General features: G+C 39.3%; 2 protein-coding genes across 12 annotated transcripts; one reads left to right on the top strand and one right to left on the bottom strand.

Moving 5' to 3' along the window:
• Positions 1-29,717: 29,717 nt before the first annotated feature.
• Positions 29,718-31,812, bottom strand: LOC117410616 (left-right determination factor 2-like). Its single transcript, XM_034921737.2, has 4 exons — positions 31,382-31,812; positions 30,826-31,069; positions 30,408-30,647; positions 29,718-30,291 (listed from the first exon to the last, which is right to left on the bottom strand). Exons 1-4 carry the CDS (start codon positions 31,644-31,646, stop codon positions 29,952-29,954), a joined length of 1,089 nt encoding a protein of 362 aa, XP_034777628.1. The 5' UTR covers positions 31,647-31,812; the 3' UTR covers positions 29,718-29,951.
• Positions 31,813-70,672: 38,860 nt separating this feature from the next.
• On the top strand, positions 70,673-282,641 carry LOC117411154 (serine/threonine-protein kinase MRCK alpha-like). Of its 11 annotated transcripts, XM_059025338.1 has the most exons (41): positions 70,673-71,698; positions 134,305-134,396; positions 156,917-157,000; positions 167,719-167,814; positions 177,309-177,457; positions 205,867-205,960; positions 206,443-206,643; positions 209,175-209,423; positions 209,914-209,993; positions 211,581-211,747; positions 212,538-212,660; positions 215,770-215,903; positions 216,573-216,815; positions 227,008-227,118; positions 227,783-228,030; positions 239,555-239,660; positions 247,603-247,727; positions 257,035-257,140; positions 257,556-257,704; positions 258,802-258,893; positions 259,943-260,019; positions 260,557-260,604; positions 262,695-262,733; positions 264,622-264,741; positions 265,155-265,235; positions 265,635-265,740; positions 266,265-266,401; positions 266,570-266,709; positions 271,692-271,773; positions 271,935-272,151; positions 272,580-272,642; positions 274,474-275,067; positions 275,165-275,262; positions 275,365-275,449; positions 275,632-275,755; positions 276,237-276,354; positions 276,935-277,120; positions 278,760-278,877; positions 280,401-280,555; positions 281,266-281,340; positions 282,049-282,641. In XM_059025338.1, exons 1-41 carry the CDS (start codon positions 71,521-71,523, stop codon positions 282,178-282,180), a joined length of 5,622 nt encoding a protein of 1,873 aa, XP_058881321.1. In that variant the 5' UTR covers positions 70,673-71,520; the 3' UTR covers positions 282,181-282,641. The 11 variants fall into 11 exon arrangements, with proteins under 11 accessions (XP_058881321.1, XP_033874262.3, XP_058881322.1 ...); XM_034018371.3 differs by lacking the exon at positions 260,557-260,604; XM_059025339.1 differs by lacking the exon at positions 262,695-262,733.
• Positions 282,642-288,358: the final 5,717 nt, after the last annotated feature.

Here is a 288,358-nt window from a genome sequence, read left to right as displayed (position 1 = left end):
TCTTCTTTGCAAAATTGCTCAAGCTTCGTCAAGTTGGATGGGGACCTTTGGTGAACAGCAATGTTCAACTCTTTCCACATATTCTCAATTGGATTGAGGTCCGGGCTTTGACTGGGCCACTCCAGGACATTGATCTTTTTGTTTTTAAGCCACTCCAGTGTGGCTTTGGCTGTATGTTTGGAGTCATTGTCCTGCTGGAAGATGAATCTTCTCCCAAATCCCAGGTCTCTTGCAGACTTCAGCAGGTTTTCCTCCAGGATTTCTCTGTACTTTGCTGCATCCATTTTGCCCTCTATCTTCACAAGCTTTCCAGGCCCTGACGCAGAGAAGCATCCCCATAGCATGATGCTGCCACCACCATGCTTCACGGTACGGATGGTGTTCTCAGGATGATGTGCGGTGTTAAGCTTGCGCCAAACATAGCGCTTAGTGTTGAGGCCAAAAAGCACTATTTTGGTCTCATCAGACCATAGAACCTTCTTCCACTTGGTCTCAGAGTCTCCCACATGCTTTCTGGCAAACTCTAGCCGAGATCTGATGTAAGTTTTTTTCAACAGTGGCTTTCTTTTTGCCACTCTCCCATAAAGGCCAGTTTTGTGAAGCACCTGGGCTATTGTTGCCGTATGCACCGTGTCTCCCAACTCAGCCCTGGAAGACTGTAACTCCTTTAGAGATGCCACAGGCCTCTTGTTGGCCTCCCTGACTAGTGCCCTTATCGCCCGGATACTCAGTTTTTGAGAACGGCCTGTTCTAGACAGATTCACAGTTGTGCCATATTCTCTCCATTTCTTAATAATGGACTTTACTGTGCTCCGGGGGATATTCAATGCCTTGGAAATGTTCTTATATCCTACCCCTGATTGGTGCTTTTGAAGAATGTAGTTTTTGTTAGGAAATGTACTAACCAACTGTGGGACCTCCCAGAGACAGGTGTATTTAACCTGAAATCATGTGAAACACCTTAATTGCACACAGGTGGACCCCATTCAACTAATTATGTGACTTCTAAAGACAATTGGTTGCACCAGAGCTTATTTAGGCGTGTCATAGCAAAGGGGGTAAATACTTATGCAATCAATTATTTTATATTTGTAATTAATTTAGAACAATTTGTAGATTTTATTTTTCACTTTGACATTGTGGACTTTTTTGTGTTGATCAGTGGCAAAAACTCCTAATTAAATCCATTTTGATTCCATGTTGTAACACAATAAAATGTGGAAAAGTCCAAGGGGGGTGAATACTTTTGAGAGTCACTTTAACTTCCAGTGAGGATCCCCCTCTGGAACATAATCTCCAAGCATCATGGTAAGAATCACACAAACACCATGTTCTAGCTGTACTCTGTTTTATGGTATCCCTATATATTTCGAATATTTTCACTGGTTTGTCAAGATTATCAAGGGGTCCATAATCCCATGTAGTTATGTTATTGCTGAAAGAAACCTTTTGATATTAATGCTTTTATGACTAGGGTAATTTCATATGGGACAACACCTTCTAACAAATCATGCATTATATCAGGGGGCAAACCATTAACCACATGAAAGCTCCCTGAGTTGAAGGGGGAATTGAATTGGATACCATAAGTTGTTGACTGGGAAGGATCTTGTTCTACTACAGCTGCATTGTGATTGTACCCATCTACAGTCCTTATGCGCAGCTCATCTGCACCAAAAACATTTTTTACTTCATCTCTTGTTGAGTAACAATACCTGCATGGTCTGAGGACATTAGAACCAAAAGATGCATTGAAACCACCAATCTGATGGCTGTTCAGATTGTCACTGCATATGTAAGCTAAAGCACCATGTACCTTTTCTGGGATGCCTGGAATATCAATGCCCTCGGTTTCAAGTATTGCCAAATCTGCATTTATCACGTCAGCAATGCACTGCGAATTCCCTAACATCTTCTGATTTGCAAATGGCAAGAAGTTGATTTACTGGCTTTCCAGCACAAACCTGGAACAGCACTGCACTTGTATCACTAATAATTGTATTTGCACCACTAGCACTAATTCATGCACTAACAGACTTGTGTATGTGTTTTGTGTGGGTGTATAATAAAAACGGGACTATTATTTCGGGACAAACCTGGGGATTACAAATTAAGTAATACACGCCGCTGTATACTTAACATCATTTATTGTTTACTGTTTGTTTTGCCGTCAGGCACTGGACACTAAAATATCACTAAACAGACTTTACACCTGGATTATAATTGTCTGTCTGTTCATTGATCACCTGCACCTGCATACTATCAACCACTTTGCCACAGTGGTTAATTAAACATTGTTTGCACCTGTAATTGAATCAACAAGTCGTTGCTTCTTACAATTAATTTAACATGACAGTTGGTCTGAGGAATGTCCAGCAGCAGTGTATAGAAAACACAATCAAATAGTGAATTACAATAAAACACACACAGTACATAAATCGTGGTCAAAATAACAAATCAATTAAAATAGACAAATTGTGAAAAGAAAAAGCAATTAAATAAAACACTCAAAAAATCATCATCATCATCATCATCATCATAAAAAAATAATCTACACACACTGTTGTCACCTGTGACAGTTTGGCCCTTAAATTTCTTTTTTAATATCATTTTTATCACAATTCAGCAACTTTATGTGACTTTAACTGATTGTAAACATATACAGTGTTGTGGGTGAACTAGTTTGTCTTGTTAGTAACAACAGTCAATCACAGCACTTCCAAATCAATGTGCCCTCTTAATTAGAGCCTTGTATGGCTGGAGATTTAATTTTCCATATCGCCCCTGCATGTCTTGGATGGTATCAACAAACCGACTTGACAATGTTGAAAACACATCATTAAATATTCCCACCAACTCACTCACCTGTGCCTGTTGCCCCCGATTCAAACTTTCCCCCATCTTGACTGTACACTGTTCTTGTGACTTACAATCTGGCCCGAAGTCAGCATCTGGTAAATCCAGAGCTACCAATATAACTTCCCGTTCTTTACACAGCTTCAAATAGATTTATCTGCAGCAATCTGGCTGCTTGACCTGGTAATTTACTTGCCCAATTTTCCTGATAACCTCGAAGGGATCCTGCGACTTTCCAAACAGCTTACAATCCGACGTGGGTAACAGTAGCAATACTTGAGCACACGGATGTGGGCTCCGGTGTTATAATTTTGACACTGCTCCGTTTTGCGCTGTCTGTAAGTGGTCTTTTACCAGTTGGGCTACTGACTGCAGGTGTTCCCACAGCTGGAGCACGTACCTGACCACGCTAATACCTTGGGCAGGCTGCACCTCCCACCCTTCCCCAACCAGATTGAGAATACCCAGAGGCTGGCGATCGTATAACATCTCGAAAGGTGAAAACCCCGGTGTTGGCCTGAGGTACCTCTGACAGCAAAGATCAGGAAGGGAAGTAGCCTGGCCCAATTCTTAGCATGGTTATGTACAAGTCGCTGGATCAGGTGATTCAGGGTCTGATTAAATCTCTCCACCAAACCGCCCATCTGCGGGTGGTAAACAGAAGTTCGGAGAGAGGTGATGTTAAGAGCCCAACACATCTGTTGAAACAAAGCTGACATAAAGTTAGTACCCTGATCAGTTATGATTTCCTTAGGAAAGCCGACCCGGGAGAACGCTTTTAAGAACTCTGTGGCAATGGTGCCAGCATTCATTGTGCGTTGGGGGACAGCCTCAGGGCATCGTATTTCATAATCGACAATGATGAGAATGAACCGATAACCCATGCCTGTATCCCCTAGGGCAGTAGTTTCCAACCTTTTTCAATGTAAGGACCTTGGTGTTTGGATTTTTCCCATGGACCACTTGCCATGCAGTTTTTCACAACAGCATTTTGAAACTAATTTGAATGTGTATACAGTATGTAGAAGTACAGTACTGTGCAAAAGTTTTAGGCAGGTGTGAAAAAATGCTGTAAAGTAAGAATGCTTTCAAAAATAGACATGTTAATAGATTATATTTATCAATTAACTAAATGCAAAGTGAGTGAACAGAAGAAAAATCTAAATCAAATCCATATTTGGTGTGACCACCCTTTGCCTTCAAAACAGCATCAATTCTTCTAGGTACACTTGCACAAAGTCAGGGATTTTGTAGGCATATAGTCAGGTGTATGATTAAACAATTATACCAAACAGGTGCTAATGATCATCAATTCAATATGTAGGTTGAAACACAATCATTAACTGAAACAAAAACAGCTGTGTAGGAGGAATAAAACTGGGTGAGGAACAGCCAAACTCAGCTAACAAGGTGAGGTTGCTGAAGACAGTTTACTGTCAAAAGTCATACACCATGGCAAGACTGAGCACAGCAACAAGACACAAGGTAGTTATACTGCTTCAGCAAGGTCTCTCCCAGGCAGAAATTTCAAGGCAGACAGGGGTTTCCAGATGTGCTGTCCAAGCTCTTTTGAAGAAGCACAAAGAAACGGGCAACGTTGAGGACCGTAGACGCAGTGGTTGGCCAAGGAAACTTACTGCAGCAGATGAAAGACACATCATGCTTACTTCCCTTCGCAATCGGAAGATGTCCAGCAGTGCCATCAGCTCAGAATTGGCAGAAAACAGTTGGACCCTGGTACACCCATCTACTGTCCGGAGAAGTCTGGTCAGAAGTGGCCTTCATGGAAGACTTGCGGCCAAAAAGCCATACCTCCGATGTGGAAACAAGGCCAAGCGACTCAACTATGCACGAAAACACAGGAACTGGGGTGCAGAAAAATGGCAGCAGGTGCTCTGGACTGATGAGTCAAAATTTGAAATATTTGGCTGTAGCAGAAGGCAGTTTGTTCGCCGAAGGGCTGGAGAGCGGTACACAAATGAGTGTCTCCAGGCAACAGTGAAGCATGGTGGAGGTTCCTTGCAAGTTTGGGGCTGCATTTCTGCAAATGGAGTTGGGGATTTGGTCAGAATTAATGGTCTCCTCAATGCTGAGAAGTACAGGCAGATACTTATCCATCATGCAATACCATCAGGGAGGCATCTGATTGGCCCCAAATTTATTCTGCAGCATGACAACGACCCCAAACATACAGCGAAAGTCATTAAGAACTATCTTCAGAGTAAAGAAGAACAAGGAGTCCTGGAAGTGATGGTATGGCCCCCACAGAGCCCTGATCTCAACATCATCGAGTCTGTCTGGGATTACATGAAGAGAGAGAAGCAACTGAGGCTACCTAAATCCACAGAAGAACTGTGGTTAGTTCTCCAAGATGTTTGGGCCAACCTACCTGCCGAGTTCCTTCAAAAACTGTGTGCAAGTGTACCCAGAAGAATTGATGCTGTTTTGAAGGCAAAGGGTGGTCACACCAAATATTGATTTGATTTAGATTTTTCTTCTGTTCACTCACTTTGCATTTTGTTAATTGATAAATATAAACTATTAACATGTCTATTTTTAAAAGCATTCTTACTTTACAGCATTTTTTGACACCTGCCTAAAACTTTTGCACAGTACTGTACATGTAGAAAGTAACACATTTATATAATGTACCTAACTTAATGAGATTCCTGGGCTTGAAGCTTCGGTACGGTCAGCAAGGAATGTTGTCATTTTGCGCATTGAAAGTTGCTGGTGGCAAAGTTCCTGTTTCTTTTGTTTAAAATTGTTTGTTTTTTCACATTCTAAATGCTTTGTAGATAAATGGTGTCTCAAATTTGCAGATTTAAGAGTCTGACAAAACCTCCTGACAAATAATGCACTGTGGCTTGGGTCATCCTCGGATCCAGTAAATGTAAATACATGCTGGTCCCCGCAACCGTTACCTCGTGTAGCAGATGAATCTATCCTTTTGTAACACAATTTATTGTACTCACTGATTGCCAATTTCGCTCGATGTACATATAAAAAACACCGTAAGACAAGGTGGGTGGGAAGCAATTTCAAAAATTAAAAAATGATTGGAGAGTGTACAGGTTGGTGGGCTGAAACAGGATTGGTGGCGCACAGTCGATAGGATTTATAGCATTTTGGTTAAATATGACAGCGTCAACAGCCCGTATTTCCTTTTGGCATATAATCTTGTTAGATATTAAATCTGGTTGAATAAACCCATTTAATAACATGGAGCTGAAATCGATCATTCACACTACGGTACAGTTAACAATACAAATATAGGCTCTTTTTGTTTCACATCAACTTCTGTTACTATATGCAGCTAACCTCTCCAAAAACGTATTGAAATAATGGTATACTGTATTCCTTTAACCCTGGCAAGACTGTAGTGCATATATTTTGGAAAATGAAAAGTACTAAAACTGTGGTTTTATGTTTTATCTTTTTTTTGAGTTATTCAAACCGAGTTATGAATATTCAATGCAGTGCGCTACTTTTATGCTGAGCGAAAAGTCTGGGACAGTCAGATTACTTTTTTTCCTGAAATTCAATGAACACAGGCAGTAAAATGAGCACAGATTAGAATTTATGTGACTGCTAGATGATTTTTTTTTTTTTTAATAATGCTGGCTCAAAAAAGAAGTGTGTAATTTTGACAAGACAAATGTGCCTTCTTAATGTGTAAGTTATTTAATTAGTATTTGTTTCACATTAGAAAATGATTGAGTGCGAACAGCCAATCAGCTTCCAGATCTAGCTGGCTTCTATTTTGCATAGATGCCCGCTGGAACGTTGAAGTGCAACTGTGAATTAAATTTTAAATCAATCCACGCATAAATACTGCCTTTTTCCCTTAACATTCTAATCTACAACTAATCTGATAACATAAAAACACTACTGAAACACTGATACCAGAAACATTGATTTATTCAGAAACATATCAATAATGGGAGTGGGTACATTTGCCATCCTCACTGACTACAAACAATCCAGCTGCTGAACATCTGCAACAACAAATCCCCAGTACTAAAATTAATAAAGAAAGACATATCAACGTACAGGAACTAGGGTTGCCACCCCGCCGGTATTTTACCGGACTGTCCGGTATTTTTATGTACTTTGACCCCCTGTCCGTTTTTTTTTTTTTGAAGATGTCCGGTAATTCTAAGCATTCTAATCTATTGGATATGTTCTTAAAAAATGTGTTACAATAAACAATTTAATATAACATGTTGTGCTTGTATGAGTGAAATTCAAATACTATAACACAGCGGTGTGTAAATGCACCAGAAAGAATTGAGGTAACAACGTACGCCACCAAAACGCTGTACCGTTATGTTTCTCTTGTGTGCTCACCGCTGTTATCTGGTATGAGCATGCATGCTGCTGTTAAGTTTGACAGCCCTTTTTGAAGAACGCGAAACTATTAAGTAGCATACTGTAACGTTAGTCACAATGGCAGAGACCAATGAAGAAGTAGACAATAGGAGGGGATGGGGTGTCCGGTATCTTCGTATCTCAAAGGTGGCAACCCTAACAGGAACATGAGCTAATAAAGAAAGACATATCAACGTGCAGGAACATGAGCTTCAAACTTGAAACTGCAAAAAAATTAACTAAGAACAAGACAAACTAAATGGTCAGTATCTGTTTTTAAAAACTGGTTAGCTGAAAAGCACCATAATACAGAATTTGAAACAGATAGCGCGACACTGTTAAACAAAGTTACTTTCTGATGCTGGTCTAGAGACAAGTGAAATCATATCTGTAACTAACAGGACACCGTAATGAAGGCTCAATTCGCCGCTACTGGACGGTAAATCAACAGGAAAGACATCACAATGCATCCAAACAACATCATGCCTCAAAACCAGCCAGTCAAACTGCCAACCCTGTTTCAGTTCTTTCTGCACCAGCCAATCCACTCCCTGCCCGCTTGAATGACGCCCCGCCTATAGTCCGACTCTATAATACACGCACTCTTCAACAATTGTAGTTAATTTATCTGGCAAAGTCCAGATAAATTATAATAAGAAAGAGTAAGATCCCAATAAATAAATATGTTAGCCAAATAATAATAATAAAAACCGTTTTCTCTACGTGTGTCATTTTTCTATTCTAATTATGTTAGGGACTATTTTCCTCAGCGGAAGGTTACCTGCCGAAATATCAGAAGTTCAAGGTAAATATAGGTTTTAATTTTTTTTTTTTTTAAAAAGAGAAAATAAAGAAATAAATTGTTTTCTAATAGTGATAGAGCCCTCTCGATGCGTGCTCTACCGTGTGGTAGATGACCTTGACTTTCATTGGCGCCCTCGCTTACGGCTCGGGACGCATAACTCCAGTCGCGGTCATCTACCACATGATAGAGCCCGCATCGACGGCCTCTATCGCTTAATTAGAATGCTGTTTCAATTAATGCCGGCTTTGAATGCGATGCTTGGAATTGCATCAAAGGGAGCTATAATACATGTACTGTATATATTAATTCATAAACACAACGGTAGTAAAAGAAAACAGATAAAGGGGAAAAATGCAGACTACATACAGTACATATTTTATAAAGTGCACCCTCGCTGTAACACCCATCTGTGGCAGGGTGGCTGGGCGGTGACGTCAAGGCAGAAGAAGGAACTATAGCACTCTGACACCAGGCACTGCAGTTTAAAAAGGAAGACGCGGCTGGCCGCTGTTTTTATTAAGCAACACAAAAATAAATAAAATATTTAAACAGAAAAAGACTGCTTGCAGAGCAAAATAAAAGGTTTAAACAAAACAAATAACGAACACAAAATAATAAATGCAGGTCAGGCTGGGCAGTCGCTGTCACTGTTTATTTTTTAAATAAAGTTTTGTCTTTCTTTCTCTCACTCCTCTCACTTCGCTCGCTCTCTCCTCGCTAACACCCACCACGAGTGCCGAGAGCTGCAGGCTTTTATATTAGTGACCGAGGGATTACATACCTATTAATTATTTCATAATCCCCCGGTCACATTCTGCACGGGTTTTCCATTTATTCCTGGCAGAGGACGAGTACCCACTCTCGCCTCTGCCAGAACACATTTTAAATTAAAACAATAACAAAACCCGCGGCACTTCGCCGTCATAAATAATAAATACATAAACAAACAAGCACGACTTTCGCCGTCATACATTTAAATACAATAAAACAAATAAACAATACAAAATAACACAGGGGCAAAGGGGGAGACCCCATTCTAAAATAAACAAACCCTGTACAGGGCTGCTCGCCCTGTTACACCATCATTATAACAAATCTTCGGCTATAACTAACCTGACCCCTGGACCCGAAATTAAAAAAAAAAAAAAAGATAATAAACACACACACACTGTCAACATCCCGGTCTGTAGGCACAGGATGCCACCTCCACAGTGAAGTCAACTCTTTTGTCTTAATAAATAATACACTCTGTGTAACTATGCATCCGAAGCGAAAAAAGCAGTAACGCAGGCATATCTCTGTCATAATAAAATAATAATAGGGTGTAACAGGGGAGATCTGGACTGACTGTCTGGCACATCCGTATTACTGCAGGTAGAGGGCAGCAGTCTCATGGGATCCGCCTGTCGGCCATGGCGATGACACGGAGAGGTGGGGAAGAGTGTGTGTGTGCTTTCCCTCTCTCTGAGTGGCTGAGGGGCGGGCCTTGGGAGACTGCTCGGCCCATAAGAACTGGCTTAGTTATGCACTCGGGTGGCCGGGTTGGGGAAAGTACAGTGTCGCTGGCGGAAGAGGTCAGCGTGAAATAAGGAGCAGGCGAGCTCGACTGAGGGGACAGCCGTCTGTAAAAATAATTTTAAAAGAAATAAATAAAAGAAATAATTACGTAACCGCGGGGACGTGTATAGATATACGGGGAACCCTGGCCAACCCCAGTGTATAAGCACAGCGGAGTGTAGGACGGAGACCCGTGCTGACCGGCTTAGCGGCAGTGGGGGCACTGCATAAGCAGCACTTTTGTTTGTAGTTTTATTACTGTGTTTTATTTTCCCCTTTTTCTTTCGCCTTCTGTTTTCATTATTATTTTGAAGCACTTGAAGGTGCACGGACTGGGATACCTGTGTTGGTAACCCCATGGTCCTGGTTTACTGTCGGCAGTATCCAGACCACGGACAACAGCGCCCTGTGCGGTGTTTCCAAATAAAATCTTCTGTCTCCTGTGTCAGTGAATACCCTCACCCTTTCACATAGGGTATGAAAAAGCACTCTGCTTTTGGCTTGTTCAGCAACCATGCAGCAAAGCAAAATTGATTAAAGAAAAACAACAACAACAAAAAAACTTCTGATGAAGATCTAATGAATTTTTCATGTCAAACTTTTCATGACAAGTTGATTTGGAATAAAAGCTCAGTTTGGGATTCTTGCATGTTGGATTAAGATTTGGTGCACTTTGAAACAATTCATGTCAGATTGGTTTTGAATAAAAGTTCAGCTTCAATTCGGGATTTTTGCTTTTTGCACTGCGTTTTAATTCTTTATCGAATAGAATAAAGCAAAGGCAGAATACTGCATACATGAGACGAATAGGTACATGTAATTCTCAACTTACTCCAACAGTTAATCGTTCATTTTAATATTAGTAGCACAACGTGTGATTGTGTAGAAATTGTTTTTTGCAAGAACTGCGTAACCTAATTTTGGGAGTTGTTTGCGGACCACCTGGAGTTTACTCACGGACCACAGGTTGGGAACCACTGCCCTAGAGGACCAACAATGTCCATGGCAATCCGGTCAAAGGGAGTCACAACAACGGGGAGTGGAATCAGAGGCGATGTGGCCACCCGCTGCGGAGCCACCAACTAGCACTTGGGGCACTGGGCGCAATAATTACGCATGTCTTGGTATATTCCTGGCCAATAAAACCGGGTGGTCAGGCAGTCCAGGTCTTGTCTCTCCCTAGATGTCCTGCGACCAGGATGCTATGCGCTAACCTCAAGAGCTCTATTCGGGACTTTCTATGAATCAACAATTGTTGGACTACTTGTCCCGGTCCCGGTAATTTGGCCACCCGATACAACATGGATAGTTCGACCATAACTTGCATGTCACAGGCCGAGTACTGCCCACTGGTTTCCCGTCAACAGATACTGCATTTGCCCATACATAGTTCAGGGTCCCATCATTTTGTTGTTCTAGCGCCAAGTTCATTTCAGACTCCCAAATGTCTTCCAACCGGGTCAAAACTTGGTCATTAGTAATTGGGGCTGTCTCTGGCTCAGCTGATTCAGTTTGCACTTTGAAAAACTTTTGGAGATTAACACATCAACCCCTTTACCTATTTGATTCACCATACCCTCAAACTTATCAGCCCTTCGCTTTTTTACTTTTCTGTGGGCGAAAGTTGTTTTATTTATAGATTTCCTCTACTCTCTCTCCCGTCCTTTCGCCTGGAACATCCAACCCTGAGTGAGTGATTCATGTTCCTTTTATCTACGGTCTGCATGTGAACTAATTTGTTCAATCCCCGTGTCCACATACAGATACACACTTTACTCTGCACGTGAAGTGATTGTGCAATTTCTGTGCCTAAATACAAATATACGTTTTAAATCACCCATGCTACATAACCCACACTCCGTGCACCACTACATACATACATATAAACAATAACACACCACATAAAACACAAAATACGCACATGTGCGGGGATACCCTGCCACATATCTCCCCCCTTGTGCGCAGCACACATGGCCTTAAAGGCCACCTCCCCCCTTAAAATCCCAAAAGTCCTGGTGAAAATCCTGGGCCAGGAATGGAGGTTTTAATGGGCCCGCAGGTGACCATGCTGTCAGCGCCAGTGCTGGCAGTGGCAAGGCTGACTGTGGCAATGCTGTCAGCGGAAATGCTAACTTTGGTGAGGCTGGCTCCTCCAGCCGGGGAAATCCTGTCAGTGGAAATGCTGACAGTGGGGAAAAGTCCTCCTCCATTGGCCCCGCTGGCTGTGGAAAAGCTGAAAGTGGGGTGGCACACTCCGACAATCTGCACGTGAACTAATTTGTGAAATCCCCATGCTGACATACAAATACACACTTTACTCTGCACGCCATGGATGCTGTCGATGCCCACAGACCCCTGTTAGTACAGCTGATAAGCAAAAGTATTGTGCATTTTATGATAAAAGCGTGACATTTTCTACACTGTTTCTACATACCCTAAGGTTTATTTTCAGATTGGATTTGACCTCTGACGACCGTCCGAGGTCAATGACCTCAGACAATGATCATTTGCTATTTTAGAACCATGTGTCATAATAACATGATCATCAACTCCCTAAATTACACAGTTTTTCTTTTGAGGACTGTCACAAAGACGGCCAGAGTGGGTGGCGTCAGACCAGAAAAGGAATACACAGACAGAGACGGTGGTGATGATGAGCTGAGTGCAATGGCTGCACTCAGCGTTTATTTAACAAATAAAAGGGTTGTAAACAGCACAAAACAGGACACGGCACTGGTAGCCAAAATAAACAGACATACAAAACGACTAACACTAAACAAACGGTGCACGGACAGACAAACAAACACGGTGAGTACAAACAACTATTATAGTTACGCTTTTAATTACTCCTCTCTCTCTCACCCGTTCTCCTCTTCCGAACACCCAACCACGACTGAGTGAAAATGTGCATCTATATATACTGTTGTGCTGGGATTCAATTACTAATTAATTATTCACTTGAATCCCAGCACGTGAATTAATTCTGTGCAACCCCGTGCTCACATATTACATTTAACCAGCACGTGAAGTGATTTGTGCTCTCCTCGTGCCTAAATACAAATATACACTTTAAATACACGTGAAACACAGACCCGTTTATATCCCGTGTACCAATGACTATACACCAACATTAACACACGCACGCAACACACAAATGCACACAGGGACGGGGCACATTGCCACATATACCCCCCCTTGTGCGCAGCACACATGGCCTCAACGGCCACCTCCCCCCTTAAAAACCCAGCAGTCCAGGACAAAGTCTTGGGCTGTGAAGGGAGGCTTCAGTGGGCCCATGGCTGGAAATGCTGTCAGCTCCCCTGCCGGTAGTGGCACGGCTGACAGCATGCTGGTCCCGTCCTGCAGCGAAAAAGCTGCGGGGGCAGGTGGTCCCCCGACCTCCCCCTTCTTCGTAGCCGGCAGCTCCCTCCTGTGGGGCTCCGGCCACAAGAACTCCTGCAGCGAAACTGCTGCTGGGGAAAGTGGTCTCCAGACCTCCTCCCCCTTCTTCGTGGCCGGCAGCTCCCCTTTCTGGGGCTCCGGCCACCGTACTCCCTGCGGAGGTACGGGCAGCAGAGGCAGCTCCTGCTCCTCTGCTCCGGGCGGTGGCGGAGGCAGAGGCAGCTCCAGCTCCTCTGCTCCTGGCGGTGGTGGAGGCAGAGGCAGCTCCAGCTCCTCTGCTCCTGGCGGTGGTGGAACCAGCAGGCATTCACCCTCTGCTGGTGGAGGTGGGACCAGCAGGTATTCACCCTCTGCTGGTGGAGGTGGGAGGGGCAAGCAGTCCTCCCACTGCGGTGGAGGTGGAACCAGCAGGTATTCACCCTCTGCTGGTGGAGGTGGGAGGGGCAAGCAGTCCTCCCACTGCGGTGGAGGTGGCGGAGGTAGAGGCGATGGGGCTGATGCTGGCCACTCAGAGGGAGGCTGTGGCGGTGCTGGCTCCCTCTGCTGTGGCGGCTGGGCATGTGCGCGCCGTGCTGCCTTCAGCAGCATAGCTAGAGGCTGCTGGGGGACACCAGCATCCTGCCCTTCTCCCCCCCAAAAATTTTCAGGGGGTTGAGCCTGTAACTCCTCCCCTTCTGGCTCTTGGGGCTGAACCAGCAGGCATTTTCCCTCTGCTGGTGGCTTGGGTCCCAGGGCTGTGGAAGCCCCGACTTGCCTCCCTTTGGGCTGTGGACGCACCGACTCCTCCCTGTTGGGCTGTGGACGCCCCGACTCCTCCCTGTTGGGCTGTGGACGCCCCGACTCCTCCCTGTTGGGCTGTGGACGCCCCGACTCCTCCCTGTTGGGCTGTGGACGTTCGGGCTCCCCCCACTCAGGCGTAGGACGTTCGGGCTCCCCCCACTCAGGCGTAGGACGTTCGGGCTCCTCCCACTCAGGCGTAGGACGTTCGGGCTCCTCCCACTCAGGCGTAGGACGTTCGGGCTCCTCCCACTTAGGCGTAGGACGTTCAGGCTCCTCCCACTCAGGCGTAGGACGTTCAGGCTCCTCCCACTCAGGCGTAGGACATTCGGGCTCCTTCCGCTTGGGCTCCTCCCATTTGGGCTGTGGATGCTCAGGCTCCTCCCATTTGGGCTGTGGAGGCAAAACCAGCAGGCATTCACCCTCTGCTGGTGGAGATGGGGACAGCAGGTACTCACCCTCTGCTGGTGGAGATGTGGACAGCAGGTACTCACCCTCTGCTGGTGGAGATGGGGACAGCAGGTACTCCTCTGCTGGTGGTCCTGCTACCTGGGCTGCTGTTCCATTTATGGTTGCCTCCAGGTAGTTGAGGACAAACTCCACACCCTCCTCCAAGGTGTTTGGGGTGTGTTCCTGCTGATATGCCTCCCATCTCTCACTGTCCATCATCCACAGGACCCGGACGACTATGGGCAGAGACTGGGCCTCCAGACAAGTATTCTCCAGGAACCAGCCCCGCAGTTTGATGGCGTCTTCTGCCATTGATTTTTTTTTTGTTTTGTTTTTTTCCCCAAAACAATATTTGTAATCTTTTTTTTTTTTTTTTTTTTTTTTTTTTAATCCAGACCCCTCCTGGTCTGACGCTTGGAGGCACGGCTATCCCACTTCTGACACCACGTGTCACAAAGACGGCCAGAGTGGGTGGCGTCAGACCAGAAAAGGAATACACAGACAGAGACGGTGGTGATGATGAGCTGAGTGCAATGGCTGCACTCAGCGTTTATTTAACAAATAAAAGGGTTGTAAACAGCACAAAACAGGACACGGCACTGGTAGCCAAAATAAACAGACATACAAAACGACTAACACTAAACAAACGGTGCACGGACAGACAAACAAACACGGTGAGTACAAACAACTATTATAGTTACGCTTTTAATTACTCCTCTCTCTCTCACCCGTTCTCCTCTTCCGAACACCCAACCACGACTGAGTGAAAATGTGCATCTATATATACTGTTGTGCTGGGATTCAATTACTAATTAATTATTCACTTGAATCCCAGCACGTGAATTAATTCTGTGCAACCCCGTGCTCACATATTACATTTAACCAGCACGTGAAGTGATTTGTGCTCTCCTCGTGCCTAAATACAAATATACACTTTAAATACACGTGAAACACAGACCCGTTTATATCCCGTGTACCAATGACTATACACCAACATTAACACACGCACGCAACACACAAATGCACACAGGGACGGGGCACATTGCCACAAGGACATTAAAATATTTTTAATATATTTTTTTCTAATTGTGTTTTACGCTTCTGCGCCACCATAGTGCAGTAGTATACTAACACCATTATGATATGCTTGTATGCTGTATGCTTGTATGCTGCAGGTGAATCTCTTTTGCATGTTCAACACCTCAGCACTCCTGCAAACACTTAGTGGTGGCAGCCTGTGTAGAAACTATTAGCACACTAACTTGTTTATCTCTGGTGTTGGTTCCCTCCCCTCGCCTATCACCATGGCAAAACACCACATCCTGGCAGACCCTACCACACCTAAACCCAAACACCCCAAGCCAGCTGGCACAACTAATTGGGAGCTTTGTGTGCTTTGTCATAAGGAGACTGGGGAAGCTTTGCAGTGTCCAGCTAAATCAACCAGGGCACCCATTGGCAGCGGCTACAAATCACTAGCAGGTCACCTTGGTCAGTTTCAGGAACTGACACATGCCAATGGACATTGACACTGAAATATTTAATGATGGTGATGGCATGGAGGCCACAATCATTACACACCTTGCTGGCTGGCATAAAACATGCCGTTTAAAATTTAACCAAACAAAGCTTGAACAACTACAGAGGAAATCCAGAGAACGGATGGCTGGTACTTCATCAGCTGTGCACACACATTCAAGCCATGGCAACATTGACCTCACAGAGCCCATATGCTTCCTCTGCGATGAGCCAGCTGGCTCTGCAGGCCTCCACCAAGCTTCCAGGGTTCGGAGATGTGCAATGGAATTACAAGACACGTGATTGCTCTTGAGGATAAGTACCACCTGAAATGCCTTGTGAAACTCTACAATAGAGCAAGAGTAGCTGACAACACAGGTGCTGATTAGGATCCCGATGGTCGTCTCCACGGCATTGCATTCGCAGAGTTAGTGGACTACATGGAAGACTTCTGCATGGAAGAATCAGTTTCCGCAGTCTTCCAACTAGTTGAGGGCCGAATTCACACTACGAGACTGAAAATCAGATTACTATCTGTGTTTCCTGATCCAAGGGCACATTCACAGGGGAGAGGTGTACTTGCTCTTAGGAAGGCCTGTGACTATGATAGTGATGCAATGCATTCAGCACAAGCAGCACAAGTCATGCGCAGAGAAATGATCAACAGAAAGTTCTCATTTGACGGGTCATTCAAGCAAGGATCCCAGGAAGATGCTGTACCACCATCCATGTTGGCTCTTGTAAACATGATACAGGAGGGTCCAAACATCAAGCATCAATCTCAGGTTGTCATTACATCCAGCACAACGGCAGCTCTCTCCATATCTCAGCTCCTGATGTTCAACATTGTGAAACATGCATGAGCTGTGGATTCCTCTGGTACAGTTCGTCACAGCCGAGACCATGAAACACCACTTCCACTGTACATTGCACTGAAGATCCATGCTGTCACAAGCAAGAGAAACCTCATTGACACACTCTTCAGCATGGGGATGTAGCCAATGGGGTCTGCCAAAGTTTTAGGATGGATGACGTTTTTTGTCCACCAAAAATGCGTCAAGGACTCTTCACAACAGCAGCAGTTGACAACATCAACTACAATTCTAGTTCAGCAACAGCAAAGGATTAATTTTATGGCACTGGCATTTCGCTTATGCAGCATCCATCCCATCAGTTTGCAGGACTTGACCGTGGTGTGTTGGTCATCAATCAAACCACTTCCTCCAATAGGTCAGTTGCTCCTCTGCTGCCAAAGTACACAAATGTGCCGCCAGCTGCCTTGAAGACCAAGCAGTTCATTGTACCATGGTCCTGTGAGAACCCCTCAACCTGCAGACTGTTGCACGGGCTGCAGAGGCAGAGTCTGATTGGCTCAATATAGTGATAACAGCTCTCAAGAAGCAGAAGTTAGACAGGATGGATTGGGTATCCTGGGCTCTTGGATACTGCACCTTTAAATATGACTATATTACAAAAAAAATAAATCTTCCTCAAGAAGGTTTATTTTTCTTACATAGCAGGTTATTGCTTGTTTAATTGACCTATTATATACATACATTGTTTAAAAATGTAATTAGTATCTGGTGAACAAAAAGTGTTATTATAGATAGCTGCATCTGAGGCATTCTCAGCCAGTGAGCTGTACAGTTCTTGTACTAAACTGTAATTCTGGCTCATTTAATGTGAACCCTACTGTAGTGTTTGTTTGGGGAATTTGGAACATAGCTCTCATATAGTTTCTTGTTTGCTGTGTTTCTTTAAGCTTCATTTTTTTTAATTCAAATTAATTAAATTTAGCAACCATGATTCTGACCTATACCAATCCAACCCACACTGATTCAAGACTCTATTTGTATTCAATAATCTTGGTGTTTCTTTTACTATGTACATGATGTATGCTTGTTTGTAACGTCTGTTGTAACTGTTGCAGCAGCAAAGGTTATTCAAAATGATCTAGACAGCATTCAGAACTGGGCAGACACATGGCAAATGACATTTAATAGAGAAAAGTGTAAAGTATTGCACGCAGGCTATAAAAATGTGCATTATAAATATCATATGGGAGATACTGAAATTGAAGAAGGAATCAATGAAAAAGACCTAGGAGTTTATGTTGACTCGGAAATGTCTTCATCTACACAATGTGGGGAAGCTATAAAAAAGGCCAACAAGATGCTCAGATATATTGTGAAAAGTGTTGAATTTAAATCAAGGGAAGTAATGTTAAAACTTTACAATGGATTAGTAAGACTTCATCTAGAATATTGTGTTCAGTTCTGGTCACCTCGTACAAACAGGATATTGCTGCCCTAGAAAGAGTGCAAAGAAGAGCAACCAGAATTATCCCAGGTTTAAAAGGCATGTCATATGCAGACAGGCTAAAAGAATTGAATCTTTTCAGTATTGAACAAAGAAGACTACGCAGTGATCTGATTCAAGCATTCAAAATTCTTTTTTTTTTTATTTATTTTTTTTTATAAATTTAGTCGTTGCCAATTATGTTTTATTATTTTCTCCCAATTTGGAATGGCCAATTATTTTATTATGCTCGGCTCACCGCTACCACCCCTGCGCTGACTCGGGAGGGCAAAGACAAACACACGCTGTCCTCTGAAGCGTGTGCCTTCAGCCGACCGCTTTTTTTCACACTGCGGACTCACCATGCAGCCACCCAAGAGCTACAGCGTCAGAGGAAAACGCAGCTCTCGGGCAGCTTACAGGCAAGCCCGCAGACGCCCGGCCAGACTACAGGGGTCGCTGGTGTGCGGTGTGCCGAGGACACCCTGGCCGATCTAACCCTCCCTCCCCCCGGGCGGCGCCCGGCCAATTGAGCGTCACCCGGCCAATTGAGCGTCACCCCCTGGAAGCTCCCGTCTTCGATAGGCAGAATAGCCTGGACTCGAACTCGCAACGTCCAGACTATAGGGCACATCCTGCACTCCACATGGAGCGCCTTTACTGGATGCGCCACTCGGGAGCCCCTAGCATTCAAAATTCTAAAAGGTATTGACAATGTCGACCCAGGGGACTTTTTTGACCTGAAAAAAGAAACAAGGACCAGGGGTCACAAATGGAGATTAGATAAAGGGGCATTCAGAACAGAAAATAGGAGGCACTTTTTTACATAGAGAATTGTGAGGGTCTGGAACCAACTCCCCAGTAATGTTGTTGAAGCTGCTTGATGAGATTCTTGGATCAATAAGCTACTAACAACCAAACAAGCAAGATGGGCTGAATGGCCTCCTCTCGTTTGTAAACTTTCTTATGTTCTTATGTTCTTATACGCGCCGCCTATGGATGCGTGTCATACAGAATCATATGAATAAGATGGAGTGAAAAACCTGAAATAGCAATTTAGACAACAGCTAATAACAGATATCAGGCTTAAAGAGCATTGAAAGCAAGAGAGAACAAGTGGGTCTTGAGTTGTTTTGAAGCGAGCAGCTGTGGGAGCTGCACGCACTAAAGCTGGGAGAGAGTTCCAGAGAGTCAGGGCCATGAAGCTAAAAGAGCACTCCGAGTGTGGTGCACTTTTGCTTGGGTATAACAAGCAGGCCAGAGTCAGAGGATCTCAGCTTGCGTGCAGGGACATAGCGGGTCAGCAGGTTGGAGAGATACTCTGGACCTGTGTGGTGAAGGGCCTTGTAGGCAAGCAGGAGAATTTTGAAAGTAATCCTGAACTTTACAGGTAGCCAGTGCAGCTGGGCAAGACAGGAGGTAATGTGATCATGTTTTTAACATCTGGTAAGGATTCTAGCAGCAGCATTTTGAACCAGCTGCAATCGGTTTATGGCACATGAAGGAAGACTACCATAGAGAGAGTTGCAGTAGTCGAGAGTCGAGAGGAGATGAATGCATGACAGAGTATCTCTGCATCTGGAAGGGAAAGGTAGGGACGGACCTTTGAGATGTTTTGGAGGTGGTAGAAGGAGGATTTGATTACAGAGGAGATTTGGGCATCAAAGGAGAGGTTACTATCCAGAAGTACACCAAAGCTACAGTGGGGAAAGGCAGCAGCAGACAGTTTCCAAGGTTCAAGGAAGCAATATGGAGATTCTTGAGTTGAGTTTTCGATCCTACTAGAAGAAGTTCAGATTTGTGAGCACTGCCGTTACTCGGGCAGTCTTGAGGGCAGCAGGAACCAGGCCTGAAACCAGGGACAGGTTGAGAGTGTGCATAATGGAAGGAGCACAGAGACAGACAAGATTTGTTGGCCAGGGGTCCAAAGGGCACGTGGCAGTAGATGATTTCAACAATAGGCTGGAGACATCAGTAATGGAGAGAGAAGGAAGAGAGAGCAGGAGGGGCAATCGGAGGGGAGTCAAGGTGTTCAACTACTATACCAGGGTTTGTGGCAGGAGAGCGTAGAATAAATGGTGTTGATTTTGTTCTGAAAAAAAGAGGAGAAATCATGGCAGGTAAGAGAGGAGGATGAATGGGAGATTTACCGATGGCTGAATTATTTTTCTAATAACGTTTTTTTGTTTTTATTTATTGTACTTAATTTTTACAACAGAGGTTTATAATGTAATTTGGAAATATATGTGTGTTTAAAAAACATTTAAGTCTTGTTGGAGAGACGCTTCAGGGTTCAAAGTGTATTGAAGACAGCCCTCAGGGACAGACTGTCAGGTGACAGACTGTATCCTTGTCATAAGAGTTGAGGGACCACACTGGAAGGAGTTTGATTATGGAAAGGCCCTGGCAAAGTTCATAAACGAAAAGGAAAGAATCGTCTGCACAACAGCTGCAAAAAAAGTGGCTTGTGTTTCTACCAGATTTTCTTTTAACAAGGTAATTTCAAAAGACCTAATTCTTACTGACTAAATGAAAACGTTGTTTTTAATTTTGTGTTGTTCTTCAGAAACACAAGGTCAGTATACAAATGCTGTGGTTGTGTTGAATTCTAAATCATAAATCATACTGACCCTCTCACTAAAGAAAATATCCCCCTAAAATTTGGGTAGGGGGCCAAATTGGCCCTCAGTCACTAAGTCCTGGAGCAAACATTGCATTTCAAAAACTATGAATGTAAGTAGCCTCATGTGAATTTCTTTTTCTACAAAGTCAAGTTCAAATATTCTTTTGAGTTTCAGTCAAAATCATCATTGACCACTTTCACCCATGCATCAGTGGCATACAGAGAAGCCTGTGGCATGTTGGATTTTTGTTTTTCTTTCCCTTTATGTAAGGTTTATAGTGAAACAGGCAGAGTTCAGACTAGAATGTAAAAGTTTATTAACAACAACAACACAAACTTTTAATGACACACAGTTAACTATTTACATTGGAACAACCATTAGAACTATTTACAATGGAAAAAGGGGGTGGGGGGGGGGATTGGGGTTTGGACAACCAAAAAAAACAACCTTAAAATCGGGCCCTAATAAAACCTGTAACATTAAGAGTCAGCTTCAGAGTTTTGTAAACCCTTTGAAAAATCATGGTTTTGGCTGAGGACCCCTTCGATCTGTAAAAAAAAAAAAAAAAAATAGAGAATGTTAGGTTGACAGGATTTACATGGGTGGGGGTGCTTATGGTTGTTTCCAGGATGTTTTGCAGTTCTTTGAAAACAGAAAGCATTAAGCATTAATTAAACCTTTGGTGAAGTTTTTTTTTAATGGGAGTAGGTACTTACAGACAGCAATGCTGAGTAGAAATACAAAATTAAGTTAAAGTAAATGATATCTTTAGTTGTGTAAAAAAATGTTTATAAAACAGCTATGATAACGAATTTAAGCATGTCTGAAATGCAGGAATACTGAAACTACGCATTTGTTATAATAATATTACAAATAAAAACAGAGACACCCCCCCATTTCTTTTTTAAACATACACAGTAAGTGTTCAAATATATATTTTGCAGATGGGTAATTGTGGCAGGATGGCTTGCAGTTGTGAGGTGTGTTGACGTCACAGACCAGAAACACAGACACACAGCAGCTGCGGGTTAAAACCGAGACGCGAAAGAGCTCGGTTTCTTCATTAAATAATAATGAAAATAAAAGAGTTAAACAAAACACACACACTAAACAAACGGGCACAAGGGCCAAACAGTAAACAAACACAAACGGGACGAAACGGACAAACAAGTATCGTGCTCAACGAATAGCAATTGTTATGTTTAGCTTCTCTTCTCTATCTCCCCATACCTCCTCTCTGTACACCCAACCCCGACTGCGTGACAATGTGCGTCTTTTATGCAGTTGTACCGAGACTCGATTGCTAATCAATCATTTAATTAGAATCTCGGTACAACTGCACATGGATTAATTACGTGTCCTTCCCCGTGCTCACATAGTGTTACATTTTAATCAGCACGTGAAGTGATGTGCAACGCTCGTGGCTAAATACAAATATACATTTTATCACACGTGCTACACAGACCCATTTATATCCCGTGTACCAATGACTATACACCAACATTTAACACACTACATACAACATATAAACAAACAATACGCACAAGGCGGGGTCACAATGCCACAGTAATCATTTATAAAAATGCTTCTGTAAGTAAAACTTAACTATGCCCCAAACTTGCAAACAAATCAAAATCGCCCTATTAAGAACCATGATGTTTCACCTCACAATCACATTTAGAACCACTACTATGCAGTTACCAAACATACAAATTAAATAACAGAACGAATAGCCTACCTAACCTGATGTTTAGATCCCAAAGTTCATCCTCCTGATTTTCACTGCAAACTTGTCGAGTATTTATAGGTCTCGGTTTTTCAACAGCCGTTTAAAGCATGATTATTATTTTTATTATTATTTATTTCTTAGCAGACGCCCTCATCCAGGGCGATTTACAATCGTAAGCAAATACATTTCAAGTATCACAGTACAAGTAATAATACAATTAAGAGCAAGATAAATATAATGACTTTGGTTCAAGCAAGTACAAGTGTGACAAAATACGATTCAATAATACAGCAGATAACAGTGACAGTGATAGTTACATCAGGATATGACTAAATACAAAATACTACAGATTAAACACGGCAGATTACAGTACTCTGAAGTACAGGATTAAATGCAGTAAAATAGGGGGCAGATAAGAGCAAGTAAAGCGAAGGGAAAAAAAGAGGAGTTCTACAGATGCTGTCTGAAGAGGTGAGTCTTGAGGAGGTGCCGGAAGGTGGTCAGGGACTGGGCAGTCCTGACCTCTGTAGGAAGGTCATTCCACCACTGCGGGGCGATGGTGGAGAAGGAGCGGGCTCTGGAGGCAGGGGAGCGTAGAGGAGGTAGAGCCAGTCTTCTAGTGCAGGCGGAGCGGAGAGGTCGAGTGGGGGTGTAGGGAGAGATGAGGGTCTGGAGGTAGCTGGGTGCAGTCTGGTCAAGGCATCTGTAGGCTAGTACAAGAGTCTTGAACTGGATGCGAGCGGTGATCGGGAGCCAGTGGAGTGAGCAGAGTAGTGGAGTTGCATGGGAGAAGCGAGGCAGAGAGAACACCCGGCGGGCAGCGGAGTTCTGGATGAGCTGGAGCGGACGGGTGGCGGACGCAGGGAGGCCAGCCAGGAGGGAGTTGCAGTAGTCTAGGCGGGAGAGTACCAAGGCCTGGACAAGGAGCTGGGTGGTGTAGTTGGTGAGGAAGGGTTGGATTCTTCGGATGTTGCTCAGGAAGAATCGGCAAGTGCGTGCCAGAGTGGAGATGTGCTGGGAATAAGAGAGGCAAGGGTCCAGGGTGACTCCGAGGTTCTTAGCGGAGGAAGAGGGAGAGAGTGTGGTAGATTCCAGAGGAACAGAGACAGAGAGATCAGAGGAGGGGGAGGAGGAGAAGGGAAAGAAAAGGAGGTCAGATTTAGAGAGGTTGAGTTTGAGGTGATGCGAGTGCATCCAGGAGGAAATAGCAGACAGACAGGTAGAGATACTGGAGGGGATGGTGGAGTCAGAGGTGGGGAAGGAGAGGAAAATCTGAGCATCATCAGCATAGAAATGGTATGAGAAACCATAGGATGCGATGAGGGGGCCCAGGGAGCGGGTGTAGAGAGAGAACAGGAGAGGACCCAAGACTGACCCTTGGGGGACTCCTGTTGAGAGAGGGCGAGGTGTGGAGGTTGCTCCACGCCAGGTTACCTGGTAAGTGCGGTTGGAGAGGTAGGAGGAGAACCAGGCCAGAGATTCCCAGGTCAGCGAGAGATGATAGTAGAATAGAGTGATCGACAGTGTCAAAGGCAGCAGAGAGGTCGAGGAGAATTAGGACAGAGGAGAGAGAGGCAGCTCGGGCAGACTTTAGTGAGTTGGTGACAGACAGGAGGGCGGTTTCAGTGGAGTGAGCAGAGCGGAAGCCAGATTGGAGAGGGTCGAGCAGAGAGTGGTTGGACGAAAGCAGAGAGCTGGCGGTGTACAGTCCGCTTGAGTGTTTTGGAGAGGAAGGGTAGGAGGGAGACAGGACGGTAGTTCTGGAGGGAGGTGGGGTCGAGGATAGGTTTTTTGAGGAGGGGAGTGATAGAGGCTTTTTTGAAGGCAGAGGGAAAGAGACCAGAAAGGAGAGAGGTGTTGAGAAGGGAGGAGATGAAGATAAGTAGAGCAGGAGCAGCAGCTTAAAAGAGGTGAGTGGGGAGGGGGAGAAGGAGGGTGAGGTAGTAGGGGATGCAGTGGGTGTAGGGGTTGGAGCAGGAGGGGGTGTGGAGGAGGGAGTGGTGTTAAAGAGTTTGCGGATATCTGAGATTTTAGAATGGAAGAAGGAGGCAAAGTCATCGGGGGAGATAGAGGAGGGAGGAGGTGGGGGGAGGGTTTAGGAGGGAGGAGAAGGTAGAGAATAGTTTACGTGGGTTGTTAGTGGAGGCTTGGATTACAGATTGGAAATAAATACATTTAGCAGAGGAGAGAGTAGAGGAGAAGGAGGAGAGGAGAGTGCGGTAAAGGTCTAGGGCAGCAGGGAGTTTGGTTCTCTTCCATTTCTTTTCAGCAGATCGCAGTGTGATTCTTGCCGAGCGGAGCGCAGAGGAGAGCCAGGGATGGGGAGGGGAGGGGCGAGCAGGTCGGGAGGTGAGGGGACAGAGGGAGTCGAGGGAGGAGGTGAGGGAGGAGAAGAGGGTGGAGGTAGCAGAGTCTACGGAGAGTTGTGAAAAGGAGTCGATAGGATGGAGGTGAGAGAGAGCAGTGGAGGCAAGGACAGAGGGGGAGAGAGAGCGGAGGTTACGGCGAGAGGTGACAGTGGGGGTAGGAGGAGCAGGGAGAGAGGGGAGAGACAGAGCAAAAGAGATGAAATAGTGATCAGAGAGGTCCAGGGGGTGACAGAGAGGGTGGAGGGGCAGCAGGCCCTGGAGAAGGTGAGGTCCAGCTGACGGCCAGCTTTGTGGGTAGGAGGGGATGGAGAGAGACAGAAGTCGAAGGAGTGAAGGAGAGGGAGGAATCCAGCCGAGTGGCTGGGGTTGAAAAGATGGATATTGAAGTCACCTAACAGGACAGTTGGGGTAGACAGAGAGGGGAGGGAGGAGAGTAGATAGTCGAGTTCATCTAGAAAGTGAGCGAGAGGCCCAGGGGGACGGTACAGTACAATTAGCAGGAGATGACAGGGAGAGGTTAGTTGGACTGCATGAAATTCAAAGGTATTAACAGAGAGTGAGGAGAGATCGGAGGGGACAGAAAATAGTAAGGAGGGAGAGAAGAGAAGACCAGTCCCACCTCCCCGTCCAGTGAGACGCGGGGTATGGGACAGGGCGTAGAGAGAGGACAGGGCAGCAAGAGTTACAGTGTTATCAGGGGACAGCCAGGTTTCAGTGAGAGCAAAGAAATCGAGAGAGAGGTGGGAGGCAAAATGATTCACACAAGACTAAAAATAAACAGGTGTCCTCATAGGGTCGGATTAAGTTTAATGGGGGCCCCTCTTTGCATATTCATTTCCTTCCCTTTACTGTTTTACTACCACCACGCTCGATTAACATTAATACCAAATTATTTTCTTAGCTGATCCATATTTTACCTGCGTATATGCTAATATGTGTATAATAGGTTTCTAGTAAATATATATGCAGTCAAAACATGTTTAGCAAATAATACAAGGCTAGTAAACAGAGTTTTCTTATGGAATGTTGTTTTTATTATTATTATTATTATTATTTGTGTAATGCAACAGTATGTCTGTTTTTTTTGGGGGGGTGGAGGGGGGGTTGACAAAATGAGGCAGGCTGTATTTTAAGACAACCTAAAAACTTCATGGAAACCCAGTTTAAGAAAGCTGTAGGCCAAATTGGAACTCAGGCACAAACATTTAAATAGCCTCTCGTATTTTAATATGAATTAGTTGATTAGCATTTGGAAAGAGAATTTCTTTAGAGATTGCCCCACTCTAATTCATATAAACCTAGGTCGTTTCCTCCTGTTGATTTCTCTCCAATGTATTTTCCAAAGTACTGGTACCTTCACATACATTTGTTGGTATGGTATTAAAATAGTGTGTCAGCGTTGGTGTTTTGTTTAACATATCTTCCTCGCGATGACATTGTACTTGTGATTCTGCTTTTCAGCACTGCTCTCATTAGACATTGGGTGTGTTCACGGAGATCATTACCAATGGGTGCGTTCACAGAGGTCATTCTTAGAAGATCATTGGCTAAATTGGTCAGATTCTGCACAGAATCTGCGCAGAATGATCTCCGTGAACACACCCATTTTTACCGGTTCTGCATCACGTTCGCGCCGTGGCACAACTGATAAAAGTGGCACGTGACTTGATCGCCAGGTCAAGTCATATGATCAGGCAGTCGCAGCTCCTCCAATGCAATATGGCTTGGTAAAACAGCCCTGTTGTTCTGATCCATACAGTCACACGCTACTTATTTATTTTGTAGATATTGTATTATAAATTATATTCTGTATATTTTTGGAGGCCCCACAAAATCTGAGGACCTGGGCTGCAGCCTCTAAAGTCCCTGGGTTAATCCGGTCCTGCCTCAGAGTTGGTCAAAAACAGAGGACGTCTAGTAACCTGTCCTCCCAGAACGAATTAGTTTTTATCAAGAAAAGTCTGTAATTTCAAAATGAAATGCGATGTTGTAGTCAGAAAAGGTGTTTTTGTGTATGATTTGTAAACAATGAATCTGTGTAGTGTTAGAAAGTGGTACATTGTAATGTAACGGTCACAATGTAATGTAAGCAATCTCACTGCCCTCCAAGAGGAGCTATTATTGGCCCAAGTTAAACTTTTAACAAGACCAACAAGGATGGCCAACAGCAAATGCAGGGGTGTCAATTATGTCAATTTCAGGAACAAAACGGTTTATTGCATGGAACAGAAGGTTAAACAAATGGTTGAATATCCATTAAAACAGAACATATAGAAAAGAGAACCAGTGGAATGGATAAAGTCAAATGAATATGCACATCACAGCAATGAATAGTAAAGAAAGGAAGAAGAAAAAAGAAAGACAGAACAGCTAATGTAATGGTAAATGAACAAAACACAAACAAGCAAGAGGTCCGGTGAGTTCCTAATGAATATACAACATATACAACATCAACACTCAGATACAGCAACAGAAGCTAAATACAGCTATGAATATACACAAATATTGCATTAAACACTCTCTTTAGGTAATTATGAATTTTTGATACGAGTGTAAAAATCCAGAGAAATTGGCTGGATCTCATCTGGTCTTAACAGTTCTGGAACAAAGCAGAGTGTGAATCTGGTCCGGAGAAGAAAGTAGACCAGGGTGAGATGTTGACTGAGGTAAATGACATTTTGAGTGTTGAAATGATGCAGGGAGTACAGTTGTTTAATCCACGAACAGTACGCACTACACACAGATTTTAATGAACAAGTTACACCTACCAAACTTACAAAAGCTAAAAAAAATAAGTTTGAAGAAAATAGACAAAAGTTGCAAACAAGAACAATGCAACAGCTAAAGTTAAATTCTATAAAACGATATTTAGAGTAAGTAAAATGGTGGATTAGTGTTTTCTCTCTGTCTCTGTAGTTTTGACCTGCCCAGGCTACTGTTCCTACTTAAAGAGACAGGTGGGTGCATAGTTACACCCACATATGTAGCAACTGAAACACTACAGTCAGAATGTGGTATGCGTACCAAAACTTGACCCGTGTAATGTCAGAAAGTGGTATGTTTTCAGATTTTGGTATAGGTGCAATCAATTGTGATCTGATGGGTGTTTTGCTACTGTCAAAAAGAGTTACATTTATACATAATTTTTTTGCAAACTTAAACTGGAAACAGACAACCAATTTCTCTTAAAGGAAAAAACTATTCACGATAAACAAGACAAAATGAGAAGTCACTGCAAAGTTGCACAAGTAAAAACATGTATTGCATATGATAAATATTTGCATGCTATTTTTTAATGGTGGAAAAATATGATACATTACATTAAAAACGATTTAAAAGACTGGAAAATATAAATGCAATTAATAAATATGTAAAAGACCAAAAACAACATAACATACTAGATTTAAGTGTCTGTTTCCCCGCTTTCTTAGTAGAAGTTGTTTAGGCGTGCACGAGCAAGCACAGTGCGCTGCATACCACTTTTTAACGCGTACCTCTAAATAACACTGCACCGGGTTTAAATAACTAATTTTGTTGTGCATTCTTTTCCAAAGGCTACAATAACCATTTTGTCCTTTGAGTGATATACATATCTTCAAATGCACCGTTAAAAGCATTAATCTTTTAAGAGTCGCCAATTATATTTTTTATTTTCACCCGTCCCCATTATGGTTATGCCCAATCATTGTGTTTTACTGAACTGTAGAATCTCAGTAGAAATCGTACCAATTTTCATATCATATTAAGGCTGGTATTGCTTTGAGGCGAATACCCCGGAAATGCTATATCAGTTGTATATAACACTGACATGGTCACTTCGCACAGGAGTAAAAAGATACAGGACGCCTGAGTTTGAAATTGTACAGATGGACCCAATACCCTGTAAAAAAATTATCTGGCATAAAAAGAAATGGACGGTTCGCAAGGGACTAAATGTTAGTATCATATTACCTCTTGGTTAAGTAGATACATGTTAGATATTATAGATCTTGTTGTTGCTTAAGGTCAGAATCATTTTCTTGATGTTGCATTTGTAGATTACTTGGGATCTTGGGATTGCATGTTTTTGCAAAGTGTGTCAATATGTAGTCCAGTTAACTGTCTGTCGATGTCTAGGCCAATCCAGTTCAGACACTTGTGCAGGAGTTTTCCATGGATGTGTATTGGCCCTTTCCCTGCCCAGCCGCCAGCTGTTTGCAGTGAAAACCTAATGAATGTGCACTAATGTCTTTTATTGTACGAATGTGTATTGAAAGTTTGCCTTTGCCATTAAACTAGCAATTTGGTTTTGGGATTGAGAGACACAGTGTCAGACACTATTTAAGCCATTGATGATTATTAAGTGGGAGGAAAGTCTGGCTACAAGTTTGATATAATTCTCAGGTCTAATTATGTACGTGTTCTGGTAATATAAATATTTGCCGCAGTATTACCGGCATGGACAATTGGGTTGTGCATTATTCCTGTATTCAACACATTTAACTTATAGTTGTTGTTTATTTTTTATTTAATATACATTGTGGCAGACATTTATTTTCCAGTCACAAGACCATCAGAAGAGCTGGATGCCTCATGTTGCTTTGTAATGTCTGCTTTTCCATTTTAACATAAAACTGTATGCACACTTGTACATATTTAAGTGTATTGTTGTTTAGGGATGTAGGAACCCAATGAATAATGAATTTACCTAAAACTCATGGCCTGCATTTTAAAACATTCTGACATTTTTGTTTCGTGGTGCAAATACTGGAATAAAACAAAATAAAAATACAGTCCAGGGAAGTTTAAAAAAAACACATAAACAACCCAATAACCTCAGTCTATACTACAGATAATTAACTCAACAAAACACCAAATCATTTAATGTAAATTATTTTATTAGTCATTCTAATGGTTTACTAATATTAGACAATATACAACATAGGAAAATATGAATACAACCCAAAAATATATCTCTGCATCTTTTCTTGCGAAAACCATCTTTCCACAAAGCAAGAGGGGGTCATATTGAATGCAAAAATATACAATTTTAAGTTACAATATATACATTTAAGTGCTTATAAAAGTGTGGTTTGTGAATGAATAACATACAAAAAATATGCAAACAAACACAAAAAACAAAAGATGTTTTAACAAATTGTAAGATGAAGTACTAAGGCTTTCATTGCTGTTTTTGCATGTAGTCATATCAGTTTTCAAACAACTGATATGTTGTCCATTGTACAGCCACACTTTTCGACGATCATATTAGGGAATTCTGCTACTTCAATTTCGGTGTATTCTCCTTTTTTCACCAGGTACATCATGGGCAGCGGGGTGCTTTCAACAACAGCACAAGTCCGTTCTCCATAGCCATAGTGACGAAGTGGATTCTTTGGCTGTTTGCATCCTCCTGCGCAGCGGAATGCCTGGTAACCAGCTGGCTCGATGATCCAATATTGAGTCCAGGTGAGCTCCCTGAAGTTAATAAAATATTCCTCCCTGCAGCAGACGTTGTTTTTCTTTGCAGTGCTTTCTTCACAGTCGCCACGAGAACTAAAAGAAAATAAAGAACATAAATTAGTTTTTTTAATGTCATTTTAATTATACAAACAAAAACATATATTGCACGTAAGATGCTGCCTCCAGACCATAGGGAAAATGACACTTACCCGAACTCTTCAAGATTCAAAGTGTAGAGGACCAATTCAGGTTTCCCCAAAGTTCTGTCTGACGGGCCTTGAGATGTGAATCGTACACATTTGGCCATCTCAGCAGCATAACTTCCGGGCCGCTCTCCTTCAATCCAGATCTCTAAGTACATGGGGGCCTGTCTGTTGGTTTTAAGCCAGTATTGGACACCTTGTGTTACATCAAAGCTTTTCCAGCCAGTTTCATGAATGGGCACCAACCTGTCATAAAAAGAAAAAAACACTGTTAAAATATGCAAAGATGTAATTTGATTATGAATTGTTATTGTTATTAATATTTCAGAATACCAACGTAAGCAATTAACCGTTATAATATATATATATATATATATATATATATATATATATATATATATATTTTTTTTTTTTTTTTCTTTACCTAGAGTCCACCAATGAAGTTCTATTGGATCCATCTGCCAGAATGTCAACCCAGTAGACACTGACTCTAGCATTATTGACAGGCCTGTGGCTCCTTTTGTCAGACAAAGGCAGCTTTTGGGGTGCCTTCTTGAACAGTTTGAGTTCTGCCATTGTGACTTCACTGTTTTCTGGGATTCTGGCTTGCATATCAAAAACCATTCTCTGCCGGGTGGTGTCTGAATACAGAATTTCTCCAGATATATCTAAAAAAAGGACAGATGAAAAAAAACAAGGTTATTAAAAACTATTTCTGTATCCTAAAATAAACAAATTATTCCCAAGTGAACATATTTAAGACAGACTTAGACTTAAACAATCAGATTTTTGTTTATTTATTGGACACAAATGTCAGTTACTCTTTATTGTGTGGTGAGTAACTTGACTGCTGCAAATAGGTATTCAACATCCTAAGCTAATACACATTTCTTCTTCTGCTAGCCAAACTAATGCTTTACATTGTACAGTACAGGATTTCAAGTTTATCTATATTATATACATTATAGAAGTGACCATACCTGCATTTCCCGGGATTCCTCTTAAGATCCCAGCCAGACTAGGCAGGGATCTCCTCTTCCTTGCATTGTGAAGGTTGAGCATAGACATGTACTTGTTCTTGATGTGTGCAGGGATGACCAAATTCTCCAAGTCCCTCTTCTGGATTTTGGGCACCTCATTAAGCCCCAACTTTTTTAGCATGGCATCTTTCATATCTTCATGAGTAAATCCTTCCACCAGGACTACTAGCATGGCACAGAGCACCCATGTAGTAAAGTTGCCCATCTTAATATAATACCTTCTTAATGGTTAAGTTGCCTCAGCTGTTGGAGAGCAGGATCAGTTCTAGTTCAGTTCACTGCTTGCAGAGAATGCCTAAAGTGTGGTTGCACTGGCCTTTTATACAGTGGTCAGCAGTTACATCCCTCCATAGACTAAGCTGTTCACACATGATGAGGGGGAGGCGACTGACTTCATAGTCAAGGGCTGGACTGCAAAATCACACTGAATTCAGAATATAAAGACAAATTTACACTTCTTAATCTGCCTAAAAAATGAAGATACATCTTTACCTGAAATACTAACATATATTTCGTTTTAGTGATTTCTTAATAATTTCAGATTATTTTGTTGCTGTAAAAACCATGTAAACAAGCAGCTTAACAGTTTAAAGTCAATTAATTAACCATTCATCCTTTTATCAGTATTTTTAAGGAGAAATCAACGCCTGCACAACTTTGAAGATTAGTACACAATAGAAAATATTTTAGTGTACTAAAATATTGTTACATATGCATTTTTGTTTTCTTTTAACAATTAAGATATTTTCCCATTTCTTCAAAGTTGTCTCATGTCTTAGGTCATGGTATTTACATGATGTATTTTTTTGTACTAAATGAGTACATTTCGATTTATTATTAAAAATATAAGAAATTAACTTAGGTACACAAAGCTAATTTGTTTCTTCAGAACATTGAACTTTCTTTGAATATTACTTTAAATATATATAAGTTTAAATATATGTGATATTTATTATTTGTGTCTTTAGAACATTGAACTAATGTGGATTTATTTTTACTATTTTCTATACTGTTTATTCATGAACTGTAATTTAAGAGTTTAAGTAGGTGTAGTATTTGTTGTAATTAAAGCAATAAACCAATGTTTTGTTCTAAATTACCTGATATTTGGCTTGTATGAATATTTGTAAAGTTTTAGCGAACCGGACTGTACAGCTATACTTATGTAATATACATGATAATGGTTAACACTATTTTAAAATAAATGTAATGCAATGTTCAAATTGTTTAATATTTGTATTTTCTATTATATATTTTCTATGTATTTAATGTTGTTGTTATTTATAAAAAGTGGGTATTCAAAATCAGCAATAAAACAAAAGAAGGATTTTAAAGGATCCCTGTTATTCAGCAGCAACAATGTAACTTGGTAGCCTATTCCATAGATTCCAAACACTCACTGTGGTGAGTGTCTGAACTTGTCAATCTCCAATAAGATAAGAGTGCTACTGCAGAACTTGCTTTGAATGTCATTATGAATTATTTATTCAGACAAATATGTTGAAGGGATGTTTGTTTTTTGTGATAAAGAATTTATCCCAAAGGCACACTACAGTCTCATATTTTAAAAATAGGTGTGTATATATATATATATATATATACTGTATATATATATATATATATATATATATATATATATATATATATATATATATAATCAGCAGCAGCAGCTTTTTTCAATCCATTGCTGCTGGATAAAGGCCTCCCCACAAAAGCCTGTCTGCTGCGTCCCTCATTCACGGTTCCCCAGTGTGTTTCCTAATTTCATCTTGCCATCTTCCTGGAGGTCTTCTTCTTGGTCGCTTTATATCTCTTGGGATTCAGTCTAGTATCTCCTTGGTCCAGCGATGGTCTTTTCTTCTTGTTACATGTCTGGCCCACTGCCATTTCAGTTTTTTTCGCTCTTATAATAACATTGCATACTTTTGTGCTCTTATCCATTCCTTCCTTTTCCTGTCTCTTCTTGTTATTCCCAGCAAGCATCTTTCCATACTCCGTTGAGCTGTTTGTAATTTTTTTATCATTTTTGCATTGAGGGCCCAGGTCTCACATCTGTAAGTTAGCGCTCGGAAGCACGCATTGATTGAAGACTTTCCTCTTGAGGCATAAGGGTAGTTTCCCTTTCAGAACCATGCTTAATCTTCTAAAGGCACTCCAGCCCATTTTTGCTCGTGTTGATTTCGCATATTTGGTTCTCTGTTGCCAAAACTAACTGTCCTAAGTATACGTAGTTATTGACTTCTTTAAGCTTGAAAATATATATATATATATATATATATATATATATATATATATATATATATATATATATAAATAATAATAATAATAATAATAATAATAATAATACATTTTGTGCAGTTTCATTATTATAACACTGTTATATTAGCAAAACACATCTAAAAAAAGTGTACTGATAAATGCACTAGCCAAAACATTTGTCTACTTGACTTAGTTTCTTGAAAGTTTTACCTTATACATATCCTCTTCCTTAAGTGATTTATCATAATAGTTTATCATGAACCACACCTATTTTAAGCTTTGTAAGCAGAAATAAGGCTAACCTTAATTGGTCATGAATGCGTACTTGTTTTAAAAATGCATTGGCCTGTAAAACTGGTCACCCACAACATAGATAGATAGATAGATAGATAGATAGATAGATAGATAGATAGATAGATAGATAGATAGATAGATAGATAGATAGATAATTAATATGGCCTGTTGTCCAATGTCCAAACTGAACTTTTGGACCCCAGTACAGTCTCCTGGCAGCAGGATGCCACTGTAGCCACCTGCAGATTGCAGACTGCAGACTGTATTTGGCGTTGCTTCTGTCTTGTTTGCATCTACTATTTATTTTCACTGGATGTTGTAAAGTAAAGTCAACTCAGTTAGTGTCCGTTAGCACGGAAATGTCTTTTCTGGGGTCTCCCGCTGTCTGACAGTCGCCTTGTTAAACATGTGCTTGGCCACTATTTAAGAGAAATGTGTATTCCAATCCTGCCCCCCTGCTCCCTTTACAAAATACAATTATTAAGCAAACAGACAGTTAATCCTCGGCAGAAGCAAGGATGTTGATTGGAGAGGTTTTCACAGGGTGATGATTATCTGTTTCAATTGCAGGATTTGCCAGAGGAGTTTTAAAGTTGTCTTATTCTGTGTATGTGTATTGGGGCTGCATGCTGCACGGGGTTGTCAGACAGGGATTTGGAGCTGCAGGAGGGGTAATCCCTTTGATTGGAAACATGCGGACATGGAACCCACAGATTAAGCTTGTGTTTTACAAACTGTTTTCAATATTGAGAAATCCAAAGTGTAATAAATAATACATTCTAAAAACAGAAATACATCAAATGTACGTTGCTTATTTTGAAATTATGTCTGTTTTTACACATAAAAGTTACACTTTATATAAAGTTGAAACAAAACTATTTATACAAAGTGGGTTTGAATGTGGCAAAGACAAAGTTACTTATTTGTATTTAGTATATTTACTATACATACATATATATTCAGGTAACCTATTGATACAATTCAAACACTTTTTCTCCTATAATATTTTTTAAAACAAATATTTGATGCCAGATGTGCTGAAACAGTTGTGTCTCAAAACAAGTAATCAGGTATAATCCAAAATAAATGTCTTTGAAATATTTTTACTAAATGTGAATTGAAATGATGCGAATAAGAAGCACACAAGTTGGTGTAAGAGTCACTATTTTCAGAATAATTTGTCATTTTGCCTCAAAATGGTGAAAAGCGCGAAGTACTCTGATGCTATCCAGGTTACAGCAAAAGAGAAATAGAAAAAAATCAAAAAATACTACACCAGACAGTGAACTACAGAAGTACAAAGAAAAAAACAAGACAGTGAGCAGCTTGAAAGGCAGAGGGAGGAAAAGAATCGCCACAGAGTGGCAAGTCCGTGCCCTTGTTGCCAAGGTCAGAGGAAACAGAAAAGTTTCAAATATTGTTTAGGAGCTACTTGAAGAATATGGCGTTAAGGTGTGCGCACAAAGAGTAAGAAATAGAATGAAAGAGAAGGGGTTCAATGCCAGGTTGATGGAAAGAAGCCCTTTACACCACAGTCAACAAGAAATGATGAACTTTTACCAAAAAGCTTTTTTTCACAAAGTCATTTGGTCAGAGTAGTCCAAATTAATTTGTTTGACTCAGATGGGAGAGAATGATGTTGTGGAGAAAGCAATCAGAAGAATTTAAAGAGGCGTATCTGCAGCTTACCATGAAACAATGAGGAGGCATCCTTTTGAACATTTGTGGGATAAACTAGGTTCCAGGACAAAGGGAAGAACTAATAAATGGAAGATTGAAAAATGGAAAAACATGCAGGAAACATGGAACAGCATTGAACCAGATGCTTGCAAGTTGTTGTGTAGTATTACAAAAAGATTGCAAGCTGTTATTAAAGCAAAGGAAGGTCACACTAAATACTGAAAATGTAAGCAATTACCAAAATAATAAAACAAAAGATAATTATCAATGAATGTCTAGTTGCCTGAATAATTGTTTCTGCACATCTGGCATAACATCTTTGTTTTAAAAATGTATTATAGAAGAAAAGTGTTTTAATTGTATTTACAACTTGTCTGAATATATACTAAATACAAATAAGCAGCTTTGTCTTTGCACACTCAAACTCAATATAAAAGATTACAAAACATAACAAATGTGGCACAGTCTGAATAATTGTTGCATTTTGATATGCTGGTTTAATTTTGTATTACCACATATTGTTATTTTTATGCTATATGTCACTTTAGTATTCTTATTGGGGTGAATGAAATGTCAGCCTTATTTGGTGTCAAGGCACAGTCTTTTGAAGTAAAGTCATTAAGCCTGATTGTCATCCGTATCAAAGACTTTACCTCCAGATACCTCTCCATCTGAAGACAAGCCATTCACAGTCTGGGCTGGAACCCATAACATTATAAGCCTTTTGAAGCAATATTGATTTGACTGTTTTCACTTTATATAACATAAGAGACCACCTGGACTGCCTGTGTGTAAAGGTTAATGCTACTTGAGTGTTGAGGTAGATGACCAAGAGGCCATATTTTAAAGTAAATGAGAAGGCATTCCTAATTCTAAGAAGAATATAATAATTGTAACAAATTGGTTGGGGATGGAAACAGTTAATTTATTGTGAAAATGTGCTTCAAATTAGCTTCACATTGTATTTTTAAACATGTATAGCGACATGTTAATTTTATTTAAAAATAATAATAATACACGTCATAACTTAAATAAATGAATAAATAAATATCACAGGCCACTGATAATTAAATGTTTGACTTATCAGACACGCATTTTCTTCTCAAAAGCACTTTCATATGTTATGCTTCCATATAATTTAATGAAGAACATAAACTGATTTTTTATTGTTGTTTTATTTTTATTTTTTTTCGTTTTCTTTCCAAAACACAGAAGTCTGATTTTGGCCGTCGTACTGTCAATACACAACTCCGCTAAATTACAGAGTTGATCCAACATGGGATATAATTTACAGCACAGTCTCTGCCCCTTCCTACCCTAATTAAAGGCCTCCTTGGGTAAAAACAAACAGACAGTTTGTAGGTGCTATCCTTCTTAATCAAGGGACTGTAATATCCTGCAATCTACAAAACACGTGTTAATGAAAATCTGCAGATTTGCATCACAAAATTCTGGTAATTGTCTGATAAACTCTTACTCCAGGCAAAATAATCTGAGGAGCGAACTGAAACATGACGTTCTTTATAGATGTCAGTGGCCATTTACAGGAAAATATCACTTACTTATACTCTGAATTACATCAAGCACGAAGTGGCAATATGAGAAATGCTTTGCTGTTGTTTAATGTCAACCACCAAAGATACTATAGCGTTGCTACTGGTATATTTAAATAGCCTACCTTTTTAACGTAGTAGGTATTTCCTATGTATTTGTTCTCCTCATACTAACATATGAATGAATAAAGTATATATATATATATATATATATATATATATATATATATATATATATATATATTATAACTAAACACATAAATAAATACATATAATGCCAAAATATCCCATGTAAGGATTTTACACCTGTCAACTCCCCCTTATTTGCCGGTGTTGTGAAATATCCTGCATACCCCGCACTTCGACTCGTAGACTCATAAACGCCGCTCCTCGCTCTCTTCCTCTTTCAAACCGTTCGCTCCGCTCCGGTGTTTCTAAATCTACAGCCATCTCCACTCATGCTCCGCTCCACTGCTAGTGTAAATCGCTTCCAAAATGTAGGTGTGCGAACCGGGTCCTTTGAAATCGGGTACCCGGTTCCTGCTGGTACCGACGAACCGGATACAAATATCAGGGATCCGGTTCCAGTGAGTACTATTATATTTATTTCCCTGGATAATAATTCAATCTCACTTTTACATGAAGTGATGAAAACGACTTTTACATGAAGTGATGAAACGCTTTGGATAAAGTAAATCTTCTGCATCTCGATGGGTTCATTCGCAAGACAACGCGAAGCCGAACACGACACGTTTTCAGCAATCGTAAAAGAAAGTAATTTTACCCCAAGCCGATGGGGTCGTATTTCGACTTCGGATCCTAACATATACACTGACCCTTTTGCACACAACACGTGGTTAAAGATTTTTTTAAATTGTACAAGCTTTGTGAAATTTGCAATTAACATGGTTCATATACAAGCACACAGTTGCTTTCGCTGTTGTAATAAAACTCTTATTGTGCAAATTGGATAATATTGATTATTCTGTTAACTTTAATTATACAGGGCGATTTCATAGATATAATATTGTCGGAGCATCACAGAAGCTGCATTGTTTATGGGTCATATCTTATATGTACAGTGTCAGATATTTTTCCTTTGCAAAACATCTTTTGTAGCAGGTGTTGGAGCGCTGCCAGAGATTTTTCTGGCTCAGGCACTTTATCCTCTCCATTCCACGCTCCTAGCAAAATGGTCCTGCTCTGCCCTGCTCACAAGCTCTGTGCTTCAGAACGCCTGCTTGCTTTATTTCACTTCACGTGCACGCGCAGCTACAGAAGCGCACTTGGGCCATGCGAGAAAATTGGATTTTAAAACTCCAACATTTCGCGATTCTGCGCACGAGCTGGGTCTGTGGAACAGACGGAACAGGCGGTGCTTGTAACTCTTGTTGACAGCACTGCTGTCTGACGTCTCAACCGTCGTGTTTTTAAAGTCTAAAAACTGGCTTTACTAGTACTGTATACATTATTTTCCCCACATATATTATTATTATTTGGAAAAAAAAACAGCTAAAGTTTGGAGTAAGCATGTTTTATATGAGGTTGTGTTATCAGTAAAAAAGTGTCTTGTCCCACCATATTTGATCATTTTTATACTGCTAGACATGTCACTTCGAAAAAATACATAGGCCTACAAGTTTGGAGCAATGCAAATGATTTATAGCTATTTTAATGACGTCACCAAAGGTGTCTATAGTGTGTCATTAAAGGTGTCATTCCTATATGAACGTATTGCCCCAAGGTAATTTCACATTTGTATATGTGAGCGCACATACAGTATATCTTAGAAAAAATAAAGAATGTTTTGGGGCACCTGCTCTCACCCGTACCTGTATATAAGTACTACTTGGAAGTTGGTTACTTATTCCCAGTTCCTTATTTGCGATGTAGTTGACAAAGCAGCGCGTCCTTTTTCTGTGTGTTTTAACTCACTTACACATCTTGCTCAATTAATATATTGCTACCATTTGAAAGATAATTGCTCCCTCTTTTAAGAAAAACGAAAATATTAAAAAAATCTGTATCAGCAGCATAGCGGTAACCCATATATTACCCGCTTGGTTTGCCCCATTTACTCCCCTTAGGCGCCTTGCTCAAGATTTTTGTGAGAAAGCCGTACTCCACTAAAAATGCATAGGAATCCCTTTGCTCTTACTTGTTGATAAACGGGGTCCAAAGATGCTGAAGTTAGTTCTTTTTCGCCAGCTTCTTATTCACATTCCAGCTTCTTATTCACACCCCGCAAATGTAGCACACATTGAATAAGTAACTGGGGTATTTCAGGGGTTAAATCATTTTGGGCCACTTATTTCAAAGCTGATTCTCACACAGGGGGAACCCCTCTATGTCACCCATATGTATTAATACTGGCCCAAAACGGATTTTTATACAAAAACAGCAAAGGTAGCATGCCCCGGTGTCCCCACAAGTTTAGTCAAATGTTATTTTTGTACCGCTTTTGGCTAGTTGTCCTGTTTTTCATGAACATCTGTATTTGGCCATAGGCTAAGCAGCACCCTGATGGATGGATGTAAATCTAAAGCCAGCTGGCCCCATTATCCCGAGACACTTTGAGAGGACAAGTTTGTAAAATTGACCTTAAACTGAAATAAATTAATCTGTAAAATAAGTGTTAAACCTTTGCTAAATTGATATTGTTGTTTAATTACCACGAGGCAGCATGACGATACAATAGTAAAATGCACATTGAATCTTTTTATTTACATTAGGTATTTTATATGGGAGATCAGATATATAGAATAAAATGGACAACAACAACTAGAGCTCGCATAAAATATTATTAAACTGAGGTGAGGAAAAGTTGTCATTGAAAGAAAACTCAAAACTCTTTGACTTCAACTTAATCCAAAGAAGAACTTGTGTTCGAAATGTCATTGTTTTTAGAATGCTTTATATATTAAATAAAAGTACACTTGAGGTTATTTTATTTTTTATTTCTTACTATATGCCAGGTTTTGAGTTCACACCTCATTACTGCAGAAATACAGGGAAACACTGAGTTACAGTCTTTGCAAATGATGAAGTCCCGGATTATTGTAGATTTTTGCTGTTTATATCGATTCAGTAAACACTTTGTCCAGAGAGCACACTAAATGGCAGAGAGCACACTATTGAGGGATCTCTTATTTTTGTTGCTACAGACACACTAGCATCTCACTGGTTAGGGGGGTTCAAAGGAAGTATGAGCTTTGCACTCAAGGCTTGTAGAACATGTATGACCTCAGGGCAAGACAGGCAAAGGAAGTTTTTGGAGTCAGATTTTAGTCTGAGGAATGATGATGAACACCTAAGATGTGTTGCTCTTGATGACATGAGTCCTGCAGCTCGGCAATACTGGAGTAAGCTATGGGGCATTAATACAAAGAGCTGTTTAACAGAACTGTGTGACTTTTCTTTGTGTAGTGGCCTGGTACATGACCCTATGCATGTGCTCCTGGAAGGTGTTGTACCTTATACATTGCAGATAACTTTATACTATTTCATTTATGTTGAAAAGTATTTTGAATTGTCATGGTTAAATTCTTGACTTAGGTCCTTTGCGTACAATTACCTAGAAGCAGGTAGTAAACCTGAAATAATAGAAAAAGCACATTTGAACGGTGATGTAACACTGAAGCAAACTGTTGCTGGTATGATGACTTTAATTACAGTACTTCCAATAGTAATTGGCCAAAAAGTACCTGAGCAGGAACCAAAGTGCAGGAATTTTCTTAAGCTGATCCAAATAGTTTTTTTGGCAACAAATGCAGCTTGTACTAGAGAAAGTGTAGGAACGCTTAAGCAACTGGTTTACAATCATAATACTATATTTGTTAGGCTTTACCCAAAGGCATCCATCATCCCTAAAATGCACTACCTTGTACACCTTCCCTCATTGGTGCATGCGGTTTGAGGCAAAACACTCCTTTTTTAAAAGCAGGAAGTGGAAGTGTTTAAAAAATTTACCACTTAGCATGGCAAAGCAATACCAGTTGTATATGTGCTACAAGCAGTTGGGCTCAAGAGGAGAAAAAACTGAGATTTTTCTTGCAACAGAAAAAATTATAAAGGATGGAATAACGGCTGACTTTAGGACACTTTACCCTAATCTCACAGATATGTATTGTAAGCAAACTGGTAGCAATGACACCTTTGAAGTCTACAGCTGTAATGGCATTGTCATAGATGGCCATGAATACATGACTGGATGTGGTCTAATATCTAAATATTTTAATGATGTGCCTGAGTTTTGCATTTTACAAACAATATTTGTTTGCGATTCAAAAGTCTATTTTGTGGTGCAAATGACAGAGGTTATTTTCTTTGATTGCCACATTCTGTCCTACATGCTTAAGCCTACAAACATGACAATTGTTTCACACATAGACTTGCATTGCAAATGGCCGCTCGGTTTGCACTGCTACAATGGCAAATTGTGTGTCATGAACCGATATGCTACCACATGTGAACATGTGGTATAAGATATAAACTGTCAAAGAGACACACACACATAAGTTTATTTAACCTGCAGTCAAACGTCAAATATTTGAATTATTTAAAATTATATATTTTCTTTTTTTAATGAAACCTTATTGTTTTAGTAAACAACGCCACTATGACGGCAAAAGAAGAAGCTGGTATTGACAGATGCACTTCAGGAACTAATCGACAAAGGTAACCAAACCATTTATTTTAAAAGAAAAGCATGCCGACATGTAACATTTAGGTTTATATAAACCTTTAAATTAACCTAACAACAATTTTTAAAAGCAAAAGCTTACATTACTTTTGTGTTTAAATTTATTGTCTTTGTTTTCTTATCTTTTTTTTTTATTTTCAAAGCCTCATTGAAACTGAATGTATCCAAGCCAATGAGAATTGTGCTCAATAGTGATGGAATGGAAGTGGACGATGACGCCATTTTAAGCCAGTTGGGGGTGAAATTTAAATTTTGTTGGAGGAGGGAGATTTATGGACAGAACCAAAGTCAGACCCACAGGAAAATCTAATTGAAAAAAACCCTCCAAATGAAATGCAAACATGTGAGAGAGTGACAGAAACACAGCCTGTATTCATCACAAGCAACATGTATTAAAATAATTGTCATGTAAAAACAATTGATTCATAATTGATAATTGATTTTAAAAGCTTTAAAATAATAGGCATGACTATTTATTTATTTTTTATCATAATGTCTTGAACTGTGGTGATCATTGTATTTTTTTTATGTGTACAGGAGTCATCTAGGAGTTTGCATGTTCTCCTCAACGTGTTTGCATTGTGGGTTTTCTCCGGGTACTCCGGTTTCTTCCCACAGTCCAAAGACATGCTGTTTAAATTGCCCTCTATGTGTGTGTGAGTGAGTTTGTGTGTGTGTGTGTGGTGTCCTGCGATGGACTGGTGTCCCATCCAGGGTGTAGTCCTGCCTTGCATTGCCCTGTGTCTACTGGGTTAGGCTCCGGCTAACCGTGACCCTCTAAAAGAATAAGCTGTTATGATAATGGATGGGTGGATGGGAGTCATCTAAACGTTTAATTATTTTATTGTTGTGATTTTTTAATTTATTTTATTCACAGGACAAAGCATAGATGTTCCACTGCCTCCATTAAGCGAGTATGTAAAAAGACATCTGAAGGAAAATAAATCTGTCATGGTATGGTCAAAAATGATTGAGGAAAGTGCACACTACTACCTGAGCCTATTTCCACACATTGGCAAAGTGCAGAATACTGCAGCATTGGACATAAATTTTACCAGACCTATCCCACAATCAAGCAGGAAGGAAATGAACAGTGGGTATGTCTGTGAATATTTGGCCTGAGTTATTTTGATACAGAGGTATTTTCCAATTAAAATTATTTTTAGTGCATTTTTAAAGTTACTCACAAACTATTTGATATATTATTAATGTTTTCTGTGTACCTGCAGTCAATCTCTCTGGCAAACTCACAGACACTCCAGCCCCCTGCTCTTCTCTTGACAGTGTTTTAATGTATTTAACAGTCTGTCTTCTGCAAATCCTCAAGTGCTCGCATTTGAAATTTGAGATGGAGTGAGAAAAGAAAGTCCTCTGGAGGTGAAACACCACTAAAAAAACAAAGGAGTTTCACTGTTGCAATGGATCACTGCTCAAATGCAATAGTGATAAACAGTGATGACTAAGAGAGAAATGTGTCTGAGCTATCCAAGGAATGGGCAAAACCACAGCCCAATGAAAATCATATAAAAAATGCTTTTAAAAGAGACACACGAAGGACGTTGAATGTGGTTGTCCACAGTCTCCAGTGGGGACGTGAAAACAGTCATGGACAAGTTTCCTTGTTTTGAACAGGGAAAGTATGTAAGTATTGCACACAAATAAGAAAACATATTGCAGCAATGGGTGGTTTAAAGCAGTGTGATAAACTGACAGAGAAACATTAGATTGAGTTATCCGTATTCATTTGTGCATACTTCTTTCAGGTGATATATGACATCATTTTAAGAATTGGAAAGAAGGATCGGAATGAATTCTCAAAAAAAATCATACAGCTGCTTACTGCTGTTAAGGAGTTGATGAGGGAAGACTCCATTAATATGCATGTAATCAATAATTTAACATTTGGCAGCTTATTTATTCCATCTGGAAACGTTTTGCTATATCATGGCATTAACCTAATACCTAATAAAAAATGCCTTAGTTGTGCTCTTGTTCCAGACTCTTCTACAGGGTTCTCAACAAGTTGGTGATACACTATGTGGAGGGGTGAGAAATGCATAGAAAGGTGTTTTCCCTCCTGTGATAGGCTGGCTTGGCGATGACGTCAGACAGAAGCAGGAACTAAAAACACTGACGCCAGGCACTGCAGTTTCAAAATAATATTAAGACGCGGCGGCGCCGTTTATTTAAATACAAAAATAAATCAAATATTTTTAACACAAAAACACTTGCTCACAGAGCAAAATAAAAATGTTAAACAAAAATAATCACAAACACAAAATAAACTGGTCAGGCTGGGCAATCGTCTTCACTGAACCTACGGTCAGTTTTAGCTCTTTGATTCTCCACTTGCTCTCTGGATGCGTCTGGCGGATGCTTGCTCTTGATGCCATCTCAGAAAAATGCAGATATGTATCTACTTAGGCAGCTGGAACTAAACTGAACTGGTGGGCTTAAGGCCCCTGTATTTATACTACTATTTATATTACTGGAAAGTTCTAGAAAGTTCTAGAAGTTACTCCAAGTTTACTCAGCACTGAATCTATCTGGAATGTTCTGGAAAATAGGTAAATTTCAAAATATCACTGTCCTGGTCACAAAAGCAAAGTTTGTGTGGAATAATAGCCATTTTCTATACTTTTGAGGCATAAGCAATTAGGAAATAACATTTACTACCCAGGAACCAAAAAAAAAAAAAAATTGTTACACGGTGTAATGTTTTTTGGGGTGCTTTTGTTGGAGTGATGTGAAACTACTATTGCATGCTGGTCAAATTGCACACTGTGTATTCCCCCCTCCCCCCCCCCCCCCCCCCCCCCCCCCCCCCCAAATTAGGGTTGAACTGTTACAAAGAAGATACCTACCACTATCCATGTGAGTCTGACGGGACAGTCCCACTTTTGGAACACTGGTCCCAGTGTCCCCAGAACCTTACTTGGGATGCTAATTTCGTCCTGTTTTTTCCCCGAGCATCGTCATACCGGTAACAGAATATTCTATTTTCATGCAGGCTGCTGTGTTACTAACATATCTGTTGCTATAAGGAAACGACAGCTATCATCTGATTCATCACTCTCGCAGCTGGAAGAGGTTAGACTACTGTAGTCTAACAATAACGGCTCATACAGGTATGTGACAGAGATGATTCTTGGCGTTAGATCTCCCTCCCAACCTGCAAGGCAGCTGCATAAAAGGAACAGAATACCCTGCACTAAATGGCATGACAGTTTATTCCCAGGGTTAGGTGGAAGTCTGCCATCTAGAAAGGGGGCAGAGCTACGGTATACAAACTCAATGACCCGGATGGGAAACGGCGTGGCATCCGCGGATTGGAGGAACAGATGTACTCGTTGACCAAGGGTTCATGGGTGACGTTATAAAAAGGGGACGTAGTGATGTGATCTGTTCCTTTGTGAATGATTACGTTAAATGACCAAACGTGTGTTTTGTTTGTCGTTAAGAAATACTGATTGTAATTATTTGGACAGCTAACACGATCTGGAGCAGTCGCCAATGGCCAGCACTAAACCCGGATCAACAACACTGCACTTTTGTTGTCACTAAAGAACTGTATTCACCATGAGCACTAGAGCACGCACTGTGGACTGGTGTTTGTTTTTGTGTATGTGTTACGTGTGGGTGAACTGAAACGGGACTGTTTTTATTTCAGGGCCTACCCGCGGATTACAAATAAGCAATACACTCCGCTGTACTGCTTCATTACCAGTGTTATTGTTTACTGCTGTTAGCCATCAGGCATTGGTTTATACAATTAAACCTTCATTGCACCTGGATTATCATTGTTTGTCTGACTATTTATCACCTGCACACTATTAACCACTTTGCCACAAGGTACCAATGTATTGTGTTGGAATTATTCTTTTCATCCATGATATTTGTATATTTGCGTGCAAACGACTTTGCTTCACGGTTAGCTATAGGCGACAATTGTGGAAACTGTGCCATGTGTACTACGCAGTGTACTGAAGCTTGTCATGGTTTGAACACTTCTTTGTGCATCAAATTAGCCCATCACATACTCGGACAGCTGATGAAACTGTGGGTTTGCACAACCGAAGAATTTCTGCACAAACTGTCAGAAACCGTCTCAGGTAAGCTCATCTGCGTGCTCGTCGTCCTCACCAGGGTCTTCACCCTTCTGCAGTTCGGCGTCGTAACCGACTTCAGTGGGCAAATGTTCACCTTCGATGGCCACTGGCACGCTGGAGAAGTGTGCTCTTCACGGATGAATCCCGGTTTCAACTGTACCGGGCAGATGGCAGACAGCGTGTATGGCGTCGTGTGGGCGAGCGGTTTGCTGATGTCAACGTTGTGAACAGAATGCCCCATGGTGGCGGTGGGGTTATGGTATGGGCAGGCATAAGCTACGGACAACGAACACAATTGCATTTTATCAATGGCAATTTGAATGCACACAGATACCGTGACGAGATCCTGAGGCCCATTGTCGTGCCATTCATCCGCCGCCATCACCTCATGTTTCAGCATGATAATGCACACCCCATGTCGCAAGGATCTGTACACAATTCCTGGAAGCTGAAAATGTCCCCGTTCTTCCATGGCCTGCATACTCACCAGACATGTCACCCATTGAGCATGTTTGGGATGCTCTGGATCGACGTGTACGACAGCGTGTTCCAGTTCCCGCCAATATCCAGCAACTTCGCACAGCCATTGAAGAGGAGTGGGACAACATTCCACAGGCCACAATCAACAGCCTGATCAACTCTATGCGAAGGAGATGTGTCTCGCTGCATGAGGCAAATGGTGGTCACACCAGATACTGACTGGTTTTCTGATCCATGCCCCTACCTTTTTTTTTAAGGTATCTTGTGACCAACAGATGAATATCAGTATTCCCAGTCATGTGAAATCCATAGATTAGGGCCTAATGAATTTATTTCAATTGACTGATTTCCTTATATGAACTGTAACTCAGTAAAATCTTTGAAATTGTTGCATGTTGCGTTTATATTTTTGTTCAGTGTATATACATACACATACATATTTTAAAAGTTTCAGACTATTTTTTTTATTTCTTTAAGTATATATTTTATGTTGTTTTAGCAATAATGAAATACAACAGTTTTAGGTCTCCAGGTGCCCATTTAATTTCTTTAAAAACATTGTTTACATTGATAGTTGAGTACTGTATATGAAACAAATAGTTCAAAACAACTACAAAAAAGAATCACATCCTTGTTTTCATTTTACTTTCTTCTTTAAAAATATCTAAATAAGCTGCCTTAGAGGCAGGATATAACTTTTTAATTTGGTGACCCCTTATTTTTATTTGTGTTAAATGAATTATAGAAGAAGTATATTTTATCCTGCAAAGTTTAAGAAAAAAATCGAGACAATGGAGTACTCATATTTAAGATGAATGCTATCTGTTGCATACGTGTGATAGCTACAAGGTATTTTATAAGAAATTTTATTTTATCACATCTATTAGTTTAATAGAAGAAGAACATATATTTTTTCTTTCAGCAAAAGAGGCAAATGTCAAGGCTCGAATTACTGGGGGGCTGGGGGTGGGGTCGATCCCTTTAAATTTTTCCAAATAGATGTATTTCCAAATGTCCTTATCATGTTTTAAGCCGACAGGTATCACTTAAAACAGAAAGGAACCTGTTAAAAACGTGTTAATTGTATGATGATATTTCCTGCCTTGTCTATGCAGTTTTTCAAAACCAATCAATGATAATGAGAAAGCATCTCCTGACAATCTGAAAACTTCTCTGCGCATTTTACATAGGCTAATGCCTTATTCTTAGCCTATATTAAGGAAGATTAAATGGTATTCCTTTTGTAAGTAAAGAAGTGACATCATTTAATTTTGATCAGAAAAGGAATATGATTCAATCTTATTACACATTGATCCATGTCTCAGCCTATACTGTTGACTCAAAAAAATAAACTCCAGCCAGAAAAGAAATTAGCTTTCGTAAAATGCGTAGATAATTCAGATTGTCAGAAGGCGCTTTCTCATGATCATTGATTGGTACTGAAAAATGGAATAGGCAGGAAATATCATCATGCAATAACTACCTTTTACAGATTCCTTTCCATTTTAAGTGATGCCCGTCAGCTTACAGCATGTTAAAGGGGCAATTTCTAAATACAACTATTCAGAGAAACTTAAAGGGTTTGCCTACGTCGATTATTATTTGCCATACTAAATAACTACTTCAGAAGGACATTCCTGTTTCTGCAATCAGGGCAGCATCTAAACAAAACTCAGAAAAGGTGATTAGTGGGCTTCATTTATTGCACACAGTCAAAAGATATTTAAGACATTTCATCACTGTTAATAGTAATAGTAGAAAGTGGCTGAAAATTCCTAGTATCTATTAATCACGGCACACTAATGATCCAAGCAGAAACTGCAATAGAAAAAACTATACAGAACAAATACCATGTCATATTAAATGGTAAGAAATGAAATATGTGAAAAAAAATAGATTCTATGAAGTAACCATTAAATAGAAATATTGAGATACGTAATGTTTTCATACAGGAAGGGCCTGGTTTGCAGATTGGACACTGGAGGATAGCATTGAGACAGAGATAGAGATAGAGACAGAGAGAATGAGATGGAAAGTAGAAATCAAAGAGAGAAAATACAGTTTTTTATGCAGAAAAGGGACTAGATTTGCAGCAGTAATCAGCAATAAAATAGAATCTCAGAATTGTATAGTATTGAATTGCTACTGTGTAGTGTAATAACTATACTTGTTATGTAGAAATGAAATTACAGACAATAAGAATTTATTGACAAAAACAGTTTTTGAACGTAAAAGATTCCACTCTGAATATCACCATGAGTCTCTTCATTCAATGATATTAGATCAAACATTGCCAAAGTGAAAATAAAAACCCTAGAGCAGGGGTATTCAATTACATTCACTGGAGGGCCAGATAAGACAATGTCCAAATCTTGGGGGGCCAAAGGGTGCTCACGATGTGCGTATTTTATTTTTCTTAATTGTATTAAAACTATTAAATTAAAATCTAATTTCCTTTCTTTTTGTCTAAAATTGACACCCGCTTGCACTGTCGAGTTAAGTAATGAAAGCACGTCAATCAGTAGCAGAGGCTGTAATTGTAGTTACCAGCGGTACGTTTGTGCCACCTGCTGGAGGCTGGAGAGAAATGTTAAGATGGCCGCTGCGAATAAAACACACTTAAGGCCCTGCGATTTCACGGGCTGCGCGGAAATCGTGAAATTAGCCCAATACTGCGATTTTTACATTACTCTTAAGAAATAAAAATAATTTCATAATTATTTGTATTTCATATGAAAAAAACCCAACACATTAACGAAACTGTACAGCTCTGCTATGTGCCTGCTTGTAATATTCACCATGCACACCATGCTGTGCAGTGATTATGTCATGTGACTATGCAATCTAAGCAGGAAATTAAATACTACCCACTGTAAACAAGAAAATGGATGTCACTGAAAAGACTTTTGGAATATGGAAGTCACCGTTTTTTGTTTCTTTGCTAGTAAAGCAGTCGCAGTACTGCTCTGGATTTCCACCTTTCTCTTTTTGGTAAATCTAAATGCCTGTCAACAGACGGGTTTCGGTAGTGATCTACAGTAACATTGCAGGACATACAGAACAAGAGCTTACCTCCATCGCTGTGTAAAACTCCTGCAGGATACTGCTTTACATGATCTGCTGCAGACACATTTTTAGCCTTTTTAGAGATATCCATTTTCTTGTTTACAGTGTGCAGTTTTTTAATTTCCCACCTAGATTGCATATAGTCACATGACATAATCACTGCACAGCACTATGTGCATGGCCAATGGTACATGCACGGCTGTACAGTTTCGTTAATGTGATGAAAATGAAATACAAAAAATAAATTATGAAAAATTATTTTTATTTCTTAAGAATATTGTTAAAATCATGGTATTGGGCTATGTGAGCTGGAAGCTCAAAGAGTTTGGGTATTCTGACCAATCCTGGCACAAATGAGACCTGGAGACCGTAATTCAACTAACCAAAAAGGAAAGTTTATTTACAATAAATAAACAGGAGGCGCAAATATAGAAAATAAAATCTAACAAGGACTTCAACACAAAAGTTCACTGAGGAAATCTTCACTTGATTTCCCCTCTGCAGTTTCTTCAGGTGAGTATGTTACAACAGTCCTTGAATTACTATCATGCATACTTTCTCGTCTTTAATCCCGTTCTCTTTATTTCAGGTTTCTCAATGCAGACAGGTGAGTTATGTGGTTCTGTCTCCTTCTGGTGGAGACTGCTGGTATTGCACTACCTGGAGTTCTGTCCGCTCCAGGCTGAATGGCCCTCAGACAAAAAGACTTCACTATGTGGCCTTTTGTTGCAATGTCCAATAAAATCACTATAACAGTTCCCCTGTTGTCTTCATTTATTTACACTGTATTACTGGTGTGCATAAAACAGTCCTTTTCATACAGGTACGGTTCACACAATCCTTGGTCACGTGTGTAAAGCAGGTTCCTCTATAAAGCACAGTTCCAAACACACAGTAGAAATCACTGCAAATAAACAAACATTCCACACAGTTCTTTCTCTACTATCCTTTAATCCAGCCGACAATATTATTTTCAATTGCTTACTTCAACTGCAACGATAGCACACATGATGCAGTACACAAACATAGCCCACAGCTCTTTCCCTGACGCGAATGGGAATGAATGTGCAACTTAAGAGTGTGTGACTAATGTTTATTGAGTGAGGGCACCTTACGTACAGAGTAAGTTGTAACCAAGGAGAAGGGTTATTACCAGAAAAAGTGCAGTGAACATTTGTTCCTGTATTATGGTATGTTGCCAATAAATATCAGTTGTTAGGGGATGCAAACACCCTGTAGATAGTGGTGACCTCTTAACCATGAGTATCTGCAACTAGCATTTGTAATGAAGGACAGCTGACCAGGGCTGCCAACTACTGTTACAAAAACCTGCCTACTTCTTCCTGAAAAAACCTTTAAAAATTAAAATAAAAAAGCATGGCCCCAGGACTGAATGTATCACTGCTGTGTACTAAGTTCTGTGCAGCTGGATGTCTTTGAGATCGGTGCAGTTTGTGTCATTTACAACAGTGGTTTTCAAGCTGGGGTATGCAAGCTCTCGTCAAGGGGTACGCGATCCTGTAATGGTGGACAACACATTTTTTTATCATGTTGTAGTACTTTGTGACTTAGAAATCAAATCAACAATGTTGAATCTCCTTTAAAATAAAACCATAGCTGTGCTGACGTACGTTTCCTGTTGACAGTGAGTGAGCGTTGAACGCACACATGGATAACTTACATATTTAAAATAGCACAGTGGTGGTAACTGCAGTCTATGGGCTAAAAAAAAACAAAAAAAGAAACTCAAAGATTGTCACTGTATGATGTTGCTTCTTTTAAAAATGTGTAGTATTTACTAGGTAAGTTTACTCTCTGTAGTTGAAATGTTCAGTGTTAGTAGTTTAATCAGTTAAGTGTTTTATCTACCTTTACGTTTTTAAATAACAGTATTATTGAGTTGAACAGGCAGCTGGGCCGCCCTGCTTAGACAGTGAAATCACTCACTTGTTCAGCACTGGAGTGACACGACTGTTATCTTTACTTGCAATGCTTTTATGTGTTTTTTCATTATTATTTAATTCTTTGAAGAACTCCTTTGTCGCATGAGTGCATTACCCTACGCCTTTGTTTGAAGAAATGCATGACTTTTGTTGACAATTGATTTTGTTTGGCACCTTAGTTTTGTTTTTCAGAAGCATAACCTGTTTTGGACTCTTAATTTGGGGTACTACAAATTACCACAAAGTAGCACAAGATTAGCACAAAATACACCAAAGTTACCAAAAACTACCCCAAAGTTACCATAGAGTACCCCAGTTACCCCAAAGTACCCCAAAGTTAACACAAAGGGTGCGTTCACAACACTTTTTTGCCGGCTAGATTGCAGACGGGAGTCTGCACGTCCCGTCACGGTCTGTGCAGACGGAGCGTGGACAGCTTTGGTAGATGAACAACAGTTCTGAGCAGAACCAAAATGGAGGTGGTGTTGAGAGAAATTCTAATCGCAGAAGAAGTGGATGCAATCGAAGTTCCCTTTGTGCTCCACCAGCTTCATAATTTACAGCATGATCAGAAAATGTATAGTAGAAACAGTCCCTGCTATAAAGAGATAATATAAACATATGTTTTGTGATGTAAGACAAATTAATGAGTATTATAACAGGCAGGATTCCCCCCGCCCTCTCACGAAGGGGTTGTTAGACAGTACTGTATTTTGATCTGGGAAAAATAGTTCAAATACTTGCACATATGGTCACATATCTCACTTCAACTACCTGTTATTAAAGCTGATTTATTCTCCTTACTTCAAAGTAGGTTATTCCCTGTCCCTGATACCCTTTCATCAATAACCAATTACACCTGCTGAAAATAACAGAGCGGTTTTAGGTTCATTTCAACCGTTTAGCATTATTTAATTTTTTTTTACATGTTTAGACCTTTAGAATAAATATCTGAATATTTGAAAAGTATAATAACTGTGTGAAAAAAGAGTCCAATCATTTTAATTTGTATTACAAATCATTCATAAGATAATTAATGACATGACTCGAAGGCGATTCACACCCCCTGACCAGGTGGCAGTAGCACATGGAGTGAGGATTGTATCAGGTTTCCTACACACTTCTTTGTCAGCCAACACTCGTCTATTGTTTTGAGCCACGGCTGCTCCAGCGCGGTACCTCTAAGCTACGCGGCTGTGCAGACTTTTAAGCCCGTGGATGCGTGACCTGCTGACGTTTTTTCCGGCTGAGTTCACGCAGACGATGAATTTGGACAGGTTTTACGCAGACTTTACTAGTTTTATTTACTTTATCGTGAACGCAGCCAAAGTAAGTTACCATAAAGTACCACAAAATGTTAGCTTGCGCGGTTCGGGGGCCTCTAATTTCCTCTCAATTACTACCTATTTTTCTATTTAGCCCTGATCACGTGCACCTTCGCTGTCTAGTGTTTAATTTTCTAGCAAACGCTCAGATCCCGTCAAAACGTGCTTAAACTGTCTTTCTTTGTCTAAACTTCGTCTTTTCGCGCTCTCGTCTGAATCAGATGATTTAGAGAAAAAAATTCTACCCGTTCTGGAGATTCTTCTCGTCCTTCAGCCTTCTTTCTTTCTCTCGCTGCAGCAGTTTCATCGCCAGTTACCTGCAACTATCTAAACTCCAGCCGCACCGTTCAAAGCACGCTCCATATTCAACCTCCACTGCGTCTCCTTTATAAAGATCGGCTCTCCGCCAAACTTTTAAAAGTCTGTCTGAAAGAAACTACAAGCAGACGTCCCTCCCCACCTGGTCATTCGCTAACAGAATCGCACAATTCTGTTACTCTCTCGTCCGTTGCAGACGCAATTGCAGCCTCTGCTCCTTCCACGCCCGTCTCCGCAGTAGATCCGCCAAGCATCTCGCTTGTGTCTGTTCCCCATGTCGGTCCCTGGTTTAGGAATTCACTTCTACTTTCAGCACAGCCGAGTCAGAAAATCAAAATGGGTAAGGACATTAATTTGGCTTCAATTCTCATTTCAACGTGGGAACCCAGCTTTGTTCTCATTCTAGTTTCGTGCTTTCTAAAGTCACTTTCAAAACAAACAAATTGCCGACCACCTGAACTGTGCTGCAACTTTTTCACTGGTGCCTCACAGGCCATGGTTGCTACGGCAATGCCGAGCGATTACTGTGAGTGTTAGTTGCCGGGGTAACCAGGCAGCTTCATGAGGCACTGAGTTGTGCCTCAGTACTGCAGTCCTCCAGCTCCCGCAGCTGCGCTTTCACAACTGGAGAGAGCCAGTTCAAGTCGCCGAATTCGTGACATTTAAATCAAACTGCAGCCGCGTCTCGTGAACCTATGTTAACTTATTTATATACATGCTTAACTGTCCTAAAAATAAAACAATACGTATTCAATATATTTAATTACATAATATATAAAGAATATGCAATAATATTATTCATAGATAGAGAATGCCTGTGATTTAAACATAACAAACACAAAAAACATGGTCCCCTTACCTTTGAACAATATACCTCCCTCCTTCCTCATCAACATCAACCCATGGTCGTGTATGCAGGGTGTATACACACTGTCCCTCAGGTTGTGGCAGGCAGACACATATTGTGCTCCTAGATTTGTAGTTCGCTCCTCCTCTCCTAGAAGGATGGGGATTTTACTCGAATTGGAGAGGAAGTTAAAATCTGCCATTTGGTTTTAAATTGGGGGATATATCTCTCCCGTATCTCTGTGTATTTTGGGCAGGACAACAGGAAGCGCAGCTCTGTCTCTACCTCTCCCAGATCACAGTGACAAGCCTTTTTTCTTTGGCAATCCAGGTTTTTTTGTGCCGGCCAGTTTCGATGGCAAGGCTGTGGTCACTGAGTCTGTACTTGGTCAGGATCTGTCTATGTTTTGTGTTTTTGACCCTGACCAGATATTCTGCCAGGGTAAATTCTTTTTTTTAGGGCCAGATAACATTGTAATTTATTATTTGATTCAATTTCATTATTCCAGTGTAGTTTATAATTGTTTTCCAGATTTAGAGTAATTTGTTTCATTTTTTGTGCTGGGAGTTGTTTGCTGGTGGTGTTCTGAAGCTTGCTGGTGTTAATTTGGCTCAGTTGGCTGAGCTTCAGTACCATTCTACTGAGGGGATTCTCTTGTGGGGGCTGTGTGCAGCTCCGCAGTGCTGTGTGGTGGTAGGACTGCGGATCAGCCTGCTGTAGATGGACCCAGTAGTTGAGCGCTCATTTCTGTATGTAGTGGAGTAAGGGGAACCGGCCCAATTCAGCCCTGCAAGCGCTATTGGCTGCACTCCTGTGAACCTGCAGGTGTTTACAGAATTCCAGATGGAAATTCTTTATGGGGCTTTGATCCCATTTTTTTATAATCAGGGTTTATAAGGGGACCCCAGACTTCACTACCATACAGAAGGATTGGCTTTATTATGTTGTCGAAAATTTGTAGCCACATTTTTATTTGTGGTTTTATTTTGTATAGCCGATTCTTTATTGCATAAAAAGCCCTGCACGCTTTATTTCATAATGCATTTATAACCAGGTTGAAGTTCCCAGACGCACTGATTTTTAGACCCAGGTAGTTGTAACTGGTGCTGTGCTCCAAGGTGTTGTTGCCCAGGGTGAAGCAGTACCTGTTTCTCTGAGATCTGGCTTTCTCTGGAATACCATAACTCTGGTCTTGTCCAGGTTTACTGTCAGTGCCCATTTCTGACAGTACTGCTCTAGCAGTGCCAGGCTCTGCTGCAGCCCCTGGTCAGTGGGTGACAACAGGACCAGGTCATCTGCATAGAGCAGGAATTTAATTTGTTTATCATGTAAAGTGAGGCCAGAGGCTGCAGATTGCTCCAACACTGTAGCCAACTCGTTGATGTAGATGTTGAACAGTGTTGGGCTCAGTGTCGAATTTGTCTCCACTTTTGTGAACTGGTGTTATAAGCCCTTGGTTCCAGATGTCAGGGAAACAGCCCATCGCCAGCCCGTCGCCAGGATGAGGTTGAATACTTTGAATACTTTCCTGCATCCTGGGGTTGCTGTGTTTCAGTATCTCGTTGATGATGCTGTCGGGCCCGCAGGCTTTCCTGGGCTTGAGGGCTTGGAGCTTTTCTTTTAGCTCTGGTCCTGTTATTGGGAAGTCCAGTGGGTTTTGATTGTCCTTGATTTTGGTTCCCAATTCATTTAGTTTTTTTAATATTGAATTTTGGTCCAGATTTTTTTCGTTTTCATCCAATTCTTGGTAAAGTTTATTAAAATAATTTTTCTAAATGTTACCATTTTTGATTGCTAATTCATGATTAGTTTTGGATGTGTTTAATTTGTTCCATAGTTTCCAAAAGGAATTTTGCTCTATGGATTCTACTAGTTTCTTTAATTGTTTGGACACATGTTCTTCTCTTTTTGTTTTGAGAAGATTTTTGTAATCTTTTAGAGCCTTGCAGTAGCTGAGTCTTAGTTCTGTATTGTTTGGCTCTGTGTTTCTGGTTTGACAGTTTTCTTAATTCTTTTCTTGTTGTTTTACATTCCATGTCAAACCATTTTTCACGTGATTTCTTTTTAGAATTTGTTATTTTGTTTGTTTTCTTGAGTTTTGATTTTGTTGCTGTTGTTTCAAATATTCTTTGATGGCCGATTTGATTCCATTCTTGTCTGTTTGAAAACTTTTGGTTAGAAAGCTGTTTAGCATTGTGACAGGGTGGTCGAGTCGTGATGTCAGGCCAGAAGGAAGGGAAACAATCTGACACCAGGCAGTACTGCAGTTCAAGGCGCTTGCGCCGTTTTATTTAAATAATAAAAAAAAAAAAGTTTAAACACAAAACACTTGCTCATAGAGCGAAAATAAAAGGTTTAAACAAAACAAAATCACGCACACAAAATAAACAATAAATGATCCAGGTCAGGCTGGGCAGTAGCCTTCTCTGATCTTGGATTTTCTTTTAAGTTTAGTTTAGTTTTCACTCGCTCTCTCCGCTCTCGTTCCTCCTCTTGAACACCCACCACGAACCGAGAGCACTGCAGGCTTTTATGCAGGTGACCATCTCCCGATTAACAACAAATTAATCACTTAATTAATTCGGGAGATGGCCACCTTCTGCACGAGGTTTTCAAATTACTGTGGATGGGAGTACCATGCACATGCACAGTACACACATACCTATATACATATATTCTTTTTTTTTTTTTTACTCAACTCATTAGCTTGGTACAAATGATATTAAACAGTTTTCTTATCTAGTTCAGTTCCGCGGTGGCCGGATTCCCTGCTCTGGAGGCTGCTGCAGCTGCGTAGCTGTCTGATTGGGCTGCTGCTGCTGCTGCTGGCTGCTCACTCTGCCGTAGCTGCGCTGTGCGGAGGCTCGGGGGGTGGGGGCTCTGCATGTTCTCAAGGGCGGGGGGCTCCTGTGCACTCGGGGGTGGCTGGGCGTGCTCCTGATCTCTGTGTAGGTGCTGGTGGTGTCTCGGCCCAGGGTGGTGTCCTTGAGGACTTTAGCAAACAGCCTCACGCCTTCCCTTTTGAGGTGCACCGGGTCATAGAGATGATGGTGCCAGATGTCGCGGTGGTGTGCCAGGTGCACGTTTGGCAGCAGGGCGCAGCCTCGGGACACCTCCACGTTGACGCCATGGATGACTCGTTGTGGCACGTCTGCTCTGGGCAGTAGGGTGGAGATGATAACCTTGGTTGATGGGAATTCCTTGGTGGCTTTAGCTGCTACCTGCCTCAGGGCTTTAGCCACATCACCCCTGTGTGCGCTCAGGTCATTGGTCCCAGTGTGGATCAGAATGTGTTTGGGGTCGCTCAGTCTTTGTCCCGACAGCAACTGCAGGGCTGTCTGTGTTATTGGGCACCAGATCTTCTTTACCCTTTTGCCAGGGAAGAGGCGCTTCTCATTTAGATACTTCTCATTCGAATCGCTCAGGATGACAATTTCTGTACCGGCCTGCTGCACCGTGTGTGTGTCAGGGATGGGGGTGTTAGGGAGGGCAGGGTCAGTGCTGTGGGGGGCAGTGTGTGTATCAGGGGTGTGAGTGCTGGGGGGGCAGTGTGTGTGTCAGTGCTGGGAGTGGCAGCAGTGTGTGTGTCGGCGCTGGGAGTGGTAGAGTGTGTTTCGGTGCTGGGAGTGGCAGTGTGTGCGTCGGTGCTGGCTGGGCGGTGGGTGTTGTGCAGTGTCTCTCTCAGTCTCTCCAGGTCTCTCTGCAGGCTCCTCATCTGGCTGGCTTGTGCTGTCTTGCTAAGCTCCTGTCTCAGTCTCTGCAGCTCAGTTTTCATGGCCTGGTTGTCCTCCTCCAGTCCTCTCAGCGCCACTCTCAGCTCCTGCACCTCGGCCCGGTGCTCGCTCTCGAGTCTGGTCACCTCGTCCCTGAGCTGCTGTGTGGGGCTGGGCTGGTTCATGCTGGTCAGGGTGTGCTCTTTGAACTCGATGAACTGCAGCTCCAGTACTGACAGGCACTCTTTCAGGGTTCTAATTTTGTTGTAGACTTTTGGTGAGGCAGGGGAGCAGGGAGTGGGGGGTGTTGCTTCGCTCTCTGGGTCGGTGTTTGGAGGTGCTTCATTCTGCATGGTTGCAGGCTCTGGTTCTTGTTTCTCCGTAGCTGCAAAATCTTTTAGTGTATGGAAATCGAGTGCAAACTGGTCCAGGCTGCTCTTGCTGCCCTGCACCATGATTGTGCCGTTGTGATACACATTTAGTGATCATGGTACTGTCTTCTTTATTTTCTTCTATCACCGAGATCTGCAAGCCCTTGCTAATCCCTCTCTTTTTAATGTTTGGATAGCTCCTGCACAGGGCAGTGTGCCAGGGTGTGGGGTGCTGTGTATAGAACAGCAGGTTGCTTTTTATTCTCCTCTCCTCCTTTTCAATGTAGTCTGCTATGAGGGTTTCAGGGGACTCCCTCAGAACTTTATTTTGAAATAGTTTTTTAGCCTGAGTGAATCTCAGCTGGGTATTTAACTTCATATCCCTGCTCTGCACTGACACGGACACGCGGCCCGTTTATCGTCTGACTGTGGCGTTTTAATTCGTATAGCAGGGGGTAATTAACTTCTCATCAATTTCCTCTCCTTTCTCAAATGCACAAACCCGCCACATTGAAATAACCGATGCCCATGATAGGAGCCTAAAACAAAAACCACTTCATCAAACTGATATTTAATTTGCCTTGTACTATGCATGCATGTGTAATATGTAATCATGATACAGCATCAGAGCATTTATGATAAATATTCCAATCACGAGGATTATTAATCACAATAATCGAATATATTCTACCCTGCATCACTTTCTAAAGCCAACAGTTTTATTTTAATCATAACCTCTAGATGGCAGTATAACACCACAAGTTCTATATATTTTAGCTGGTCCTCTTTCATTGCAAAAGTCACATACTTTCAAATCAGGATCAATTTCACTTCAGAAGGTTAATATTTTATTCAATGTGAGCTGCCAGTCAGATACAGATACCATGTCCTACGATTATCAACGTTTCAGTCAAGCAGCCTCCTAACTTGCAATGGACAATACACTCATAGACTCCTGATCAAATCAATAGGTTTTGCAGCGGCCTCAGAGCAATGCAGTCTACATCTCTGCCGAAACCAGCCCCACCTTTGGCTCCATCTAAATCGCCTTAACACTTAAAGACCATATCAACATCCTATCAAAATTCCAGGTAGCAGACAATTGTGCAACAACCTCCTGCAATCCCAAGGAGGCGCTTCATGCAGCTTAAATTTGGTAATATCTCACAATGACTTTCTGTTCTCTCCGCTTCAGCAGATCTCTGCTCTCTACAGCAGGCCACCGCACACGGTTACAGATCACTGCTTCATCGACTCCTCCCGCTCGATCATATCCTGACATTGTTTTTTTTTTATCACATTCAAGCACTCTCATCTCCAGAGCAGGGCTTTCATAACAATTCTATATACCCCGTTCATTTAGAATCGGCGCAGCTACTCAGCAACCAGCGCTAACATAAATCTCCACTTAATAGAAAATATGGGGCACAGCTGTCAAGGATCGAGTCCCTTTTCTGCCCTTTCTCTTGAATGTCAAGGTATCTTTCCAGCAGGAAACCCTGCCACCCCTCGGACCCTCTGTTCATTGATTCCTCTCACTCTATCATCACTCGTCATTGGTTCTCAACCCACTCCTCCCCCCATCATTCCATATAGGTGCAGCCACCTGTGCCGCCAGGGCCAACATCAATCTCGCTGGTCCTCTTCCGTGGTGGATTCCTACATTCATTGATCCTCCTCTGACATAGTCGCAGCCCATTTTAAAATCGCTAGTATGCTTCCTGATCGCCGGGGCCACCAGGGGTTTTCCCCTAACCACCTCAAGGTTTTTTTCTTCTTCACTGAGTGGCAGGTATACACACCTTACTAAAAATCACTCTGTCTCTGTTTGTCTTTCTGGTCTTGTGTCTATGTTAGCAGCCTCTGTAGTAGCCTTTCATTTGATGTGTGATTTTGAAGCTAAATAGTGATCGATTGTATTTTCTCCGAAGTCACATTTCAAGATGTGCAAAACAATTTACCTCCATCTGCATGTAAAGTTTCTTTGGGATAAGTCTTGACACAACCCTCAGTCGAAATATACTTTGCTTTTTTTGCTTTATTGTCCATTTTTGGTATTTTACCTCCAATGCTGAAAACTAGATTTTAGCAACCTAAATCAAAATAACAATGCAACACTGACTTTGTCCCACCTCCTACTGTACAGGTCACAGAAAAGCCAGTACAGACCGGCTGATAGATAGGCTGAATAAAACATCGTTGTCAGTAAACAAGAAAGTTAAATTTTTTTTTTTTTTTTTTAATGTTATTTAAGAGAGGTTTTTGTTTGTTTTTTTTCCCCGAATGTGCAATTGTGACAGGAATGACGAGTGGTGACGTCAGGCCAGAGTGCAGGAACTAAAAACACACAGACACTGCAGTTTTCAAAAGGAATACGGCGGCTGCCGTTTTTATTAAACAACAAAAATAAATAAAAGGCTTGAACAAAAAAACACTTCTACAAACAAAAGGGCACGTTGGCCAAACAAATAGACACAAAACCACGGATACGAGTACCTTCAGGGTTCACAGTAAGTAGCAATCGTTCCTTCTATTTTTAGTCAGACTTACGTCTCTCCTCTAACACTCCCCCCTAATGAACCTGGAGAGCGTCTTTTATAGTCTGTGGCTGGAACCTTAATTACCTAAGTTGTTACAATAATTACCTTAAGGCTCCAACCACATTCCCAAGAGGGTATTTAGGGAAGGGGTTTTAACCCGATCCCCACCGACTACACAATATAAAAGACCGACTTTTTCGCCGGTCTCAAAACAGTACATGAAACGGACGGTGCTTCGGCGTCCTGAAACACAATAAACACACACAAACAAACACAAAATAACACGGGCAGAGGGGACCCCGTTCTAAAATAAAACAAACAAATACTGTACAGGGCTGCTCGCCCTGTTACAGCAATGCACACAGGACAAGCTACAGCTACAGAATTAAGATACGTAGTTTGCGTCGCTCTGCTGTGTTGAATGGCCTCCACCGGCTTGTTTCAGCCCGCCTACTCGGCGTGCTGGTTTAAAAAAAAAAAAGCAGTTACACGCGCTGCCGTGGTGACTGCTATTTTACCCTCACAACTGTGCTGTTGTGTGTGTGTGTGTATATGTGTTTTTTTCTTTACTGCCTAGCAGTTGAGTTGAATCAACAGACTTGTTTCAGCCCACCTACTCAGCAAGCTTGGTCACCCGCCTATTACTGCCTTTGCAGTTAGAAAAAAAAAAAAAAGCACTAAACTTTTATTCCTGCGCCGCAGCTCCTTGAGCTTGTGCTCTGGCATATGCTATGTGCTGCCACATTGTGTGACTGTCTGTCTGGCCCTGTTCAACAAGGGTTCACAGTAAAATTGGTGTTGTGTTAAAAACTATTGGGTCTGATGGCTGCGGCTTCATCACCCACCCAACTAGGGTTACTCCACATGCACCCGATCCAAGTGTGGCTCAGTGCCTTCGGCTACACCCTAAGAGCGACAGCCACCATCAGCTGACCGTGTCTCACCTATGCTGGGAAGCTCTACGCTGGTGGAGGCAAGCCTCTCACCTGAGCGAAGGCGTAAGGATAGGAGCGATACACAACCGTTGCTTGGTGATGAGACGCACCCAATTCTGGTTGGGGTGGCGGTCTAGGCAGGAAGAGGAGTTTGTGGACCCTGGTCGAATCGCTGGACATCCCTGCACATAAATGCATGGGAGCTAAGAGCAGCCCACGAGTGGCCCAAAGCATTTTTGTATGCTTTCCTGCCTATACCGCTGCTCCCGGCTTTTCTCGAAAAAGTCTGGTTAGAGAAAGCGTCAGCTCTCCTAGTGGCCCAGGAGAGTCTGGTTTTCGACCCTGTGCCAGCTGTTGCACAGCCAGCCCTGGGAGAACCCACTTCATTTGGATCTCCTCAGTCAGACGAGGAGGTGCCTTGATGTCTGATATTTGTACTGCGGCTAGCTGGGCTATGCCACATACCTTCTTCAGGTTCTACCGTCTTAATGTGGTAGACCCTGCCTTGCCTTCTGTAGGCACAAGGGTCCTTGAGGGTGTAAGTTCACACTGCTAACCTCTGGGTTGGACAGTGCTTGTGCTTCTGCCGTTCCTTCTCCCTCGTGACATCTCTGGTATACACTATCCCATACGTAATGTCTTTGGTGGTCGTCTTTGAATTGAAAGAGAACGTTGGGTTACTTTCCGTAACCCTGGTTCGCTGAAAGAGAAGACGACCACCAACCGCGAGATGGAATCGGTCGCCCTCACGGGTTCGACGGAAAAAGAGAAATGGCTTCCTTTGGATAGTAGTTTTATCCCCTCGGTGGGCGGGACCGAGTGCATCATCCAAGGAAGGGGCCTATCGGCAGCTCTGGTATAGAGAGCTCAGCAATACCTACCCAATGGGCAGGCATATCCCATACGTAATGTCTTTGGTGGTCGTCTTCTCTTTCAGGGAGCCAAGGTTACGGTAAGTAACCTAACGTTTTTGCATCTTATTGAGACTGCAGTATTTGCAGAAGACTTTGGCTGTGTAGTCTGGATCAGCAATTAGCCACCCTAAAAAAAGAAGACTTTACTTAGCTATTTACTGTCATTGTTTAAAGATGCACTCTATTAAATTACTTATTTTCAAATACAATGAAAAGTGAAAAATATCAGCATGAGTAAAAAGCTTTGTATTTTTTATCTGAAAATAAGCCATTTATAAGGGAGTTACTCTTAATCATGCTACATTAATGAGTATTTTTGTTGACTTAACAAGTAGCTTTCTAATATATTAGATATGTCCTTTTTAAGGGTTAGTTAATATAACTTGATTATTATTATATTTAGGGTTGCTGTTTTCTAACTGTGTAACCAAAGAGAGCCCGTGTCTCAAAAGAAAGTGGCTAAACGAAGCCTTTCAATATATGTTACTTCAGCCATTTAACATGCACACATCTGAAAATACTGTATTCAAGATTTGAAAATGTATGTGTACAAATGATACTCATTTTTTCACAAGCAAACCCGCAACCAAGCTGTTACCATATGGTCACAGCAACGCTAAAACTGAATTATAATCCTAATTAGGGATGGGTCAGTGTAGTCAAATATACGATTACACGAAAATAAAAAAATAAAAAATAAACTAAATTATTCAAATAGCATATTACATATTCGAGTACACAAAAAAAAACTTTTACATTAGCTACTAGTAGAAGCAAACGCGTCTAGTTTATTTTTTGAATGCTGACGCTTAACGTGTTATGTCAGTCTTAAACCAGTTGTTATTTGCATATTAAACGCAAGGACCCTCATTAATTATGCAATGCTTGTAATAGCAACATTCTACAGTAATCATATTCTGTTTGAAAATGTTGCCAATTTTATAAAGTTAGAAAATTCGGTCGCGTGTCTGGGTATCCATCGGGACATCTTACTGTGAGACTGGATATGATGTAAACGAAATGTTGAATTCACAACAAATAAAGTTGCTGTTTTATCTGCAAGTCTGGGAAACTGACAGACCAGGCAAAACTTTACTTTTTTTTCACTGTCATAATGAAGCCAGATGAAGCCTCCACTCTAAAAGTTCGTCTTCATTTTTTTTGTCCATAATTACTTGCTTTATGATTTATTGATTTCAGCGCTTTCCTTTTGGCTTATTGGTTGCTTAGTTGTGGAAAACCCAATTTGTAAAAGATTTGCCTTGTCGCGGGAACGAGTACCACCAACACAGCACTTCGGTACGCAGTCTCAGAGTCTGACTGTACAACGGCGGGAGTTAGGATTAGTTCGTAGTTATGTTTTTAAAAAATAGTTTGTAAATTAATTTTCAGCGTTTTGGCACACTGGCCCATTTTCCTGGATTCATGAAACAGAAGCCATGTGCACTATATATATTATACTAGATAAATGTAACCGGCCCAGTCGGGCCTGTGGTGATTGTGGGGAGGCGAGGCGGCGCAGGAGCCTTGCAGAGCCTGTTCCGCTAAAACAAACCTGAAAACTAACTTCACACACGCAATTATGAATTTTTTTCCCCCCGATTTTGTAGGCCCGGCAGCTGCCTTTTTTGACCCATCGGGCCGCCGGGCCTGTAGAATGGTAGGGGAACCACTGTCTGGAAAAGGTGGATTGGGCTATCCCTCCAGACATTCCAGCTGTGGTCTGAAAGGAACCACAGACAAAGTAGTGCAGAGAACAGCACTTTCTGTGTGCAGGGATAGACAGCGTTCCCTAGATTGACACTGGGGTCTAACTCATCCCACAATTCAGCTATTAGGTCTAGGATGACCTGCAGAGTGAGACAATAACGCTTTAGCACTGCATTCTCTGGCATCCTAAACAAAGTGACTCTGGGATTGAATATACAGGGTCTTCTTCGTCTTGCCCTTCTCCTCCAAACGTGTTCCTGCCTCTCCTCAACAACAGCCAAGTGTCACAACATCAAGCAGCCATCCTGAAGCCAATGACAGGTCTCTGCAGGTGTGTGTTTTTATACAGCTCTTAGTTACTCGCTTCTACAATGGTTTGCACCTTGTAAGAAGAGGTGTAAAGTTTTTGGAGGGTCAGCAATTGTCTAAGTGCAAGGCAAAATCCTTACATCACATTATAATGTTTGAGCCCGCTTAGTATCCAGATCTCACCAATTCCATGCTCTTTTCTTCATTTAAATGCATTTCAATATAATTTTAAATCGATTACTGATGACAAAGTGCAAATTTGATAGCGGATGCAGAACGCCATATGAACACCATTCTTCACATATGCCGCATTATGGGGTTTTGCCCCGCAAATCACTTTGCGCATATCCTTACATCTACCCCATAGTATTTAATATTGCAAATGAAAAGGAACTAGGAATATACTTGGTCTACTCAATTAATTGAGTATAAACAGAAATTGCTTTCCTAATCATCACTTTGTGCCTGTCATATACTCGATGTTAAGCCACTTAAAATGGGCTAACACCTTAAAGTGGGGGGGAATTCCTATTTTGCCAATGGCCAGAAAATTTGCAATCTTTATTGGTTAATCTTTTGTTACCTACACACCAGAGAGAAAGAAAAAAAGCCCCTTATTATTAAGGAACTATTTTAACGTAATCAAAAATAAAAAGTAAATCAGAGATAAAATGCACATTCAATAAGCTTCTAAATACAGTTCTGTTTTTTTTTGTTTTTTTTTAAGTGCCCTTTCAGTATACTATCTGGCTTTACTGCAATGTGCTATTTCACCACCAGGAGTCAGTGTAAATGCAATAATTGAACACAAACCTTCTCAGTCAATGCTCAGACAAAACACTTCAAAAAAATTAAAATGTAGTTGTAAAAAGATGGCTGATAACGTACAATTGTTTTTCCACACCAATGTCTGGGTTCATCCCCCACCCCACTACCAATAACCCATGCCTAAAAACGTTGAAATATCACATAAACTCATGCAATACCCATGTACTACTATAACTTACACCCATGCAAAAATGTAAATACTAACATACTATAGAAAATACACAAATGATGTTATTTACCCTTCAGAGGGTTTCCTAATGGGTGATGGGACAATGTGATTTTAGTGGCAATATAAGTGATTTGTGTAGTGCTGGAATAACAACAACAACACCGTGTTCCTAGTCTGCTTGCAGCAGAAGGTGATTATAACTCATTTTTCAAGATATTTTTCTGTAGTGGAAACAGATACAATTTTATAGGAAACATGGCATTTTCAATATGGACTGGACTCACTTGGTTACAATGTATTTATTATTATTTTTTAATCTGCAGGGAACATGCTACCTTTGAATGTATGGTTGTGGCAAAGTGGTTAACAGTGTGCAGGTGCAGGAATGCAGGAGTGATCAATGAACAGACAGACAGACAACGATAATCCAGGTACAATGATATTTTATTTGAAATCCAATGGTCTGATGACACAAATACAGCAAACAATAACAACGCTAACAGGCAATACAGCAGCGTGTATTGCTGTTTTAATCCACGGGTTGGTCCCAAAATAATAACAGTCCCGTTCCTAAACACCCACACGTAACACAAAAGTGATTCCTTAGACATGACAAAACAAACAAACAAAACACTCACAATTACAATACATAGTCTCCTTCCGGTTCAGCTTTAACCATACAACGGAACAGATCACTTCGCTACGCCACCTTTTGTACCATCAATCATGACCCCTTGGTTAACTAGTGCAACCACTCCTCCAATCCACAGCTGCCACATTGTTTCCCTTCTGGGTCGATGATTTAGTGTATCAGAGCTCCGCCCCCTTTCTAGATGACCAACTTCCATCTAACCCTGAGAATTACCCTGTATTTTTCACATACCTCTACATAGTAGTGCATACCTCAGTAATGCGATCCAAGTCATTATTTTATTACTATAACATCTAAAAAAAGCTCTGCAAATGTCTGTGATATTCTTTGAGCGCTGGATGCAGAAGCAGCTATCTTGTTTGTTTATGTCCCTGTTATCTATGTGGTGTCGGGGCTATCTGTATTCATGGGATACGCCCCTTTTTTTCGGCTTCTCTCAGCTCCTATTGGTCTCACTCGGCCATTGAATCATTTTCTCTGCTTTTTCCGGAGAAAAAAAGGCTGTTTTTTTACATCTCATTGGACCGGAAAGGGAAAATTGCAATGTCAGACCAGGTCCGACATAGGACCGCAGAGGGTTAATTGTCTGGCCATTCAGTCCAGGGCACTCTTCCCTTTACACAGCACCCTCACAGGTTGGAAGGGAGATTTATCACCAAGAATCATTCTGTCTGTCACAATGGTTTATAAAAACTGCTGAGAATTTGTTCAGCTGCGGCAGCCTCATTTATTAGCCGCTAATCAGTCCCATTACAATTTGCAGGTGAATCACTTAAACAATCAGGGGTGGGTCGCTAAATTCATTACATTAGAAAGGGGGCATCTGATGTCGTCCTTCACATCAAGTCGGTTTTCAGGATTACGTCTTTATTGTGAGAAGGATGTAGAATCCACTTTCACTTTTGTAGGTTGTGGGAAATTGCAGGAGGACTCTATCCCTTCTCCACTGGCACATCCGATCCATGAGGGCTCAGTACGGTAGGGGTGGTTTTTCACTGGCTATTTGTCAAGCCGAGCAAGAACCAAACCATGAAACTCTGGCCTCACAAGACATCTGAATCCAGCTGCGAACCGAGCCAGGGGCGTGGTTAAGTATTTTTATTACTACGTTGCGTCCAGGAGTCAGCACCATATCGAGTAGTGACGGACATTTAAAAAAAACTAAAATCATATTGGACACGGACAAACAAAACGCAAGTTCTATACAATTACATGCGTGTGTGTGTTAGATGTATTCACTGCCACGGACACTGATAACTCTTGCCACAGACATGCATGTCCATGTATGGACAAGTTGCCGACCTCTGGTTGCGTCAGTCAGTTACACTCCACAAAGACAAACAACAAACATGCTGGGTAGGACTAGCAAGTGTAATGAGAGAAAAGTACAGCCTTGGGACACTGGGGAAGTGCATGCTCTAGTTTCTCTGTGGGCAGATAGAAGTGTTCCGGAACATCTGGAGTCATGCGTCAGAAATGAGAAGGTTTATGCCCGAATTTCCGACAATTTGAAGCAAATTGACATAATCTGCGGGCACTTTTACGCAGTTATGTGCATGGATAACATTTAGACCTCATTTTGCTGTTACTGGGTTGTTAATGGGACATTTTTTATACCGCTACAATACGTAACTGACTTTACTAGTTAGATCTATTACCGTTGAATGTTTTCCCTGAAGCGACAGATTGGTATATCAAGCAGAGAAGCCATTTCTTGTCATGGAAATTTTTGTTCAGCTCTTGTTTCTCTCTTTGCAAGAAGAACTCCACCATCTCTTTACGAAGTATAAACGCTTCTCGTCCCCTAGAGAGCCACTGAACTTGTGTATGGAAAAGCAGAACTTCGTATTCACCACCCATTTTGTTGCTGAGCTCTTTAAAGAGACGGCTATTCAGAGCATGCGCCTTAATGAAGTTCACTGCTTGAATGACGACATCCATCACAGCCTGAAGGCATACTGGCAATGTCTTTGCAGCTAGGACTTGACGATGGAGCGCACAATGAGTGCCAACCACATTAGGCGACATGCTCCTGACCTTCTGCTGAAAGCCAGATCGAGAACCCATCGTTGCCGGAGCACCATCGGTACATATACCGCAAAGATGTTTCCAATCAATGCCATTGCTTTCGAGAAAGACATTCACCTTCTTGAAAACATCTTGTGCTTTTGTGATTGTTTCAAGTTCTTCACAGAGTAAGAATTTCATCCTCAGAATCACCGTCATGAACATAACATACAAATGCTATCAAGTGTGCGCAGTTAGCAATGTCAGTAGTTGCATCAAGTTGCAGACTGAACATACCGAACACAGAATGTTTAATTTCGTCCACAACTTGTTCCTTGATATCTTCAGACATCTCACATATCCTGTGTTTCACAGTATCATTCAACATAGAGAGTGTATTAAGCTTTTAGGCATTGTCACTGACAAGCACAAGTAACACAATGTCTTTGCATGATTGCAGGATAAGTTCCTCACCTATATTGTGCGGCTTCTTGGTACGAGCAATTCGTAGAGACACAGCATAAGAGGCTTCCACAGCTGAGGATATTTGGTGATGAAAACTTCCATCTGAATCAAGCCTGGCTTTCTTTGTCACTTCCTCTCATGTTTGAAGAAAGCAGCGTTTTTATTTGTATGCTCAGGATGTCTGGTTTCGAGATGATGCTGCAGTTTACTTGGTTTCATTGATTCAGCTGACAATTTTGCAGCAAATTACACATTGCAGGCTTTGATAGCTGGTAAAACTTGAGATACTTTCTCTTTTTAGCGGTTGTTCTGTCCTCATCGCTCGTGGCACTGTACTAGCTAAACACCGTTACAACAATTGACACAAAGACAGGATGAACTTCTTAACTCTGATGTGTTTATTGAAAACGTAACAATTTGCATGGTAATGGTGTGAAACTAAATAAAGAGAAATACAATATTCCTTAAATCTTGAATATCTGAGACTACGCAGGTTGAAACATACACAAACAATGCAGTCAGTGTACCTTTCTCAATTAGGACATAAAAATGTACTAAATTACATCTGACGTCCTAAAACTAGCATTTACTTGTGCACAATTTTTTGCTAGAATCTTGCATCACCATAGCGCATATTACAATGCAAAGATTAACCAAATACAATAAACAACTGGTCTTATCTACAGCGAGGGCTAGTAAGGCCACTCTCATTGCTGTTTGTAATGCAAGGCCACAGTACTAACACATGTTCACAATAAATCTCTACAATACTATTGTAAAATACAAGCTTACATTGTTAATAATTACGTATATGCAGTCTACATTAATCATACTTACAGATATTGCATTCCAGAGCTACAACGTGAGTAGATATAAACTGAATGATTTAAGAACGTAACTGCGACTTCCTTCTTATTACAGCAATGGAGGATCGACTATTGAATTCTCCCCTTTGACGGTCACATGACTACCCAGCTCCTAGTCAAAAGCTGTAGAAATAGATACAACGATTTACGCGGATCCCTCAAATGACCCCTAGAGGGCGATACAACATAAGAAAATAATCGCTGTGACTACAGAACAGCGGTTTTAGCAGTAGAAATGGCCATTATTTTCAGAACCAAATAAGTGCACAGTCACTTAAGATGTCTCTTTATATAAATGACTTTTTCGGCGAGCAGAAACACCAGAACTTCCAGGGCGATTTCAGCTCTCTGATTGGTCCATAGTCAATGCACTGCTTCAGCTGCTGAGCAATCGAGCGCTCTGGTGTTGTCTCAGTAGGCGAGCTAACGCTCAACTCCAGCCAATTGTTTTCAGCCCGTCAGCGGGTTGAACTTGAACTCCATGAAAACAACACATGGGGGAGAACACACATTTGAGTTTTTGATTAGAAACAACGATCTCTGCATTTATACTTAAGTAGTAGTTTTTTAAATAAATGCATTGCTGCGTAAAGGTGTGTATGACGTAATCTTTTAAACACAGAGGATTTAAACAACTAATAGCCATTGCATGTCTTGTATGTTTTTTACATGTACTTGGGACCCCCACGTAAGTCACATTTTCGTACAAATATAAAATACATTGTACATTCACTTTATCACGTCACCGTTACGCACACAATAAGTTTTCTCAATGACTAAATTAAAAATAATAATTATAATAATAAATTTGAAAACTCCAAATTTGAGAGACACAAAACATGTCTCCTAAATTTTACTTAGGCCTCCAATCAATAAATAAGAATATCAGTAACCAGGAATGTCACATGGGAATATTGGATTTTTAGCAGAAATATGTCAGAGCTGTTTGGAATACCATGTTAGTTTAATATATTGCTCAGGGAATTAAGTTTGTACACAGAATATATTTTACAGAACAAATAATGCAATTCCCAATAGATATGCCAGTTAAGAATCCCAATTTAATAATAGCATTACAAATCCCCAAAACTGTGAATCTCTATCACAGTTCTATCGAACCTTGAAGTATGCCAGTTTCTAATAGTGTTCTCGACCTAATAGTATTCCCATTTACAATCCCATTGATCCCTCCAGACCCCCAGTATCCCTGCATTCCTTGGTGCAGCAGCTGCTGTATCGGCCGCCATGTTGGTCTCGGTTTTGCCCGCAGCCCGTGAGACAGCAGTAGCAGCCAGGAACAGCAGAGAGACGGAGAGAGAGAGAGAGCGAGAGCGAGAGAGAGAGAGAGAGAGGGCGAGCGAGCGCTAGATAGATAGATAGATAGGTAGGTAGGTAGGTAGAGAGAGAGGGATGCGCAAAAACATCCAAAACAACCCACAAACATCATAGAATCTGACGCAGAAGCAGCACGGATGCAACATTTACAACATGAAAATTCCTTATTAACCGTCATTTCAAATGGGAGAGTTTTTGGAATGAGAGAAAATGCAGATGGAACATTAGGGCTTTCACTGTTTTACAGAGGAGCGGTTTCGTTTTTTTATATTGCAGATTTGCCATATATGCATTTTTTTGTGCTGCAATCTTGAAAACAGAGTAAGATCATGGGAGGACCTTTTTAATTGTTTTTGTCATGGGTCAGGGGTGAATTTCATGGGATTTGTAGCGCGTTTAGAATTAGGGAAGATCATTTGAATGCGAAGGGAAATACTGTTGCAAGCCTGTTCGTGTTGGGTTTGAGAGTTTTTATTATTTTACTGTAAAATGCCGAAGTTGTACACCCCCTGTATTTTTAAATTATATTTTTAAAATGATTCATTTTGAACTGTAAAAGAAAAGATTATAGGAATAGGTTAAATATACTGTAACAAGAACCAGAGACCTGCATCGTTTGTTGACATTTTCGTCTGGATTTTTGTATCATTCTTTTACATTTCTAAACATACCCAATCACATTTTTAAAAATGTCTGGGGAGGTTCGTTTGAAGAAACTGGAAAAATTGATTTTGGATGGGCCAGCTCGGTCGAATGGTCAGTGCTTCAGTGTGGAGACATTGCTGGATATCCTAATTTGTCTCTATGATGAATGTAACAATTCCCCTCTAAGGAGAGAGAAAAATGTGTTGGATTTTCTGGATTGGGGTAAGTCTTTATTTATGCATTTCTCCAACTCCGATATTTTATACCCCCTGTTGTTCTGTATTTGTGTTAACCCTACCCCCACTGCTGACCGGATTTTGAGGGAGTATCCTTAAATGCTCACCCTTGAATGTGTTAACCCAACTCTCCGGTTATCCTTTATGTGATGCACTGTGCTGTAAACGGCTACATTGTAATACTATAAACATACAGAGTAGATTTTCTTTAATTGAAACATTATAACGGACTGGCTCAATCAAGCCATTTGTGTTTCTTTTTTGGAGATGTTATTTTATTGGGCCATCGCCAGGCACCCTTCAGCTGTTAACCTTCGGCATACTGTATCGCTTAAGGCCATGTAAAATAAATCTGTATTAGTTAATCCGGTGAAGTAATTTTACCTTTTTTCTGTTTATCGTGGCCGTGATAAATCAGAGGTCCGTTGAGGACATGCGGTTTATATGGCCTATTTTTTGTTACATAACTTGCATTATTGAGAAGACAGGAGTATTGAAAAATGACATCACCATGACATTTCAGGTATAGCCTCTTACCCCCTACAGGTGGTGACAGATGGCAGCCGTGACATTAATTGATGACGGTTTCTTTATCCATTTCAATACTGAAATCTTTACTATATTTTTGAATGTTTAACACAGCGTGCATCTATATATGGTTATTATTACATATTCTAAATTAATATTACATGATTACATTGCATATCGTTTAAATTAAGTTTAACGTTAACGTTTTTTATGTTAAGTCATCTAACATGACAGGCGCTCCTGAGAACCATTCAGTTGCTAACCATTCTGCGTGCCAGTTTAATCAGGAGATCAACACTGGTTTAACCCATTGAAAGGCTTTATAATTTAAGTGTTGATTATTTCTGGGTTGATTTCCTGGATTCAGTATCATGAATAAGGGTTGTTTTGGATTTAAGAATTGTTTAAAAGACTTATGAACCAACTGAGATGTCATACACTCAGTCTTGCTATTACCCATGTTCTATAACTAGGTGGAGATGAAGCACAAGTAGGTTAAGTGACTAGCACAATGTTGTACAGTGGCCTCATTGGAGTTTTTCACTACAATTGTGTGGGTTTGCAGGTGCATTGGTAAAATGATTCCTGTTGGCATTCAAACTGATTCAAACTTTTGGAATGTGGTTAATTTGCTGTAAACCACAGGCCATAAAATCATCCTGTCATCATCTGTTATATGGGTGATTCACAAAGATGTTTGTTTTTAAGCTAGCCGTGTTGCTTTACAATTAAGATGATCTCCATTAAGATATTGGTAAGCAGGTCAACATTCTGAATAGCCTGCACTGTGGTTGGGCAGGTAGATCATAGTCAGGAAGCCAATTAAGCTAGTTAGTAAGCCAGAGGGTAATGATTGAAAAAACAAGCTGTAAAGATACCTCTTGTGATATACAACAGAATACTAGTTTTAAATTAGTTTTAAAACCAGTGCAAATTCTATATGCCAGTTATACTACATACATATTCAGCTATATGTATGTAGTATGGGCAGCAGTGTGGAGTAGTGGTTAGGGCTCTGGACTCTTGACCGGAGGGTTGTGGGTTCAATCCCAGGTGGGGGACACTGCTGCTGTACCCTTGAGCAAGGTACTTTACCTTGATTGCTCCAGTAAAAACCCAACTGTATAAATGGGTAATTGTATGTAAAAATAATGTGTAAAAAAATAATGTAATTGTATGTAAAAATAATGTGATATCTTGTAACAATTGTAAGTCGCCCTGGATAAGGGCGTCTGCTAAGAAAAAAAATAAAATAATAATCATATGTGGTTGGTACTTTGTCAAAGACCGGTGGACTGTTATGTAATGCATTTCAGGTTTACATTACTATTTCTGTAAATTAGCAAGCCCTGGCAGTGTAGCTGTTTGTCAGACTGCAATACTTAATCTAGAACAGTAAAAACTTAGCAAACCTGAGTGTATTGTACAAAACATCCTGGTAACTATCTCAGGATCTGGATGGTTTAATTCGTTCAATTATGCAATTTAGAAAAGAGTTTGGAACAAAGACCAGGACTGCAAGTACAGAAAAGAAAAGCCAGAGCACTTCTTATGTTTTTTAGAGGACAGATCTCAAACCCCAGTGCACTAGGTTAGCCATTTTGAAAAGGTCTTTTGAAACAGACTTTAAAGTTATATGTATAAAAAGTTGTCGGGTGTTAACAATGAAAAGAAAAATTATTTAAACAGTTGTAGCAACACTTTGGAACGTATAACGCTATATCTTTTGGAGCCCCACTGCTTACTCTTTAAGGGTGTCCTGGCACTTGTTTGTTGGAGGCAAGCATGTAGGCTGGCATTGTAAATAGAGTGGAAGGCCGTTGTTCTGTGTACCACAAAGTTGCGCACTACAGAATCTCGGAAATGTTATTGGAGTGAAGGTCTGTTTTTGCAGTCTATGCAATATCACTTCACAAACATTTACTTCAGTACACATTTATAACTTTTTCTCATTCTATAAATATTAATCTGATCACTGAACCAGGATTTTTTAACAAGCCAGCCAAGCGCTTGTTCTACAAACGTGTGTTAACATTACATTTTCCTTATAAGGGTTTGGACTTTAAATCCTGACATAACAAATATTGATTTGTTTAGATGGGAGATATTTAACTTCAACTGCATCTTTCTTTATTTAACACATCAATAACTCCTTTCATCTCAATTCCCCCTTCTGACCCCCCTTTAGTCAGTTTTCCTATTGCTAATTATTTGTTACAAGTAACTATTGGACTAGTAGTGAATTTAATGGTCCACAGATATAATTTTGCCCTGGTTCTTGGCATTTCTAACATTTGCAGGATCATACGGTATGACTACATGAATCAAGTACAAAAATGTATTTTTGTTTACGACTGTAAGTCGCCCTGGATAAGGACGTCTGCTAAGAAATAAATAATAATAATAATGTACAATGGTCATTTTTTAAATTTAATTTGGTACAGCATGTTGAACTCATAATGTTGTAAATAATCCCAATCTCCACACACTACTCCCCAAACAAAAGAGCATGGTTGCAGATGGCTTAGTCCCTAATCTTCTTGGCCACCTTGCTGTCTGCATGGCCAGCAATGCTGTACATTAATTGTAGCTATGGCCCAAAAAACTAGAAACACAATTTAGGTATTTTATTTAACATCATCTAAACTACAAAATAATTTCTCAAAAGTCTACTGGAAGCAATAATATTAGTACAGTATTTGATGTTAGATTTCAAAATGTCACAGTTTTAAATGTTGTCGGTTTTTTAAGTATATGGAAAACTACAAAGCAGTATGCAATTCAATATGTTAACATATCATTATTCATCAGGTTTCATTCGACTTTATGAAGAAAAATTAATTCTATAGGGTGATGTAAAACTTTGGCCATAGCTGTTTTGCAGGAAGTCTAAGAAAATGCGTGCAGGACACAGTGATTGTTTTAGAAAACAATCTGAAAGTCGCTTTCTTTGTGCTTATGTTTATTAATGTATTATTTTCTCTGACAAAATGGCACTTTCAAACAGGCCGGCCCAGGTTGTGATACTCGATTAATATATGCTAAAGAATGTCTCTAGATGTAATGTAAAATGCATGTATGTTTGTAGAGGAGTGGGAGGGGCGAGGTGGGTATCGTCATTGGTAAGGCTGGTTAGTGACAGGAGAGAGACTCTGACATGGAGAGCTGCTGTCAAAGCGCTTAAACGCACGTTTTTTATTGACAGCAAGCAAAAACAAAGAAACAAGGCACAGGGGCCAAAGTAAAAAGTTTCAAACAAAACAATACAGGTCCAAAACTCAGTTCACCAACTCACCCTAAACTCCTCCCCCAAACAAAGGATTTTGGTCCTCCTTTATACCATGTGGTGGGGACTTGATTGATGATCAGTTATTCAATTGACACCCAGCCACATTCCCCACGTCGATTCAGCAGGGATGGAATTAAACCCATCCCTGCCAAACTTAGATTATAACATATACTATTTATAAGTGCAGGGCTTCTGCCCTTTCACAGGGAGGCTCCATTATATAATTATAATAGTGAATGGCTTGGGTGGACAGAGCACTCCGATTGTCTAAAGAAGATGCGCACTGGTTGGATCTCTCACTCCATCATCAGGGCTCTCCAAAACTTTTTCCCATTGAGGGTCCAGGATATGAATATGACTGAGGACATTTGGGGGATCCCAATAAAATACAAAGTCTTAATGTTATGGTACACAAATCTTTTATTTTAGTTTTGAAATTTGTTTAACAATAAGAAACAAACACTAAAATCCACAAACCGATATTTTTTTTCTAAATAAATGAACAAAGAACAAAACAGCATAGCAATAATATCCACACAAGCAAAATTCAAAATTTCTAATCAATCAGGGTTTCCCCTGAGACTTATATTTTTGTAGTCACTAGTGACTAACCCTTTCATTAAACTTTAGTCACTGGATAAATTCAGTAGTCCAGGGGTCTCCAGCCCTGGTCCTGGAGAGCTACTGGGTCTTCTGGTTTTTGTTTCAGCCAAGCTCCCAGTTACTTAATTGCACCCACTATTGGCTTAATTAGTCAAGATTAACATGTGTTCCAGATCATTAGCCATTGATGACATATACACCTATAAAACTTGAAGATTGGGGCTCTCCAGGGCCAGGATCACTACTGGTACAAAACTCCACAGTCCTCAAGGGGTGTTACACATCCTGTTTTTATTCCACCTGTACCTTAAATTACTATTATATAGATAGATATACAGGTATATTGTAAATACTCTGTTGTGTAATACATTACTCATTCATCCTCACAGAATATATTTTGTTTTCTTGTTTATTTTGCAACTTTTGCAATTATTTTGCAATATAACATGGCAGTAAAACACATAACATGCACTAAAAAAAAAGAGATTTCTAGTATAATTTGTATAGCCTATCAAGTGCTTTTCATATAAAAAATAACCATATTAATTTCAAGTTTTCTTTCTCTAAATAACATGCAATATATTACAATTGTTACAAGGCAATAACTAAAATCATATTTAAAAAATGTGTGTGGTATAGAGTAACATTCCATTCCTTTCTAATATAGTCATACGTTTACCTATTTTCTGACAATACAAATTTATTTTCAATAATTTAAAAAATCTAGACATTAGACTTTTGATAAAATATATAACATTTGTTTTGAAAAATACACATGTACTGTCTGGCACAATATACATTTGTTTCACCTTTCCAACACTGAACAGGATTTTCAGCAGCTCTGCGATACATTCCAACCATAACCCTGAGCTTTTTGTCACTGCAACAATATTGGAAAGCCTTCTCAAAGGTAAATTCAGAAATGTTGTCAAGATCTGGCGTGTCCACAGACATTTGCATTAGTAGGTTTACACGTGTCACTAAGCTGATTTCTTGTTTTTATTACACTGTAGCGGCTGAAACCATGCTCGCATTCAACTGTTGACATTGGTACTACATTTACAATGGAGGCAATTTTAATTATGCAGGGAAAGCTAGTTTTTTCAATGTTGCTGCAAATGTAGTTTTTCTGAAACTATCATTTAACATGGCTTCCACTGTTTTCCACTCACATAGTATGTCATTTTCACTCAGAGACTCAAACAACTGCTTTGAAAAAGCAGCACAAATATTTACAAGTTCACTTTCCCTGTAGGCGAGAAATTCACTTGTTACTGGTGCAGGTAAATGTCTTGGGTCAAATACTGAAAACGTAGAGAAATTACAGAGATTGTGTTTTGGAAATGTAGCCCTGTGGTCTTGACTGTATTTAAGTGACCAGACCATTCAAAGCTACCATTTGGTTCAGCTGGTACAGTGGATTCAAAGTTTTTTCCTGGCACTACCTTCAATTCCTCTGAAGCTGACAATGTTGATGAAATGGCTATGCTAACATAGCTAAAGTCTATATACATTGTTTTTGAAATGTGTGACACATACGTCAGCAATGAAATGAAGAACAGCTAAGAAGTGATACGTTCTAACTGACCTCAGAAGTCCACTTGCAAGAACATTACCAGGCTGCTGCTTATCCTCCATTAATGTTGCTACGAGGGCGTCTTAAGTTTTGAGTCTTTCTGGGCTATTGCTGTATGTAGTATTTATATATCAATCCAAATATCTCTTGAAATGTGGTAAGATAATTTACACCATGACTAGCTTGGCATACAGCCAAAGACAAACGATGTGCAATGCATGATTGGACACACAGCCTTCAATTTTTGAACAACCTCCCTCAATCTTCCGGTCATCACTGATGCACCATCAGTGACTATGGACACACATTTCTTTAGGTCAAGATTGCACTCCTTAAACACTTCAACTTTATTGTATGTATGTTCAGCTGTTCCGCCACCTTCAAGATTGCACGCACACAAATTAACAGAAGCATTGCCGTTTTTACGATTTTTTGTATATATCATATTTTTTCATTTGAATAGTCAGTTGTTTCATCAATCATAATTCCCATGTAATTAGATGCAGTTAAGTCATCAATCTATTCTACAACAACCCTCAATAGCGCCCTCTACATGTCCAGTAAGCTGTTGTCATGGATTTAAGTTGTGTGGCTATCCACAGAAAGGGTCTGCATCTGCAACATTGATAAAACCTTTAAAAAAAAAAATATATATATATATATATATATATATTAAAATTGTGCATAAGACCCCTCTTTAACAATCACATCTAATTATTGAATTACTTGTTTGCCATGTCGTGATTGCATGTTTGCAAATGGGTAGTCTTCTGTTACCAAAAAAAGCAGTTGTTTCGTTTAAAATTATAATTGGGACTTTCTGTATGGAGGTGGTACTAGTGAGGTACCGGTAGTAATTAACAGGTTTTGGTTTGGGACTGCAAATAATGGTGGCTTTATTGGAGATCTATGAAGTCAATGAAAGCACCTGACTTTGCTGGAATATAATTAGATCCTTTGCAGTTAAAGCCCCATTTTTTTTATTTTTTTATTTCAACCCGGCTCTCCGCTGCCACCCCTGCGCTGACTCGGGAGAGACGAAGACAGACACTCGCGTCCTCCGAAACGTGTGCCATCAGCCATCAGCTTCTTTTCACTCTGCAGGCCCGCCATGCAGCCACCTCAGAGCTACAGCTTCTGAGGACCACGCAGCTCTGGGTAACTTACAGGCAGGCCCGCAGGTGCCTGGCCAGTCTAGGTCGCTGGTGTGTGGTGAGTAGAGGGAACCCTGGCCGACCTAAGCCCTCCCCACTTGGGCGGAGCTCTGCCAATTGTGCGCTGCCCCCTAGGAACTCCCGTCCACGGTCGGCAGTGGAATAGCCTGGTCTCGAACAGGCTACAGGGTGCACCCTACACTCCATGCGGAGTGCCTTTACCGGATGTGCCACTCTGGAGACCCCTTATTATTATTTTTTATTGTTTTATTTGCTATACTACATTTAAATAGGTGGAATGAATGTATAGGACATGTCTGAACTATTTAGTATTAAAAAAAACGCTTTTGCGGTGTTTATACTGTTTTACTTATTATAGCTTTTAAATTATTGAATAGACTTGTGTTGATTGTAGGCTGTAACGAAGGGTTCATTTTGCCCTTCGAAGGTTCAGAACACATTATTGAACGAAGGTTCGAACCTTTGATAGTAATAGCGTGCATAATTTACTGGTAACCGTCAACATGGCTACTAGTTTAAATTTGACAGAACAACTATTATTTTTAGTGCTGGGATAAATATCCGAATATTTGAACAAATATTTTTTTGACATGTATTTGGATACAAAAATCAGGTGTTTGTATTCGATAAAAATTACAAAAATACCTTGCACTTATTTACTGTCTCATCAAAATTTGCGCGACAGTTTAAAAAAAATGGCAAATGAAAATGAGCTCTGTGTGATATGTGAGATTAATTTATCTATATCTATCTATCTATCTATATACTGTGTATATATATATATATATATATATATATATATATATATATATATATATATATATATATATATATATATATATATATAAACACAGCAGCTCTTGAGCCTCTATTTAAAAGTTTTAGACAGCAAAAAAAACGGGTTATGCGCACGGACGCATATTGATCTCCATGGAAAGCCATCTGGGACAAAAATGCGTTGTGCTGCTTTAGAGCAAACCAGAATCTCATGGGACAGAAAAAGGCAAGCACGTCATTCTGAAATGCCTCACTTTAAACAGTACCCAACTTCCAGAAAATGGGTGATTTTTATATAGATTGTATATATTGTATATTTTTTGCAACTTTATGTGGAATGTAATAAATGAGAACCAAAATGGTGAGCTTTTTCCCCTTCATTTTACAACGCATTTCCACGTTTTGTTTTATTTGAAGAGTATAAAGTTACATTTCAATTTTCGTTTGCTTGTTGAGCTACAAACAGGCACAAGTAAACCTCATGTTGATACTTTTTGAAAACGTGTCGATGGTTTACTGCAAAGAAACGGCAATGGCAAGGAATGAAACAGAAAAAAATAAAATAAAATGCGGTGTCAACTTTATGTACAATTTTTCGGGAATAAACAAAACAACGTTTAACTTGAACTGCTATTTGGCATCCTTTGTTGTGTACTTAATTCACTGAGGTAAAGTAAGTCCTACACAACTTTTTGTTTACTCCTGGGATGTTTTTCAATTTTAACGTGTTACATATTGTAAGGTCTTGCTGTAAAATAAAGGCAGACACACAGGGGCCACGCCCCCCTGCCCTCGCTGCTATGCTCTCTGCCTGAGTACTTTTTGAAAAATGAACGAATATTTAAATTATGAGCGAATATCTGAACATGAAAATCTTGTGTTCGTCACAACACCAATTATTTCAGATAAGCCACATGTAGTTTAAAATTACATTATATAGAACAATAATCCTGTTTTTTAATTGAAATAAAAATAAAAATACACGTTTATGTACACGTAATTGATGCTGCTTGTGATACTCGATTTATTGGCTGTAAATTATCACAATAATCATGATTATTGGCTGAATAAATAAAATATATGCAATTTCTTGTAACATGTCCTGTTATTGCTAACTTTTTCAAAATAAATAAAGGGTTTCCAGTTTGTTTAAAAAAAAAAAAGGGGGGGTTTCCAGCTTATGCATGTTCTAAATTGCAATAAAGAAATATCAGCTGTTGAACAGTTTCATATTCCAAACACAGATCATATGTTACTGCAACCCCTGGTTGGGATTTTCAAATACAGCTCTTGCTAATTTATTTAACTCAAAAAGTAGGGTTGCAACCTTTCTAAAATAATGATTAATTAATACTATTACTTGCAAATCTTTTTGCACAATGCAGGGTGCCCTGATGTATCTCTTTAACATTTATTCACCTGGTCCCACCCTAGTCTGTTGAAAATAAATGCTACATTTCTCCAAAACGAAACATAGCTCTCTGTTTTTTTTGTCTCTTTTTTCTGTCTTAACATAATAACATAAGAAAGTTTACAAATGCCATTCGGCCCATCTTGCTCATTTGGTTATTAGTAGCTTATTGATCCCAGAATCTCATCAAGCAGCTTCTTGAAGGATCCCAGGGTGTCAGCTTCTCCTATTTTCTGTTCTGAATACCCCTTTATCTAATCTCCATTTGTAACCCATGGTCCTTGTTTCTTTTTTCAGGTCGAAAAAGTTCCCTGGGTCGACATTGTCAATACCTTTTAGAATTTTGAATGCTTGAATCAGATCACCGTGTAGTCTTCTTTGTTCAAGACGGGATAATTCTGATAATAATATTGTGCACAGTATTCATTGTTTTTCTCTTGCGCCCCATTTTCAAATCAAACTAGTAACTGTCACCGTATACCTAAAGCAAAAGCTTACGTATACCTTAACCCGCTAATTTCAAAGTAGACACTTTTGAATGACAGGCGCTGTAGCTGGCAAATGAGAGCATTCTAGCACTGCTTCAGTCAACGAGATCTGTCAGAACAGGGTGAAACTACAGTCCTAACGGACCACTGAGATGACTGACAGCGACCTCCAGCCATTCAGAGCGGAACGGAGACAGGACAGACAGCAAGTATAAAAACTACACAAACTAGAGATGATTTCTAAATTCTTATTTTTGGTAAGAAAATAAAAAATAGCGAGTGGTTTTACCAACGTTTATCATATATACATTTTTCAGTCAAACTCATATTTTTGGGGAATTCATCGTTAACGAGCTTTACCGATTAATGTCGAAAAGTAGCAAGTCTACCTATAACATACTGTACAGGAAGCTTTGTCTTTTATGAAGTAGTGCTTTTGAAGTACCTGCCACTGTAGCGTTCAGAGGCATGGAAGGCAAAATCAAATGGATGAAACCCAATAGTTTTCTGCAAACTGTCATAACTTGCATTTTTTTAATCCTGTAAAATGTTTGCCTTTGTACTGTAGCAGTGTATGATAGTGTACTGTTAAACAATTTGGCATGTGTTTAATTACCAAGGGAATTCTATCAGAGTGGTTAGTGATCCTGGCCAAAAATTAAATAAAATACAAAATCCTCCCAAGTTGTGATTTTAAATACTTTTTAAAATTAGGCTGGCCAGCTGTACGGCTGGGGCTAATCATACAATATATACATAACTCATAACCCTGAATTGTAAATGTTCAATTATAGTTTTACTTTAGGCTCATTTGTGAAGTTTCGAATCTCCCCATCTCATCCTTGCTGAAGTATTGGAGCATTGCGCACATCTAAATAGGCCTCCTTTACTTAATTTTGGATTGTCAACTATAAACCAACTAATTTAGTTGGGGTAAGTAGACACTTCAGATGTGATGTATTTCTGCTGGACTGTGATTTGCTGGGATGACCATTTTGCAAGTCATGTTCTCCCAAACAAATGTATTGTCTGTAATGGTCAATGGCAGGCGTGTCAAATCATGGTCCTGGAAGGCCATTCCACTCCAGGTTTAACAGACTGATATAATTACCTACTTCACGGTCTAGAGCAGTGGTTCTCAAACTTTGTCATAGTGAGCCTCCCTGAGCTATGACAAAAATAACTGTGCCTCCCCAGTTTACTAAAACAATATAACAAACTGAAAATCCTATATGTTGCAAAAAAATGAATAAAAAAGTAGAAAGGATTTGATCAATATAGAGCAGTATGAGTTTCAGAAGTATTAATTCAAAAACAGTACAAATGGAAGCAGCTAAAATCTTTTTTTTTGTCCTGTTAACTTTCTTATCTTAGTGGGTTTCAATGTAATTATTATGTGTATACTGTTGTTTAAATCTGTTATTTAAATGGTCTGATTGTTGCAGTTGTATGTGTGACATGCTATACAAATGTAGTGCGGTTTGTTCTTTTTTTCTGCTATGTACTGTACAGTGCTTTACGATACTTTTGTATAAAAAGCGCTATATAGCAATAAATAAAGAAATAAACTCATTGTGCTTCCTGTGAAAAAACTTTACGGGTTTAGATACTAAGGTAGGGTTGTCGTGTTTTGAGATGCCGGAGTAGCTTGCAGGGCTGCATGCTGTGGTTTGCTTGGATTTCGCTGCACATTTGAGGCCTCGGTGCACCACTGGACCCACTCCATGTAAAGCCCAGTTTGAAACACGCAACATATGTGTGACGTATCACAGTTGCTAAGGAACATTAGCATGTTAAACAAAAGCATTTTGCGTTATTTTATTTTAGTTATTTTTAAATATAATACATTTAAAATATATAATAATTTGTAATTTTTTTCAAATCATCCAACCTCTTCAAAAAAAAAAAGACACACAGCTTGTGCGTCCCTTGACATCTTGCCACGCCTCCCTTGGGAGGCGGACCCCATAGTTTGAGAACCGCTGGTCTAGAGGGTTTTTCTGGTTCAATTAAACACTTTAAAACAGGGTTGGAACAAAGACCAGGAGGAAGAGCCAACTTTGACACCCCTGGTCAATGGCAATTCTCTTACCAAGTGAGGTTTGCCCCACTGTAGTATTTGTTCAGATGGGTCCCAGAGTAATTAAATCTGAACCCTGAGCTGGGATAAAAAAAAACAAAAAAAACATGACCTCCCAATCAGAAAGGCACCTGCACTCATCAATATCTCTTTCAGCTGAGTGTTGTTAATTGCACCATGCTTAGCAGCCATGTATTTCTACATGGCTGCATGGGTATGAACTGTATATTTTTTTCTTTTAGCAAACCAGTTGACCGGCCACAGTATTTATTGTTTTAATAAGACAGTAAGTTGTTTACTGGAAGTAAGTGTTTATAATGGATTGTTATTTAGGACGGTTAAAGGAAAATAGTATAGTGAGGTATTTCTATATGAAGTCAAGTATCAAAAGCTCCCCCTAAACTCTTGATTGGGTATACAACACACAATTAAAACTTGATTGTCTCCTTAAATCTGGTTCAGTTCAGGTTTGTGCATTGGTCAAGCTTTAGCCAATTTGCTTTCTCAATGCACCACTAATCAAGTTTTAACCAGTCATTAACAATTCTGTCTATGGAGATGTATAATTAACCCTATACTGTGAACTAAGGTGCATAATAACAGGTGTTACACTGGTTGAAAATTATAATTTACTAATTGATATTTGTGTACTTATTTTAAATAGAAATTATGCCTTAAATGTCATTACCCTGAAGAATGAGCAAAGACAAGGCTGATTGATACATTTTAATTTATTTTAATTGTCGTATGAATGCTGTTGATACACTCTGTGGTTTTATTGTTTGTATTTTATATTTCTGTTTATCTTTAATGTAAGAATACATATAGGGTATCTCTTTACTTCTACAGTATAATACATGACACCTGTCTGTTTTAGCTATTAATATATATATATATATTTTGATCTAATTTCCAAAATCAAGTTTACTGCCCTCTATTTTTAAACAAATATCACTTCTTATTAGCTGGTTCATTATCCACTGACAGGATTTCTCCCAGGCGTTCCCCTTATCCCCTGGAGACAACAGAAACAGTCCATTATATGTACAGTGCAGCACATTCAATTAATTGCCTTTCATGCTTTGTGTGACAGTGTAGACTTCTCATATGTTCTCCTTTTTAAATGGCAGTTAGAAGGTCAAAACAGATCTACTAGAATGATGTAACCAATTGCTCTGTAAGAATAATGATGTATGGAAAGTCGCACTTTAATGTCAGTCTTTGTGCGTGTTTATTTATGTACATATTGACGTACGGCATACTTATATTTATAATAATAGTATTATAGACATATTAAACTAGTATGGACTGGCAAACAGTGGACTAGCCCATTTGTCATTCTTGAATGCTTGACATTAGACATCCTGACCTGAATCCATGATAAATACTTTCTCGCTACAATCACACCCTTTTGTTTTGTGGTAAATCATAAATACCTCAAGGATTAACCCCAAACAGCTTCCATACGTTAGATAGGTTGTTTGGATCAGAATATGTCTGTACCACTGTGAATCACTGGTCTTTAATTCATAAAACTGTCCTCCATTATGCAGGAGAAAAATAACCAAGTCATTTTTACATTTTTGTGGTGTCTTACTTTTTTTTTCTCTCAATCTCCCCAAAACTTACTGATCTGTAATCAGCAATAATAAATGATAACTTAGACTTTGGAGTTTCCAGTCTGAAATAGGCTTTCGAACTTGCCTATATTGGGAATTTACTTGTCTTATTCCCAAAAGTTTGTGATAAGATTATTGCTAAATAACGGTAATATTTTCTTGCCTGCAGCTATACAGTTTATCTCTGTTGTAAATTATCTCTTTCATGTGGTGTTGCCAAGCCCATGACCTACACTAACACTAATGTTTTTTATTTTTATTGATAAAAAACATATCCATGCAACTTTTTCCTTTTTTTTTTTTTTTTAAACTTTGGTGATGACCACAAGCCTCATTGCATTGTTCAGGCTAAATCGTGTGTAAAATGCTCTGCTGACTCAGACCAGGGCTACTGATCACTGGTTTATGGTACAGTATTTCTAGAAGCACTGTTATGTAAGCAAATCTGCTACAGCTGTTAGGATTTTTATTTAAAGTGCTTTGAACTAAGGCCTCCATTCAGCTCAGGATTGATTTCTTGCCACTCCCTTTTAATGTTGCCTTATTAAGATATGCAGCTGTGGAAAAGCGCAAGGAGATTTGTCGGCTGATGAACAATAACCTGGGCTAAGCCCCTTCTATCTCTTTTTATATGTACTGTAATATGGAATTATACTAGCCTGTGCATGGGAGATAAAGTGGCAGTTACATTTTATTTCTGCTTTTCTGGTATTTTCAATGGAATTGTGTGAGTTTTCAGTTTATTGTCTACTAGTCAATGTTCAGAAATATGTTTTACAATTTTTATGAAGCATTTCCTCTTAAAGAAGCAGACATATTACAAACTAACCTTATGGACTGTAAATAAGTGTATTGTTTCTCTGTGGTATGGAATAATATTACTGTAGCAAGGTATTTAGAGCGGAGTGCAAGTGTACAAAGACAGATACTCCCTTTTTGATTTCTGCAGCATTTTCTTCTTGGTAATTTATGTAGCTTGGAAGTAATGATGGAGTTCATCCATTTTGTAAACATTGAATAGCTCCAGGCCTCTATATAATGATTAGAAAGGCCATAATGATTGAATGCTGTAATGTTCATAGGTTTATGAGGAGGTCCTCTAATATTTATGCAGGGCTCTGAATTGGCAACAAAACGGGGAAGGCCAAAATTGCATTCAATTCAATAAATTTGTAGTGGGCACCAAGATCATTAAACTTAAGTCCAGGCCAGAGGGTAGAATGTTGTGTAATTTTGCTTAGGATTCATATATAAAGCTAATTATTAGCCACAGAAAGAAAAAAAAAACACAGTTTAAGTTAATAAGTATTTATTCAGAAAATGCTGTTTTTTTTGTTAAACAGCAGCCTTGATAGGGCTCCTTAGGAGCCAATGGTTTAGGCCAAAAATAATGTTGTCGCCAAATCTAATTGTTGGGTGCCACTTTAGGAACAAGTTAGTTGCTACCATATTCAACTGCTTAAAATACAAAAACTTGTTAAGACACTAAAGTGATACTAAAACAGTAACTTAATGTCTGTATACAACTTTTGACTGCAGTGAACTCAGCATTTTATATTTTAGATATTTTGCAAGTGTTGTGTATGGAATTGGTGACATCACCTCCAATTGTGTATGGTTGTAATATGGGAAATGGCATGTTGCAGCTCGCAGTGTGTTAGTGGAGTCCTGGTCTAAGAGCATGTAACACAGCCAGCTCTAATGTAGTTGTTTTTTTTTTTTTTTTTTTTTTTTTTTTATACTATACATGTAACCTTTTATTGTTTCAGTAAAGCTATGTTTAGTGAATAGCAGTTTTTCTACTTCAATCAAGTAAGCTGCAGTACATTTTATTTAATTCCCTAAATGCTTTATTTCCCCCGGGAGTACCCTTCCGAATTACAGTCCCAAGTATTTAGCGTTCTGCTGCCCCCATTCTTAAAATGGTCAGTGAGAAATAAACTCAGTTTTCACTGCAGCAGCTGACACTGCATTAGTACAAAACCCATTATGGTAACACCTTAAATTAAAAGTGCCTGCTTCTTTGGTTCAAGTGAAAAGATATTATCATCTCGTTGTGTAACTAGGTAAGATGCTGCAACACACAACCCTCAAGTGTATTTTTATTTATATTTTTCGTTGTTAATGTTCTTGAATGCAGTGTTTCATTTTAAGCAACATTTTTACAAAACAGTACTCACACATCTTTGGTCATCATCACAGCTGCTGCAGGAACCTGGGGTTACCGTATTCTGCTAGTGTTAATACAGCACGTCTGGACTTCCAGGCATTTGTGTTCGATCAGATTATTATCGTCCCTCTCACGCTTCAGTTTAAAACATGTGATATGCTGCTTTTTTTTCCTTTACAGATCAACGTCATAGCGCATTCATAAATATAGATATTGTTGTGTATGGAATTGATTGAATTTAACCACGCAAATCACATAATCGTGTTATTGTTTAGATCCAAACACTATCCACACCTCCACACCTAATACAAGCATCTCTCTAGAATACTAAAGCTGAAAGGGCACTGCGGCCATAATGGACGTGAATAGACAAACATTTTGAGGGGTACTGCGGCAATTGATAAGGGCACCCATGATAATTGCTGCATGTCCATCGTTAATTTCAAGCCGTTTATGTACTAACCACAGGAAAAGGCTCCCAGTGTCTAATGATAATAGTGATTTCATATCTGTCAGTAGACAACTTTCAGTTGGATGTGTCTAATTCCTGTTAAATTAGTAATTTTCATTCCCTTGTAAACAATCAATGGTTTACCCTTGGTGCAGAATATATGAACTGTACAGGATGTGAAATAGTAAAAACTTGGTAAGGTGTTTTTTTTTTTTTTTTTTGGTCTGGTGATCCAACAGTTAGCAGATAAAATAAATTATTAGGAAAGTTGACCTACTTTTAATAGGCTGTGGATGGGCTATTCCCAGATTAGATGTCCTAATTAATTTCAAAGGTTTTATAATCCAGCGGTTATTTTATGTTTTTAGCAGTCCAGTGGTTACAGATTGTAGAGGCTTTACTATTGCTTTAAAGGATGTTGCAGTATAGTATCACATACAGTAACTGTATGCTTGTATAATCTGGAAGTTCAAAAGCGGGGAACTGGTAGAAATGTTTGTTGTGTGATTTAAGCAGATTGATTAATGTTATCCTTTCCTTTTTCATTGACACAGGAGGAGACGTGCCTGGCCACAGGCCAAAAATACCTAATGTTTAAGATAAAATGCTTACAGTACAGTTATGGAAAAGTTTGGCATCACCTAAAATTTTAGGATTGAGGCAAAAAAATAAATAAATTTACGTGGTTTTATTTAACATCTTGTAATCAAAGAAACTACACAATTAGTACAGTATTTCACGTTAGATTTAGAAATGTCACATTTCTCAATTTTTGTCAGTTTTTCATGAATATGGAAAGCTACAAAGCGTTATGTAATTCAGTATGTTAACATAACATTATTCTGCAGGTTTCATTCAATTTTATAAAACAACACTTGTTAATTCTAGGGAGTAATGCAAAACGTTGGCCATAGCAGTAGACTAGTCAGTCTTTCCTTTGGATATTACTCACTTTTTCTTATGGCTAGGGGTTTGTCATTTTAAAATGAAGATCGATATAAGTGGATATAAACAGATAATGTTTCATGAGCTAAATTGATATCTAATAATAATAAAAACAAAACAAAACATATGTTTTTGAAAAATATCAGGGTTTTTTTTTTTGTACTTATTGGAGTGGAAAATCAGTAAAAGTACTTTTTATAGTTCCTGAAGTATTGTGTAATATTCTCTGGAGTATCCTGGACCAAAAATAAGTCTTTACTACTAAATTTCAAAGATAGAAATTTGTAAAAAAAAAAAATCACTCGGGTGAAACAATGTCTTGCAATTTTCCAAAACATCAATATTTTTCAACAAAACTTCCAGTAAATGTTGTAAGGTTACCAGGTCATAGAATAACACTTTTTATACATGTATCTCATTGAAAATACTAAGCGGAATACTTTATTAATAATAATAATAATAATAATAATAATAATAATAATAATAATAATAATAAAATTATACATACATACATACATACATACATATGTACATGGATACTTGGGTTTCTGTGACAGTTTACAAACAACTCGACCTAACAGTCATTGTTTGAAAAAGAGAGACGTTCTTATGGTTTCTGAAGTACTTTATAATGTTCTCTAGTGTTGTGAAAAAGGACACACACCAATTCCAAGATGCTACTAGGAAGAGTGTCATATACAGTATTAAAAAAGCTCCCTTAAGGGTTGAAACAGTGTTATTACTGAACATATTTTAATTTAAAAAATGGTATAATGCCAGCTCGTGCCCATATTAACAAATCTGTTTAACACTATATTGCGGCCTTGGCCTACTACAGCGCAGTTAAAATATGAATTGTGTGAAAAGCTATTTCTTTTGGCAGTTAATATTGATGGTAAAAAATTAGAGCTCTGTTTGTTGCATGGTCTCCATCTGCACAATTATTTTCAGTCAACAGAGATGATTTTGAAAGCCTTTTGAAATTGTTTATGGGAAAGAATTGCCATATCGCATACACTACTGTACTGTAGTAAAGCAAATGCTGCATCTTTTCAGTGAAAAGTTTATTACTAAAACATGATGGTTTGGAAACTATGTGGGTTAGACAAAAATAAACACTTTTGTGTGGAAAATCACAATCTGCTCTGGACTTTCCTCCAGTCCCTGAGTGGTTATAACTTTTCTTTTGCTTCTTGCTTCTATTTGCATTACCTGTCTATCAGTCCAATCTACTTATCCAGTTGTGACAAAACTGGGAAATGATTTATTTAGTATAAATATTTTAAGTGTGACAAAGTGTATACGGACTGTGCTTTTCTCATTATATGGGTAGCTTTAATTTTGTATTTACAACTGTGGTACAGTACTAGTGTCTTTTGGCCAACTTCAATAAATTGAGATGGGATTTTGCTTTTAGTGCCTAGGGTTAAATATCCTCAGCAGTGATAACATTCACATGAATGTTGTCAAGCCGTGGTTAACCGTGTGAGTGAGCATTTTGTGTTCATCATTCAGTCCTTTTATCTAAATTAATGCAGATGATGCATTGCTATATGACATTAGACTAAATATTGAAGTGTCTCTTCTGGTATAATGTTATGTGGAGGAGGGACACTCCTAAAAACTGACAATTCATTAACGTTCTTGACCCTGTCTGGCCTACTGCAGTAATGTACGAATAAGAACATTAAAATATATTTCAATACTCGTCTCTTTCTGTTTTAAATTAAAGTGTGATGTTGTATTTTGGTAAATTGACTTACTGTTAATTTTGATTTAAATGTATTTTTAAACTTATAATAATTAACATTAATTACTGTGACATACAGCATACTGTTGCAGGTTAATACTGACTACTGACAATATTTTCAATGTGATTTGAAATGTGTAGTGTTACAACTTAGCTTCTCTTTGCGTTTAATTGTACTGTATTCACACATGTAAAATTATGTGTCCTGCACGAATTATTTCTATACTGTCTCCATATTATCTTCCTAGTTAATTAAATGGTATCATTTTAAGTTATCCGGCCTTGTAGTTTATACTTTACGTGCTTTAAAACTGTACTATGACTAAAATCATATTGCCCCACAATATGTATCACAGTATCAGGCTCCATATCACAGTTATGATTTATAATGCTAGGTCATTTACAGTAATGGCTTAACTGAAGCATAAACCTTAAATTATTTACGACGACTGCTAAAGTGACTCATTTTGAATACTAAATGTTGTATGGTTATTTAAATGATCAAGTCTGCTTCTTGTCATTGAGCCATTCCAAATATCTAGTGTCTCTCTTATTTGTAATCAAAGGATGCAGTTTGCTGTATGCCAAATATCATGAGTTTTGTACTCCGCAAATTGTATTTATCGAGTGTGGTAGTTTTCTCAAACATATTCCCTTGTTTTAATGTATAATATTACCTACACAATAAAACCTACAATGTCATGTACTAAGCAGTCACCAACTCGAATCAGTTGGTGAACCCGCAGAAAGCATATGTTTTTTCCCCCCTGCATGTCATACTTTTCCGATTTGTGATGAAACTTGGTATTAACATTATTAGAGTACTAGATGCTGGAAATACATACGGGTTTCTGTCTGTCTATATGTACGTTTGTCCATCTGCATGGGACACCAACATTATTAAGTAAGTGGGAGTATTAGATTGTGGGTACATACATATGCCTCTTTGTCTGTTTATCCATCCATCTGTAAGTCACACTTGCATTTTTGAATGTGTCCTGAGATTCCGCTTAATGTAAACTGGTCATTTTAATATAATTTACTATGATACCAACACCTCCTTTGCTTACCAAATGACATCTGGCATCTAGGACTACTTATTCTATTTTCATTAAACTATTCATTCTCATTACTGCACTACATGAGCGCCAGAACCAGCTTGAGTTTTCCAAAAAGGTTATTTTTACTGCACGTGGTGATATTTGTGGCTTGTGGAAGTAGGAAGTCATTTTAGGCCCCCCTTCCCGCTCCCACCTGTTTTATTGCAGTCTGTTCCTGTTATGCCAGTGGGTTCCTCACCGCTTCCTTTTGCTATGTCGGAGGAAGTTGCAGATCCAGTGAGTAAAGAAATGTGTGATGTAATGACACAACACCAGGAAATCCTGTGGTTCAGTGATTGGTATCTTGTTTGTCAGTAAGACACCTAAAGTCGCTAAGAATAACTTCTTACCTCGTAAGCAGTCCTAAGTCATTGATTTTTGTTTTTTCTCTATTGTTTAAACAAGATCTAAGGTTTCTCCTGTAATTACTTAAAAGTATGTAAAACCCACCTGTGCTTTAAACCCGTTGTTTCCCCACAATTGTTTCATTTTTAATCAAAATATAATTCCTTAGTGTCTGTTCAGTTCTTTTGTAATTTGTGACGCACACGCATTCATTAAAACCGCATGGTTCATCTTTAAAATGTGTTACTTCTTTGCTTTGCTCCGATAATGTGCAGTAAATATTTCGGGGAGGGAGGGGGGGTAATATAAATGAAAAATCTAAAAACAGTAAACATTAAGCAGACCAAAATATGGACGGTACATATGCTTTTCTTCCCACAAACGTCTCAGTAAATAAATAACAATAACATGTATGTCTTTTGGATACTGTATTATGTTTTCCCCATTTAACATTTTAACAGAAAATGTCTGACACAGCAAGCTAAGTTCCCACAGGCTTTTACCCCATTATGGGGATAGTTTAGTAATTACTTCAGCTCTCATTTGCCTTTTATATGGTCCTAATGTCAGCCCGTTGAGGAATTGTATGGTTTCCTTTGATTTATAGTCCCAGTGCCTTTAGCCTACAGTGAAACAGAGATATGATCTCTAATCAAAGGGATATATTAGGTAATGCATGCAGTTATACAGAACATGATTTAGGGGAGAAATCAGTGGATTAAAATTAATTCATCAATAATTGAGGTAGACATAATTCACTTTAGTTTACTGTTCTGTTTTTTTAAACTATTTTTTTTAATAACAATTAAATATTTGATTGTGCAAGATTGGGGGGGGGGTTGTAATAAACAGAGTATCATGTATACCCAGAAACACATGAATACCATAGCAAGCATATATACTGATGCACAAAAGAAACGCGACACTCGGGTCTAATGGATGTAATCAAATATTTTAAACATGGATATCAAACAAAATCACAGAAAATGTGAACAAAAATACAGATCAAAGAATCATGATAAGTTTTCAGTATGAAACATGACACACTGTCAAAATGAAAACATTACAAAGTATCGGCTATGACCTCCCTGGAGATTAACACAATCCTGGCAGCGTTGATGCATAGCCCTGATCAGCCTCTGGATAGACTGCTGAGGGATGTTCTGCCACTCTTCCTGTGCACCTGCAGCCAGCTGGCGATGGTTGGCTAGTTGCGGTTGTCTCCTGTGGATGGCACTGGCGATTTGGTCCCACAGATGTTCTATTGGACTCCGGTCAGGAGAAAAAGCTGGCCCTCAAGAACTCACCATTGTTTTCCTGAAGTCATGCAATTGTATCGTCTTGCTGGGAAATCGACACTTCGGACTTGCAGGAACGGAAAAACTGTTGCCTCAAGGACTTTGTTAATGTATCGATGAGCATTAAGGTTGCCCTCAATCTGCACCAAAGGCATTCTTGTGTTAAAGGAGATTCCTCCCCACATCAGCACACTTCCACCGCCCCACAGGCAGAGCCGGTTTCCTGGTTTCTCTGGACTAGACATGACCCTAAGCATGCTGGGATGTTATTTGCTTAATTAACCCATAAGCCACACCTGTGTGGAAGCCCTTGCTTTCAATATACTTGGTGTCCCTCATTTACCCAGGTGTTTCCATTTTTTTGTCCACTACCTGTCTGTGCGCAATGAGCTATTGATGTAAAACTTAGACTGTTGCGTTTTCATTGTACGTCAGTATATAATAAAATAGGTATCATTTTTTTTTCAGAAGAAACTCATTTAGATGGTGAAAAATAGCAGTAATAATCCTATCTTTTAATTGTCTTTCTAAATTAAATTTAACATTTTGTATGTGTAAGGCTAGGCTGTGAGTGCATTTAATGAGATGGCAGTAGTGGCAGTTACAATGGAGTCCGCCCCCGCCTCTGTGTCAAGGTCAAAAATGAGTCCCTCACTAATGAATGTTGTCATCATTTATCTCTGCGCAGCATCTGTATGGTTTTAATTAAAATGGGGCAGTGGCCAGCATACCTTTTTTTAAAAGGACTGTAGTGTAATGTTAAATAACATTCCTCCATTGTAAAGTACAGATATAGTACAGGAAATCGTTTTTCTTTCAATCAAAAACAACTGCTTTCAGTATTCCAGAGTTATTTGTAGAAACAATATTGGTGTATGTAAAACTACGTGAATGAATGAAAAATCCCTCTGTTTATCAATAGAAGGATGAGTTCCATACTTGCGTACATTTTTTGGTGATGGCTGTTTTATGCAGATCAAAATGGCTTGTGAAATAGCAGTGGTAAACCGCTCTTTAGAATGTACTGTATGTCTGTCTTCAACTGTTACTAACAGAGTGACATATTTAAATAAATAAGTCTGGTTTTACTGTTTTAAAATGATTGTTTTGTCTGGAAATAAGAATAAGAAACACATTCATTCAAATCGAAACACATTGCAATGTCCACACAAGAGAATGTTATGGTTTAGTTTAAATTGGCTTTTTTAATTGTTCTGTGAATGCTGAATGAAATAAGTCTGCTCATGGTCCCCGTGACAAGTTTGGGGATGTTTGTGATTATAGCTTTCAGGCAAATACTCATATGAGACATTATTTCTTGAGGGAGGTGGGAAGTGACAGTAAATGTATTTTTGTTTATACACTTTGGGCTAGTATTAGATCAAAATTGAAGCTTGGTGTACTGCAAGTGTTGCAGCTGTTTTGATAAATGCTTCCTTTCACAGCAGATGTTGGAGTGTGGCACCTGACCTTGTTTTTCAGAGGCTGAAAATCTAAAAATATGTAAAACATCTTCCTTAATGAGCAAGACCACAGCTGCAGGGGCACTGAACTCCTGCACAGCAATAACATGGGATAGCTTTCCATGGATTTCACATGTCGGAGAACGGTGTCTGTCTGCCGTCGATAAACAATCCCTTTAATGAACTGGGGCATTAGAATTAAGGGCTGGTCCACTTAGTCACATAGGAATTTTTATTACTGATCAGTCCTTCTATCTGAGAGATTGTCCTAATAAATCCTGTGATTATTTAGGGAAAAATTCCATGCTAACCCTTGTTCAGCAATAACTGTAGTCATTTTATAAACATTTAGCAATGAGACAAAAGCAAGTTAACTATTAAATCTAGATTAAGTCAGTGTGTGCTTTTAAATATAGTCAGTCATACTGGTGATAACACTAGATTTTGGATTAACACTTTTATCCTGCTGTAGCTGCTACTGTAGCTAGTGTTTATATCGGTCATACCCTGGACACAAACCTGACTGAATCGCTGCACCACAAAAAAAGTGGTGTGTCTTCAGTTCTTTTGTAATTTGTGACAGCACAAGCATTCTTAAAACTGCATGGTTCATCTTTAAAATGTGTTGCCCAGATAATATTACTGCCCCCTATCTTTCAACTAATATTTTATTATGTAGGGGCCGTGTAGGACTGATCTATTTAGTTTTTCTTTCTGGGTCATTCCACCTCAAAGGGAGGGCTGCTCAACTCCTTGAATCTCATAATTGAACATTAAGAGGCCATACTCCGGAACCTTGGCACTGACCCCTGAACTTGGTGTTGTCTTTAGTTGTTAGAAACAGCATTCTCTATTTCAGTGCGCAGTACTGGGCTGGGTCAAGTTCCTTACTGTAATATTGTAAAAGAATAAATAAAAAATTTGCTGTCACCAGTAATTTAGGTGGACATTTTGGCTTTCCTTATTGAGCCACAGAAAACAGTTCATATCACCAGCAAATGTCCTTTTCTCTCCCCAAAACAAACTTGTATTTAGGGATGGTTCAGGTAAAATTAATTACTATAAAGATCAACATCCTTGTTTTTATATTGGATCATCTTTAACATACTGTACACCTGCTTTCGATGAAAGTTGTGCTGCATTACAAGATGCTTAATGTAATCGCATTTCTGCATTTATCCTATTGGTTAAGGTTAGATTTAAGCAGTGTCTCCTTATTTTAGTATTTCCAGTACTGTGATGTGCTTATCTACAGCCTGGGACGGGATTCGTTTTATCACATAAATAGTGGTAATGCCAGTATCACACATCAAAGCAGTAGTTGACTTCAAAGGAAACATTTCAAAGCTAACCACACTTTCTACACAAAGACTTACAGTACAGGTGTCTGATGTTTTCAGGGTTTAGATTAGAGGTTTGAATGAGTGCTTTGGTGTGGTGTTAATTTTATCATCTATTTAAGTAGTAGGATCAATCTCACAATTGATCGCTAAAAGTTAAGGGTAATATATACATTGGTAAAACAGTTCTTCCAATTGAGTTAGAAATGCAACTCCAAATGTGGTACTGGCATCAAAAGGGTGAATTCACAACTCCAAAATAAATAAAAGCTTAAATGTATTGTACATATGTCCCATGCAAATACTTTGAACCCAGTTGTATTCTGCAGCTATAGGACTACAAAATGGAAAATATTGCAAAATTAACAGACACCACTACAGGCATTTGTGTACAGACATTTGTGCTGCAACGATTATTTGAGTTAATCATGAATTCTGCTGTCCTCGATTTTAACATTTTTTTTTTTTTTTTACGATTTAACATTTTTTATCCAGTGTTGTTTGCCGCCCGCACCACCCCCTTCGCATTAATGAATGAAACAAAAGCCGAAACATAAGTAATGCTTTATCAAAACAAAACATTTTAATTTATGATATATGTTCATCTGATCAGTTATTATAAAAAAATAAACAATAAAAAAATTGGACTTTGAATCTGCATCACTAAATATAAGAAAGTAAATGATCAGATGAAAGAGGCCAATTTTAAACACTGCATGTAATTAATACATTAAGTTGTGTCGATTCAGCTAACATTGTGCAAGTTTAAAGGCCTAATATAACGAAAATCGGAAATGATAAAATACATTTAATTATCAGGCTCCCTACTTGTGTTAATGTGCCTCGTTACTTTGAAAGGTTTATAACTATGCGCCCGTCTCAAACGCTTGTAGTGACGCGCAAGTGATTTATATTTTTGCAATAAAGCCCCTTCACAATGTTTTCTTTTGAAGACAACCGCAGTGAAGATTTCATGTGTGCAGAAAGAAGTGATGCAAGATCTTTCAGAAAAGTATCAGCAGAGACACTGACTCAACATGGTGGAAGGCAAATCAGTAAAGACTCCCTTACCTGTCAAAATTTGGCAAGAGCTTATCTTGCAATACCAGCAACATCAACTCCCTCTGAGCATTTGTTTTTAGCAGCAGCCTCTATATTCTCAAGGAAGAGGGCAAGCCTAACCCCAGAACATTTTCACATGCTGGTGTTCTTCCACTCAAATACTGTGGACTAGCACAAATGCAACTTTGTATTGCCACGTGACTGACTTGCAGAGACAACATACAAGTCATGTCTTTAGTTTCCTCAACAAACAATTATTTAAAAGGGCTATTAAGATTTTAAAACAAAACAGATTATTTGTTTAAAGTACACCCCGCTTTGGTAATAGAAAAGACAACTTTTGTTTTGTTTTACCAGTAAAGAAAAGGCCTTTTTTCATGGGGGGGGGAATAATCAAAAAGCAATAATATTACATACATAGTTGTTTATTGTCTTATGACGTGGTTAACTTAAAAATAAATGTTTCTGCTTGTAAAATTATAAAGTTGATTTGTGGTATGTTTAATGGTCTCAATGCACTATTTATTTAGCTACCATCATTTGACCTTGGCAGTTTTTTTTCAGAAGTATACTACGCTGAGTATTCTTTATTTAATAGTTTATTTTAGATACTTTAGAAATTGTTTTTTTGTTGCTGAAATAGAAAAACAAAGCAAGTGCAGTCATCTCGAGACAGACATATATTGCACTGGGTACATACAAATCTGTTAATGGTTCAACTTGCTAGCTATTGAGTGATGTGTTGGTATTTATCCGATTAATTGAAGCAACAATCTATAGATTAATCAATTTACATTAATAATCGTTTCATGCAGCATTAACAGGCATTGCCTAGTATGTATGTATGTATGTATGTGTGTATGTGTGTATATATATATATATATATATATATATATATATATATATATATATATATATACACACACACACATATATAATTACAGTGCCTATAGTAAGTATTCACCCCCCTTGGACGTTTTCACAGTTTGTTGTGTTACAACCTGAAATCTTGATGTATTTTTTTTCCTTTGATTTACACAACCTACTCAACACTTTTACAATGTGTGAAAAAATTGGGGGGTGGGGGGGTGGGGGGGTGGGGGGGTGAAAAAACAAATCAATTAAAAATAAAAACCTGACGTCTTCACCCCCTTTGCTATGACACTCCTAAATAAGCTCAGGTGCAACCAATTGCACAGTCAAGTCGATCATTAAGAAGTGGAAGGTATACGGCACCACCCAGAATCTGCTTAGAGCAGGCCATCCTCCCAAACTGAGCAGCCGGGTAAGAAGGGCATTGGTCAGAGAAGCCAGCAAGAGGCCAATGACAACTCTGAAAGCGTTCCATGGCTGAGATGGAAGAAACTGTCCATGTGTCAACAATAGCTCAGGTACTCCACAAATCTGGCCTGTACGGAAGAGTGGCAAGAAGGAAGCCATTTCTGAAAAAAGCCCATGTAAAATCCCGCTTGGAATTTGCAAAAAGGCATGTGGGAGACTCTGAAAACATGTGACAAAAGATTCTGTGGTCCGATGAAACAAAAATTGAACTATTTGGCCTAAATGCAAAGCGTTATGTCTGGCGCAAACCCAACACAGCACATTACCCAGGTAACACCATCCCTACTGTGAAGCATGGTGGTGGCAGCATCATGCTATGGGGATGCTTTTCATCAGCAGGGACTGGGAAGCTTGTCAGGGTAGAGGGCAAAATGGATGGAGCTAAATACAGGCAAATCCTTGAGGAAAACCTGCTTCAGTCTGCAAAAGACCTAAGACTGGGATGGAGATTCACCTTTCAGCAGGACAATGGCTTGAAACAGGCTTGTAACCAGGAGATCCCCGGTTCAAATCCCACCTCAGCCACTGACTCATTGTGTGACCCTGAGCAAATCACTTAACCTCCTTGTGCTCCGTCTTTCGGGTGAGACGTAATTGTAAGTGACTCTGCAGCTGATGCATAGTTCACACACCCTAGTCTCTGTAAGTCGCCTTGGATAAAGGTGTCTGCTAAATAAACAAATAAATAAACAATGACCCCAAGCACACAGCCAAAGCGACACTGGAGTGGCTTAAAAACAAGAAAGTGAATGTCCTAGAGTGGCCCAGTCAAAGCCCGGACTTGAATCTGATTGAGAATCTGTGGCAAGGCTTGAAGATTGCTGTCCACTAACAATCCCCCTCCAACTTGACAGAGCTTGAACAATTTTGCCAAGAAGAATGGGCGAATATTGCACGATCCAGATGTGCAAACCTGGTAGAGACTTACCCCAAAAGACTCACAGCTGTAATTGCTGTTAAAGGTGGTTCTACCAAGTATTGACTCAGGGGGGTGAATACTTATCTAACCAAGACATTTCAGTTTTTTTATTTTTCATTAACTGTTGTTTCACAATAAAAATTCTCTTTCCTCTTCAAAGTGTTGAGTAGGTTGTGTAAATCAAAGGAAAAAAAAATCCCATTTAAATGCATCAAGATTTCAGGTTGTAACACAACAAACTGTGAAAACGTCCAAGGGGGGTGAATACTTACTATAGACACTGTATATGAGTGTGTGTGTGTCTATGTGTGTATATGTATATATATATACACACACAATGCCTTGCAAAAGTATTCAGACCTGTGACCAATTCTCTTATATTACTGAATTACAAATGGTACATTGAAATTTCGCTCTATTTGATATTTTATTTTAAAACACTGAAACTCAAAAACAATTATTGTAAGGTGACATTGGTTTTATGTTGGGAAATATTTTTAATAAAAATAAAAAAAACTTAAATATCTTGCTTGCATAAGTATTCAACCCCTGTGCTGTGGAAGCTCCCAGTTTACACCGATGAAAGAAATTGCCCTAACGAGGACACAATTATCTTACCATTGGCCTCCACCTGTGAACCATTAAAGTTGCTGTCACATTTTCTGGATAAAAACCCCACTGTTGATTGATCATTGGTCAGGCTGTGAATCTGAAGGAAAATGAAAACCAAAGAGCATTCTACAGAAGTTAGAGATAAAGTAATACAAATGCATAGATTAGGGAAAGGGTACAAAAGGGAGCGGGTGTAGAGAGAGAACAGGAGAGGACCCAAGACTGACCCTTGGGGAACTCCTGTTGAGAGAGGGCGAGGTGTGGAGGTTGCTCCATGCCAGGTTACCTGGTAAGTGCGGTTGGAGAGGTAGGAGGAGAACCAGGCCAGAGCAGTGCCAGAGATTCCCAGGTCAGCGAGAGAGGATAGTAGAATAGAGTGATCGACAGTGTCAAAGGCAGCAGAGAGGTTGAGGAGAATTAGGACAGAGGAGAGAGAGGCAGCTCGGGTGGTTTAGTGAGTTGGTGACAGACAGGAGGGCGGTTTCAGTGGAGCGAGCAGAGCGGAAGCCAGATTGGAGAGGGTCGAGCAGAGAGTGGTTGGACAGGAAAGCAGAGCGCTGGCGGTGTACAGCCCGCTCGAGGGTTTTGGAGAGGAAGGGTAGGAGGGAGACAGGACGGTAGCTCTGGAGGGAGGTGGGGTTTTTTGAGGAGGGGAGTGATAGAGGCTTGTTTGAAGGCAGAAGGAAAGAGACCAGAAAGGAGAGAGGTGTTGAGAAGGGAGGCGATGAAGGGAAGTAGAGCAGGAGCAGCAGCTTGAAAGAGGTGAGTGGGGAGGGGGTCCAGGGCACACGTGGTGGGTTTGTGACCCTGAAGCAGTGAGGAGAGTTCAGAGTCTGAGAGGGGAGAGAAGGAGGGTGAGTTAGGAGGGGATGCAGTGGGTTTAGGTAGGGGTTGGAGCGGGAGGGGGTGGGGGAGAGGGAGAGGTGTTAGAGTTTGCAAATATATGAGATTTTAGAAGAGAAGAAAGGCAAAGTCATCAGAGGAGATAGAGGAGGGGGGGAGGGTTTAGCAGGGAGGAGAAGGTAGAGAATAGTTTACGTGGGTTGTTAGTGGAGGCTTGGATTGTAGATTGGAAATAAGTACATTTAGCAGAGGAGAGAGTGGATGAGAGGAGAGTGTAGTAGATGTATAGGGCAGCAGGGAGTTTGGTTCTCCCATTTCTTTTCAGCAGATCGCAGTGTGGTTCTTGCTGAGCAGAGCACAGAGGAGAGCCAGGGTTGGGGAGGGGAGGGGCGACCAGGTCAGGAGGTGAGGGGACGAGGGAGGAGGTGAGGGAGGAGAAGAGGGTGGAGGTAGCAGAGTCTACAGAGACGGGCGGGGCACTGTATTCTTATAATTTAGTCTACTGAGGCCCTTTGTTTTACGACTACTGTACAATATCACCTGCATTTTCTAAATGGAAAGGGTCGCATGTTGAGGTTGAGGTTTTGTGCCTCTGATTTACTGTTTCGTTTAAGTGTGACTAGCCATAACATGCAGCAACTATTTATTTTGGGTTTTGTGAAAGGCTTGTTTTTTAAAGATGTAAATGTAACTTTCCTATGTTTTATTAAATGGAATTGGAACCTGTTAAAACCTGCAATACATCTGAATCAGTAAGTATATCTATGCTGGTTATCTTTATATTTGTAGACACATTATTCAGAGGCACAAGCTATGACCTTTTTTCAGATAAGGCCTGTAGTGTGGTAACACTGCTGTAGAGATTCAGTATTTAAACAATGGTTTGTCTGGTATTGGTAGAATTTCGCAAACGACTGAAGAGTAAGTTTACAACTACAGTTCTGCAATTGGATGTCTAAGTCAAGCTTTGGAATGCCTTAGCCACAGTACTGTAAGTTAACATTAGGTAGTGCTATATGACATCTAACATAAGTCTATCGCACAAATAGTTTTGGAGTAAAAGGTTGATTTACGATTGTGGGGACAAAATGAACCAGAATATCAGTTTATCTACACTTTAGATCTTCATAACCAGAAAGCAGTATTTTTTTTTAATTGATTACAAAAAAAAGGTGCAAATCAGCAATTGATACTTGTTTATTTTACTGTATTGGTAAATATATATATATATTTATTTATATATATATATATATAGAGAGAGAGAGAGAGAGAAATTAAAAAGCATGTTGTTAGTCGGGTTATTGCTGTAGGTATTTCTTAGTGCTGGGACAAAAATCTGAATATTTTTTGACATTCAGATAGAAAAATCAGATGTTCATATTTACTAGAAATGACAAAAATACCTTGCAGTTATTTACTGCCTCACCAAATGAAAAAGAGCTCTATATGAGATTCAATATATAAAAAACACAGGATCAACACAGCAGGTTGACAGGAAAAAGTAAACAAACCAGATTATGCGTGCGCACGCATAGTGATCTCTATGGAAGGCCATCTGAGTCAAAAAAGCGTAGTGCTGCTTTAGAGCGAGTCAGAATCTCATGGGACAGAAAAAAGGCAAGCATGTCATTCTGAAATGCCTTGCTTAAACAGTGTCCAACTTTCAAATGTTGTGTTGTGATTTTTATATAGATTGTCTATATCGGTGGTGGCCAATACACCGAACACTGCGAACCATTTTGGTGGATCTCAATGGGCTCCGCGATCCACCAGTAAGCTGTGACCAACAATTAGCGGGTGTGACAGGTTGGCCGAGTGATGATGTCCCCAGACCAGACAGCTGATAGAGATACACACAGGTACTTAGGTGAAAGCGTGCTGGTGCGCCATCTTTATTGAAAACAAAAATAAAATAAATATTTAGACAAAAACACTGCTAACAGAGCAAAAATAAAACGTTCAAATAAAAACAAATCATGAACCCTGACACCAAAGAAATACCATGCTGGTCTGCCCAGCACCAGTAGCAATTGCTTGTTTTCCTACTTTTTACTTTTGGTTGTGTTTTTCTCGTCTTTCTCACACACATGTCCCTCCTCCTCTCGAACACCCACCACAAACATACAGGTTTATATACACGTGGCCAATTAACAACAAATTAATTAATTTGGAGATGGCCACATTCTGCATGGGGTTTTAGTGGGACGGGGCTATAGCCCCATCCATGCTGCCAAACATACACAAAATACATTTAAATCATACAATAATATCACCCGTTCCCTACAATACATTTCCTTTTACATAATACAATACACCACAATACATTTGAAATCATAACAATACATTCATCCATGCTAAACAAACACAACACATTTATTTACATGCAGAGCTTTGCCTGCCCCCTCTATATGTGCAGGGCTTTTCTTCTGCCCTGCCACAGCAGGCTTTTATATAGTAGTGTCCAATACATAAGCAATAATAAAACAAAACAACTAGAATAACAAAAACGTAAAACAAACGCGCAAACAAAGCATTTTTTAATATTAAGCATATGCATTGTTGAATATCTACAAGTCTTTTTCTTACATAATACTTTTGCAGATGGTCTGGCTGACGTTTCTGGATGTATGCCTCCCCGCACATTGCGTGCCGTTTTGAAGCACTGTGTTAATATATTTTCACATTTGAGCTGTTGGCTCCCTGTTAAATTCAATCTTGCCTGCCATCAGTTCCCCTGCATCCTGACAAAACGTGCAAAGCATGGACTTTTTTAACATTGTCAAACTTAAGTCAGGGAAAATCTTTTAGCCACTGTTAGTTGAACTTGTATGTTCTTTTGCTACTTGTACAACTGTGAACACGCTGTAACTGGCTTAGCCCTTCTCGAAGTTCCCTGGTCGCTTTCATCTTCTGACATACCTTCATTGCTCAATTCTTGTAAAGACGCCGACATATCTGAATTTTGTTCATTGCGGTTTTCTTTTGAAACCTCTCCAATCGCATGGAAATAATTTGTTATTTTTCTCATTTTGGTTTGACAAGTTTTCAAACTATCTGGAAACGAGTAGCCATCGCACTGATAAATCAGTGAATTGGCGGAGTATAGGATTTGTAGTTTTTAATGTGTGATTAAAAGTGGGCAGTGGACACCAATAAACTACATTCCCAGAGTACATTACGATTTGAGCTATGAGAGTTTAGATCCGACTGAGTTTTTTTTTTGTTTGTTTTATACTTTCAGCTGAAAAATAATCATGTTTATTTTTTATAGTTGGTCTTTAGGAATTTATAGTCGCACACGTGTGCCTAAATTAAAATGTACGTTCGCACAAGCATTTTTTTAGTCTCGTATGCAAAAACTGTTGGGATATTTTCATCTGTGCTAGTACTGGACAACACAGATGGCTCTCCCCATCAGCCGTAACAAAACAGTCGTATGCTTCTATATCAGTGCGTGTTCTCATTTGTGCCAAGATCCACCAAAAATCTTTTGCGATCCACCTATTGGCCACCACTGGTATATATTATTGTAACAGGGCGAGCAGCCCTGTACATTGTTTTGTTTATTTATTTTTAGATCGGGGTCTCCCCCTCCGCCCCTGTGCAGAGTAGTGTTTTTTGTTTATTATGATTTATTGTATTTGTCGGCGAGCACCGTATGTGTTATTGTTTGTATTTTGACGGCGTAGCCGATTTTGTTTTGTTTAGCGTGGATGGGTAGCCCCATCCACAAGATAATTAAAACTCGTGCAGAAGGTGGCCATCTCCCGAATTAATTAGGGGATTTAATTTATTGCTAATCGGGAGATGGTCACCTGTTATAAAAAGCCTGCAGCTCTCTAGCTCGAGGTGGGTGTTAAAGAGGAGAGCGCGAGAGAAATTCATTTAAAAACCGAAACTAAATTATAACATACAGGAACAGTGACAGCGACTGCCCAGCCTGACCTGTATGGTTTATTTATTATTTATTGTTGATTTTGTGTTCGTGATTTGTTTTTGTTTAACCTTTTATTTTGCTCTGTGAGCAAGTGTTTTCTGTTTGAATATTTTATTTATTTTTGGATTGCTTTAAATAAAACGGCGCCCGCGCCACTGCACCATACCTTTTGTTTTTGTTGTGCCTTCTTCTGGTCTGACGTCACCCTCAGCCATTCCTGTCACAATTATATATTTTTGTTGCGACTTTGTTATGTGATACGTAACAAACGAGAACTAAAATGGTGTGTTTTTTCCCCTTAATTTTACAACGCCGTTTCCATGTTTGTTTTATTTTAAGTGTTTAAAGGTAAATTTCAGTTTTTGTTTGCTTGTTCAGCAACAAAAAAGGCACAAGTAAACCTCATGTTATTACTTTATGAAAACGTGTCTATTGCCACTGTTTACTGTGAAGAAACAGCAATGGCAAGGAATGAAAAAAAAAGTAAAAAATAAATAAAATGTGGTGTCAACTTTATCCACTATTTATTTTGAGAATAAACAAAACAATGTTTAACTTGAACTGCTATGTGGCATCCTTTGTTTTGTAGTTAATTCACTGGGGTAAAGTAAGGCCGACACAATGACTACTGGGATATATATTTTTTTTACTTTAACGTGTTTACATAATGTAACGCCTTGCTGTCAAATAAAGGCACACACACAGGCCCCCTGTCCCTGCTGCTATGCTGTCTCTCCCTGCCTTCTGAGTAATATAAAGGCTTTTATCACTTTTTGAAAATGAACGAATAGCCAAACTAATATTTCGATTATGAGTGAATATCCGAACATGAAAATCTCATCTTAGTCCCAACACTAGTATTTATTGCTTCTAATCCTTCAGTAGACATCTCTGTTCTACTGGCAATTTAATACTGTACCTCTTAATGTAATTGCATTGACTTAAGTATTTACTCTTTCAACTACATTTGTGATTTATTTATTTATTTATTTATTAACTAACTAACTAGGCTTGGATGGATTTTGAATTATGGCAAAATGAAAGAAAAGCAACCTGGGAAAATGAATTGTCAATCATCGGTCTCCGCACCTCTATTTCAACATCAAAGATGCCAAATTCATATTTAGTTATATATCGACTTTAATATTTAACAGTACCTGTCTTAATCACCTGTGAACTAAGATGGGGAATGCAATAGCCACTCATCACTTCAGCTTTAACATTTTGTTACAGTAAGTAGCTCACTTAACTGTGCTACTGAATTAGTATATATTTTTTCTTTATGTCAACATTATGATTTAGTTTGATTAAAAACGTTTTGCACTTTACAAGAATTAGTAATAAAAAACGAAAATTGGGAAGATCAGACCGCAGCAGAGTGTCTTGGAAATGGGCAAAAACAAACAACATTACCAGAGGTGAGGAAGTTCAGGACCTGTATTGTTTTAATGAAGCCTAATATTAAAATGTTTATTAAAATACTATTATGGCTTTCGGTGGACTTTTGTGATATAATTTTGTAGTTTCTTTGATTGCATGATGTTAAATAAAATATCTAAATTTATGTTCATATTTTTTATTTTTATTATATCTCAATCTTAATTTAAGGTGATGCAAAATGTTTGGCCGTAGCTGTACAACACACCACTCTAGTAGTAATGTGTGTTCTTCACTCAAAACAGCAGACCAGTAAACTAGTCTAATAAACGAATATGTGAATGCCGATTTGGATGCATTTAAGCCATAAGACATGAGAGGGCATGGGGTTTTTATGTTTCAGTAAATGCAATATATATATATATATATATATAATATATATATATATATATATATATATATATATATATATATATATATATTAAACAAAATTAAAAAAGACATTTGTTGGTTGCATAAATATTCACCCCCCTTAGTCAATACTTGGTAGAAGCACCTTTGGCAGCAATTACAGCTGTGAGTCTTTTTGGGTAGGTATCTACCAGCTTTGCACATCTGGATCCTGCAATTTTTGCCCATTCTTCTTGTCAAGTTGGATGGGGACTGTTGGTGAACAGCAATTTTCAAGTCTTGCCACAGATTCTCAATCGGATTGAGGTCTGGGCTTTGACTGGGCCATTCTAAGACATTCAGGTTCTTGTTTTTAAACCACTCCAGTGTAGCTTTGGCTGTGTTTAGGGTCATTGTCCTGCTGGAAGGTGAACCTCCGCCCCAGTCCCAGGTCTCTTGCAGACTGAAACAGGTTTTCCTCTAGAATTACCCTGTATTTGGCTCCATCCATCTTGCCCTCAATCCTGACCAGTTTCCCAGTCCCTGCTGATGAAAAGCATCCCCATAACATGATGCTGCCACTACCATGCTTCACCGTGGGGATGGTGTTCTCAGGGTGATGAGCAGTGTTGGCTTTGCGCCACACATAGCGTTTTGCGCTAAGGCCAAAAAGTTCAGTTTTGGTCTCATCAGACCAGAGAACATTTTTCCACGTGTTTGCTGTGTCTCCCACATGCCTTTTGGCAAAATCCAAACGGGATTTGATATGGGTTTTTTTCAGCAATGGCTTTTTTCTCGCCACTCTTCCATAAAGCCCAGCTTTGTGCAGCGTCCGGGTTATAGTTGTCCCATGGATGGTTTCTCCCATCTCAGCTGTGGATCTCTCCAGCTCCTTCAGAGTTACCATTGGCCTCTTGGTTGCTTCTCTGACTAATGCCCTCCTTGCCTGGTCACTGAGTTTTGGTGGATGGCCTTCTCTAGGCAGAGTCACAGTTGTGCCATATTCTTTCAATTTTTTAAAAATGGATTGTGGCGGAGTGTCCCGCCCCTATATTTATATGTGCACTGTTTATTATTATTTGTAGTATTGTTTGCGGCGCGGATAAAAGCGCTGTGTATTTGTTATTGTTTTTATATTTTAAAAATCTCGTGAAGATGCGTGGCTGATCAGCTACTGATTTATTTAACTAGCTGTCAGTCACGCATCCTTACTAAACTTGTGCAGACTGTGGCCGAGGGGTAATAAGATAATTAACAGCTAGTTAACCCCTCGGCAAGAGTATAAGAACCTGCAGCTGTCCCTGCTGCGGGGGAGAGTGTACAGCGGAGAGTACGGGGAGCGGAGAGAGTGAGGAGAGAGAAACTACATTTAAAAACAACTGCTAAGTATCGTGCTGGTGCTAAAACCAGCACGCTTAATTTTTTGTTTATTTGTTTGGCCAACGTGCCCTTTTGTTTTGTTGTTTGTCTAAGTCTTTTGTTTTGTTTTGTTTTATTATTTAATAAAACGCGAGCGCCGTTGCGTTCAGCTTCACCACCATCCATTCATTGTTTCTGTTACTTCCTGGTTCGTGACGTCACTACCTACACGTCACTGCAACAACAGCTCGGTCACATATGATGGGATAAACAATGCCTCCAAGAGCCGGACCAGGAAAGAAAAGGACGATTTTTTTTTGTTTTTTTCGAATAGTGTTTTGTGTTTGGAAAAAATAAAAAAAAAGAAATGGATAAAGTGGAGGAGTACATGGAGAGGTGGCATGAGCATCAGAGGGAGCTGAAGGAAGGAGGGGCTACATGGTGCCTCGCCTGCCTGGAGTATGGGCGCCTCCCTGATGTGTGCCCATATGAAGACCCTCTCTTTCTGCAGGCCTTTGATCGAGGTGAGGTGGAGACCGCATGGAGACTTCCTGGTCCGTGACGTCACTACCCACACGTCACTGCAACAACAGCTCGGTCACATGGATTTAACGGTGCTCCGGGGGATGTTCAAAGTTTGGGATATTTTTTTATAACCCAACCCTGATTGGTGCTTCTCCAGAACTTTATCCCAGACTTGTTTTGATAGCTCCTTGGTCTTCATGATGCTGTTTGTTTAGATATGCTCTCTAACAAACTCTGGGACATTCCAGAAACAGGTGTATTTAATCTGAGATCATGTGACACTTTAATTGCACTCAGGTGGACTCCATTCAACTAATTATGTGACTTCTGAAGGCAATTGGTTGCACCAGAGCTTATTTAGGGTTGTCACAGCAAAGGGAGTGAATACTTATGCAATCAAGACTTATCAGTTTTTTTATATGTAAATCATTTTGAAAACTATGTAGATTTTTTTCCCCACTTCGACATTATGGACTATATTGTGTAGATCAGTGACAAAAAATCCTAATTAAATCCATTTTAATTCCAGGTTGTAACACTACAAAATGTGGAAAAGTCCAAGGGGGGTGAATACTTATGCAAAAATAAAAAACTGAAATATCTTGCTTGCATAAGTATTCAACCCCCACACATTAATATTTGGTAGGGCCACCTTTCGCTGCAATAACAGCTTTAAGTCTTTTGAGGTAAGTATATACCAGCTTTGCACACAATGTTGGAGTGATTTTGGCCCATTCTTCTTGGCAGATTTGCTCCAGGTTGTTCAGGTTGGTTGGACGACGCTTGTGGACCGCAATCTTCAAATAGTGCCACAGATTCTCAATGGGATTGAGATCAGGACTTTGACTGGGCCACTGTAGGACATTCACCTTTTTGTTCTTGAGCCACTCCAATTTTGCTTTGGCCTTGTGCTTGGGATCATGAAGCAGGTTCTCTTGCAGTATTTCCCTGTATTTTGCTCCATCCATTCTTCCTTCAATTTTAACAAGATGCCCATACTTCACTGTAGGGATGGTGTGTCTTGAGGCATGGGCATTGGTTAGGTTTGCGCCACACATAGCGCTTTGAGTTTTGGCCAAAAAGCTCTATCTTGGTTTCATCTGACCACAAAACCTTTTCCCACATCGCAGCTGGGTCACTCTCATGCTTTCTGGCAAACTCCAGACGTGCTTTCAGATGGTACTTTTTGAGTAACGGCTTCTTTCTTGCCACCCTCCCATACAGGCCAGTGTTATGCAGAGCTCTTGATATGGTTGACTGGTGCACCATTACGCCACTCCCAGCCACTGTAGCTCCTTCAAAGTGATTGTTGGCCTCTCTGTGGCTTCTCTCACAAGTCTCCTTCTTGTCTGAGCGCTGAGTTTTGAGGGACGGCCTTTTCTTGGCAGTGCCTGGGTGGTGTGATGCAGCTTCCACTTCCTGATTATTGATCCAACTGTGCTCACTGGGATATCCAAACACTTGGATATTATTTTGTACCCTTTCCCTAATCTATGCATTTGTATTACTTTATCTCTAACTTCTGTAGAATGCTCTTTGGTCTTCATTTTCCTTCAGATTCACAGCCTGACCAGTGATCCTTTAACAGTGGGGTTTTTATCCAGAAAATGTGACAGCAACTTTAATGGTTCACAGGTGGAGGCCAATGGTAAGATAATTGTGTCCTCGTTAGGGCAATTTCTTTCATCGGTGTAAACTGGGAGCTTCCACAGCACAGGGGTTGAATACTTATGCAAGCAAGATATTTCAGTTTTTTATTTTTCTTAAATTTCCCAACATAAAACCAATGTCACCTTACAGTAATTGATTTTGAGTTTCAGTGTTTTAAAATAAAATATCAAACAGAACGAAATTTCAATGTACCATTTGTAATTCAGTAATATGAGAGAATTGGTCACAGGTCTGAATACTTTTGCAAGGCACTGTATGTGTGTGTGTGTATGTATGTGTATATATATATATATACACACACATATACATATACATACAGTCACCTCCAAAATGATTGGCACCCTTGATAAAGATTAGCAAAAAAGGCTGTATAAAATAGACAACACAGGTAATGAGCTATATTTTATGCTTAAATATATGGGAAAACCATATTCTTTTATTCTAATACAATTGCTCAGAGAAAAAGTTTTTTATTAACAAGTAATACATTTTTTTCTCAAAGATAGGTATCAGAATTATTGGCACCCCTATGGATTCTTATAAATAAAATTAAACAAAATTCAATCTGCATTAACATTCTACTTCTTTAAGTTCATCTCAGCCTTAAGCGACTGTATTGTGGCCTTCCATGGCTTCCTTTTTCACTGGGGTATAAAAATGAGGTAACAAGCATATGAAATCCATTTGTCATCCATCACTATGGGGAAAGGCAAAGAACTCACAAATGAAAAGAGATAAATGGTTGTTGACCTTCATAAATCAGGCAATGGGTACAAAACAATAGCTAGAAAACTACATATACCACTTACCACTATTAGGGCAATAATTAAGAAGTTCAAAACCACTGGAACAGTGATAAACTTGCCTGGTAGAGGACGCAAGTGTATCTTGTCCCCACGCACAGTGAGGCAGATGGTTCGGGAGGCAAAGGGAAATCCAAGGGCCACAGTTGGGGAATTACAGAACTTGGTTGCATCCTGGGGTCACCAAGTCTCCAAATCTACAATTAGACATCACCTCCATGCCAATAGGCTATTTGGAAGGGTTGCAAGAAAAAAGCCTTTATTGAGAACAACCAATAAACGGCATTGGCACTTCGATTGGAACCGGGTCCTATGGTCAGATGAGACGAAAATAGAGCTCTTTGGCCACACACACCAGCGGTGGGTTTGGCGTCGAAAGAAGGATGCTTGTGCAGAAAAGAACCTCATACCTATTGTAAAATATGGTGGTGGATCTTTGATGTTATGGGGCTGTTTTGCTTCTGCTGGTCCTGGGGCCCTTGTTAAGGTCAACGGCATCATGAACTCTACCCAGTACCAGGACATTTTAGCCAAAAACCTGGTTGCCTCTGCCAGGAGGCTGAAACTTGGCCGCAAGTGGATCTTCCAGCAAGACAATGACCCCAAGCACACATCAAAATCCACAAAGAATTGTTTAATAGACCACAAAATCAACATTTTGTAATGGCCATCTCAGTCTCTGGACTTGAACCCCATTGAAAACCTGTGGTTTCAATTGAAGAAGGCAGTCCATAAGCGCAGACCGAAGGATATCAAGGATCTGGAAAGATTCTGTATGGAGGAATGGTCTAAGATCCCTCCCAATGTGTTCTCCAATCTCATTAAACATTATAGAAAAAGACTCTGCTATCCTTGCAAGGGGAGGGTGCACAAAGTACTGAAAACAAGGGTGCCAATAATTGTGACACTTCATTTCTTTTGGAAATAAATGTATAATTTGAGAAATGTGTAATTTTGGTTGATTCCATTGAATCATTAATAAAGTCAAATATATTCCACATGTTGGAATATAGCTCAGTACTGGTATTATTTATTTTATACAGTCTTTTTTGCTCATCTTTATCAAGGGAGCCAATAATTTTGGAAGTGACTGTATATATATATATATATATATATACCCCACCCACTCGATATATCGCGAGGCGTCACAGTCCAATATAAGTCCTCTACGCAGCCCTCTTTTTCTCATTTTTTCATATAAAAAGCAGCAAACAGTGTTTTAATTTGTACAATGGAGGTAATTGCTTCTCATCAACTTCAGTCTCCAATTAATTTCATGAGTCTTCCTCTCCTTGCTCAAATGCCCAAACCTGCTGCTTTGAAAGAATCCACTCCCAACAGGTTTGTTGCTAGGGAGCTGACGTCACTGCCCTGTGAATTTTGCTAGTGCATTGCTGCTGCCACAAGTGAACACCTTGCTGGCTAAAATAAAAAACGCTTTTTGTGTTATTGTGCATTGTGTGTGTATATGATAACAACAGTATGACATTAATGCTTTGTTTTTAATTGTTTTGTATATTTTAGTTTGTGGTGTGCAGTACGAAATAAAATGAACAGTAAAAATGGGGCGCCAACTCCACGACCGCGATATATCCGAATCTGCAGTATAACAAGGGGTGATATAACGAGGGGTGGGTGGATATATATATATTTCTAGCGAGGGTGCCCAGTAACTCTGCTGGGAGTTCTCGGATCTGTGACCGCTGGTGGACATAATTGCTCCTGCTTGCAGTCCAGTGTTGGACAGTTTCTGTATCAAGGTACTGTGGATGCTGTGATTGGTATATATCTGTGAGGTGCCTGCTTTCCTGCATATTCTAGGTAGCATTGTTGCTAGGTAATTCACTACCATTGGCTCTAACATATACCAAACCGCGCAAGAGTTTAAGGTGCTTTGTTGGGATGAAGATAAAAGGCAGGCAGATTTTCTGGAAGTTTTAATAAGTACTTCTCCAATGACACTACTGGGCACAAGCGGTTTCCGGGCTCTTCAAACATGAATCCGCTGTGAGATTCTTTATTCGGGTTGTAGGGATTTTTGTGATTTTTTTTTTTTTTTTTAAATGCCAGTCATCTGAAGGATTTAACAGCCCAATTTGTTGGTTTTGTGGTATTCATTTCATTGAGGTTTTTCTAGCACGTCAATGTTACATTTTTGTACCTCAGTGTGACTGGTCTACTTTCTTTTCTTCAGTTTCGGGTACGTTGCTTTTATGAATAGATGCAGCTTTGTTTTGTCACCATTCATCAATTGTCATGGGCGCAAACCGTACAAAAGTGATGTCTTCAGTATCTTCCATGACAGCAGGTGTTTTCTTTGACTTTGTGTGGCACAGTAATACGTGGTTTGCACAGGTGCAGTGATTTGCCTTTGTTCCTAAGTAGTTCTAATTGTGACATTGTGCTGGATATTGTAACTGCTTGGAACACTGATGGACCAATCAGCATGCAGCATTCTAACACTCTGTTTTTATTGTTTTACTGTTTAATTTTCAGTATAGCACGCTAAATTGTATCCTAGGTTAGTCTTTCTTTCTGTGATGTTAATATGGGCTAGTTTTATACGAAACTGACTTGCATTTTGTGACTAATTCACAAGTGGTATGTGTGTACAATGTACAGTATATATCTTGGTAACAATATGGCATAAGGTTATTTTCCAAGTCTGCAAAATGTGCTCCATTGTGAGTAAACCATCATCGCATGTGTTCATTGCACTGTCAAGCTTCCATACACTTGTAAACAGGCTTTACCAGTTGCCTTAATGACCTTGTGACACATTGTAACAGATTTTTTTTGTTGTTGATTTTTTCTCTGTAATAGGCTTCGGTTACAGGATACGGGTTGGTGTTCTGAATTCATCAATTCCAAAGAGCATTGTTGCTGGCATGCAGTTTTGATTTGCAGCCTGTGCTGGTGCTCATTTGTGCTGGTGTGATGACTTCAGTCTGTTTGCATCAGCTCTGAAGGTTCAAAGCTACTTTAGAGCCGCTTGCACTCATGCAGACGTGGATAAATACACTTGGTTGCAAACCAACATCTGAAAGGAAAGTGCTGCTTGGAGCTCTCCAGAATTATTATTTTTTTTTTAACATGCAGTTAGTTTATGGTTATGTGAACTGATCCAAGTGATGATCAGATGAATTCAGAAATTGTTTTTTCAGCTCCCGCGCTGTTTTTTAAGCTCCTTTGTTTCCACTTTAGATCAAACACAGACCCAGAAGTAGAGTCATGGTGCTGGATGTTCTTAGGTTTTTTGAAGACCATTTTGCAAAGTATGCTCATCTTCTCATGTTTTGTTCTACAGTAGAATTGCCTCATTCTAACTTTTCAAGACACAGTTGGACACCATGCTACTTATCTAATATATTGGCATGATGGAAGAACTACAGTCTTCAAACCTAAAGAGGTGGTCTTGGTCCGTTTGGCAAACAAATCGAGTCTGGTTCGCTTGCTAAATCTCAATGTGAACAACTGCTGGATTTGGTCCTTTTGTACAGGTAACGAACTATACAAGGTAACCTGACTCATTTTGTTCACATTTTGTGAGTAAGTTAGTTCATATTCTGAGGAAACAAGTAGAGCAAAAAACTAAATGTGTCAGGGAACTACATTAGGGTTACCAGACAGTCTGGAAAAACTGGTATTGTCACAGTTTTCAGCCATACGTTTTTGTACTGGTTGGAAATAGTAAAATTGTTAAATCGTCCCAGTTGTGCTATTGTAGCCACTTTTTTTAAATTTATTTTTTTTATATAATATATATATATAAAAGTACCAAACTATATCAGTGTGCTCTGCAAGTTAACAGCAGAGTAATTTATTAGGTTGTGTTCGCACCATTAAAAAATAAAGTAAATCAGTCTAATTTGTTTATTATTCTGGTTGTGTGTATATCACATGTTTAAATGTTAAAAGCCTGATATTATTATTTTTTTTCTAATCTGGCTTCCTGTGCATTTAAATGTTTTGATTAGATGACAATAGAAAGAAAGAAAAAAGTAGTTGTTATGATCGGCAACAAATAGACAATGTTTAATTTTATAAATTATTATTGTGTTACTATATACTGTTATTTTAATGCTTCAGAGTTGCTACGGCATCAGTGAGTTGAAAAAAAACAAACATTCCAGCAGTTTTTAACTCTAGAAATCTGGTAAACCTGAACTACATGGACGTGCGAGAAACTGATGCTCTGGTAGAAATTTGGTCAGACACTAAAATCCAAGCCGAACTGGACAAATAGTAAACACAAATAGTAAAATATATTCAGTCTTTTCTCAGATTACTTTGTTTAATGCCTACAGTAGAAGAATGGTTTTGCAATTCAGTTGTGCAATACTGCATTATTCTCCTGCCGTTGGCATTCAACAAATGTATTCATTAAATTGGCAAAGTGCTCCCCCAGTGCTTTCTTCCACAGTAATATGTATGAATCTAAAACATGCTATTAAACTGGAACAATATGTCAATAGCTGTCATCTTTCAAGATATAGGAGGCTGTGTGGTCCAGTGGTTAAAGAAAAGGGCTTCTAACCAGGAGGTCCCCGGTTCAAATCCCACCTCAACCACTGCCTCATTGTGTGACCCTGAGCAAGTCACTTAACCTCCTTGTGCTCCGTCTTTCAGGTGAGACGTAATTGTAAGTGACTCTGCAGCTGATGCAAAGTTCACACACCCTAGTCTCTGTAAGTCGCCTTGGATAAAGGCGTCTGCTAAATAATCAAATAATAATAATAATAATAATAATAATAATAATAATAATAATAATAATAATACCAAGATGCCTTGCAGGATATTGTAAACATCTGGTTCACAGACTTGATAAATGTGAGCAGCAAGCAAATTGATAGATTGTTTCAAACAAACCCAGTGTGAATGCAGCCTAATGTATTGCCTAAACTGCGTGTTATTATTTGACTGTTAATAAACACTTGAACAAGAGTCTGTAACATACCTGCTTTGATGTAGAAACCTATGCTGTGGTAGTGAAATCACATCAAGACCTGAGACTTGTTTTTCTTATTTACTCAATCAGCATACATTGAGAAAGCTTTGCTTCATACTTGCAGAAGACAGTCAAACTGCATGAGAACACTGTAGTGTAAACGCAACAGGCTACTCTACTGTAGTCACAGTTACATTAAAAACGGAATTCTCCAGGCAGTTGAGCTCAATGAAATTGTCGAGATACTGTGCACGGGATATAATGTGGGGTTATGTAGCATAAGTGTTATTAAAATGTATATTTGTATTTAAGCACGGGGATTGCACAATCACTCCATGTGCAGATTAAATTGGGTATTAGTATGGAAGCACTGGAAGCATGGGGAGCACAATTAGTTCACCTGCAGATGTACCGAGATTCCAATTGAATGATTGATTAGCAATCGAGTCTCGGTACAGCTGCATAAAAGATGCAGTGTTTCACTCACTTGGGGTCAGTGTGTTCAGAGTGGAGAATGGGAGAGAGAAAGAGAGTAAAATTAAAACTAAAACAAACAACTGAATATTATTTTATCCTCTGTCTAAACGTACGTGCTGTATCCTCGGATACCATGTAGAGCTGCTTATTATAATGTCAGAGTCAAAATAAAACCGCATTTTAATGGTATAAATCAGTAAAAACTAGTAAAAAGAGGTTCAGTTCAAATAAATCCTGTAATTTTTCAGTAAAATTCGGAAGAAACCGCAAATGCAGAACACTGTATACAGTATGGTCCCTTTCCAACACAGGCTGGGTGAAAAAGACATTCCAGCTAGATATGAATGGGTTGATCGGTTCTTGCCAGGCTATAAAAACAATGTGTAAGAATTATATACAGCTACTATAAATATACATGAAGTCTAGAAAACTCCATTCAAAACTGCAGACTGCTATTGCTACAGTACAAGATATGCCAATTTGTATTAAAACCATTTCATTAGCTACCTTTGGCAATATCTTTCTATGGCTGAAAGGTGGATTTAATACAGCAAACTGATTTTTTGTCAATTAATAAGCTGGAATTATCCATTATTTCAAACAAATAAGAAGACTGTTCAGTATTTCCTTTTTGTTCTTGCTGTTGCATCTTGACTGAAATCAGTGTGTTTCAGTGTGATCCCTGTACAGCTCTCCCCTGTATCACGTTGCCCATCAAAGCTTCCTGCAGCTTTCAGTGTCAATGAGAAAATTTCCATTTCCTTGCAGTTTGAATCTGCAGGTTTACAGCTTGTATCTGTCAAATTCTGCTCACATTCATACCAGGAATAGATCAAGCTGCTTTGAAATGGGAATATTGTGTTCAACCCTGCCAAGTCATTTCAAGTCAGGTACAAATGATGGTTATGCTAGTTTTGTTAATGTAGTCTTGGAAAAGCTTTATGAAATGTGCCTGGTAAAGATGCACTGCTATTTTAATTAATACATTTCTGGGTCAATGTTTTAATCAGAAGAGCACTCAATTTGAATTGTATTAAGTTTAATGGCCAACTAACCAGCTGCAGTCATTAGTTTACGATTTTAATCCGTTTTAATTCATCACAGCCAAAAAATAAATAAATCAAAGCTCAAATTCTGCCTGGATATACAACTGAAATCAACGTAGCGCATTGTATTCATCTTTTCAGTGAAAGGGCCTGCATACAGACCAGTAATGACCTCATAAAGAAACTATGGACAGCTGCAGTGCATTGTTCCTTGCAGTCAGTCCATCATGCAGTATGATTTTTGTATTCAGAATAGTATAGGGTATTGGCAAATAAATTACATCCTAATCATGTTGTAGCAATGTGGAGTTTTATTTATTAGGTCATATTAATGCAATAGTTAAGAGTATAAGCTTCAAATGTAATGCTATTTATTTCCTCACCTCATTCTGAGTGGCTCCTTGACAAGTTTCCTCTACCCTTTGGGGGACCTAAATACACGTGGACTATGAACTACAGTATGAATTGTTTTCTAAAGATAATTTTTTTTAATAATCCGGTAAAGACCCTTTTTTGTTACATTTTTTTGAAGTTTAACTTTAAAGATCACATCAATAATAGATTTTTAAACCTGAGTTTTATCAAGGTGAGGAGTGACTAGATTGTGCTTGTTTTAAATGTATCCTTAAAATACTCACTAGGGCTCAATTTAGAAATACTAAAATAAATTGTTTTATAAAGTAAAATAAATCAAATGTTTTCCTAGAAATAGGACATTTTATATTATAAAGTGATGAGTCAACCCTCCTACCCCAAAACAAACCCCAGCTTGACACTTTGCCATTGATGAACAGGAATGCTAAAGGCTGCATTCTCTTGAGCAGTTGTGCGATGGACAACTGCTGTGCAACTGTTTGTTCATGCAAAATGTTGTCTTGTGCTACAGTCAACCTTTTGTACTGCAGATATCCCTGCCCTTGAGACACATGGCTGCAGACATACTACAGTAACATAAGTTATAAAATACTGTAACTTTCATTGCCATTTTCTATGAACAGTAACTGGTTTAAAATGGCAGATTACAGAATTTAATTAAAGTGTTACTGAAAAGGCTGTAGGGTTTAAAACACAAAACATTATTTTCTCTAGTTTCCTGCTTACTTATTCCTGCAGTATCATAACATAATTGCAATTGTTTTGACATTTTTATTAACAAAACCTTGATCATAAATCAGTTTTGACCTGTTATTTTAGTTTCACATCGGTTATGCATCGGTTCTTCCCATCAAAACATCTTCAGAATTCACATCGGCTGCTAAAATCCAACCCGTTCAATCAGAAGCATTTCATTTAGCTCCTGACATCTCCCAAAGTTAATCATTGTGATTGGTTCACTCAACATTTCAGTACTGACATGGTTATGGAACGATAAGCCCTAGCAGCTTTCATTATTTAGTCATGCCACCAAACCCAGGTTAAACACCCTGATCCGGGTATATATTTCCATCATGCATGTCTCTCAAAGAAAGTGTACAGTAAGCCACTGGTAAGGTATTAAGAAAAGGATCATTATTTCAACTATACTGTAGGTTTAATCTTTTGTTTGCAGTACAAGACTTGTTAGTATATTGAATTGTATTGTACATGAACTGGATAAACATATAGAAATGCTTGTAATAACACCAAGTGCAGGGCCACCATTGACAGTCAAGACACTGTTTTTTACGCATGAGGTCTGTTTCATTTTCTTCTGGAGGGCTATGTGACCAAATCTAACTTATCAGACTACTCTTCAGAGAAGTGGCAATCTGCAGTGAAGTCATTTATGAAATGTTCTGTCATTTGTGCAACGTTGCTTGCTTAATGTAAACCAACAGTTTACTAGCCCTCTATCCTGATCCATTAGACCGTCCACAGCTGTCTTGTCCAGGATGTCTTTCTGTTTTACAATTGGAGACTATTTGCTTAACAAATTCATCCAGCAAATTGGGGAAAGCCAATATATACAGAAACTATGTATTGTACAGCAGATGTTTCCAGCATGTTTCCACTTTTTCTAACTGTATGTCTGTGGCATGCTAGGGCCCTCTTACATGTTTTCTTTCACCTGCTATTGGAATGTATCCAGTTTAGGTCCAAATCTGAGTAGCAACCAGCCAACAAGCAGCTCAGCTGATCATACAGTGCTGTGCTTAGATGAGAATCATTGAGTAAAATATAGTGCAACCACACTTGTCATTTCTGACTTTGACATACAAGTATTTTGTGGAAGATAGCATTTTTATGCAGTTACTTCATTACAGCTTTAAATGATGGTCTGCTCATCAAATCCAGATGTTAGCATAATCATGGGGAGGGATTTATGACTCAACTAAATTACTATGTTACATTTCATTCCTGGTAATACTCTGTAGAGTAATCGCACCTAGATTAATAATACCTGTTAGACCAGGGAATTTGACAGTTTAATATCGGTTGCAGTCTGTGTTAGCTGCAGATATAAAATTGATACAGCTGTTTCACAATAATTAATCTTTATACTGAGTGGAGTCTCTGTAGACTGGCATTCCTGTCTACATTACAGTAGGTATAATTATTTCACAGGTGGTGTCAGCAGGGTTAAAAACTAACAATATTGTGCTACTAGTACCTTTTGAAACTTGCTAGTCCTTATGTGAAGTGCCTAAGTTGGAATCAACAACAACAGTTGGGGTCCCTAAAAATAGGCTTAGATTTTATTTTGCTAAAAAAATAAACACTGTTATAAATTTAGAGTTACATTTTTTTTTAACAAAGCACCTTGTAAACGCTCATACAGATTAATCACCTTGTTACTGAGCGATTACTATAGTGTGCTGAGAAACTGACAGCACCAGACAGGATGACAGGAAAAAATTCTCTCAGCTGCGTTACCTTGCCAACCATGAATTTATCTCGCCATTGTGGGGTGTGTTAATTATTATTATTCTCCATTCATGGTTTGGCGGCCTCGTCTTTTTGGGGGGAGGTGGCCCATAGCCACTTCCTATCTGCAGCACTGGGATGCATGTAACTGTTCATGTGTTTCCAGCCGGCATCGCGCAGGTAGCCGTCGAGCACCTACGGATGAGGCCTCCGGCCAAATTTATCTTTCACTCTGGGCCCTGAGTGTCCACCACAGTCATCGGGCCCTGAGCACCCTTTACAGTTCATAAATCATCTGCAATTGCAATCATCATCATCATTCATTCATTGCCATTCATTCATAGCGGATTCTCTGTGCTGAAATAACAGTTCTGCTTGTGAAGCATCCCCACTATAATTTGACAGAACAGGTGATTTATTTGCACTGCGCAGAACCTTATTTTCCCCCATTGCTGCTTGAGCCCTGGAGCACCCACGGAATCACCGCCTATGCACCTTATCAGTGATTAAAGCCTGGTTTTCAAACAAACTGATTAGCGTTCACCAGTACTGTATTGGTATAAGAAAAGTGTGTTTTTCAAAAAAGTAATTTCAGCTTCCAATCACTTAAAATATGCTGACGATAATGTAAACAACACCAAGCTACATACAGTGAGTCCCAAGCTTTAAACGTGTTACTGTTTATAGAGAAGAACTCAACTTTATTATCAATATATTGTGTTATGTTTTAAGCAACATACTATGATAATATTCACTATGGTAATTGTTTATTAGTTTTAAAATGTTTAGTAAAACGTGACCTATTGTTTGACCTCATTACTACAACCTTCTCCCTTTGCTAATGACATCTTCAGTCAGGGTCGGAACGCAGTATAAATCTCCACATTTTTGTAAAATTACTTTACACTTACTTCAAAACATGCAATGTGTTTCAGTAAATTCAAACAATAAACTTTGTGTCCCGCGCAGAGGGAGAACACAAACGTAAAACACCATTAAGTGGGGTTGGCATTGCAGGGGAGATGAAGGGACGTTTCAGTTCCGAGTGACTGTTTTCTAAGCATTATTTCTGAATGCTTATTCACCATTGCTACACCCCGTTAGAAAATTGACTTCCCTGAATTTTTTTAACGCAAGACTGAACATGAGAGTATATGTGTACATTTGTTTTAAGTACTCGCCCAGAGGACTACTGAGACACAGACATCAACTAGTCCTCATCAGATTTAATTCACCTTGGGCGAGCGGGTGAGCGTGAGTTTCTAACCCTGTGTCAGTAGTTTTGTCAGACTTGTGACTAAATTGAGATACTATTGTATAGGGTTTATATAAATTGCAATTAAGCATTCCCTGGGAGAATGTGCTTATGGATTGCTTTTGCTTCCAAGTCTGCCACAAATGTTTCTTATATCTCTTGGCATATTTCACAAAGTTTAAACATGAAAGATGTACAGTAACATACACCCATGAGGATATTGCGTTAGGACCCTTGACCATCTATTTTTTGCTTGTAGTAATGGTCTATCCAAAACAGATCAATGGCTTTCTTTAAAATTACAATACAGTACGTCATTACCCTTCATATAAGAGGTGCTTATTTACAAGGCTTGCAGAATGTTCGCGGAAGGATTTGGTCAGGAGCCGAAGATTATTTTGTTTATTTCTATTATATACTTCTTGTTTTTAAACAATGTACAACATTTTACAGGTATTTTTGCTCATCTAACATCCTGTCCCATGATGGCTAACTGGAACACTGCTGCAGCAGGGTGATCCTGGTTTCATACCCTGATTGCTTTTTTCTTTTTTGGGGGACAGCATTCTTTCTCTGCACTACTCTCACTGAAAAATAAATACATAAATGAATTAATACATAAACACATTGCCATGAGATTTACAGTATGTATTTTATTCTTAAAATAATAAAATATTGTACAGATAATCTCATATATAAGCATTTCATTTCTGTCATTATAAACATATTTGACAATATTCATGTTTTAATAGTGTCACACATGGATTGTGCATGTCCAATAAATAACTAAGCGCTTCTGTTCAAATCTTGTACTCTAAAAAAATGTGTAAATATGGTAAATAGCAAACTACTGTAGGTTAGCAACACTAAAATCAAAAGAAAAAAATCCTTACATTTTTTGAGAGGGAAAGTTTGTCTTGATGCTTATAAACAGTCAACTTCAGGTTTGTTTATTTTTTTTTTAAACATCCCAACAAGTAATGTACACTCTAGACCACAAGGTTGACTTTTTTTTTTTTTTTTTTTTTTAATATAAATTACACAACACGATTTTTTTCTAATTCTCTGACACCGTAGCGACCTATGGTGTTTTTGTTGTTGTACCTTTACTAGATTGCTGCATTTAAATGTCAGGTTCATGCATTAAGAAAGCAGCATCACTTATTTGCTAATTTACAGAAAACGTAAATAACACCTTAAATTTAAAAGATTAGTCTGTGCATTGCCAGAGGCTCTCTTGGCAGCCATTTCTGGGTTTCTTTGTAACAAATAGAAGATCAGGTGTTCCCACAGCTAGCCAATCAGAAGTCATAGGGCTGGGACGTAAACACTTTTTAAAATGCTTGTGTGTAGGTGCTAGACTTTCACATTTCAGTTTTCAGAAACTTGCGTGGCTCCCTTATAGTTTTGTTTCAGATACATTAACCAAATGAAAGAATTTGGTGGCATTTAATTTCATGTTGATATATTACTTCAAGGTTTTAGCACATAGGAGACAAATAGAAACATAAAGAAACTGAAGCAAAATTTTATATAATTCACAGGTAACATAGAATCTGTACTACATATCTCTCCTCTTAGTGTAAGCTGAGCTATGGAGTGTCTTTTTCCATTAAATGTCAACTAGACATTTTTAAGAAACAGATACTGTTTCACAAAAGCACAAAACATAATAAAAAGGTGTCTGTTGGAGTCCTAATGGCATAACAAAACATAATACTCTACTGAAAAAAGTACAAAAAAAATGAGTCTTTTAAATTTTCTCTCCAGTTACGTCTTATAATTAATAAACCTAAAAATGTTAGTTAAAGTTTTATGTATATGTATGTTAAAGTATAAGACGTGACTTTAAACATAAACCTCTGGTTTCACAGACTAGAATTAATTTGCTGCACTAACAGTATAGGCAATTTCTGTGTTAACAAATACAGTTGTAATAATGGAGTTTTCTTTTGCTCAAATACTATGACTTTATTTAAATGGATAATAAATGCAATAATAACAATCCTGCGTAGTGTGAAACCACGTACCTGGGTCATACACGGGCCGCAGCGACCCACTTCAGGATGTGGGTCAACATGCTTTGACCCTGGTTGAGCAAGACAAAATGCATGATGGCCGTTCATAAGCCGACGAAATAACAAATAGCCACGTCTGCATGAAGGTTTTACCTCCACAAGGAACATTTCTGTTTGTTCTGTTTAGCCATATTTAAGGTGTATTTTCAGTTTTTCCAATAAACAAATAAAGAAATGTTAGTTTTAAAACAGTGCTGTGTCTAAGATTTCCTCTTTACAACCCACAATAATGCAATTTTGGACATTCTGTTACCCGGGACAAAACCATTTCAAATTCTAGAAATTGAAACTACGAAAAAGGATTGTATTAAATAATTACACTTTACACTAGTAATGACAAATACAGTCTCAGGTTGCAAGATGCATATTCCTACTGAAAGAATATTCTGGTGGAGGCACCTGTCAATATATCACACATACATATTCAATAAAAATCACAATTTATGTACAGCTTGTGTGCTGTTAAACCTATATTAAGCTTAATCCAAGCTTGTGTATTATAGTTTTAATCATTCCATAATGTGTATTTTAGATAACTTTTTTATTTAAAAATACGGTATACAAAACACTGAAGACCAAAATTATCAAAAAGATTAAATCTAAGGGGGCATTTGAACTATTGCCATGCTTTCCTGTGTACCACTGCAGTATCGCAGTAGCTGATGTTACCATTCTAGGATAGTTCTAACCTCCCCTTTTTGTTTGTGTGATTTACTAATTCCCTTTTGCTACTGCAGTTCCATTCAAACAAAATATGAGGTTGGTGTTACATGTTTAATACAGCTGTAGCTATATTCCAGGTATTTTCCAGCTGCAGGTACAACTGTACGGGCATCTGATAAATATAAGAAAATGTACAAATGAGCTCATCTCGTTCCTTGTAGCTGATTGATCTTAGAACTTTGTTAGGTTTGATCTAAGGGATCCAAGTGTTTCTGTCTTGACAACATGACTAGGTAGTCCAGTCCATAAACTTGCCACTCTTTGTGAAGAAGTGTCTCCTTCCCTCTGTCGTAAGTCTATCTCTGTTTAATTTTAAATGGTGTCCTCTGGTCCTGATTTCTGTACTGTGCTTAAAGTAATAATTTGGGTTAACTATGTCAACTCCTTTTAAGAGTCTTCTCCAGGCTAAGTAGATTCAGTTATTTTAGACTTTCGTTGTAGCTCAGTACTAAGTTCTGGGATTCGTCTGGTTGCTCTTCTTTGGAGAGTCTTATATTACATGTGGGGTTTCACATATTGCATGTCCCATCCATTTTCAGGTACTCCTTTCCAAACATCAAATACTCATCACCACATACCTCAACATGAATTACACATTTCTGAGTACATGGAAATCTGTTGTTGGTTAAAGCACATTTCGAAAGGCAAAGATAATGCAGTTACTGAACATGTTACCAATCACAATGACTTCCGTATGGCCAGTCTTCGGGGAGAATTTGTCATGTGCTTAGTGGTGTCATTGCCCATGTCATTGATTATTATTATTATTATTATTATTATTATTATTATTTATTTCTTAGCAGACACCCTTATCCAGGGCGACTTACAATCGTAAGCAAATACATTTCAAGTGTTACAATACAAGTAATACAGTAAGAGCAAGAAATACAATCACTTTTGTCAAGCAAAGTACAAGTGTGACAAACCACAATTCAATAATACAGCAGATAATAGTGATAGTTACATCAGGATATGATTAAATACAAAGTACTATGGGTTAAACACTTGGCAGATTACAGTACTCTGAAGTACAGGATTAAATACAGTAAAATAGGGGGCAGATAAGAGCAAAATAAAGCACATTTACATGAAGGGTGATAGTGTCCCAGGATACAAACAGAGGAGTTCTACAGGTGCTGTTTGAAGAGGTGAGTCTTAAGGAGGCGCCGGAATGTGGTCAGGGACTGGGCAGTCCTGACATCTGTAGGAAGGTCATTCCACCACTGCGGAGCAAGGGTGGAGAAGGAGCGGGCTCTGGAGGCAGGGGAGCGTAGCGGAGGTAGAGCTAATCTTCTAGTGCAGGCGGAGCGGAGAGGTCGAGTGGGGGTGTAGGGAGAGATGAGGGTCTGGAGGTAGCTGGGTGCAGTCTGGTCAAGGCATCTGTAGGCTAGTACAAGAGTCTTGAACTGGATGCGAGCGGTGATCGGGAGCCAGTGGAGCGAGCGGATGTCATATGTGATGTCAAGTGTGACAGGAAAGCAGTGTGGAGTAGTGGTTAGGGCTCTGGACTCTTGACCGGAGGGTTGTGGGTTCAATCCCCAGTGGGGGACACTGCTGTTGTACCCTTGAGCAAGGTACTTTACCTAGATTGCTCCAGTAAAAACCCAACTGTATAAATGGCTAATTGTATGTAAAAATAATGTGATATCTGTATAATGTGAAATAATGTATAATGTGACATCTTGTAACAATTGTAAGTCGCCCTGGATAAGGGCGTCTGCTAAGAAATAAATAATAACATACACATAAGGGTGCAGAGTTAAGGTTGCGTGGCTACCTTAACTTGCAATTTCCTAACCTTTTGGACATTTGCAAACAGACGTTAACGTTACTTTAACGAAGTTTTTGCCATTGAATATATATTAAATCTTAAATGTAAGTGCTGTTTTTGGCTGCTTAAAAAGCACAATTTGGCTACTTCTTCATCAGCATTTTTACTATAAAACATTGTTAGCCCTATTAAACTTTAGTACTGTAGAAATGCCTAATGTTCTTTTCATTGCATCAGAAGGACAATTGACTGGATTGTACAGTTGTGCAGGAATCTGGAGATGTGTGCGTGACTTGACTCTGCAAGTAAAGTACGTGCCGGTTATCGGAGACGGAGACTCCAATTCGTGTACCATCAGTAGTGGCACGTAGGGAATCTGGTTCCTAAAACCTATTCAATGGCATGGTACAGAAAGACTATTTTGATTTCCACATGGAAAAGAGATCGCTTCATCGGTGCGCAGCATCGAAATTATTCTTAAGTTGATTCTTAAGTTAACTCAAGGTTCTGCCTATTGAAAAAAGTACCGGAAGTCCGTTCCGGCTCAGCTACACCACTGGTTGTCTGTATAAACTGTTCCTCCCAAAAAACCCTGCTTTCCCCCAGGGGTTTGTGTCAGCACAGATTCCTAATTCCTCAAAACAGCAGAGTAAACAGACTGTTTCCTGAAGACATGGCAGACTGGGAGGGTTGGCTATCTGTTTTGAATCATTTCCATTTTTCCATTTGGGTTTCCATCATTACACAGCCATTTTTACAATCTGAAAAATGTGGAGTTGGATTGTTTTCTCTCTGTTGCATTTGTGTACTATAATGGGGTGAGTTGAAGGGCTTGTAGTATTCATAAATATTGTGCTTATTGTATGTACATTTTTATTTTTTTTTTACTTTTGTTGATTGTTTTACTGTATTTCCAAGTCACTTTATTTTGTACCCTAAAGGCTTCTACCCACCAGACGCAATGTGACAAGCGAAATTGTGCAGCGATGCGACAGCATCTTTCACACCATAGGCGACACGACAGGCGAAGCAGGAGTGGCGCCGGGGTGGCACTGGAGTGACGCAAAATAAATAAGATTGAATCCTATTTTTTGCAATTTGTCGCGCGTCAACTAGGGCATTGAGCAATCAGAGAACAGCTTTAATGCACATGATACAGAAGGGTGAAGCAGTATCCACAATGACGGAGGAAACAGTAATACTTGCTGTTGAAAAAATACCCAGAGCTTTATGACAAAGGTCATCACAATTATAAAGATACAGATTTGAAAGACAATATATTGGAGTCCATTTCGAAGGAACTGGGTAAGCCTGGTGTTTGTGATTTTGTTGCCATATGTGTGGAAATTCCATCAGACAAGACACTCATAATTTCCATATCATGTTGACGAATATGTCTTGATCATAAGTCTTGATCATAGTTTTGTCAATAGCAATTTAACAGTTGTATAGAACTAGCAGTTTTCAAACCTGTTGCATTGCCTCTGTGTCACTTCTGGTGTGTGGTCATGTTGCTGCAAAAGTATCTCGTCGCCAATTTAAAAATTGCATTGCGCCTGGTGTGTGGCAGCCTTAAAAGTATCTCATTTGAATTAATTTCACTGGTGGAGAAAACCTGCTTTTTCAATCGGCCTACTAGTGGAATCCATAATCTCTGTAAGCGACAGATAAATTTAAAAGCTACTTGAAGAACAATACAGATGTTGGCAATGGCAGAGAATGAGGAAAACATCATTCTAGTTCTTTGGGAAGTTCAGAAAGCTAACTACAAGGCCTGGCAAAATATAATACAAAGTTAGAAATGGTACAGTATTTTATAGTTATTAATTAAGTATTTTGTTTTTTGCCCAGTGTTTTTATTTCATTTATAACGTCTGTGGAAAACATAACTATACATGTAAAATGTGTTTATCATGTTTTGTCCTTTGCTAGCATATCATTTTCCCCAGGGCAGAATGTAAAGTGCTTAATGTTCTGCTCTTGCACAGGAAGTTTTTACTCTGCAAGCCTCAATTGCGATGTGACCCCATTCAGACTGGAAATCACTTTTACTGTTTGACAAGGCCAGGCACAGCACTTCCTTCAGTATGCTAACCTATATTGACTGTACTGACTGACCCGGTTTAATTTCTGCTGTCATTTGACAAACGCTCTTTCTGGATTCATTATAGAGCTCATACATGGCCTATTACTTTATGTAATAGGGGATATTAAAATGTATTTAAAAAAAGGATTATTGTGGAATTAATACAAAACCCTGAATTAGCTAAGTGATTGATTGTGGCTTTTACTCGTGGGAATATTACTTGCACAGTGTTTCCATCTGGTAAAAAACGAATGCAAATTGGCCGCTAACAAAAGTCAAGGTCAGCTACGATATGGTAGAGCCCTCATTGAGAGGGCACTGTTGCTATTGAAAAACAATTTTTCTTATCATTTTATCGGTACAGGACTAGTTGCTTTTAGTCGGTGCAAAATATTGATTGGCAGATTTTGGTGGATAATAAATTAAATTGTGGCCTTGTTTAGTATTTTCTGTCCAATAAATGTGAATTGAGCTTTCGATACAACAAGTCAAAATGAAAAAGCTAGTACTTGCACAGATTAATTTAGAATTTGATTCACAGATTATTATTTTATTTATTTATTTATTTATTTATTTATTTATTTATTAGCAGACGTCCCAGGGCGACTTACAATTGTTACAAAATATCAAATTAAAAATATCACAATACAGAATATCATAATAAAGGTAAGAACAGTTATGGAAGTACAATAAGATCAAATTTATGTGAGAATTTAAAGAATACAGTAAGGTATAAGTAAGAGCAAGTTTGACTAAGAGCAGTTATAACTTATATGGAGTAAAGTACAGTAAGAACATGTAGTGAGTGATAAATGGATGAGAATGATTTCCCAATAAGAGCAAATACAAAAAACATGAGAGTGGTTACCTATAAGAGTAAAATCAAGTACAAGATATAGTTATAGTTAGGAGCAGTAGTGGAATGCGGCAAGGTATGGAGCAGTTCAGTGCAAGCTGATGCAGGTACTGGTACAATTGGGTGCCATGTAGTCCAGTATAGTCAAGAGTTGTGACTATGGTACACGTGTCTTGAGGAGGCACCAGAAGGAGGTCGGGGACTGAGCAGTCCTGATATCCATGGGTAGGTCGTTCCACCACTGAGGGGCAAGGTTGGAGAAGGAGCGGAGGAGGGGTACAGCTAGTCTGCCGGAGGTGGAGAAGCGGAGGGGGTGAGAGGGGACGTTCCAGCGGGCATCTACTGTCTATTAGATGCCTGTTATAGCTGGAAGCTGATTGGCTGATGATGCTGAATACTTTTCTAATGTTATTTAGTACCTGCTACAACAGTGAATTGACGCTTTTGTTAGCTCATCTGCTCCTTCTGTGTACTGTAACAGTCGAACAAACAAGCACTGTTTGTTGTGAAGAATCTCATGTATACTTCAGTACGTTTTACTGTAAAGAGCAGTAACTAAAGAACTCATTTTCCTTTTATGCCTTTTTGAATTATTGTTACTGTAATAGACCTACATTCATCCTAGAGTGCTACATTGTGCTGAATAATAATCAACCACTCCAGCAAGTGATACAGTATCCATAATGTATTTTGAGTGTGGTAACATAATGATTGTTGCATGTACAAGTAAGTGGTTTCATTGGTATTTAAGTTTTTTTTGTGCAACAATATTAAAACGAAAGGGATTGTCTCACTCCCCAATGTGTTTCCTTTCTCTCAATGTGTTTCCTTTCTCTCACAGCACTATGTAGACCATTTTTCTTCAGATTCGCAAGGGCAACGCACTGTAAAACAATTCACCATTATTCTACGATTAAAAGACTGGTAGCAGAGCATTTTCAGTAAAATTTACTGTAAACCAATTTACGGTCTCTTCTGTAAAAATAACTGCAATTTACTATTACAAATCTACATGATTTTACAGTTGAATAATTGTTTTAATCTTTATATGAGATGTTCTTCACTGCCATTGCATGGGGAAATACATTTAAATTCATGTCATACCGATCGAAAATAACTGTTAAACACTGTTGAGTTTTGAATACCATTATACACAGCTGTAACTATTACTGTAGTGACCCAGACAACTCAGAAGACCCGCTACTGTGGTTATGTGTTGTACGAGTTGTGTGTATTGTTAAGCTGGTATGCATGTGACTTGCCGACCCCTGTGTGTGACAGTTTTTTGAGTGAGATATAGTACCTGCTACAGTGTGAGATTGGAAGCCAGCTACAGTTGTTTGTGGTTAATAAATAAAGCACTGAACGCCACTCACCTTGTCAGCAACTTTATTGCTGCCGCCGCAAAGAAAAGGGACGGCGGTACATTATATTCACACAATTATTGTTTTGAGATTCAGATTTTATTAGTGAGCTCCCCTAAATCCGTTGTTTAGAAAGATACAGGGTATTAGTGCTTGGGACAGAGTAGCTGTCTGCAGTGTGGGTGCGTGCATTCGCTGCTGAGTGACAGGCAGGAGAGCAAGACGGAGGCTGAAGTTAATACACCCTGCAGGTGAACAGGATTTATTTACATATCAACACACTGAACAGCTCATGTGACACTTCCAGCAATGGCAACGCACGGAGCGCATGTAACACCATATATGAAAACTTAGATGCAAGCTAAAATCTCTGAACTAACCTTCTCTGTTCAATAATAAACTAACGCTGCTGAAGAGATTGATCATGGCAGACAGACTACTGTACTGTATTTCACAATAGAAAGTGAAACTTGGTGTTGTTGTAAATCTCTGACTACATGACTTCATTTTTATAGCTCTTGTTTTTTGATGCCTTGGGCAACAAATCTACACCTGAATTAATCTTCCTTGTTAAAATACTACTTTGCCTACAGGGCTGCATTTGATTGATGAAGGAAAAGATAGCAGCAGAAATTGAAATAAATGTTTTGCAGCTTTACATGTTAAAATGTGCTGTGGCGTATAATATTGATTTCCTGTGTTGTGGTATTGGACACATCAGCATGGTCTAGTGCCATAGAGAAAGGATTATACTGCTCTAGACCCTTGCAGTACAATAAACCACAACCTTTAGAAAGCACTGTAGAGCACAAGAGACATTGAAAACTACTGGTTCTTACTGTAATAAAAATGAGGAGACAGGTTTTCCCAAATGTCTCTTGTTAAACTTTGGCACTTACATTGCATCTTTTGTACACTTTTTTGTTGTTGTCTAACTTAGACCCTTTTGTAGATATAACACCTTTATATGGCCGGGCCTTTTATGGTAACTTGGCTGTTTTTCTACATGTGAAATGTTTTTAGACAGATGTGTACTTGTGGAAGAGGCAAACTGTGTTGCACTGTACGCATACCTATAGTCATGTAGGAGATGAATATTCTCATTTACAGAGGTATCCCGTAATTGCCCATAACATAAAGAAACATCAATAATTTTATCTTTTATCTAACTATCTGGAAAGCCAATTGTATTACTTGCTTAAGGAGGAAGCTAAATGCAGTATTGATGCAGAAAAAAGCAAAGGACATTCTTTTTGTTTTAATTTTTGTGAACTTGTCCTTACTAGGCTTTATTTTAATATATATATATATATATATATATATATATATATATATATATATATATATATATATAAAAATCGTGTCTAAAAACAAGCAAAAAAGAGAATTGCCATAAAGCACTGATTAGCTCACCATGAGAATTGTTCTAATATTATTTATTTTCTTTTTACACTAAAAAGAAAATTCGCAATGGATGTAAACTTAGATTGAAACTCCCGCCCATCGAGAACCCTTGGCAGTTTCAAGGATACATGCAATCTTAACAATATTTATTTACTCTGATTTGTTCCATCATCTCCTGCATAGCGTTTTATTTGTGCAGACGTCATCTATTCGATAAACGTTGTACATAATAGCCTGAAATACTATCTATGTATTATTTATACAACCTTTAATGGATCATTGACAGTTGCCTAGATTGCTACAGTAAATCCAATGAGTGTTTGCATCCCCTACTGAAACAACATGAAGTGACATGATGGAAAGTACTACAGCTGTTTACAATATCCCCCACTAGTGTATGTACAGAACTGTAATACCATCCATTACAAAAAGGAAAAGAAGTCTAGTAAGTGGATTTAATGCATCAGTTTTTATATCGAGATGTAAATTTCTCATATATTCAAAATAAATGTACTGTATGGTGGCCATGTAAAACCACAGTTGATTTGTGAAAGCGGTTTTTCATATCCACCAGAGAACTTTGAATGACCCGCCTCAACTTTTTTTTGTGTGTGTGACCAACAAAATAAAAAAAGTGTATTGTATTTATTCTTGTGGCAAATCTGGTTAGACAGAGACAGTTTTAAAATATAGGCGTACAAAGGCGTACAAAGCAAACTGCAATACCTCAAATGATATGTAAGTATAATGTATAAACACATTTTAGAAGTCATCCTTCTTGCAGAAAATGTGCGTACATATTGGTAATTGCTGGATCAAATATTCAAACAAATGTTTTTTTTTAAATGTGTCCAGAAGCAAAAACGACAACTTTTATTCATCATTTTGATAGAATATTCAAACATTATTAGTTAGTCTCAGCACTACTGTATTCATGAGCATTCCATTCATGTGCAATATGCGACACACACAGACACACACACACATAAACTCTCCAATATTTTTGTTACTGTGTCAGCAGTTTTGGTTAGTGTGTGTTTGACCCCTTACATAAAAAGTGTGCATTCCAGTGCTGAAAGAAAACTCATGTATTACTGTGTAGTCCTGGCTTCTCATAGCAGGAGGTGCTAATCACATTCATGGCCAGGAGGAGATTAAGTAAAATACATTAAAATTGTGCTTCAGACTTTTTTATTTTACGAAATACAAATGTTAATATATATATATATAGGCTTGCGTTCTAAATGCTTTTGATTTATAATTGTAATAAAGCCAAAACTATGTAGCCTGTATACTCCTTTACCCCAAATCTCTAGAATCAATCTCATACTATATTGAATCATCACAGCCAAATTGATTTTCTTTTAAGCACAGTAAATAGGCAGCAGCAGAACATGAGTTATAACACAGCTGCTTGCAAATGACACCCCTCCTGGCACAGTTTTCGTATCCTCAACCACAACTGAAGTAAACACCTGCCCAGAATGTGTTCCACCTGAGCTTGAATGACCCTTTTGCAGCGTTACATATAAATAGAACAATGTTAAAGCTTCCAAGGTGTTTATTTTGTGCCATTGTGTCAAAGAGCTTTCTGCCAGATAGAATGGTAATATCAATTCAGTAGGCATTCATGCAATACTGCTGCTCTGAACATAACTGTACATTAGGCAAAAAAAGGAACTGTATGGTACTGTTTCAATAAAGAATGAATCAAAGAAAAATATTAAAAGCACTCCCCAGTGTAGTAGTGTACACACTGTTGTACAGGGCTCTTGCCAGATTGAATACATACTTTGGATTCTTATGGGTCTCAGGGGTTTAAATTATATCTGGATACAGTATGTGCTCTCGAATGTGGGTAGCTGGAAATTGTGCAGAACACACACTTATGTAACTTCCTGTGCTGTCTATACCGGCAGAGACAAATGTTACCTTTTATCTGTTTTGTAACAATTGTTTTGTTGTAGGGGACTATACCATTACAATTATTATTATTATTATTTTTTTTTTAAATTTGTGGTTGTGTAGGATCTGCAAAACCTATTTTTGTGAGCTGAAAGCAGTATGTGAAACTTGATCAATATTGATCAACTTCTCAGACTTGTTACACACGTTCTTTTAAAGGAATTGCAGTTAAATTTGTATCATAGAATGTCACCGTCGTGCTTGTTCTATTTGTTTTGTACCAGTAAACCAGAAGTACTATGCATTTCATCTACTCTTACTCTGTTCCGTAACTCATGTCATTTAAGGATAACACATTTGGTTTTATAGCTATGTGCATGTTTATCAGAGCAAAAGTGGCAAATAATATAACAGTTCAAAACATTAATATGGAATTCAAGTTTTTGCCATCCCCAAATATGGGCCTTGCTGTTTTATTTGAATTGTAGATTAACTTTATAGTTTTTTGCAAGGATTTGTACATCTGTGTTTATTGAAACAGTCTAGTCCTTCTTGTTAATAATGCCTTTGTTTTTCTTTTCTTTACAGCCAAGCCCTTCACTTCAAAAGTGAAGCAAATGCGCCTACACAAAGAAGACTTTGAAATCCTTAAAGTGATTGGACGAGGAGCCTTTGGTGAGGTAAGCGTCTTGGCTGGATTCTTATTGTCTGCTCCCTTGTGGAGCGCACGCAGGGCTCTGCTGCGAAATCCTCAGATGCTCTGCATGGAGTGTGGGGATGAAGTTCAAGTTTGACAGAAACGTCATAACAAACAGCACTTTGGTAAACTTGACAACTGTTTGCGGTCCATGCACGTTGTACAGCAGCCGGTTATTGTTTTGTACTCTTTTAATTTAAAACATTCTCCTATTTCTATGTATACAGTTCTCCCATTTCTTTAGTTTTTCAGAAGAAGCCTCCTGAGCATCTAAGAGAGCCATTTTTAATGCAGAAGAGCTGCTCAGTTACAGTAGGACAGTGTTGCACCTTGCATCTGTTTTCAAGGATTCACACTGTGCTGGTTAACTGACAGAGAAACAGTCCGTTATGGAAACGAATTATGTCCAACACGGCCCAAGTGTCGCTTACACCATAACACTTGATAGAAAAAAAAATGCAAAGCATAGCTAGGGATGTTAGTTTCCATTATATATGCTAAACGTTTAAGTTGTGATTGGTGTACTGTATTTTTGTATAGACTATGTGTACAGCCTTTAATTTTATGTGGAAGAAATATTGAATGTGAAATAAATTGGCCTACACTGAACACCTTCTGTGTTGACACTGAAGCTAATACCTTTATGTGGACTGCATATTTAAATGCATATGACAATGGTTAAATGTTTAGGCAACATTTTAAATCTTTAATACTTGGCTCACATTTTAACTGTTAACACCCCTAGTCATAGCCTGTCTAAACAGTAAGTGCTCAATATGACCTTAACAGCATCCCTTATCAAAATGTCAATCATATCTTCCTTACCTGTTGGTCTACTGTTGCTTCAGTTTCACTGCTGTAAAACGCATACTTTTCTCCTGACATGCGACCCTAAGCTGGTCAAGTGACTTTTGAACCACCCTGTATAAAGTATTTTATCCTCTGTTCATCTTCATTCCTTCATCTTTAAGTGGCTGTGTCCTTCTAATAATGCCAGGGTCGCAGAAGCCTAGTTTTTTTTATTCACAGGCACATGCCTTCGAGCATGTGATGGTTATAAAAATCTGACCTGATTTAACAGAAACCTGCCGCACACCACAGCTATGCAAGTGATTTGTGCGAGTCATATAATTAGCCTGCAGAATTAGTCTTTTCTAACAGATCTGTAATGTTTTTTTGAAATCCTAGGAGCGACGATCATGTTTACTGTAAAATAAGTATTTCCTTGTGTCATACAGTTAAAGGGCTCCCAAGCAGCAGGGTATTCACAATTGATTGCATTAAGCATAATTTGGAAGCTACGTTTAATTGTACTATCTATAAATTACATTTAAATATTTACCGTAGCATCATGTAAAATGGATTCCTTCTGTAGATCATTAATACAGATCAGGTTCGTAATATTCTGCATCGGACCCAATGCTGGGTTTTCATGCTTTCACTTATTTTTGTCTTCACTGCAGATCATTGCTGCAAACTTAAGTCCAAATAATCAATTTGAGTTGAGTGTTTTTTTTTTTATTTAACCATGAGGGGAACTGGCCTGGGAAATCTGTGTTTTCTATGGCCGTCTATAAATACAAGCTGTCATCCGAAACTTTAAACGCTCAATTATAAGATTTTGATCCAACTAAATACAGACTTTGTAAGAAATGTAAACACATGTTTCAAGGAGAATTTTAATATTTGCAAAATATTTGACAAAAAATTGTCATCAAAAACTATCGTTTAATTTTTACATCAGGGCATCTCCTTAAAATAGAAGGCAGTCTGCTTTTACTAGGAGCTGAGTTTTGTTTGAACCTTAACCTCCTTCCTGACAGCTGTAACCATGACTTTTGACAACCCACTATGCTGGCCTGCAACCATTCTGCAAAGCAGCCAGGTCACAGGTAGGAGGCCCAAATGAGGCCTTTGAAATCATGGTTTATGAGTTCTGGCTCATGATTGATTGGCCTTAAAGAGGAACATGGTTTGGACATGAATCTCAGTTATCTTACCTAATGCGTTGTTGTTTAGATTCACTTTCCATATCGTTTTCTATTTCATGTATCACATCCTGTTGGCAGGAGTTTAAAGCCCTTCAACAAGATAACAGAAACATGTATAATCTCTATGTACATCTATTACACCAGAGAAGTGGTGGGCTTGTATAAAATCTCCACCATATAATAACCATCAAAAAAATACCATGTTAATATCATGTGTAACATGGCAGCTCTCACTCACGTTTGTTTGCCCCAATAAAAACGTAGACCCGACACAAACTTGAGGTTTTAGCGCTTTTTATGTGCACTTTTAATAATACAAAAATAAACAAAAACAAAATAAACACCTAGCTCTGCTCGAGCACTAACTATAAACATACAGGAACACACTAACTATAAACAGGACAGCTAAGTTGTTTACCTGTTAACAAAGAAACACCCTGTTTTACACACTGTATTACGGTAACACACAGTGCCTCTCGTTTGACTGCTCGGCAGCAGGGTACACCTTCCTGCTTCCTTCTACTCTGCAGTGCAGAACAGATTGGCTGTCTCCCTTTTAAACTCTGCACCTGGCTTTAATTTACAATAACTGCCAGGTGCAGGTGATAATTTAACAATTAACAATAAAATGAAACAATTAACACACACATTTGCACGTGTGTTTGGCAGGGAGGATTTGAACCCCCTCCCTGTCTTGCTACACATGCTACACAATGCAAGTTATAAAATGAAGGCTGGATTAATACTACTGTAAATTGCTGTCAATAACAAACAACACAAAATAAAAATCACACTTCCTTTCACTGAATGCTTTAAACTTTTTTAGAGTCAATACAATTTGTACAACTTAAAACACCCTAAGATGTACAATTTTTTAAACTGCCAGAGTATATTATTCTACCTATAATTAAGATCTTTCCATTGCTCAAAACAGTTTGTTAGAAAAATTAACATACAAAAAAATTGCTTTGTTTACTGATGGTAAACAGAATTAGTAGATGATCTGTCATATTGCTTAAAACACAAACATTTACGAATGCAGGTTATTAAGAGCAGAGAAACGTTATTTATTTATGGCACAGGGTAAAATATGTTTAGCAACACCATATTTATATGTACAGTTCCCTTGACATTGCACAAGTAAGCTTCCAATGTTGTGACTAATGATTATTACAAATATGTTTTTACAAAAAACAGTTCCTTTTCAAGTACGAAATGTAATTAATTACTGTATAGGTATTTACCTCCTAAAGACCTGAAACCTGAATTACTGTATACCAAAGCTGCTCATCAAGCCTGTGACGCAGTCATGGCCCGCACCCAAGGGCACAAAAGGACTGTGCTCACAGATCTCTGCACAATTTTTCCTTTCAAGACTTACCTGATCGGAGCTTGTTCAGATAAGTACATCGTTGCTTGTATCTGTATATATTATGCATTTATTGTGGTTTTACACAAATCATATGTGTACTATATCTTAATTTTTATTTTAATTCTCGTTTTTGCCTGTCTGCAACGTGGTGCTCAGCAGCACTGCGCAGGACCGAGATACACTCTTCGGTTGTGGTTGCTTTAAGCAATTTCAACCACAGTATCTTGATGCCGTGAGTTTTTTAGCATCACCATGGCGAAGGCTATTGGTCCATCCTAACAAGCAGGCTTCCCTCAGTCTCGTGTGTGGTACCGACTGAGTGGTTTTGTCAGTGGCTCTTACAGATGAGCATCTCTGTACGTTGCCACCCACGGTGACTACGAACCGGTGGACCGAACAGGGACCGAGGTTATCATACTGGTCCAGGCGCCGTCTCGGAACGTACCCGTATGGTACCGTACCCGTACTGACCTGGTGCTAAAGTCACCGGTCTGGTACCAAACCAGTCTCACTCGGGTCTTGACCCGCCCAATCGATATCTATAAGCAGATTGAGGCAGCACCTGTACAACTGTGTCTGTACACTGCATTGCTTGCTCCATTGATGCATTGCACTGCATTGATGCCTGGGTTCTATCCCTGTTGGACATGCAAAGCCAATCTTCTATTGAGGACAAGCACAGCAGGTGCTCTTCATGCCTGGAGCCAGAGCACACCAAGGAGGCAATGGCTAATCACAGCTTCTGCAAGTTTTTTGCCCCTTTTTGCAAGCGCACGCTTAAGAAGCGGCTATCCCAGCACTCCCGAGTGGCGCATCCAGTAAAGGCGCTCCGCGCGGCGTGCAGGATGTGCCCTATAGCCTGGAGATCGCAGGTTCGAATCCAGGCTATGTCACAGCTGACCGTGACCGGGAGTTCCTAGGGGGCGGCGCACAATTGGCTGAGCGCTGCCCGGGTAGGGAGGGCTTAGGTCGGCAGGGGAATCCACAGCTCACCGCGCATCAGCGACCCCTGTGGCCGATAGGGCGCCTGTGGCTCTGCAGCGGAGCCGTCAGATCTGTGTTGTCCTCCGGCACTATAGGTCTGGTGGCATTGCTGTGGATCTGCAGTGCGAAAAATGACGGCTTGGCAGGAGCACATTTCGGAGGACGCGTATTCCAGCCTCCGTTTCCCGAGTCGGCGGGGGGATTGCGAGCGGTGAGCCGGGGATACAGATAATAATTGGGGTGAAAACCGGGGTAAAATAATTGGTGACGACTAAATTAAAAAAAAAAAAAAAAAAGAAGCGGCTATCCCACAGCTGTAAGGAGTACTCTATGTTCCTTACTCTTGCTCATCGCTCTTCCCCATCACCCTCTCCTAGAGAGATGGCTACATCCTCACTCCATGGCTCTGTGCCAAGGGAGAGTGGACGACACAGGAAATCATCCTCACAGTCTTCCTGATCTTCCTCGAGCTAGGCGATCGGCAGACTCGGAGCAGATGGAAAAGCTCTGGGCAGCTGTTTTCCACCAAAGAACCATTCTCGCCGAATTACTGCGATAATGTTGGGCATCTCCTGCCACGCCTGTCCCCTTATACCGCTAATCAAGAGGGCCACTGCAATCTCCTAGAGCAGGAGAAACAAGAGTCGATTTTTGATGACAAGCCTACCGTCTCTCCCATATCCCCCCCAGTTCACCCGGACTTTCAGTTTGAAATCCAGTCTTCCTGGGACCGTCCAGCAACAGCTCCTGCTGTTTCCCGGTCGATGGATGCCCTATATACGGTGCATGATGCAGAGAAGCTGAGCCTGGCCCATTTTCCGCCAGTTCAGAATTCTATTGCCGCCTTGGTCCAGGTGCCTAATTTAGCACTCCTTTCTAAGGACACTGCCTGCCCTAACAAGCAGTGCCGGGTCTCTGAGGTGATCCTCAAGACAGCCTATTCAGCCAGTGCATTTGCAGCATGGCTAGGCAGTTATAACAGCATCCTGGTAGCCTACCAGTTGCATTTGCTGTGGTCCCTTTCTGAGAACCACAATCCCACAACAGCTGGATGAGCTGCGCCTGGTTAACAAGAACCTGCTCTGTGTGTCCAAGCTCAACGGACAGGCTATAAGGAGAAACCTCGCTGTGCTGGTAGCTGCACGTAGGCAGCTTTGGCTTTCCCAGGCACGTGTGCCTGATGGTGACAAAGCACCGCAGTGGATGAGATGATGCAGTGTTCTCACCGCGTGCGGGAGTCCACGAAGGAACTGGTTCACCTGCTTTCCAAGCGACCACCTCCAGTAAGTAACCAGCGGCAAACTGGCGCCCTAGTCCCCAGTAGGCTGTGCCCGCTGCCAGAGGTGAGGTGTGGAACCAGCCCACGGCTGCTCGCCGCGGAGGCTTTAATAGGTTCCGCCGCCCAGCACAGAGACCACAGGCTAAGCAGCAGCCCTAGGAATTTGTTACCACAGGCCCAGGGCCCCTTCTCAGGGAACCATCTGGACTATTGGCGTCAGTGCACTACAGATATCTGGGTGCTTACTACCATTCAGACCGGCTACCCTTTCGAGGCGTGATTGCAACTTCAGTCACAGACCCACAGGACGCCGCTGTGGTGTCTCAGGAGGTAGCAGCCTCCTATCTAGGAGTGTGCTTGGACTCTGGGACTAAGCTGGCCACTCTGTCAGGCGACAGAGTGCACAGAATAGCTGTTTGGAGCTCTTTCAGCTCAACAGAGTGCTCACAGTAGTGACGTTCCATAAACTTCTGGGCTTGATGGCAGAACCTTCCCAGACCCTTCCATTGCACATGGGCCCTCTGCACCACTGTCTAAAGGCACTTTCTTGGTGGAAACAGCCAGCCCATCTACGCCTAGGCATAGCGCTGGGCAGTGTCAACATAAGGGAGGTCGTCACCATGGACACGTCCAGCCTTGGCTGGGGCATTGTGTGGAATAGTCGGGGTGTGCAAGGTGTGTGGAACCTACCACTTGGCAGGGTCTCTACATCAATGTTTTAGAACTGCAGACAGTTTACCTAGCCTTGCAGGAGGTTTGAGGGAGACATTTGCTTGTGACAACACAACAGTGGTGGCTTATATCAACCACCAGGACGGCCTCAGGTCGCCCAGTCTCCATTGTGTGGCCTGCAAGCTTTTGCTCTGGGCACACGAGAACCTCCTCTCACTGTAGGCAGTACATCTGCTCGGGGTGACAAACTGGGTGGAGGACCTCCTCTCAAGGAGAGTCCCCAGCAGCTCAGAGTGGAGGCTTCACCCTGAGGAGAGGTTCGGGAGTGTAGAGATAGATCTCTTTGCCTCCCAGGAATTATCCCACTGTCCACTCTTGGTCTCCATAATAGGAGACGGGGACCCGCTGGCAATAGATGCCTTAGCCCACCAGTGGCCGAGACTTCTGTTATACGCCTTCCAAGGTGCTAGTAGTCCCTTATTGGCCTAGGAGACCTGTTTTCTTTTAAATTTAGTCATTGCCAATTATTTTTATTATTTTCTCCCAATTTGATATGTCCAATTATTTTTAGGCTCAGCTCACCGCTACCACCCCTGCACTGACTTAGGAGGGCAAAGACGAGCACACACTGTCCTCCGAAGCATGTGCCGTCAGCTAACCACTTTTTTTCACACTGCGGACTCACCATGCAGCCACCCAAGAGCTACAGCATCGGAGGACAACGCAGCTCTTGGGCAGCTTACAGGCAAGCCTGCAGGTGCCCGGCCAGACTACAGGTGCGCGGTGAGCCAAGGACACTCTGGCCGACCTAAACCCCCCCCCAAGGCGATGCTCGGCCAATTGTGCGCCATCCCCTGGGAACTCCCGTCCACAGTCGGCTGTGGAATAGCCTGGACTTGAATCGGTGACGTCCAAGCTATAGGGCGCATCCTGCACTCCATGCGTTTGACCCCATGACCTGTCCCATGGCAGTATTAATACAATTTTTGCAGGACCTATTTGCCATGTCAAAATTGACTCTGCCTCCCCAGGAGCTCACAGCCTGGTGGGGCAGTTTTTGCAAGGGGCTCGGCAGCTTCGACCACCTATGAAGGATACTGTTCCACTCTGGAGGCTAAATGTGGGCTTAATGCACTCATGAAGCCTCCATTTGAGGCCCTGCGTACATGCTTTTTGCCGAAGATGATCTTGACATACCATGTCAACCAGCCTGTGGAATTGGAGGCTATGGGGTGAAGTCCCATAGTCAAGCCCTTTCTAAGCAGCGGCTGTCAGGACATGGTCAGGACTGCCTATGAGCTGGCCAACTTTCCCCCTCCAGAAAATCTCACTGCCCATTCCACCAGGGGCATGGTAATTTTGTGGCCTTTATTCCAGGGTGCATCTGTCAAGGACATTTGCAATGCAGCAGTGTGGGCTACTCCCCCATACCTTTACTAGGATCTACAGACTTAAGGCCATTGAACACTGGATCCGTTCCGTCATTTAGCATCCGTCATCCAAAAAAGTCGTGAGTCAGTCCATTGCACAATAGATGCATTAATATCGTACTTCAGAGTGCTGGTGTGCAGTAGAGGCTTTGTAGTAAATATACCTAGTTTCAGTATTTTAATAAAAAATAAATACAATTCTATTGTACATAACTTAATGTTAAATATAGTATAAGCTTAATGGTTAGCAAACGCTGATGGAAGTTAAAACATTTGCTAATTATCACGTTTCTACTAGATCTACAATAATGTTGTTACACAATACATAATAAAAAAAAAATCAAGAAACATATGGTATTACACAACACAGTTGTCATTGCATCAGAAACCATATGACTAATATTTAATTTTTCAAACACTCGCTCCTGTAATAAATATATCTAAAAGTTGGGAAGCTAGCAATAGGCTACCGAAAGTACTTCACAACAATGACCTTCAACTACTCTCTGTGATGTAGCCAGAAATTCCATCACTTTCATGTACTGCCCCTCTTTTCTGACTGTTAAGCCCTGACAGCTCTTGCCCTGTCACGCTTCTTTCTCTGATATGCATCTCCAGGTTAGGCCATTGTTTCTTTACTTCCTTTGAATGAAAATGAAATAAAAAGTATATGCTTGTAATAACCTTTACTGCGCAAAATTCACGTGTTTATGTATGCTATCAGTTCATAATTTCATGTTTTATAATACATACAATTCATGCTGAAGTCCATGGCAGTCTTTCCATTTGTTTTCTTTTTTTTCAAAGTCTTTGTTGGATTTATCATAAAGTAATTTTTGTTTGACGACACACACAATTAGATTTTCCATTTTGTTCAGGGAACTGCAAGAATCCACGTGTCTTCCGAGTCGTTTTCCATTGGTCAATGTAATTTTTAACGCACTTCAAATTGGATCAAGTCGAACTTGTTTTAATTCCAAAATTGACGCATCACCGTTGTACGACAATTCCGGACTCAGTGTACAAGGTGCAATAGGGAATGCACAGGATAGTTTTTTTCTGTTTAGACGCACGTTAAATTTGGATGCGTTATCGGATCCAGTGTGCAATGGCATTTAATGTCGTGGATCCTCAAAACCCCCTTTTTTTTTTTTAAAAACTAGAGTATTAAGGGCGGCTTCTCATTCGACCTTTAAGACACAAGCATGGGGGTAAGTTTCTCCCTCAATTTTTTCACCCAAGCTACTTGTTACTGGGGTTCCATATGGTAAAGCACAGGGCAGCCTCTTGGCTTAGCCTTGTAACATTTCAGTCATTCTGGAATCTTTCCCTTGCTATGGCTTTGGTACACTCACCTATATGGTAATGGTTACATTTAGTACTTAAAAGGGAACGTTAGATTATCATAACCCTGATTCCCTGAAATAGAAATGTAACCATTAACCTTAAAGGTCGCTGCATCCATGATTGCAGCAGGCCTGAAGGAAAAATGACACTGAGATCTGTGAGTCCAGTCCTTTTATGTCCTCGGGGTGGGCCATGATTGCATCACAGGCTCGTTGAGCAACTTTGGTATACAATATTCAGGTTTTGGGACTTCAGGATGTAAATACCCATACGGTAATTGTTACATTTCTATTTCAGGGAACCAGGATTATGATAATAATCTTCACCTACCTAAAAAAAGTTTTAATACTGTAAGTTACTTGTTTTAAAGAAAACTACTTTAAGAATAAGTAGGCGATCACGCTGCAGTCGCTTGTCTCTGCTAACTGAGACATTGAAATGTACAGTGTATGACTTCACAGAAAGATCTCCCTCAGACACTTTGCTAAGGCTGGAAGTATCATCGCTTGGTTTAGAAGGATGCTTGCAGTAGAAAAATGCAAAGGCAAAAAGGCAGTGATGATTGTAATTTGAGAATAAGGTAGAAGTGGATGGAGTGTTTAAGTGTGAGGCTCGGTGAGAAAGCGGAGTACTACTGAGGGTTGTTTTGTACAGGATGTTGAATAGAAAGGTGTTCATATGAAAATTGCCTTTTTTTTTTCTTTTGCATTCGAAATCAAAATTGGGGTTAAGTTACCAAAAATGTAGCCCACAGGAAGCCTTGAATTACAGCAAGGTTGGTATGTTGTTCAGATTACACTTGATATTGCTACTTACAGTAATTCCAGTGTAGTTTGCAGTTTGACACCAGTTCTCCAGATTTCTGACAGCTTGGGGTTATAGGAGCCATATGACGTTTCTGGCCTGAGAGAATCTTTTGTGTATTTTTTTTCTTCTTTTTTTTTCTATCCGTAAGATTTCAGGAGGCTCTCTTATGTTGTCCAGTACTATAAAACATCAGCACCCAGTCTGAAAGGAAACACTGAAGTTGGATCTGGATCACAGACACTGATATTACTTTAGGTTCAAATTAATTTTAACTTAAATGAAAGTTTTTTTTAATATAAACATAAAAAGTTGTATATTATGCATAAATAATTTATGCCTAGTAATTAATTATATATGTGTCTTGATGTATTAACCCTTTAGGTTCATTCCATGACAAATCACCCAAACAATATTGGATTTAACACCTTGCTATCTCTGATTTACACCAAACTCTGTGCTCATGGTTGTTCATGGCAAAAAATTCAAACGTTATGCTTGCAAAACTTTCAAATGTAAATTTCACCCAGTATTTCACCCAATATACAAGAAACTTGGGGGTACCCAGTTACAACCCAGCAGTCCATACACAGGATATAGTGTATTAAATCACACAGTTGTGTGTCTGAAAATGGTTCAAATATCCAGTTAAGAAGTAGTTTTATGCTGGTTTAAGGAAAATATAATATTTTTTTCCAACAAAGTATATTAAAATTTTAGAAATCACATCCATATTCTTGTATAGGACATTGATCTTAAAAAAACAAAAAAACAAAAAACCTCTACGCAGTTGCCAAACTTTATATAAGGATGTCAGCTACTCATGAACATAACCGTGACGTCGTTGCTTTATGTTTCTAGAACATCACACGCAATAGTGTGGCTTTTCAATGTTAACTATGTGATTTCAATCCAGTAACCTAACCTGACATTATAATTGTTTATTGCTACTCATTCAGTAAATAGTAGGGCTGCTTGGAAACAAGCTATTTGAGTTTGATCTCTTTGACTGGAATTTCTTTCTTCATTTTTTTTTTCATTGAAACCATCTGTAGCCACCAGGGACTCTGGATATTGTAATGGAAATAATTAGATGATGAGATGATGACATTTATAGTAAAGTATGCCATAAAGTTAAATAGAGTTCAATAATGAAATGCGCTTGAAGTCATTGTCCACTTAAATACAGTACAATTTTAGTCTTTTTATTAAATATAGCCAGATATCTGCACTATGAATGGAATCATGCTCTCAAAATGTATTTTCTGTTCTATTTTTACACTCATTGTAAATTCAGTTAACTGGGTTCTGAGTTGATCATTTATTATGTTGTCGTCCGTCCCCCCCCCCCCCCCCCCCCCCCCATAAAAGTTAGTGTTCATGAAGCTAAGGAGCAATGTGTCAGCAGGACCCAAGAGGACTGAAGCTAAGGGGCAATGTGTGTCGGCAGGAACCAAGAGGACTGAAGCTAAGGGGCAATGTGTGTCGGCAGGAACCAAGAGGACTGAAGCTAAGGGGCAATGTGTCGGCAGGAACCAAGAGGACTGAAGCTAAGGGGCAATATGTCGGCAGGAACCAAGAGGACTTCCACTTATAGTGAACACAACTCAGTCCTGACATGAACATCCCCTGCTTTTGGGCCTCTCTAAAGCAGACTATACAAGTCAGTTTTGTCATGGTAGAATGTGCTCTGGATTTATTTTTATTTTTTTTGTGAAGTTTAATAAAAAGATTAGTGAATTAGCACACTACTCCACATAACCACTTTATTCCAAGTGAAAAGCACAAACATGTTTGTCTGTGCACTTTATACTTATGATATATAATACATCGCTAAGTGGAACAACAAAGTGATATTCTGAATATTTGGAAACCATAGTTTTAGGCTCTGACTTAAGAGAATTACTTCCTAATCTATGTAGACCTTTCCAGATGGATCCGTTCCTTTTAAAATTCCTACAGCTGACCGGGTCTGAAATACAGAAAGAACTCCATTGGACTAGCTGTCTAAACTTTGAGGTTTCCATGCATGGAAGAACCTGTTGTACTCGTCTTTGAGCTCATACTGAGCAGTAAAATAATTGTTTTAAACTTGTACCCATGTTCTACTTTCTAAAGCGTTATGTGGTATTGCAACAAAACACAATTAACCCATTTTTTAAAAAAAGTGAATACACTACACACATGAAAATTATATATATATATATATATATATATATATATATATATATATATATATACATACATACATACATACATACATACATACATACATACATACATACATACATACATACATACATACATACATACATGCTCAAATTTGTTGGTACCCTTACAGCTCATTGAAATAATGCTTTATTCCTCCTGAAAAGTGATGAAATTAAAAGCTATTTTATCATGTATACTTGCATGCCTTTGGTATGTCATAGAATAAAGCAAAGAAGCTGTGAAAAGAGATGAATTATTGCTTATTCTACAAATATATTCTAAAATGGCCTGGACACATTTGTTGGTACCCCTTAGAAAAGATAATAAATAATTGGATTATAGTGATATTTCAAACTAATTAGTTTCTTTAATTAGAATCACACATGTCTCCAATCTTGTAGTCAGTCATTCAGCCTTTTAAATGGAGAAAAGTAGTCACTGTGCTGTTTGGTATCATTGTGTACACCACACGGAACATGGACCAGAGAAAGCAAAGGAGAGAGTTGTCTGAGGAGATCAGAAAGAAAATAATAGACAAGCATGGTAAAGGTAAAGGCTACAAGACCATCTCCAAGCAGCTTGATGTTCCTGTGACAACAGTTGCAAATATTATTAAGAAGTTTAAACTGTAGCCAACCTCCCTGGGCGCGGCCGCAAGAGGAAAATCGACCCCAGATTGAACAGAAGGATAGTGCGAATGGTAGAAAAAGAACCAAGGATAACTGCCAAAGAGATACAAGCTGAACTCCGAGGTGAAGGTACGTCAGTTTCTGATTGCACCATCCGTCGCTTTTTGAGCGAAAGTGGGCTCCATGGAAGAAGACCCAGGAGGACTCCACTTTTGAAAAAAAAACATAAAAAAGCCAGACTGGAATTTGCTAAAATGCATATTAACAAGCCACAATCCTTCTGGGAGAATGTCCTTTGGACAGATGAGTCAAAACTGGAGCTTTTTGGCAAGTCACATCAGCTCTATGTTCACAGGCGAAAAAATTAAGCTTTCAAAGAAAAGAACACCATACCTACAGTGAAACATGGAGGAGGCTCAGTTATGTTTTGGGGCTGCTTTGCTGCGCCTGGCACAGGGTGCCTTGAATCTGTGCAGGGCACAATGAAATCTCAAGACTATGAAGGCATTCTGAAGCGAAACGTACTGCCCAGTGTCAGAAAGCTCTGTCTCAGTCGCAGGTCATGGGTCCTCCAACAGGATAATGACCCAAAACACACAGCTAAAAGCACCCAAGAATGGATAAGAACAAAACATTGGACTATTCTGAAGTGGCCTTCTATGAGTCCTGATCTGAATCCTATCGAACATCTATGGAAAGAGCTGAAACTTGCAGTCTGGAGAAGGCACCCATCAAACCGCTGGAGCAGTTTGCTTAGGAAGAGTGGGCCAAACTACCCGTTAACAGGTGCAGAAGTCTCATTGAGAGCTACAGAAAACGTTTGATTGCAGTGATTGCCTCTAAAGGTTGTGCAACAAAATATTAGGTTAGCGGTCCCATCATTTTTATCCATGCCATTTTCATTTGTTTTATTATTTACAATATTTGTTGAATAAAAAATCAAAAGCAAAGTCTGATTTCTATTAAATATGGAATAAACAATGGTGGATGCCAATTACTTTTGTCAGTTTCAAGTTATTTCAGAGAAAATTGTGCATTCTTCGTTTTTTGTGGAGGGGTACCAACAAATTTGAGCACGTCTATATATATATATATATATATATATATATATATATATATATATATATATAAAAATTTAAAAAATGCATTGATTAAACGTGTTCGCTTCACCAGTGGAAAACATGTTGTATGAAATCCAGTTTAACTTGCTTACCCTAAATTATGAAACATATTAAAAAGCTTTAATACAGGACACAGACAAGAGCTATATTTAGCTCTTGTTAACAGGCTGACAGAGTTTAGTAAAAATACCCAGAATATTTATTTTTTGACAAATTACCCTTTGTATTTTTTCATTATGAAAGTTTGTTTTAAATTGATGTTTTTTTTATACCATTTAGATTTTTACAATAGAATATTTTATTTTTGTAACAATTAGTGTGTGAATCACTCAGAAAACATGTATCTGTGTTTGTTTGAATTAAAATGTCATCAACATAATAGGCTATCTGTATTTATTTTTGTTGTTTTATGAATGAGTATGAAATCACCTTGGTGCCTTCATTGCCTTGCCCTTCATGACCTTAACTTCATGCCCTGCCTCCACTTAAGACTTGTCGATCAATTTTCAAATTACAGTCTTTGCACATCCTACATCTCAGACAATTGTAAAGAGCCCAAAACTGTGTTAAACTGCAACCTTTTGTTATTTTTAGGGATCAGCATACCAAGCATGATGTTCTTGCATTCCTGATTAAATCATCATTGTTGTACCTATACCTTGCCTGCCTTGAAGTACATCAAATGCAACGCTGGGGAGTCATAAATAAAGGAATGCCATAAAACCCATTTCGACGAAGAACCAAATGAGTATTTTATGCAAGTTGTTCAGCAATACTGAGCTCCAAATTCTTTATATTCTACTGTCCTCTGCTCTTTATAACAACTTTTAAGTTATCTTCCCCTCATGAATTAAGATTTCATACACATGTCAAGTCTTTCAAATTAGATGGATCACTGTAGCTGTGTCCTTGAGAAGACAGTACATCATAGCCTGTTCAGGATGTATGTAGTTGAATGTTTATACAGATTTTGACCCTGTTATACATTCCTAAAAGAGTGACAAATTATGCTTTTTTTGGAATACTTTTAAACACAGTGGATAATATATAATGTAATTATAGTCCATGGTCCAAACAAGAAAAGAAGCTTATTTTAAGGTTTTCTTGCCCCCGAGAGGAATACAATTTTACCTATGTTTTTACAAAATTCCACTCATTTAATAGGACAGCAGGGCAATATAAATAAACCAGTTGTCTTTTGTTCATCATTTATATATTTTCTGTTTTGAAAATTAGCTGTGTAAAAGTAAAAATATATTTTTTAAAAGGGGTCAGTTTTTAATGGTACCATTATGTCAGTTTTATTGAATATATTGAGCTGAAGTGAACTGATCAGAGTTGGAATCTTGTTCATCAGATTCAGTAATTTACAATAATTTTAACTTTGTAAGGATTCTGGCAGCAATCTTCATTCATGCATTCACAGGCTTCAATGCATGCTAGTCTGTTCCTAGTGCAACTGCACTCAGATTTCTTGCACCCACATGCAACTAATTGTAAGTGTGTATCAGGAGCTGCTTGCTGTGTCATTAACATTGGCACCATCATACAACTGACATCCCCGTGCCAGCCGTGACCAATGGCTGATGGTGTATGAGGTTGGGCCACCAAAGAATTAAGCCGGATTTACGTCTGATAGTTTGCCCTCATTGCATGTTGTCGTGGACTGTCTTGTGTTGGGGGTAGAAGTTCATTTTTAATTTTGGTTCTTGCAGAACTTCTTGTAGTGCCACAGATTCATACCACCATCAGGTTCATCATTATACAGAGTTGTGATGAGTCTCTCCACAGCACTGGAAGCATCCTATGATAACACTAGTTTTGCCCAAGCTTTGTAGTCTAAACAAAATGATGAAGATTTTTAGAAACATTTTTTAGTGGCTTTATTTTCCCAATTCCTGCCAGCGCACTTGTAGAATCACACCCTGTGATAGCATGCAGTGCCGGGAGCATATCACACAGGTCTGGACCACATGTTTTTGAAATGGTATGTGTGGGAATCAATCGCTGATTGTCCTTTATGCCAGGCCTTAGCCAAAGTTACTTAGTAGCCAGTTGTGATGCAAAATGCACACAAAGAATTCCTACATCTGAATCTGGTGACCACATGACTAGTCATGGGCAGCTGAGTGCTGCATGACCGCATGTAAGAAGAGACGCGTATCTGCTTCCTCATGTGTAGAATAAAGTGCTGGAACTTCTTTAACACTGTCTCTTAACACAGACTTTGCCATCAGTTTGTTTTTAAAACCACCTGCAATGACTAACTCCTTCCCAGGTTCCAGAGTTTTACTTGCTACATCAGGGTTAGAAACTAAAATATTGTGGTACTAGTCCAAAGGGCCTTTTGAAACTTCCAAGTCCTGATGTGAAGTGCCTAAGTTGGAATCAACAACAACAGTTGGGGTCCCTAAAAATATTAGGCTTAAATTGCATTTTCGTAAAAAAATGTTATAAATTTAGATTTTTTTTTTTTAAACAAAGGCACCTTAGTAAATGCTCCTACAGATCGTACAATCACCTGTTTGCATCTCCTTTACTGAGGAATTACTGTACTGTGTGCTGAGAAACTGACACTGACAGCACAAGACGGGATGACAGAGGGAAAATGATCAGCTGTGTCACCTTGCCAACCATGAAGCTCTGCCTGAAATTGACACCGATGACACAAATACAATGTTTATTTTATTGTTCATTACAGGTGTTGCTATTGGTTTGTGGAGTTGGGGGTTACAGCCTGTGAGTGATTAAATAACTATGAATTACTACCTACAATAATTAATGTGCACATATACACACACAGTCTTCACTAAAGTTAGAATTTAAAGACAGTATGTTTCACTGTCGCCCTCGGGATGAAATTGTTAGCTAGGTGGCTGCATTTTATTTTTTAATTAGCAGTGGGAGAAAACCGCTTCAGCAAGTACAGTAGAATCTGCCAGAACTGACGTACGATGGATCTACTAGGTTGGACACTAATGAGAGCATAACAAATACAAAAAAAGGGAAATGCAGATATTTTTAAGAAAGCTGGGGGACTTTATATGAATGGATTTGAATATGTGAAGGATCGCTTTTCTGTTTGTCAGAGCCGCCAGTGAATGTTTTACTTTTTAAATGATGCAATAATAGTTCTGATTGTGATAGTTCTAATTTTGTGCCCTTTTGTAAATTAGGCCCTTTATCTTTGAATGCTAGAGCGAGAGTGGCAAATGTAGATTTAATGGGATTAGGTATGAGAATAAAATATATTTCTGTAAAATCTGAGGTTTCCCCACAATTGAAATACCGGTACGCAAGATAAAGTTTTGCTATTAAAATGGCACTATAGTACTGTATTGGTATAAGAAAAGGGTGTTTTACAAAAGTAATTTCAGCTCCCAATCAATTAAAATATGTTGACAATAATGTAAATACCAAGCTACTATAGACAGCAAGTCCCAAACTGTAAACGTGTTACATAAGAACATAAGAAAGTTTACAAACGAGAGGAGGCCATTCGGCCCATCTTGCTCGTTTGGTTATTAGTAGCTTATTGATCCCAGAATCTCAGCAAGCAGCTTCTTGAAGGATCCCAGGGTGTCAGTTTCAACAACATTACTGGGGAGTTGGTTCCAGACCCTCACAATTCTCTGTATAAAAAAGTGCCTCCTATTTTCTGTTCTGAATGCCCCTTTATCTAATCTCCATTTGTGACCTTGTTTCTCTTGGTCCATGTTTCTTTTTTCAGGTCGAAAAAGTCCCCTGGGTCGACATTTTCAATACCTTTTAGAATTTTGAATGCTTGAATCAGATCACCGCGTAGTCTTCTTTGTTCAAGACTGAATAGATTCAATTCTTTTAGCCTGTCTGCATACGACATGCCTCTTAAACCCAGGATAATTCTGGTTGCTCTTCTTTGCACTCTTTCTAGAGCAGCAATATCCTTTTTGTAACCGATATATCCAAGCATCTTGTTGGCCATTTTTATAGCTTCCCCACATGTCTAGATGAAGACATTTCTGAGTCAACATAAACTCCTAGGTCTTTTTCATAGATTCCTTCTTCAATTTCACTATCTCCCATATGATATTTATAATGCACATTTATATTGCCTGCGTGCAATACTTTACACTTTTCTCTATTAAATGTCATTTGTCTGCCCAGTTCTGAATGCTGTCTAGATCATTTTGAATGACATTTGCTGCTGCAACAGTGTTTCCCACTCCTCCTATTTTTGTGTCATCTGCAAAATTAACAAGTTTGCTTACTATACCAGAATCTAAATCATTAATGTAGATTAGGAATAGCAGAGGACCTAATACTGATCCATGTGGTACACCACTGGTTACCTTGCTCCATTTTGAGGTTTCTCCTCTAATCAGTACTTTCTGTTTTCTACATGTTAACCATTCCCTAATCCATGTGCGTGCATTTCCTTGAATCCCTACTGCGTTCAGTTTGAAAATTAATCTTTTACGCGGGACTTTGTCAAAAGCTTTTTGGAAATCTAAATAAACCATGTCATATGCTTTACAATTATCCATTGTCGATGTTGCATCCTCAAAAAAATGAAGCAGGTTAGTTAGACACAATCTCCCTTTCCTAAAACCATGCTGACTGTCTGTCTCCCAGAATACTGTTACCATATAGGTAATTTTCCATTTTGGATCTTATTACAGTTTCCATAAGTTTACATATAATAGAAGTCAGGCTTATTGGTCTGTAGTTACCTGGTTCGGTTTTGTCTCCCTTTTTGTGGATCGGTATTACTTTTGCAATTTTCCAGTCTGTCGGTACAACCCCTGTGTCATGAGACTGTTGCATGATCTTGGTTTAGTGGTTTGTAAATAACTTCTCTCATTTCTTTGAGTTCAATTGGGAGGATCTCATCCAGCCCAGGAGATTTGTTTATTTTAAGAGCTCCTAGTGACTTTAACACTTCTGCCTCTGTTGTGCTAAAGTTATTTAAAACTGGATAGGAACAGGTCGACATGTGGGGGCATGTTGTCCGTGTCCTCCTTTGTAAAAACCTGTGAAAAGTAATCATTTAATATATTTGTTATTTTTTTTTCTTTGTCTATGATTTTGCCATTTGTGTCTCTTTGACATTTAACATCCTCTTTGAATGTTCTCTTGCTGTTATAATATTGGAAAAACATTTTGGAATTGGTTTTAGCCCCCTTAGCAATATTGATTTCTATCTCTCTCTTGGCCTTTCTAACTTCCTTTTTGACGTGTTTGCAGTTCCAAGTACTCTTTCTGTTACTTTGTTTGTGGTCCCTTTTAAACACTCTGAAAAGTGCCTTTTTTCGCTCAATATTTTTTTTTTAATTGCTCTATTAAACCATTTTGGCCATTTTATTTTAGATTTAGATTTTTCTACTTTTGGGATGTAATTGTTTTGTGCCTCTAGTACTACATTTTTAAAAAACATCCATCCTTTTCCTGTGGATGTTTTCTCTATTTTACTCCAATATACTTCTTTTAGTCTCTGTTTCATACCTTCATAGTTTGCTTTTCTAAAATTGTAAACCTTAGCTTTAGTCATTACTTTTGGGGTTTTAAAAAACACTTCAAATGAGACCATGTTGTGGTCTGAGTTTGCCAATGGCTCTCTGACCTCTGTTTTAGTTATTCTGTCTTCGTTATTTGAAAAGACTTAATCAAGGCATGCCTCCCCTCTAGTCGGTGCCTTGACAAATTGCGTTAGGAAGCAGTCATTTGTCATTTTCCACCATTTCAATTTTGTCTGTCGTGCTCCCCACCGGGTTTTCCCATTTTATATGGGGGAAGTTGAAATCCCCCATTAGTATGGCTTCTCCTTTGCTACACGCATTTCTAATGTCATTGTATAACAGATTATTTTGCTTGGCATCTGAATTACTGTTGTTTTAAAGGTAAGAACTCAACAGTATTATGAATATATTGTGTTATGTTTTAAGCAACATATTACGATATTGTTCATTATGGTAATTGTTTATTTATTAGTTTTAAAATGTTTAGTAAAATTTGGCCTATTTTTTGATCTAGTTAGTACAACCGGCCCCCTTTGCTAATCACATCTTAAGTCTTTTATTTCTTTTGTGGTGGGGGCAGTGTTGCAATCCGGTATAAATCTCTACATACATTTTTTTTTTTTATGACTTTACACTTACCAGTACTTCAGAAGATGCAACATGTTTCAGTAAAATCAAACGGCCAATAAACTTTGCATCCCACACAGTATGAGAACACAAATAATGTAAAACATCATTAAGTGGGGTTGGCATTGCCTGTTTTGACTGTTTTGTAAGACTGTGTTTTTTAACGCAAGACTGTGAACGTTTGTTTTAAGTACTCACCCAGAGGACTACTAAGACACAGACATCAACTAGTCCTCATCAGATTTAATTTGCCTTCGGGCGAGCGGGCGGGCGTGAGTTTCTAACCCTGCTACATCACACCACAGGCCTGATAGAAAAGCTGCAAAAGTTCTCCTTGGTGCATGGATTGCTGTAGAACTTTGTAGGGTCATAGGTATATTGCTGCACTGACTGGATTTTTACTAAACTGCTGTATTCTGAACATTTCGTTCCCCTGCTTTTATTAAGTCCTCATGATTGTATCGATCAAAAACTACATCCAATCGAACACAGCTTGGATCTTGCAACTTGACCAGTAGGATGTCTAAAAGTCTCTTTGCAAGCTCGCCAAATATAATCCCAATGGTTCCCTTTATTATCTGCAACAGTCCCATGCCATCTACCAACCAGTTTGAGGAAGCTTTGTCAAACAGTTCACCTTCTTTTCTAGTTCCTTCATCAGATTTGCTTTGTTTCCAATTTTTTTTAAGGTACCATCTAAGTGAGCTAGTGACACAGGGACACTTGTGAGCTCATACTTAAATACTTCCTTCAGGTCAATCACGCTGGACTGTGCTACAATCATAAGTCTGCTAAATAACTCACGGTCTGTTTTTAAGGCTTGCCAACAGGGGCGTTGCATTGCTTCAGAAGCAAGCTTATGAGCTCTAACTCCTCGATTTATAAACTAAGCAGAGCTGTAGCTGTGCAACTTCCATGTACTCCAGAATCTACAAAGTCCTCCAGTCCACTCTCTTCAACATCGACCGATACAGACAAGGAATGTCATGGCAGTGTGCATTCCTCCTAGTCGCAAAACTAAATCAGCAAACTTTTCAGGGCGACACCATTGAATTTCCTTTGATTTATAGTAGATTGCCTCATCAAAAGTTATGACTGCATTCTTTTGGCCCAGTTGCTTTTTTATCATCTGAACATTTGTCAAGTGCATACTGTACTGTATGCAGATGGAGATGTAGACAACATGGGGCAGTAACCTATCTCGGTTATTGAAGACTTATAGTGGAGATATTGGCATTAATCCAGGAACGGCTTGTGTAATTGTGGTAATGTTTGGCAAACTGTCTACTTCAAATAACTTCACTGGACAAAGACGCACAAGCATCCAGGTTAAATCGACAAGTAAAGCATGTTCACTGCAGGAAGATCTACTTAAGAACCATTTCTTGTGAATTTTGCCTTTTAGTGGGCACAGTGGGTGCTTTCCATAGGCAGAGAAATCTGCCACTTCATAGACACCTGGGTTTACATTAAGAGATTTTTGACACCATTGCAAGATCTGATGTTGAAGAGCGGTTGGCTCTTACTTCATGAGGCTCTGGAGCAGGAGCACAAGAGGCAGAAGCAATTTCCCATATTGTTGTGGCCTTGTTCTATAGCAGTCGTCCAATTAATGTTTATTCAATTAAAATTTATTTGTATATGTTTTATAGCAATTTTCATGCAAAAAGATTGCTGTGGATTCATCAAGGTCAGTAGTAATCCTGTCTGAAAGTACATCTTTTAGGATCTTCATAGCTTCCCAAAATTTCTTTACACCTTCTGACTTAGCCTTGTCTGTTCATTGGTGTTGGACTAACATATGTCACACCTGGACCAAACTGCGGTGAAACAGTCGTTTTCTGGCTGGAAGAAACTTCAAGGGGCTACCTTCATCCATAGTTTAGTGTTGCTTTTTCCTTTAGCTCTCAAGAACACAATCCATCTACAACTGACACCATGCTGCTCACAGAATTCTCACAATTCAAATACAACATTCCATAAGTGGTTATTCCCAGAATACAGAAATTAGTTTCTGTGCACATATCTATCAATTTAATTTCGAAAAAAAACTATGTAATTCAATGTAATTGCATTGTTTGTAAGCAATGCAATGGTAACCTTAAAAATGACCATTTTTAAAACCATTTTTAAAACATTTTCAAGAAGAAAACAAAATTATAATTAATTACAAACAAAATAATATATGATTTATGAATTTGACAACTAGACAGACCACTGGCTAATAATGTCCTACTCACTCTATTAAATGAGCGGAATTTTGGAAAATGTAGGCGGTACCTGCTTCAAAAAAAGGGTCCTAGCTCAGATCTTTTCCTCTCGGGGGCAAAAAAAAAGTTTAAATCTTGACTTGCCCCAGAATATTATCTAACATTTTGGTTAGTACTTTGAGACCATGAAGGGAAGGGCAAGCTGTTTATTGAATATTTTACATTAAACTGAAGCACATCTATTTGGGTCTGTGCTTACTAATATGTCGATTTGTTCATTTATGTTTTTTGGGTACTTTTTAAAATGTGTTTATTGTATTTTTTTCAGGTTGCTGTGGTGAAAGTGAAAAATGCAGAGAAGGTTTTTGCTATGAAGATTCTGAACAAATGGGAGATGCTGAAAAGAGCTGAGGTAATATGATGTTCCTGTTTTTCTTTTTAATTTCTGCTTTGTTTCCTGAGCTACTGAAGATTCAAGATGTTCATATCCTGCTACTGCTGGAAGTAGCAGCATGAATAGAGTGGCAAGTAGGTTTAAAAGTGGGATGAGCTGTGTCTCCTCTGATTAAATCTATACATGGGGAATGCCGACTTATTTATGGCATTCTGTAAAGTGCACTCAGAAAGCTAAACTATAGAATATTGAAAAATAAAAATAAATAAATCTTGTAAAACAATATTTAGAGTAAAAGTTAAGAATTGTGGGACTCATCCAGTGCAGATTTACAGGAATGATTGTCTTGTTGCAAGGCACAGGTCACTACTTTATTTTTTCCATGGAAATTTGAGAAATAGAAATTCTAGTGTCGATTATTTAAGCAATAGAACCTGAAGAAGAGGGCTTTACTGTCTCCATGTGTGTTCTGGTAGCTTCAGGTTTCATTATCCCACTGGTAGACGATGTTGCATCCTGGCTGTTTCCCGTAGCCTAAATAATACCTCAATAAAAAAGAAAAAGAAAAAGTGTCTATTTACATGGAGCTGTTCTTCAGTTCAGGTACGTCGTTCACAAAAGCGATTCACGGGGCGGAGCTAGGCCACCTGCTATAATGTTTAGGACATAATGTAACATATAGAACATATAAAGAGAGAGGCTCCGTCCTTCGAAGGCCCTACACATATAAAGGGGGGTTCCGTCATTGTGGAGACCCGACAAACAGGGGCGGGGTCACCTTCTCTGAGATGACCTGACATACGAAGAGGGGTCATTGTCTCTGAGATGATCCGACATATCAAGAAGCTTGCGAACCAGAAAGAAAACACATTGATTAGTCATATTAACACGTAAAAGTGGTTCCAGCTCTTTAATGGCCCAACATATGCAGTAGGGGGGGTTCCGTCACTGAGGAGACCCGACAAACAGGAGAGGGGTCACCGTGTTTGAGGAGACCCAACAAGCAAGAGGGGTTCCACCGCTTGGGGCCCTCACATAAATAGAGGCATCAGTACCTGAAAGAGAAGACAATGAATCATGCATGCTAAAGGAGGAGTTTGGCCAGGGGTCCTCTCTGACTCACAGAGAACCCTCCTCTATGAGGTAAATGAAGCAATGTTTCACAAAGGGTTGGAGAAAGTGGAATCACTAATCCTCTAGAGGAGACCGATGCAAAGGCGGTTGAGATTCTACAGGAGGAGGAAACAAAAAAATGCAGGACACTATGTGTAGCTGGCTAAGGATTAAATAGAGTAGATTTAATTGATGGAAGAAAATGATACGGTGCAGGGGGCTTAGCTCCACCCCCCGAACCACACTTAATAAGTTAACATGATTTGTGAACTGTTTGTAAATGAAAGTACTGGTAACTTTAAAAATGCTTTATTAGGGTCTGAGTGCAGGGTCATGTAGTTTGTGTAAATTTCCATATTTAAGGTACCACTGGGTCTTAAAATGTATTGCCAAAATAAAAACGTTTTAGTAATTAAAAATATCTAATAGTCTGTGTTAATGCTGTTCATGCTGCTTGTTAAGTAACTTGTTCATAAAGTTTATTCAAAGCCTCTTCCTGGCTTTGTTAGAGAAGAGAGTTGTTGTTGTTGGTATGATATGCTGAAATAAAGTTGCTGAAATTTAATCAGACTGCATCCAGCTGTTTGATTTCTTCAGCTCGTCATTCAAACCAGAGACTAGTTGCTAGTGTGGTTACTGTATTGCCGCTGACAGCAAACACTATTCTCGATTTACTTTATTTGCTATAATAAATTGAAATAGATAGATTGAGCGTATAGGACAGCGAGGAAGCTGACTTAATGTACATTGACAGACAACATTCAGAGGGCGTGTACAAGAACAGAGATTTTCTTTCATCAGGCAGAAAACAGGCAAAAAACACATACCTTATTTACGTATTTTCTGGTGGATTGATTTGTAACAGTAATTAAACATAATTTGAAAGATAGTATTCAAGGCCTTCATTTTGACCAATCAGATTAAAGGAAATCTCCAATCCATTTTCTAATACTGTAAAAGGTACCGGGTTATATTGTAACTTTAAACTTGAGCTGCTCTTTCCATTCTTTACCCATGGGTCACTTATTTTTACAATTGAACCCTGAAGCAAGTGGAAAAATCTGGCTGAAATTCATCTTCGGTTTGGCAAATGCAAAGCCTTTCAAAGTAGACGTGAGGGAAAGTTATTTTAGCTGCTTTAAAAAGAGAAGCCTATTCAGAGCTTATTTTAAAATGTTGATTGCATAGCAAAAGAATTTCATTTCAGATAAATTACCAGCAGCCTGAAGTACTGGTAAAATATATATTTATATATAGGTTTGGGAAAGCTTTTTTTGGATGTACACACAATTTTTAAATGATTTAAAAGAAAAACATATTTCAGGATGTTTCGGACAGAAGCCGTTCTTCCTCTGTGAAGCCCTTCTTTCTACACAGCTGAAGAAGAAATATTTATTCCTCATTCAAACCATTTGTCTACATAAAAAAAAAAAGGTTTGCTTCATATTTATGTCTAGTATAATATATGGATCAAAATATATTACCACACAATAAAATCTCGAGTAGGTTGTGAGCTGTAATGTATGAGTGGCATTAATTACATTCAAGGGGCCTTGGTGTAGAGATCTCAAAACACTGCCATCCTGCTGTTGTCCTTCATTATTTTGCTTTCTGTTTTAACTACACTGCCATATCAGCAGGGATCCTAGGAATCTGTTTCATGCGGAATAATGTGGAAAAACATGGATTTTCTATGCTGTCAGAGAATTTTTAGTTTTACACTTCGGGTGGGGCAAAAAAACATGCAAAGCTTTTTTTGGTTGTTTGACAACCAAAGCAATACACTTATCATATATATAATCATCAACACAGGCAATTTTGCTTTAACCCTTTGCAGTCCATTTATTAATTGCGCGTCAGGTCCAATTTATTTTCACACACGCAGTTAATTTTAGACGCGCTGTTTAAAAGTATTTTTTTTCCACAGTCAAACAGGTTTAAAAGGCACTGCATATCAACAAAGCACTCACTAGGCATCTCCAGCCCCGCCCCACCCTTTCATTCGCTATCGCTTTCACATATGCTAAGAAATAAATAATAATAATAATAATAGTCGTACATACCGATCAATCATCTCCTGATCACTCGTTTTATCACCAAACTCCTCAATAATGCAATCCAAGTCATTATTTTATTACTATACATCTCAAAAAAGCTCTGCAAATGTCCGTGTTTTCTGTGCGCTGATTCAGTCAGCCAGCTTGTTTCCTTATGACCGCCCATATGGGATGCCAATGGCATGTATGACTATTCATGAGATACGTCTTTTTTTTTCAATTTTTTTTTTTTTAATCGGCTTGTCTCGGCTCCTGTCGCTCCCAGTCGGCCATTGAATGGTTTTCTCGGCTTTTTCCGGAGAAAAAACAACTAAAAACTCGTTTTTTGTGTCTTTTTGATGATGTCGGACCAGATCCGACAATGGACCGACCGGGTAGGAATAATTGCAATGTCGGACCAGGTCCGACAATGGACCGCAAAGGGTTAAATGTAGTAAACATACTTGTTCAGTAAAACTGCTTCTGGTGTACAGAGATCAAGGTTGAACGAGGCACACTGTCAGTGTCACATTCATGCTGAAACGTAGCTGCAGTTTACTTCAGTGTCCAGTGTGTTGTCACTACCAAAACAACTGTTAAAGATGCCGAAAACGATAAAAATCTCCACTAAAGATCGGGTCAATGAGTTTGGCAATAGCCATCCAGGTGACAAAGATTAACTCGAGATAAACTAATATGAATACTATGTGTTGTTTTTTATTATTAGTACACAGACGTATTTGTAATGTTTAAAGTAAAATATTGATTGATGAAACGCTGGTGAGCTTGTAACATCCATCGAATTTTGAAAGTGCACCAATAAATACTTTTCTTTGTTATCTGTTATTCAATAGTACTGTTTGTGTATCTTATAATGTTACAGGGGGAACTCAATTTTAGCCTTATTTTCATTGCAGAATAACACAGATTATTATAAAAAAATTTTACTATAGGAGAATTTCTGGGTTTTTTTATTGCGGAAAACTAAGATCTCTGCTTATCAGCATTCACTGCATATTTTGTTATGTACTCCTGTTGAGCTGCACACAGCTCTTACCTCGTTTCCAAGGACAGCCAACTCAAGTTGATTGGAGTGCACTCGAATTGGTCTGAATTCTCCCAGAACTTCAGTTGATGGACATCTCGAGTTGGAGGAAAAAGGAGGCTTTTCCATGCTTTTCCGAGTTACCCAAGTTATCACGTGAATTGGGCAGGAAATACTTAGTCAAGTAAAAGGCAAGTTAAAGGTCATTCGCTGCAGATGGTATTACAGTCAAATTGTCAATGATTCAAAAGATAAATCCATCTAGATATTCTTTGACATTTGTTTCATGCAGTACATATACCTCTAACAGACTGGTATGCAGAACAGGGAAAGAAGCGTTGGACAATGGAAATAATGTGTCAGATGTCAAAGTGGATATGAGAATAGCAGTGATGAAGCCACATTGTTTATACCAGAATTGAATGCGAGCAGAGATAGGTAGCCAGTGGTGGGTGTGAAGCAGAGGAGTGGCATGAGAGTAGCGAGGTTGGGAGGATACAAGACGAGCAGCAGAATTTTCAATGAGCTGAATGGGGTGGAAAGCCGAAGCAGGGAGACCAGCAAAGAGAGAGTTACAAGAGCTTGGACCAGGAGTTGGGTGGAATAAGTAGTGAGAAAAGAACGGATTCGGTAGATGTTGTTAAGAAGCTGCAAGTGCATGTCATCTGTTGAGAGGAGAGGGAGGGTTTTTAGCAGAAGGAGATGGAGAAAGTGATAGACAAGGGAGACTGAGATTGAGTTCAGAGGAGGGAGAGGAAGCAGAAGGAAAGTAGAGGAGGTCAGATTTAGAGAGGTTGAGTTTGAGGTGGTGTGAATGCATCCAAGTTGAGATAGCTGAGAGGCATTCTGAGATACATGTAGGAGATGTAGGAGTCGAAGGAGGGAAAGGAGAGGAAGATCTGGGCATCATCAGCGTAAAGGTGGTAGGATAAGCCAAGATAAGAGATGAGAGTGCCTAGCGAGCGGGTGTAGAGAGAACAGGAGCAGGACCAGGAAACCTGGAAGGAGCGGTTAGAGAGATATCATACACACACCATCTTGCAACATGTAGTGAGAAAAACCCTCCTTGCACTGTCCAAAGACCATTTAATTGTCACTTGGTGTTGCACAAGATATAAAAAATGTTGCAGCTTTAGGGCGTATAGTGCTGTTATCTGACCCAGGGTATGGAACGGTCATTGGGTGGCATGTTAGTGGGAAATTTATATGTAATGTAAAGTATTGGTGAAGCTGAATTGTTGACAATGCGGTCAAATGTCAAACATGTACTACAGAATTCTGTCAGCCTGCAAAAATAACTCCATGAGGCAACTGGCCAGGAGTCTGAATCTTAACCGGTAATATGCAGGCCAGCCACGTTGATGTAACAAAGGCATTTCAAAAACCTGTAGACACTTCTGGACTACAGGACCAAAATCAATTCATGTGCTTGGTTACCATGGTCGAGCAGCTGCACTCGAGTCACTCATTACTGGAACTACTGGGATGCCTGTTTGCAACTTCTGTGGAGCAAGAAACATGGATCAATAGAAAGGTGTTATATGTAGTGTAGACTACATAGATTAGTAAAGGCAAATTGGTTCTGTTTGGACCTGCTTCTGTTAACATCGGCTTGAACCAAAAGATGCATGACTGCAGAACAAAGCTGTGACGAGTTGTTCTATAAAATGAGTCAATTAGGGTGGCAGCCTAAAACAGCTAAAACCAATATCTGCTTGATTGCTCCCTATAAGTTATATAATATATAATAGTTGTTTTATTCTTCTGTATATGACTGTACCTTCACTTCCCATTGGAATTATTTTAAGTATTTTATTTTTATTATGAACGTTCAGAATTTAATGAACTCTGGTGGTGCTTTTTTTTTTTCACTCTAGCCTCCTCTTGTTAAATCATCTGTTTCACTCAGCACCATCTGAAAAAACATACCATCAACATGAAGTCTAAAATTCTGGATTATTTTACAGTAAAGGGTTAGAGGTGGACTGCATTGCCTTGCCTTGAAATTACTCAAAAATTAGAAAAATATTTAAAAGTTAAATCTGCATAATGTAATACTGGCAAACACTTTTAGCATTTGGGGAAATTGCACACATGTTAAAACCATGTGAATATGTGGTTGATAGTGCTTTGCTCTGTAATGAAAATATTTAGAATTGTTAATTTAAACGAGATCCTAATTTATGGGATTAAACTTTATCCTTGGTATGGATGCTTATCGAGCTAACCTCCAGGCTTGTGGCTTTTTAAATGAGCCAGATGGAATAGGATTTTTTCTTTCTTATACTGTAAATAGTTAAGATTGTATTTCAATGATTCAGTAACATTATATTCTGTTTGGCTCACAAACAATTATTCTTAAATTATTTTCCTGTACTGTAAGCTTTTGTGTTATATACAGTAGTTAAAATATAATATGCTTAAATAACAGGTTCATTGTCCTTTGTCCATTGGTATATCTGACATTTATTCAGTAATCTATACAAGCTGCATCTATTGCTAGTTAGTTTCAGTTACAATGGGCAAGACTGAATATCTTGCATACTTTGGCTAATAGGTGCTCATTAGGCAGGTGCTTTTGCTTTCTAGACTGCATATATTACACAAAGAACAGTTTCATAGGTGATTTAATTGGCATTTCAGGAGAACTGTCTTCACTAAACTTAATAGGAATCATTTAATTTCTCAAAGGTGTGTGTGGTTCCTCTGCACAAAACATGTCAGACAGAATTACATTTTGGTAAAACATTATTATATATAATCGTTTGTGTAATTTCTATACTTCTTCGCTATGCTGCCCACACTGAATGATGGCATTACTGGAGAATTTGTGTGCTCTTACAGTAAAACAGCAACGCAGCAGCAGTCTGTCCTGTGGACAGTTGACAGATATTGCATGAAAATGTACTTAATCAAGGAGACATCATTTTATAAAAAGTACATTTTGGCAAATCTGTTGACTCCACCTGCGTCTATACTTTACCATGAAGCACATATTTCTGAAGACCAGGAACTATTTACTATTAATCTGTAGCAATATCTCCTTTAAAGGCTCTTTTGAAGAATAGCGCCTCCTACAGCACAGTACTCTGAAAGATGCTAGAGCATTGATGGAGATAGGGCACAGAGGGAGGAGTGGACAATCAACTCAACTTCCTGTAGCAACTGATTTTCTCTCAAAGACAACAATATATAGGAGGCTGTGTGGTCCGGTGGTTAAAGAAAAGGGCTTGTAACCAGGAGGACGTTGTTGTAAGTGACTCTGCAGCTGATGCATAGTTCACACACCCTAGTCTATGTAAGTCGCCTTGGATAAAGGCATCTGCTAAATAAACAAATAATAATATAAGATCGCAGACCCTACACTTATTATACTATAATTCAAGGTAACGGATTAAGGACGCGCATTTAGTAAACGTTAACCAATTTTTAATATAACAAAAAGCTAAATACACAATTTCTAGTAATTTAACAAATAGTCTTTATCAAAAAACAAAAACTTATTCTATATAAAATATTTGTTCATGACTAAAGGATTGGCACCCCTGCTTTAGTATTTCATGTGTCCTCCTTTTGCTTTTATTATGGGTTTCAGACATTTATGATAATTCATAACCAGTATGTTACATCTTGTTGTTGAAATCTGGGCCCATTCTGCCTTACATATTTCCTTCAGCTCAGACAGACTGGATACACAATGCTTGGCTACATTTTTTGTTTTGTATCAGTCCAAAGCATTTCTATTGAATTGAGATCTGGTGATTACGAAGAACATTCCAGAACTTTTCATCTTTGTTTTCAATAAGAACTCGAGAGTTGACTTAGTGTATGCTTTGGAATGTTGTCGTGTTGGAAGATAAACTGTCTGCCAGTCAGCCGTTATGTAATTGATCTTCATTTACATAAATGTCTCCAGTCCCTGAACTGCTGAAACACCTCCACCATATCATGATCAAACCACCTACATGTTTAACTGAAGGTACGAGGTTTTCTTCATTGAAGGCTTTCCCCTTTTTTCGCTAAACATACTATGGTCCATTTTTGGAGAAACATTATATTTTAGAGTCATTGGACCAGAGAATTTTGTTGAAGAATGCTTCAGATTCCTGGTCGTATTTCTTGGCTTATGTAAGATTGGTTTTATGAATTTTCTTTTAAAAGTGGTTTGCAGTGAGATCTTTGTGTATACAACTCTTCTGTGTTCAGGTGCCTTTGTCCAATTCTTTCGTGAACTATTATACCTGATGCTTCTATTCCTTTAAGTCCTTCGCTTTTAATCTTGCATTTTTTAAGCTGATCGGGCAACCCCCCTACCTGCTGTACCCAGGGGTGTGCAACTTTTGAAAGACTTCTTGTCGAAGGGACAAAATGCTAGAAAAATCTACTTGTCCTTAAAAATCTACTTGTCCCCCCCAATCAATCAATCAGTGATTAATGGGTGGATCTAGCCTTGTAGCTTGACGGGTTCGCTAAATTCTTCAAGATACACAAAAGGTTCCCTGTGACCCCCACCTCACCTCAACAAATTTATAACATACTTTAAGGAAATGTGCCTTTCAGTGCAGTTTGGAACACATTTGGTAGTAAATTTAAGTAACATAATAAGAGTATAACTATTAATAAGCAATACGGAGTTATTCAAATATATGAATAGTCTATTTCTCTATAAGCTGAATCCAACTCCTGATGTACAGGTGTTTTAGTTTGTTTCATCACAGATACTAAACCATTGGCAACTATTACTGCTGCTTTGTGGAATTCAGATTTGTCTTGACGTTCTTTCAGTTTTGTAATTTTTAAAAGGACTTATGTATACCTGTCAAGTTTATCTGCATTTTGTACTGTTTTTCTACCAAAATGCACGCAATATTTACAGTAGGCTCCATCAAATTCTGCAAAGACAAAATATGTTTTTTCTTTTGTTTATTTTGATTATGTACTTATTTTTTGTGTACAACAGTGTACAACATTTTACAGCTATTTTTGCTCATCTAACATCTTGTCCCATGATGGCTAACTGGAACACTGCTGCAGCAGGGGGATCCTGGCTTCATACCCTGATTGCTTTTTTCTTTTTTGGGGGACAGCATTCTTTCTCTGCACTACTCTCACTGAAAAATAAATACATAAATGCATTAATACATAAACACATTGCCATGAGATCTACAGTTTGTATTTTATTTTAAAATACTGTAATAATAAAATATTGTACAGATAACCTCATATATAAGCATTTAATTTCTATAATTATAAACATATTTGTCAATCTTCATGTTTTAATAGTGGTCCAATTGTCCAATCCACTTCTGTTCAAATCTAGTGAAAAAAAATGTAATTTTTTTAATATTGCATTTAAATCTAAAAAAATATGTAAATATGGTAAATAGCAAACTAGGTTAGCAACACTAAAATTGAAAAAAAAAAAAAAAAATACATTTTTTGCCAGGGTAAGTTTGTATTGAAATGCTTCTACAGTAAACTTTACTTCATTTTAAACATCCCAACAAGTACATGCTTGACCACGAAGTGTTATAAGTTACACAACACATTTTTTTCTAAAAAGCTAATACCTTAGCGACTGGTGTTTTTGTTTTTTTGAAACTTTACTAGATTGCTGCATTTAAATGTCAGGTGAATTAAGAAAGCAATATCACTTATTTTCTAATTTACAAAAAACATAAACAATACCTTAAGTTCAAAAGATTAGTGTGTGCCTTGCCAGAGGCTCTCTTGGTAACCATTTCTGGGTTTCTTTGTAACCAACAGAAGATCAGCTTTTTCCACAGCTAGCCAATCAGAAGTGAGAGGGGTGGAATGTAAACACTTTTTTAAATATTTGTGTGTAGGTGCTAGACTTCCGCAATTCAGTTTTCAGAAACTTAACATGGCTCTCTAGAAATATACCCGGGGTGTCTTTCTAGCAACATAATGAACATAGGAAAAATAAATAAGTAGAAACTACTTGTCCAATAGGCAAAATATAACGGCAAAACTTGTTGCTTTGTTGTAGTTTGCTATGAGTGCTTTTCTCAAACGTGAATCCAACTCCTTTGTCTTGACTATCATCTGCTTGGTTACCAAAATGTTTTTCTTCAATACATTTTGTTAATAATTTGAACTTTTCAGGCTATTGACTTTAAAATGCAGCTTAATTACTGTGTAATGGTTTCAATCAATGAATATATTTAATTAGTTCTATTACAATTTTTTTTTTTTTTTACTTTTAATGTAAAAGTGCAAATACTTTTGTCATTTACAAATATTTTCTTAAATTTTTCATGACCCTAAGATTGTTGTTCAGACTACTAGAAATTGTGTATTTTGGTCTTTGTCATATTAATTGGTGGCTAATGTTCACTAAATGCTTTTATTTTGTGTGTTTTCTTGAATTCTTATATTAAGTATTGGGTGCCAATACTTTTGTCTATGACTGTATACAAGGTTAGCATGCTGAAGTTGAAGTCAGCACAGCTCAGCACAGCAATGGTTCACTTTGTCTCTTGTTATCGAAGTAAAATGAACTGTGATTTGTAATTTTCCAGACTGCCTGCTTCCGAGAGGAAAGAGATGTGCTGGTAAATGGAGACAGCCAGTGGATCACGACTTTGCACTATGCTTTCCAGGATGAAAACTATTTAGTAAGTAATTGGCATTTTCTTTCATTCTGCATTAAAAAATGAAAATTGCCACTGCACCAGTTATTTATTCTTACAAGTGGCTACAACTGATAAAGATAATGTAATTCCAATATATATTTTTGTTAAAAGAAATGTACCTACTGCTCTTGTGTCCTGTTTTTGTGTTCTGTTTAAACCTTTTATTTTGTTAGTAAACACTGAGTGCTACCATTTGCACTCAGCTTCTCATCACCACCGTCTGTCTGTGTATTCTTTTCTGGTCTGACGCCACCCACTCCGGCCGTCTTTGTGACAGGACTCCATCACACGGTGCGCAAAGGGTTATAGGAGATATAGAGAGCTTGGGAGAAGTTTTCTGTTGAGTCAGTGGAGCAGTGTCGGATTTAGAGCTGTTTTGAGCTGATTTTATCAATGTTTAAAATTATTTTAAAAACTTGAAGTCCGTTTAGCTCTTGCCCGGGGGGTCTTGACAATAAACATAACCTGTGCTAATGATGTCATACTGTAATTAATACGAAAAATGCAAGTTTCTGAACGCAGTACCAGAGATGGTGTATGCGCAGAAAACAGAGATGAGCATTTCACACAGTAGTAGAGTAGATGGGTGCAATTTAAAACTTGGATTTACTGGTATTAGACATCAGTTTTTATGTTTTCCGTTTTTTGCCATTTATTTGAATTTCCTTTGATCATTTACTACTGTAAGTTCACTGTAAATATTTGTAAAAATTTCACATGAATTTTCATAATGGTAATATTAAAAAAAAAAAAAAGTAATAGTGATTACATTTGCATTTGTACAGCAACATATAATGCTTAGAACCATACTACTATAGTAAATGAAGTATTTTGCCACATGTCAATATGATACTGCAATCCCAAAACGTTTTTACACAGCCGTAGAAAACCTATGATCTTAACTGTGCATGTGCAGATGAAGGACTTGTGTTGTGTCCTCATCCACCAGACAAATTTTTTCCCGTGGACCCTGGGCAACAGTGAAACAGACTTCAGAAGTTTTTTTTTAGTTCATTTTTTAAAAAATTTTAAACACTGAGAATCAGTGCAATCCGACCTCTCTCCATTGAAACTGAAGAGAAAAATAGCCCTGGAGCTCTCTTTTATATCACATGACCCTTTGCATGCCGCGTGACGGAAGTTCCCTTATAGATTCAGCAGCTTTGAATATCTTGGTATAATAGAATATCTTTGATGGCATGTTTTGAAAGATTATTTCCGGCATTATGTGTAAGTGTGCACATGCCTATGACTCATCCGTTCCATTGTCGTACTGATCCACTTGTCCACACTTGTACTGTTCCAAGTCATATTACAACTCCTCTTCTCTGGGTTTCGTATTGATAGTTACACTGGTGAGACGCCAGTAACAACTCCAGTGTGAACAGAAGTTGAAATACTGTTCCGCAACGATACTGGTATAAAGATGGAAGTATGAAAAGGGCTATAGCTTTTTAATGTGTGTGCTATACACAGGATACATGTTATATTTAAAAATTAAGTGGGGTCAATAATTACATTTCACTTTCACACTGATGGTAATATCAAAACAATTATTGTGTATGCATTATTTTACAATGCACACAACATTAAGTAGTTAGAATGAATAAGCTTCATTCATCAATAATCAGATTGGCTGTTTTATTATTATTATTATTATTATTATTATTATTATTATTATTATTATTATTATTATTAAACATTCTGCTCTAAAGAGCAGTTTATGCCAGTAAGTTATAGGAAGCAGAGCTGAATTTTTATTTTTACAGAATACCATAGACATAATTTGACACAATGCAGTACTGTACATACACTTTGTTTCCTATTTTGATGCTTGAAGCGTGAACCTAGGAATTACAAAATTTTTACATTTTTGATTAACGCATATAAGACACAGAAACGTATACCGGTCCTGTCATATTAAATCCAAATCCAACCACACGTGTTGGTTTTGAACTTTGTAAATTCTTACCAAGCAATGTTTTTTTTTTTTGCAGTAGCTCTGGGTATAATTGTGCTAGTAAGGAGAAAATGGCTGGGAACATTATTTGATTGCTTAGATTTGCTTCCTGTGCATTTAAGCTGCTACTAAGTTCGGAAGCATGTAATTAACAAAATCTGTGCATCTGTGTCTGGAAGCTGGGATTGTTTGCAAAGGGCAGAGCTTTCCTTCCCATCTTAATTTGCAATCCTAAAGGTTGTTTAACATGAGTGTTTGTGCTAGAACGGGGATGATTACCAGGTGAAAATATATAAATATTGCATCATGGCACCAACAATTAGACACGAATGATTTACAAAAATCTTTACATAGTCCAATATTAAAGCCTACTGGGGTCTATAATACCAACAATCGGCCAAATAATATAAGTACAGTCAAGTCTGTATGGAGTATTGGTCTTCCTGAGGGGCCTTTAGTTTCCCACTATGAGCTGAGGTCTGCAGTCCATATTTGTTTCATGAATAAGTGAAGAAAGTAAGTGAAGCAAGGTTCTGTACTAAATATGATTTTATATATTTTGTTTAAATATAGCTGTTACAGAACAAATAAATAACATACATTTTTGCCTCATATGATGAACTCCACACACCCAGTTTCCATGTTGCTTGGGTCAGGAGAAAAGCTGATCTCTTTCCCAGAGATCCTTGATATAATCCTTTTTTGGTGCCAGTTAATGTCCTGCCTCAAAAAAAGAAAAAAAAAAACCCACCTTCCTGTAGTATCGATGTCCACATTTTTCCTGCGTATGCTTTGGTAAGGACTCAGTTAGTATTGGTGTTTATGTACTTATTTTTTTTTTGTTTTGTTTGTAAAAAACAAACATTAGATTAGTAGGGGATTATAAAGTGTAATTTCTAGCATCTGCTAGTTATTCTTTCTGTGGCTAGCTGTGTCTTTCTTACACACATGCCTTCTATGTGGTTCTCCTCTTTCACCATCTTGTGGTAGAGAGTTTGTCTAATGTGTGTTGACATGTCAGCCGCAGTGACACATAGGGGCTCTCCACCAGTTTTGCGTGCTGAGAAGTCTCATGCTTCATCTTCAACAAAAACAACAACAACAGAGCGCCAGAGCTCCGCCTTATCTCCCTGAGGAAGAGAACGAGTAAATCCATCCATTCCCTCGGCAGCAGGGAGAAGGATGCACCAGCTATAACAGCGGCGGCCATTACCGAGATTCCAACTGAGGCTACCCAGCCAATGACTCCACAGGAATTTATGCCCCTGGTAACTAAGGATATTTTTTTTCAGTGGTTGCAGAGTTTGAAAACTCAAGGCAATCTGTACTTCTACAGCCTGTAGCCCAAGTGGCTGATATGGGGACTGCAGCAACGTGGAGTGCACAAGAGTAATACTACTTTGACACACGCAGCATAGGCGACGATGACGTCATGGACTCCGCCCCTGACGATGTTGTTTCAGAAGCTGGAGAGGGTACCACTGGTATATACTAATGCAGAGGCAATTTTGAGAAGGATGTCCTCCTCTCGCAATGCTAATATCCAGACTTTGATTAAGGAGGACAATTTACTGAGCATCTTAGATGCAATGGATAGAAAGGCCTTCGAAGGTTCTCCCTTCCATAAGGCAGTCTGGAGGCCCGTTGAGGCTCAATGGAAAAAAACCTGCATGTGCTGCATCATGTCTACATAGAGTAGATACATTTTATAGAGTACCTACTGGCCACAAAGAGCATCTTTTTAAGCAACCTAAAATAGATACTATCATGACTGCACCAGTCACGAGTGCATCCTCAAAATCCTTCAGACCAGAGACTTGAAAATTGGTACCTTCTTGAAAAAGGACTACGCTGCCTCCATTTGTAATATGCGCACCAATAACTCTCAAATTCATGCAGCAAAATATCAACATAAACTATGGAGCCAGGTGTCTGCTTCCCTACAGACCCCTACCCCAGAAAACCTCGAACTGGCTATGCAGCTTGCAGAAGAGGGGAAAAATACTGCAAAGATCCAGCTGCATGCGGCATGTGATAGCATTGACAACAATGCTAGGGCTGTAGCAAGTGTTGTCTGCAAGACGGGTTCTGCAGATGAAGACATCCTCTTTAACCCCCCAACACACAGTCAAAACCTATGGAGTTACCAAGGGGACTTTCTATTTGGGACCAGTCTTAAAGATTCCCTGCCACAGATGAAGGAAGCAAAGCAGGCCATCAGATCCTACTCAAAAACTGACAGAGGTATACCCTCTAACAGGGGGTATTTTAATAAGCAAAGGTATTTCAGACCTCAGCCAACCCAATCAGCCTTTGTAGGACAGGGCAGGTTCCAAAGGGGCCAATGCTCCAGGCCATAGGGATCCTTCTATGGCTTTACTAGAGGTAGAGACAGACCCTCTATGTCTTCCTGACATTCTCCGGTCAGCAACCGGTGTCTTTCCACCCCCTCACTTCTGCCAGTAGGGGGAAGAGTTTCTAATTAAAAAAAAAAAAAAAAACTGGCAGAAAATAACATCAAATCCCTGTGTCCTGGGGCTCATACAACACGGCTACAAGGTACCATTCCGGTGTCAACCACCAGCAACAAGCATCTTACCATCTTGCATCTTACAACATCACGCCAGTAAAATACATAAATCATGAGGGAGGCACAAAGTCGTGGTAACTCTGCCTTCTGGCCAGAGAGATCTGGAATTGGTGCAGGACACAGGACATCAACGTAAAGGCATCTTAACACCCAGACTCGACAACAGCCTTGCAGACCTTTTGAGCTGAGAGAGGTTGTCTCACTAATGGCAAATCCGGCCACAGGTTTTACAGTGGATATTCCACAAACTAGGTCAATGACTGGCCATCGCCAGGGGGAGAATACCTGCTGCTCCTGCCTTCGCCGCCACGGGGAGACTACCGCTGCTCCTGCCTTCGCAGCCAGGGAGAGACCACCGCTGCTCCCACCTCCACCACCAGAGGGAGACTACCTGGCGCTCCCACCTCCACCGCAAGAGGGAGACTACCTGTTACTCCCGCCACCATCACCAGAGGAGCTGAATCTGCCTCCCAAGGGTCAGTTCCTGTCGTTGCCTTCCAGGGGTCAACTCCTGATGGTCCTGCTGAGCCTGCATCGCCTCGGGCTGCCACGCCTGCAACGCCTCGGGCTGCCACGCCTGCAACGCCTAGGGCTGCTAAGCCTACATCGCCTGGGGAGGCCTGCTCACCATCGGGAGAGAAGAGAGAGAAGGAGAAAGAATAAATAATTGCTACTCGTGTTGAAACAGTTCAGCACAATACTTGTTTGAGGTTTGTCCACTGTTTTGTCTGTATTTATTTTGGCCAACGTGCCTTGACTAGTGTTTTGTTAATCTTTGTTTTGTTTAAATAAATCTGCACAGCAGCACTTTACTCACAATACTGTGTTTTGGATTTCCTTCCGGGTCTGACGTCACCACACAAGCCATCTTGTCACAACCCTATTTCCAGCTTTTCAGGGACAGGATTGTCTGAAGACCTAATCCTCAATTTCTACCAAAAGTGGTAACACAGTTCCACCTGGATCAGATTATAACTTTTCCTGATAATTCCCCCCCCCCCCCCCAAAACCACATAAAACAAAAGCAGAGGCCAGACAGCACTTAATTGATGTCCGAAGAGCACTGAATTTCTGTTTTCATAGGACAATCAAAAAAAAGATAATCAGGATAGCTTTTAACTGTAGGTGGATTACATCTTGCATCAAGTTTTGTTATGACCTGGACAAGAAACCTTTTCCAGGACATGTAAAAGCCCACTCAGTAAGAGGGGTGGCTACTACATGGGCAAAATTAAAATCCGTCCCAATTCAAGACTTTTGCAATGCGGCTACGTGGGCTTCTCTGAGACCTTCATAAAACATTATAACTTAAATGTGTCTTCTTCTCAGCCAACCTTTGCTCACTCTGTATTATCTGTGGCTTTGGGCGCTAATATCTAACCTACCACCCTTTGTCTACTTCCTATGGAAGAGTTCACCTGGTGTGTGGAGTTCATCATACGAGGTAAGAAGACGAAAATTACCTGTAATATTGTTTCTTTGTAAAATGATGAGCTCCACACACCTAGACCCCACCCCCTTCCCCCTTTTTTGGTTTCCTTTACTGTTGGGTTTGGTTGGAAAATGTAGACATTTATTACTGCAGTGGGGGGGAGGAGGAGACATTAACTGGCTCCAAAAAAGGATTATAGAAAGGATCTCTAGGAAAGAGATCGCATTTTCTCCTGACCCAAGCAACATGAAGACTGGGAGTTCACTCGGTGTGTGGAGTTCATCATTCTACGAAGAAACTATATTACAGGTAATATTCATCTTTTTCATACAGCATTTTAAAATCTTCAGGAGGCAGCTGTGCCTTGTGGTGTCTCCTTTCCCTTCTCTCTTAAGTTGTGTAAGCGTATCAGCGAACATTTGTGTCATTAAATGCAGGATCCTTGACTGTCTTTATTTACACCTAGAAAATGTCCATAGCGCATAGTTATCAAAGCACCCGGGAAAGTAGCCCAGACAGGAAACCATCCTCATGGTTTTCCTCATCCTCCTTGAGCTCTGCCTGTCCTCTCCCTTCCCTGCAGAAGAGGAAGAAGAGTTGCCATTCCAGTCGATCGGCAGATGGAAATGCTTTGGGCAGCAAGTGCAGATTGGCCACAGAAGGACATACTGTCCATCGCCGCCTCTGAGGTGGTGGGCGAACAGGAGCTTGCGTTCCCGTCCTGAGGACGTGGAGTCTGACAGCTCGTCCCCTGCAATTAAGTTCTCACTGTCGGAGAGCTTATACCACTAATCAAGAGGGCCACTGCAAGTGCCCTGGCCTACAGCGGGGGAAACAAGGCAGTTGATTTTCGACGATGAGCCTACCACCTCTCCAATATCCCCTTCAGTTCACCCGGATTTTCTTTTTGAAATCCAGTGCTCCTGCTGTTTCCCGGTCGATGGACACCCTATATAGAGTGCATGATGTGGAGAAGCTGGGCCTGGCCCAGTTTCCGCCGGTTGAGGCTTCTGTTGCCGCCTTGGTCCAGGCACCTAACTTAGTGTTCCTATCTAAGGACACTGCCTGCCTTAATGAGCCCTAACTATTGATTAATAATCAATCTACAGCTTGGTAACAACTGTATTTGAATTCAGCACACCCACATTGTCTTAGAAAGACTTGTTACCAACTTTTAACTAGAAATGCCTCCAAAAGTTGTCTTTTCTGAAAACCCGACTAGTCTAACCGCTCGCCCTGCTCCCGCTATGTCTGGAGAAAATCAGGCAGGACCAGGCCAAGGTGCACCTAGTAGCCCCTTATTGGCCCAGGATTTTTACAACCCTGATGCAGCTCCTGAGCGGCCAGCCATGGATACAGCCCAAGCGCCACGATTTGCTCAGTCCGGCATGGGGGACCTTATGGCATCCCGACCCATCGAGCCTGCTGCTCCGAGTCATTAACACCCTGCAGAATGCCAGAGTAGTGTCCATGTGTTCCAAGTACAGGTACAAGTGAGGTGTTTTCCAGACGTCGTGTCCCCACGACCTGTCCCATGGCAGTTTATACTGCAATTTTTTCAGGACCTTTTTGACAAGGGGAAATCCCCCTCTACGTTAAAGGTCTACCTGACAGCCATTTCGGCTTGCCCATGTCAAAATTGACTCTGTCCCCCTAGGAACTCAGTTCCTGGCGGGACAGTTTTTGAAAGGGGCTTGGCTACTTCGGCCATCTATGAAGGACATTGTTCCTCGCTGGAGGACATTTTTTGCTCGCTATCACCTCCACAAAGCGGGTGAGTGAGTTGAAGGCATTCTCAGTAGCGAAAGCCTGCTTCATTTTTACAGAGGCCAGGACAAAGATTACGCTCCGTACCAATCCTGCCTTTTTGCCGAAGACCGTCTTGGCATTCCACGTCTGTGGAATTGGAAGCTTTCCATCCACCTCCTTTCCACTCTGACAGAGCACGACCGCTCCATACGCACTGCCCTGTTCGGACCTTGGTGTACTACGTTGACAGGACGCAAATGCATCTGTCAAGGTCACATGTAATGCAGCAGTGTGGGCTACTCCCCATCCCTTCACTAGGTTCTACAGACTGAAGGTCATGAATCCTCAAAACCCTGGTTTTGAAACTAGAGTGTTAAGGGAGGCTTCCCAGTTGACCCTTACAACACAGGCAAAGAGGTGAGTTTCTCCAGTTTTTTCACCCTAGCTACTTGTACTGGGGTTCCGTATGGTAAAGCACAGGGCAGCCTCTTGGCTTAGCCTTGTAGCATTCCAGTCATTCTGCAATCTTGCCCTTGCGACGGCTTTGGTATTCGCCCATATGGTAATGGTTACATTTCGTACTTGAAAGGGAAGGTTATTATCATAACCCTGGTTCCCTGAAATACAAATGTAACCATTAACTTTCAAGGTCACTGCATCCATGATTGCTGCAGGCTTGAAGGAAAAATGACAATGAGATCTGTGAGCGCAGTCCTTTTGTGCATAGCTAGGGTGTGTATTTTAAGGGTTTGAACCCCCACCAAAATTCATCATTCAACGACGTTAGAGACAAAAAAAAAAACTGTAAACCCCCGGCCCACCAATGTAAGCTCTGACCTGTGAGCTGTTTGCTTTGCTGCCCGCCTAAGCAGACCTGAATTTTTTTTAAATCAGTCAAACACATATCTAGTGATTAGGGCACATTTTGACACCAGAATCAGCCCATGACTCCTTTGATTAGACAACACGTGTGCACGTACTGCTCAAACCGACGTGCGATGAGATGTCGAAGATTAATATATAAATTATGGCCTCAGCTAATACTAACATTTTTTCATTTGTCCTCCTGCCTTTAAACCAGTGGTTTTCAACCTTTTCATCTCAAATACTAGTGTTTCCAGCAGGGACCACCAGGCGTACCAGTAACTATGTGCAATCTAAAGCCCGATTCTCATGGGACTAAAAAACACCGCATAAATAGGTGGTTTTGGAATTCTTACTGTCATTGGTGAAATTTAGGCCCATGTGAACCGTCCACTTCTTTTTATCCCAGATAATTTTCACAGAAGTTTTCTGATTATTTTACAGGACATTGGGACCGTCTGTAAAATGTAAAACTCAGGTGTCCTGTGTCTTTTTACTCCCGTGCGAATCGATGTGACAGAGTGGTTGCAGTGCGCAGGTGTGGTGACGTCACGGACCCGGAACACAGAGTTTATTAATAAGTTTATTACTGTGAGGAGTCTGGCTTAATAAAGATTTTTAACCGCATACACAGTTGTTTGTTTTGTTTACTGGTGATTGGGGGACAGTTTGACTGTCAGGTTATTGTGTGGGAGTTTATACCGTCCATCACTTACTGTGGGTGAATCACATTACACAAACACACCTGTTCTAAGCGGTGGCGACTGTATTAGGAAAATGGTAACCGAAGAAGAATCTTACTTTATATTGTTTTGTGACTCCAGGGGTCTTAGAATCCATTGTGTTTTGTGGTGTTTAACCCTTTTTCCTTGCTCTTCCAGTACCTTGTTATGGACTACTACGTGGGTGGTGACCTCCTTACACTGCTCAGCAAGTTTGAGGACAGGTTGCCTGAGGACATGGCACGTTTTTACCTGGCAGAAATGGTGCTAGCAATTGACTCTGTTCATCAGCTGCATTATGTACACAGGTAAGCAAGACACTGTTATTGACACAATGTGATAAAAGCATGGTGTTTTTTTTTTATCAGACATTGATACAGGAATGGTTTATTGATAGAGCAATGCCATGTGTGTGTCCTTTTTCAACCTTGATGCTTATGGAATCATACCAGGCAAGCAAGGATTTGTTCAGCTTTCTGAATTTGCATAGTAGTTTTATGTTTCTCCCATGGTTATACTATGCATTTAACAAATGTAACATAGTTTGCCATGCTTTTTAACATGCTTTACCAGAGATTTACAGTACTTACCTAATACTTACCTATTCATTACCATGTTTTCACTATTCTTATTGCTTTGCTATTACTGTGGCAATTATTTTTTTTTTTTTACTGTGGTAAACAGCTACTTTACCTTCCGGCATCTTATCCTCTCTATTCAGAACAGCAAATCATAAATGAAACTAGAGTTGCAAGCAACTTTACGGCTTCCAAGCAGTTATCGTGAAATGTAAGCGCATTGGTTATTATAGATGAAACGTTATCATCACAACTGTAACATACCCAAGATTCACATCAATCGGCCAAAGGGTTCATGAGGAGTTGTCGTTTAAGCGTTTTACGCAAAATCCAACATAGCTGCCACACCATGTGACCAATCCATTTTTCCTGAGGTAGAATCAATCATGGACATGAGCGCACTATGTACAAAAGTTTTCACAGCTGTACTATTTACCGTTCATGAGAAGAAGACTTTTGAATATTGTCCAAAATTTTCATTAAATCCAAGATGGCTGCCACACCATGTGACCAAAGGCTGCCATATTGACCATGGCACAATATCCCATAGTCCTCTACATCCGTGTCAAATTCCGTGCATTTTGGTGCAGCCGATAAGAAGTTATAAGCAGCTTTATAGCCAGTTGCGTATGTTGATGATGTCATGCATCACATTTGACCTTTAGGAGAGATCAAAGGTCGCAGGTGATGACATTTTTTCATAGAGCACATATGACTTCCTATACATGTTCCATTATAAGTATGACCCTGTCGGCACGCCCTAGGAGTTAAAATTTCAACGTAAATTCCAATATGGCCGCTGCGCCATGTTGAGCAATCTGTTTCAGTCTTCAGCAGTTATAACTTTCCAATGGTCTGTACAATTGTGCAATTGTGTTGACATTGAAGAGCATAAGTGCAATGGTGTTCTTGTTATGGGTTGCAAAAGTTTTTTACAATTATCAATATGGCCGCCAAACCATGTGACCAAAATGTGTAATTTTCATATCACCAGTACTTCACGTGTCTCTATGGTCATATAAAGTTTCATGACTGTAGTGTATTGCACCTTGGATTTATGCACGAATGTATGAAAATAGAGCTGTCATGATGGCTGCCACACCATGTGACCAAAGTCCGCCATATTGACCATGGTACAACATCCCATAGTCCTCTACATCCGTGTCAAATTTTGTGCGTTTTGGTGCAGCCGATAAAAAGTTATAGGCAGTTTTATAGCCAGTTGCGTCTGTTGATGATGTCATGCATCACGTTTGACCTTTAGGAGAGATCAGAGGTCACGGGCGATGACATTTTTTCATAGAGCGCATATGACTTCCTATACGTGTTCCATTATAACTATGACCCTGTCGGCACGCCCTAGGAGTTAAAATTTCAACGTAAATTCCAATATGGCCACCGCGCCATGTGAGCAATCTGTTTCAAACTTCAGCAGTTATTACTTTCCAGTGGTCTGTGCAATTGTGTTGACATTGAAGAGCATAAGTGCATTGGTGTTCTTGTTATGGGTTGCAAAAGTTTTTTACAATTATCAATATGGCCGCCAAACCATGTGACCAAAATGTCATTTTCATATCAACAGTGCTTCACGAGAGTCTCTATGGTCATATAAAGTTTCATGACTGTAGTGTATTACACCTTGAATTTATGCACAACTGAAAATAGAGCCGTCGTGAAACGTTGCGTGCCACGGATATGTTTTTTAACGAAAAAGCGTGGATTTTACAAACGATAGAAAGGACCTGATCATGAACATGCGTGCCAATTTAGGTGTCGATTGACGTTGCGGTTTAAGACAAGAAGATTGTTGAATATTTGGCGCTAATCCAGCGTAGCGGGCAAAGTAATTGTTCAATCGACCTCGATTGAACATATGTTTTTTATAGGCCATTGCTGCACTATCTGCTGCCATTGTCATAGTTCCACTGTGACAGCAAGACAGCAAGAGTTTTGAAAAATTCCCCAAATTTCCACGAGATCCAATATGGAGGTCGAACCATGTGACTTTTTCATTCGGGGATGCCAGTCTGGTTGTCCAGCCATAGGCATCTACTTACGTATGTGTTTTCATAACTCTGCGATGATGTTTGGGAAGAAAAATAATAATAATTTTAATAAACACAGCAATAACAATAGGCTTCCCAGCCTATGGCTTGGAAGCCTAATAATAATCCTAACAAAAACAATAGGCTTCCCCAGCCTACGGCTTGGAAGCCTAATGAATCTTCATCAGACGTTTTCAACATAATTTTGTGACTTTTGTAAAAGCATTTTTTAAAGGCTCATTAATTGTGCTTTGCTGATTTAATGCATTCATAAAGGTGAAAGGCATTTGCTTTTAAATAGCTGAAAAATCTTTTCTTTTTTGACCAGTAAATCTATACTTTAAATAGAAATACATTCAAGCCCGAGTGACACTATTAAAGTTGTAACTACTTTAACGTTGGTGTTTCATAAGGAATGCACTCAGTGTGCCATTGTGGAATATCCACAGCCCTGGAAACCTGAGCCCATGTCCCGTTTTTTTTTTTTTTTTTTTTTTTTTGCTGTACTTGGACGTTTGCAGCTGTTGGAGAAAGGGATGGGAAAAATGTTTCTGTGTGCCAGCACGCTCATTTCCTGTGGGACCCGCCCTGGCAACTACCCTTTCAGTAGAAAAAAGGAGGGGTGGAGTATTAATAGAACCTCTCCACCAGCAACAGCAGCTGCGTGACAATACTGCTGACAAATATGAAGGACACACATGTGAAAGGGAGGTTCAGTTTAGTCGCCATATCATGATGTATGGCCCACAAAGCATTATTCACCCAAAACCTTGTATGGGAATGACCCAAATTCCTGTGCATATTAATAAATAAATGTACACCATTGATTTGCAACACACAGATTAAGATATATCCATCACGTTTGTGTTGGCACAGTGGAATGCTATGTCAGCACTACACAGCATTGATCTGTAACCATCTCTTAAATTGTGTGTGTTGTGAATCAAATGGAATTCAAGAACAGATCTACATAAGGCAGTATGGGAAGAAAGACTGTAGAAATTGCTTTGAAGACTGATTGAGTGGTGTTTAGAAATATCTTTGGGAGTAAGAGAGGGGCTGAAATGCTAAGAGAGAAGTGGAATGTGTAGTTTGCTGAGCAGTTCTGACATTCCAGCCCCTGACTTGCATGTCTATGAAACAATTAAAGCAAACTCATTTGAAAAGGGTAATCTGCAGTGTCAGTATTTGCTGTTGTAAATTAGCAGGACAACTTTGAAAGCTTCAATTTAGAAATAGTTTGTATCCTGCTGTATGGTATGGGGATTATTTACATAAAAAGAACCAACAAAACAAAACTGGATGGCAGTCTCAGTGTGTCAAACAAGCATTCAGAACTTGCCTGTCTGTTTTTCCAGTGGAGAGACTGAGGCAGTATTGCAGTGACTTGAAATGGAGTCTGTAGGCATCAACATGTCAGAGTTTCAAATGGAGGAACATTCAATCTTTGTGAGATTTCTGTAACAACTACATGTAGTTAATTTCTCTAAGGATCATTATTTAGTGAAATATTTTAATTATCTTTTAAGCATTAATTAACACACCATAACACACATTTTCTTTAATGTTAGATTCCATTAAATGGATCAGTGTCACATGAAGGGCAAAAATATGTTTCTACTGAATGTCAAAGTACATATTTTTTGCAGACTTAGTAAAAAGATAACACTTTTTATGGTTGGTTAAGCTACTGTTGTGTAACAGTATGCAGTAGATGTCCTTAACAATTGGAAAACTATAACCCCTCTAATAAAGTATCATCATATCCTGGTACCTTTTTAAAACTCATCAGTAGAGTCCCATAATCGTGTCTAAACCCATCAGTATGTTTTGTACACCGTTGTGTAACTATTAATCTCTCCCCCTGAACAGTCTGCCCCTAGTGGATGTTAAGAAAACATTACATTTGTTCTATGTGGTATTTCATACTGATGTATCTTATACATCCACTAGAAGCAGTGTTGAGGGGAGACAGGTAAATAGTTACACTAGTGTACAATGCGGTTAGACATGATTTCAGGTGTGCTTTTAAACCTCTGAGTTTAAGGTTTTTGGTACTGTATGTGAAAACAGTAAAACCATTATTGGTTTGATATTATTTCTTAATGTTCTTTTACATTACTAACCTCTGGCACTAACCTGTGTGATGGGGGTGGATGTGGCTGAATACAGGCTGGGAAGCTTTGTACTTTTGTATGTTTTGATGTCACTTCTGTGTCCTCAAGTCCTCGGTGAAACTCATTGAAAAGCATGATGAAACATTCATTGATGAAACAAAAGCATTCATGATTTAATATAGGGAATTGTCAAGGAATCTCCCATCACATTTGTCAGATGAAATAAAACATTATTTGTTTGGAGTCTGTGCCAATGCTGAGTAATGCTGCAGAACATGAACAGAATATCAAAACAATAGTGCTTTTATTTGAAAACAAAACTACAACAATAAGCAAACTGTTGAAGGTAGCAACAGTAGGTGATGTTAGCCTATTTAAACAAACATGATATTTTGTAACAATTGAAGACCTTTTACAATTAGCTACATTACACTTGGTTGATGCCCTTACATGACATGTAAGATACAACTTTTACAACACGTAAAGTAAAGTAGGCAAACGTTTTTGACTGCATCAAAAAAGCATTTTACTTCTATACCTTGCTTTTTAGCACATTATATTTAAACACATGAATGTAGCTTTGTATGTTTAACTTTATCAAGTTGAAGTTTTTACAAGGTGCCACATTTTTATTGAACAAGATCATGAGCGCATACTTTTACTTTCAGCTATGCAACACACCCTAAGTGTGAGACAGAGAGGTGAAAAGTAGTACTACAAGGCACAGCGGTAGAATAGCAAGATAATATTTAGATTAGCATGCTGCCAAGGGTGTTATTCGCTGCTCACTCAAATGTTTGAGATATGAACAACATTGACCTTTTTTAAAAATGTGTATTTTATTAATGTTCAAGTATGGGGTTTTTAGTGAGACAGTTCATTTCTAACATGTATGAAGTTCAGTGGGTCAGTAAACTAGTATCCATAGAGAGATATTTTACTTCTGTATAAAGGTTAATCTGAAATTAGGCCTTATTTCTGTGAAGCACCTCATTGAAGTCCGATTTACTGTACATGTTTCATTGCAGCAGTCACATTTTGTTTTGTCTGCAGTCAGCAGGTGGTACTATTTCAAATTGTTGTCTGAAATAGCCTGCATTGGTCAACAGAAATAGAAAAGGCACTCTTTTGAAGTGTGTTTTTTATATTTTTCAAAATTGCTCCTATAAAAAGATCGTTGCTTGGGTGTGGCTTTCTCTCATGTAGCTTGGGGGTGCTGAGTACAGTGGCTTGGTATTCAGGGGTCTTCCTGGAGAATCACTAGCACTGCATGTCTGTGCCAGGTCAGCACAAGTGTGGACCAGATGTGTTGAGGTCTTCTGAGGGAAGTCATAATTTTGTACAAGAGATCAAGAGATCATGAAGTAGTGTTAGTCAGCTGTCTGGTCTTCTGGTCTGTTAATGCATTCAGCAGCTGGTTTCAGATCTGTTTGTAATGCTGCTTCGAGACTTTTTTTATCAGTATGTACTCAAGTTTTTTAAAGGAATGATCATTTGAACAGATGTAGGGACTCTAGTCCTTTCAAAAGTTACTATGGGTGGGGAAGGTGAGGTCTTTAGATTGCTTGCCATCTTTTATGTGCATGTGTGCTTTATGGATAAACATACATTTCAGAAATCTTTATTATACAAAACTGTATGTTTGACTGTACATCAATGATGTTAAAATTAGTAAATTATGCTATAATAAATAAGCCAGGTAATTTTTTTATTTCAGTTTGGACTGGATTCATGCCAACGTCCATGCTGTCAGTATGGTAGCCTGATCTCATATGAAAAACCTTAAATAGTTTTTACTTTCTATTGTTTTTGCTGGAGTTGCTGGAATCTTTAACTTTGCTGTTTGCTTGAAGGTATTTAAAAGAATAAGAATTACAATTAGTCCCATTAAAACCTGCTTATGAACATAGAGGCTGCATAAAGTAGGTGCTTTTTCACATTAGGTGTTAGGCTAGAACTCCTGTTGTAGAACATTAATATTGAAATGTTACATGTTCTGGGCACATAAATAAGGATCAGTTGGACTGTATAGACCAGAGATGGCAAACCTATTGCATGCGTGCCCACAGTGGCATGCAGAGTTGTATTTGTTGGCACACTTAGTGAGCAGCTATCTGTTTTTTTTTTGTTTTTTTTTGCCTGCCCCCTAACAAGCAGAGTGGCACTTTGGAAAGCCAGTCAGTTTGATTTGCAAGGACGGCCCTGCCCCCAAGTAATTGAGCAGTGCTAACTGTAGCCGTTATTATCTGCCTGTTCATGGTTAGCTGTTTATGCTGCATTATTCAGGCACTCAATGACCAGGAAGCTGATCAGAAACAGTAAGTCTGGCCCATGGAGGATGAAGTATAATTGTGGTCAGCTGTGAATGTGTCTGCGGGACATGCTGGGAGGAAGGGATCATTAGCCTGATTGAGTGGTATTTTGCTGACCATCATCTCCTGTACTAAATGGAAAAATGGCCACAATCTTTCATACTTCACACTCGGGGTCGGGGGTCTGTGAGCCTAAAGTAGGTCGGAATTACATAATCCGAGCCCTTTCGGTTTACGTCTTTTCTAAAAAGATGTACAACTCTTCACATGTGTTTTTCTGCAGGTGTAACTGGTGGCAATATGTGTATTTTTGCATTGAACTTAAAGCAAAGTTCCCACTCTGTTTTGATTGTCAAACCTTTCCCTTGTCATAAATACTGAAAATATATTTCACTGTCATATACTTGTATCTCAAACTATGTATTCTTTGTTTGATGCACTATTTTTTTAATAGTATTTTAATCTTCAAACTATGGGGAAAATGCATGTTTAAATTCTGACGGGTCATACTGTGGTGTCAGAATATGTTACCCATCTTCATACAGTGGGGAAAAGCAGGTTGTAAATATTCTCAAAAAACAAACGTCTCAAAATAAATTATGCCTCTGATATGTAGAGTACATTTGTGGATACTCCTGTTCTTCAAGGTAGTTTGACACCACAGCAATCTTTTTCTAAAAGAAAAAAAAAAAAAAAAAACCACAATGCTATTGAAAGTATATTATCTGCTACTGGTCTTTTGAACAGTTATTTTGCAAAATGTAAAAGCAGTAGTAGAATAGGTACAAGTGGAGATTATGGGAGGTGAGGGGAGACCAGCATTAAGTGCCCAGCGAAGTACAAAGGGGAAGAGGAGTGGGATGGGGTTGGAGACAGATAGAGTGCATGTTTGGCCATTGGCCTGGCAGGAGGGGGGCAAAATGTGGTAGGCAGTATTAACTGTGGCCATTTTTTGTTAGGTATGGCACCCAGCAAATATCTCCAATAGTGGGATAGCTGCTCATGCTGCAAGGTGCTGCTGTATAGAGACCTGTCCTGGGGAGATAGGAAGACAACTTAGTTGGTCAGTTAACTGAAAAGTGAAGTCAAGTTTAAGAAAGCGAGCACAATCAAAAAAGCTAAACTTCAGGCAAACAGTGGTAGAGGGCTTAGGTCGGCCAACATGTTCTCGGTTCACCGCGCACCAGCGACCCCTGTAGTCTGGCCAGGCGCCTGCGGGCTTGCTTGTAAGCTGCCCAGAGGTGCGTTGTCCTTCGACACTGTAGCTCTGAGGTGGCTGCGTGGTGGGCCTGCAGTGTGAAAAAGAAGCAGTCGGCGGACGGCACACGCTTCGGAGGACAGCAGATGTTCGTCTTTACTGCTCCCGAGTCAGCATGGGGATGGTAGCGGTGAGCTGAGCCTAAAAATAATTGTCTATTCCAAATTGGGAGAAAAAATGATAAACAATTGACGACTACTAAATTAAAAAAAAAAAAAAAAACGCTGTATACCCTTTACATCTCTAATTAATCATAAAAAAAAATAATAAAATCTGACTTTGGGCACTCCAGCTAAAAAAGGTTTGCCGTCCCTGGTATAGACTAAACCAACTGCTTTGCATCTCCAAATTCTAAAGGATTCTCTTAATAGCAGGAGCTTCATCAGGTTTCCTCAGAAGAGTTTGAAGAAATTGGAATTAACCTCCACTGTGGTTTACAAGACCAGACTTAAATATTGAGTCATGGCTTGGCATAAAGAACAAGCTACTGCCAATGGCTGAACTGATCTGAATTTTATGGAGGGTGTATTTGAAATGCCCAATGTTGAATCTTGTCAGCTCTATGACCCACTTGTCGATCTGGAGAAGTGAAGATCAACAGGTATTCTCCATTACTGCTGCCAAGGGAATCTCTTACCTGCCAAACCTAAGCAATGGATATTACTAACTTACTGAACCCTGGAGGCATGGCCCTAGCCTGGGAAGTCTCCCCCTGTACTTTTTGGGTTGTCTGACCAGTAAAGGGTTAATGAGTCACAATTGGACAAACTATCCATTTTTTAGGTTCATATACAACATTTTCACATTCACTGAACAAACCCTACTATGCTGATTGTTAGTGTCAGTAAAAACCTAAGTACAGGAAAAGACAGTGACACCATTTCTGTAGGAGGGGCCAAGCTGTGTGGTGTGTAACCTTTTATTGATTCAGGTGCAGCAGTTTTCATTGTCGAAGTTAATTAAAAAAAAAAAAAAAGAAAGAAAGAAAAAGTTGGAAACTGTTAATGTTAAGCAGTAAGTAGGGTACCTTGATCTTCCTAACCCCTGCATGGCCCCTGGTTTGATTATCTAATGCCCTGCCTCACTTGTGAAGTGCCGTGGCTGGTCAATTTCTTGTTTACTTTTATTTGTGGCACTAAAATATTCAGTTTTGAAGCCTGTGAAGATGCAAATATGATATATGGAGACTGGAACCTCAGACATGGAATGGTACTGTTAGAGTTGATCATTAAGAACAATTTTAACTTAAACAATTTATAAGAAGCGGAGGTATATGGTCACCTTGTTTTTAAAAATGTTGTCCTGTACTGCTTTAATAGAAATCATACAGTACCTTAACATGGAATTCTTTTATTTATTTATTTCTTAGCAGACGCCCTTATCCAGGGCGACTTACAATCGTAAGCAAATACATTTCAAGTGTTATAATACAAGTAATACAATAAGAGCAAGAAATACAATAACTTTTGTTCAAGCAAAGTACAAGTGTGACAAACCACAATTCAATAATACAGCAGATAATAGTGATAGTTACATCAGGATGTGATTAAATACAAAGTACTACAGGTTAAACACTTGGCAGATTACAGTATTCTGAAGTACAGGATTAAATGCAGTAAAATAGGGGGCAGATAAGAGCAAAATAAAGCACATTTAAATGAAGGGTGATAGTGTCCCAGGATACAAACAGAGGAGTTCTACAGGTGCTGTTTGAAGAGGTGAGTCTTAAGCGGACTTAAGGTGAGCGGACGGGTGGCGGACGCAGGGAGGCCAGCCAGGAGGGAGTTGCAGTAGTCTAGGCGGGAGAGTACCAAGGCCTGGACCAGAGCGTGTTTCTTAAATTTCCCTGTTATTGTATAATATACATTTCTCACCTCCTTTGCATGAACAGTATTATCAGTGGTCCCCCTGCTCTTCTGCTGAAGATCTTTTGGTTCTTTGCATGTACAGGTACATTCATTTACCCATCACACTCATATGAAAAGGGTCATACACCAATAGTGTGGGCATGCATTCAAATATGTGTCATTCTTAGTTATTGCTCAGTTCAGAATATGCAGCAAAATTAAAGACAATTTTTATAAGTGCAAGGTATTTAAAATTGCTCCAGTTCTGATAAGTTTGTTGGGGATCATCAATGGACTGTAATCTTCAAGTCTCACCATAAATGTTCAATTGGATTCAAGTCAGGTCTTTGACTAGGCCACTCAAGAACATTAATTCTCTTCTTGTTCATCCACTCTAGTGTGGCTTTGTCTTCAAACAGGTTTTCCTCAATGATTTGCCTGTACTTTGCACCATCCATGCTTCCCTCTATCCTGACAAGTTTCCCAGTCCCTGCTGAAGAGAAGCTTCCTCATAATATGATGCTGCCACCACCATGCTTGACAGTTGGGATGGTGCTTACTGGGTGATGTGGAGTGTTGGGCTTGTGCCAGATGTAACGCTTGGAATTTTTGTCTCGTCTGACCACAAAACCTTTTTCCACATGTCTGCAGTATCAAGGGCAGCAGTGTGGAGTAGTGGTTAGGGCTCTGGACTCTGGACCGGAGGATCGTGGGTTCAGTTCCAGGTGGGGGACACTGCTGCTGTACCCTTGAGCAAGGTACTTTACCTAGATTGCTCCAGTAAAAACCTAACTGTATAAATGGGTAATTGTATGTAAAAATAATGTGATATCTTCTAACAATTGTAAGTCATCCTGGATAAGGGCGTCTGCTAAGAAGTAAATAATAATAATCATCTACATGATTTTTCGCAAACTTCATATGTGCTTTAAGATGAGGCTTTTTGAGTAATGGATTCTTTCTTGCCACCCATCCATACAGGCCAGCTTTGTGTAGGGACCGGCTTATTGTTGATGTGTGAGCAATGACTCCCATCTCAGACACAGAACTATGCAGATCTCTCAAGGTCATTGTTGGCTTCAGAGTGACATCCCAAACCAGTTTCCTGCTTGCCCGACTGCTCGGTTTGGGAGGGCGACCTGATCTTGGTAGTGTCTGGGTATTATGATGCCACTTCCACTTCTTAATGATGGACTTCACTGTGCTGAGAGGGATAATCAGCGCCTTTGAAATTGTCTTGTACCCTTCTCCTGCTCTGTGCCTCTCTACCACTTTATCCCTGACTTGTTTCAAAAGCTCCTTGGTCTTCATGGTTGCTTTGTTGGATCACTATGTGAGTTGCAGCTTGAAAGTCTTTATATACCTGAGGGAAATTATCTACAAGTTAAACCACTTTGAGTACACACAGGCTGAAACCATTTCACTTATTTTGTGACCTTTCAAACAAATAATTTGCACCTGAGCTGATTTAGGGCTGCTGTAGCAAAGGGGTTGAATACTTATGCAACTGAGATTAATCTGTTTCTCTCTGTAAATCGTACTTATTTATATTCTATATACATTTTTTAACTTTATCAATGGGGCGTAGTTTTTGTAGATTCTACATGTAAAGTCTAATTTGAAAGCGTCGTGGAGTACACCCAGGTGCCAACAAAATGTGGAAACTTTACAGGGGGTGAATACTTCTGCAAACCACTGTATATAGAGAAAAAGAAAGAAATGCGGTCATTTAAATCTCCCGACTACCAGCCTATCATATTAAATATGTTTGAAAAATGAGTTTGCCCAGAGTTAAGTTTATTATTAATTGTGTTGATGCAGTTTTAAGAATTGTAACGAAACCAGGACTTCACTTCCCACATTCCTAGAGCTTACTGTTCTGGCACGGAGAGCAGAGCACACGTAGTTGGAATATTGAAAAAGCTAATTAGTTAGTCTGGGGAACTCAGTGAGACCAAAAAAATGAATTATGATTTTAAGAATTTCAAAATCTTATAGGCTCTGGAGCATTTGGTCTCCTTTAATATAAGAGCAGTGGTGGATGCCTGGTTGAGTTGAGTGGTTGGTGGTCCTATGATCTTTACGGAATGTCACTTTTGGGGATTCTATTGCTATAGTATGCCTTTTTGTTCTTTGTTCTTTTAGACAGAAAAGCAATCTGTTTTTCCCACCCACAGAGGTGGGTAGCTTTAAGGCTGGTAATTTCTTTTTGCAACCTGGGATAACAAAAACATTAAGCATTAAACCAAATTTCCTTTAAAAAACAACAAGATAAGATAATAAGGTGATTTCCGATGACAATGCTTTTAGGATTTTTGGATTACATTTGGAATATATTCGATTGTCCTTTGCAAAGTCCATTCATACTGTAAATCCAGTGTTAACTTTTTGGGTTCAAGTTTGTACAACACACGAACTTGGATCTCCAATAATCGTCCTTAAAATTGTAGTCTCATTAGTTTTCACATCCAGTAACATTGCTTGCATTACCCTTATGCTGTTAGGGAGAACTTTTGATAACACTAAAAGTCTCTATGTGTACCTGTTAGATTACCCTATTACTTGATTTCTTTGTGTGCATAGTCAGTTACATTTTTTTAATAACTTATTTTTACACATTGGGCCTTATTTATCAACAAGTGCAAGGGATAAAACAATGTTGACAGTTTTAAAACTAGCAAGAACAATAACAAGAACTGTTTCTTGCTAGTTTTATACCATAAAAATGTTTGCATTCCTTTCCGAAATATTGCCTTTACTTTTTCACTCATTGCCCAAAAGAGCCAATGCTATGCCACCTGGTTTTTACTGAAGAGGTGAAGAGTTAGATCCTCTAAAGGAGCATTTAGGGTTGCAGAGCACTCTAATACCCTGCTGACCAGTGTAGTCGAGAATGCTGCTCTTTTGTGTTGTATCTACTACCTTCAGAAATGTTTTGACTGAAAAAGGTGCGTGCATTAAACACCATGCCACTTGAACCCTTTTTACTTGTATTACAATTCTTAAATCTGTTGACTGAAGCTAAGCATTTAGGATTAATATATAGCAACTTGTAACTTTGCAAATATGAAGACTCATATCTGGTTACTTTGTAGAGAATGATTTGTGACTTGATGCCTCAGAAATCTGTGTTAACATATTTATGAAACCCTTGTTTTACGGACCACCAAATAGGTTGGAAGAACTTGCCTGTCCAAATTTTTGACTGTACCGGGCAAAAGGACAAGCCTTAAAATCAAACCCTGCTGTGCTCTACCTTACTGAAAACCTTACTTTGTTTTGAACTTTAAGTTAATGATATAAATTATGTCAACCATAAGTCATCAGGCAAGCTTTAAGCCTGCTCCCCTTTGTTGGAGGAAGGAGCAGAACAATATCCATGTGACCCTTGACCACACCATGGAGTCTTTTCTCTAAAGGTCGGTCCCTGCAGTAAAAATTGTGCTATACTGTAATGTGTGGTGGTTTTCGTATACTGACAGTTAAGACTGCAAACCCCATTTTATTTGTGACCATTCAAATCCAAGCCTTCAGATGCTTGGCAGTGCCAGTTAGTGGCAGCAATACATCTACAACCTGTTTGTTTTGAAATTTGTATTATTATTATTATTTGTTTATTTAGCAGACGCCTTTTATCCAAGGCGACTTACAGAGACTAGGGTGTGTGAACTATGCATCAGCTGCAGAGTCACTTACAATTACATCTCACCCGAAAGACGGAGCATAAGTTCATATTGTGTGTGACAAACTGTTAACAAGAAACTTAGATAAAGGGTTTACACTCGACCCCCCCCAAATTGTGTTTTTAAACAAAAAAAGTCCCCACAACACTTAGAGTAATGTACGGTATTATAGATGAACCAATTATTAAAAATGAATTAGTCTCCATTATATCCCCCAGTTGATGACTGGTTTCAGACACCTGTTATGGTATGGACTGTCTTGGAGACTGCAAAGTTTAATTCCGTTTCCAGCGGACAGCCAAGTCATCCACACTCATTCCTAAAACATTCCCTATGGAGTTGAAACATTTCTCAGAGTCATCTTCACTGAAGTGTGGGCATGTTTTTGAAAAAGCGACACCAACACAAGCTAGATGGCAGCTCCACTTTCCCATGTCCTCGTTTTAAACTGTTGACATGCAGTTCAGCACCCCCCACATTTCTAATTGCTGATCTTTCTGAATTTAATGTGTTTTTTTTAAGGAAATTTGGTTTAATGCTTAATGTTTTTATTATCCCAGGTTGCAAAAAGAAATTACCAGCCCTAAAGTTACCCACCTCTGTGGAGGGGAACAACTGATTCAGATTTATTGATTTCAATTATGGCTTTTAAGTAGGAATGCTTAAGAGTATTGGATTACTGTCAAAAAGGCATGCAGTGTAGTTATACATGTGCATGTGTGCAGCTGTGCCTAATAAGTTAAGCAATATTTGAACTAAGGAAAGTATAATAGCTAAGTAAGCTCAAACATAACTTGTTCTGAAATTGTTCTTAACCAGAAAAACTTCTGAAACTAAATGTCTTCAGTCCTGTAGAACAGTGTTTCCCAACCTTTTCTGAGTAGTGGCACACCTTGATGCATGTAACTTTTTTGAGGCACACCAAACATATATTGTGTGACATCTTCCCCTTAATGTGAAACTTGGGCCTGCCTGAGTGACCACAGTCACTTGATCTGGGGTGGAACAGTCGCTAAGGCAACTCTTAGGTCCTGCTCCACTGACCGTAGGCGCTCCCTTCAGTTGTTCTTTATATAGGTCAACATGAAAAAGCCCAATTCGCACAAGTAGGTTGTGGGAAAAGGCAACATAGTTGAGATAGCACAGCCTGCAATAGCTGAACATTCTTTAGCCACAAGCAGCCACAATGTATCCAAAAGCATCTCTGCAAACTACATTATTAATTCTATTTTTATGTTCATAAAACCATTTTTGAAGTGACGACAGATTGAGACGATTCTCACGCAACCTGTTAATGCAAACCACAGCTGAATACTTGCTGCCAAGCTGATGACCCTCAGCATGTAAATGGTTATTGGCAGCAGCAGTATTATTATTATTATAATTATTCATAATTTTTATTTAGTATGCCCTATTATTTTAACCCCATTTTTCTCCCCAATTGCATTATCACAAATATATTACATTCTACATGTCTCCATGGCAAGTAGAGACCTGAGCTGAGTCGGTGTGTTGTAGTACGTTTTGTTATTCTGTACAAAAAAATAAATAAATCAGCTGTCAGCTTGGCAGCACGTATTCAGCTGTTTGCATTAACAGGTTGCATGAGAATCATCTCAATCTGGAATTATTGAAAATGTTGCGGCACACTTGTGTACCTGTGATGGAACTGCTAAAGAGGCAAGAACCAGCATGTTCAATACCGGCAAAACTGCAGAAAAGTTACTCTACTGTACCAACTTCTAAATGCAAAAACATAGAATACAGTAACAGTATTAACTAATTCTATGGAATTATAACATTAATGGAAAGTTACGTCCAGTACATAGATTAGGTAGTTATTTTCCTTTGACCCTTTTTTTCAAATAGTTATTTATAGTCCAATTGCTAAATGTTAGTGCTTTGTGGCTTTTGAAAATGCTTGTGAATTGAACCTATTGTTTTAGAGTTTGACCTCTGGGCAAATGGGTTAATGTATTACATTATCTGTGGGAAATCTGAGGAAAGTCTAGACCTATAACTTCCATAAGAGTGTACTTTAAAGTTGAGAAAGGATACGTTTTATTATTACTGTGTATAATTAACTTTTTTCCATTTTCACAACTTTGTTTTTAATTTCTGATTTTTAAAACAGAATTACATAATTGGTTTAAATCAAGTGTGCTTAGATATTACATTCCTTTTTCTAATTAGACCTAATAACTTTAAACCACCATTAAAAGGCAATGTCAGGATTTTTAAACATTTTCAGTCAGCTGCTGAACAGGGCAAGGATGTTGGATATATCTGAATTCCCATTTAAAAAAACATATGTATTCTAAATACTCCTTTCTATTGATCAGTTTGACATAAAGGCCAGCTCGCCGTTACAACAATTACCTGTCAGCTGCTTTTCATTTTTAGAAAAGCTGAAGATTTCTAGGTTTTTACTCAGTTGTGTTAATGCTGAATAACAGATTGCTTGTCTTTCTATATGAAGAGGCTGATAATACAAAATCTGTGGTGTTTTAAGGGGCGATGGACGTCAAGCTTGCTTTATGTCACTTAAATTTTTAGCTATAAATTGTTCATTTAAATTGTGATAAAACTTGATGTTAGCATTGTGTAGCACACATTCTTGAGGGTGTCACAGTTTAAAGCTGTTGAAGGCAATATCTGGGGTTTCTGAGGGAGGAGCTTTACCCTAGAATAATTCATTTTATTTATTGTGTGTTATTGGTTTATCCGTCCTCATTTCTCTTGATTCTGTGTCTTGCAGCCTTTGATCACCTCTTGTAATGCACAGCTTCCTCTAGTGTTTAAAACTGGTATCCCTGTTTAGATTCAATTTTATACAAACACATGTAGCTCCATAGATTCATTTATTCTGAGTGAATGTAAAAAATAATAATGAAAACGTGCAATTATAGATACATTGTATATGGATTAATCGATCAAACTTTAGGGCTCTCAATTGTCTTTTTATGAATTTGCTTGTTATTACAGTGCCATAAAAAAATCTGTTAAATCTACTTAATTTTAATAATGATTACTTAAGGTAAAATTCGTATGTAGCATGTGCATGCATATTGAAAGTAATAAAAATAAAAATTCATAGCAATATTGTGCTTAATTTGGGAAATTATAACAAGAATGAATAAATCAGTATTTGAGGTAATGTAGTTATACCTATGGTTCTATTCTTGTTACCTCATCTGCAAACACTGAGGCAACCATATGAGAATCAGTATTGCACAAGCTTCAACATTAGTGAAGTGATCATGTGTGTAAATGTAATAGCATCTCTTGTTGCAAATAAGTTTCCCACTTCAATTTACATAAATAGTAGGGATTATATAAAATAATAAATGGGGCATTTTTAGCGCTGTGATTGCATTTTTGGAATGTGACTGGAATTCTGCACATTATTTAACAGCATAGGTTTTTAGGGTTCTCACTTAAAATAAGGACCCTTATTCACTAATTGTGTCCATCTCGCTGTACATGGTGAGCACGATAATTGCCTATAAAGCAAAAGTTTAGCAAATATCTATATTACTATAATGACGCGGTGTGTGTGAGAACAGGTTTATTTCTCCCTTAAAAGTTTGCTGCATTATATTACACCACCTATATTCATATAACATTTTCTAATATACTATACTTTGCTTGGAGAATGAATACAGGTTCCCTTTCAAGTACAAAATGCAACCATTACAAAATGGGTAATGGTTACATTTCTATTTCAAGGAACGTTTTAAATACTGGTTTCTAAGAAAATGTGCTAAATAACTATTTGCTTGTTAGTTAAAAACTGTACATTCTCCAGTGAACTTCTGAAAGGAAATAGTTTAAAAATGTATTTATGTCATTAGAAATTGCTCTGGCCTCACTTGCCACTCAGTTATCTGTGTACAGAATTTGTCAAGAATAAAATATGAAAGCTCTGGGCTGAATTACCATATTTCCAACAGTAATGGAAAGAAAAACCTGAATAAGGCAGTGACATGGTCAGCTAGAGCACAGTGTGTCCTTAATAGGAAGTAGCATAGTCCTATAGACTGCAGAGCAGACCCACCCTTTCTGGCAGACACATCTATACTAATGCTTTTCTGAGGGCAGACAGTTTGGCAAGTTAGGCTCTTGTTTGTTAAACCGATACATAACTGCATTTAGTTAATGTCCAAAGTGTTTCATAATCATGTGTAGGGAATAAGGTGCTCAGAAGGTTTTTAGGAATCACTTTTTAGTACTCGCTCTTTCTTAATAGTTAACTGCTTGAGTTCTTTCCCCGTCAAAACCACATTTTATAACTGTTCTTATACTGTATATATTTCTGTGTTTACAGACCCAAACATTATGTTCCACCATTGTTCAATTTCCAAATTGAAGCACATAAAAGGAGTGAGCACTGCAATAGCAATACAGATGCTGTTGCAAGATGTGCATCAGTCAAAACAGTATAACAATCTCAACTCTAGAGGAAAATTAAATAATTTTAATTACCTGATCAAAATTATATTCCCATCCACAATAAACCATATATAAATGGTAGGAGAGCCGAGTTCCAGATCCAAAGAATAAACGCGGGGTAAGACAGTATTCATTACAATAAATATGCATTGAGGCAATCAAAACAATACACGAAGTAAGAATAGAAATACTAGATAACAATAAAAACTGCAGAGATGAAAAATCTCCGCTGATGGGTGGTTTTCCGCTTTTAATCGGTCCCCCAGGGCTATTAATGTGATCAATGCAGATCCAGGGGGGGAAAGGGTTAATGTTTTTTGTTGTTTTTTAATCTTTCATTTTTTAAGATATTAACACATTTGTGACAGTTGGTGAGGTTCATATTTTTTGGTCATTTTAAAAAAAAAAGTTTTTTTTTTATTTTTTTTTTGCATAATACAAATTAAAAAAACTGAAAAAATAAGGCACAGTTTCATTAAGGCGGTTAATTTTACATTACGTACCCCATTGGTGCTTGCAGGTGTCTGTCTTGGTAAGTTGCTATTTCATTGGTCCACAATCTGTGGACCAATGAAAATACTGGAAATTAAACAGTTGCAGTTCTACAGCTCACATTGCAGAAAATGGCAAAAATAATGGAACGCAAAATTGATATATATATATATATATATATATATATTTATTTTCTGTTAGACTTGTGGAACGAGTGAGCAAGCTAGCGACCCGGGGGGTTCTGGAATAATCCATGAATTAGCCATGTATAGCTCACCTTCAGACCGGAAGCACCGTCTCTCCCTTTATTATAAATGCTTTCCTATTAAATATACTCACAGTATGCTTGCGTCTTATCAACAATAACTAAATCCGCATTTTTTTGTATTGGCCCGCAATCGTACCAGTTGTGAACCCCTGATTATGGATCAAGAGGATACAAGGTGTTGGAAAGCCACATTCTCTGCAGAAAACATGTAGACATAATAAATACTCGTCGCAGTAACTACAGCATGCTGTCTGCTTTTTCTTTGTGACCTGATGTTGATGCAGACAAACATGGTGATCCAGTGAATTATAAAATACACCCCATGTTTAAACAAGCATCTTTTGAAAAACAAGAGGTTGCCAGACATTTGATTCCCAGAGAAGACAGAATGAAAAATCAAGAAGTCATTTTAAACTAACAGAACGTTAAGAATTTTTTAAAGTTGTGTACGGACCCTTTTTAAGTTTTAACATTGTTTTTATTAGCACTTTATTTTCTTTTTTTTTTCCCCCATGGTAACATAAAGTGAAGCACAAAATGTTAGCTTTGTGCTTAAAATACACATTTACGATATGAAATGCTTAGTATTGCAAATAAACCCAAACGGTGGATGGTTAGGTCAAGTTCAAGAGCTCTTGCCTTGTGTGTGCCCGCACTGAAAGTTTGTGTGGCTTCTTTTGTAGGTTCAGTGTTTAGGCTTATATTATTATTATTATTATTATTATTATTATTAATAATAATAATAATAATAATAATAATAATAATAATAATAATAATAATAATAATATTATTAATTGTTATTGTTATTATTAAAGCTCAAAAAACAGGAGGGAAAGGAAGGTTGCACAAAAATAGAAATTAACAAGAACAATTGAAAGAGTACATAGTTCTTTTTTTACCTTTAACAATTAAAAGGGAGTGACTTTCTGATGTAAACAAGTTGCATTTGAGATCCAAAGGAACAAGAACATTAAAAGAAAAGACATGCTGTACAACATTTATTTCAGTCCTTGTACACAGGTAAGAAAAATAGATTTCACTTGAAACTAAATATATATTTTTCCGCACAGACCCTATTTTACCGTCATGACTTCAAAAAAAAAAAAAAAAAAAATAGCAACAAATAAATGTACCTAATTTTGCTTGGCAGGTGCTGTTTTGTTCACTCCCAAGTATTAAAGTTCACTTTATTTGGGATACATTCTAATTTCAGGTGTAATCTGAATCTTAACTTCATTCAATTTGGGTTCCTGAGCAAAAAATCCAACACAGCAGTGGATCCCAGATTCCTGCCACTTTCCAGCTTTTTTTTTTTTTACTTCTCCTCACGTTCTTCTCTGTTGTCATGACACACGTGCATCAACGTATGAATTGAATAGAATAAGTAAGAGAAAATCAATAGGCAAGTGTATGTTAATAAACTATAATAATAAAGTAACAGACAAACTGTCAAACTAAATTAACACAGCACCCCTCCACATGTTACGCAATACAGCAGCAGCTCTAGATTACTATGAATACCTGTATAGGAGCATAATTCAAAACATACACACAATTATGTAACAGAATGGTGAAAGAACTCAGCAGAATGGGAAAGACCAAATTGCTCGGCGACTTGTCTGATTTTCAGGTTTTTTTCAGAAACTCGAACAACTTCCAACTTTTTGTAGCAAGAGAAAAAGCAGTGGGTTCTCTTTCAAGTACAAAATATTAACCATCACTAATGGGTTATTCCCCTTTAAGAACCCAAGAACTGAAAAGCATTATGCCAACAAACTCTCGCAAGAGTGCATGACGCAATGTGAGTTGCCCCGACAAAAGCACATTGCAGCCATTTGCAAATTCTCTTTTTCCTTTTTCACTAAGAGTGCAAGCATCTGAGCTAAGTATTACTTAGTAGTATTGCCTTGTTTAACCTGTTTTTACAGTTTTTCTAATAGTGTTTTACTCACAATCACTCCCGTTGTTTAAAATAATTATTTATTGCCGAGTTTTTGATCTAGTGAGCCAGCAGGAGCCTGAGACTTGCATTCGCCCTCCCCCGGGTTTAGTTCACTATTACGGCAGATAACTCTCCTCTGGACAGGGCTCTGTTCCAGTAAAAAAAAAAAAAAAAACGATCTATCCCGGTTGAGAGTTTTGTTGTGGTATATTATTTTTTGTGTATTCAGTGTTGTTTTACATTACTGTATACCCTTACCCTTGTTTTTCTTTATTTTACAGAAAACGGGATCGAGTTCTGTGGGCTCACAGGACACTGTATTACGGCTGTAGTACAGAGGTTATCTTCAGGCTTGAGGATAACCTGTAACTGTGGATCTACTGAGTGTAGTATTCATGCTGCTCATTCCACAGTTACACAGTCTTCTTGACTGTACAGCTAGCTGGCGTGCATCTCTTCGTGAGATCTCCTGCTTTTTGTGGGATTGCTGGCTGCTGCTGTTGCGCATTAGCGCAATGTTTGTGTTTTTTCTTCTTTGTACCTTGGTACCAGAGTTGACGCAGCCTTTGAGTTATTATTCTATATTGAGACAGTACCGCGTCTCAGTACCGTGTTTTCATACGCTCGGTACTGACGCTACCGCGTTTTTCGCTACCCTTCAGTACCAACGGTAGGTATTTGTATTTGGTACCCAGACTGGTTCATACCAGGTCTGTTAATACCAACGGTACCCAGAACTGACGTTCGGTACCAGGTTTGGTACCAGGCTAACTGGTTAGACTTCATACCAATAATATTTTGGTGGCTTACCAGAGCTACATTTGGAGCTCCGCTGCTGAGGGGGGACTTACCCTCGATCAGACAGAGGAGCTGCTGCTGATCTCCTGAATGTTGCTACGGCTACCTAAGCTTCTGAGCCAAGCAACAGGGTGGAGTATGGTAGCATTGGTGGCTGCGCGCCATCAACTGTGGCTTTCTCAAGCCAGGCTGACAGAGAGTAACAAAGCTGCTCTGCTAGATGCGCCCATCACACCAGGGTATACATTCGGCCCTGCAGTGTATGACTTGTTGCTTCGGTCCAAAGCGGCAAGGGAAGCAACAAAGACGTTCAGTGACCTTGCCCCTAAGCCGGCACCACCGCCTAAGAAGCAGTGGTATCAGAGACCACCGCCTCGGCCACAATGGCAGCCTCAGGGCGGTCCACGGGACTCTCCACCGGCCGCTGGTAGGTCGGGCCGAGGGCGCGGTAGGCAAAGGCGGTTCCAGCGTAATGCGCCTGATTAGAAACCGTAGGCGCCTAAACCGAAGCAACAGCCCTAGAAATTTGCTGCCACAGGCCCAGGGCTCCTTCTCCAAAGCACATCTAGAGTACTGGGGCCAGTGCACCCACGATTCGTGGGTGCTCACCACTGTATGTCGGGGGTACTCCTTACAATTCAGCCATGGCCCAACCCCCTTTCGGGGTGTGGCCCATACGCTGGTCAAGCCAACGACTCACTGGCTCAGGAGCTAAAAACCCTCCTGCAGAAGCAGGCTGTTTGCATCTTACCACCCTCCAACATGGTTGGGGGTTCTACTCCAAATACTTTCTGGTGTCCAAACGGGACGGCGGCCTCAGACCAATCCTCGATCTCAGACAGGTCAACCTGTATCTGAGCCGCAGGCGGTTCAAGATGTTGACCTTGCGACAGCTGTCGCAGTTCATCAGGCCGGGCGACTGGTTCACGACAGTGGACTTGCAGGACACCTACTTCCACATTCCCATAAAACCAGGGCACCAAAAGTATCTTCGGTTCGCCTTTCAAGGGAAGGGCTACGAGTTCCGTGTACTGCCGTTCGGCCTATCCCTAGCGCCACGCGTTTTCACGAAATGCATGGATGCTATCCTGGCCTCTCTGAGACTCAAGGGTATCAGAGTTCTAAACTACCTGGACAACTGGCTCATTTGTGCGGAGTCGCCAGGTCAGGCGCAGCAACACACGGAACTTGTCACCGATCACCTATCGATATTAGGTCTGAAGGTAAATCATGCGAAAAGTCAACTGACACCAGCTCAAGTAGCGCGCTACTTGGGTCTGAGTCTGGACTCCCAGTCCATGACAGCAGCGCTGTTGGACGACAGGGTGTCAAGCACATCAGCCTGCCTAGACCTGTTCCAGTTAGGCAGAGCTTTACCAGTGGTGACATTCCAGAAACTTCTGGGCCTGATGGCAGCAGCTTCTCAATCCCTTCCCCTGGGCTCCCTGCATATGCGGCCCCTCCAGGCCTGGTTCAACAGGATGGTCCCTCACCCAATGCTGAACTGCAACCGTTTGGTGACAGTGTCCAGATTTTGTCTCCGGACTCTCTCTTGGTGGAAACAACCGACCCATCTACGCCTAGGCGTCATGCTGGGAGCGGTCACGAGAAGAGAAGTCGTTACCACCGACGCCTCCAACCACGGTTGGGGCGGAGTGTGGAACGGTCGGGGTGCACAAGGGGTGTGGCGGCCTCTGTGGCGGGGCCAACACATAAATCTTCTAGAACTGCAAGCAGTGTTTCTCACCCTTCAGTTCTTTCTAGAGGAGAGACACGTGCTTGTCCGGATGGACAACATGACAGTGGTGGCTTACATCAACCACCAGGGTGGTACAAGATCACCCAGTCTCAAGAGGGTGGTCACCAGGCTTCTGGTCTGGGCTCACACCCACCTCCTCGCACTCCGAGCGGTACACCTACCCAGAGTGGTGAACATTGCCGCAGACCTCCTCTCGAGGCAGGTTCCAGATGGCTCAGATTGGAGACTCCATCCTGAGGTTGTGAGCCTCATATGGGAACGGTTTGGGAGAGCAGAGATCGACCTCTTTGCCTCCCGGGAGTTGACACATTGCACCCTGTGGTTCTCCATAAGGAGAGACGAAGGGTCTCTAGGGGTCGACACATTGGCTCACCAGTGGCCAGCTCGCCCACTATATGCGTTTCCGCCGATAGCCTTGCTACCGCTGTGTCTGGAGAAGATCAGACAGGACAGGGCCACAGTCCTACTAGTAGCACCTCACTGGCCCAAGAGAGCCTGGTTTGCCTCACTGATACAGCTCCTGTGCGGACAGCCTTGGCAGTTGCCCAGTCGTCGCGACCTGCTCAGCCAGACGCAGGGTGGTCTGTGGCATCACAACCCATCGAGCCTACAGCTCTGGGTTTGGTCCCTGAGCGGCTCCATTTGAGCCTTCTGGGTTTGCCTAATAAGGTGATTGACACCTTAAAAAATGCTAGGGCTGCCTCCACTCGTTCCCAGTATGGCTACAAGTGGGGCGTTTTTTAGACATGGTGTCTGTCGAAGGGAGAGGATCCCACGACATGCCCGATGGCAGTGATTTTGTAGTTTTTGCAAGACCTACTGGATGATGGGAAGAGCCCTTCTACTCTGAAAGTCTACCTGGCAGCTATTTCAGCTTGCCATGTGAAGATAGATTCAGTCTCCCCAGTAGCACATTTACTGGCGGGACAGTTTTTGAAGGGAGCTAAGAGACTCCGTCCTCCAAGGAAGGACGTTGTTCCTCACTGGCGGTTGAATGTCGTGCTGAATGCACTGACGAAACCACCTTTTGAGCCCATGCATTCTGCAGAGCTAAAGCTTTTGTCTTTTAAGACAGTTTTTTTGTTGGCAGTCACTTCTGCTAAGCGAGTAAGTGAGCTGCAGGCACTATCTGTCGCCAAAGCCTGTTTATATTTTGCGAAGGGGCGGTCACGAGTGACACTCCGGACCAACCCTGCGTTTTTGCCGAAGAATATTTCGGCTTTCCATATCAATCAGTCGGTGGAGTTGGAGGCTTTTCACCCTCCTCCTTTCCAGTCCGACAGAGACAGAATGCTCCACACGCTATGCCCCGTCAGAGCGCTGGTGTACTATGTGGAGAGGACAAAAGGTTGGCGCCAGTCGGAGCAACTCTTTGTTTCCTATGGTTCTCAGTCCCAAGGCCAGGCTCTGTCTAAACAGCGCCTGTCTAGGTGGCTAGCGGAGACCGTGAAGATGTCGTATCAACTTGCGAAGTTGTCATGGACATATGCAATGCAGCGGTGTGGGCGACCCCCCCACATGTTCACGAGGTTCTACAGGATGAACATCGTGGATCCGCTGTGTCCTGGGTTTGGATCAAGGGTGTTGAGGGCTGCCTCAGAGACCGTCCCCTCAACTAAGGATTGATCGGTAAGTGACTTGTCACCTTGTAGGACTGCTAGCGCGGTTAGCTCAGAAGAGTCTTGCGCCTGTCCTAACGACCAATTGGGTATACTTACCCATTAGTGATGGTTAATATTTCGTACTTGAAAGAGAACGTTAGGTTATTATCATAACCCTGGTTCTCTGAAATAGAAATAATAACCATCAGTCTTTGCGGTCGCAGCGAAGCCGCGAGACTCAAAAGTAAAAAGAGAATTTGCAAATGGCTGCAATGTGCTTTTGTCGGGGCAACTCACATTGCGTCATGCACTCTTGCGAGATTTTGTTGGCATAATGCTTTTCAGTTCTTGGGTTCTTAAAGGGGAATAATCCATTAGTGATGGTTAATATTTCTATTTCAGAGAACCAGGGTTATGATAATAACCTAACGTTTCGCCTTTTGTTTAGATGCCATTTTGTAGCGATGAGGTGCACTCTTGGAAATCAGAATACAAAATGAGACAATGATATGACGGCGGTTCGAGAAAGATTTAATAAACCAGTTAGTGTGCCTCAGAACACCCTCGCGATGATAAGTCACATTGGAAAATATTGAATAAACCATTTGAATTTAAGTTTGATGATGATGAGTTATCAGGTTACAAAACAGTACTGAATTAGTTGTTAACAAATCACTAGTGGAGCATTTACATTGGGGGAAAATCTGTTTCACCACAAGAGTGTTCTCTTAGGCGGTGTTCCTATACGCGTAGACTACTGTATTACCAAAAATCAGATAGAAAATGTAATCAAATGATCTGATCACCCTAAAATGTAAAGAAAGCACATTAAAATCAGAAAGTCAATTTGAGTGTTTCCTCCTCAATTATACACACAACCCCACCCACACCCACGTTTTTAAAGCTGTCCCGGTCGTGCATCATAGAATAAAAGTAAAAATCGAGTCTAACTGGCAAAAAACAGCGCTCTAAAAATTTCAAGGGCATCAGAAGCTCCAGTCCCATCCACGTTGTGTTTCCTGCTTTTTAAAATGGCAAATTTAGCTTGTCCCAATATAAAATGTGTTAGTTGGCGTAGATTGTGTTTAGTTGGCATAGATTTTTCCTGCATTTGGTGTGTGGTACAAGGATTGTATTAGTGCAAGCAGTGGGGACAATCTCTGGCAAGACACATAATAGAAACGTTCATCTTGCTTGTGTGCATTAAAAGCAAGTGTTTGTCCAGACCAGGCCTCCAGCCTGACGAAGGAAAGCCAGAGCTAGTTCTCTCCAGGGGGAGCACGGGGCAATACTGGAGTTTTTGCAGGGCCTGTAAACGAAAGGCAGCAGTGCGGCTGGCGTTGTGGATGAGACACTGCCCACCCTCTTCCAGGGGCAGCTAGGTACAGCACACATAGACAGATAGCTATTTTTTTTAATTTAGCAAAATACCTTTATTGTAAGAAAAAAAATGATAAATACCGGTAGTTTACAGAATAAATACATTTCATTTAAAAAACAAAAAATCACAAAATTCACATGTATTCAGATCTTTAAGAAATAAGTGTAAAAGGGTTAAACATGAACAATAAAAATCTGGCTACATAACTAGGGCTGATTTTCTACTGTCTTTTAGAAATTAAATTGATACCTGTTAAGCCATTCGTGTATCTCAATCACAACTGAGAAACGCATTAATAGTAAAATTGATTTAATTTACGTTTTTTTTCTGTGAAACAAATGGACTTTTAAATTGTAAGTCTCACGTTTTCATTTCAGAGTTTATGTATTTCGGTTTAAGAAGTATATATATTTTTTTTTAACACTGCATGAAAAGTGACATTTCATAAATTGAGTTGGGCCATGGTGATATATACTCTCTCTCTCTCTCTCTCTCTGAAATGTTATGTACAGCAATAGGAGGTCAATCTCAGCCATTGTTGTACTTGGATTCGTTCCAAACTTCTGGTTTGGTTTTGCCTTTCAGGCTTGTTTTTGTTCTGGGGAAAGCTGAACAGTTCCTCTGTTCATATAAAACCCTTTTTAGTATAAACAACTATTTAGGGGGAAAAAATGTATTTTAAATTCTGAAGCACTAGTGCGGGTGTCATTTTCTACTTCCTAATCATTGTTTGGATTTTCTGGCAGAATGGACTAAAACCACACCATGTTAAATTCAAATCTATGAATAAAGGCATTTTTCCCCCATTGTGATTTACTTCAGTAATCTTAACGGCCTTCACCGACATAAAGAACATGATAATACAGCATATTCAGATCTTGTACTATACACTTACGGTTCAAAACTCCTTTGGTGAAAAACTATTTTTCTGAAAAACCTGCTGCATACACTACAGAAGGAAGAAATATTAAGTGAAACTCCACGCACATGACATTTTCTTTAACCAGGTTTTTGTGAAATCGGTGATATCTGTGATAGAAAGATTAACTATGGACCAGGATGTCTTTGCCTAATGAACACCAAACCAAAGGTGCCCCAGCGTAATGCTGTCAATTTGACTTTTAATTTGCCTTTCACTCCAGAAATGTCAGTTTTAAAAAAAAAGTCGTCCCAGTGACAGTGACACTAGATTGAATCACTGCAGAACATAATTTATCAGGAGGTCCTGATGTCCTGTGAAAAATGAGGAGGTTGTGTTGTAGAATTCCTTAAGGATAAACAGTCCAGCCCTGTTTGCATTGAATTCAATTTCTCTGGGTGTTTTGTGTGACATTGAAGAGGCTGTTCTAATGTGGTGAGTTTTAGTCCTGTGTGAATCAGGATTAGTTCAACTAATAATAATAGACAGAATTGCACTTGTATATTGGGGTCTCCATATACTCAAGGGTATTTAAATAAAAAAAAATAAAAAAAAAGATTTGATTTTATAATATTTAGTGTAGCTCTACTTGTGATATCCTACTAAGTGTCCAGACTCTTGCCACTACCAGATACCAAACCCACTCCCAATATCAGAGTCCAAAGATTGGGGCCAAGCCTATCCCGAAACTCCTGACATATGGATGTCTTTTTTTTAAAATTTATTTTTATGTGTAACTTTGTGGTTATAAGACAGACTGTCAGAAAACCCCCCAAACTTTCACATCCTGTACAGGGCTGCTGGTAGTGTTTAGTAGTACATGCTTCCCAATTGCTACCCAGCTTTCTCTAGAGACACAATTGTAAACCACTGAAAAGTTTCCACTGAGAATTTATGGCACAACAAGGTAGCTTTTAAGACAAAAATAATAATTCTTTATGGTGCCATCCAGTAATTGTTTTCTGGAATTCGCGGTTTACTGGTTTGCTTGTTTTCTGTATTTTTTGTCATTCTTTTGACTGGTGCACTCTACATGTTTAATTGTTTGTCTCTGCATATTGCTGGTTATGGTTACTTGTTCTAGTAAACACTATGGTGTGAGGCTAACTAGCCAGGTATTTACAGTAGTTCTTGCAAATGGAGGTGAACAGAGTAGCCTTTGCTTGAAGCTATATATGCAGCAGATTTCTGATTTCAATGTATGGCTGATTCTCTTCACTCCTTACTGCTCATTTATCAGATAAATACTTAATTTATATTTTTAGGGACATCAAACCAGATAACATTCTCATGGATATGAATGGACACATTCGGCTTGCAGACTTTGGTTCTTGCCTCAAACTCATGGAAGATGGAACAGTAAGTGTGGGAGAATACAGACAAAGGTTTTAAATGTATAATGGTTACTGTTTTCATGATTTAATACTAACCAGTTATGTGTTTATTTCTGGTGATAGACCAAATTATGAGTGCATATACCTTCAAACAAGTCTAATAAATTCAGAATGTGTTTCTACAATGTTGACTGCCAATTCTAGTAAAAATTCTACTTTTGTACCAGTCTTGGCAGGCCTAATTGAAGAAACTAAAATGAAGAACAAATGGCCCACCCAGTCTTTTTGCATTGTAGTAAATAATTAAAATGTGTGGTACCTTTGTACCAGCGGGACAGATTGCTTGTTAAATGGGTATTCATGCATGCAGGTGTTTAGTGAGTTAGGGGTAAGAGTGAGGTAAAACAGGCAACACATGCCTGGGATACAATAGTTACTGTCCTTACACAGACTTATTCTAAAGTTCGAATCCAACATCTTAAGCTGATATCCTTTTCCCCAATGCAGGTTCAGTCTTCAGTTGCTGTGGGAACGCCAGACTACATCTCCCCCGAAATCTTGCAAGCGATGGAGGATGGCAAGGGGAAGTACGGCCCTGAGTGTGACTGGTGGTCCCTGGGCGTCTGCATGTATGAAATGCTTTATGGAGAAACTCCCTTTTATGCAGAATCCTTAGTAGAGACATACGGCAAAATAATGAACCACAAAGTAAGTGATATATGCTAACTGTAACCACCAGATACTGATGAGGCTGGCCTGTGTTAATGCTTTGAACTGTTTCGCATGTGGAGATGTTTTTTCTCTTGCAACATACAGTGCCTATAGAAAGTCTACACCCCCTTGAACTTTTTTCACATTTTGTTGTGTCAGTGCCTCAGAGTTTCATGCATTTGAATGAGGATTTTTTTCCACTTATCAACACACCATACTCCACACTGTTAAGGGGAAAAAAGTTTTTATTGAGAAAAAGATTATATATTAAAAATACAAAACTGAAAGATCATAATTGGATAAATCTCCACCCCCCTGAGTTAATACTTGGTGGAAGCACCTTTGGCAGCAATTACAGCTGTGAGTCTGTTGGGATAGGTCTCTACCAACTTTGCACATCTAGATTTTGGCAATATTTGACCATTCTTCTTTACAAAACTGTTCAAGCTCTGTCAAGTTCCTTGGGGAGCGTTGATGGACAGCAATCTTCTTCAAGTCATGTCACAAATTTTCGATTGGATTGAGGTCGGGGCTCTGACTGGGCCACTCAAGGACTTTTACCTTTTTGTTCCTTGGCCACTCCAGCGTAGCTTTGGCTGTGTGCTTTGGGCCGTTGTCATGCTGAAAGGTGAACTTCCATTCCAGTTTCAGCTTTCTTGCAGAGGGCAGCAGGTTTTCCTCAAGGACTTCTTTGTACTTTGCTCCATTCATTTCCCCTTCTGTCCTGACAAGTGACCCAGTCCCTGCCAATGAGAAACATCCCCATAACATGATGCTGCCACCATCATGCTTCACAGTAGGGATGGTGTTCTTTGGGTGATGCGCTGTGTTGGGTTTGCGCCAAACATAACGCTTTGCATTTAGGCCAAAAAGTTCAATTTTAGTTTCGTCAGACCACAAAACTTTTTGCCACATGGCTACAGAATCTCCTGAGTGTTTTTTTGCATACTTCAAATGGGATTCAAGGTGGGCTTTCTTGAGTAATTCTGGCCTTCTTGCCACCCTACCATACAGGCCAGATTTGTGGAGTGCTTGGGATATTGTTGTCACATGCACACTTTGACCAATCTTGGTCATAAAAGCCTGTAGCTCTTGCAAAGTTGCCATTGGCCTCTTGGTAGCCTCTCTAATCAGTCTCCTTCTTGCTCGGTCATCCAGTTTGGAGGGATGGTCTGATCTAGGCAGGGTCTTGGTGGTGTCATACACCTTCCACTTCTTAATAATCGTCTTGACCGTGTTCCAAGGGATATTCAAAGCCTTTGATATTTTTTTTTATGCCCATCCCATGATTTGTGCCTTTCAACAACTTTGTCCCGGAGTTCTTTTGAAAGCACCTTGGTGCTCATGGTTGAGTCTTTGCTTTGAAATGCACTACCCAGCACAGGGAACCTACAGGAACTGCTGAATTTATCCTGAAATCATGTGGATCACTACAATTTAACACAGGTGGAGGCCACTTAACTTGGTGTGTGATTTTGAAGGCAATTGGTTACACCTGAGCTAATTTAGGATTGCTATTACAAGGGGCGTGGACACTTATCCAACCAAGCTATTTCAGTTTTTATTTTTAATTAATTTTCTACAGATTTCTAGAATATTTTTTTCACTTGGAAGTTGTGGGGTAGGATGTGTAGATAAATGAAAAAAAAAACTATTTTAATGCATTTTAATTCCAGGCTATAAGGCAACAAAAGGTGAACATTTTGAAAGGGGGTGTAGACTTTCTATAGGCACTGTACATCAAATCCCTGCCTTTTTAAATGGAACAGCATCTTAGATCACAAACATAAATTACTTTTTTGAGTGACCTCTAAGTCTGCAGTGTTCTCTGTGTGCAACTTATTAGGGAATTTTGCTTACTGGATAATGAAAGCTCTTAGGTTGTCAGTTATCAAAAATATTGCATTTACTTGGCTGTTTGTATTTATGAATTGGATTGAAAAGATGATGGCATGGCTTAGTTGTTGGACAGTGATGGTAACTGGGAGCCAGCAGATTTTGAATCCTATCCCTGTTACTAATAAATGGTTGACCCTGGGCAGGTCCCTTCAGTTCACATGCCTCTGCTATCAGGTTTGATATTCACAATACACCATAGTCTAAACAAGAAATGGCACTGACATTTATGTATTATCCTTACAGGCAAGCTTTCATAATAGGTACTGCGTTTTTTATTATATTTATAAAAGGTGACTGGTATTAAGGAATATAATAAGATACAAAAGCTACAAAGTCTGATTTTTATTTAATCTCTGCTCATGCTTATGTTCTAGCATTTTGACCCACTACCTAGCAACATCACAAAATATTTGCCTGAGTTTAAACTCCTCAATTGTCACAGCCTTCTATATTTTATTGATCATCTCTGTCCTACATTTAAAAAAAAGGTTTCATTTAAAACTGCAGTTTATATAGTCATTCTTCAGTTAATAAGACGACAGCTACTACTACGACGACTACTACTACTACTACTACTACTTCTGCTGCTGCTACAGTACTACTATTGATACTGCTTCTTCTGTTTTTAGGAGAGGTTTCAGTTTCCAGCACAACTAATGGATGTATCTGAAAATGCCAAAGACTTGATCCGAAGGCTTATTTGCAGCAGGGAACACCGGCTTGGCCAAAACGGCATTGAGAACTTTAAGAAACACCCATTTTTTGTTGGCATTGACTGGGACAACATCCGAAACTGTGAGGCACCTTATATCCCTGAAGTCAGCAGTCCTACCGATACGTCCAACTTTGACGTAGATGATGATTGTTTAAAGAATTCCGTATGTGAACTGTTCTCTTTATATATAACTTTATTTTTGTAAAAAAAAATAGTTTAACATTTTAGTTCCTCTAGAGCTGTGTGTGTGTTGTGGGGGTGTAGGCATCATTAAGGGACAAGAAGACTAAGTTGGTGGTTCTTAATCTACAAAACCACAATATCCTGACCACCTAGAGTAAGTGGCCATGATTTTAATTACCTAACGTGCAAATAGGTACAGTATTATGATGATTATGCACATACTGTAGCTTGGGTTATTTTATAATAGTGGTTGGTTAGTTCTAACTGTATGTTTTGTAAAGAACAGATTGCTTACCTGTATGCAGGCAGGTTAACTAATCTTATGGTGGTCTAAAAAAAGAACTCCACTCAATTGCTATTGTGCCTAACCAATATCGGGTACCCCTAATATGCACATTTAAATAGGACAGTGTTAAAAGGGAAATCTGTGGAAATGTTACTGTATTTTATTTGATTATTTTATTCTTCAGGAAACGATGCCCCCACCATCACACACTGCCTTCTCTGGCCATCATTTACCATTTGCTGGGTTTACATATACTAGTAACTGGTAAGTATAGTGTTTTCTGATTTAGTGCACAGTTTGCAATTGGCTAAACTTTTTACAATAAATTATGGTTTAACTTTATAGACTGTCTGTCTTTTTGATCAGTATATTGTGATCCTTTTTTAAAAACTGTATCCTTTCTGTCTGAAGGTTTCAGGTCAAGTAACTCTTTACAATTTTGCTGTACAGAATGGTACCACTGTTGCAATAAAAGGCAGAATAATCTGATTAACACATCCCTCCTCCATTTATTTGATATATAATTTATGTCACAACAGTTTGGGACTGCCAAACTGCTGGTTTAGAACAGAATACAAAACAGTAATTGTTACAAGTTTTAGTCTTTGGAATCTCTTCGGAAGCGTGCATGTTCGCTTTCTATTCACTTTCTATTTGGGAAACTTATTATAAAAAAACCAAAATAGTCTGCACTGTAAGGAAATGTTTAGTATGTTGCCATTTACTTCCCATCTCAGGATAATTGTGTGCCAAAAACTATAATAACGAACAATGATAAACCTTTTTTTTAAAGCCAACATAAACATTATCCAAAGGGACTCTGGCGCTTTGCATTTTCTGTAGGCTCTTGTGTTTTCTTACTCCGTTTTTCTTTTGCAAGTAAGAAGTGTATCAATTTTTGATTTGAGAAACGATACACATGATAATCTGGATTTAATCTATCAAGCACTGAAAACAAATTCAACCAACCTTTACTAAGGAAACCTGCTCGATCCAAAACAGGCATGCATACAGGTGGATGATCATTTTGAAACCTATAGTCAGAATGTGAACTTTGAGCTCCTAAACAAGTATTTATGCACACTGATTTATTTAGAGATATTATATAATACCGGAAAAAAAAGAAACTGGCAGAAGGCGCAGATGTCGTTGTCAATCAAATCAATTCTGATTGTGATTCTAGTACCAGTATTACTACGAATATTATTTACAATCTAGCAACTATGAAGTACATTAAATACATTACATGTAAAAACATTTTTTTTTAAATTGCATGTCCACCCGTACTATTGACCTTCCCATCTTCTTGCAACTAAATGTATTATTTTTCTCAATAACAGTCGGTGAAATTCAGTGCTTACCCGGCATATTAACACCCCGCCTCTGCTCAAAAATGATTGGACAGCTGTCAGATCTTTCACTTTCCCATTGGCTACTCACTCGTCTTCAATTTTCATGCAGAATACCGTGAATGGCCTCTGCTTGCTTATGATTAGACAGCTGCATAAAACTTGGCAGATATTTGACTCTCCTATTGGTTAAACTTACTGTCAGTGACTGCAACTGAAACAGACACAGTTTATGTCCCACCCAGCTAACTTATGATTGGGATACCGCAGAGAAAATGCAGATATTCAATTGGTTGATCGTTGAAAGTTTTATTATCTTAAAAGGACATACTGTAGATGGCATGTGGACCATGGTGTGGTGTATTCAAAGTTACATTAACAGTTTTGATCTGGTCCTACAAGCTGCAATGCAACTGAAATGCAATATACCTGGACTGTATTTGTTTGTTTGCCCTGCCTGTGTCCTGCGATTCCAGTAATACATGTTTCCTTTTTTATTTAGTACTCTCTCTGACCGAGGCTGCTTAAGGGAGGTCTCCGGACCCACTTCAACAGAAACTGACATCAGAGTCCAGAGAAGTCTAGAAGATAGCTTAGCAACTGAAGCTTATGAGAGGAGAATACGACGTCTAGAGCAAGAGAAACTTGAGCTAAGCAGGAAGCTCCAAGGTGCAACACTTTTTATTGTTAAATTAGTTTATTTTACAAGTAAAATGTTTATTTTCAATAGCTTTACATACAATTTGTAAGGTTTGTTCCAATATTGAGTTAAGTCTTGTATTCCCCTATAACTGGATTCAGCTAAATTCACCCTTGCATTGTTTCCTCTCTCCAGAATGCAAGAATTCTCTGTTCTTAAAATAATGTAAGAATAACTGCATAAAGATTAGAGATGTCTACTAGGCTGCAATTCCTATAAGATTATAGTGCATGTTTGTGGCAACCAGTAAAATCTCTTTTTGTGGGCTGCTGAGTGGCACATCCAGTAAAGGCACTCCACCCGGAGTGCAGGATGCGCCCTATAGCTTGGAGATCACCAGTTCAAATCCAGGCTGGGAGTTCCCAGGGGGCGGCGCACAATTGGCCAAGCGCTGCCCGTGCAGGGAGGGTTAGGTCGGATGTGGAATCCTTGGCTCACCGTGCACCAGTGACCCCTGTGGCTGGCCGAGTGCCTGCTCATCTTCATCTCTCCCAAGTTAGTGCTGGGGTTGCAGTGTTGAATATTTGGGCATTCCAAATTGGGAGAAAATCGGGGCTAAAATAATTGCCGATTCCAAATAAAAGAAATATATATGAAATCACCCGGAAGAGTGCCTTTATTTTTCGGTGAAAGCAAAATATCGGTAGTAAAAAAATCACTTAATCACTTATTTTGCTTTCACCGAAAAATAAAGGTACTCTTCCGGGTGATTTCGTGTCAGAAGAAAGCTTATAACTTTAAATGAAATGTTTCTTTTAGAATCAACACAGACGGTTCAGGCGCTGCAATATTCCAGTGTAGATGGACCAGTAGCTGCAAGCAAAGAAATAGAAATCAGAAACTTGAAAGAAGAAATAGAAAAGTTAAAAAAACAGATTGAAGGTAAGATGAAATGTCTACCACCTAGCTACTACACATTCTATTTTAATGATCCAAACACAAAATACCACCACCCTTAAACTTGTATATCTGCTCTATCGAGGATATTTATAATGTTAAAGGGAGCTGTAATAAGATCTGCAACTGTTTTGTATGTCAATGTCATATGGTGTTATAGTTATAATATGACTTCTGAGTTTTCATTTAGAGTTGTTACCTTAATAGTGTTTGTTTTTTGTGAATGATTGGAAATTCTACCAGATTGAATTGACTGAAGGGCAAAAAACTGTGTTTTCTCTTTAAACAGTTTTTCCTGACATATATATTTGCAGTTACATGCTCGTGCAGTTAGTTTTATTTAAAAGGTATTGTACTATTAATATGCTAAAGATTCTGTTTAAGTATGTTGATATGGAGCCACTGTTCTAGTTGGTTCATTTGTTGTACCGGTACACAGTACAAAGTAACCTAAAAAAGGTTGTGGTGCTTGTTTGTGGCTGTGTCTTTGGCACAAGCACAGTACTCCTTTTAAGTGACCCCAACCAGTACTTTTCACTACCCACCTTGTTTGCTAAAACCCCACATTGAAAGGTGCAGTAAGGCTTTAAGATCTTATTAACATTACCTACTTTTACATAAATAAGGGTTCTGCAGATTTTACACAGTCTGTCATTTCACTTCCTGTGTTAAAGTCTAATTACCAAAGACCCTCAGCAATATCTGCCAAGTCTCATGTTGTGTGCTTGTTTTCAGATTGCATCTTCACAATACCCCATTTTATTAAAAAACAGATTTGTTTTAAAAAAATAATAATAAAATACCAAGCTAACCTTTACTACTTGAAAGCAAGTGGTGTTGCAGGAAGAACAACCCTAAATCAAAACATAATTTGTCAGGTCATATGGCATACATACTGTATCTACATAGCTAATGTTGAGGCTTGTTAAAATTCACCTTTGGTGAAAAATGACATCTGAAGCTGTTTTGTCAAATTCTTCACACTACAATCCGTCAGGGACCTCCATAAATCAGGACATATTATATGCCCAGTCAGCAGGCTAATGACAGCATAGCATGTGGATTAGATTTCTCAGGTCAAGGTTATAACTTTTTTTGTAGAAAACAAGAAGGAAACTTTAGGCTTTGCCAATAAAAAGAAAGAAATAAAGGTACAGATTTCTTTGCTTCTTTACCCTTCTAGTCTGAAATATTTCTTTGCAAAACATATTCCTGATTATTATCTTATTTTGTATTATGTCCAGGAACTCAAGTCAGACATTTCTGTCAAAAACTGCTCCATGTTTTGATGCAAATATCGATAGTATGCTAGCTGAAATTTGATACTTAAGGTACCAGCTACACCTGCTGACCTTAATGAAGAGGTGACTTGGTTTAACCCTTGTTCAAATGGCACCTGATGTGAAAAGAACAGCTAGGATTTGTCCAGTTTATCCTACAAATTCACAAGCTTTTTCATACATATGCGTAATCACTCAATGGAATCGTTAGTATCATGTATATATTTTAGCCATCATGTTTATTCTTTGTCTGTGGCACACAATACATTACCATAGTGATAGCTGTGTCCAGATAGCAAGCCCAAAGCATTTGTCTGTGAGAATACACCTTTATAAAGGAAAAACCAGCACCACAACAAACACTGCAATATAAAACAGCAGCCGATATCAGTCAATAACATTTCAAGAGAAAATGGAGTAGAAACATAATTCTCTGCGGACAATGCATTTAAATAGAAAAATAGCAGCAAAAAAAAAGTTTGGAAAATTAACAAAACCCTTTAAATCATCATGGGCACAATATATTTTCAGAGGAGAACAATGCCTATTGAATTACAGTACTTAGGTATTCTTTATTTCTAGGTTTCTAACATTTACAGCGTTTTTAACTTTTACAATACACATTTTGGATTAAAAGGCTTTGTGAATTTCCCCTACTTATTTATAGTGTTTTGAAGCTTCTTCTTTAAGTCTTTATCTTTAAACTAACGAGCTAGGATTCTTGCCTTGTTTGCTTTTTTAAAAACATATTTTCTGTGAGTTTGTCTGTGTTTTGATTGCTGCTGCCCACAGAATGTCACAGTGAATAAAATGCTTGCATCACCAATTCACTTTGCATAATTCTAATAAATAAATGGATACATGAATCATTGTAGGAGTCACAAGTAACTTATAGCTGCATTAATATCTATAATTCAGTTTTCACTCAATATTGCAGATCTCACAAGCAACACAATACCTTCACAATACACTTTCCATTCTAACCTGCAAGGGCAAACTCACATTTTCTATCATTTATTTCGAGCAAGAATATGTAAGACTGATCAGGTTTGTATGTGACATGTTATGTTGGTTCTAAAATTAGGATGAACATATATTGTAAACTCTTTTTTCATCCTGATTACTTGGAGCTGTGGATAATGTTATTGTTCATATTATAAGTCTTATGTAACAAGAGTAATTGAATTAGGCATATGCATTGCTTTAGATACAGGAACCCTAACACAAAAACAAATGATATAGTATATTAAAAAAAAAAAAAAAAGCTTTATTTGAACATTATGTGGTAAACTTATTACTATTACATGTTAATGATTTCAAGATAATGTTTTATTTGTTGACTATATGGGACACTATGTAAAATATAGTTAATATTTGCAGAATACACTTCCAGTTTCTCTAAACGTACAACCTTCCATTTCTTAATTTAGCAGTTTTAGAGTTGTGATCAAAGCAGGATAGCTAATTTTTTTAGCTAATCCAGTTTGTGTTTTTATAGCTTGTTTTGTAAAGTCCAGGAACCCTACCAAGTCTGAATTACTCAAATCATTTAAAATCCAAAACTGACAACTTTGATTTGTTGTTTTTATAATCCATATTCTGAAATGAATGTTGTTTATGTGAAATAGTTGTATTTCAGTTGCTTATAGTTTATGAACGTCATTCTGTATGTTTTATCTTTTAACATAGTCGAATCTGATCAATAATCACGTTTATGGCAGATTCTGGGTGCATTTGTTGAATAGCAAACTAAGTCTTGCAATGAAATGAAGTTTTTATCTTTTTTGTTTTATTTTCATTCTTGCCTGTTTTAGAGTCAGGCCAGTTGGAACAGCAGCTTGAAGAAGCCAGCCATGCAAGAAGAGATCTGGAAGAAACCTCCAGGCATGTGAAGGCATTTGAAAAGCAAATCAAAATGCTAAAGCAGGACAAGGATGATCTCTATAAGGTAGCTGGAGATTCATGATGGTTTTTCATAAATTGTTTACCTCCCTTCACTTAATTATTTACCATGTGAAATACAAATGTAAATAAATAGTTTGTTACAAAAGCGATTTATTTTATATTCTATGCTTTGATGTATTTGAAGTACTATAACTTTTCTTGTTCAATATTTTAAAACAAATATTTTACATATTGTTTAAAAAAAACAACTCTGCTACAGTAGTAATAATGTTGAATAATTAAATGTCTTTTTTTTTTTTTTTTTAAGTAATACTGTAGTAGGAGTTACATGATTTATTAGAGGGGAGCATATGGGGACAGATATTGAGGTCATGCAAGTTACAGCTAAGGATTGGAAGGGAAACCCCAGTTGTCAGTCTCTCTTCACTTCTGCAAGCTGCACTTAAATCAATTCATACTGTATATTTAAGGTATACCCCACACTTTGAAGTAATCTGTAGTTTGTATCTATCTTGCCCCGCACATGTAATTGAAAACTGGATTATTATTATTTTTTATTAAACCAGCATTCCTTAAACCAGAGGTGACAATTGACCACCATTAGCAACACATGCAGTTTCCACTGTTGGGTCGAGTATGGTGTAGAAAACTTGCTGAAAAGCTATACAATCCATATAGCATGGAATTTAGCATTCAATTTGTTTTGTCTTAGGAACTGACTGATACAAGTGAAAAGCTAAAATCCCAAACCAAAGAGCTGAAGGACGCCCACACCCAGAGGAAGTTGGCCATGCAGGAGTTCTCAGAGATAAACGAGCGAGTCACAGACATGCGCTCCCACAAACAGAAGCTTTCCCGGCAGCTGCGGGACAAGGAGGAGGAGATGGAGGTGGTGCAGCAGAAGGTGGAGAGTTTGCGGCAGGATGTCCGCAAGGCTGAAAAAGCTAAGAAGGAGGTAGGCCTCAACTAAGACTTAGTAACAACTTTAACAGCATGATTCTTTTCCAATCAAATTAGGTTATGGTGGCAAAGTGGTGAGTGAATACAGGTCCGTGCAGTGCAGAGTGGATACAAAACAGACAGACAATGATTTCCAGGTGCAAGGGTGTTTATTGATTTAATTAACAATGTCCAGAGCCTTATGGCAAACACCTGTAAATAATAATGATGGAGTGATACAGTGGCGTGTATCACTCGGTATTTGTAAATCCCTGGGTTTGACCCGTAACCAAAAGTCCAGTTTTACACACCAACACAAAACACAAACACAGTTCCTAGTGATAGTGAATGAGTGCAAGTGATGTATTACAGTTCTCTGTGAAATGCAGGGGTGAAAGTGATGTCCGGGTTTATGCTGGCTTCTGCTACAGCTCCGGATCGTGTTATAGGTAGTCTAGTTTAAAACAAACAGACAGTTATAACAAACAGTAACAGACAAAACAAACTCACGGTTTACAATACAGTAACACAGGCTCCTTGTAGGTTGTCTCTAACCATTTACCAAGGAACAGATCACGTACGCTGTGGAATAAATTGTTGTGCCATTTAATTAAGGGTACTCTGTTTCTCTTATACCGTGCCCACACAGGTCAAGAAGGAGATCTAACACCAAGAATCATTCGATCTCTGTCACAGTTATACAGTAATGATGGGTTACAATAGGGAATCAAACGTTTTGTCCGGCAGAATTATATATTGCCAAAATAACTGTCTGCTAGCATTAAGGAACTTAAAGGGTATTACAGCATTTTTTATTTTGGCATCAACTGTGAAATGGTAGCCTGTATGGATTGCACAGCAAGGAGTACTGACCATCACCATCTAAACCACAGTCACCTTGGAATGTGACATTCGCATGGGGAAATTACTATTTATCTGCTTGACTTAAGTATTTATTTTATTTTATTTTATTTTTTAAAATCTAAAATGTGCTCAAATAAATCGGTTCTTGCTTTAAATAAAGTTACATTAGATAACAAGGCCAAACCAGAGCACAAAATACAGACCGTCAAGTGAACAAAAAAATAGTGATATTGTATGGATGTTATAAATGTTCTGTGCAGAGTAGTTGGCAGAGGCTCCTTGCTGATGTCCACCTCAAATTGAGGCTACACCACAGAGTTGTACACCTTGCGGTACTCCTCCACACTCAGCCTATGGATCTGCAGGGGTTCATCCAGCCTACTGGGGAGCCTGGCACAAGATCCCTGGCCAAGTGCCTGAATCTCGGGGCCTCAGATCTGTAATGAGGGCAGCATTTTTAATGTATCGCTCTTCCAGACACTCTCAGGTGCTTCAGTTCCTTCTGCAGCTCCACTCCACTTGTGCCTCTCCTCCACCTAGGACAACATACAGTGCCCTCCATAAGTATTGGGACAGTGAAGTCAAAATTGCTATTTTTGCTGTACACTCAAGCAATATGAAAATACGAGTAAAAGATTAATATGTGGCAAAAGTACAGAATGTCACCTTTTATTTCTGGTGGTTTCAAGACATACATGTTTTATCAACTAAGAATAACAGCACTTTTAGAGTTCCACCCCCTCATTTTATATGAGCATAAGTATTGGGACAATTCAACTTAAAGCAAATATAAGCTAGTATAAAAGCTAGTATTTAGTCGCAAATCCCTTGCATGCAATAACAGCAGTGAGTCTGCGACCCATTGACATCACCAAACTCTTGGTATTGTCCTTTGAGATGCTTGGCCAAGCCTTTACTGCAGCCATTTTCAGCCGTTGCTTGTTATGGGGAGTTTCTGACTTCAGTCTCCTCTTCAGCAAGTGAAATGCATGTTCAATCGGATTTAAATCAGGAGATTGACTTGGCCAATCTAAAACTTTACACTTTTTTCCCCTGATGAACTCCTTGGTTGCGTTGGCAGTGTGTTTTGGGTCATTGTCCTGTTGCATTGTGAAGCACCGCCCAATGAGTCTGGTGGCATTTTCTTGTACATTGGTAGCCAAGATGCTTCTGTACACTTCTGAAGTCATTCTGCTGCTGCCATCGTTGGTTACTTCATCAATAAAGATGAGTGAGCCCGTTCCAGAGGCAGTCATGCATGCCCATGCCATGACACTACCTTCACCATGCTTCACAGATGAGGTGGTATGCTTTGGATCATCTGCAGTTCCTTTTTTTTCTCCACACTTTTGCCTTCCCATCACTTTGATAAAGGTTCATCTTCGTCTCATCTGTCCATAAAACTCTGTTCCAAAACTCTACTGGCGTTTCTGTTTTTGGTGCTGATCAGAGGATTGCGTCTTGCAGTGTAGCCTTTGTAATTCTGCTGCTAAAGTCTTCTGCGAACAGTAGATTGTGACACTTTCACCCCATCATTCTGGAGTTTGTTGGTGATTTCACTGACACTTATTTTAGGGTTGTTTTTCACAGCTCTGGTCATTTTTCTGTCATCAACTGCTGTTGTTTTCCTTGGCCGACCTGGTCGTTGCCGATTGCTGAAGGCATCAGTGGTTTCTTTCTTTTTCAGGACATTCCAAACTGTTGACTTGGCTATGCCCAGCTTTTGTGCTATGGTTCTAATTGAGCTCCTCTTTTCTTTTAGCATCCAAATCGCTTGCTTTTCTTTCATAGACAGCTCCATAGTCTTCATGCTGGATTGCCTACTGACACCAAACGCAGACTCCAAAGGCAAAAGCAAAGGATAGAACTGAGACTACACATTCACAGCTCTTTTATGTGTGAACAATCAATGCAACAGGAAACACCTGATCAATTAGAAACACCTGTGCGCAAAATGTCCCAATACTTATGCTCACATAAAATGGGTGATGGAACTCTGAAAGTGCTGTTATTCTTAGTTGGTAAAACATATATGTGTTGAAACAGCCAGAAATAAAAGGTGACATTCTGTACTTTTGCCTCATATTCATCTTTTAATCGTATTTTCATATTGCTTGAGTGTACAGCAAAAATAGCAGTTTTGACCACTGTCCCAATACATATGGAGGGCACTGTACACTGTATCTATGAACCTTACACAGATCTTTTGTATCTGTTTACAATATCTACATGTTATACCATACAATAGACTTCTCGCCGAATCTCGCTATACTTTCCTAACTCGGATACTAAAATAAACCCCAAAAGATAGGCCTATGTGGTGTTCACTGTTTTCCTGCCCCATTCTATACTGTACCTCTTGGGAGTAATCCTGCCTGTGTTTGGAGCGTTTCCTTGTTGGCCAGCACTGGCCCTGGCTCACAGGGTTTTTCTGAATCTGTGGGTCCCAGCTGCTGGATAGGGACACACCTGACTTTTTAGAGGATGTAGGGGAGGCTGCTCTAGGCTTTATCACCTTCAGGAGCAATGTAATTGAGTTGGAGTTGTTGGGATCACTGAGGTGACAGCTTCCCAGAAAGTTTTCTTACATCTTGAATATTATTTGGTGAAGACTCCCCACAAAGTAATCCTCAAATTGTCTGTTTGGTAAAATTGTCCTGCATAAACTGTAGTGTCCTCCAGCACGATGCAGTTCCAATTTCTGTTCATATTGCAAACCTTAAATATCATTGTATTAATGGACTACTATAAAAAGGAAGGACATGTAATGATCTCACCTTCTCCATTATGAAAGGAATAATTGTTTTAATTGTTTATAGATATTTTAAGAAACAAGCTAAAGCTGTTGAGTTTCCTATGTTCTAAATTGAAATATGTTTTTATGTTTATGCTGGTTACTAAGTGCTTTAAAATCCTAGAATGTTTCTGATACAGCCTACAGTCTAGAACAGTGGTTCCCTTTCAATTCGAAGATGACCACCAAAGCATACTTATGGGATATGCCTGCCTATTGGTAGGTATTCACTGAGCTCTTTATATCAGAGCTGCACATAGGCCCCTTCCTGGGGTGACGTCCTCGGTCCCGTCTACCGAGGGATTAAACAGTCAGCCCACAGAAGCCGTGTTCTCTTTTTGCCTCTCAAGATGGTAAGGTAAGACCTCTGTGTTTAGCAACTGAGCATATTTTGAAAGAGCTTTTCCAAGTCGACTGCAGTTCCCCTGCATTCGTGCTGAAAGCTGGCTTGCCGCTTTCGTGGAATCAGCAGCTCTAAAATAAAGCCTCTTTTTTCTCCTTTCTTCAGCAGCCTGCCTTGCTTGCGTTGCAGGCTGACTTTTTTACTGTCTGTCGTATGTGTGCGACTGCCTGTGCAGTATTGATTTAAAGGAGTGTGTGTGTCTTTTCAAGCCTACATTCTTGGGGAGAAAGCAGTTCCTCCACTGGGGCTAGGCTTTGCTTTACCCCATCCGCTGAGTGATTCCGCCAGCTGTCGTGTGTGCAGTTGGGCGAAATATAAATAAATAAATAATTTGTACTGTTGTTGTTGCGTATCCAACTGTGTGTTGTCCCGATCGCACAACCCCGCTTTGCCTGCGTTGTGCTGTGGATTGGCTGCAGTGCAGTTAAAAAAAAAAAAAAGGGTGTTCTCCCCCTATTGTTTTTCAATTCGCCCACTGCGGCTTTAGCCTGTGTGTCACCCTGGTGTATGTTGTGCGCTGACCAGGTCTGTGACTACATGCGGTCAGGGTAGGCACCGCTGCTTTAGCTGCCCCCTGGTGCTTCGGTACCTTGGTGCACGCTCAGCCTTTGGTACTTCGGAACCTCGGTGCACACGGTGCTCGGTGCACACGGTGCACATGGTGCTCGGTGCACACGGTGTTTAGTACCTCGGTGTGCATAGCGCCCTTGGTGCTCGGAACATCTGATGCACGAGGTGCCTGGTGCGCATGGTGCTCGGTGCATGCTACGTTTATTACCTATGTGCGCATGGCGTCCTTTTTGCACTCTGCGCCCAGTGCACGCGATGATCTGTACGCACGGTTCTCGATGTGCACGGTGTTAGTACCCACATGTGCATACCGCCCTTGGTGCTCGGTGCACGCGGTGATCGGTGCACACGGTGTTTAGTACCTCCTGTGTGCATAGAGCCCTTGGTGGTCGTTACACCCGGAGCATGCGGTGCTCGGTACACACAGTGCTCGGTGCACACAGTACTCGGTGTGTTTGGTGAACATAAGAACATAAGAACGTTTACAAACGAGAGGAGGCCATTCAGCCCATCTTGCTCGTTTGGTTGTTAGTAGCTTATTGATCCCAGAATCTCATCCAGCAGTTCTTAAAGGATCCTAGGGTGTCGGCTTCAACATTACTGGGGAGTTGGTTCCAGACCCACACAATTCTCTGTGTAAAAAAGTGCCTCCTATGTTCTGTTCTGAATGCCCCTTTATCTAATCTCCATTTCTGACCCCTGGTCCTTGTTTCTTTTTTCAGGTCAAAAAAGTCCCCTGGGTCGACATTGTCTATACCTTTTAGGATTTTGAATGCTTGAATCAGATCACCGCGTAGTCTTCTTTGTTCAAGACTGAATAGATTCAATTCTTTTAGCATGTCTGCATACGACATGCCTTTTAAACCCGGGATAATTCTGGTTGCTCTGCTTTGCACTCTTTCTAGAGCAGCAATATCCTTTTTTGTAACGAGGTGACCAGAACTGAACACAATATTCTAGGTGAGGTCTTACTAATGCATTGTAAAGTTTTAACATTACTTCCCTTGATTTAAATTCAACACTTCTCACAATATATATCCGAGCATCTTGTTGGCCTTTTTTATAGCTTCCCCACATTGTCAAGATGAAGACATTTCTGAGTCAACATAAACTCCTAGGTCTTTTTCATAGATTCCTTCTTCAATTTCAGTATCTCCCATATGATATCTATAATGCACATTTGTATTGCCTGCATGCAATACTTTACACTTTTCTCTATTAAATGTCATTTGCCATGTGTCTGCCCAGTTCTGAATGCTGTCTAGATCATTTTGAATGACCTTTGCTGCTGCAACAGTGTTTGCCACTCCTCCTATTTTTGTGTCATCTGCAAATTTAACAAGTTTGCTTACTTTACCAGAATCTAAATCATTAATGTAGATTAGGAATAGCAGAGGACCTGATACTGATCCCTGTGGTACACCATTGGTTACCTCGCTCCATTTTGAGGTTTCTCCTCTAATCAGTACTTTCTGTTTTCTACATGTTAACCACTCCCTAATCCATGTGCATGCCTTTAACACTTCTGCATCTGTTATGCTAAAGTTATTTAAAACTGGATAGGAACAGGTCGACATGTGGGGCATGTTGTCCGTGTCCTCCTTTGTAAAAACCTGTGAAAAGTAGTAATTTAATATATTTGCTATTTTTTTTTTCTTCATCTATGATTTTGCCATTTGTGTCTCTTTGACATTTAACCTCCTCTTTGAATGTTCTCTTGCTGTTATAATATTGGAAAAACACTACTTAGAGAGAGATACACTTAGAAGGCATATGCAGTGGAGGCACAGGTAACCCGCCTAGCAAACACGGCGGATATACTGACAACCTACATGGACGGCATACTACAGGAAGCCCCGGTCCCAGAGCCGATGGCTTCCGAGTTATGCCTCCTTTCAGGCATGCTGCTCCAGATCTCCGGCCTTCAACGGCAAGCCCTAGGCTGGAGCCTGGCAAGCCTGGTGGTAGCTCGCAGACAGCCATGGCTGTCACAGGCGAGGGTCCCAGACGCAGATAAGGCGGCGCTATTGGATGCGGCGGTATCCCCGGGGTATACTTTTGGGCCAACTGTGGAGGAGATCTTGCAGTGCTCCCACCGAGAACGTGAGGCGTCTCGGCAAGTGGCCGCGCTACTCCCTCCCCGTGCTGCCGAGGACGTCACCCCAGGAAGGGGCCTATCAGCAGCTCTGATATAAAGAGCTCAGTGAATACCTACCAATAGGCAGGCATATCCCATAAGTATGTTTTGGTGGTCGTCTTCTCTTTCAGGGAACCAGGGTTACGGTTAGTAACCTAACGTTTTCAACCTTTTCATCTCAAGTACCAGTGTTTCTAGCAGGGATCAGCACGTGTACCAGTAACGGCTGTTGTAAAACCGAACCCTACCCCATTACAATCAGTAATTGTGTCTGTGTTTGTTGCCTCATTCTGCTAAATGGTTAATCTATGCAGCTGATGACTGCAATGAACTCAGCAAGTGTTGTTTTTGGAATTGTGACGGCACCTCTAATTGTTTACAGTTATAATATGGAAATAGCATGCTGAAGTTCCCATGCTCAGTGTTAGTGAAGTCCTGATCTGACTGCATGTATTGCTATATTTACAATATTGAATACACCACAGCAAGCACATTGTTATATATTTTAGATATTTTCATTGGCACAATCTGAGAGCTAAATTTACTGAATGACGTTTTTTTTTTTTTTTTTTTTACTGGGAATTAAGCTGCAGTACATATCATTTTGAATTCCCTTAATTTCTTCTCAGCAGTACGCATCCTAATTAGTCCCAAGTATCTATGTGCGTTCTGTTTTCACATTTCCTAAAATGGTCAGTTTGAGCAATAAACTTTGTTTTCCCTGCAACAGCAACACGCTATCTCAGGCTATATTACTGCTTTTCATTATGGTAATGGTTCTCTTAAATTACCGTGCCTGCTTCTTTGGCTGAAGAGGTAATCAGCTCATCATCTAACTGGGGAATCTGCTGCACAGTTAAATCATCCTTAAACTCCTGACGGTAAACAATGTAACAAAATCTGTTATATCTGGGATGCAAGATGCAACAGACAAAAATAAATATGTTTATATTGACTCAGAACTTATTTAGGCACGCTACGATATGACTGGCGAAAGACAACGTTTACTGCAGTTCACAAAGATAACTTTTTTCAGCTTGGTATGGTAACCTTTTCACTTCCTTTTTGTTTAATTGTTGAGCTTTTTGCTGCAGTACAGCCTTTCATTTAAGATTCCAGGGCATTTTGTTAATGGCATTGTGACAGGATGGCGCAAGGGATGAGGCCCAGAGACAGACTGCAGTTCAAACTTTTATTAAATAGAAAACACAAAATCAACAGGCACGAGGGCCAAACAAAAGGTTTTTAAACACAAACAATAAACACAAAGTAAAACTTACAAAAAATAAGGCTTCCAGGCTGAGCTTTGCCTTCACTGGATTGCAAAATTAACAAAAAAAACCAGCACACAAAGAAAAAACTACACTTGCTTCCTAAGCTACCTCTCTCTACTGAGGAGCTGAGGCCTCCTTTTATGTCAGGTGGCTGGGTGCTAATTGATTGTTAATTACTCCCACCTGACACAATAAACCTGGGCAGGGAGGAGAATTTAAACCCATCCCTGCCAATATTTACAAGGGCAGAGCCCTGCTCTGCCACAGGCATGTGTGCAACACATAAACCTTGTGTTTTTTTTGTTTTTTTTTGTTTGCTGTTCTTCTACATTTCTTAAATTCAGCTGTTCATTTTAAGCACATTTTTTACACAACAGTCACCATCACTACTGTTGCAAGAAACTGAGGTTCCCATATTCTGCTGGTGTTAATAACTCTCAGCACTTAAAAGCATTTGTATTGGATCAAATTGTTACCCTCCTTCTTGCACTTCAGTTTATTAAAACATATGATATGTTGTTTTTTTTTTTGTTTTTTTTTTAATACAGACCGACCTCATGTCGCATTCATAAATATTGATACATGCTTTTAAAAGGATCGGCAGCGGCATTTTAACCCCAAAATAAAAAGATGGATTTGCTGGATTTGCAAACATTTTAGTCACAGTCCGGAGCCCCGCATCATAATTTCTCTGTGATTAAGTGGTAAAAACAGATTGATACATTGTGTGATGCAATTTGAGGGAGTATTCTGGTCGAGGAGTCATATTGTACCAGTACAAACTAATAAACTTGATGCGAGGTAGCAACTAAACATAACAAGAAACATAGTATAAGTCATTCAATCTAAATAAATTATGAAAACCTGATATTAATGTTAATCCAATTTCCAAGGAACTTTCATCATTTCAAAGCGGCGAGAACAGAACTGTCACTGATTCTTAAACACAAGATCAGACGATCTTGGGTCTGTGCATTATTAAGTACTGTTTTCCAGACTATCCATAGGTAAACTAAAAACTAATAAAAAACAATAAAAAAATGCAAGGTTGTACATTTCACATTTAGACTATATTATTAATGCTCACTGCGCCCAACCCCTCCCCCCCCCCCCCCCCGGTTGAGAACTGCTCCCATAACAAGTTATTGACAGTATCAGATCTGTGGAAAGATATTATTTTGAGGAACCTTTTCAGCCCATGTTACACTTTTTTTTTTTTTTTTACATGTATGCAGTGGATATACTGTAGGTAATAAAAAAAAATTGTCATTACAGCCATGTCAGATAAAGCTGGCTCTACCCAGCAATGGGTATTGCCAGCGCCAAAACAAGTGGTTGCAGTCCTGAAATAATAATGCAAACACGTAACACAAACACATAAACACGTCTCCAGACTGTGTGTGCTCCGGTGCAGGTGCGGTGCTCTGAGTGGTGGTGGTTTGTGCGTTCAGGTCCGGGCTGGCTTCTTGCTGCAGCTCCCGGCTTTGTATCAGCCGTCTGGCAAAGACAAACACAGGCTTTTATCAATGGGACAACACTTCATTCACGTTTCCCGTCCTTGTTTCCTCCCATTAACCACAACAAAGGAACCGATTACGGTGTCACGTCCCCCTAAAGTACCTAAGCCCCGCCCCCTCTGATAGCTAGTTCAATCACGTCTCCTCCAATTCATGACTGAAACTTTGCTCACCGTACTAGGGCGATGACTCCAGGTACCGTAACGCCACCCTCTTCCTGAATGGCCGGCTTCCGACTGCCCCTGGAATGAACTGCCCAACCATTCAGTACAAAGCCCGCAGTTCCTGTTGTAGTGCCCTCACCGGTCGAGAGGGAGATTGTTGATTCGGATTCATTCGCTCTTCGTCACAGCCACCTACAGACACTTCTTCTTGGTGCCTTCTCTGTATTAATACAGCAAGCCTCTAACTCAGATTTGGTATTTATCCTAAGGGAACAACTATTCTTCTCCTTACTAGGCAAGAAAACTCCCAGGTCAGGAGTATCTAAAACATTATAGACACAAATAGCACACTACTTTGCTACTACACTGGCCCAGCTCTTACAAGTTTGATTGATGACTTGTTTTGAAATATGGGGATGGTGAGATGTCAAGGTGCCATTTTATTTTCATCCATACTTGCCAAGGCTCATTTGTTCTTTCCTTAGCTGGAAGCTCAGGCGGAGGAAGCTACAGCTGAGGCCTCAAAAGAGAAGAAGCTGCGAGAAAGAAGTGAACAGTACTCCAAACAGCTTGAGGGGGAACTGGAGGGACTTAAGGTGTGGCACAATGACCCGACTGGAACTGCTTTACTCTCTCCACTGTACATTAACACACACCCAAGGTCACATTATAACACAATAGATGATCTTGGTATCTCCTATCTTCTTTTCCATTGCTTTAACCTCTTGGCCATGCTGATGTTGTTAACATATGCATTTAATAATAGTGTATGTTTTGGCATACATATAGAAATCAATGTATGTGCAGTATCATTGTTCTGCAACCTAAATTGTCAAAGTTGAATTTACAAGAGGTGTTACTCATTTTAGTAAATCTTACCTAATATGTATTACCACTCACTCTGTAGGTCTCACACCATAAGGATCACTCCATTAAAAACATACATTGTATTTAGTTTTTTAAATTATTATTTCAGTGTTGCATTTCACAATTAGAATTTCTTCCATTTTATTTCCTTTTATAAGAACTCCCAGAAACCACTTTAGCTCCTCTTATCGCTGATAAGATTGGTCTACCAATGTTCGGATTAGCATGAGTCTACTATAGCAAGGTGATATATAGCATCCCTTTAAAAAAGATGGCTACAGCTTTAGAGGAAATTTTGTAACTGTATTTTGGAATTTTGGTTAACAATCTGAATCATTTTGGTTATTTTTTTTTATTTACTTGGATTTTTATTTTTTATTTTTATTTGAACAGCAAAAGCAGATGGGCCGCTCACCAGGGATCAGCAGCATGGAGCACCAGCAGGAGATCACTCAGCTGAAATGTGAACTGGAGAAGAAGAGTGTGTTCTACGAGGAGGAGCTGTCCAAGAGGGAGCTGCTGCATGCTAGCGAGATCAAGAACCTCAAGAAGGAGCTGCGTGATGCAGAGAGCCACCACCTCACCCTTAACAAGGAGATCATGATCCTCAAGGATAAGTTAGAGAAGACAAGAAGAGAGAGGTGAGGGACAAAACATTATGGAATATTGTGTTTTTACAAACTATGAGCACTAAACATACAGACATTTTGTTTTGTTAATCAGAACCATATACATACTTTGCACTGACATGTAGAACAAGTTACAGTATGTATTACAGTCATTCAAAGTACTCCATTCAAACAATGTTTTCTACATTGGGCCATAAACATGTTCCTGCTCTACCAGCTCGTTTTTCTTTCGCCATATTGGTTTGTCTTTGTTTTGTCTCCAGTTACGTATTGTTTTTTCAACATGGCGATGCATTTTGGTAAATTCAACAATGTGCAGTTTCAAACCTGCTGTGTGCATTTTCGTTTTTTGTCTGACTCAGCTTTCTTTTTTTTTTTTTTTAAATTTAGTCGTTGCCAATTAGTTTTTATTATTTTCTCCCCAATTTGAAATGCCCAATTATTTTTAGGCTCAGCTCACCGCTACCACCCCTGTGCTGACTCGGGAGGGGCAAAGATGAACACACGCTGTCCTCCGAAGCGTGTGCCGTCAGCCGTCCGCTTCTTTACACTCTGCAGACTCACTGTGCAGCCGCCTCAGAGCTACAGCGTAGGAGGACAATGCAGCTCTGGGCAGCTTACAGGCAAGCCCGCAGGTGCCCGGCCAGACTACAGGGATCGCTGGTGCACGGTGAGCCGAGGAAACCCTGGCCGACCAAACCCTCCCTCCCCCCGGACAATGCTCGGCCAATTGAGCGCCGCCCCCTGGGAGCTCCCGTCCACGGTCGGCTGTGGAATAGCCTGGACTCGAACCGGCGACGTCTAGGCTATAGAGCGCATCCTGCACTCTATCGAGTGCTTTTACTGGATGCGCCACTCGGGAGCCCTATGACTCGGCTTTCTAACCAATAGCTGTTTGCTACGGATCCCATGGGCGGGTTTAGTCTGAATGTTGACAAATCAGTGGCAGGGGAGGGTGGGAATAAGGAAATTCATAGAGATTGATAGCCAGTGTTAACAGTAAAGCAGTATAGCTGTGACGTTTTCAGGGGCTCTGCAAAAATGCCTAGAAAATCGACTTGTACAATGGTTTTTACGGTAATCATTCAAGAGCCTTAAATGCAAGCATAATCAAAACCCTTGCCAAAACCACCGCATTTCCAGCAATCATAACATCCTTATCTACCCTGCCTTGCAGTCAGAAAACAAATACTTGGTATATTAGGCTGCTATCAAATGAAAACCCAGCCAACTAATCATTTTAGAAAGCAGACCCAAAATAATACTACAGAAATGTAGACTTACTTATTGTCAAGAAATCACCAACAGCTGAAAACACAATGAAAATATTTAAATGACAGCTTTACAGTGCCTTGCATAAGTATTCACCCCACTTGGACTTTTCCACATTTTGTAGTGTTACAACCTGGAATTAAAATGGATTTCATTGGGATTTTTACCATTTGATTTACACAACATACTTAACACTTTGAAGGTGCAAAATATTTTTTATTGTGACACAAAAGTTAATTCAATAAAAAAAAAGACATTTGTTGGTTGCATAAGTATTCACCCCCGTGAGTCAATACTTGGTAGAAGCACCTTTGGTAGCAATTACAGCTGTGAGTCTTTTTGGGTAAGTCTCTACCAGCTTTGCACATCTGAATCCTGCAATTTTTGCCCATTCTTCTAGGCAAAATTGCTCAAGCTCTGTCAAGTTGGATGGGAACCGTTGGTGAACAGCAATTCTCAAGTCTTGCCACAGATACTCAATCAGATTGAGGTCTGGGCTTTGACTGGGCCATTCTAAGACATTCAGGATCTTGTTTTTAATCCACTCCAGTGTCTTTGGCTGTGTGTTTAGGGTCATTGTCCTGCTGGAAGGTGAACCTCCGCCCCAGTCCCAGGTCTCTTGCAGACTGAAACAGGTTTTCCTCTAGAATTTCCCTGTATTTGGCTCCATCCATCTTGCCCATAAACCTGACCAGTTTCCCAGTTCCTGCCGATGAAAAGCATCCCCATAACATGATGCTGCCACCACCATGCTTCACCGTGGGGATGGTGTTCTCAGGGTGATGAGCAATGTTGGCTTTGCACCACACATAGCGTTTTTCGCTAAGGCCAAAAAGTTCAATTTTGGTCTCATCAGACCAGAGAACCTTTTTCCACATGTTTGCTGTGTCTCCCACATGCCTTTTGGCAAAATCCAAACGGGATTTGATATGGGTTTTTTTCAGCAATGGCTTTCTTCTCGCCACTCTTCCATAAAGCCCAGCTTTGTGGAGCATCCGGGTTATAGTTGTCCCATGGACGGTTTCTCCCATCTCAGTTGTGGATCTCTCCAGCTCCTCCAGAGTTACCATTGGCCTCTTCGTTGCCTCCTCTGACTAATGCCCTCCTTACCTGTTCACTGAGTTTTGGTGGACGGCCTTCTCTAGGCATAGTCGCGGTTGTGCCATATTCTTTCCATTTTTTAATAATGGATTTAACGGAGCTCCGGGGGATGTTCAAAGTTTGGGATATTTTTTTATAACCCAACCCTGATTGGTGCTTCTCCAGAACTTTATTCCGGACTTGTTTTGATAGCTCCTTGTTCTTCATGATGCTGTTTGTTTAGATATGCTCTCTAACAAACTCTGGGGCCTTCCAGAAACAGGTGTATTTAATCTGAGATCATGTGACACTTTAATTGCACACAGGTGGACTCCATTCAACTAATTATGTGACTTCTGAAGGCAATTGGTTGCATAAGAGCTTATTTAGGGGTGTCACAGCAAAGGGGGTGAATACTTATGCAATCAAGACTTTTCAGTTTTTTATTTGTAAATCATTTTGAAAACTATGTAGATTTTTTTCCCCACTTCGACATTATGGACTATTTTGTGTAGATCAGTGACAAAAAATCCTAATTAAATCCATTTTAATTCCAGGTTGTAACTCTACAAAATGTGGAAAAGTCCAAGGGGGGTGAATACTTATGCAAGGCGCTGTAGATGTTCCTTAGACAGTATATTTTAAAGCTTGAGTTTCCTTTGTTTCAAATTAGCAAAATGTGAGCAATTTTAATTAAATTAATATAATTCTGGTAATAGGAAAGAAGAATGTGACAATAAAAAAAAGTAATTAAGCATCCCTGTGATTTTTAAAGCCCCCATGGATGCTTTATACTTTAGTTATGGTCTTTTAGATTATTATTTATTATTATTATTTATTATTATTATTATTATTATTATTATTATTATTATTATTATTATTATTATTATTATTATTATTATCAGTTATTTCTTAGCAGACACCCTTATCCAGGGCGACTTACAGTCATAAACAAAAATACATTTCAAAGAATCACAGTACATGCTGAAAGTATTATTGTAGGCTCAAGTTTTTATCTATCATGTGTAAAGTTACTTTATCATTTGAAGTGGTGGTCATACACCACCTTTACTCAACCCTTCAAAACTGTAAAAGTAAAGAACTGTTATATCCTAGGGAATATTCCATGGCTCAAAATTTTAAAGAAGATTGTTCCTATACAGAATTAACAAATTATCACTTCTGTTTATGTTGGTCTCATTATTTTCATCAAAATGATTGTGCTTGGCTTTAATCATAGGTTGACAGATGCAAGTCATAAGTTCAGAAGATAGGTCTGTGGGTCTCATCTTATCAAGTTTTTTATTTTGTCTTATTTTTATATATATATATACCGTATTACTTCGAATTAACGCTGCCCTCGAATTAAGATATCAGCTTTTTAATAGATGCCGCCCTCAAATAAACGGCGCTCTCAATAAAGAAATGTAAAGGTACTTTTTTCTACCCCTGCTCAAAAAATAAAGAAAGAAACGCACGACTCTATGGCTGCCTATGTACATGACACCCCCAAAGAGACTGCAACTTCACTCCAGCATGTAATACAAACTAATGTACACCCACCTTAGTAAGCAAATGTTATTTTATAGTACAGTCCCGACAGACAACCCAAGATGAACTACTTACAGTACAGCAGTCCTTCACGTCCCTTTTTTTCCAGCAGAGTTCAGTGCCAACACAGCAGAGGATAAAACAAGGTCTGTCCGTTTTACCTCGTCGTCAGCTTGGATGGTGAAAACTTAAACTCAGAGGAACTTAGAGCTTTGCCGGTCACTCTAAGCGCTATCCGAAAGCTGGCTGAAGATATCTTATTGTAGAGGGTTTAGTTGTTTAGTTTTTTATTCAATTGGAATTTTACTCAGTCCTGAACAATTTTACAAACAAGCAGGTAAATTACAGTGAGAAAAAAAATAACCGAGTAGGATATATTTTAGTTTTACAAGAAATCAAACCGATATTCAGAGGTAATATTTTATAAATCTCTCCTCTTCTTGTCCCGCCCCATAGCAACCAATACATACTTCTGATTCGCTGGTACAGCACTCCCCTGACCTCCCAACTCCCACCTAATAGGCTCTCGTTAACTGTCAGTAAATGTACTGTATTCAAGCCCCAAAAACACACGAGTATAGTGCTGCAGATCGGAGCCTCTCACAGCGCCGTTTCTAAAATGCTTTAAATCATTTAATAAAATATTGCAGCGTTTGTAAAGCATAGTATTATTAATAAAGGCCGCCCTCGTATAATCGCCACCCTCGTTTAAGGGCCGCAGTCGCCAAACGCAAACGCCGCGGCGTCAAATTGAAGTAATATGGTATATATATATATATATATATATGGAGAGAGTATATATATATATATATATATATATATATATATATATATATATATATATATATATATATATATATATATATATATATATATACTCTCTCCATATATATATATATATATATTGTAACCCGGCCGGCACTCACGGTCGTTCGTTTGCCCCTTTCAAAGCAGACCCAGGACACAGGAAATGGAGTTTCAAGCGCGGTCACAAAATAAACAAACACAAAACAAAACCTAACTCACTAAACGGGTTATTCCCTGACTAACTTGCAGGACGGCTAAGCCGTTTACCTGTCACACAACACAAACAAACTATGCAGGTTTCCAGCACTTACTTTCCTATGACTGCTCGGAAGCAGAGCACCTCTCGTCTGCTTCCTTCTACTCAGCAGCCCTGTGCAGACTGACTACACATCTTAAATACCCCTGCACCTAGTACTAATTGATAATAACTACCAGGTGCGGGTGATAATTAAACAAATAAAACAATTAATTTAAACAAAATGTGCATTTGCACATGTTTTTGGCAGGGAAGATTTTAACCCCCTCCCTGCCGTGTTACACATCCTCCCCCTTAAGTGCGCAGCACTGATCGGCCGTTCCAAGGCCACCACCCCCCCTAAAACACAACCACCCACCCTCAAGTCCACAAATGTCAATTGTCGCCCTCTTCCACGGGCGGGCTTGAGGGTGGGTCGGTCCCTCCGGCGCTTCCAGGAAGGGACCGTGAACCGGCGACACGGGACCCCACCGGGATGACAGGGGCGACCGAAGCGACGGCTGGGGAACAGGAGGATGCAGCAGCGGGCAGAGGTCTTCACCAGGGGACCGGCGCAGCGATGTCCGATCACCCAGGGGGAGCTTAGCAGCGAACAGGGGGAGCACCAGCGACGTCTGACAGCAGCTCAGCGACGTCTGGGTGCTCGGGGAGAGCGGAGTAGGGAACCAGGGGTAGAGCTGTGGCCGGTGGTGCACACTCCTGGGCTCCAGGTCTAGCGCAGGGAGGTCCAGGCAGACCGGCAGGGTGTCCAGGAGGAAGGGGCACGGGATCACCTGCAGCAGCGCCGGGCCGGATCGCAGGGGTGGTGGTCGGGGTTGTGGTGGAGGTGGGCTCCTCACCTCCTCCCCCTTGTCTGTAGCCGGCGGTGGGCTCCTCACCTCCTCCCCCTTGTCTGTAGCCGGCGGTGGTACCTCTTGCTCCCTCGGCTGTCCTTCCTCTGGCTCCGGGACGGACTCCTCCCGCTCAGGACACAGCACCACGTCCTCTGGTGCAGGAGACCGCGGGGCTTCTCTCGCCAGGACTGCAGACAGCGGTGCCTCCCTTGCCTGCTCCCATTTTTGGAGCAGCAGCTCCAGCTCTGTTGGCTCCCGCTCCCTTGCTTCCAACGGAGCCAACCCCAGCTCTCTCTCCCATCTCTCAGTCTGCTCTAACTGAGCAGCGGTGTTCCGTTGATCCTTGCGATCAACTCTTCAATGCTTTCCATTTTTCTCTGGGTCGTAGGGGCGCCCACACTCGCTGCCACCATATGTAACCGGCCGGCACTCACGGTCGTTCGTTTGCCCCTTTCAAAGCAGACCCAGGACACAGGAAATGGAGTTTCAAGCGCGGTTGCGCTATTTTTAATAAACACAAAATAAACAAACACAAAACAAAACCTAACTCCGTTTTGGAGTACTTACTAAACGGGTTATTCCCTGACTAACTTGCAGGACGGCTAGGCCGTTTACCTGTCACACAACACAAACAAACTGTGCAGGTTTCCAGCACTTACTTTCCTATGACTGCTCGGAAGCAGAGCACCTCTCTTCTGCTTCCTTCTATTCAGCAGCCCCGTGCAGACTGACTGCACATCTTAAATACCCCTGCACCTAGTACTAATTAATAATAACTACCAGGTGCGGGTGATAATTAAACAAATAAAACAATTTAAACAAAATGTGCATTTGCACTTGTTTTTGGCAGGGAAGATTTTAACCCCCTCCCTGCATTATCCGAAGTTAGCTAATAACTTAGTAAAACTAAATGCTGAACAATATAAATGATAACATGTTTAAACAGGAAAGCATGCTTAAAAGTTGTAGTTATTTTATCACTGCATTGTTCAATGCATTTAATACATTTAAAGTCAGTAGGCCTACTTACAAACAGCATGCACAATCCAAAACACTCCAACCTTGATATTGCTGTACAGTATTTAAATTAAACAAACAAAAAAGCACACTTTTAAAAGTAGGTGTCCTTGAAGTTACAGAAACTGGTTCTGGTGGCGAAAGCTCAGAATTTGAACAGTTGTCAATTCATCGGGGCATGGACTCTACAAGGTGTCAAAAGCGTTCCACAGGGATGCTGGCCCATGTTGACTCCAATTCTTCCCACAGTTGTGTCAAGTTGGCTGGTAGTGGATCTCTATTCCGAATAGCTCGTTCCATCTCATCCCACAGATGCTCAATTGGATTGAGATCTGGTGACTGGGCAGGCCACTACAGTAAGCTGAATTCACTGTCATGTTCGTGGAACCATTCTTGGACAATCCTAGCCTTGTGGCATGGGGCATTATCCTGCTGAAAAAATCCATTAGAAGATGGATACACTGCTGCCATGAAGGGATGCACCTGACTGGCAATGATGTTCAGATATCCTGTGGCATTCAAACGTTGCTCCACTTTTATAAAGTGGCCCAATGTGTGCCATGAAAACACACCCCACACCATCACACCACCACCAGCCTGCAATGTTGACACGCGGCATGATGGATGCATGTACTCATGTGGTTTTCTCCACACCCTAGTCCTCCCATCAGCGTGAAACAGCAGTGTTCAGGCAGTGTTTTCGTTCCTTAGTCTGAAACATCAGACCAGGCAGTGTTTTCGTTCCTTAGCCCACTGCAACCGCAGTTTCTTGTGTTTTGCTGAAAGAAGTGGAACTCTGTTAGGTCGTCGGCTGCCATACCCCATTCGTGTCAAGGTACGACGAGTTGTGCATTCTTTTATGGGTCTTTCCGCACCAATGTTGTACTGCACTGTCAGTTGACTAACTGTAGCCCATCTGTTTCTCTGAACAATTCGTGTCAGCCTCCTTTGTTCTTTTTCGTCAATGAGCCGTTTTCGACCACTGGCCTGCCGTTGGCTGGATGTCCTTTGGGTGGTGGACCATCCTTGATACACATGGAAAACTGTTGAGTGTGAAAAACCCAGCAACGTTGCAGTTTTTGACACACTCAAACCGGCGCACCTGGCACCTATTACCATACCCCGCTCAAAGGCACTAACCCTTTTATACTCTCTAGAATGTTAACCTACAATCCAGCATTTTCTAGACTTATCTAGAATTAGGCTCTGCATTATCATATTGAAATTTCTAGCACCTTGTAGACAATACTATCATAGCATCAAAGGGTATGAATACTTTTGAATTAGCATTTTTGGAGTTTTGCAAAAAGAAATGGTGAAGTAAATAATTGTAGACATCTGTTTCTTGTAACTTTTTTTCCTCATCCACAAAAGCAAAACTTTTGCTTCAAAAGATTTTTCATATAATTTGTTTTTCGAGAAATTTCGAGAAATTAAATATTTCCACTGGGGATGTAAACTTTTGACTACAACTGTATATAAATACACTGCTGGTAAGATGCTGGCAGCCAGTCCCTTTTAGTAGGCTCTGACTGCTCCAAATAAGGGATTGGGGAAAATGTGCTTTCCACTTAGAGACTAATTATTAAGTGGCCTTTTTACAGTGTTTGTGGGGGTGTGGATTTACCGGTACATTGTTTCCCATGCAGTTCTGGTATGGTGGCCTGTGGAATAGTCAGGGTGGAGACAGGGAGGATTTGGTCAAATTAGAGGTTATAACTTGACTTTTGTAACTCGAGTGTAAACTAAAAGAGAAATCAAAGGATTTTAAGCTAACACAAAAGCAGTGTTTCTTGATTCATTTTCAAGTGTTCTGATCTCAGACCAATTTGCTATGTCTTATTTTCTTCATTAGTGAGAAGGGGAGGCTATTACAAGTAATGTCAATATACAAAACTAATTTGCTTTAGCCCAGATCAATAAGGACAAAAAGGCTGGTAAGAAATTAGCTGTTTCTTGGCACACTAACATAAAACGGAACGAATCTGACTAATTTCATAGGATTTGTTTGTGGAGGTTGTCACAAGTTTTGTGGTTTTTGGACACACAAATTTGATGCATACGCCTTATTTATTATTACTAAACAATAAGATTCCTGTAATTGTAATCCATCTGTTTTAAATTGTTTGAACTCAGCCAGCGCATATGATGGATGAGTTAAAGGATTCATCAAAGTTAAATTGACAGTGTTAATCTATTATGAACTAACAATTATTTATAAAGGGGGAATTCTCCTGACTTGCAGGGATCCGGTGGTCTTTAGTTTCCTGCTGGAGTCAGATTCTGGGTTTGCATATGTGGATGAGTAGAAATATTGTTTTTCATGAATAGAAGCCAACAGAGCATTGAGTTTTGCTTTTGGCTCTTCTCCAGCACTGTCATCAAACATACAGAATTGTTCAACATTCAGTGGAAATTATTTCAAACATCGCCTGCTGTTTAAAAAAAGAATTACATTTATAGAGAGATGTGCCTTCTATAGATACACTAATGTCTTTAGGCTGGCTTGAGTAATCTTCTGTTTTGTTTTGTAAAATATCTTTATATGTTCCAGTATATATGTGCCAGCAGTACAAGGCCTGTGTAGTGTGCAAGGTATATTTGTATTTGGACTAGTTTAAGTTATAATCATATAATACCTTATTTGAATTCAAAATCATGTAGGACCCACCTCTATTGAAATGATCAGACTGGACACCGCTTCTAGTGAATACAAAGGAACAGTTTTATTAGAAATAAAACAAAATGAAGGAAAATTAAAGGTGCAACAACTAAACTAATACAGAAAGGAAGAATTAACTAAACAGTACAGAAAGGAAAATATGAACAACAGCCCACTCCTGATAGCTGATTAGTGATCCAAAGCAATTTATGGCAGATTCCTTTAAAGGCTACAACCACATTCCTGACAGTTACTTAAGATGAAGGTTAGTCTGAACAGGGGGTATCGTTGGTAACACAAATATTTACTTGTGTTAATGTTTGATAATCAAAGCATTGTTAAATCAGTCTCATATAGATGTTTTGGTTCAGAAGGCAATTCTCACTCTTTTGAGATAAAGACACTCTTTGCCTTCAGACAACTATCTAATATCAAGACAGCTAATTTGGATTCTAGCTTTAAACGCAGAATGATAATTGCCTTGTAAAACCCACATCAATTTGTATGAATCACATACAGCAAAACAGTTACTATAGTGTTCATTAACTCAAAGCATGAATTGAAAGCAATAATACTTTTCTTACATTCTACCTCAAATAAAACGTTAATTTTACTTTAAGGTCGGCTTATTCTCGAGTTCATAAAAGGATAAAAACACTATGTGTTGAATACTTAACAGACTTTCGCTCTTTTTCAGCTGGTCCATATGTCATCCAAAACAGGCGATCAAAGGCTCTCCTGCCGGCAAGGAAAAGTCCAGATTCCGGGGTCTACCTTCCTGGCATTGTGTCTCCACACCAGGGGACGAAAGAAATGTTTTTGCAAAAACAAGTCATTAACTATTTAGGTATTCCACTGAAACAGCAAATCCTCCACCAATATGTGCACTCTTCATCCGGTTATGTCTGGGATCTTCCACCGCAAACTCCGACATTGCTAGCTCAATAAAAAATACATTTCAGTCTCTGTTGACTTCAAATGATATGTCCAACTATTCCTCCGGTGATCAGTTGGGGCTACGTTAGATATTTGATTCCAAGTACTTTTAGGATTCTAAAGTACTTTAGGACTCCCACACCAAGGCAAACACTGGGGTTGTTATTCCCTATCAGAGTTTCTGAAAACGGTATCTCTGTTCAAGCTGATCGCAGGCTGCAGGTCTTCAGATTGTCAAAGTTCAGAGTCTTGTTCTGCATGTCAGGGAGCCCCGACTGAAAGTCGTGCTGTCTTCTTCTACTCCTCTCTTCACCCTGGTGATTGGATAGTTTGTTTATTTGGGGCTGTGCCCGAGTCCACGTGGACTGTTTTCCCATTGGTTGTTCTCGTTCCGAGACAGCCCATTGTTCTCAATTGGTCCGCTGTTTTGCACCTGTCGGCTGTATTTATGAGGTGTTTTCTGTCCAAGGTGTCAAAACAATCAAAACCGTCTGGTTTGTACCCTCTTGGAATACACCCCTGGCACCAAAGGATTTATTCAACGATGGTGAAGATAAACCCCTTGTCCAGTATTTAGTTTACGACTCTTTTTAAAAGCATTATTTGTCAGTGGGGGAGTTTGTGACAAGAAAACCAAGCAGAAACAGAGAATGGATTAGAAACCTCCCTCTGTATATTCCAAATCTGTTAATTTCATAAACAGAATGATATTATGACCCAACCTGACGCTACATCTGTGCTTTTAGTAAATGTGATTTCAGGAGCTACAGAAAACAATGACGATATAAACCTAAATTCAAGTTTGAACATTAAAATAGAAAATGTACCATCAATACAAGTTGATTATTTATGTCCAACAATAGGTATGACCTAGATGGGTATCAATAATGTGCAGCATACTAGACAGGGAGGTTTTGTGCTGATCGCTGAAGCCTTGAAACCTGGAGATCCTATCTTGAAATCTTCACTTTCCCCAATTTGGAATTAAGTGAGACTTGATAGTCCAGTATAATATTTCCGTTCTTTTTAATAGTTTTCTGAAGTATTCCAGATATTCTGAAGTCGTGTTTTTATTCCTGTTGTGATTTCAATGCATATTTCTTTTTTTTTTTTTTTCAAAAGCCAAAGCGAACGAGAAGAGTTTGAAGCTGAATTCAAACAGAAGTATGAAAGGGAGAGGATCCTGTTGACGGAGGAGAATAAGAAGCTTTCCAGTGAAGTAGATAAGGTGAGATTGTTAAATCTGAGATTCACTGCTTTAGCACTTGTTGTATACTGAGGTTAGGTCATGATGGAAATTAGATGAACCACAAACTGTTTCAATGAAGTTTAATCTTAAAGCTTTACCAGCCTCAGCAAATGCATTACTAGTGGGTTTAAGTCACCGGTCATGTCACTATTAATTGTCAGTGATTTGGTTCTGAAATGTTTTACTTTTGATTTCAGTCCAGCCTTGTACTGACTGCAAGTTATTATTGTTAAATTCAAATACAGTCGCTTCAGATAGCAATGGCCTTCCAGTGCTAAATCAAAGTGAACCAATTATGTTGTGTCTGCAAGGAATACAGGCTTGACATCAAAGACAATGAAAAGTATGCATTACAAATAGTGTTCTTTATACAGTGAAGTTACATGCTTTGTAAAAGATACACACTCTTCATAAAATACTTTGATCTTTTTTTATGCTAAAGTGTATTAATTACACGTATATTGTGCACTACAGGCTGTTACATCCCGCAGCGGCCTTGTGCACCCGCGGGAAGCCAGCGGCTGAAGTTGCTCCTTCCCAGTGATCAAGCAACATAAGTTGGACATTGTGCTCCCCCAGGCTGCATAGCTCCGGCTGGAGTTAAATTTGATTTTTCGTTTTAAATTACGAGACGTTTATGTTGTTAATTGTGTTATTACTGTTTTCTGTGGAGAAATATTTTTGCATTGCTTGCTACCAGTCTGCCTATTGAGGATGATCCCGCAGCTCTAAAGAGCGCTCTGCATCCCAACTTAACAGTTGGGCCTTATGGGGAATCATGCGAAGAGCCAGCTCACGCCTTCTCAGACCTATCCTATCTAGGAGTGTGCTTGGACTCCAGGTCCATGCTGTCCACTAGTTGGACGGCAGGGTACAAAGAATAGCCGCGTGTTTGGAGCTCTTTCAGCTCAACAGAGTACTCACGGTAGTGATGTTCCAGAAACTTCTGGGCTTGATGCGGCAGATTCCCAGACCATTCTTTGGCCTGGCCTGGGTCAACAGCAAGGTTTTTCAGCCCGGGTTGAACCGCAACCGCCTACTGACAGTGTCTCATCACTGTCTAGGCACTCTCTTGGTGGAACCAGCCAGTACATCTGCGCCTCGGCGTAGCGCTGGGCAGTGTCACCAGAAGGGAGGTCGTCACCATGGACGCGTCCAGCCTGGGTTGGGTCACTGTGTGGAATGGCAGGGGTGCACAAGGTGTGTGGAACCCCACTTGGCAGGGTTTTTTGCAGGAGGTTTGAGGGAGACATGTGCTTGTCCACAACAGTGGAGGCTTACGTCATCCACCAGGGCGACCTCAAGTCTCTCAGTCTTCCGCCTGAGCGGCGGATAATCTGGGCAGCGGACCTCCTCTCAAGGAGAGTCCCCAGGGCCTCAGAGCAGAAGCTTCACCCCGAAGTGGTGAGCCTCATTTCGGGAGAGGTTCAGGAGAGCAGAGATAGATCTCTTTGCCTCCCAGGAATCAACCCACTGACCCCACTGGTTCTCCATAATAGGAGGCAGGGACCCACTGGCAGTAGATGCCTTGGCACGCCAGTGGCCAAGTCAACTGTTATATGCCTTCCCACCGCTTGCCCTGTTACCGCTCTCTGGGGAAAATCAGGCAGAACCGGGCCAAGATGTTCTTAGTAGTCCCTTATTGTCCCAGGGGACTAGTTTTCAACCCTGATGCAACTCCTGAGAAGTCAGCCATAGAGTGCCCAAGCGGCGTGGGGGACCTTATGGCTTCCCGACCCATCGAGTTTGAAGGTCTGGGTCTGGCCCCTGAACGGCTGCGTTTGTGCCATCTGGGGTTTTCTAACAGAGTCATTGACACCCTTCAGAATGCCATAGCACCGTCCACGTGTTCCCAGTGTGGGTACAAGTGGGGTGTTTTTCAAAGGTGGCGTCTGCCTCGTGGGTTTGACCCTACGACTTGTCCCATGGCAGTTATTCTGCAATTTTTGCAGGACCTGTTTGATTAGGTCTATCTGGCAGCTATTTCAGCTTGCCATGTCAAAATTGACTCTGTCTCCCCAGGAGCTCACTTCCTGGCGGGTCCATTTTTTGAAGGGATTCAGCAGCTTTGGCTGACTATGAAGGACATTGTTCCTCGCTGGAGGTTAAACGCGGTGCTTAATACACTCATGAAGCCTCTATTTGAGCCCATGCATTCAGCTTAGCTGAAATATTTATCGCTTAAAGTGGCTTTCTTGCTTGGTATCACCTCCGCAAAGTGGGTGAGTCAGATGCAGGCATTCTCCATTGCAAAAGCATGCTTAGGACAAAGGTTACACTCCAAACCAATCCTGCCTTTTTGCCAAAGACTATCTCTGCATTTGATGTCAACCAGTCGGTGAAACTGGAGGATTTCCATCCACCTCCTTTCAAATCTGACAGGGAGTGACAGCTCCATACACTCTGCCCAGTGTGGGCCCTGGCGTACTATTTTGACAGGATGAAAAGTTGGAGGCAGTCTGAACAGTTTTTTGTCTGCTATGGGGCTAAATCCCATGGTCAAGCCCTGTCTAAGCAGAGATTGTCCAAATATAACTGGGCAACAGTATGGCAACGCACAAGGCTGAACCTTGTAGCATTTCAGTCGTTCTGCAATACTTTGCGACGGCTTTGGTACTCTCACCCATACGGTAATGGTTACATTTCATACTTGAAAGGGAACATTAGGTTATTATCATAACCCTGGTTCCCTGAAATAGAAATGTGGCCATTAACCTTCAAGGTCGCTGCATCCATGATTGCAGCAGACTTGAAGGAAAAATGACGTAGAGGTCTGTGAGCGAAGTATATTTTTGTCCTTGGGGGCGGGCCATGACTGCATCACAGGCTCGTCGAGTGGCTTTAATATATCTTATTCAGGTTTCGGGTCTTTAAGAGGTAAATACCCATAAGGTAATGTTTACATTTCGTACTTGAAAGAGAAATCCACCCCAGAGGGTAGGATAATAGGACAACTTGTAAACAAATAATTTTGATCCTATTAGTTTAACCACAAAAAACAAATGTACAGTAATATACTTTAATTACAAGGAAAGTGGTCTGTTCAAAAGTATTTCTTCACCTTTTAAAAGCACTAGAGGCGGTGGTCCCACATATACTGCACTTTAGCAGCAAAAAGATCAAAGTGTTTTATGAAGAGTGTATCTTTTACAAAGCATGTCACTTCACTGTATAAAGCACACTTTTTGTAATGCATACTTTTCATTGTCTTTGGTGTCAAGTCTGCATTCTGACTTGCAGATACAACATAATTGTTTTCCGTCTTATATATTGGAATACCTATATGGAAATCACACTTAGATTTTTAGATCTTTATTACAGATTGTCCACTTGTGATGAAACTTAGGGGCATTCATTTACACAGGTTTGTCTTCCAAAATCAACTTACTACTCAATGCTTTTGATTGGTTTGGCCAGTAGTCTACAGCTAATGAATACTTTGACTGAATTTGACAAACCTTGCACGAACAATTGTTAATATATGATCTATTCTACAGTATAGAGTGGCTCTCAAAAGTATTCACCCCCCTTGGACTTTTCCACATTTTATTGTGTTACAACATGGAATCAAAATTGATTTAATTAGGAGTTTTTGCCACTGATCAACACAAAAAAAGTCCATAATGTCAAAGTGAAAAATAAAATCTACTAATTGTTCTACATTAATTACAAATACAAAACAGAAAATAATTGATTGCATAAGTATTCACCCCCTTGAGTCAATATTTGGTAGAGGCACCTTTGGCAGCAATTACAGCCATGAGTCTATTTGGATAAGTCTCTACCAGCTTTGCACATCTGGATACTGCAATTTTTGCCCATTCTTCTTTGCAAAATTGCTCAAGCTCCGTCAAGTTGGATAGGGACCTTTTAGTGAACAGCAATTTTCAACTCTTTCCACATATTCTCAATTGGTTTGAGTTCCGGGCTTTGACTGGGCCACTCCAGGACATTGACCTTTTTGTTTTTAAGCCACTCCAGTGTGGCTTTGGCTGTATGTTTGGGGTCATTGTCCTGCTGGAAGATGAATCTTCTCCCAAGACCCTGGTCTCTTACAGACTTCAGCAGGTTTTCCTCCAGGATTTCTCTGTACTTTGCTGCATCCATTTTGCCCTCTATCTTCACAAGCTTTCCAGGCCCTGACGCAGAGAAGCATCCCCATAGCATGATGCTGCCACCACCATGCTTCACGGTAGGGATGGTGTTCTCAGGATGATGTGCGGTGTTAGGCTTGCGCCAAACATACCGCTTAGCGTTGAGGCCAAAAAGCTCTATTTTGGTCCCATCAGACCATAGAATCTTCTTCCACTTGGTCTCAGTCTCCCACATGCTTTCTGGCAAACTCTAGCCAAGGTTTGATGTGAGTTTTTTTCAACAATGGCTTTCTTTTTGCCACTCTCCCATAAAGGCCAGTTTTCTGAAGCACCCGGGCTATTGTTGCCGTATGCACAGTGTCTCCCAGCACAGCCGTGGAACACTGTAACTCCTTTAGAGTTGCCATAGGCCTCTTGGTGGCCTCCCTGACTAGTGCCCTTCTCGCCCGGATACTCAGTTTTTGAGGATGGCCTTTTCTAGACAGATTCACAGTTGTGCCATATTCTCTCCATTTCTTAATAATGGACTTTACTGTGCTCCAGGGGATATTCAATGCCTTGGAAATGTTCTTCTATCCTACCCGATTGGTGCTTTTGAAGAACCTTATTCCGGATTTGCTTTGAATGTTCCTTCATCTTCATGATGTAGTTTTTGTTAGCAAATGTACTAACCAACTGTGGGACCTCCCAGAGACAGGTGTATTTAACCTGAAATCATGAAACACCTTAATTGCACACAGATGGACTCCATTCAACTAATTATATGACTTCTAAAGACAATTGGTTGCGCCAGAGCTTATTTAGGTGTGTCATAGCAAAGGGGGTGAATATTTATGCAATCAATTATTTTCTGTTTTATATTTGTAATTCATTTAGAACAATTTGTAGATTTTATTTTTCACTTATATATATATATATATATATATATATATATATATATATATATATATATATATATATATATATATATATATTAGTGAATGTGCTAGGCTTGCTGAAATAAAATATCAAACAGAACGAAATTTGAATGTACCATTGTAATTCAGTAATATGAGAGAATTGGTCAGGGGTCTGAATATTTTTGCAAGGCACTGTATGTATGTGTATCTATATATATATATATATATATATATATATATATATATATATATATATATATATATATATATATATATATATATATATATAATATATATAATAATTATAAATTAGGACCAGGTGCAGGGTATGAAAGAGAGACAGTTAGTTTGCTCAGGACTGCTTAGGAGAAGGAGGCAGAAGGGGTGCTCTGCTTCCAGTCACTAAAAGCACAAAGAAGTAAGTTTAAGGAACAGAGTGTTTTTGGTGTTTAGCAGGTAAACGGCTTAGCCGTCCTGCTGTTTAGTTGAGGTTCCCGCTGGGTTCAGTTAGTGCTCAATAGAGCTAGGTGTTTATTTTGTGTGTTGTTTATTTTGTTTATTAACATTTATAGCCCGTCAGCGCGTGAAAAATCCATTCTTGCGTCCTGGGTCTATTCTTAAAGGGACAAAGAACCGTGAGTGGTGCGATTCTTGTTATTATATATATATATATATATACAGTACTTTGCAAAAGTTTTAGGCAGGTGTGAAAAAATGCTGTAAAGTAAGAATGCTTTAAAAAATAGACATGTTAATAGATTATATTTATCAATTAACTAAATGCAAAGTGAGTGAACAGAAGAAAAATCTCAATCAAATCCATATTTGGTGTGACCACCCTCTGCCTTCAAAACAGCATCAATTCTTCTAGGTACACTTGCACAAAGTCAGGGATTTTGTAGGCATATAGTCAGGTGTATGATTAAACAATTATACCAAACAGGTGCTAATATCATCAATTCAATATGTAGGTTGAAACACAATCATTAACTGAAACAGAAACAGCTGTGTAGGAAGAATAAAACTGGGTGAGGAACAGCCAAACTCAGCTAACAAGGTGAGGTTGCTGAAGACAGTTTACTGTCAAAAGTCATACACCATGGCAAGACTGAGCACAGCAACAAGACACAAGGTATTTATACTGCATCAGCAAGGTCTCTCCCAGGCAGAAATTTCAAGGCAGACAGGGGTTTCCAGATGTGCTGTCCAAGCTCTTTTGAAGAAGCACAAAGAAACGGGCAACGTTGAGGACCGTAGACGCAGTGGTCGGCCAAGGAAACTTACTGCAGCAGATGAAAGACACATCATGCTTACTTCCCTTCGCAATCGGAAGATGTCCAGCAGTACCATCAGCTCAGAACTGGCAGAAAACAGTGGGACCCTGGTACACCCATCTACTGTCCGGAGAAGTCTGGTCAGAAGTGGCCTTCATGGAAGACTTGCGGCCAAAAAGCCCTACCTCCGACGTGGAAACAAGGCCAAGCGACTCAACTATGCACGAAAACACAGGAACTGGGGTGCAGAAAAATGGCAGCATGTGCTCTGGACTGATGAGTCAAAATTTGAAATATTTGGCTGTAGCAGAAGGCAGTTTGTTCGCCGAAGGGCTGGAGAGCGGTACACGAATGAGTGTCTGCAGGCAACAGTGAAGCATGGTGGAGGTTCCTTGCAAGTTTGGGGCTGCATTTCTGCAAATGGAGTTGGGGATTTGGTCAGAATTAATGGTCTCCTCAATGCTGAGAAGTACAGGCAGATACTTATCCATCATGCAATACCATCAGGGAGGCATCTGATTGGCCCCAAATTTATTCTGCAGCATGACAACGACCCCAAACATACAGCGAAAGTCATTAAGAACTATCTTCAGCGTAAAGAAGAACAAGGAGTCCTGGAAGTGACGGTATGGCCCCCACAGAGCCCTGATCTCAACATCATCGAGTCTGTCTGGGATTACATGAAGAGAGAGAAGCAACTGAGGCTGCCTAAATCCACAGAAGAACTGTGGTTCGTTCTCCAAGATGTTTGGCCCGACCTACCTGCCGAGTTCCTTCAAAAACTGTGTGCAAGTGTACCTAGAAGAATTGATGCTGTTTTGAATGCAAAGGGTGGTCTCACCAAATATTGATTTGATGTAGATTTGTCTTCTGTTCACTCACTTTGCATTTTGTTAATTGATAAATATAAACTATTAACATGTCTATTTTTGAAAGCATTCTTACTTTACAGCATTTTTTCACACCTGCCTAAAACTTTTGCACATAACTGTGTATATATATATATATATATATATATATATATATATATATATATATATATATATATGCAAGTGCACACCATTTTCAGTAGATACAATGTGCCTATATTTGGTTTGTCCCCTCCTTCTGATACAACATCCTGATTCAAACAGATATAATGATTGACTGTTTTACCATACCCTGCTTCAAAGGCATGAGCATTATAAAGGTACAAATGCCTCCCCTACACACAATGCAAAACCACAGCTCATCAGTCACCATAGTGCTATCATTAGTGCAGCAACAGTCACATACAGTAGAGAGCAAGTGAAGTGGAAACGTGTGATAAAGTGTCTACAGAGCAGGCTTGTTTACAACATGAAAAAAAAATCCCTTTTATATCAGCAACTGGTGTAATAGCTAAAATATTTGGCTGCAGATGTAATTGCTGCCTTTCCTTTATGAATTAATCAACTTACAGATTTTTCATTACTTCACTTATTACTATTCTAAATGAAGGGCAACATCAATAGTAGTTGTTATGTTGATGTTTGTGTTGCACTAACGTCATTCTAATCTTCAATATAGATCAACATTTTGTAATATGAGGTTGTGAGTTACACATACTGCAAACTGAAGCATGAGGTGTTGTCTTATATTCTGTGTGTATTAATGTTCTTCATTTATTTCACAGCTAACAGCTATGTTTGAGAAGCTGAGCAGCAGTAACAGACAACTGGAGGATGAGATGAGGGAGCTGGCTGATAAGAAGGAGTCGGTAGCACACTGGGAGGCTCAGATCACTGAAATCATTCAGTGGTTAGTGTCACCTTTATATCCAGTACTTTCACTTGCAGGCACACAAGCTTCTTTCTTCTGTTTGAAGCCTTTTCAAAACTCTGAACTAGAGAGACAGGCTTCTGCAGCTACCTGCAGTAGCATTTGTATGCTCCACTGTAGATCACAGGAGTGAAACAAATTTAAAGACAAATATTTTATACTGATGAAAATATAATCTTTTTAGGATTGTATATTGATGGAGAGTAATTTGAAAGCTTCCCCTTTAAAGGATTACAAGGGATCATGGCCATTCATAGCTTAGTTTGTGAATATCAATATGTAGGTATTGGCTCCTACTTGAAATACACATATGGGGCTCCTACCTTTATAAAAATGTTTTCTCTAAAGAAAAAAAAAAACATGCTCGGCCTACCTTGGAGCATACAGATACATTTGATTATTTTAATGTGTGTTATCGTGCCAAATTTGAATCAAGCTATGATTTGAATTTGTTTGTTAATAAAAAAATATGCATGCGTAAAATGTGCTCTAAGTGGTATTTTAGACTTTAGTTTTGGTCTTTAAATCAATATTTTTTCTGTAGCTTTTAGTTTTTGCTCTTGAAACCACTAAAGATATTGTTTCAAACCAGTTTTTGTATTTAAAATGTCTGAAAAATGACATAGTGGTGCAGATCTAGACATTGTATAGTCTGTTTGTTTTGTTTGTTGTTTATTGCAGGTTACTGATCAGGTAAGCTTCCAGGCCATTGGCATGGAATAAACATTTGGTTAAATACTAAAATGGAGTACATAAAGCAACTTATCTATTAAGTTGTTGAAAATATTTTGGTGTGGGAGTGGTATCAGTTATGTAGGTATGTGAGTAATAAGTATGTCACGAGTGTTCCAGAGTTCTTTCTTTAACTCTTTAGTGCAGATCTATGCCTAACATTCTTAAGAACGTAAGAAAAGCCTGAACAATAAAAGACCATTCGGCTCATCAGGGCTTGTCCCTTCTTAACACACCATTTTCCCCTACTGGGGAGAACTAATTTAAAAGCACATCATCTAGTCTTTTTTTAAATGTTCCCAGTGTTTTAGATCATACTACTTTATGGTAGGCTATTCCATGCATTTATAACTCTGTGTAAAAAAAGTGCTTCCTACCTTCTGTTCTACACTTACTTTTACTCGGCTTCCACTTACGCCCTCTTGTTCTCTCTGTGCTAAATTTGAAGTAGTGTCTTAGGTTAACTGTCTATACCATTTTTCATTTTAAAGACTTCAATCAAGTCCCCTCTTTCCCTTCTTTACCATTCATATTATACTTATAACATGTATGTTTACGCCAAATATGCAACACTTTACATTCTTAACATACATGTATTTGCCACAAGTTTGTTCAGTTACAGAGAAGGTCCAAATACCTTTTAATTATCTGGGCTGCTGATTCAGAGTCCACTCTCCCCCAAGTTTTTGGTATCATCTGCAAATTAACAATCCTGCAATGTGTATATTGGTCCAAGTCATTTATATAAATGAGGAACAGTAAGGGTCCAAGTACATACCCTTGTGGTACCCGACTAAGTATATCCCCCCAATCTGACTTTACACATCTAACAATGACTCTCAGCTTTCTGTTTTTTAACCAGTTTGGTATCCAATTACATGTCCTCCCCTGTATTTTAATTTACTCAGAAGTGTTGCCATAGCTGGCTAAGCTTTTTTTATTTTTATTTTTTTTAAACCAAAAATGTCAAACACTGTTGCTACATATAGATTGTATTCCAAGTACCTCCTATTTACATTATTTTTGTCAGTCTTGGCGTTCATACAGTCACAGCATAGGGAGAGTTCATCTCACCAGCTGACCTCATTTGAAAGCTGCCAAGCAAGTCATCCACTAACTGACTGCAATAGAAAAACAAGCTGAATCTGAATAATACCTTTTGTGCATTAACTTGGCAATGCTGTCAAGGATCTCACTTAATTAATATGCATCTAAAGTTTGCCTTTTTTGTTTTTCTCCCCACATTTCTTACAGCCAGATCTGTAAATACAATTACAACTGCAGCAGCATTATTTGCTGAAATTACAGTTACCATGATTTTGTTCAATAACAATTAGTTACAAATAAATATAAAATAAAGAATTAAATGTGCACAAATAAATAGACACATTTAAAAGGAATAAATAAAAAAAGTAAATGAATGAATGAAAATAAATAAGTAAATAAATAAAGTCCATTCTAAGTCGTGTGTGCTGATGCACTGGGAAGGACAAATAATGACTGATCCTCAGAGCCAGCATGACATGAAAATATTATTATTAATTATTATTTAGCAGATACCCTTATCCAGGGCAACTTACAATTGTCACAAGATATCGCATTATTTTTACATACAATTACATTATTTTTTACATACAATTACCCATTTATACAGTTGGGTTTTTTACTGGAGCAATCTAGGTAAAGTACCTTGCTCAAGGGTACAGCAGCAGTGTCCCCCCACCTGGGATTGAACCCACAACCTTCCGGTCAAGAGTCCAGAGCCCTAACCACTACTCCACACTGCTGCCCTACAGTAATACAGTAATATGCTGTAAGTTAAATGTAATTCTAATTAATAGAGCTGTAAAGATGGTGTCAACCTATATAACAGAGTTACATCGATACAAATAGATTTTAATTTAAACAATAAATAGTTGTAATGTCATATAAAACCTATAAATATACCTCCACTGTTTGGATTCAAACACATGCTCCCTTGATAAAGATACGTAAAGCATGCTGAAATGCTGGGAAGCTAGGTTTTTTCTGGTAATACTAATGTATCAATATCATTTTTATTGTGATGTTTTATTTCTCCTTTGCACAAAACTACCTAAATGAGTCCAGGTAGATTGAAGGACAGGTGGCCACAAAAAAATCCTTGTCACATTACCATTGTAATGAAAGAAACAGAAACTGTACCCCTGAATGTGATTTGTTTTTTAATTAGGGCACCGAAGAGCTAGATGGGGTGTAATGCCAACACATCCTAGTCCCACCACTTCTACATTAATTCATTGATCCCTTTATTTTTTACCCTCTTTTTTATGAAATTACACAAGTTCACATAATAGCTGAGAATCATGAATTATGTTTTATTTTATGTGTTCTCTGTTTCTTGCTCCTCATTAGAAACAGGTTCTTGCCTAGCCATGGATGTTGTCATGGGCATCACTTTGGTTGTTGTTGGCATGCCTTGTGTCTTAGGCCCCATCTGAGTAGCACGGCTCAGAAGCCCTTCCAGTGTTCCGACAACATCAGGAATCACTAAAAACATTATGCTGAAATTATACTATTTCAGGGTTAGAAACTCCCGCTCGCCCAAGGCGAATTAAATCCGATGATGACTCGTTGATGTCTGTGTCTCAGTAGTCCTCTGGGCGAGTACTTAAAACAAATGTACACATATACTCTCACGTTCAGGCTTGCGTTAAAAAAATGCAGAGAAGTCAATTTTCTAACGGGGTGTAGCAATGGTGAATAAGCATTCAGAAATAATGCTTAGAAAACAGTCACTCGGAACTGAAACCTCCCTTCATCTCCCCTGCAATGCCAACCCCACTTAATGGCGTTTTACGTTTGTGTTCTCCCCCTGCGCGGGATGCGAAGTTTATCGTTTGAATTTACTGAAACACGGTTCATCTTTTGAAGTAAGTGTAAAGTCATTTTACAAAAATGTGTTGATTTATACTGGGTTACGACCCTGACTGAAGATGTCATTAGCAAAGGGGGCCGGTTGTACTAATGAGGTCAAACAATAGGTCACATTTTATTAAACATTTTAAAACTAATAAACAAACAATTACCGTAGTGAACATTATCGTAGTATGTTGCTTAAAACATAATAACACCATATATTCATAATAAAGTTGAGTTCTTATCTATAAATGGTAACATGTTTAAAGTGTGGGACTCGCAGTATGTAGCTTGGTGTTGTTTACATTATCGTCAGCATATTTTAAGTGATTGAAAACAACACGTATGCTCAAACAAAGAATTAGTGAACATAAAGCTCTATACGTATAAATGATCAGGATTACCCCGTAGCAGTCCACTTTAACCATTATAGCCACAACATCTCTACGTTAAGATTTTATGGAATTGAAAAAATTAAAACCCAAATAAGAGGAGGAAATGTAGCTGAATTAGTAAAGAGGAGAGTTTATTGGATCTACACCTTACAAACTTTAAAACTGAAAGGCCTTCATGAGGATTCTCATCTGCGATCTATGCTATAACAACTGTTTGATATAAGTAATGTGATTGGACTTGCCGGTATCATTTTGATTGTATTGCGGACATTTGATTGTACATAACGACTTTTTGATATAATGTATTGCCTATTTAGGAGGGTTTCAATGAGTAATTAATTCTGGAAGTGTTGCATTGGTTAAATTGTTAAGCTTTTGTGACATCTAAATATGTTATATTTAATATTATATAATATATCACGTATAATGTTACAACTCATGATCTAGAGATGCCCTCTAACAGACATAATTATATTTAATAGTATGAAATTTGATAGCTTTTAGATAATTGATATCCGGTTGAAGGTTATTAAATTGAACTGGTTGATTGCAAATTGGTGTCAAGTGTTCTCTCTTTTAAAATGGGTTGACATTTCCAAGATGATTATGCTCTGACGACCGAAACGTTAGCTCTTTTCTGTTTTATTTATTTTAAACAATAAAGTGAGATTTTGCAATATGCAGTGTGTGGGATTTTTCTATTACTTCTAATTTGCTTTGTGATCCCCGACACACCTACGGCTACACTTATCAGGAGTGCATGTGTTTGATTTATTTTGAAAGTGATTGGAAGCTGAAATTACTTTTTTAAAACACACTCTTCTTCTACCAATACAGTATTGGTGAGCGATAATCAGTTCATTTGAAAACCAGGCTCTAATCACTGATACCAGGTGCACAGGCGGTGATTCCATAAGTGCTCCAGGGCTCAAGTACCAATGGGGGAAAATAAGGTCCCGCACAGTGCAAATAAATCACCTGTTCTGTGAAATTATAGTGTGGATGCTGCAGAGTTTAAAAATATAAAATCCATTTATACAAAGTCTCCCAGCTTTCTTGAAAAGATCTGCATTTCCCTTGTTTTTCTTTTGTATTTGTTATGCTCTCAGTATCTAAACCTAGTAGACACAGCGTCCGTCAGTTCTGGTAGATTCTACTGTACTTGCTGAAGCAGTTTTCTCCCACTGCTAATTAAAAAAAAAGCCACCTAGCTAACAGTTTCATCCCAAGGGCTGCAGTGAAACGTGCTGTCTTTAAATTGGGACTTTAGTGAAGACCGCGTGTGTACGTGAGTACCTTAATTTTTGTAGATAGTAATTCATAGCCAGCCAGCATTTTTGTAAATAGCAACACATGTAATATACAATAAAATAAACATTTTGTTTGTGTCATCGGTGTCAATTTCAGACAAAGCTTCATGGTCGGCAAGGTAACACAGCTGAGAGAATGTTTTCCTCTGTCATCCCGTCTGGTGCTGTCAGTGTCAGTTTCTCAGCACACAGTACAGTAATTGCTCAGTAACAAGGTGCAAACAGGTGATTGGTCGATCTGTGCTTTGTTAAAAAAAAAAATCTAAATTTATAACAGTGTTTATTTTTTAGCAAAATAAAATCTAAGCCTATTTTTAGGGACTCCATTTGTTGTTGTTGATTCCAACTTAGGCACTTCACATCAGGACTAGCAAGTTTCAAAAGGAAATAGTCCTTTGGACTAGTAGCACAATAGTGTTAGTTTCTAACCCTGCTATTTGTAACGTAATTGCAAAGCTTCCCTTGCCTTGATTTGTATAGTTACTCTTGATATGTTGCTTTATTGTTCAAATCTGATATCCTATTATTATTATTATTTATTTCTTAGCAGACACCCTTATCCAGGGTGACTTACAATTGTTACAAGATATCACATTATTTTTACATACAATTATCCATTTATACAGTTGGGTTTTTACTGGAGCAATCTAGGTAAAGTACCTTGCTCAAGGGTACAGCAGCAGTGTCCCTGACCTGGGATTGAACCCACGACCCGCCGGTCAAGAGTCCAGAGCCCTAACCACTACTCCACACTGCTGTGGTTCCTAACCAAAACATTTTTATATATATTTAGGTAACGGTTTTTAGTTGTTAAAAGTAAGTTCACAGAAAACAAATGTTTTTATATATGAAATGAATGAATGTAATCTAAAATATTCTTCTACATTGAAAATAATAGTTTGAAGGTGAATACCACCCCTTCCTGTTTTTTTGATCATATATTATCTAGTCATTGGCATCTTAAGATTATTACAGACCATGTAAATTTATAATACATTTAAAAACAATGACTACGTATATATTGCAGCTGTCTACAGGTAATGAATTATAAGTACATTTATTGAAACAATAGCTTTGTTATGAAATTTGCGATTAATTTACAATTGTTTACTAAAACAGAACCTTTGAGTTTTTTTTTTTTTTAGAATAGGTCATGTATACAAATAAAATGTTTCATGGCATTTATCTATGTAGATTTGTGTGTAGGAATAAAACAAACTTCTTTAATTTGTTATTATATTATTGTTATATTTATATTATTATTTCTGGAAATGGCTGCACCTGTCTAGAGACATTTATAAACAAAAAAACAAACTGTATATAGCTACAAGGCAGAGCCTAATTTTCTCTGTCAGTATTGCAACAGCATCTCACTGGTAAAGACATTCCAAAATGAGAAGCGCCTAGGTTGGCAGTCAAATAAGTTTTATCACAGCTCCTGGACTAAAAGAGCATAACAGAGTAAAACATTTGCAAATAAAAACATTTAATCAATTGAAGGCTGTTTAAATTAGTTTGAGATTGCATCGGGTCAAAATGACCCAAAACATAACAGATGTACCTAAATTCTTAACGTAATAGGAGGGTTAAATAATGTGTTTATTTTAAATAGCTATCTATCACCTGGTATCACAGATCTTGATTAGTACTTCTTTATTAAAAATAGCAGATACATAGAATACAAAAAATACACTACACTATAACTCTATGCAATGTAGATCAGTCAATTGTATTATTATTATTAATTTTTTTTTTGTATTGCTCTATTTTTACAAACTGGATTTTTTATCTCGGTTCTTCTAACTTTACAATTAAACTTTTTTTTTTACCCTGATTTTATTTTTAAAAATTTAATTTTTTCATCGCGCTCGTGTCGAATGACTTCACAAGCACCCAAACAAATATAACGATTATATCAACCTAATAAAGTTTACTGATGACAAGTCTGGCACAATGTTGTGCTAGTATAAACATTAGCCTTAAATGTAACATAACCGATAAAACTATAAAAATACCAGCTTTTCTCTCGTTTTACTTTAGATACATTTTCCATTAAAAAGGTGTCCAGTAAAATTACAGAAAAACCACTGGCAACTTTCTGACAGTGGCCAGAAAAATGCAGTGACTCGAACCATTCACTCACGACCAATAAAGCTGCCTTACTTAACAAAAGGAGAAAAGCCCAAAGGGAACAAGTTACCCACTTCAATTGGACGCTGAGGTGAACCACATTGAAGCCATATACTCTATTTCTTCAGCGAGAAAAAATACTACAGTTGCCACACTAAATATTATGGCAAACAACAGGCAATTCACTTACACTTTTAATGGAAATTAAACTTATATAAATTATAAAAACACTATTAATCAAGCAGAATAATTATATTGAGTCCAACATACCCTTATTAATACTATTTGAGTATAAACCCAAGAAGGGTAATATTATAAATAACTAGTGGCGTACCTGAATGAGTCCGGGTAGACTGAAGGACGGATTGTCAGTCGATCGATGAAGAATCGGGGAAGGTGATAGACAGCAATGGTGAATAGCCTGGATGATAATCGGGAGAGTTCAGGAGTGGCTTCTCTATCGCTACCTCTGACAGACTAAGTCCTGACAGACTGGACCGTTTAATTTAAACCCTGCGATTCCTCTGAAGCCGAGCGCCTTGCCGAACATTCTACTGCGCTTGAGCTCAACCAGCTGTGCATGCAGGTGAAAGATGTTTAACGCCAACTCACATACCTAACCAAGTACCTTAAAAACACTGGGGAGTCACAATGTGGTACTATAACTTTAAATTAAATTCATTTTTCTTTTACCCTGTATATAACTGTGCATTATAAAATGAATATTTGAAATAATGTAAATTAGCAAGTATTTTTTATTTTTTTATTGTTTTGTGCTTAAGGTATGGATGAAGTTATACAGTACATACTATAGTATACTACAATGTATTATAGTATGTGTAGTACTGTATAAATACTGTAGTACATAGTATAGTACACCACAAGTTACAACAGCACATACTAAAGTACTTCAGTGTACTATAGTATTTATTGTAGTCTGTCCATCTGTAAAATACTGTAGTACCTACTATAGTGTGTCTCAAGATACTATAGTAGGTACTACAGTATGTATTGTAGTACTCTGTAAGATACTGTAGTACCTACTATAGTACATATCAATATACTATAGTAGGTACTATAATGTTCTATAGAATTCTATAGAATACTACAGTAAGTACTACATATTCTGTAGGTTTTTTATGTGGGCAGGGTTGCTGGTATTTTATATTTTTATTAAAATCTGATCTACTCTTTTGTTTTATATCTTGGTTTAAATAACACTGGATGAAGGGTAGTTACCAAATACATAACTGAGGGTTTTTTGCTTTTCTTACCAGGGTTGATAGTTAACCAGTAGAGTTTAGTATTTTGTTTATTGCAGATAAAGAAGCTGTCCGTATTTAAGAACAGAAATCTGTATTGGGTCTAATTTTGTATCCTTTTACTGCAGTGTTTTGACATTCAGGCAACCAAAAGTCTGTGTTCGAAACTGAACAATGAGAGATTTAAGATGAGGAAAAACTATTTCTGAACCAACTGATAGCCTAAGCCCATCCGCATCCCGGTATGCCACTGTATAAAAGTAACATCTGGAGAATCTATTTATCTTTCTCTCAAGCACAGTTGAATCATTACAGAATACTGTGTAGTTCTTAGAACAAACATACTACACAACTGTCTTCTGAGCTGTATGTATATCCTTTTCAATATAATCAAGATTGCTTTGATATTTATTACCATATTCAAGAACCCTAGGTCATTGCATTAAATGTGGCATGAAACCCACGGACCCCCTGTATAAACTAGTAGAAACTTGTGCCAGACTCTTCAGTTGAATGTCATACCATTGGTATAAAGTCTAAATGATTTTTCTCTTCTCAGGGTAAGTGATGAGAAGGATGCACGGGGCTATCTCCAGGCTTTAGCTACAAAAATGACAGAGGAATTGGAAGGTTTGAGAAATTCAAGTCTTGGTGCAAGAGCTACGGTAAGACACCAATGATTTTTTTTTTAAAATTGAATGTAAATGCAACAAGTAATCACAAATATCTCTAAGCAAGGTGTCTTGTAATACCACTCTGTGCTTATTGTTTATTTTTCATATCGATACCCTGTTTTAAAATGCTATATTAGAGCTTTGTGATAATTGATCAGCTGTCTACCAGTGCAGAGAACAGAACAATCACATTGCCCCACAAGCATGCGATCCCATCCAATCTTTTTGATTCTTTTAATACTTCCTGAATATTTTACTAAAATGGATTAAACCCTTGAAATCCAGAGGGAAAGGCCAGTGCACCTAGCCCTTCTTTTAGACAGATATTTTACAGTAAGAGGCTGTTGAAATTATTGTTTGTTAGTTTAATTAAGTAGCTACTAACGCTTCCCTGACTCCCTACCAGGACATGCCCTGGAAGATGCGGCGCTTTGCAAAGCTGGACATGTCGGCCCGGCTGGAGCTGCAGTCAGCGCTGGATGCGGAGATTCGGGCCAAGCAGGTTATACAGGATGAGCTGAATAAAGTCAAAGCTTCAAACATGTCCACTGAATGGTAAGACTATATTTTATTTCCCATATATCTCTGCAGCATGTTTACAGTATTTCCTTGGCCATTGTCTACCGTTACGTCCTGCAACAAATACTGATTTTAAAGAGGATTTGCTTGGCTACTTGACTACTGCCCAGTCTACATTCAGGTATAGAAGAAATGGCACTGTCTTGTGCCTCTGACTGTGATCAGCCTGATGAGATTCCCAATGAAACCAGTGTCTTTGTTGCTATTGTTACATGACTCAAAGCTTTACAATAGCACCGAATCATACACATTCACAGTAGTCCTTTCATTCATTAACCATTCAACAAATTTTCGTTGCCTAATTTAAACATTTCTTCAAATAAGCCTTAAGAGAACAGTGATTGTATATATGCTTGCAAGTATGTTTAGCAAATTATGCTGTTTTGCTCCTTTTTTTTTTTTTTCCTCAAGCATTTTGACAAGCAAATTAACTTATTGACATAGCAAACGATAAAATACTATATTTAGTTAGTAGACTGATATGCTTAAGAAATCTCCGACTGTGATCCTCAGAGACCTCTAGTTCACAAGATGTAGTATCCAATATCCTTTAAACTGAAAATAGCTTTTGCATTTTCAGAAGCATTTTCTGTTTGTTTGTTTTGGGGGTGTTATAACTGTGTTTCTTTTATATGAAACACTGTTTAGCTTCCCACTATTTGCAAATATTTGTCTTTTCACCTTATCAGTTTGTGCCAGCTGCCTTTATTAAAAAAACAAAACAAAACAAACAAACAAAAAAACGTATGTGAATAGTTTTGTTAAGGGCAGTATGAGCTTGTATATTTTCAATATGCAGTTTGTAATGCCATACCCAATGAGTCTGCTTGACTTAATCTTATAACAAGTTTGTTTTATGAAAGTTTAATATTCTGTTGAAACACAAATAACTTATGAATGACTGAAAGGTGGTGAAATATTCAAAGCCACCATTGCAGTTTAAAACAGGATTCAAAGAGGGGAGCTTTACAATACTTAAGTACTAGGAGGACTTGACATCTGGTTTAAAACATAAATAATTTGTAACAAAGGTGTGTTTGTAATTCCACTTTTTTGTTTCATCATAATTTAAGCAAACTGCAAGAGTCAGAGAAGAAGAATTTGGACCTTTTGACAGAAATTGAAAAACTGAAGAAAGAAACGGAAGAACTTAGATTGGAAAAGGGTATGAATTGAGAAGAGATGCATATAATGTGTATTGGGTTACTTATTAAGAGTACTTTCCTTCATTCCCAAACTCCCTGTGCTAGACCTCTATGCTCTGAAGTAGCCTTTGACTGATGTGGTTGTGAATAAATAGGTATGAATAGGCTGTGCATTTTAAATAATGTTAATTAAAAAGGAGTGGTGATATATTTGTGACACTTAGCAGATGCATGTTTCTTGAAAGCTGGAGATTTCTGAATAGCTGTGAAACACAGGCAGGTGGTAAAGCAACTAAGTGTAGGTGATATACTGTATATTTAAATGTTCAAGCCACATGAAAACAGTCTTGATCTGAGCAACTTTGTGAATTCTGCACTAATTGTTTAAATGGCTGTAAAAAGAACATTGCCTAAAAGTTGTCTTGGCCTTAAAGTTGCTGTCTCAATTTGTAATTGACAGACTGTTGGACAGCTAACTAATCTTTCAGATGGAAGATTTGAGGTGTTTTGTTCTCAGCTGAGCTTAGTAGATTGATAAGTGTGCTTGCATAGCGCTGGTCTGAATCAGATATTTCTTTCTTGTGGTCTTTATGGAAGTTATATTTTCTGTAGCATCCAATGGACTTCTGCAAGAGGTTGATTTATTGTGAAACTATATAGTAACATAACCAATGAATTACATTTTAGTTTGCTGATAGTTTGGAAAATAGTGATTTTTAAAATTGACTATTTAGTATTACTGTAGTCATACAATACATGCTTTTGTATATTTACAGATGTGCATACTGTTAATATTTGTTATGTACTGAAAAGCATAACTTTTATAGCATTGATAAAGGAGGTAGAATACCTACTTTTTAGAAACAGATATAAATCAGACCTATTGAATGTTTATTGTTTATTTATTTATTTATTTATTTATTTATTAGCAGACGCCCTTACCCAGGGCGACAGTTGTATACAAAAAAAAAAATACATATCATGGGGTCTACCCAGTTAAAGCAGAAAGGTCCTCCATTACAACTAGAACAAAGTATTTTATAATTTCAAAATTGCTGCTGTTTTTTAGGTGTAAAGCACCAAGACTCACAGAATTCTTTCTTGGCATTTTTGAATGTGCCTACCTCTCCTCTGGATCAATTTGATGTAAGTATTCAAACACCAAAGCATTCACATTCAAATTCACAATATCAGGTTTGATGTCTTCCATATACTTATAATTTTGTGATTTTTGTTTTGTTACATCATAAAAACAAAATATACATATACTTAATTGATCTTTGACTTAAGTACTTCTAAATAAATGTGTAATGAAAAGAGGAAATCTGAAAATAATGCATATGAGAGAAAAAAAAAAGATAGATGGACAAATTAAAAGCCACTGTCTGACATCAATAAAGAATCCCAGAATCTAAAACATATTTCTGAGGGGGGATTCATTACATTAATTAAATGATGACACAAAATCAAAATGAAACAAAATGTCACAGCTGATGCTTTTTCATTTACAATAAGGCACCATTGATGTAATCTTTGCTTTAACAGTTTGTTTGTTGTTGTTTTTTTCTCCATTTGAGTTGTCTCTTTCGTTATTATGCTCACCTGTGGGCTCAATGTCTGCTTTCAGGTTGATGGTTTCTCAATTTTGTTTTTGTCTTCACTGCTTTTGTCGGAAAAAAACAGGACTCTGTTTCCTCCTCCTCATCATCTTTAATTGAGTTTTGGGATGATGTAAGTGTAATTGGTGTTTAAATCACTGCTAAGAACGACAAAAGCATTAGTTTAAATATCTCCAAGTCATTATGGTCAATTTTATTAAATAGTGAGGATGCAGAAACAATTCATAGGTTCAAGACATTGAGTTTCTAGAGGGATAGAACAAGTTTCAAGTGTCAAGGTATTGGACACATCAGAGCAGTATTACTGGTACCTGCACTGATGGCTTTAATTCAAAACGTGAATACATTCTTTTCATTTTATTTATTAAACTCTCAACTGTAATTATACAGCTTCAGAGGATAGGTGACAAATCAGTTTTCCCCTCTGCAATCACTGATTTTTATTTTACAAATAAGGTCTTTTGTCAAGACTAGTCGATGTTCCCGAATGTGTCTTTAGATTGTTTTGCAGAATACACAACCTCTATTTTTTTTATTTTTTTTAAAAAAAATTTTAGCTCTATACTGCTCTAAATTTACGCAAACCCTTTTTTTTCTAGCTTTTTGTAATGAGAAAGGGTGAGGGGACTTACTGAAATATTTATTCAGTTGAGGTTTGACTTCTGCAGCATGTGCTTTAAAATGCTGATCAGTTAAGGATATTCTTTTTTTTTTTTTTTTTTAATTCAGTCATTGGCAATTTATTTTTTATTATTTTCTCCCAATTTGGAATGGCCAATTATTTTTTAGGCTTAGCTCACCGCTACCACCCCTGCGCTGACTCGGGAGGGCAAAGACAAACACACGCTGTCCTCCAAAGCGTGTGCCGTCAGCAGACCGCTTTTTTTCACACTGCGGACTCACCATGCAGCCACCCAAGAGCTACAGCGTCGGAGGACAACACAGCTCTCGGGCAGCTTACAGGCAAGCCCGCGGGCGCCCTGCCAGACTACAGGGGTCGCTGGTGCTCGGTGAGCCGAGGACACCCTGGCCAACCTAACCCTCCCTCCCCCTGGGCGACGCTCGGCCAATTGTGCGCCGCCCCCTGGGAGCTCCCATCCACAGTCGGCTGTGGAATAGACTGGACTCGAACCGGCGACGTCCAGACTATAGAGCGCCTTTACCGGATGCGCCACTCGGGAGCCCCAGTTAAGGATATTCTATGTGCACTCGAAAAACAGTCCGCAATGTTGTAAAAAGATTAAATCGTTATCTCCTCTCTTTGTAATTTAATAAAATTGACTGTATTCTTAAAAAAAAAAAAAAAAAAAAAGTGAATTCCCTGTGAGGTATAGCTGCACCATATATATATATTTGGTTATAGTTGTACCCTTGCAAATTCTCCCATATAAGCATTGTACAGGCTTCAGTTCACAAGGTTTCTCCTATGAGCTTCAGTGTGCAGTGCAAAGCTATGAGCTTCCCCACCTCATTTCCTCACAATCAGCCATCTGAAATATTTTCAGAAGCAATTCTTGCTGGAATAATTGTTAAGCATAGGAAATAATTACCTAAGAGAGGACAACAGCAGATAATTATACAGAACATACAAACATATCCTTTATGTAATAGCATATTAAACAGGTAAGAGATTGAATATTAGAAAAATGTAGATGATATTGAGAATCACCCTGACAGGCTTAGACAGTGTCCAAATGCTGATGCAATGGACTATTGTCAGTGGTGTGTTTGGAGGGATACTGTAAATGGGTATGTTGAGAGTTGAAGTCAATATATTCTGGAAAACTAAACAATCTACTGCTAAATGATAAAGTAACTGTGAAAAAGTTGTTGGCTAGTGCACAACATTGTTTATTACCCCTTTTAAGTAGGTTTTGGGTGTGTATTTATTTCATTGACAAAATAAAATAGCCATCATTACATGACAACCTCCTAATGAAACCAATATCTAGCAAGAGACTGAATAGTACAATTCTTAGGAAAAATAAATTGAAACAAACCCCTGCCCCCTGTCCCTTTTCCTAACCCCCCACCAACCTATTGTAGTTACAAACAGATGCGCTCTGCTGTTTGTGTATGTATTTAGTTTATTACAACCATACACGTTTACATGTATTTATCCTCTTTTCTGTTGTAGAATCTTGTTCAGGTTTTTTGTTTTGTTTTTGACATGTTTCCCTCCTCTCTTTCTCTTTGTTGAAGCGTTCTCCTGTCTGTATCCCAGCTAGCAAAGGCAGACGTGTAAGAGGCTGTTTTGTTTTTGTGTGCCTTTATTTCTTTCCTTCTAGTATTTGTTTCTTTTCATTTCTGCTTGTCTCATCTGTGCCTCTTGTTTTCCTCATCCACTGTGTCTTCCCAGGTTGTTGCTTGTTCAGTAGTTGCGCATGTCTATGTTATAAAACAGCTTGATTTCCTGCTCTCATCTGTACCATATAGAATATTGCAGTGGCATCAAATGTGTGTGTGTCATTTAACTTGTACAACAAGTAACAAAGACATACCTTGTTTCATATTTATAACAGGGTCGCAAGTTTGCTAATATTATGAGAAATAAAACAACATTGCTCTTCCTGCTGTTGCTATCTGCTTTACTTGGTGTGGCTGTACAGTAATAGACTTTCTGGTTGCTACAAAAGTCCTAGTGGATGCTGAAGAAACAGCAACATACATATATCAATATTTAAAATAAAATAAAAAAAGATAATCATCCAATAATTAATCGCACAAAGTTTGGATTCACAAACTCTGCAATCACTAATTTGACACTTAATAAAGTCCAAGGACAAAATTTAAGGCAATTTAACTTCCTGGTCAGCACTTTTATCAAACTGTGTGGAGTGCTGTTTATTCTAAACTATAATGGATTACATTAATAATCTCTAAAATTTCAACAAATCCAATACTCGGCTCATGCTGCACTAATATGTTGTGTGTTCACTTGGATTTTAAAAACAGGTTTGTAGTTGCCAACGCTTGTTTTATGCATTAGTGGCTTGTGTTGTAAAATCTGAGTGACATGTAAATTATCTTCCTTGCAAATGAGGCTGCACTAGTTAATATTTTATATATACATTTTTTTTTTAATTACCACAATTTCCAGGATTGGTGGGACTTGTACAAATGGCACATACTCTATTTTACACATACATAGTTGATATAAACCAATTCCCTAAAAAATGTTTGCTATTGTACAGGTATTTACAGGTAAAGTAGCCTCTATAAATTAGTTGAATTTGTTGTGTTTTTATATAACACTCAGGCTTTACAGCAGTCATCTGCAGTGCAGTGCTTTCTTCATATTGCTTAGGAAAAAGGCATTATAAAGCTTGGTTTAGTTCTTTGGTCACAAATCGCAAAATACAACTTTTTTTTTTGTTTAATTGTCATACACTAAACACTTGATGATAACATACATTTTAGTATCTTATGATTGAGTTCTAACAATGCAGACAGTCGTGTCAAAGAGAATGTTGACATAAAGCATATTGACATTGATTTAAGACTTCTCATCATAAACATTTGTATAAATCGTTACTATTTTAGTTCTACTAAAACTTGCCATGTAAAACATATTTTGTTCAGACCTTTTGTTTATTCTCGACTGCTCCTGTTGATTTTACCATTAGGAATAATTGGGAAAAAGTTTTAAATTATACAAGGACATTTACCTATTTAGTACAAGGTTATTAAGTTATAGCGAGTACAATTTAAATTAGGCTAAATACGATTTTCTAAATAACGGATCATATGTATTTAGATTCAAGTGTACATACAAATGTACCTTTTCAGATTGGGACTACAGCAAGTACTACAAGACTGAAGCTTTTAGTACAGTATACTTTTTATTTTAAATTGAACAGCAAAATATATAGCATTGTTTTTGTTTTTTTGTCAGTTTAATAAATGACATGTCTTATTGTACTAGAATATAGTAAAACATAAAATACAGTTAACATTTTTGATATAATACATTTCCTCTTATTAACATGCATTCTGAAACAGTGGTTGTTTGAAAAAAAAAAACATTCAGATAAGGCTTGTGCATATAACCTTTTCCTTAAACACATTCATTAGACGATAAGAATGTATATCGCCTCTCCTTTTGTGACACCCTCTCTTAACTCTCTAGATTGATTCCATTGAGAACTTTAACTTGTCCAATACGCCATCCCGAGATGAAGAGGCCAAATCCCAAATTCATTCCAGATCCAGGTCCCCCTCAACTGCAAGTGACATGGAACCAATTGAGGTGGGGCATTTAAATCTTTTTTCAACAGTTTACTGGAATATTACTTAATTCCCTTGATCAAACCCAATTCATTCAACTAACCAACAACTTGGTGTATTATACGAAATATACAGGCAGCTAATAATATATTAAATTACCTAAACTTAAGAAATCACATGCAATGGTGCCTTGTCATATGACTTCATTCCCTTGATCACACCAAATCATTCAACCAAACAGTGACCTGGTAAATGATACACAATACACAGGTACCCTGGTCATTCTGTGTGTTTATTATTGAGAAGACATTTCAGATTTATTCTCAGGTCTGTCTCTTTAATGGTGCTTGCTTTAGTTATCAAAAGGGTTGTGTGATACACTTTGGGTGCATTATGTGCATCAGCTGCTGTTTCGTAACTTGCCTCTTTTTTTAGGTAATGGATCACCCACCTCGTACTGTGCAAACACCAACAATGCGGTCAGCATATAGTGGATCAAGCCTTTTGACACCCAAGGTAATTTCTGACCTGATATTATAAAAATCTGTAGCTAATCTAATTTTTCTCAATACTGACTGTTGCTTTCCTGTATACTACATTTTGTTGCTAATTTTCAAACAACAATCACAGTTGTTTTCATACTTGTATAGATCTCATTAGTGACTAATCATCTGAGGCAATACCATTTCCCTTCACCACAAGAAGTATCGTCTCAATACAAAATATTCAGTTTCCCATCAAAAATATCATAATGCCACACACACCTGTCTAAGTTATAGTTCCTCTCGACCAGTTTGCTGTTTTGAAATACTGCAGTTATCTGAAACTTTTGCCTTGTTTTATTAATTAGCTTTTTTCAAAATTAAATACATGTGCAATACAGTCTTATTGAAATTATATCTCTCTGCTTCCCAGCCAAAAGCACATCAGTTCGTAGTGAAATCATTCAATACTCCCACAAAATGCAACCAGTGTACGTCTCTCATGGTCGGATTGATACGTCAGGGCTGTACCTGTGAAGGTGAGGAGAGTAGATGCTGTTGCTTAAAGTGTTTGATTCAAAAACTGACAGTCCATCTCGCCTTGGAATACAGCAAGTGTATTAGGGCACTGCTTTCAAACTATTGTATTTTGATAGCTCTGTTAAAAGGAATGCCTGTGATATAAGCAGACAGATTGAATTGTGATATTTGTGTTTATTAAATAATTATCTGAGTGGTACCAACAGTCTTTGCTTTGTGCCAAAAGCTCATTGAGATGAGTAGTCTCCAATAGAGAGAATCCAATAGTATCCTGCTTTGACTGCAAGGTCAGGGCAGTATATCATTCATACTTTAAGAGTACGTGTTCTGTCAGTTTTGTGCTTTAAATAGCCGAGCCATTAACTACCACCTTTAAATACTGATAATGTAACATTTTTGGTACAAGCTATAAATGTATTTACCTTTATTGTCAATGGCATGATATTGCTGTTCTTTTTTACGTTACCGTTTCAGTTTGATTCTAATCTTTTTTTTTTTTTTTTCCTGTTTTTTGTATAATTAGTTTGTGGATTCTCGTGTCACGTGACGTGTGCGGATAAGGCTCCAGCTGTTTGCCCAATTCCACCTGACCAAACAAAGGGACCACTGGGAATAGATCCACAGAAGGGTATTGGGACAGCCTACGAGGGGCATGTCAGGGTATGGCAAGAAATACAAACAGATGTCTCAGAAAGTTTAATGACTTGTGGATAAGGCCCAATATTTTATATGTATCTGTCTTTAGAAAATGTATCCCTGACAGTAAGTGTTTGCATGTTCAGATTTTTGTGCTATTTTAAAATGCAGCTGCTGCTATGTTTCTTTAAGGTGCCTAAACCTGCCGGGGTGAAGAAAGGCTGGCAGAGGGCCATCGCTGTAGTGTGTGACTTCAAACTCTTCCTCTATGACTTGGCAGAAGGGAAGGCCTCCCAGCCCAGTGTAGTTGTGAGCCAAGTTATTGACATGAGGTAGGCTCACGTTTGCCTGCTGTAATGCACTGAAAATTGAACCACAAATACTGTAGTTATATTTCTGATGTAAGCATTTTGCCTGCTGTTACAAAGTGCTGATGAGATGCGAGTTCCCTTTCAAGTATGAAATGTAACCATTACCAAATGGGATATATGTCTTCTAGCCCGAATGACCTGAGCACATATATCAAAGCTGCTCCTTTAAGAGCCCTGTATGAGTCGGGTGTCGTCTCCAGGAGAATAAAGATGCATAGGAATCAGCGCCATTTTCTTTCAGCCTGCCTGAGGAGGAGTTATTTTACACATTATTTTTACATACAATTGCCCATTTATACAGTTGGGTTTTTACTGGAGCAATCTAGATAAAGTACCTTGCTCAAGGGTACAGCAGCAGTCAAGTCCAGAGCCCTAACCACTACTCCACACTGCTGCCCTTTTAGATAAGTTGATATATTCACTTTTTCTGTCTCATTTCAAATTTGTAATAATATTGCTTTAATAATTTTAAGTATATCATTCTATATTAGCCTAGGTTCTGATTGTCCCACTGCGGCATTGTGTGCTGTGCGAAGCAGGCGGTGCTCCCCGCCCCTTCCTCGGGATTCAGTTATTTTTCACGCTCTCTCCCTTGCTGCTTGGCTCGGTAGATGACCTATTATGGTGAGTTTAACTGAGAGAACAGAGGGATCAGTTTCCAAACCTGGAGTGACCTGGGATGCATTTAAAGCTTATCTGAGAGGCTGTATTAGACAGCATTGTTCCTTTCTTAAGAAACAAAGAATGCAGCGCTTTCTGTAACTGGAAAAAGAAATTAAAGAACTTGATAAAAAGTATGAATCCCACGCCGACCCCTCAACACGGAACAATTTGAGTAAACTTAAAATAGAATTAAACTCCATGATGCAGAAAAAAGCTGAATTTGCATTATTCCGTACGAGACACAAATATTATGAGCAGGGGGAAAGAGCAGAAAAACTTTTAGCACAAAGGGTTAAACAACAACACGACAAGACCTTGATCTCTTCAGTTTGGAATGATGAAAAGAAGCTGGTGACGCAAAAAAAGGACATTTAATAACACCTTTAATATGAAAATTTAAACTCATCCCAATGCCCCAAAAATGACAACAAATTTAATAATTTATTTTCCCTAAATAATCTGCCAACTTTATCAGAGGAGGAAAGACACTCACTTGGGGGAGATGTTACTCTGCAGGAAATTCAACAGGCTGTTAGAGATCTGGATAAATCTCCTCGATGGATTTCCTACAGATTTTTATAAGCAATTTTCTGAGGAAATCACACCTAAATGATTAATAGTCTTTTGCAGTGCTATGCAGATGGGCTGTCTTCCAACTAGTATGCAAGCAGCTATTATAACTCATCCATAAGAAAGGAAAAGACCCACAGCAATGTGCCAGCTATAGACCTATTTCGCTACTCAACATCAACGCAAAACTGATAGCAAAGATTCTGGCAACAAGATTGGAGACCTTATTACCCAAGCTGATCCACCCAGATTAGGTTGGTTTTGTCAAAGGCGGGACCTCATCAAATAATTTATGCAGATTATTACATCTCCTATGGCAGACTAGGAATAGCGCAGAACCTGCAGTTGCCTTCTCTCTCAATATGGTGGAGTGGTGGTGTCTCTTTTGTACCGTAGAACTATTTGGTTTAGGTTAATCATATATACTGTGGTTACAGGTGTTATATACAGGCCCATGGCAGAGATGCAGAACCAGTTCTTACAAATGAACTAATGTCTTCCCCCTTTTTGCTTAACAGGGGGACTAGACAGGGATGCCTCCTATCCCCACTCATTTTTGCCCTTGCATTAGAACCCCTGGCAGTAGCCATAAGAAACAATACAGACATTGTGGGCATTCATGCTGGGCAACTATGCTGATGACATATTACTGATGCCCACTAACCCTCAAACAGCTGTCCCTCCCATCCTCTCATTAATAGATTCCGTCTCACAGATATCGGGATACAAAATCAAATGGACAAAATCTGAGGCTATGCCAATATCTAAAATATGCCCTCCGAGTACAAGAGAACACTGGCAGTTTAAATGGTTTCCAAATGGCATGACATACTTGGGTATAAAGCTCACACAAGAGATGGAATATATCATGCAAACAAACCTCCTCCCTCTTATCCACAAAATTGAAAGCACTTTACAAAATTGGACAAAGTTAGGCCTCTCCTTACCGGGTAAAATTAATGTTATAAAGATGATTATTCCCCCAAATTAATTACATCACATATCTTCTCCCGCTCATCTTCCCTCCTCGTCTTCTAGACAGATAATACAGAGCTGTTAGTAAGTTCCTATGGGCTGGAAAAAAATATTATTTTAATAAAACAAAACTGTTTGCATCCCACACAGACGGTGTGGGATGCAAAGTAGATTGGTATTACTATGCCTTCTCGCTTTCTCAGCTACTGGTATCTAAAACACATTTTGCAACTGAGCAAGCACCTATGTGGGCTATTATAGAAAGAGAACTTACAGATCCTTTCCCAGTTCAGGCCTTTATTACTCAAACAGGCAGACCAGTCCCATTTAAGAACCTGTTATTGGCTTTTGCCAGGGCAACCTGGAGAGTGACTCACCAAATTACTAAATCAAACTGCTACTTATTGATAAAAAGCCATTTGGCTGGGGGTCTTGGTTAAAAGCAGGAATAATCTTTATGGAAGATATGTTTGAAGGTGAAAATTTGCTATCATTTAAACAAATAATGACCAAATATAATATTTCAAAGACTGACTTTTGGAAATATCTCCAATTAAGAAGTTGTATTCTTGCCGTGACTAGATCACGTCCTGTAACTTCGATAACAGGTATTCAGGAGCTGTTTCAAAGTTCCTGGCAATCGACAGGAGGGGCATCTAAATTTTACAGCCTTTTTAGACAGACTCAAGCTCCAAAGTTAGAAGGTCTCAGGATGGCATGGGAAATGGACTTTGGAGCAGATATTTCACAGAGCAGCTGGCAGGAGGTGGTTGGGTCATGGCATATGTCTTCCAGAGAAATCCAGTCACATTTAATAAATTACAAAATAATCTATAGATGCTACTGGACCCCCAGTGGAATAGCTAAATTAAAACTGAGGACCACTGATGTGTGCTAGTGATGCAATAAACAGAGGGGCACACTGTTACACATGCTATGTGAGTGTGAAATGACACAGCCTCTATGGTCCAAAATAATCACTCTTTTGAGTAAAGTATTTGGGATGCTGCTAAAATAGAGCCTAGCATTCTGTATTTAGGGATTATTATTGTAGAGAGGAACTTAGGAACTGGAAGTCAACATCACCCATTCCGTTTAGGGAGTGTGTAGACTTGTTAACCAAAATAGCATCATATGAACAAGTGGTCTACAGAATGAACAACAGAAATAATGTGTTTTTGCAGATCTGGGGTCCCTATATGGATATGTTAGAAGGAGAGCAATAGAATTAAAACAGATATCTTTTCATGCTCTCACCCATTTTCAACTGTGTAATCTGTATGGATCTTTCCTGATGTGTTTTTTTTATAATTATGCTCTATATAATCTTGCGATTTAATTTTGATGATACACCAAGCCTTTTGTGTGTGTGTGTGTGTTTTTTCTTGTTATCTTTCTGTCTGATTTACCTTTGTTGTGTCTTTATATTCTGTAAAATCCAAAAGGAAATAAAAAATAATTCACAAAAAAAAAGTTTTAATTTTCTGTTTTCTTTCGGAAACCTAGCGCACACGTAGGCTGTCTGCCTGTACTAGGTTCACCTCTCTACACAGACGGTATCCTGCCAAAGCTGTCTGGTTTCCACTCAGCTTTCTGCGGTACTGAGACACTGCCAGTGTTAATGACCTTTTAGCTACACTGAGATGTCGAATTGGCAGGAGCCTTTTCGGCCGGAGAACGTCTCTTTGCGGTTGCTCTGTCTACTTTTGCTTCACTGCCAACGAAGGCTACTAGATTTTTTTCTAGTTAGTAGGCGATCTGCAGCTCCTGTCTGTTAAACAGTGCATGCTTGCAGTTTCCAGTGGCTCTTTCAGGTCTTCACCTGCACGTCACTTCTCCTGGTACGGAGCCGGTACTGCTGACCCATTTTCAGTACCAGTCATCTGGTTCATACCAGAATCGGTACCAGTGACCTGGTTCGGTGCAGTTCAGCACCAAGACAGTTACCAGTTCTCCATTCTTGTGCACTCTGTTGCTGTCTGTTTCTTGTGCACATACATTGCACAGCTGAACTGATTTTTTCAACCCTGCACCATGCCTGGATTTCACTCTTGTGCTGTTTGCAAGAGAAACATTCCAGTAGAGGATAAGCACGACAGGTGCCTCCACTGCCTGGGAAGGTAGCATGCAGAGGGAGCAGTTGTGGACTCAGTGTACCTTTTAACACACTTTTATTGTATCCCACTTTAAGTCCTGTGGTATTTGGCCACACACCTTAATTGGACTTCTGGTGTTAAATGCTGAGGTTACTTGGTGTAACCATGCAGTATATGCACTGCATGAGGGCTCTCCCTTACTGTACTGTGGACCATATGCCCTTAATCGGTCTTAGGCCAGAGTGCTAAAGGCAGTTTATTTTCCTTTTTAGCACCTCTGTCGGTGTTGCAAGTCCTTCACTTGCAATGGCTTGGGTATTGTATCGCATTCAGTAATGGTTACGTTTCATACTTGAAAGGGAACGTTAGGTTTATCATAACCCTGGTTCCCTGAAATAGAAATGTAACCATTAACCTTCAAGGCTGCTGCGTTCACTCCAACACAGCAGGCCTGCAGAGAAAATGGCGCTGAGTCCTATGCATTTCTGAACCTCTGTGAATGTATTTCTGAACCTCTTTGATTCAAACTTTGATGGAATAATGTATTTTCAAGTTTCAATGTATTTCTTGAAAATTTGTGTGCATGCCTACAATATGTGTTTGTTTCTTCATTAAAAAAATATTTTCATTCTCTTCCAGGGACGAAGAGTTTTCAGTCAGTTCAGTTTTAGCTTCAGATGTCATTCACGCCAACAGGAAGGACATTCCATGCATCTTCAGGGTAAGTGGTCGTGTCTGATTGCTCGTCTCCGATGAAAGAATTGTGCAATTTCCTATTACCTTGTTCTTCTGAAAGCCATTTGACAACCAAGGTGACGTCTTTCAGCCATACAGTCTTTGGTTGAAACAGAATTGTGTATTGTTTGTTACATATAATTCCAGATTACAGCCTCCCAGCTCTCGGCGGCAAGTAACAAGTGTTCAGTCCTAATCCTGGCCGACAGTGAGAATGAGAAGAACAAGTGGGTTGGAGTGTTAAATGAACTGCACCGCATTTTGAAGAAAAATAAACTCAAAGACAGATCGGTATACGTTCCCAAAGAGGCCTACGACAGCACCCTTCCACTAATCAAAACCACACAGTCAGCTTCCATCATAGGTAAGGCTACAGTGTATATATGTGGCACTTTACAGTTAATAGAGTACAAAAAATGTGATGTATTTCTGTAGTACTAAATAAAAAACTTGATATAAATTATACAAACCTTTGAAGAGTTCTTGGTTAGATATTATAATAATAAAGACCTTGAGAATGAAAACTCATCAAAATACTCGTCTAATTTGAATAAACTCCCGGAATCCTTTGTCATAAATTAGTAGATATACAGTAAAAGAAAAACAGTTTAATCAGGAACATATTAAATGTAGTTTTTATCCCCTGCAACTAACTCTGTCCATAAGTCACACTTTGACTTTGACATTTTTAGATGTTTAAACATATATTACTTATTTATTTGGCTGCACCCTGACATGTTTTCAATTTGCTGTATTACTTTCTAAGAGCATTTGTGTTTCTGTCACACACAGATCATGAACGAATAGCTCTGGGCAATGAGGAGGGATTATTTGTAGTGCATGTCACCAAAGATGGTAAGTAATGTGTCTGTTGTATAAACATTTTTATTGAATTCAAAAACAGTACAGCATTTCAAAAATACAGAGCCTGAAGCCTGCTCCATGACCGTATATAGAAGTCAGTAGATTTGTCTGGCAACACTGCTGAGACGATTGTCAGTAACATCCCTTTGCAGGGCTGCAGGGATAATAGTGTTGAATGGTAAACTGCATTACCATACTCTCTTGATGTGCATTCCTTTCCCAATAGAAATCTTTTTAATATGACTGCTGTATACAGCTGTGTAACACAAAAGGGATCAATAAAAACTGATTATGGGCATCTGTGTACATTTGAGAAGTACCCTAATTATAGGTTTATCACAGTAAGCATCTCCCTAAGGGGAGCTTATATAAGTTTGTCAACTGAACTATAATTAGGGCTTTTGATTTTCAGTTATAACCGATAAACAGCTATAAAACACCACTTTTTTTTAAAATCGGTGCATATCCAATAAACACCGGAAAAAAACACTGGAAATGGTTACTCAATTCATGTTGACCACCCCTTTCCCAGTGCAGTTAGTTATACAATGTCCCTCTTTGTTGACTTGCATCCAGCATTGATTCATTCTGAATACTTAAACCCACCCCAACTACTGTGTGGCAGCAAATTTCTACATTTCTATTGGAGACTCCACAGACAGGGAGGATTGAACATGCTTGCGAGATTTAAAGTGAGATCACAATTAGATATGGAGGTTTGTTCTTGCTCGTGGGATTTAAAGCTATATTAAAGTTTGATAGGGAGGATTTACACGCTTGGGGGATTTTAAACAGAATTACAGATTGTGGCAACATTTTAAAAAATGCCTAGACACACAAAAGCCCCCAGAAGAATATGCCTCTGATCATAAGGATTTTGTTGTGGAAGACAGCAGTGGAAACAAGGTACTAGTGTACGAGAAAAAAACGGCCAAAAATGTTGTGAAGTAACTGAAAACAATATTCAGGCTTCCCTGGTGTTCAAATTAAGATTTACTTCTATGCCATTTAAGAAATAATAAATAGAAGTACACACAAAAAAATGGTTAATTGCAAATATTTGTGGTAAAAATAGTGTGTTTCTATGTTAGTTTGATAAACAAAGTACACCAAGGTGACATCACAAATTATAATCAAATGACTGTAAGGTATTTAATCACAATGCATACATTACATACTACACTGATCAATTTACTGTATATAGTCCTTAGTGTTTTATTCATGAAGTACATATTAATGTACAAAATTCAAATTACTCTCTGAATTTTTTAACCAAACTTTGCAAACACCTGCTGTAACACTGTCAGCAGGGTTTAGGCCACCAGGTTCAGCACTGATTCAACGTGTGTGCTTGATGGTGTGTTTATTTATTTATTTATTTATTTATTTAAGTGTACATGACCGGTCTTCAAGGATTAGCTCATTTATAGTGCATTAAAGCGTATTCTCTTGATATCCTTATTTTGAGATTCTTTAACATGAAACATCACTAATATGTTCCATATTGGATACAAAAGCACCTGCCAAATCTACAATTAGTCCTATAAAAGTCTTATCAGGTCTGCTTGTAACTGAAACTGACTTCCAACCAGTGAAGATTCAGTTTTTATACATGGAACATTTGCATGGCAAAGTCATTAGTCATCTAAAGGTCAGACCAAAAGAATGTGTTACATTTTACTGGTAATCCCATTTTCAACCCATGTAGATCAGGATCACAATTTTTATACAGTGGATCTATATTAAACATTTGGTAGGAGGTTGTGGTGACCTTTTTATCATGGTATTTCACTAAATATGTGTGGCTCCTTGTCTGTTATAGAGATTATCCGCGTTGGTGATAACAAGAAAGTCCACCAGATAGAGCTCATCCCCAGCGAGCAGCTGATGGCAGTGATTTCTGGGAGGAACCGACACGTCCGCTTGTTTCCCATGTCAGCCCTGGATGGCAGAGAGACGGACTTCTACAAACTGGTGGAAACAAAGGGTTGCCAAACAATCGTGTCAGGGCAGGTCCGACAGGGGGCGCTAACATGCCTGTGTGTAGCCATGAAGAGGCAGGTGATATGCTATGAACTGAATCAGAGCAAGTCACGCCACAAAAAGATCAAAGAGATCCAGGTGCCGGGCAATGTTCAATGGATGGCTATGTACAGTGAGCGGCTCTGCGTGGGCTACCAGTCTGGCTTTATGAAGTACAGTCTCCCAGGGGAAGCGAACCCCATTAACTTACTCCACCACGACGACCACACACTTTCCTTCATCACGCATCAGGGCATGGACACCATCTGCGCTGTAGAGATCTCTAACAAGGAGTATTTGCTGTGTTTCAGCAGCATAGGAGTGTATGTGGACTGTCAGGGCCGAAGGTCAAGGCAACAGGAGCTCATGTGGCCTGCACTTCCAATTTCCTGTTGTAAGTTTATTTATTCCACTCATTTGCCCCTATTCCTTAAGTTTTAATTACTAGAAATATACCTACAATTACATTTTTTTGTTATGATGTTCTTTAGGTTATAATGCTCCATACCTGTCGGTGTACAGTGAAAATGCTGTAGATGTCTTTGACATCAACACGATGGAGTGGATCCAAACAGTTCCATTGAAGAAGGTATGCGAAGAGGGATTTACTGTATGGATACAGAAACCGCCATGCTTTTGTAATAAATAGTAAAGTTTCAAAACTTGTGTTTTTTTTTGGTTTTTGTTTAAGGTGCGGCCTTTAAATACAGATGGATCTTTAAATATTCTAGGCCTGGAAACTATTAGGTTAATTTATTTCAAGAACAAGATGGCAGGTAAGATTAACATGCTACTTCAAAATACTCATGAATTAAAAGTAAAAAGAGCAATTTGCAGTGTTGACAACCCAACTCTACACAAGGGTAATAGTAATTGACACAGTTCCTTCCAGCTACACAGCTGGTTCCTTATGTTGTGCCTTACTTGAGCCCTCTCTAAAAACCTCTCGTCTGTACAGAGGGAGATGAGCTGGTGGTTCCCGAAACGTCTGATAACAGCAGGAAGCAGATGGTGCGAAACATTAACAATAAGAGACGGTATTCCTTCAGGGTGCCAGAGGAGGAGAGAATGCAGCAGAGGAGGTATGAGTTTAACTTGTCTTATACTTGTAGTTCAGTAATCAAAAAAACATTGGCAGGAGGAGCTACATGGAGAGTATACAATTCTCACAACCCCCCCTCCCCCCCCCTTTATCAAAGCACTGACTGGTACAGCTGTTATATCCCAATATGGGCACTTGCCTTTTACAAATCAAATTGCAATCTAGTCACAACTACTGCAGCTAAAGGCCATTTGGTACCCTCACATTTAAATGAAAGGAAAAAGCAAAAGACATCATTCAAACACCTTTATAAAAAAAAATATATATAGATTTTTTTTGTCACTTTAAGAACGCCAAGAAAATATAGTGGCACAGAAAATGATGTATTTGAGGAGCATTCAGATTAGGATTAAGATTAAATGATCTGCATATGACATTTACAAATCTGAAGTCTGTATTTATTTTACTGCTTAATATAATGAAGATTACAATGTTCCTTTTTGGTTTGTCTTCTCATGCAGAGAAATGCTGAGGGACCCAGAGATGAGAAATAAACTAATTTCCAACCCCACGAATTTTAACCACATAGTTCACATGGGTCCTGGGGATGGTATCCAGATACTGAAAGATCTGCCCGTGGTAAGGGAGTCTGAATCAGTCAAACCCTTGCTTCATTTATAAGAATGAAGCAAATCTTGTCATCTATCATCACCCACACAATTTATGTTTTTCATTTTCTGTTTAAAATTTTGACCAACTATTTTAGTATTTTGCACGTTTTCATTGGGCATAATATATAAACAAATAAACCTTTTATTAGAACATGTTAATGAAAAGAGTGCACTTTATTAAAATGTTACCTATTGTTTATAATCAGAATTTGTATACTTATATGTGCTGTGCACAAAGTAATGCAGTAAGTGTATGACCTGAAGATTTGGATACAGCTAAAGGAATAATAATTAAAATTATGTCATAATAATTTACTAGTAGTTTACTTGCAGTGGGGAAACACCTGAGCTTCAACATGTTAACCAAGTCTAAAGTAGTTAAAAGTGCATTCTACCATGGTTATATGTTAAGGCTCTTTCTATTGCTGTACTTTTTTCGAGCAAATGTAGTTCATATTTTTAGTTCATTTTCTATTGTCCAGCACAGGGCTGTCTTTCCCAGTTTTCCATTTTCATGCTGACTTTTCCTCTCTTGGTTCCTCTGGTAGCCAGGTTCCCCTCACCCATCCCCTAATCATCACTTGCGCTTGATCTCCACTCCGACCAACTTTGAGCACGTCTATCACATGACTGTCCGTTCTGCTGAAAACTTCCTCTATTTTGATTCCATAAACCCTTCATACTCCCCTTCACTGAGCTCTCTCCCTGGAACTCCATATTCCATATCTCCAAGGGTATGGCCTGTTGGTGCTGCTGTCTCTGACTCCACGTGTGACGTTCCTGTGTGTGTGTGTGTGTATTTATTGGAGACCTGTGCCCTGTGCATCAAAGCTGTTTGCTCCAGCTATATTTTTGCACAATTTTGTGTGACATTTTCAATTAGCAGAATTGACATATTTATATCCACTGCTTCAGTTTAAAGGGATTTTCCCTGTGTGGCTTTGGCTTTTACTTTTACTTTTTATTTTTTTACTTTATTTAAAAAGCCATTTGCACACTGGAGTAAAACAATGTAAAAGCTATTGGATACTGCATAGAGTATACTATAACAATGGGGCATTCTCTCAAAGTGTTTGTATATATATATATATATATATATATATATATAAGGCTGTGTTCACTACCATCTTTATTGATACATGAAAAGGGGGGAGTGTTCCATTCTAAACCTAATGCTTGGCATGCACTGTACTGCACTTACAATACCACTTGCACCATATTTACACTGTCTTCTTTACCATGGTTTGCAGTTCTGTCATGTCTGGTAATCTTATTAACCTGTTTTGGATATCTGTGCATTGCGTTCCTGCTCTTTGGAGGATCTTTTAAGAATCTACTGTTTTGGCACTATTTGATCAAGGAGAAATTTAAGGGAAAACCATTGCCTGCTGTACATAATGCTTACAAGTAACATGAATGGGGAAATTGACTTTTCTTGCACCAAGTCAATTTTACAATAACCTTGTGTGTTACAAATATGATCAGAAATCTATGCCAGCAATCAAGGCAATGAGGCCCCCGAACTATCACGGGAGTTACCCAACTAGTAATCAAACCCTTTTTGACGTCTGATGTAACGCATGCAGGACAAGTGGATTTCACCAGCCCTCCATTCCTCTCAGTATCTTTCAGAAACAATTTATCCTTTTTATAGAAGTTAAGTGAGTCATGGGATTAAGGGTATTTATTTTGTACCCCTTAATATGGGCAGTGATAGTCACTTGTGAAAAAAGGTCATAGTGAAGCTACTCCAGTTTTCTTTCAAAGAGAGCTGTCAGGAAAGATACAGGCTCCCCCTAATGGGGGTCTAGGGTTATGCAAAAAGGAAAAGACAAAGATACACCCTGCTGTGGATGTCTTATGTAAAATTACACATTCCAATAACAACTCCTGTTAGAGCTTAACAGATAAAGTGGGGATAATTCTGTATGCCTTTTGGTGTTTCATGTAATACTGTGTCTATTTCCAATTAATGTTAACACATTGTGTTTTTATCTCTCTTCAGTTCTATTTCCCAAAATCTTGCAGTACATGTATACCTGTTTACTGGTAATTGTTGGTCACCTTAGTACAGTAAAACATTTTCTCGATCATATTTCTAACTCCAGACCAAAATTTACTGAAGTAAAAAATATATAGATTTTTAAATCCCTTTTCCTTGCATCTGTTAAGAACAAAAGTGTTACAGGTGTATATTCGACCATTTCCCTTGGTAGTTGTAATTTTATTGTCAAATGTCATCATTATAGGGTAAAGGGATTTGTGACTGCCCATAGGTTCTACTGCTCCTCTTCCTTTCAAAACTCTGGTATGACAATTCCAACTAACACATTGGTTGTTCCTTTGCCTTTTTTTGTTTGGTGTAACTACTAGAACCTCCGTCCTCAGGAGAGCCGCACCATGTTCAGCGGGTCTGTAAGCATCCCCTCTATCACCAAGTCCCGCGCCGAGCCAGGCCGCTCCATGAGTGCAAGCAGCGGACTGGGATCAAGTGAGTGCTTCCTAATTAGGGGCTTTCCAACTGGGAAAACATGCTTCACACTTCCATCAAAGGACCAGTTTACTTGGTGTTTGTTCTCCATTTACTTGATTTCAGTTCAGAACCGAGCTGCAGAGCTTAAGGGGAAGTAATTGTAATGAAAGCAGTCATAGAGGTTAAAGTGCAATTAAGTTAGATTGACAAAGGAATACTGCTTTATGAGATTACTGACAGTTTTCCTTTTCTAAAACAAGTTGCAACTCTTCCATGGGTATATATTTCCAAGTCGCTCACCATGGCTAACCTGGAATTAAGTATATAAGAGGAACAAGTGTATGTTAATCTTATTCTGTTTGAGATAAGAATGTTTTCTATACATAAACAAAATACATATTAAACAAGTTACATAGGCTCTGCCTGGTTAGGGTACTCGCGTAATATGTTGACCGCACCCAGAGTTGGCAGTAATCAGAGCAATTGTTTATTTGCTTCAGGTCAAAGTTCCATGGACAAGCCCTGTCAAAACAGTGGTTGTCAAGGTGGATTGCAGACACGGTCAGGATTGCATACGATTTTGCCAACCTGCCCCCACCAGAGAAGCTCACTGGTCACTCCATAATAGGCCTTGCAACCTCTTGGACGTTATTCCAGGGCGCATCTGACATTTGCAACGCTGCAGTATGGGCCACACCTCATACTTTTACCAGATTCTACCGACTGAATGTCGTATATCAGCAGAACCCTGGTTTTGGGATCAGAGTGTTAAGAGCGGCCACTCATTCTGCTTTTTAACACATTTTTCATTGTGTTCCACTTTAAGTCCTGGGGTAGTTAGCCATACACCCTTTTTTGGACTTCTGGTGTTAAATGCTGAGGTTACTTTGCAACATATACAATGCATCATGAGGGTTCTCCCACTCACTTGTGGAGTATATGCATGGATCCTCTTCGGTTACATTTGGTTACATTTCGTACTTGAAAGAGAACGTTAGGTTAATATCATAACCCTGGTTCCCTGAAATAGAAATGTAACCATTAACCTTCAAGGCCTGAAAAGAAAATGGTGCTGAGCCTTATGCGTCAGTCGTGTTTATCTCCTGGGAGTGGAGACGTTGTCTGACGCATACAGGGCTCCTAAACGAGCTGCTTTCCTGTAAATACTCAGGTAATTCAAGCTACATTATGGTAATGGTTACATTTCTATTTCAGGGAACCAGGGTTATGATAATACCCTAACATTTCCTTTCACCTAACGTTTTGTGCCCTCGGGGCGGGCCATAACTGTGTCACAGGCTTGCTGAGCAGCTTTGGAATAAAATTTTCAGGATTTGGGTCTTTAGGAGGTAAATACCCATTCGGTAATGGTTACGTTTCTATTTCAGGTAACCAGGGTTATGATAATAACCTAACATTCACTTGTATTCAGTGTATCTGCAGTTTCTGTGATTGATGGTGGAATCACTGATTTATGGAAGGGTAGAATGATTAGTGTGTTCTGTTCATCCATGTTAAAGCTGGCTGTACTTGTGATGCAGGATCCACAGCACAGAATGGAAGTGCTCTCAGGAGGGAGTGCTCAGGAGGAAGCTACGGGGCCAAAAGACAACCAATTGCTTCGCCTTCCGATGGCTCTTTGTCCTCTGGGGGGATGGATGGTGGTGATGCACCAATATCACAGTTTGAAAGAGAGGTAAGTTACCCTAGTCACAGTGGAAATATACCTTATTTCCACTCCAAATCCTCAAATTTAATAAAACAACCTATTCTGTTATGTATTTAACAACATTTGCATGTTAATCCTATATTGCATGTACAGAGATGTCATGGAAACTTTATCATGTGTCTTTATCATGCTTTAAGACCGTATTCCAGCTTTCATTTTTAAGTATATGACATACCTGTCCTCACATGCAATAAAGGGTTAATATTTACATTTTGCCTGTCTATTTGTTTTTAAAAAAAAATTTTATTCCCCAGATTTCTACGAGCATGTTTGCTCACTCCTCAATGTGGCTCTGTTTGCCTTGCTTGGGGTGAGGAATTGATTATCCATTAAGATTAATTTAAAATAAATAATAAACTGACTTTAAAAAGTAGTAGCTGCTTTTTAGATGATAGATGATGCTACAAAGTTGGTGCAGTTACTGCACAATCCCTTGATCTGTCCCTTGCTTATAGACCTAATCTCATTAGTGCCTTACTAGTGCGGGAGGTTAACCATAATGAATTTATATGTGAACGTCTTCTACCGTGTTATCTCAATGCGAGATTCAAATCCGTAACCTGAATGCAGTGGTACCACTGTCTCTTATTCCAACGGCCCATCCAAATTTGATCAGGTGTTGATGGGAGCTGATGGGAGTGGGAGCTGAGTGTAAACTCAGTTATTTTCCTCTCCAGTGGCAGGCTGTCTCCCCAGCAGAGAAGACTCCTGATTTGAAAAGGGCATTAAGGACCCTGCTTAGTAAAGTTAAGGTAATGTTAAACCTCACCCCTAACGGAGGCAATGTTATGATCAGTTCTTAAGTCCACAGCAATGATGCATTCCTGTTTCCCTGGCTTGACTTTTTCATTTCTTTTATTTCTTTTATATAAGTAAACAGGAATGGCAAGCTATCATCAGCATGCTCTGTATCCATAAAGTTCAAGCTTAACCCCAAAATACCCGTATTAATGATTTACAGACAGATGGGCAGCTAAAAGGACAGGCAGAATTAATAGCATAGGCTCGCATTATGCTTTGCATGTGAGCCGGAAACACATTTTTTGCAGTTTCCCAATAGGAGCTCTATTTTGAAACTAGTAAAAAAAATATTTACTTTATAGCAAAAAACTATTCAGAACAATGTAACTGCTCCCTCCTACAACTAACCCTAGTTTTACTTTTTTATTATGATGCCCTTATCCTTATAGCAGCTATTAAAAAGTAACAGATAACACATGTTTTTTGACATATTATGCAGTGTTAGCCTTTTTTTTTTTTTTAACTTACTATTTTAACAAAGTCGCTGTAAGGAGTGCGGTGCCATTGTAAATTAAATCCTAGGGTAAGTTGTTTCTTGTTAGATGTATACCATTTGAAATATTTGATTCTACTCATGAGCTTTGCCTTTGCACTTTGTTTGAAATAGGCCCCTTAATGTTTGTAGTCTGAACCTTGTTTTATATTTTTGTTTGTTACAGGATTCCGATTCCCCTCGACACTCCACAGCTTCCAACAGCTCCAACCTGAGCAGCCCGCCCAGCCCAGCTTCCCCTCACAAAACCAAGAGCCTCTCCTTAGGGAGCACAGACCACGTTGGGTGGGAAACATGAGCTTCACAAGTCGTCTAAACTTGATGTCCAATCAAGTTTCTCCTCTCCCTCCTTCTCCAGTCCCTCAGACCTCATTCATTATAATCATTCTCCTTGGGAACCCCCATCTGCTGCAGCACACCTTTCACCTCATTGGCCATAAGAGATGCAAAATTGAAATAAAATACCAAGACTTCATCTGAAGACTGAATTGAAGACGTCGACCAGCTGATGCAAAGTTTCGGGGGGGGGGGGGGGGGCGGTGACGGTGCAAAGACTACTGAACTTGAGCTGATGTGTTTGTTGCCAACAACTCCCATTTATCACGATCCATATTTGGACAGGATTTTTGTGTGTGTAAAAACAAAGAAAGAATGATTTACAAATGTATATAAACACATGTATTAAGTTTATAGATAGAACTGATATTTATAGTAGAATATGTTTCGTTAGCTTAAAAAAAAAAAAAAAAAAAAATAAGGGGTGCCCTGGAATCTCTGACCCTCTGCAATCTTTATGGAGAGCTAGCTGTGCTGGTGGTTGGTGGTGAGTGATGGTTTTTTTTTTTTTGCTGCTCTTTATGGTCTTGTGGATTTAGTTTTATATCCTGTACACTAACATTGGTGGTAGGAGGGACAGCATCTATAAGGTAAACATGCCACAGGGCAAAGGCATTCTCAATCATTCTCAGTGTGTTTTGTTTGTGTTAAAAGTGTCGATGTGTGTATTAAATACCAACCAGTGCTTAAAGGTATGAACGGTTAGCAGCTTCATTCAAGCAGTTTAGATTCTTCATTTGTCATGTTGCCTCAAGTGTCAGCAGCAATGACACCATCTCATTGAAATAGAAACAGCTTTCAGTTCTCTTGAACACAGGAATAAGCAGCCACAGGTTTTTGCTTTAATATTGTAAATACAAGTAGAGAATAATGTATCTAAGCATTGCAAGTTTGATGTAGAGTATAATGAGCATAAAAGACTACTGGTATATTTTTTCCTGTTTGTTGTGTAGGAAGTTTCAAGTGAGTGAGCTAATACTATACGATGTTGTTGCATTCATTGGGATTTCATTTCTATGATTAGGTAGGTACCAACTCCATGTTCTGCTGTTCAATTAAGATTGCTGAACATTTCAGTTGAAAAGAGAGCTTCTTAAGTTACAGAAAAACTGTAACCCATTGGAAAAGTAATGGCCAATAGGAAAATCATTTTATTATGTATTATGGCTCTAAAATGGAACAGTATTATTTAAGAGGTAGCTGAATTTCTACTCTACAGCAGTAGGTGGAGCTGTTGTATAAGTCCACATGGCACTGTGTGCCATTTTCAATGACAGCTCTGCTGTGTAACTTCAGCATATGCACAGAATGTCTCATATCCCACATCACTCACATCTCATAGTACCTGTATGGTTTGTCCTTCACGTCAATCTTGTTTGCATAGTTCAGCAATAACACACCACTTGTCCAAAGACATGAACCCATTTTCCATCAGCCTTCTGTTATGAGTGCAGCACTGTCATTTGTACAGAAGTTGAATGTGTGTTTTAGAAGACAAGTAGACTTTTTTTTATTTTGTTTAGTACTTGATTATACAGGGGGTTGACATATAGAGAATATACTAAAACCATAGTGGGGGTGGGGGTTCAGCTATTTAGTTTATTTACCTTAAACATGACTTGTGGGGTGGGGCAGTACTGTAGTCATAAATTATTTATGTTGCAAAATTGTTAATAGTGTAGTAGAAGATGAGAGCTGGGAAAAGTTGGAGTTGAAATCCAATGATCTCAAAGCTTTTTTCTCTGGAAAATGAATATTGAAGACCACTGAAATGTGGATCACCCTCCTCATTACTGAACCAATTTGTCCATACATTTCTTCTAAGAACATTCAGACATTCATCAAGGTTAGATCATAACAGTGGTTTTCAAAATTTTTTGTTCCTGTACCCCTTTCCAAATAATCTAGTCTACTGCGTACCCCCCTCCCCCTCCCCCTTCCCCCCTCCCCCTCCCCTTCCCCCTCCCCTTCCCCCTCTCCCTCCCCTTCCCCCTCCCCTTCCCCCTCTCCCTCCCCTTCCCCCTCTCCCTCTCCCTCCCCCTCCCCCCCCTTCCCCCTCTCCTTCCCCCTCTCCTTCCCCCTCCCTCTCTCCTTCCCCCTCCCTCCCAGCCAAGTACTGTAAATGGAAAACTGCTGTTAAAAACTAACAAAATAAAATTAGATAACAGCGGTGTAAATGCATCTACTAAAAATGCTATGTAAAATAATTTCAAAATTCAGACTCCAATTAGTAAGCTGAAACAAGTCCAAATTAAGAGCCCAAAAACAGGTTATGCTTCTGAAAAACAAAAGGTTCCAATTTAAAACAAAATCAGAAAGCAAAGTCATGCATTTCTCCCAACAAATGCAGAAGTGTAGAGAGAAAACAGATGGGACAGTTGGCATAAAAACATTTGAACTCGAATGTTATCGTTAAACGTGTGAGCAGGGACAATGTAAAATGCTGTGTGTCTTGTGCAGTATCGAATCCAGCCAGAATAGAATTGTTTTGAAGTGAATATTTTCAAAAGCAAATTTGTTGAAAGTAGAAAGGGGATATTTATATCATGCACTTTTAGCAAAATGCTTCGTGTTAATCAGGTGCATGAGAATTAAAGCTTGTTGATGGGCACTCGCTGAATGATATGAACACACTCAATAGGTCTGGAGTAGGGAATCCAATTCCGGACACTTTCCCCAATCCCAGGATTTAGGGATTGATTTGTTTTATTAATCCTGGGATTCCATTTTTGTAATAATAATAATATTGTGCTTTTGCTTTTATTAATAATTACCAGTGTGAAGGCGTAGGGTAATGACACGACAAAGGACTTCTTCAGCGAATTAATTAATAATGAAAAAAACACATAAAAGCATTGCAAGTAAAGATAACAGTCGTGTCGCTCCAGTGCTGAACAAGTGAGTGATTTCACTGTCTAAGCAGGGCGGCCCAGCTGCCTGTTCAACTCAATAATACTGTTATTTAAAAAACGTAAAGGTAGATAAAACACTTAACTGATTAAACTACAAACATTGAACATTTAAACTACAGAGAGTAAACGTACCAAGTAAATACTACACATTTTTAAAAGCAGCAACATCATACAATGACAATCTCTTTGTTTTTTAACCCAGTCTGCAGGCACGGCCCTGCTATTTAAATATATAAATTAGCCATGTGTGCTCAATGCTCGCTCACTGTCAGCAGTCAGCTGGGTGTTTATAGAGTTAACCTCACCCAACAGAAAGGAAACATACACCAGTACGACCGTCGTTTTATTTGAAAGGTGATTCACCATTGTTGATTCGATTGTTATGTCGCAAAGTTCTACAATGTGGTAAAAACAAATGTGTTGTCCGCCATTACAGGATTTTTCTTGTGTACCCCTGACGAGAGGCTCGCGTACCCCAGTTTGAAAACCACTGGATCATAACATAGTTTGTAACCAAATGAAATTAAACACCTGATTTGGTATCTCCTTTCAGCATGGATGAGGGGGAGTCCATAGATAAGCTTTGGAATGCGTGAAACTCAGCAGACACAGAAAAGAACATATTGTGATCTTTGGGTTTTTTGCATTATGTTCCTGCATCACTATTAGCCTCATTTAAACTCAACCCCAGCAATTAACTTTTTTTTTTTTTCCAAAATAATAAGCCTCAATAAACATGTGGAGAATAAACCAGGTTCTGCCTTAAATATTACTTCAATTATTTGTTTCATGCATGGTATTATTGAATGCAAGCTGTATGCTCTTATTAAATCAGTTACTTGTGGGACACTGCAATTATTTAATTAAAATGTATCTGCAAAGAAAGTTGTTTTTTTTTCATTCAGGTCCAATGATTTTTAATTCCATAATTATTTGAAAATCATGTTAAATTCAACATTGTGATATTTATAAATATTAATTATAAAATGTTTCACTCTTGTCTGTAATGTATATACATGCATCATTAGTATCATTCAGTAATATAGAAAACAAATGTATTGTTTTGGCAACTTAGTAGGCCATTTGGGGTAAAAGCTTGGTAACAAATGGCAATTTTTTTTTTTTTTTAATTTAGTCATCGCCAATGATTTTACCCAGTTCTTCTCCCCAATTTGTAATCGCCAATTGTGTTATTAATCCCAGTTAACCACTTCAACCCCCTGGCGACTCGGAAACAGCGGCTGACACACACGTCCTCCGAAACGTGTCCCTGCCAAGCCATCGTTTTTCGCACTGCGAAGCCATCAGACCTATAGTGCCGGAGGACAACACATATCTGAATGGCTCCACTGCAGATCCACAGGTGCCATATCAGCCACAGGAGTCGCTGGTGCGCAGTGAACCGTTGATTGCCATGCTGAGCTAAGCCCTGCGATCTCCAGGCTATAGGGCGCATCCTGCACACCACGCGGAGCGCCTTTACTGCTTGCGCCACTCGGGAGCCCAAATGGCAAGTTTTAAACAACCAAGACATAATTTCTCTCATTTCCCATATTGTAATCTTGTTTACCGAAATCAGTTGTACCCTAGTGTTGATATTTACTGATTGTTAACCTTTTCATTCCCAAATGAAAATGCTAAAATGGATGGCTATTAAAACTGAAATACGTAAGTTTGTTTACAATTAGTGCTGGGACGAACGTGGAATTTTCATGTTCGGACATTCATTCCAATACTCATTTTCAAAACGTTATCAAAGCCATTTTATACAACACTGTATTAAAGTTGAAATATATCCCAGAAGTAAGAAAGGCCTTACTTTACACTCGTGAATTAACTACAAAACAAAGCAAGCAATACAGTAGTTAAATCTTGTGCGTATTTCAAGTAAAAACAAAGTAGACAATGCATTTTTTTTAAATAAGCCCTGCCATTGTTATTTCTTTACAATAAACAAACAAAGTGACCATGTTGTTGAAGCTGACATGTTGTTGTGAAGCTGACACCCTGGGATCCTTCAAGAAGCTGCTTGATGAGATTCTGGGATCAATAAGCTACTAACAACCAAACGAGCAAGATGGGCTGAATGGCCTCTCCTCGTTTGTAAACTTTCTTATGTTCTTATATTCTTAGACACGCTTTCATAAAGTAATAACATTAGTTTTTAACTTGAATAAACACGTATAACCCTGGTTCCCTGAAATAGAAATATAATCATTGCAAAAGACTCAGACTCGACCTTGTGTGACTCGATTGATAGCAAAAAATAAAAATAAAGACAGAATAACTTAATACCACTTAATTTACCAAAATGAAAACAATTTAGTATGGATGCAGGAAAAACACATTAACAATCGCTGTGCAGCAGCAACCTAGAAATCTGTCTGTGTGTTACTACATGTTTTCATTTCATTATGAACCTATACAAAAGGGAAATACATAAATATGTTTATCTATAAAAGAGAAAAAATACAAAATAAATTCTCTGAAATCAAATGAATTGAAGCATAATCTCATAACTGCATCATTGCATTACAGACTTAAAAGTGTAAATGCAATGAAAGTGAAACATAACATTTCTGTTTGCAAAACAAATAATAAAAATAATACTATTTAAGAACACAGTATATATATACAGTTCCGGCAATGTCTAAATCAGATTGGCAGATTTTACCCGAATTGAAGTCAAATTAGATGCTATAGTCAGAGGTGAAAGTAACTTTAATTTCTTACCGGTGTAGTGTTTTGTTCAAGTATGTGTTAAAAAGTGGTACTCGGCGCACTGCGCTTGCTATTGTTTATTTAACCTGGCTCACCACTGCAACCCCCAAACTAACTCGGGAGAGACGAAGACAAGCACTCGCATCCTCCAAAACGAGTGCCGTCAGACGTCTGCTTTTTTTCACTCTGCAAGCCCGCCGTGCAACAATAGCGTAATTTCTGAATTGCGTACAGGCCTTCAGGCGCCCAGCCAGCCACAGGGGTCGCTGGTGTGACATGAGCCAAGGACTCCCCAGCTGACCTAACCTATATCGTTCACGGTCTGCAGTGGCATAGCTTGGATTCATACTGGCAATCTCCAAGCTATAGGGCGCATCCTGCACTCTGGCAGAGTGCCTTTACCAGATTCACCACTCGGGAGCCCATCAACATTTTGAACCACCTTCGGCTCAGAACAGACTGACCTGCCTGAGATCGAGGATTGGTCTGAAGCCACCATCCCGCTTG

This window comes from Acipenser ruthenus, chromosome 6 (genome assembly GCF_902713425.1).
Source record: "Acipenser ruthenus chromosome 6, fAciRut3.2 maternal haplotype, whole genome shotgun sequence".
Taxonomy (NCBI): Eukaryota; Metazoa; Chordata; class Actinopteri; order Acipenseriformes; family Acipenseridae; genus Acipenser; species Acipenser ruthenus.
This window is presented reverse-complemented; position numbering and strand designations above follow the sequence as displayed.

Bases quoted from the DNA above. Each gene is read 5' to 3' on its own strand.
- LOC117410616 (XM_034921737.2), bottom strand. From the start codon at position 31,646: ATGGGCAACTTTACTACATGGGTGCTCTGTGCCATGCTAGTAGTCCTG. The intron at 31,070-31,381 runs GTATGGTCACTT...TCCTTTTTTTAG, and splicing joins AGGAATCCCGGGAAATGCAG to ATATATCTGGAGAAATTCTG. The intron at 30,648-30,825 runs GTAAAGAAAAAA...TTTTTATGACAG, and splicing joins ACTTCATTGGTGGACTCTAG to GTTGGTGCCCATTCATGAAA.
- LOC117411154 (XM_059025338.1), top strand. From the start codon at position 71,521: ATGTCTGGGGAGGTTCGTTTGAAGAAACTGGAAAAATTGATTTTGGAT. The intron at 167,815-177,308 runs GTAAGTAATTGG...TTGCTCTTCCAG, and splicing joins TCCAGGATGAAAACTATTTA to TACCTTGTTATGGACTACTA. The intron at 266,402-266,569 runs GTATGGCAAGAA...TGTTTCTTTAAG, and splicing joins CCTACGAGGGGCATGTCAGG to GTGCCTAAACCTGCCGGGGT.